This window comes from Thalassophryne amazonica, chromosome 6 (assembly GCF_902500255.1).
Source record: "Thalassophryne amazonica chromosome 6, fThaAma1.1, whole genome shotgun sequence".
Lineage (NCBI taxonomy): Eukaryota > Metazoa > Chordata > Actinopteri > Batrachoidiformes > Batrachoididae > Thalassophryne > Thalassophryne amazonica.
In genome coordinates, this window is record NC_047108.1 from 79,844,130 (window position 1) to 80,079,515 (window position 235,386).

Genomic DNA, 235,386 nt, shown 5'->3' on the forward strand with positions numbered 1-235,386 from the left:
TGAGAGAAAAGGAAGGTTGGAGATTGGTCTATAATTAGCTAAGATAGCTGGGTCAAGTGATGGCTTTTAAGTAATGGTTTAATTACTGCCACCTTAAAAGCCTGTGGTACATAGCCAACTAATAAAGATAGATTGATCATATTTAAGATTGAAGCATTAAATAATGGTAGGGCTTCCTTGAGCAGCCTGGTAGGAATGGGGTCTAATAGACATGTTGATGGTTTGGATGAAGTAACTAATGGAAATAACTCAGACAGAACAATCTGAGAGAAAGGGTCTAACCAAATACTGGCATCAATGAAAGCAGCCAAAGAGAACGATATGTCTTTGGGATGGTTATGAGTAATTTTTTCTCTAATAGTTAAAATTTTATTAGCAAAGAAAGTCATGAAGTCATTGCTAGTTAAAGTTAAAGGAATACTCGGCTCAATAGAGCTCTGACTCTTTGTCAGCCTGGCTACAGTGCTGAAAAGAAACCTGTGGTTGTTCTTATTTTCTTCAATTAGTGATGAGTAGTAAGATGTCCTAGCTTTACGGAGGGCTTTTTTATAGAGCAACAGACTCTTTTTCCAGGCTAAGTGAAGATCTTCTAAATTAGTGAGACGCCATTTCCTCTCCAACTTACGGGTTATCTGCTTTAAGCTGCCAGTTTGTGAGTTATACCACAGAGTAAGGCACTTCTGATTTAAGGCTCTCTTTTTCAGAGGAGCTACAGCATCCAAAGTTGTCCTCAATGAGGATATAAAACTATTGACGAGATAATCTATCTCACTCACAGAGTTTAGGTGGCTACTCTGCCCTGTGTTGGTATATGGCATTGGAGAACATAAAGAAGGAATCATATCCTTAAACCTAGTTACAGCGCTTTCTGAAAGACTTCTACTGTAATGAAACTTATTCCCCACTGCTGGGTAGTCCATCAGAGTAAACGTAAATGTTATTAAGAAATGATCAGACAGATGGGGGTTTTCAGGGAATACTGTTAAGTCTTCAATTTCCATACCATAAGTCAGAACAAGATCTAAGGTATGATTAAAGCGGTGGGTGGACTCATTTACATTTTGAGCAAAGCCAATCGAGTCTAACAATAGATTAAATGCAGTGTTGAGGCTGTCATTCTCAGCATCTGTGTGGATGTTAAAATCGCCCACTATAATTATCTTATCTGAGCTAAGCACTAAGTCAGACAAAAGGTCCGAAAATTCACAGAGAAACTCACAGTAACGACCAGGTGGACGTTAGATAACAACAAATAAAACTGGTTTTTGGGACTTCCAATTTGGATGGACAAGACTAAGAGTCAAGCTTTCAAATGAATTAAAGCTCTGTCTGGGTTTTTGATTAATTAATAAGCTGGAGTGGAAGACTGCTGCTAATCCTCCGCCTCGGCCCGTGCTACGAGCGTTCTGGCAGTTAGTGTGACTCAGGGGTGTTGACTCATTTAAACTAACATATTCATCCTGCTGTAACCAGGTTTCTGTAAGGCAGAATAAATCAATATGTTGATCAATTATTATGTCATTTACTAACAGGGACTTAGAAGAGAGAGATCTAATGTTTAATAGACCACATTTAACTGTTTTAGTCTGTGGTGCAGTTGAAGGTGCTATATTATTTTTTCTTTTTGAATTTTTATGCTTAAATAGATTTTTGCTGGTTATTGGTGGTCTGGGAGCAGGCACCGTCTCTACGGGGATGGGGTAATGAGGGGATGGCAGGGGGAGAAAAGCTGCAGAGAGGTGTGTAAGACTACAACTCTGCTTCCTGGTCCCAACCCTGGATAGTCACGGTTTGGAGGATTTAAGAAAATTGGCCAGATTTCTAGAAATGAGAGCTGCTCCATCCAAAGTGGGATGGATGCCGTCTCTCCTAACAAGACCAGGTTTTCCCCAGAAGCTTTGCCAATTATCTATGAAGCCCACCTCATTTTTTGGACACCACTCAGACAGCCAGCAATTCAAGGAGAACATGCGGCTAAACATGTCACTCCCGGTCCGATTGGGGAGGGGCCCATAGAAAACTACAGAGTCCGACATTGTTTTTGCAAAGTTACACAGCGATTCAATATTAATTTTAGTGACCTCCAATTGGCGTAAGGCTGTGAGGTGGGACAAAGTCACCATCAAGTCACTATAAAAGTCAAGTCAAGTCAAGTCATGAATCAACAAGTCCCAAGTCAAGTCTCAAGTCATAATGACCACCAACTGTTTGCAAGCTGACTTGAGACTTGACTTGGGACTTGCAGATTGATGACTTTAGAATGACTTGACAGTGACTTACTCCCACCTCTGCATAGTAACATACTATGCAGGTATGCTAGTCATACGAAAGGGAAAATATGTGCGTCTGAAGTCTGGACTTGAAAGCCTTTACAGAATCTGACTGTTTTACTGATGCAGGGAGATCATTTCACAGAACAGAATATCAGAAGCCAGGAAGGGTTCAATTGAAAAAATTACACAGGGGTCAAAATTGAAAAATTCTCTAAACATATTGAAAACTCACTCACTCATCTTCAGCTTGCATTAAGGGTTACAGGGGGCTGGAGCCTATCTGTGTAGTCAGACGTGAGAAGTGGGGTACACCCTGGACCAGCCCAGTCTCATGTTATTTTGTTGTTGTTGTTGTTGTTGGGGTTTTTTTTTGTTGTTGTTTTTTTTGCCATCCTCCCATCATGAAATGATTTCAATTTTCGTGACGGTTTTTTTTTTAACTCACCATTATTAAACCTACTCCTACCCCCAACCCTAACCTTAACCATAACCTAACCCTACTAATTGGAGAGCTGTCAATATTTACAGTAAACTCCCTGCTTCCTTCAACACGCCTTATTTGTCAGGCTTTGGATCGGCACTCAGAATGTACTGGCTGCACCGCCTATGTGGCTGAGTTGTCTTGAAGGCAGCATATGCTGCTTTAAAATCACAGTGTACTTTTCTACATTAATGCTGCCATTACAGAGGTGTAAATTACATTTGCCAGTGGCACTGACACAGCCCCACACATGACAGGCCATGGACTTTGGACTTGTTGCTCATACCAGTCTGGATGGTCCTTTTCATAAGATCTTGAATACTGATTCAGCTGATGACAATACAATACATGACTGAGCTCAGAGACGTTGATGCTGCTTCTGGACAAGGAAAACACAAGGTTTATTTTTGCACAGAATGATTTTAATTGGCATTTGTGAATGTAACTGTATTATAGTGCTTGACAAAGGTTAGATCAGCTATTGATGAATGACAGTTCTTGATCTAGCGCTGTCTGAGGGATTGAAGATCACAGATGTTCATTTTAGGCTTATGCCCTTGCTCTTTATACACTGAAATTTCTCCATATTCCTTCAATTGTTTAATTGCATTATGTGCTGTAGAGGGAGGAACATGCAAATCCATTCTCATCTTTCTTTGAGGAACATTGTTTTTAAATATTTCAGTAACTTTTTGCACACATTTGGAACATGTTGCAGGTCTGAAATGCAGGAATTAATGTGTATTAAAAGAAATTAAATTGAAATATCTGCAATGAAAACAGAAGGCCAAGTAAATGTAAGAATCACTTGGGGGGTGGGGGTGGGGGTGGGGGGGGGGTATATCCTTTTTCCATACCATCTCAACTTTTTCTGATTTGGTTTTGGAAAACTAATCCTGTCCATGTAGGGCTTAGGTCTTGTCTGTTTTATGTGCATCTGTGATGATTTTTATTCATTGTAAACTCTGCAAAATGTAATCAGATTCTATTACACTGTCACATAGATCACATTTTTGAACAAATACTCAACTCGACTTCAGAGGAGCTGGCTGAGGCAAGGCAGATTCTATCCAACATCATCCATCGACGCATCCTCATGTGTCTGGGTGAAACCCATCCAGTGGAAAGCAATCCTGTGGCACAGGTGTGTTACTATGTCTTTGCAGGATGTGCACATGGTTCCTCTCTATTTTGGTGGGCAAATCTGAGTTTGCGCTACAAATAATGTCTGTTTTCACAGTTTTTCAATTGGTTTAGGTGCTTGTTTGTCTTTTCTATTTAATATGCTTTTGGTCCTATCTTACCGCCACTGCAAAGCTCAGCACAAGTGCCATTACTATTTTCCACCCAATACTTTGTCATTTTTACTCCCACTGACCAAAACTTCCAAATAATATTAGCATCAATGCTTCCTGTACACATGTTGCTCTAAATATAAGGTTTGGTCAGCTATGGAGATGATGACAAAGCATTTGCATTTCAGACCACCAAATATCTGGTGTCCAGTCAAGCACTGTACTAAGACCACAACAGTTGCATGTTCCTTTCATAAGTGGCTTCACAATGCACGGACACTCTGCTTGCACATTGACATTCAGCTGCAGTAATCTAATCTTAATATGATGAATATTATCAACACTATAGAGAGAGAAAAACCAGTGAGAGAGGAAAAAACCTCATATCAGTGGTCTCTCTCTCTCTCTCTCTCTCTCTCCTGCTACGTCTGGTCCTACATTTACAAAGTAGTGATTCAAACTACTAGCCACCGTGTCCATGTTGTATTCTTCTTTTTCACCATCAAGAAAGTACCTACGATAATTTATTTGTTATTTACTCAAAATAACCTACTAATTTAGCTATGTATTGTAATTGGGGAGATTTTCTATACTTCATTAATTCAGTTGAATAAATTTACTCAACTATATACAGTAGTGTTCATAATAATAGTAGTGCTATGTGACTAAAAAGATTAATCCGGGTTTTGAGTATATTTCTTATTGTTACATGGGAAACAAGGTACCAGTAGGTTCAGTAGATTCTCACAAATCCAACAAGACCAAGCATTCATGATATGCACACTCTTAAGGCTATTAGTAAAAAAAAAAAAAAAAAAGTAGAAAAGGGGGTGTTCACAATAATAGTAGTGTGGCATTCAGTCAGTGAGTTTGTCAATTCTGTGGAAAAAACAGGTGTGAATCAGGTGTCCCCTATTTAAGGATGAAGCCAGCACCTGTTGAACATGCTTTTCTCTTTGAAAGCCTGAGGAAAATGGGACGTTCAAGACATTGTTCAGAAGAACAGCGTAGTTTGATTAAAAAGTTGATTGGAGAGGGGAAAACTTATACGCAGGTGCAAAAAATTATAGGCTGTTCATCTACAATGATCTCCAATGCTTTAAAATGGACAAAAAACCAGAGACGTGTGGAAGAAAATGGAAAACAACCATCAAAATGGATAGAAGAATAACCAGAATGGTAAAGGCTCACCCATTTGTGAGCTCCAGGATGATCAAAGACAGTCTGGAGTTACCTGTAAGTGCTGTGACAGAAGACGCCTGTGTGAAGCTAATTTATTTGCAAGAATTCCCCGCAAAGTCCGTCTATTAAATAAAAGACATGTGCAGAAGAGGTTACATTTTGCCAAAGAACACATCAATTGGCCTAAAGAGAAATGGAGGAATATTTTATGGACTGATGAGAGTAAAATTGTTATTTTGGGGTCCAAGGGCCACAGACAGTTTGTGAGACGACCCCCAAACTCTGAATTCAAGCCACAGTTCACAGTGAAGACAGTGAATCATGGTGGTGCAAGCATCATGATATGGGCATGTTTCTCCTACTATGGTGTTGGGCCTATATATCGCATACCAGGTATCATGGATCAGTTTGGATATGTCAAAATACTTGAAGAGGTCATGTTTTTAGTGATTCACAGGATTGCTGAAAAAGCACTTTAAACATAATAGTTTTGAGTTTGTAGAGTCAACAGCAGATGCTACTATTATTGTGAACACCCCCTTTTCTACTTTTTTTTACTAATAGCCCAATTTCATAGTCTTAAGAGTGTGCATATCATGAATGCTTGGTCTTGTTGGATTTGTGAGAATCTACTGAATCTACTGGTACCTTGTTCCCATGTAACAATAAGAAATACTGTATACTCAAAACCTGGATTAATATTTTTAGTCACATAGCACTACTATTATTCTGAACACTACTGTATTTTAAGTATTGTTATTCTGGGGAATTTCCAATAGTTTAGAGTGAATTCATTGCTACAAATTTTAATTAGGGAACTGGTGACAGACAAAAAGCTGTATGTAAATTTTCTGACAATCTCGCACAAGATGTGACTGTGCTGTGCAAAGAACCATTTCTGAGCAGAGAAGCACAGCTTCTTCCTGCAGGACATTCTGCTGTTCACAGTGGCCCGACACATATCCACATTACTTTAGAGATGAGAGCGCATGCTTATATCTCAGATTGTTTTTTATGGTACACTCTAATAAAACTGCTCGCCTTGTTGTGCGACCTCCTGGCCACCAGCAGTGCACAGTGGAGTGCGCTCATCGATCTGTCCACCTCAATTCAGGCATGAAGTGTCTTAGCTGCACATGCAAATAAAGACTCATCATCATCTTTAATTTGTTCACTCGCTGACCTCTTGAAGTACATGTTCATCAGTGCCCAAGTTGATATCCATAGAACAGAAAGTATATATTTACATTGTAGCAGGGGTAATGTAATTAACGTGTGTGTGACAGGCTGGGGACTCCAGCACAGAGGACACCACAGAGGATCCGACACGCAAATGGGAAGAAGAGTTGGCTGATTTATGTCGTCAAAATGACAACAAGGATGTCACTCTGGAAGCAAATGACTTTGAAGTTTGTGTGAGTGCATCCTATCAGAACTGTCATGTCCGATTGTGAGGAAATTCATTTTCATTCATTATTTTTAGGTCATTCATCTGGACTATGGGAAGAAGGAAAAGAACCCTATTGACTCCATGCATTTCTATTCAAAAAGCAACCCTAACAAAGCCATTCCGATACACAAGGACCAGGTCAGAATACGCTCTTTGCCAAATTATTGCATTCCTCATCTTTATTGCCATCTTTATTCTGTTGTATTTTATTTGTTACGTATCGACATTTTCAAAGTTTATCTTAATTTATGTATTCAAATACTTGTCCTGTTTGTCAGGTGTCCAGATTTTCTTCCAAAATACTTTATGAGAAGCTGATCAGAGTCTGCTGTAAGAAAAGAGACAGCAAGAGTCTGGAGGTGGCCAGGAAGTCCTTTAATCAGTGGTGCAAGGACAAAAACTTCTCAGAGCCTCAGGTAATTTTCATGTAGGAATCCATGTTAACAGATAAACCTTGCAAACAGACAGCATGAGGGACGTGTCCCAAATATGTGCATTTGGAGACATGGAGAGAATGTGGAATAAAATGCATTTTTAAAAGACAGATGTTTTGAGCCCAACCAAGAAGAAACCACAAATTAATTAATGTAATGCCTTATTTTTCACCATAATCTCCATGTAAGTCCAAATGCTTTTTCCAGCGTCGCTGCAGTGCTTTAATACCGTTATCTATAGAAGGTCTTTTCCTGGAGCTCAAGGAAGTCATCCACTGCAGATATGACATCATTATCAGTCTTATAATGAGCTTCAGCAAGATGCCTTTTCATGTTTGGAAACTGATGGAAGTCAGAAGGAGCCAAATCAGGGGAATAAGGTGGGTGTGGAACAAGTTCAAGGCCACATTCATGAATGGCAGACACTGCAATGACTGACGTGTTGACCGGAGCATTGTCCCTGTGAAACAGAACAACTTGTTGGAGCATTCCACACCACTTCTTCTTTAGTTTCTCCCACAGCTGTCACGAAAGGGAAACATAATAGGCCCCACTGATGCTCTGTCCCATCTGGAGACAGTCCACCATTATGATGCCCTCAGCATCCCAGAAGACAGACGCCATGATCTTTCCAGCAGATGAGACATCTTTGGCTTTCTTTGGTGGGGGAGAACCCACATTTCCATTCTTTTGACTGTTGTTTGGACTCCAGCTCTCATCCATACTCATGAACCGTCGTATGACGTTATCTTTATATCTGCCTCAAAAAGCCAATGGTTCTCCCTAGAGATCTGGAACTTTGTGCATTTCTAATAGGCCATGAGAAGCCTTGGGACCCCTCGTGCTGAAAGTTTTGTCATTCCTCGTTCTTCCATCAGAACCAAATGAACTCTCTCCTGGTACATTCCTATACTGGCCATGTGGTGCTCACTTATTCTTCTGTCAGTGAGGACCATATCATGGATTTTCTAGATCATATCCGTTGAGATGGCAGTTCTGAGTCTTCCTGATCTTGGTCCATCTTTGATGCTTGTTCTGCTCCTCTTGAATTCAACTGACCAGCATTTAACTGTAGTGTAGAACAGGGCATCCTCCCCTAATGTCATTATCATGTTTTTATGGACCTCCTTCGAGATACTGAATCACAGCACACCCACCAGTTTTGTCCATTTTACCAATCTGCCACACCACGACTCGCTTCACTGAAATATTGTGCCTGTAACATTGCACCCAGTGAGTCTAAATTTCAGACATTCTCAAGAGACATGTTGGTTTCTCTAATGCAAAAGCTGGAGAACCACACCCTACTTTTTTGGGTCAGGCTCAGAACTTTTCAATCACCCCTCGTATATGTATAGCAGGGGTGCCCAACCTTTTTTGCACTGAGATCTACTTTTAAAGTTGACAGTGTATCGAGATCTACCAAGCCATATGGAACGCCACAGAGTAGCTGCAATATATTGTGCACCAATGTAATAACACAATTTTCTGGCAGGTTTTAACAATAATAATGCATCATTGAAGTAAATGTGCATGGTGGAAAAGAATAAACACAAGTAGGCCTAGGACTGGCCTCAAGTTGGAAAAGTTGGTCCCTACCTTAGTGGGACTTCTGGCCCTGAGAGGAGGAAGCTCATCTCTCATAGTCCGGACAGTAGGAGCTGAGTGCAGCCGTAAGCAGGCACTCAGACACTCTCTGTCCAGATTTGGACTTTCATGTCAGATGTTGCTCTGGATTTGAGCTCAATGTCATTTTCAGTGTGAGGATCCAGGTTGAAGAGTGATGCCACTTTGGACAATATACAGTCCACATCTATATTTTCCCCAAATGGAAAACAGAGAAAACTGACAACAGGCTCTTTGGATGCAAAGTCAGTAAAGCGCCTGTCAAATTCCGACAAGATGCCCTGCACGTGATCATCATAACGTGGACTCTTAGGCTCCATGGTCTTTGTCCTGGTGCTTAAGTACTGTGCCTATGTGTGGAAAGTTCCGCACGTCACACTGTTACAACCTGCTTGATAGCACATGTAATATGCTTTTAAACTTGCTTTCAAATCCAAAAGCTATGCATATTCAGCATGGTTTGAACATTTCAGAAATTCTTTAATTTCAGGCAGAAGACCATTCCAGAATTACAGCAGGTGGCATCAATGCAGGACTTTTTTGTTGTTTCAAACTCAGCTGTTGCTTGTGGCAGGAGTGTGGTTTTTGTTTTATTTTTGGTATAAAAAAATTAATTGTATCCACACAAGAGATTAATTCTGGCCTATATACGGTGCCTGAGCCCAGTGATGCAGACCCTCCACCCACATAAAAAATCCAAGCAAACAGGCTATAATTTCCGACGGTACATGAACGCAGCAGCAGCTCTGATGATATATTCAATCATCTTTACACTTATATTTATTACCCCTTTTGACAGTTTTGTGTTCTAAATCAATACAGTGATACAGCAGCCACCGTGGAACACCAGCTGGTTTTGTTTTTTTCAGGCCTCCTGCAAACTCCTGCGATATTTTCAGCTCCTGCGTGTCCTGCGCCTTTCAGTCCAGCCGTCCAAAAATTTACCTGTGCTGAGCCATCTAACGTCTGTGTGCAGCAGATGTGTGTCTCCTCCAGCTGTGAACAGAATAAATGCGTTCTCAGACTCCTGTCCCGACCAGAACACTGCAGTCTCGTTTGCCACATTCATCACTCTTCATATTTATGGACCATGAATCATTGTGCTGCTCGCGACTTTTCAATTCCTGAACTTTTGAGTGAGCAGAGAGGATTTAGCCAGGTTAGCATTGGACGTTAGCATCGTATTTCTTGTGAATCATCTGAAATGCCGCTCCAAAGTCCCTTTCTTCAGTAAAGCCACATTTACTTTGCAGCTAAGACAGATGAATTTGCCTTTCGAATAAATGAAAAAAATAATACAGGATGAAAATTAGAATTTTTCGTATCCACCATAGAAGAAGAGCTCTTCTTTACTCTGGCATTTAACGGCAGCCGGCATCCTTGTTGGTGCATTGCTTGCCACCTGCTGCATCAGTCTGTTATAGCAGCATTAAATCCGCTCAAATCCAGTGACATTTTTTTTCATGCGATCGACTATAATGGCCTTTCACACTGAATACATCAGACGCGTCAAATGTGTCAAAAATCGGTCTAAAAAGCATTATTTTCAATGAGACGCGTTGCTTTTTAGATGCGTCAGATGCGTCGCGTCAAAAAGCCGAGCTAAACCGACGCTTCTGACGGGAGCGCGCATTGCCGCTTGTCGGCAGGCTGATGCAGTCAAAGTTCAATCCAGTCCAACTTTCGACGCTCTGAGCTATGACGTACCTTGCGTTGTCCAATAGGAATGACGCGTCGGGCCAAAACATAGAAGACTAGTGGCAGAAACCACTGATCTGTACAAAACAAACATGTCTGAGGACTGCTCATTTATAGAGCAGTTTCTGAAGAAAAAATCCTTGGAAATGTTTTTTGTTGTTGTTTGTTACCTCAGAATTTCTGATTACTGTTAAAAAAAAAGTTTAGAACACTTGTAATTAAAATAGCTAAATAAATCAATAAATGGTTCTTTAGAAACCTTTCATCTGTAAATTAAAAACCACCTGTTATTTCAGGTTAGATAATTCTTGTTTAACGTAAGGAACCTCGGACATTTATTTTTAGACAAAATGACATAACATAACAGTGTTTCTTTCTCTTTTTGCTCTGTATGTACCACTCTGCATTTAATCATTATTGATTGATCTCTGCTGTCTTCCACAGCATGTCTTTTTCCTGGTTCTCTCCCTCAGCCCCAACCAGTCCCAGCAGAAGACTGCCCTCCCTGAGCCTGGTTCTGCTGGAGGTTTCTTCCTGTTAAAAAGGGAGTTTTTCCTTCCCACTGTCGCCAAGTGCTTGCTCATAGGGGGTCGTTTTGACCGTTGGGGTTTTTCTGTAATTATTGTATGGCTTTGCCTTACAATATAAAGCGCCTTGGGGCAACTGTTGTTGTGATTTGGCGCTATATAAATAAAACTGATTTGATTTGATAAATGCAACAGGAAATAATTTAACAAGGACTGCAGTGTGGTTGTAAAGTAGGATTTCTGTGACATAAACCTCATGATGTTTTTTATAGTCATTTCAACTTGTAATTTTGCCAAAATAGTAATTGCCTTTAATGTATCAGGACAGAGTAATTTCTAAAATATGAATTTGAGCGCAGTAAGTGGAGAGCTTCTACTTTTGCAAATGTCTTTGAGTTTGATTCATTGACATTTTTAATGATCCATTCATTATTGTTAAAATATTAAATGAAACAGCTTTTTAAAAATAATAAAATAGTTGCTGTTGAAAGAGCCTTTTTATTTAGAAGCAGGTGATGTTATGCTGGATTCTTGGGACCAGATGAAGGTCTCTTCTGCAGCTTTGAACTCTGGTGGTGTTGCTGAAGACTCTTTTGTCCTATTTGAAGAGCAGAGATGTTTTCTTTCGACTGGACTTCGTGGTGTTCAGCTCATCAATGGATGTTTGGTTGTCTGCAACAGCAAATGTTCCTGATTGGGACAAATAAAAATATTTATTTAAATATAAAGAAACACTAAACAGTTTATATATAAAAAAAGAAAAAAAAAAACAGAAAAAAAAAAAACGATGGAAAAAAAAATTGCCAGAAAAAAAAAAGTTATTTAAAGTTTAAATTTGTGGTCTCTGAAAAAGCTGTAGTTTTATTTGGTAAAAATAAGAAAGACTGAACCATCTACAAATTAAAGCGTTCACTCAAATCAACTGTACTAAAAACCTTAGCTAATGTTAGCCAATCATTAAACCTTCACAGAAGTGCAAAAACATCACGTTTTACTTTTATTTTATTCTCACATCGATAAAGCTGCAGAACTAAACTCCATTGGGCAAACTGGGACTTCGCATATATCCAAAAAGTGGGAGATTTCGTACTGAGTGGGTTTGCTCCATACCCCCAGCTGCCTTCCTCGGTCTGGCCCAGGGATGATGCCTGAAGGCTGGCTTTCTCCATGTGGGTTGGCCTGCTGTCACGGTTCGATCGATATCCCACCAAGTCGTCAGTCCTCCCCTCGGTCGGCGTCACTCCGAAAGGTAGCTGAAAAAAGCTTCTCCAGCAGGGTGATGGGAGAATCGTTCTACTCGCTGTTTTTTTAAAGCTTTTTTGTGGTTCATGGCGATGCAAATTCAAGATGGCGATCACTGAACTTTTTTTCAGGTTGTGGAAACAGCCAGAGTGTGACATAGCAATCTCCGCCCCCTTGCCGCTTCCGAAGCGGTGCGTGACATCAAGCGTCGGACGCATTGGAAACACATCCAGCAGATTGGGAAGCGTTGACGGATTGACCTGAAGTATTCAATGTGAAAGGCCCATAACTCAGCCCGCGATGAGCGGTCTGGTTGGGCACACCAGATGTATAGGCACTTGCACATGCTGAACAAACCATACTTATTTTTAGTTGGCAATTATGTTGTAATATATTTTCTTTAGTCAATATTTTGTGGGGGCGGCGCCCTAGATCAGATTAGATTGGATATAACTTTATTCATCCCTTGGGAAGACTACCTCAGGGAAATTGAGGTTCCAACAGCATTATATAGAAGCACACAGGGTAAAGCACACAGAGCATCAAAAGTGAAAGTAAAAAACAATTTTTTGATATAAATATAAGTACACAAATATAAATACCAGAAATTCTGCTCACTACTGGTTTACTGGCTACTACTGTTCCTCTCATTCCTGTCCTCTGTCTTCCTGTTACTCCTCCTCCCCCTGGGTAAAAAGTTGTACAGTCTGATGCCCTGTGGGACAAAGGAGTTTTTCAGTCTGTTGGTCCTGTACTTGGGAAGGAGCAGTCTGTGGCTGAAGAGGCTCCTCTGGTTGCTGATGACGGTGTGCAGAGGGTGACTGGCACCCTCTAGTGACCAGCTCCATCCTTTCATGCTTGTGAATAGTGTACTTTGGGTTAGCTGGGGAACCTTTGGCTATATTTAAAGGCTTGGCTGCAGAACCAGTTCCTTGTTAGTGAAGAGCTGGTGTGTGTGGATGTGCAATTTTGGTGACTCACTTCACATTATAGAAACATCTCACACCTTGTCGGCGCTTGAGGACTCCAATGCATCTCTGTTTTCTTCCGATACATATATATTGTTTGTTTGTCACTGTGTACAAATTACATATATTGTCACTTTTTTATTCATTTGCAGAATGAAACGATAAATTGTGACTATGCAAGTCTCTGGTGAAAGACAGCTGGACGAACAACAGATAGAGTGAGGATGATGTCTCCAGAGCTATTAACCAAAGCACACGTGAACAAAAGCAAGCCAAAACACAAGACAAGTGCATTAAATCTCCACTCACTCATTAATTGATGAGACGGTGTTGGGTGAATTTTTTTCTTGTTTTATTTTGTTTTTGTTTTTTGTTTTTTTCTGTGGGTGTTGAGTGTGTTAATAAACAAAAAAAACTTGAAATCATGAAATATATAAATTGTATGTTTTTGCTGTTCAGTCCCTGGCACTGAATACAGAATATTTCTGGGCTAATAGTTTTTTGGTGAATATTTTATTCAAGCTGTATTTACACTTATATTTTCTTGGTTTGCATAACTTTGAACTTTTAAAAATATATATTTCACCAAATTAGGACCCATTTATTTTATTGTGTGTGCACGCATTCGCATTTTACTAGAACATATAAGTTGTGGGTTTTGATGTTCAATCATCTTGCAATTCTTGATGTTTATTTTATTTTATTTTATTTAAATCTTATGTATTGATCCATATAAACTCTGGAGTGAGATTTCATGAGTATTTGTAATATAAATGTTGTTGGGGAAATGACTCAAACAGCTGAAAACAGGTTAGAAAATGATTTATTTTTGTGTCTATCTGTATTCTGTAAAATAGTGACTTCCGTTTTACTGCTTGTTGTGATAAATATCTCACCATTTGTTTAGTGATTCAATTAGAAGTCTCACTTTCATAAATATCAATTAATCCCTTGTTAATTAGCTTCTGTTTTTTTTTCTTTTTTTTCTTCACATCAGGTTTTCCATCCTGAGATATTCTGTAAGAGCAAATTCATAGAATGGAAATGCTTTTTTTTTTGGTGGGTTAAGAGCAGTCTTTAATATTAATATGATGCGAGCGTGCGCAGCTCTTCCCTGATTTCCCATCTTTAACTTAACTTCATAATTAAAATAATTAAGGATCAGACTAGTATCTGGTGTCGTGGCAGACATAGTGTGTTTGACAAACTGATGGTATTATTTTCTATCTGGACTGGGAGACGAACAGTCCCAGTCCCAGTCCTATTATATAAATGTCTCGCAGTATCTTCATTTGCCACCAGGGGGCTGCAGCCAACAGTTTGGGAATCGGTTGGAATGTGCAGACACACATCAAACTGTTGATTTAGTGCAGCAGCTAAGATCATATTTAGAGCAAATCCTGCAAATGTTATACAAGCATCAAATCACACAAATACTCCTTAGACATTACACTTGAAAAAACTGACTAGCCACATGAATTTTCAATAGGGTGGCCAGGTTAGGGTCATTGAAGAATTACACAGGGGTCAAACATTAAAAATGCTCCACTCAAATTGAAAACTACTACTACATTATTTGCCTGATCATAAATATTCCAAAAGGTATAGTTTGGACTATCTGTGAGTGAATGGTCAGGAGTTAGGAGTCTCTTTATAGTGGAGTTAACAGGGTTTTAAAAAGGAATAGTTTGGACCATGTATCATGCTTAGTTATCATGTTACGGGGTAACATATGTCACATGTCATTGACCTTGTTTGACCTTTACTTTGGAGACCAAGCATTCACAGGTCAAACTATTCCATTTATTAATCCTATCAGCTCAACCAATAATTTGCATCAATTTTTACCAGTATTGAAGCAACTTTAACTTTTGACCCCTGTATAAAGTGAAACTGACCTGTAACCATTTTTGATGTTTTTACCCCATAACTCCTGAACATTCCGTCATAGATAGTCCAAACTATACCTTTTTGGAATTGTTATGATCAGTCAAATAATATAGTGTATTTTCAATTTGATTGGAGCATTCTTAATTTTGACCCCTGTGTAATTCTTCAGTTGACCCCTACCTGCCATCTATTGAAAATTCAAGTGGCTTGTCATTTTTTTCAAAAGAGTAATGTCTAAGGAGTATTTGTGCCAACTTTTGTGCTTGTATCATCATTTGCAAGATTGTTTCAGTTATCCACTGCACTGGATGCCACCCGGAGTGGCAGCAAGAATTACTGCCACAAATTTCGAGCAGTCCACACACATATTATGCAAGAGTCACTGACATGGAGTGAAGCACACACACGAAAGTCAAGCAGCACTGGTGCATCCTTTGCAGGTGCAAGAATTTGTGCGTATATGCTGCACAGCATTCTCACGGAGGTGTTACACGTCGATATTATTGTCCCAGGTGACTGTCCTCTACTCCTGTAAATGACCACACAGTCCTTCACTGGTCGAGCACCGTGATCTGATCCATGCACGCACAGGCTCTGTGATCCTCTGGAAGCACTCCAATAAATAAAATTTTAAAAAGTCCTCATTCAACACACAGGTGATGTCCAGCACGCTGTCCACGCATGCACTGTGGGTGTGCTCCGACTAGAAGCATTAAAATTAAATCCACTTCTCACAAAAAGCCTGGACAGAATCCACAGGCATTGTGATCTTTTTGAAGTGCTCCGATAAAAATGACATAAAATGAAGCCAGAGTGCTGACATCGTCCATCCAGCACGGAGTGCATGTGGGGTGTGCTCACTGCTAAACTCAACAATTTCATCGATAAACCCAATTTGTTACAAATAGTCAATATGAATTCACAACCAACAGCTCAACTTCACTGACTAAGCTCATCGAAGAAATCACAAACAGCATAGAAAAGAAAATATACTCAGTGGGAATATTCATAGATTAAAAAGGGGGGGGGGCATTTGACACTATTACCACAATATATTAATTGAAAAAAACAAAGGTATGGCATCAGGGGAACTGTACTCCACTGGAAGCCAAATCACGGACAGTGGAAGAAGACCAGAGGTGATGAAGATGCACAACTTAATGCAACAGAGCTGTGGACAGCAATGCAAGACAGAACCCTTTGGAGAACCATGATAGTTCACGGACACTACCCAAAAAAAGAAGAAAAGAGGTAAGTAGCTAGAAAGCTGGTACAGCTGGTTTTGTTTTTACCTCCACCAATGAAGTTGGTGGAGGTTACGTCTTCGCCCGTTTGTTTGTTTGTTTGTCTGTTTGTGAACAGCCTGGAGTCCACAATTTTTCATATATCATTGTGACATTTTTATTGAAGATTCATATCATGATAGGCAAGAACTGATTCAATTTTCAAGGTCATAGGTCAATGTCAAGAAAATCTTGGAAAAATCCATCTCTATAACACTGAATGAATTTTCAAACATTTAGAACTCATATAATTGAGAATATCAAATTTCTTTCATATTTGACAGCATTATGTAGGATGCTATCCTTTATCAACTAGCAAAATTTAATCTGGATCTGATCCAGAGTACAGATTTCTCAGCCATTTAAATTTAACATTGAAAACCCCATTGAATGTATATTTTACATTATATCTTAATCAAACTTGCCCCAATCACGCTCATATTTGAAAGTGAGGTGCAGACTGGCACTCACTATCCCCTAACAAAAACTTGATCTGGATCTGTGTATTTTGTGGACATTTAAATTTAACCTGTTTATGCCCAGATTTTTTTTTTATAAGTGGAAAATGTTGCATTAGTACCTTTGTGAGTAGAAAATGACAGTGATACACTTCAGCAACAATTGTTGCCAGTGAGGCAAAATGGGTAATATTGAAAAGCCAGTTTGGTGTACATTTTGCATTATATCTCAGTCAGAAGTGCCTCAATCCCTCTCATTTTTCAGTTATGGATTTATCTACACCAACAAAATTGGATGGAGGTCTCAATGACAAATTGTGCATAGCAGAGATAACCAGTGTTCTGTGAAAATTTACTGAAAAATAATTCAGAAAGTTGGGGAAAAAACCCCTGACAACACCACAAAAAACTTTGATTCAAGTGCATGAGCTAAATACATACTCCTGACATTTGATCTCATCTAATTTAGTTTATGAAAAGCCACTTCTAACAGGACTTTGACCTTGAAATTTTTTTCTAAGATAAAATTTTTGTGGAATTGGAAACTCGTGTTGGAGGTTTGCACGGTACGAGCGCAATAGTTCTTGTTTTGTTTTTTCTTTTTGGACACATCACGGGGTGGATACATGAACATTTCCAAGTCCCTTGGACTTCAAACTCCACCCCTGCTACATTTGTCCATGTAATGTGGGGTTGCATCAGGAAGGGCATCCGACTTAAAATTTGTGCCAAATCCACATGCAGACTCACCCACCTTAGATCTGCTGTGTCAACCCCAAGTGAAAACAAAGGGAGCAGCCGAAGGTACTTACTTTTAGGGAGTGGATACATGAACATTTCCAAGTCCCTTGAACCTCATTTAATACATTTCAGTTCTGGCTATATCGTGGTGTCACTGAATCTCAAATCTCACTCATTTGAATTAACAAACAGGTCAACCTCTGTACAGAAGAACCAAAGAGGTCTGTCCATAATGTACCTGATGAACATGATGCACTGAAAAAAATTCCAGTTGTCTCCCTTTGAAGACAGGAGACTGGAATTTTTTTCCCCATTAATTTTTTATTTCTGACACACTTTTTGGACACCAGATGGCACCCTACACTTGTTTCTTCAGTCAAGTCTTCATGCTGCAATACTTCATCTCTTACCAGAATCAACCAGAGTTATTTAGGATTACTTTGAAATGAGTCAGTTACTGAATACAAAATACAATACAAATGGAATAATTTTGGATTACTTATGATGTAATCTGAATATCTTTGAATAACTTCAAAATCTGTCATTGAAAATGATGCACTTCACATTAAAAATGGACACAAAAGCAAATATTTGAGGGTTTTTTTTTTTTCTAATTTAATATAGTTATCAGATAAAAATTAATGTTTGTGGTTGTGTCCAGATTAATGTGGTTGTGTGCAGAGGTGGGACAAAGTCACTGTCAAGTCATTCTCAAGTCATCAATCTGCAAGTCCCCAGTCAAGTCTCAAGTCAGCTTGAAAATAATTTGGTGGTCATTATGACTTCAGACTTGACTTGGGACTTGCTGATTCATGACTTGAGAGTGACTTGATGGTGACTTCGTCCCACCTGTGGTTGTGTGTTGATTAAGAACTGCATCATTTTGAAGTCACTGAAAGCTATTTGTAAGTAAACCAAACATATTCGGATTGTATTGTATTTTGTACTCAGGAACTGATTACATTTTAAAGTAATTCTCCCCAACTGTGCCTATAATTATAATTAGAGAGGTGTGTTAATTGCTGAAATGTGTCACTTGAGTGAAAAACTGGTTGACAAAGCCATTTTTAAATCAGCTGGATGGTTAAAATGAGTGAAATTAGTGTATTCTCTTAGAGAAGCAGGTTAAAAAGTTTTCTAGTTGTGCATGTGCTGCCATTGCCAAGGCATCTGCAAGGCATGCAGATGTACAGTACCTTTCAGTACTTTGTACTTTGTGGGAGTGGGGGGAGACAGGGTAAATGGGTCTCTGGCATTAGTTATTAGTCTAGCTGTGGATGGAAAGAAGCTGTTTTTGAGTTTTGAGGTTTTAGTCCTGATGGACCTCAGCCGTCTGCCAGAGGGAGGGTGACAAAACATTTGTGTCCTGGGTGAGAGGGGCCACTATCTTCCTTGCTCACCTCAGGGCCCTGGAGGTGTACAGGTCCTGTAGGGATGGCAGATTGCAGTCGATCACCTTCTCTGCTGCGTGGATGATACGCTGCAGTCTGCTCCTGTCCTTATTGGTGGCAGCAGCATACCAGATGGTGATGAAGGAGGACATGATGGACTCAATAATTACAGTGTTAGAAGTTCACCATATGTCCAGATAAATCATTCTGAGGAATCTGTCATAATGTGCAATAATTTGCATGAGAATAAATAACCGACTGCATAATCTAATGACCGAATAACGAAACCCATTGAAATAATGTACAGTATTCACAACAATTTTATTTTTTAAAGTGTTTTCTTAATATTGCTTCCTTGCTAAAAGTTTTCTTTTTCATTTATTTATGTTTGTGGTGAGTCTACAGCCTGGAGACATTTTCAGGACAATCTATTTTCTGCACAACAACAGTCACCTCTCCACAAAGGAGACATGGGATGAGCCTTTGTCATTCATCCAGAAAGGTTATCTCACAGGATGTATGCAGAAAGGCACCACCTCTGATGCACTGAGGGCACACACACAGACACCCCACATCCTGTGGTACCGAGTCAAGGCGCGTGTACGCATACAATGTGCATCTGCAAGACCAAGGCCAACTGCCTGCCAGTATTTTTATAATCTTCATCCTCCTGACCTGTTGCTCTCTTTCTGGCGCCAGTGGTCTCAGCCCTACCCCTGTCATGCCTCACCCATACGTACACACTAGCTTGCACACATGCTCGCCAGCCCCTTCATGGGTAATTGAAACCAGCTGTTGCAAGGTGCCTTTTCCCCCCGACCCCACACCCCCTCCTTCACCCTGCTGCTGCACTTGCCTTTCTGGCAAAATGCTGCTCCAAAGTCCCCCTCCTTCCCTTCCTTTCCTTGTCTGCACTGAGGCCCCCCCCCCACACACACACACACACACACACACACACACACACACACACACATGCCTGAAGAGGTTTGGCCATTTCCCATCACTTCTGCTGATTGACAGATAGTTGTGTTTTTGTTTTTGCTCTCCTTTGCCACTCCAGTGATCCAGAGTCTCACATTCTGGAATTGCAAAGGCGTTGGTGGAATTTCAACAACTTTGGAGCAGCATCCTGCTAGTATTCATAACCACTAGGTCTGGATAAAAATGTATCATGTGACATCCAACTCTGATGACTGGCAGGAGTAAAAATACAGTCAATTTTCAAAACCAACACACATTTGATGAAAACACATTTAAAATGTTTTGTAGACTGTATAGATTAGATGATGATAATACCTAAACATGTGAAATTTGAAGTTATGAATGCTTCATGCTCACCACTGGCTTGTTTTGTCACTTTGGAGAAAAAAAAAGTATATTAGCACTACGAGTTTGAAGCGGCTTTAAATTTGCTGACCGGTCAGGGCCTAGGGGCCATAGGGTCACAGTCACTTTGGCCTTCAAACTCAGTGTTCTACAACTCCACACACTTCATGTTACCAAACAATATGTGTATTAAATCAGTTAGGTCTCCCCCATTTTCATATAGTTATTCAAAAATAATAGTTGCAAGATAGATTTATTTCAGTTTTGTTCACTATGTCACAATTTCAGAGGCCCAAAGGGTTACATCTACCCGGCTGACTGCCTCTAAACCATGTGGAAGATTCCAGAAATTGAAATAAGGACTTTTAAAAAGTTATGAATGACTGGTACAGGCTGGTTACGTTGGATACTTCAGATGTGTTTAAGGGTCTACCTGTAGTACTATTGCCTACTTGTGTTTATTAGCAGGTGAAAAAGAAACTCAATTTTTACACTAAAGCATCTGGAGTTAAATTGTGGATCTTTACAAGTTGAGGTCCTCCGTAGGAACCATCTCAAATAGTTTCAACATATCATGACGTCACTCACCCACTCATCTTCAACCGCTTACTCCAATTAAGAGTCACGGGGGGCTGGAGCCTATCCCAGCAGTCATGGGGCATGAAGCGGGGTACACCGTGGACAGGATGCCAGTCTATCGCAGGACTACATATAGACAGACAAACACATTCTCACCCGCATGCACACAAGAGACAATTTAAAGTTTCCAGTCCACCAAATCTACACGTCTTTGGATGTGAGAGGAAGCCAGAAGACCTGGAAGGAACCCCCGCAGACACGGGGAGAACATGCAAACTACACACAGAAAGGCCACAGGTGGGAATTGAACCCATGACTTTCTTGCTGCAAGGCAACAGTGTTAACCTCTAAGTACCTGTTGTACCAAAATATGTTAGTCTCTGGAACACATAAACTTTAAATTGAAGAGGCTGGAGGCCACAATTAATACTTAGGGATGAATTAAATTTTGTCCAAAAAGTTCAACAGAACCCCACGATCACAATTAATGAAGTGTTGAAGGAGATGCAGGAGCCAGGTACAAAAGCAACCCGGTCTCACGGCAAGTCGTGATTCAGCAGCACAAAATATACATTAATCTATTGGTTTGTGATATTGTGGCAAAAAGCGCTTCATTTTCGTCACGGCAGCACAAATTCATGATGGCTGCATTAAATAAAAAGTGAAGGGGGAGTCGGGATGGTTATGGTTAGGGTTGGGGGTAGGAGTAGGGTTAGTAATAGTGAGCTAAAAAAAAAAAAACATCACAAAAACTGGACTCATTTTGTGACGGCCACACACACAAAAAAATGTGAGACTGGGCTGTACAAAAGTGGTATCATCCACCTTTAAGAGAGCACTCCATCACCACTTCCTAAAAGGCTATCAACAGCAGAGAAAGCCATTAATCCAAAATTTGCTTCAAAAAAAGGAGGCTGTCTTCCATCAGGAACAATGTAGCACAGCAGAACTCATTTGTAGGTTCCATTCAAAACATTTGTGGATTTTTGAACATTCAGTGCCCATGTCCTTTCAATTGCAAGCAGAATTGTGTACTCATTTAGTCAAAAATATAGTTGTGGTCAGGCACAGTGCAGAAAGCAATTGTGCCACAGACAACCAAAATCCTGGTTGAAATTCAATTGCAGTGTGCCTGACATAAGTGGTTTCACAACACATGTACACTATGCTTGTACACAAAGTGAAACTGATCTGGAAACAACTATTTAGCAATATCAAATCAATCAATCAATCAAACAAACAACATTTATTTACATAGCCCTTTAAATTAGAGGATAAATCCAACTCCTTTTTGCCTTGTACCATAATTTGCACTCAGATTACTCACTCTCTAAATAGCTCAACAGAGTTGACATGTCAAAAATGCACTTGTACCATTTTACAGTTGATCACCAGGCTAAGAACCCGAGGCCTTCGTCCTGGTGATGAATTGTTAGCTGTTTATGAGCCTTTTCCTTTTTGGGGGTCAATTATTGACTAATGGATTTCATTGTAGGCAGCACGGTGGCTTAGTGGTTAGCACTGTTGCCTCACAGCGAGAAGGTCATGGGTTCAGTTCCCATGGCCTTTCTGTGTGGAGTTTGCATGTTCTCCCCGTGTGTGCATGGGTTTCCTCCGGGTGCTGCGGTTTCCTCCCACATCCAAAGACATGCGGGTTAGGTGGATTGGAATCTTTAAATTGTCTGTAGATGTGCGAGTGGGTGTGTCTGTGTTTGTTTGTCTGTTTGTGGCCCTGCGACAGACTTGTGTCCTGTCCTGGGTGTACCCCGCCTCGCGCTCTATGACTGCTGGGGTAGGCTCCAGCCCCCCGCGACCCTTAATTGGACTAAGCTGTAGAAGATGGATGGATGGATTTCATTGTAAATACTCCCTACAGAAATGTAATAATATTACTGTTGTAAATAATTGTAAAATAAAAGAAGATGTTAATAATGGGTATGTCATTTTAAATTTCTGAAAATGCAATAAAGAAAAGAAAAATTCTCTCATTTCTTCTCTGTCTCTCTTAAGATAAGATAAGAGATATTTTATTGATTCCACAGTGGAAATAAACTGCACAGTTGTGCATGTAATAAAACACAAAAGGTGACGGTAGACATAATTCATCAGCAGGTGATTATGGCGCTAGAAACATTTTGAGGTATTAAACAATCTGATTGTGGTTGGAATAAATGACCTGTGAAGGCGTTCTGTTTTGGCACCTTCCATCTTTTCTGTATTCAGGTATTTGGTAGGTTGACACTTCGAGCCCTGACATAACTGAAAACCTTCGCTACACTGCGGGTGGAATGTGTAACGTTTTGGGAGAGGAATGAAGGGGGGAAGGTGGGGAGCTGGGACAGGCATGTAATGACTCTCTTTTCCAGCTGGTCCTGAGGGTCAAACTGTGTGTGGATGTGTGCATGTCACGGCCTCTCATTAGGGGGTGAGACACTGCGGCTCCAGACCCCCATGGTAGGATTGCTGGGTGAGTCTGCAGTGATCCTGCCACTTTGATGGCTCTGACTCCCACTCTCCCCCAGTGGGAAGTTAATGAGTCTGCTTGAGCTGAGGAGGCGTGTGTGTGCTTAGATTGGGGGGGGGGGGGGGGGGGGTATTAAGAAGGGATACAATGAGAAAGACTGTGGGCACATGTTTGGGTGTGGACAATGCAACTTCTTCCAACTTCTCCCTTTATGACTCAGGACTGCCACAGCACATCTGATATGGATCTTTACATTTACGTATATGGCACAAATTTTACGCCAGATACCCTTCTGGATGCAACTACACATTACATGGAGAATAGGCAACAAAAAAGAGGAAACTGGTAGGGGAAGTAATTTCATCAAGATGTATGCAAACTAAACAATTTCATGGCTGCACAATAACAACAGTCATTTCAAACTCACTGTATCCTGGACGCTGTAACCATTATTTTAACGTTGACTGAACATGTGAACATGAACACTTGACAGATACACCTGCAGTTTATAGACATGAATGATTTGGCCCGTTCAGAGCCGTCTTTGTTTTGTGCTCCTTTGAAATGTGAAGGTGCCGATTAACAAACCTTTACAGTGCTGCCAAATGCTGTTAACCAGCTTTCAAATGACACACCTTTCTGTGTGGTTATCTTACTTTACACACATCTCTGCTCCTGTCAACTCAGCTGAAAAGTTCTGTGGGGTAAGGTTTGAATTTCAATTTTTTTTTCAAAAAGTCATACGTAGTGACCACAGTCGTCGGTTCGAGCTGTAGTTTTCCTCCGATTTCTGCTGATGTCAAACCCCTGAAAAATGACTCGAGTTCATATAGCTGAGCAAGACGTGAAACATGATTGTGTTGTTTGGGGTGGGGCGGTTGCACGTCTGAGCCTGCAAAAGGAAGGCACAAGAGTCCAAAAACAGGTGCTCCAGCTCTTTATTTCCACCCTTTCTTTTCATCATTTTCCCCCTTTCCCTCTTTCTTCTGCACACACCTGTTCAAGTGGGAGGACTCGCGCTGCGGGAGGTTCAGCCAAGGATGAGAAGGTGGAGAAATTACTTCATGGTTTCACTGTATTCTTTATGTGCTTTCCCCCCTCGTGTTGGCTGTTAAAAAGTTATAGCTTTCCCTTGAAGAGGTCATATTACACACCTTTGCCAAAATAATGTAAGTCATCAGGGCCCAGTTTCATAAAGGGGTCTAATCTTGTTTCGTGGACTAAACTCACTTAGTTGACTAATTTTTTGATGTTAGTCGTTGCACAAAGCACTTAGTCGGCTAAAGTTTTGCTTTGTTCTGCTGGAGGTTTCTTCCTGTTAAAAGGGAGTTTTTCCTTCCCACTGTCGCCAAGTGCTTGCTCACAGGGGGTCGTTTTGACCGTTGGGGTTTTTCCGTAATTATTGTATGGTTTTGCCTTACAATATAAAGCGCCTTGGGGCAACTGTTTGTTGTGATTTGGCGCTATATAAATAAAATTGATTTGATTTGATTTGATTTATCCAACCAAAGTTTTTAGCCTAGTACAAAGGAGGCTAATCTTATTTTAGTCGACAAAACTTCAGTGTCTGTGGCAGCCAAAGGAGTTACAGTCTTACCATTGTGGGATGTTACAGAGGTTTAACATTAAACCCCAATCATTTTTAACTTTAACATCAGAATTTTAACAAATGCTTTTGCAGATAGCCCCCCTTACAGTAGCCTAATAACTTATACTAGCGATTTTCAAAGTGTGGGAGAGTGAGCCCCCCTCAGAGAACAAATGAATGAATGAATGAATAAGCGAAGTGCACATCTCGGGCCGCACGGTGCATTATGGGTACGCTAAATTTTTCGGCTACCAATCCACATTCAAAGAAAGCGGAAAGCAGCGAGGAGTGCTATGATTTGGACCATTTCAATTGCTGGAAAGTTGACAATTTAAAGCATTTTTGTAATTGCCGCGGACTGCCTGTTACAACCAGGACTGCATACGGCAGTAGACAGAAATGGAAAGAAGAGCTGGCTGCCCTTGCGTATGCTGCATCGGTACAGAAACTACCTTTGGTGCCAACAATGGAGGAGGAGAGAGCTGCTGTCAAAAATGACCAGTCCTTGTTGATAGTTGGAGACAAACACATTTCTGACCCCTTGAAGGCAACTGACGGATGGTTAGATGAAGTCCAGGGTCTGAAACTGTGGATATTGCAGAATATTTGCTAAGCAGGGATGAGAAATTGCTACTCCGCCGGCTTCGTAATGACTACAAGGAAGGTGGGTCTCACATATAACCTCTTTGGTGTCACGTTTGTTTTGATAAGTTGACAGACATACAGTGATTTGTGCATACATGCAGTTTGTTTATAGAACATGTCAATATTACAGGTTTTCTATGTCAATAATATTTTATTGAGTCTTAAAGCAAATAAATATGAAATTGGTCACTGGATCCTTGATCGCTGGTCGGCGCACTGCTTTGTTGCTTCAAGCTTCAACAACAGTCACTGCAGAAGCCGTTGATTGCAGACCCACTGCAGGGTCTGCAATCAACATAAAGAAATGATAATTTTCCCAATAAAACACCCTCAAAAACAACGGCCGCTCTGAAGGACAGATAAGGTACTCCTTAAGCAAAAAGGCTACTGATGTCAGTGGACTGAATCATTTCTTAACGATTCTCGAAAAGTACCGGCTCTCGATACCCATCCCTTGCACCCCCACCCCCCAAACAACTCTGGGGTGGCACAAGGGGGGCATGCCTCACAGTTTGAAAACCACAGACTTATATAATCTGATATGGCTTATTTAGCGTTGCAGTTTCAGCCAAAAATAGGAGAGGAAGTCAGGTGGGGGAGTACAAAATGACTAAGAATAAATGGGAAAGTCATGAAATACAGTGAAATTATTTTTTTAAAATGCAGAGTTTATCATGATAGGAACTAAAGCAGCAGCAGTGTTTGGATTCTGGTCTGACTGATGGCTCCAGGGGTGACAGGTGGTCAGTGTCTCTGGCCCTGGACAAGGCATCTTCCTACAACCCTCAGCTCCCATTTGTCATCATGACATGAATCATGATTAACCCAGCTGTGTGTGAGCTGCGTGCACACTCACGTGAGTGGCAGGTGAAAGTTATTTTTGATTGTTTTTGCTCAAGAAGTAATAATCTAATTGGACAAAAATACAAAGGGGTGGATGGGGACAAAATTTCTTCATCTCTGAACAATTTCTTACACATCTGTCAGCAAATATCTCCTTGAGCGTTCACAGTTGCCATTTAGACCACATTATTTTGCTGAGACTGCAAACACTAAAATAGAGAACAATCTGTTGTTCGCTATGGATGCAGATTCCATGTCAGTGTTGCTGTTTGCTTGATCTGACTGCAGCTTTTCATAGACTTGATTTTGTTGAAGACAAGAGAAAATTATTTTTGGCATGTCTGGTGCAGTATTTTCATTGTTGAGATCTTACCGGCCAAGTTCATTTGAGCGTGTTCAGTTTGAAGTACCTCAGAGTTTTGTTCCAGGCCCATTATTATTCTCACTTTATGTACAGTAGCACTTCTTGCTCAGGTCATACATAGGTATAATATTGCTGTGCTGATGATCCGCAGATATGCATACCTATTTACTAGGTTTTGTCTCTCAATATCCAAAACTGGAGTGAAAAGCTGGATTTCATTCAACTCTATTTTTGAACCAAGAGGACACTGAGATGATTGATATTGGCTCTGCTAGACAGAGACAGCTATTTAATCGGGTGACTGTGTGTTTCATCATTGTGAAAGGGTTAGAAAGCTTGGTGTGATTGTTGATCCAGCATTGTCTTTGGACCAGTATACTGGAGAGGTGGCAAAGACTGCGCATTTTCACCAACACAACATTGCAATGATTAGAGCTATCCTGTCTATGGTCGTTCGTTCGTCGTTAATCCTCTGGGTTTCAACTGGAATGAAGGGCATCCAACTGCAGATTTCCAGCATGTTCGGTCTTGGGCTGCCCGCTTTGCCTCTCCCCAGGACAAGTTTGATGGTCTTCAGTTCGTTGTCCGGGGTCCTGTGCCAAGTTGTCACCGGCCGTCCTCTTTTCCTTTTCCCCTATCCTGTCTATGGAGGATGCCAAAATACTGATTCATGCCTTTGTGTTGTCCAGAATTGACTACTGGTATTACTTTTGGTTTACCATAATGTATGTGATACTTTCAGATGATTACAAATAAGGCTGCTAGAGTTTTAACAAGAACTATATTTGACCATCACACACCTGTATTGGCCTCCCTTCATTGGCTTCCTATGGCCAGAATCCCCTTGCAAAAGAGATTCTGAATCTCAATGGGATTATTCCTGGTTAAATAACGGTTAAATAAAATTAAAAAATAAAATAAAATAAAATGAATGTGAGAGCAAGTTTTAGGGTTGTGTTGGCTTGCAAAATTGTGAATGGATGTGTGCCTTATCTTACAGAACTTATCGAGCCTTATGTACCATCTCGTGCAGTATAGTCTCAGGATGCAGGTTTTGTCTGTGTTCCTGAAGTTAAGAGGAAGTCAACAGGATGTAGAATGTTTGCTTATCATGCTCTGACTTTGTGGAATGGACTGGCAGCAAAGGTCAGAAACTCAAATTCTGCTTAATCTTTTAAATACAATCTTAAAGCATACCCTTTTTTCTGTTACAATGGGACATGCATTTTTAATAACAAAAAATGTTATATATATATATATATATATATATTTGAAGTACAGGAATATGGATAAATTTGGTTAAAAAGCCTCATACCTTTGTGAAAGTCCTATTTTTTTTCTTTACTTTTTTAACATCAACTTAATAATTTCACCAGTTTTTGTGTTTTTGTTTATCGATAGTGGAACCCAAATGAATTGTGGTTGCTAATAAGATGGTGAGCATGTTGGGTTTTTTTTTCTTTCTTGTTTCATTCGATTTTTAATAGCAGACCTCTGTAAGAAAAATCCAATAATTTACTGTATATGAAAGTTTGGCTAAGGCAGGACAAACGTAGCACAAAAAAGGCAACTACTCGTGGTGAAAGTAGAAAACTTTCTCCGGATGACTGCATTTCCCATCATCACATGATATTCACTTTGTAATTCTACTGCGTATTCAATATTCATCATTTTTTCAATTTGTCTTATGACATGGTGTGTACTTCCTAGCACTGTGTATCATTGCAGTAGTTTACTAGCATTTGCTCTAATTTAGTTACCTATTATTCGACTGAAACAGGAAATGTTTTCCAATATTGGCGACATTCCATGTGTGTCCCATCAATGCACAGAAGAAGCAATGTTTGGTGGACTTTGATGGCAGTGGCGACCTGCCGACCCTATAGGAAGGTTGAAGTTATCATTAAACTGTTAGACACTTTGTAACAACTCACAGCTGGTAGCTGAAACACAAAGTTCGACAAAATCAAGAAAAAAAACAAATGGAATTTGACTGATATTATAATACTCAAAATAATGCAACTGAATGGATATTTGTATGCAGGAATAAAGCTTTTTCACATAGTCATTTGGGGTGTTCTGAGTAAAATTTGGAGGGGAAAAAAATTAATTTCATCCATTCCAGAATAAAGGTGTTACATAAAATAATGTGGAAGAAGTGCAGCACTGTGAATACTTTCTGGATGCACTGCAAGCTGCCTCTGTTCACAGAAGAAGGTGTTTTGTCTCTGAGGACACCCCAGATTGCATGGTGGGGACTAGTACTACACAGCTTGGTGGTAATTCCAAGCTGTATCAAGACTTGGGAAAGCAGGCTGTGTGGATAGACAAGGAGACATTTGTTTGCGGAATCTGTGAGCAGGTGACACACCATCTGTGGTCCAGTGGCGTTTGGCCTGCTTACAAAGGAATTGCAGCACTACATTCCTCCAAACATACACCTCTACCCATCACACTGATGGCAAATGATTCTACAGTGTTGATGATACATGACTCTGCTGTTGTGTGTCTTGGGCTGGCTACTTTGAGCAGTTGTTGGACATCCTTGGTGCCGGGATTCTGGGGACTGGTCTGTGGTTAGCCACTGAATGTTCATGAGATTGCAAAGGTGGTGAAACTGCAGAGGGTCAGTAAAGAGGTAGAGATCTGCAGTACTGGTTCTGAACACCATCAGCCAGGTGGACATGTTGTTCCCCTGCTATTGCAAGCATTCTTTGTTTCCAAAGACAGGTGTCATCCCAACAGACTGGAGGAAATGTCTGATTGTCCCTCTCTAGAACGAAAAGTCTGATTGCCTGATTGCTGGTCAACATATTTACAAGGGTGATTCTTCACAGCATTCAGTCCTAGTTACTTGTCACACATTGACCACAGCAGTCTGGCTTGAGCTCCAAGAGGGCAGTCATTGACAGTACAATAGTATGGACTCTTTGAACACATCTATGAATATCAGCAGTTCAGCTTGCAAGTGCTGTGTGGAGTGGAGGCAGAAGGCACCTTGACACTTGCATGCATTTAACCCCCCACTGCCGTGCAATTCTTTGCGCTAATGCGACCCTCTTTGTCACGCTAGAGGCTGCAATTTGTGCCACTGGATGCTGCGTTATACAAAATAATTATTTTGTCATGGATTAATCATTTGCTCTCAGAGTTTGGCTGATGAAACTACCTCTAATCTCTCCCAGAATCAAAGAGGAATGTTCTACAGCTGCAGCTTTTTTCGTGTGCTTCATGAGGTGTAGAACGCATTTGGAATCATCTCAAAGGTAATTATTTGTAATATTTCTACTGTAATGGCTTGGTAAAACCATTGCATTTTCATTCCTTCTCATGAGTATCTGTGAAATTATGCATATTATAGATTTAACATCTAGTCATAATCATTCAGATGAGCTGCGCTGTGATGTGCTGCACTGACGCAATGACTCAAACACACAGTGTTTTTGAATTGGTGCAATGTTCACGTGTAGTTCACAAAATTAATGTGTGCCAGAGATTTTGAACATTTTAAAATTTACTTTGCACACTTGCATGCAGCCGTGCACGGTATACAACAGTTTTTGTATAAAGGCTGAGTAGATCCTTGTCATTTGATTGGTGCTTTGTATGTCACATGACATGGATTACTCGTCCTATTTGTGTTGTGTCGCATTTACTGTGCAAATTTGGTTCCATACATTTTGTACCATTGCACGCTGCGTCAGCCATGTGTGCGCACACACTAGTGGGGGTAACGTTTAGCTAAACATGGCGGAGTTTGTTTTGCTGCCGGATGATGATTTGAAGGAGTTAATTGATGGTGCTAATTCTTCTAACACAAATAAACAAATCCAGTACGCCAAGCTGTATGGAGGCATGAAGAGCTGTTAGGATGAAAAGCTGGACAAATTTCTGAGGCGATTTTTTGCTAGACTGAGAAAAGTGCACACAGCAGTCTGTACACGAGTTCAGTGCACGGCATCATGGGCTACATCGTCAGAATTGTTTTTTGCAAGTAGACTGAGAACAATTTTGGACTCCTGTTTAAAGTTAGTGTTGGACTGTTGACGTCAAAGCACCAGTGACACACACCAAAATGTAATTAAGTCACTTTTCTGTTGTTTATAAATTAATAAAATATCAAATGATAAGGATCTATTTTAGCCGTTATTTAAAACAAATAGTGAATGTTTTTTTTCATTCTTTCAATGGAACAAATATTTCATGAACGTCATGAATGGAACATTCCATCATTCACAACAAGTTGAGACCGTGGCCTGCTCCCGTGTCCATAAAAATCATAGAGGGATATGCTTTGCAAACTTAATACCCATTACTATATTGGATCATGTTGAAATTGAGGATGGCCCAATGGTTGTTTCAGCAATATCAAAGGTTTCATGTCTGCTACCTACAATGCGTGTGGAATGTCTCAAACCTAAACCTACTTCTAGGCATTATATATGCCACTCTGGAACCACCCCTAAACCCAAACAGCTCAACTGTCAACCCCACTGAGGTCCTTAGACTGGGTCTCATTAACATAAGATCACTGTCCTCAGAATCATTGTTGATTAATGATTTAATTATTGATCATCACTTAGATATGATTGGGTTATGTGAAACCTGGCTTAAACCTACAGCTGTCCTCCCCTTAAATGAGGCCTGCCCACCAGCATATACATTTAGTCACGTCCCTCATGATGCGAAGCAAGGCGGGGGTGTAGCTCTTATTTATAAATCTAGGTTTAGCTTATTAGCGGTTGGGGGTCACAAATATGGCTTAGGTCTTGTCTGTTTTATGTGCATCTGTGATGATTTTTATTCATTGTAAACTCTGCAAAATGTAATCAGATTCTATTACACTGTCACATAGATCACATTTTTGAACAAATACTCAACTCGACTTCAGAGGAGCTGGCTGAGGCAAGGCAGATTCTATCCAACATCATCCATCGACGCATCCTCATGTGTCTGGGTGAAACCCATCCAGTGGAAAGCAATCCTGTGGCACAGGTGTGTTACTATGTCTTTGCAGGATGTGCACATGGTTCCTCTCTATTTTGGTGGGCAAATCTGAGTTTGCGCTACAAATAATGTCTGTTTTCACAGTTTTTCAATTGGTTTAGGTGCTTGTTTGTCTTTTCTATTTAATATGCTTTTGGTCCTATCTTACCGCCACTGCAAAGCTCAGCACAAGTGCCATTACTATTTTCCACCCAATACTTTGTCATTTTTACTCCCACTGACCAAAACTTCCAAATAATATTAGCATCAATGCTTCCTGTACACATGTTGCTCTAAATATAAGGTTTGGTCAGCTATGGAGATGATGACAAAGCATTTGCATTTCAGACCACCAAATATCTGGTGTCCAGTCAAGCACTGTACTAAGACCACAACAGTTGCATGTTCCTTTCATAAGTGGCTTCACAATGCACGGACACTCTGCTTGCACATTGACATTCAGCTGCAGTAATCTAATCTTAATATGATGAATATTATCAACACTATAGAGAGAGAAAAACCAGTGAGAGAGGAAAAAACCTCATATCAGTGGTCTCTCTCCTCTCTCTCTCTCTCTCTCTCTGCTACGTCTGGTCCTACATTTACAAAGTAGTGATTCAAACTACTAGCCACCGTGTCCATGTTGTATTCTTCTTTTTCACCATCAAGAAAGTACCTACGATAATTTATTTGTTATTTACTCAAAATAACCTACTAATTTAGCTATGTATTGTAATTGGGGAGATTTTCTACTTCATTAATTCAGTTGAATAATTTACTCAACTATATACAGTAGTGTTCATAATAATAGTAGTGCTATGTGACTAAAAAGATTAATCCGGGTTTTGAGTATATTTCTTATTGTTACATGGGAAACAAGGTACCAGTAGGTTCAGTAGATTCTCACAAATCCAACAAGACCAAGCATTCATGATATGCACACTCTTAAGGCTATTAGTAAAAAAAAAAAAAAAAGTAGAAAAGGGGGTGTTCACAATAATAGTAGTGTGGCATTCAGTCAGTGAGTTTGTCAATTCTGTGGAAAAAACAGGTGTGAATCAGGTGTCCCCTATTTAAGGATGAAGCCAGCACCTGTTGAACATGCTTTTCTCTTTGAAAGCCTGAGGAAAATGGGACGTTCAAGACATTGTTCAGAAGAACAGCGTAGTTTGATTAAAAAGTTGATTGGAGAGGGGAAAACTTATACGCAGGTGCAAAAAATTATAGGCTGTTCATCTACAATGATCTCCAATGCTTTAAAATGGACAAAAAACCAGAGACGTGTGGAAGAAAATGGAAAACAACCATCAAAATGGATAGAAGAATAACCAGAATGGTAAAGGCTCACCCATTTGTGAGCTCCAGGATGATCAAAGACAGTCTGGAGTTACCTGTAAGTGCTGTGACAGTTAGAAGACGCCTGTGTGAAGCTAATTTATTTGCAAGAATTCCCCGCAAAGTCCGTCTATTAAATAAAAGACATGTGCAGAAGAGGTTACATTTGCCAAAGAACACATCAATGGCCTAAAGAGAAATGGAGGAATATTTTATGGACTGATGAGAGTAAAATTGTTATTTTGGGTCCAAGGGCCACAGACAGTTTGTGAGACGACCCCCAAACTCTGAATTCAAGCCACAGTTCACAGTGAAGACAGTGAATCATGGTGGTGCAAGCATCATGATATGGGCATGTTTCTCCTACTATGGTGTTGGGCCTATATATCGCATACCAGGTATCATGGATCAGTTTGGATATGTCAAAATACTTGAAGAGGTCATGTTTTTAGTGATTCACAGGATTGCTGAAAAAGCACTTTAAACATAATAGTTTTGAGTTTGTAGAGTCAACAGCAGATGCTACTATTATTGTGAACACCCCCTTTTCTACTTTTTTTTACTAATAGCCCAATTTCATAGTCTTAAGAGTGTGCATATCATGAATGCTTGGTCTTGTTGGATTTGTGAGAATCTACTGAATCTACTGGTACCTTGTTTCCCATGTAACAATAAGAAATACTGTATACTCAAAACCTGGATTAATATTTTTAGTCACATAGCACTACTATTATTCTGAACACTACTGTATTTTAAGTATTGTTATTCTGGGGAATTTCCAATAGTTTAGAGTGAATTCATTGCTACAAATTTTAATTAGGGAACTGGTGACAGACAAAAAGCTGTATGTAAATTTCTGACAATCTCGCACAAGATGTGACTGTGCTGTGCAAAGAACCATTTCTGAGCAGAGAAGCACAGCTTCTTCCTGCAGGACATTCTGCTGTTCACAGTGGCCCGACACATATCCACATTACTTTAGAGATGAGAGCGCATGCTTATATCTCAGATTGTTTTTTATGGTACACTCTAATAAAACTGCTCGCCTTGTTGTGCGACCTCCTGGCCACCAGCAGTGCACAGTGGAGTGCGCTCATCGATCTGTCCACCTCAATTCAGGCATGAAGTGTCTTAGCTGCACATGCAAATAAAGACTCATCATCATCTTTAATTTGTTCACTCGCTGACCTCTTGAAGTACATGTTCATCAGTGCCCAAGTTGATATCCATAGAACAGAAAGTATATTTACATTGTAGCAGGGGTAATGTAATTAACGTGTGTGTGACAGGCTGGGGACTCCAGCACAGAGGACACCACAGAGGATCCGACACGCAAATGGGAAGAAGAGTTGGCTGATTTATGTCGTCAAAATGACAACAAGGATGTCACTCTGGAAGCAAATGACTTTGAAGTTTGTGTGAGTGCATCCTATCAGAACTGTCATGTCCGATTGTGAGGAAATTCATTTTCATTCATTATTTTTAGGTCATTCATCTGGACTATGGGAAGAAGGAAAAGAACCCTATTGACTCCATGCATTTCTATTCAAAAAGCAACCCTAACAAAGCCATTCCGATACACAAGGACCAGGTCAGAATACGCTCTTTGCCAAATTATTGCATTCCTCATCTTTATTGCCATCTTTATTCTGTTGTATTTTATTTGTTACGTATCGACATTTTCAAAGTTTATCTTAATTTATGTATTCAAATACTTGTCCTGTTTGTCAGGTGTCCAGATTTCTTCCAAAATACTTTTATGAGAAGCTGATCAGAGTCTGCTGTAAGAAAAGAGACAGCAAGAGTCTGGAGGTGGCCAGGAAGTCCTTTAATCAGTGGTGCAAGGACAAAAACTTCTCAGAGCCTCAGGTAATTTTCATGTAGGAATCCATGTTAACAGATAAAACCTTGCAAACAGACAGCATGAGGGACGTGTCCCAAATATGTGCATTTGGAGACATGGAGAGAATGTGGAATAAAATGCATTTTTAAAAGACAGATGTTTTGAGCCCAACCAAGAAGAAACCACAAATTAATTAATGTAATGCCTTATTTTTCACCATAATCTCCATGTAAGTCCAAATGCTTTTCCAGCGTCGCTGCAGTGCTTTAATACCGTTATCTATAGAAGGTCTTTTCCTGGAGCTCAAGGAAGTCATCCACTGCAGATATGACATCATTATCAGTCTTATAATGAGCTTCAGCAAGATGCCTTTTCATGTTTGGAAACTGATGGAAGTCAGAAGGAGCCAAATCAGGGGAATAAGGTGGGTGTGGAACAAGTTCAAGGCCACATTCATGAATGGCAGACACTGCAATGACTGACGTGTTGACCGGAGCATTGTCCCTGTGAAACAGAACAACTTGTTGGAGCATTCCACACCACTTCTTCTTTAGTTTCTCCCACAGCTGTCACGAAAGGGAAACATAATAGGCCCCACTGATGCTCTGTCCCATCTGGAGACAGTCCACCATTATGATGCCCTCAGCATCCCAGAAGACAGACGCCATGATCTTTCCAGCAGATGAGACATCTTTGGCTTTCTTTGGTGGGGGAGAACCCACATTTCCATTCTTTTGACTGTTGTTTGGACTCCAGCTCTCATCCATACTCATGAACCGTCGTATGACGTTATCTTTATATCTGCCTCAAAAAGCCAATGGTTCTCCCTAGAGATCTGGAACTTTGTGCATTTCTAATAGGCCATGAGAAGCCTTGGGACCCCTCGTGCTGAAAGTTTTGTCATTCCTCGTTCTTCCATCAGAACCAAATGAACTCTCTCCTGGTACATTCCTATACTGGCCATGTGGTGCTCACTTATTCTTCTGTCAGTGAGGACCATATCATGGATTTTCTAGATCATATCCGTTGAGATGGCAGTTCTGAGTCTTCCTGATCTTGGTCCATCTTTGATGCTTGTTCTGCTCCTCTTGAATTCAACTGACCAGCATTTAACTGTAGTGTAGAACAGGGCATCCTCCCCTAATGTCATTATCGTTTTTATGGACCTCCTTCGAGATACTGAATCACAGCACACCCACCAGTTTTGTCCATTTTACCAATCTGCCACACCACGACTCGCTTCACTGAAATATTGTGCCTGTAACATTGCACCCAGTGAGTCTAAATTTCAGACATTCTCAAGAGACATGTTGGTTTCTCTAATGCAAAAGCTGGAGAACCACACCCTACTTTTTTGGGTCAGGCTCAGAACTTTTCAATCACCCCTCGTATATGTATAGCAGGGGTGCCCAAACTTTTTGCACTGAGATCTACTTTTAAAGTTGACAGTGTATCGAGATCTACCAAGCCATATGGAACGCCACAGAGTAGCTGCAATATATTGTGCACCAATGTAATAACACAATTTTCTGGCAGGTTTTAACAATAATAATGCATCATTGAAGTAAATGTGCATGGTGGAAAAGAATAAACACAAGTAGGCCTAGGACTGGCCTCAAGTTGGAAAAGTTGGTCCCTACCTTAGTGGGACTTCTGGCCCTGAGAGGAGGAAGCTCATCTCTCATAGTCCGGACAGTAGGAGCTGAGTGCAGCCGTAAGCAGGCACTCAGACACTCTCTGTCCAGATTTGGACTTTCATGTCAGATGTTGCTCTGGATTTGAGCTCAATGTCATTTTCAGTGTGAGGATCCAGGTTGAAGAGTGATGCCACTTTGGACAATATACAGTCCACATCTATATTTTCCCCAAATGGAAAACAGAGAAAACTGACAACAGGCTCTTTGGATGCAAAGTCAGTAAAGCGCCTGTCAAATTCCGACAAGATGCTCTGCACATGATCATCATAACGTGGACTCTTAGGCTCCATGGTCTTTGTCCTGGTGCTTAAGTACTGTGCCTATGTGTGGAAAGTTCTGCAGGTCACACTGTTGCAACCTGCTTGATAGCACATGTAATATGCTTTTAAACTTGCTTTCAAATCAAAATGCTGTGCATGTTCAGCATGATTTGAATGTTTAAGTTTCAGAAATTCTTTAATATCAGGCAGAAGACCGTTCCAGAATTACAGCAGGTGGCAGCAATATAGGACTTTTTTGTTGTCTCAAACTCAGCAGTTGTTTGTGGCAGGAATGTGGTTTTGTTTTATTTTTGGTATAAAAAATTAATTGTATCCACACAAGAGATTAATTCTGGCCTATATACGGTGCCTGAGCCCAGTGATGCAGACCCTCCACCCACATAAAAAATCCAAGCAAACAGGCTAATTTCCGACGGTACATGAACGCAGCAGCAGCTCTGATGATATATCAATCTTTACACTTATATTTATTACCCCTTTTGACAGTTTTGTGTTCTAAATCAATACAGTGATACAGCAGCCACCGTGGAACACCAGCTGGTTTTGTTTTTTCAGGCCTCCTGCAAACTCCTGCGATATTTTCAGCTCCTGCGTGTCCTGCGCCTTTCAGTCCAGCCGTCCAAAAATTTACCTGTGCTGAGCCATCTAACGTCTGTGTGCAGCAGATGTGTCTCCTCCAGCTGTGAACAGAATAAATGCGTTCTCAGACTCCTGTCCCGACCAGAACACTGCAGTCTCGTTTGCCACATTCATCACTCTTCATATTTATGGACCATGAATCATTGTGCTGCTCGCGACTTTTCAATTCCTGAACTTTTGAGTGAGCAGAGAGGATTTAGCCAGGTTAGCATTGGACGTTAGCATCGTATTTCTTGTGAATCATCTGAAATGCCGCTCCAAAGTCCCTTTCTTCAGTAAAGCCACATTTACTTTGCAGCTAAGACAGATGAATTTGCCTTTCGAATAAATGAAAAAATAATACAGGATGAAAATTAGAATTTTTCGTATCCACCATAGAAGAAGAGCTCTTCTTCTACTCTGGCATTTAACGGCAGCCGGCATCCTTGTTGGTGCATTGCTGCCACCTGCTGCATCAGTCTGTTATAGCAGCATTAAATCCGCTCAAATCCAGTGACATTTTTTTTCATGCGATCGACTATAATGGGCCTTTCACACTGAATACATCAGACGCGTCAAATGTGTCAAAAATCGGTCTAAAAAGCATTATTTTCAATGAGACGCGTTGCTTTTTAGATGCGTCAGATGCGTCGCGTCAAAAGCCGAGCTAAACCGACGCTTCTGACGGGAGCGCGCATTGCCGCTTGTCGGCAGGCTGATGCAGTCAAAGTTCAATCCAGTCCAACTTTCGACGCTCTGAGCTATGACGTACCTTTGCGTTGTCCAATAGGAATGACGCGTCGGGCCAAAACATAGAAGACTAGTGGCAGAAACCACTGATCTGTACAAAACAAACATGTCTGAGGACTGCTCATTTATAGAGCAGTTTTCTGAAGAAAAATCCTTGGAAATGTTTTTTGTTGTTGTTTGTTACCTCAGAATTTCTGATTACTGTTAAAAAAAAAGTTTAGAACACTTGTAATTAAAATAGCTAAATAAATCAATAAATGGTTCTTTAGAAACCTTTCATCTGTAAATTAAAACCACCTGTTATTTCAGGTTAGATAATTTCTTGTTTAACGTAAGGAACCTCGGACATTTATTTTTAGACAAAATGACATAACATAACAGTGTTTCTTTCTCTTTTTGCTCTGTATGTACCACTCTGCATTTAATCATTATTGATTGATCTCTGCTGTCTTCCACAGCATGTCTTTTTCCTGGTTCTCTCCCTCAGCCCCAACCAGTCCCAGCAGAAGACTGCCCCTCCCTGAGCCTGGTTCTGCTGGAGGTTTCTTCCTGTTAAAAGGGAGTTTTTCCTTCCCACTGTCGCCAAGTGCTTGCTCATAGGGGGTCGTTTTGACCGTTGGGGTTTTTCTGTAATTATTGTATGGCTTTGCCTTACAATATAAAGCGCCTTGGGGCAACTGTTGTTGTGATTTGGCGCTATATAAATAAAACTGATTTGATTTGATAAATGCAACAGGAAATAATTTAACAAGGACTGCAGTGTGGTTGTAAAGTAGGATTTCTGTGACATAAACCTCATGATGTTTTTTATAGTCATTTCAACTTGTAATTTTGCCAAAATATGTAATTGCCTTTAATGTTATCAGGACAGAGTAATTTCTAAAATATGAATTTGAGCGCAGTAAGTGGAGAGCTTCTACTTTTGCAAATGTCTTTTGAGTTTGATTCATTGACATTTTTAATGATCCATTCATTTATTGTTAAAATATTAAATGAAACAGCTTTTTAAAAAATAATAAAATAGTTGCTGTTGAAAGAGCCTTTTATTTAGAAGCAGGTGATGTTATGCTGGATTCTTGGGACCAGATGAAGGTCTCTTCTGCAGCTTTGAACTCTGGTGGTGTTGCTGAAGACTCTTTTGTCCTATTTTGAAGAGCAGAGATGTTTTCTTTCGACTGGACTTCGTGGTGTTCAGCTCATCAATGGATGTTTGGTTGTCTGCACAGCAAATGTTCCTGATTGGGACAAATAAAAATATTTATTTAAATATAAAGAAACACTAAACAGTTTATATATAAAAAAAAAAAAAAAAACAGAAAAAAAAAAACGATGGAAAAAAAAATGCCAGAAAAAAAAAGTTATTTAAAGTTTAAATTTGTGGTCTCTGAAAAAGCTGTAGTTTTATTTGGTAAAAATAAGAAAGACTGAACCATCTACAAATTAAAGCGTTCACTCAAATCAACTGTACTAAAAACCTTAGCTAATGTTAGCCAATCATTAAACATTCACAGAAGTGCAAAAACATCACGTTTTACTTTATTTTATTCTCACATCGATAAAGCTGCAGAACTAAACTCCATTGGGCAAACTGGGACTTCGCATATATCCAAAAAGTGGGAGATTTCGTACTGAGTGGGTTTGCTCCATACCCCCAGCTGCCTGCCTCGGTCTGCCCAGGGATGATGCCTGAAGGCTGGCTTCTCCATGTGGGTTGGCCTGCTGTCACGGTTCGATCGATATCCCACCAAGTCGTCAGTCCTCCCTCGGTCGGCGTCACTCCGAAAGGTAGCTGAAAAAAGCTTCTCCCAGCAGGGTGATGGGAGAATCGTTCTACTGCTGTTTTTTAAAGCTTTTTTGTGGTTCAGGCGATGCAAATTCAAGATGGCGATCACTGAACTTTTTTCAGGTTGTGGAAACAGCCAGAGTGTGACATAGCAATCTCCGCCCCCTTGCCGCTTCCGAAGCGGTGCGTGACATCAAGCGTCGGACGCATTGGAAACACATCCAGCAGATTGGGAAGCGTTGACGGATTGACCTGAAGTATTCAATGTGAAAGGCCCATAACTCAGCCCGCGATGAGCGGTCTGGTTGGGCACACCAGATGTATAGGCACTTGCACATGCTGAACAAACCATACTTATTTTTAGTTGGCAATTATGTTGTAATATATTTTCTTTAGTCAATATTTTGTGGGGGGCGGCGCCCTAGATCAGATTAGATTGGATATAACTTTATTCATCCCTTGGGAAGACTACCTCAGGGAAATTGAGGTTCCAACAGCATTATATAGAAGCACACAGGGTAAAGCACACAGAGCATCAAAAGTGAAAGTAAAAAACAATTTTTGATATAAATATAAGTACACAAATATAAATACCAGAAATTCTGCTCACTACTGGTTTACTGGCTACTACTGTTCCTCTCATTCCTGTCCTCTGTCTTCCTGTTACTCCTCCTCCCCCTGGGTAAAAAGTTGTACAGTCTGATGCCTGTGGGACAAAGGAGTTTTTTCAGTCTGTTGGTCCTGTACTTGGGAAGGAGCAGTCTGTGTGCTGAAGAGGCTCCTCTGGTTGCTGATGACGGTGTGCAGAGGGTGACTGGCACCCTCTAGTGACCAGCTCCATCCTTTCATGCTTGTGAATAGTGTACTTTGGGTTAGCTGGGAACCTTTGGCTATATTTAAAGGCTTGGCTGCAGAACCAGTTCCTTGTTAGTGAAGAGCTGGTGTGTGTGGATGTGCAATTTTGGTGACTCACTTCACATTATAGAAACATCTCACACCTTGGCGGCGCTTGAGGACTCCAATGCATCTCTGTTTTCTTCCGATACATATATATTGTTGTTTGTCACTGTGTACAAATTACATATATTGTCACTTTTTTATTCATTTGCAGAATGAAACGATAAATTGTGACTATGCAAGTCTCTGGTGAAAGACAGCTGGACGAACAACAGATAGAGTGAGGATGATGTCTCCAGAGCTATTAACCAAAAGCACACGTGAACAAAAGCAAGCCAAAACACAAGACAAGTGCATTAAATCTCCACTCACTCATTAATTGATGAGACGGTGTTGGGTGAATTTTTTTCTTGTTTTATTTTGTTTTTGTTTTTGTTTTTTTCTGTGGGTGTTGAGTGTGTTAATAAACAAAAAAAACTTGAAATCATGAAATATATAAAATTGTATGTTTTGCTGTTCAGTCCTGGCACTGAATACAGAATATTTCTGGGCTAATAGTTTTTTGGTGAATATTTTATTCAAGCTGTATTTACACTTATATTTTCTTGGTTTGCATAACTTTGAACTTTTAAAAATATATATTTCACCAAATTAGGACCCATTTATTTTATTGTGTGTGCACGCATTCGCATTTTACTAGAACATATAAGTTGTGGGTTTTGATGTTCAATCATCTTGCAATTCTTGATGTTTATTTTATTTTATTTTATTTAAATCTTATGTATTGATCCATATAAACTCTGGAGTGAGATTTCATGAGTATTTGTAATATAAATGTTGTTGGGGAAATGACTCAAACAGCTGAAAACAGGTTAGAAATGATTTATTTTTGTGTCTATCTGTATTCTGTAAAATAGTGACTTCCGTTTTACTGCTTGTTTGTGATAAATATCTCACCATTTGTTTAGTGATTCAATTAGAAGTCTCACTTTCATAAATATCAATTAATCCCTTGTTAATTAGCTTCTGTTTTTTTTTCTTTTTTTTCTTCACATCAGGTTTTCCATCCTGAGATATTCTGTAAGAGCAAATTCATAGAATGGAAATGCTTTTTTTTTGGTGGGTTAAGAGCAGTCTTTAATATTAATATGATGCGAGCGTGCGCAGCTCTTCCCTGATTTCCCATCTTTAACTTAACTTCATAATTAAAATAATTAAGGATCAGACTAGTATCTGGTGTCGTGGCAGACATAGTGTGTTTGACAAACTGATGGTATTATTTTCTATCTGGACTGGGAGACGAACAGTCCCAGTCCCAGTCCTATTATATAAATGTCTCGCAGTATCTTCATTTGCCACCAGGGGGCTGCAGCCAACAGTTTGGGAATCGGTTGGAATGTGCAGACACACATCAAACTGTTGATTTAGTGCAGCAGCTAAGATCATATTTAGAGCAAAATCCTGCAAATGGTGATACAAGCATCAAATTCCACACAAATACTCCTTAGACATTACACTTGAAAAAACTGACTAGCCACATGAATTTTCAATAGGTGGCCAGGTTAGGGTCAATTGAAGAATTACACAGGGGTCAAAATTAAAAATGCTCCAATCAAATTGAAAACTACACTACATTATTTGCCTGATCATAAATATTCCAAAAAGGTATAGTTTGGACTATCTGTGAGTGAATGGTCATGAGTTAGGAGTCTCTTTATTAGTGGAGTTAACAGGGTTTTAAAAAGGAATAGTTTGGACCATGTATCATGCTTAGTTATCATGTTACGGGGTAACATATGTCACATGTCATTGACCTTGTTTGACCTTTACTTTGGAGACCAAGCATTCACAGTCAAAACTATTCCATTTATTAATCCTATCAGCTCAACCAATAATTTGCATCAATTTTTACCAGTATTGAAGCAACTTTAACTTTTGACCCCTGTATAAAGTGAAACTGACCTGTAACCATTTTTGATGTTTTTACCCCATAACTCCTGAACATTCCGTCATAGATAGTCCAAACTATACCTTTTTGGAATTGTTATGATCAGTCAAATAATATAGTGTATTTTCAATTTGATTGGAGCATTCTTAATTTTGACCCCTGTGTAATTCTTCAGTTGACCCCTACCTGCCATCTATTGAAAATTCAAGTGGCTTGTCATTTTTTTCAAAAGAGTAATGTCTAAGGAGTATTTGTGCCAGCTTTTGTGCTTGTATCATCATTTGCAAGATTGTTTCAGTTATCCACTGCACTGGATGCCACCCGGAGTGGCAGCAAGAATTACTGCCACAAATTTCGAGCAGTCCACACACATATTATGCAAGAGTCACTGACATGGAGTGAAGCACACACACGAAAGTCAAGCAGCACTGGTGCATCCTTTGCAGGCGCAAGAATTTGTGCGTATATGCTGCACAGCATTCTCACGGAGGTGTTACACGTCGATATTATTGTCCCAGGTGACTGTCCTCTACTCCTGTAAATGACCACACAGTCCTTCACTGGTCGAGCACCGTGATCTGATCCATGCACGCACAGGCTCTGTGATCCTCTGGAAGCACTCCAATAAATAAAATTTTAAAAAGTCCTCATTCAACACACAGGTGATGTCCAGCACGCTGTCACGCATGCACTGTGGGTGTGCTCCGACTAGAAGCATTAAAATTAAATCCACTTCTCACAAAAAGCCTGGACAGAATCCACAGGCATTGTGATCTTTTTGAAGTGCTCCGATAAAAATGACATAAAATGAAGCCAGAGTGCTGACATCGTCCATCCAGCACGGAGTGCATGTGGGGTGTGCTCACTGCTAAACTCAACAATTTCATCGATAAACCCAATTTGTTAACAAATAGTCAATATGAATTCACAACCAACAGCTCAACTTCACTGACTAAGCTCATCGAAGAAATCACAAACAGCATAGAAAAGAAAATATACTCAGTGGGAATATTCATAGATTAAAAGGGGGGGGGGGCATTTGACACCATTACCCACAATATATTAATTGAAAAAAACAAAGGTATGGCATCAGGGGAACTGTACTCCACTGGAAGCCAAATCACGGACAGTGGAAGAAGACCAGAGGTGATGAAGATGCACAACTTAATGCAACAGAGCTGTGGACAGCAATGCAAGACAGAACCCTTTGGAGAACCATGATAGTTCACGGACACTACCCAAAATAAAGAAGAAAAGAGGTAAGTAGCTAGAAAGCTGGTACAGCTGGTTTTGTTTTTACCTCCACCAATGAAGTTGGTGGAGGTTACGTCTTCGCCCGTTTGTTTGTTTGTTTGTCTGTTTGTGAACAGCCTGGAGTCCACAATTTTTCATATATCATTGTGACATTTTTATTGAAGATTCATATCATGATAGGCAAGAACTGATTCAATTTTCAAGGTCATAGGTCAATGTCAAGAAATCTTGGAAAATCCATCTCTATAACACTGAATGAATTTTCAAACATTTAGAACTCATATAATTGAGAATATCAAATTTCTTTCATATTTGACAGCATTATGTAGGATGCTATCCTTTATCAACTAGCAAAATTTAATCTGGATCTGATCCAGAGTACAGATTTCTCAGCCATTTAAATTTAACATTGAAAACCCCATTGAATGTATATTTTACATTATATCTTAATCAAACTTGCCCCAATCACGCTCATATTTGAAAGTGAGGTGCAGACTGGCACTCACTATCCCCTAACAAAAACTTGATCTGGATCTGTGTATTTTGTGGACATTTAAATTTAACCTGTTTATGCCCAGATTTTTTTTTATAAGTGGAAAATGTTGCATTAGTACCTTTGTGAGTAGAAAATGACAGTGATACACTTCAGCAACAATTGTTGCTGAGGCAAAATGGGTAATATTGAAAAGCCAGTTTGGTGTACATTTTGCATTATATCTCAGTCAGAAGTGCCTCAATCCCTCTCATTTTTCAGTTATGGATTTATCTACACCAACAAATTGGATGGAGGTCTCAATGACAAATTGTGCATAGCAGAGATAACCAGTGTCTGTGAAAATTTACTGAAAAATAATTCAGAAAGTTGGGGAAAAAACCCCTGACAACACCACAAAAACTTTGATTCAAGTGCATGAGCTAAATACATACTCCTGACATTTGATCTCATCTAATTTAGTTTATGAAAAGCCACTTCTAACAGGACTTTGACCTTGAAATTTTTTCTAAGATAAAATTTTTGTGGAATTGGAAACTCGTGTTGGAGGTTTGCACGGTACGAGCGCAATAGTTCTTGTTTGTTTTTTCTTTTTGGACACATCACGGGGTGGATACATGAACATTTCCAAGTCCCTTGGACTTCAAACTCCACCCCTGCTACATTTGTCCATGTAATGTGGGGTTGCATCAGGAAGGGCATCCGACTTAAAATTTGTGCCAAATCCACATGCAGACTCACCCACCTTAGATCTGCTGTGTCAACCCCAAGTGAAAACAAAGGGAGCAGCCGAAGGTACTTACTTTTAGGGAGTGGATACATGAACATTTCCAAGTCCCTTGAACCTCATTTAATACATTTCAGTTCTGGCTATATCGTGGTGTCACTGAATCTCCAAATCTCACTCATTTGAATTAACAAACAGGTCAACCTCTGTACAGAAGAACCAAAGAGGTCTGTCCATAATGTACCTGATGAACATGATGCACTGAAAAAAATTCCAGTTGTCTCCCTTTGAAGACAGGAGACTGGAATTTTTTTCCCCATTAATTTTTTATTTCTGACACACTTTTTGGACACCAGATGGCACCCTACACTTGTTTCTTCAGTCAAGTCTTCATGCTGCAATACTTCATCTCTTACCAGAATCAACCAGAGTTATTTAGGATTACTTTGAAATGAGTCAGTTACTGAATACAAATACAATACAAATGGAATAATTTTGGATTACTTATGATGTAATCTGAATATCTTTGAATAACTTCAAAATCTGTCATTGAAAATGATGCACTTCACATTAAAAATGGACACAAAAGCAAATATTTGAGGGTTTTTTTTTTTTCTAATTTAATATAGTTATCAGATAAATAAATTAATGTTTGTGGTTGTGTCCAGATTAATGTGGTTGTGTGCAGAGGTGGGACAAAGTCACTGTCAAGTCATTCTCAAGTCATCAATCTGCAAGTCCCCAGTCAAGTCTCAAGTCAGCTTGAAAATAATTTGGTGGTCATTATGACTTCAGACTTGACTTGGGACTTGCTGATTCATGACTTGAGAGTGACTTGATGGTGACTTCGTCCCACCTGTGGTTGTGTGTTGATTAAGAACTGCATCATTTTGAAGTCACTGAAAGCTATTTGTAAGTAAACCAAACATATTCGGATTGTATTGTATTTTGTACTCAGGAACTGATTACATTTTAAAGTAATTCTCCCAACTGTGCCTATAATTATAATTAGAGAGGTGTGTTAATTGCTGAAATGTGTCACTTGAGTGAAAAACTGGTTGACAAAGCCATTTTTAAATCAGCTGGATGGTTAAAATGAGTGAAATTAGTGTATTCTCTTAGAGAAGCAGGTTAAAAAAGTTTTCTAGTTGTGCATGTGCTGCCATTGCCAAGGCATCTGCAAGGCATGCAGATGTACAGTACCTTTCAGTACTTTGTACTTTGTGGGAGTGGGGGGAGACAGGGTAAATTGGGTCTCTGGCATTAGTTATTAGTCTAGCTGTGGATGGAAAGAAGCTGTTTTTGAGTTTTGAGGTTTTAGTCCTGATGGACCTCAGCCGTCTGCCAGAGGGAGGGTGACAAAACGTTTGTGTCCTGGGTGAGAGGGGCCACTATCTTCCTTGCTCACCTCAGGGCCCTGGAGGTGTACAGGTCCTGTAGGGATGGCAGATTGCAGTCGATCACCTTCTCTGCTGCGTGGATGATACGCTGCAGTCTGCTCCTGTCCTTATTGGTGGCAGCAGCATACCAGATGGTGATGAAGGAGGACATGATGGACTCAATAATTACAGTGTTAGAAGTTCACCATATGTCCAGATAAATCATTCTGAGGAATCTGTCATAATGTGCAATAATTTGCATGAGAATAAATAACCGACTGCATAATCTAATGACCGAATAACGAAACCCATTGAAATAATGTACAGTATTCACAACAATTTTATTTTTTAAAGTGTTTTCTTAATATTGCTTCCTTGCTAAAAGTTTTCTTTTTCATTTATTTATGTTTGTGGTGAGTCTACAGCCTGGAGACATTTTCAGGACAATCTATTTTCTGCACAACAGTCACCTCTCCACAAAGGAGACATGGGATGAGCCTTTGTCATTCATCCAGAAAGGTTATCTCACAGGATGTATGCAGAAAGGCACCACCTCTGATGCACTGAGGGCACACACACAGACACCCCACATCCTGTGGTACCGAGTCAAGGCGCGTGTACGCATACAATGTGCATCTGCAAGACCAAGGCCAACTGCCTGCCAGTATTTTTATAATCTTCATCCTCCCTGACCTGTTGCTCTCTTTCTGGCGCCAGTGGTCTCAGCCCTACCCCCTGTCATGCCTCACCCATACGTACACACTAGCTTGCACACATGCTCGCCAGCCCCTTCATGGGTAATTGAAACCAGCTGTTGCAAGGTGCCTTTTCCCCCCGACCCCACACCCCCTCCTTCACCCTGCTGCTGCTGCACTTGCCTTTCTGGCAAAATGCTGCTCCAAAGTCCCCCTCCTTCCCTTCCTTTCCTTGTCTGCACTGAGGGCCCCCCCCCACACACACACACACACATGCCTGAAGAGGTTTGGCCATTTCCCATCACTTCTGCTGATTGACAGATAGTTGTGTTTTTGTTTTTGCTCTCCTTTGCCACTCCAGTGATCCAGAGTCTCACATTCTGGAATTGCAAAGGCGTTGGTGGAATTTCAACAACTTTGGAGCAGCATCCTGCTAGTATTCATAACCACTAGGTCTGGATAAAAATGTATCATGTGACATCCAACTCTGATGACTGGCAGGAGTAAAAATACAGTCAATTTTCAAAACCAACACACATTTGATGAAAACACATTTAAAATGTTTTGTAGACTGTATAGATTAGATGATGATAATACCTAAACATGTGAAATTTGAAGTTATGAATGCTTCATGCTCACCACTGGCTTGTTTTGTCACTTTGGAGAAAAAAAAAGTATATTAGCACTACGAGTTTGAAGCGGCTTTAAATTTGCTGACCGGTCAGGGCCTAGGGGCCATAGGGTCACAGTCACTTTGGCCTTCAAACTCAGTGTTCTACAACTCCACACACTTCATGTTACCAACAATATGTGTATTAAATCAGTTAGGTCTCCCCATTTTCATATAGTTATTCAAAAATAATAGTTGCAAGATAGATTTATTTCAGTTTTGTTCACTATGTCACAATTTCAGAGGCCCAAAGGGTTACATCTACCCGGCTGACTGCCTCTAACCATGTGGAAGATTCCAGAAATTGAAATAAGGACTTTTAAAAGTTATGAATGACTGGTACAGGCTGGTTACGTTGGATACTTCAGATGTGTTTAAGGGTCTACCTGTAGTACTATTGCCTACTTGTGTTTATTAGCAGGTGAAAAAGAAACTCAATTTTTACACTAAAGCATCTGGAGTTAAATTGTGGATCTTTACAAGTTGAGGTCCCTCCGTAGGAAACCATCTCAAATAGTTTCAACATATCATGACGTCACTCACCCACTCATCTTCAACCGCTTACTCCAATTAAGAGTCACGGGGGGCTGGAGCCTATCCCAGCAGTCATGGGGCATGAAGCGGGGTACACCGTGGACAGGATGCCAGTCTATCGCAGGACTACATATAGACAGACAAACACATTCTCACCCGCATGCACACAAGAGACAATTTAAAGTTTCCAGTCCACCAAATCTACACGTCTTTGGATGTGAGAGGAAGCCAGAAGACCTGGAAGGAACCCCCGCAGACACGGGGAGAACATGCAAACTACACACAGAAAGGCCACAGGTGGGAATTGAACCCATGACTTTCTTGCTGCAAGGCAACAGTGTTAACCTCTAAGTACCTGTTGTACCAAAATATGTTAGTCTCTGGAACACATAAACTTTAAATTGAAGAGGCTGGAGGCCACAATTAATACTTAGGGATGAATTAAATTTTGTCCAAAAAGTTCAACAGAACCCCACGATCACAATTAATGAAGTGTTGAAGGAGATGCAGGAGCCAGGTACAAAAGCAACCCGGTCTCACGGCAAGTCGTGATTCAGCAGCACAAAATATACATTAATCTATTGGTTTGTGATATTGTGGCAAAAAGCGCTTCATTTTCGTCACGGCAGCACAAATTCATGATGGCTGCATTAAATAAAAAGTGAAGGGGGAGTCGGGATGGTTATGGTTAGGGTTGGGGGTAGGAGTAGGGTTAGTAATAGTGAGCTAAAAAAAAAAAACATCACAAAAACTGGACTCATTTTGTGACGGCCACACACACAAAAAAATGTGAGACTGGGCTGTACAAAAGTGGTATCATCCACCTTTAAGAGAGCACTCCATCACCACTTCCTAAAAGGCTATCAACAGCAGAGAAAGCCATTAATCCAAAATTTGCTTCAAAAAAAGGAGGCTGTCTTCCATCAGGAAACAATGTAGCACAGCAGAACTCATTTGTAGGTTCCATTCAAAACATTTGTGGATTTTTGAACATTCAGTGCCCATGTCCTTTCAATTGCAAGCAGAATTGTGTACTCATTTAGTCAAAAATATAGTTTGTGGTCAGGCACAGTGCAGAAAGCATTGTGCCACAGACAACCAAAATCCTGGTTGAAATTCAATTGCAGTGTGCCTGACATAAGTGGTTTCACAACACATGTACACTATGCTTGTACACAAAGTGAAACTGATCTGGAAACAACTATTTAGCAATATCAAATCAATCAATCAATCAAACAAACAACATTTATTTACATAGCCCTTTAAATTAGAGGATAAATCCAACTCCTTTTTGCCTTGTACCATAATTTGCACTCAGATTACTCACTCTCTAAATAGCTCAACAGAGTTGACATGTCAAAAATGCACTTGTTACCATTTTACAGTTGATCACCAGGCTAAGAACCCGAGGCCTTCGTCCTGGTGATGAATTGTTAGCTGTTTATGCGCCTTTTCCTTTTTGGGGGTCAATTATTGACTAATGGATTTCATTGTAGGCAGCACGGTGGCTTAGTGGTTAGCACTGTTGCCTCACAGCGAGAAGGTCATGGGTTCAGTTCCCATGGCCTTTCTGTGTGGAGTTTGCATGTTCTCCCCGTGTGTGCATGGTTTCCCTCCGGGTGCTGCGGTTTCCTCCCACATCCAAAGACATGCGGGTTAGGTGGATTGGAATCTTTAAATTGTCTGTAGATGTGCGAGTGGGTGTGTCTGTGTTTGTTTGTCTGTTTTGTGGCCCTGCGACAGACTTGTGTCCTGTCCTGGGTGTACCCCGCCTCGCGCTCTATGACTGCTGGGGTAGGCTCCAGCCCCCCGCGACCCTTAATTGGACTAAGCTGTAGAAGATGGATGGATGGATTTCATTGTAAATACTCCCTACAGAAATGTAATAATATTACTGTTGTAATAATTGTAAAATAAAGAAGATGTTAATAATGGGTATGTCATTTTAAATTTCTGAAAATGCAATAAAGAAAAGAAAAATTCTCTCATTTCTTCTCTGTCTCTCTTAAGATAAGATAAGAGATATTTTATTGATTCCACAGTGGAAATAAACTGCACAGTTGTGCATGTAATAAAACACAAAAGGTGACGGTAGACGTAGTTCATCAGCAGGTGATTATGGCGCTAGAAACATTTTGAGGTATTAAACAATCTGATTGTGGTTGGAATAAATGACCTGTGAAGGCGTTCTGTTTTGGCACCTTCCATCTTTTCTGTATTCAGGTATATTTGGTAGGTTGACACTTCGAGCCCTGACATAACCGAAAACCTTCGCTACACTGCGGGTGGAATGTGTAACGTTTTGGGAGAGGAATGAAGGGGGGAAGGTGGGGAGCTGGGACAGGCATGTAATGACTCTCTTTTCCAGCTGGTCCTGAGGGTCAAACTGTGTGTGGATGTGTGCATGTCACGGCCTCTCATTAGGGGGTGAGACACTGCGGCTCCAGACCCCCATGGTAGGATTGCTGGGTGAGTCTGCAGTGATCCTGCCACTTTGATGGCTCTGACTCCCACTCTCCCCCAGTGGGAAGTTAATGAGTCTGCTTGAGCTGAGGAGGCGTGTGTGTGCTTAGATTGGGGGGGGGGGGGGGGGTATTAAGAAGGGATACAATGAGAAGACTGTGGGCACATGTTTGGGTGTGGACAATGCAACTTCTTCCAACTTCTCCCTTTATGACTCAGGACTGCCACAGCACATCTGATATGGATCTTACATTTACGTATATGGCACAAATTTTACGCCAGATACCCTTCTGGATGCAACTACACATTACATGGAGAATAGGCAACAAAAAGAGGAAACTGGTAGGGGAAGTAATTTCATCAAGATGTATGCAAACTAAACAATTTCATGGCTGCACAATAACAACAGTCATTTCAAACTCACTGTATCCTGGACGCTGTAACCATTATTTTAACGTTGACTGAACATGTGAACATGAACACTTGACAGATACACCTGCAGTTTATAGACATGAATGATTTGGCCCGTTCAGAGCCGTCTTTGTTTTGTGCTCCTTTGAAATGTGAAGGTGCCGATTAACAAACCTTTACAGTGCTGCCAAATGCTGTTAACCAGCTTTCAAATGACACACCTTTCTGTGTGGTTATCTTACTTTACACACATCTCTGCTCCTGTCAACTCAGCTGAAAAGTTCTGTGGGGTAAGGTTTGAATTTCAATTTTTTTTTCAAAAAGTCATACGTAGTGACCACAGTCGTCGGTTCGAGCTGTAGTTTTCCTCCGATTTCTGCTGATGTCAAACCCCTGAAAAATGACTCGAGTTCATATAGCTGAGCAAGACGTGAAACATGATTGTGTTGTTTGGGGTGGGGCGGTGTTGCACGTCTGAGCCTGCAAAAGGAAGGCACAAGAGTCCAAAAACAGGTGCTCCAGCTCTTTATTTCCACCCTTTCTTTTCATCATTTTTCCCCCTTTCCCCTCTTTCTTCTGCACACACCTGTTCAAGTGGGAGGACTCGCGCTGCGGGAGGTTCAGCCAAGGATGAGAAGGTGGAGAAATTACTTCATGGTTTCACTGTATTCTTTATGTGCTTTCCCCCCTCGTGTTGGCTGTTAAAAAGTTATAGCTTTCCCTTGAAGAGGTCATATTACACACCTTTGCCAAAATAATGTAAGTCATCAGGGCCCAGTTTCATAAAGGGGTCTAATCTTGTTTCGTGGACTAAACTCACTTAGTGACTAATTTTTTGATGTTAGTCGTTGCACAAAGCACTTAGTCGGCTAAGTTTTGCTTTGTTCTGCTGGAGGTTTCTTCCTGTTAAAAGGGAGTTTTTCCTTCCCACTGTCGCCAAGTGCTTGCTCACAGGGGTCGTTTTGACCGTTGGGGTTTTTCCGTAATTATTGTATGGTTTTGCCTTACAATATAAAGCGCCTTGGGGCAACTGTTTGTTGTGATTTGGCGCTATATAAATAAAATTGATTTGATTTGATTTGATTTATCCAACCAAAGTTTTTAGCCTAGTACAAAGGAGGCTAATCTTATTTTAGTCGACAAAACTTCAGTGTCTGTGGCAGCCAAAGGAGTTACAGTCTTACCATTGTGGGATGTTACAGAGGTTTAACATTAAACCCCAATCATTTTTAACTTTAACATCAGAATTTTAACAAATGCTTTTGCAGATAGCCCCCCTTACAGTAGCCTAATAACTTATACTAGCGATTTTCAAAGTGTGGGAGAGTGAGCCCCCCTCAGAGAACAAATGAATGAATGAATGAATAAGCGAAGTGCACATCTCGGGCCGCACGGTGCATTATGGGTACGCTAAATTTTTCGGCTACCAATCCACATTCAAAGAAGCGGAAAGCAGCGAGGAGTGCTATGATTTGGACCATTTCAATTGCTGGAAAGTTGACAATTTAAAGCATTTTTGTAATTGCCGCGGACTGCCTGTTACAACCAGGACTGCATACGGCAGTAGACAGAAATGGAAAGAAGAGCTGGCTGCCCTTGCGTATGCTGCATCGGTACAGAAACTACCTTTGGTGCCAACAATGGAGGAGGAGAGAGCTGCTGTCAAAAATGACCAGTCCTTGTTGATAGTTGGAGACAAACACAATTCTGACCCCTTGAAGGCAACTGACGGATGGTTAGATGAAGTCCAGGGTCTGAAACTGTGGATATTGCAGAATATTTGCTAAGCAGGGATGAGAAATTGCTACTCCGCCGGCTTCGTAATGACTACAAGGAAGGTGGGTCTCACATATAACCTCTTGGTGTCACGTTTGTTTTGATAAGTTGACAGACATACAGTGATTTGTGCATACATGCAGTTTGTTTATAGACATGTCAATATTACAGGTTTTCTATGTCAATAATATTTTATTGAGTCTTAAAGCAAATAAATATGAAATTGGTCACTGGATCCTTGATCGCTGGTCGGCGCACTGCTTTGTTGCTTCAAGCTTCAACAACAGTCACTGCAGAAGCCGTTGATTGCAGACCCACTGCAGGGTCTGCAATCAACATAAAGAAATGATAATTTTCCCAATAAAACACCCTCAAAAACAACGGCCGCTCTGAAGGACAGATAAGGTACTCCTTAAGCAAAAAGGCTACTGATGTCAGTGGACTGAATCATTTCTTAACGATTCTCGAAAAGTACCGGCTCTCGATACCCATCCCTTGCACCCCCACCCCCCAAACAACTCTGGGGTGGCACAAGGGGGGCATGCCTCACAGTTTGAAAACCACAGACTTATATAATCTGATATGGCTTATTTAGCTTTGCAGTTTCAGCCAAAAATAGGAGAGGAAGTCAGGTGGGGGAGTACAAAATGACTAAGAATAAATGGGAAAGTCATGAAATACAGTGAAATTATTTTTTTAAAATGCAGAGTTTATCATGATAGGAACTAAAGCAGCAGCAGTGTTTGGATTCTGGTCTGACTGATGGCTCCAGGGGTGACAGGTGGTCAGTGTCTCTGGCCCTGGACAAGGCATCTTCCTACAACCCTCAGCTCCCATTTGTCATCATGACATGAATCATGATTAACCCAGCTGTGTGTGAGCTGCGTGCACACTCACGTGAGTGGCAGGTGAAAGTTATTTTTGATTGTTTTTGCTCAAGAAGTAATAAACTAATTGGACAAAAATACAAAGGGGTGGATGGGGACAAAATTTCTCTGAACAGTCTCTGAACAATTTCTTACACATCTGTCAGCAAATATCTCCTTGAGCGTTCACAGTTGCCATTTAGACCACATTATTTTGCTGAGACTGCAAACACTAAAATAGAGAACAATCTGTTGTTCGCTATGGATGCAGATTCCATGTCAGTGTTGCTGTTTGCTTGATCTGACTGCAGCTTTTCATAGACTTGATTTTGTTGAAGACAAGAGAAAATTATTTTTGGCATGTCTGGTGCAGTATTTTCATTGTTGAGATCTTACCGGCCAAGTTCATTTGAGCGTGTTCAGTTTGAAGTACCTCAGAGTTTGTTCCAGGCCCATTATTATTCTCACTTTATGTACAGTAGCACTTCTTGCTCAGGTCATACATAGGTATAATATTGCTGTGCTGATGATCCGCAGATATGCATACCTATTTACTAGGTTTTGTCTCTCAATATCCAAAACTGGAGTGAAAAGCTGGATTTCATTCAACTCTATTTTTGAACCAAGAGGGACACTGAGATGATTGATATTGGCTCTGCTAGACAGAGACAGCTATTTAATCGGGTGACTGTGTGTTTCATCATTGTGAAAGGGTTAGAAAGCTTGGTGTGATTGTTGATCCAGCATTGTCTTTGGACCAGTATACTGGAGAGGTGGCAAAGACTGCGCATTTTCACCAACACAACATTGCAATGATTAGAGCTATCCTGTCTATGGTCGTTCGTTCGTCGTTAATCCTCTGGGTTTCAACTGGAATGAAGGGCATCCAACTGCAGATTTCCAGCATGTTCGGTCTTGGGCTGCCCGCTTTGCCTCTCCCCAGGACAAGTTTGATGGTCTTCAGTTCGTTGTCCGGGGTCCTGTGCCAAGTTGTCACCGGCCGTCCTCTTTCCTTTTCCCCTATCCTGTCTATGGAGGATGCCAAAATACTGATTCATGCCTTTGTGTTGTCCAGAATTGACTACTGGTATTACTTTTGGTTTACCATAATGTATGTGATACTTTCAGATGATTACAAATAAGGCTGCTAGAGTTTTAACAAGAACTATATTTGACCACATCACACACCTGTATTGGCCTCCCTTCATTGGCTTCCTATGGCCAGAATCCCCTTGCAAAAGAGATTCTGAATCTCAATGGGATTATTCCTGGTTAAATAACGGTTAAATAAAATTAAAAAATAAAATAAAATAAAATGAATGTGAGAGCAAGTTTTAGGGTTGTGTTGGCTTGCAAAATTATGAATGGATGTGTGCCTTCTTATCTTACAGAACTTATCGAGCCTTATGTACCATCTCGTGCAGTATAGTCTCAGGATGCAGGTTTTGTCTGTGTTCCTGAAGTTAAGAGGAAGTCAACAGGATGTAGAATGTTTGCTTATCATGCTCTGACTTTGTGGAATGGACTGGCAGCAAAGGTCAGAAACTCAATTCTGCTTAATCTTTTAAATACAATCTTAAGCATACCCGTTTTTCTGTTACAATGGGACATGCATTTTTAATAACAAAAATGTTATATATATATATATATATATATATTTGAAGTACAGGAATATGGATAAATTTGGTTAAAAAGCCTCATACCTTTGTGAAAGTCCTATTTTTTTTCTTTACTTTTTTAACATCAACTTAATAATTTCACCAGTTTTTGTGTTTTTGTTTATCGATAGTGGAACCCAAATGATTGTGGTTGCTAATAAGATGGTGAGCATGTTGGGTTTTTTTTTTCTTTCTTGTTTCATTCGATTTTTAATAGCAGACCTCTGTAAGAAAAATCCAATAATTTACTGTATATGAAAGTTTGGCTAAGGCAGGACAAACGTAGCACAAAAAAGGCAACTACTCGTGGTGAAAGTAGAAAACTTTCTCCGGATGACTGCATTTCCCATCATCACATGATATTCACTTTGTAATTCTACTGCGTATTCAATATTCATCATTTTTTCAATTTGTCTTATGACATGGTGTGTACTTCCTAGCACTGTGTATCATTGCAGTAGTTTACTAGCATTTGCTCTAATTTAGTTACCTATTATTCGACTGAAACAGGAAATGTTTTCCAAATATTGGCGACATTCCATGTGTGTCCCATCAATGCACAGAAGAAGCAATGTTTGGTGGACTTTGATGGCAGTGGCGACCTGCCGACCCTATAGGAAGGTTGAAGTTATCATTAAACTGTTAGACACTTTGTAACAACTCACAGCTGGTAGCTGAAACACAAAGTTCGACAAAATCAAGAAAAAAAACAAATGGAATTTGACTGATATTATAATACTCAAAATAATGCAACTGAATGGATATTTGTATGCAGGAATAAAGCTTTTTCACATAGTCATTTGGGTGTTCTGAGTAAAATTTGGAGGGGAAAAAAATTAATTTCATCCATTCCAGAATAAAGGTGTTACATAAAATAATGTGGAAGAAGTGCAGCACTGTGAATACTTTCTGGATGCACTGCAAGCTGCCTCTGTTCACAGAAGAAGGTGTTTGTCTCTGAGGACACCCCAGATTGCATGGTGGGGACTAGTACTACACAGCTTGGTGGTAATTCCAAGCTGTATCAAGACTTGGGAAAGCAGGCTGTGTGGATAGACAAGGAGACATTTGTTTGCGGAATCTGTGAGCAGGTGACACACCATCTGTGGTCCAAGTGGCGTTTGGCCTGCTTACAAAGGAATTGCAGCACTACATTCCTCCAAACATACACCTCTACCCATCACAGTGATGGCAAATGATTCTACAGTGTTGATGATACATGACTCTGCTGTTGGTGTCTTGGGCTGGCTACTTTGAGCAGTTGTTGGACATCCTTGGTGCCGGGATTCTGGGGACTGGTCTGTGGTTAGCCACTGAATGTTCATGAGATTGCAAAGGTGGTGAAACTGCAGAGGGTCAGTAAAGAGGTAGAGATCTGCAGTACTGGTTCTGAACACCATCAGCCAGGTGGACATGTTGTTCCCCTGCTATTGCAAGCATTCTTTGTTTCCAAAGACAGGTGTCATCCCAACAGACTGGAGGAAATGTCTGATTGTCCCTCTCTAGAACGAAAAGTCTGATTGCCTGATTGCTGGTCAACATATTTACAAGGGTGATTCTTCACAGCATTCAGTCCTAGTTACTTGTCACACATTGACCACAGCAGTCTGGCTTGAGCTCCAAGAGGGCAGTCATTGACAGTACAATAGTATGGACTCTTTGAACACATCTATGAATATCAGCAGTTCAGCTTGCAAGTGCTGTGTGGAGTGGAGGCAGAAGGCACCTTGACACTTGCATGCATTTAACCCCCCACTGCCGTGCAATTCTTTGCGCTAATGCGACCCTCTTTGTCACGCTAGAGGCTGCAATTTGTGCCACTGGATGCTGCGTTATACAAAATAATTATTTTGTCATGGATTAATCATTTGCTCTCAGAGTTTGGCTGATGAAACTACCTCTAATCTCTCCCAGAATCAAAGAGGAATGTTCTACAGCTGCAGCTTTTTTCGTGTGCTTCATGAGGTGTAGAACGCATTTGGAATCATCTCAAAGGTAATTATTTGTAATATTTCTACTGTAATGGCTTGGTAAAACCATTGCATTTTCATTCCTTCTCATGAGTATCTGTGAAATTATGCATATTATAGATTTAACATCTAGTCATAATCATTCAGATGAGCTGCGCTGTGATGTGCTGCACTGACGCAATGACTCAAACACACAGTGTTTTTGAATTGGTGCAATGTTCACGTGTAGTTCACAAAATTAATGTGTGCCAGAGATTTTGAACATTTTAAAAATTTACTTTGCACACTGCATGCAGCCGTGCACGTATACAACAGTTTTTGTATAAAGGCTGAGTAGATCCTTGTCATTTGATTGGTGCTTGTATGTCACATGACAATGGATTACTCGTCCTATTTGTGTTGTGTCGCATTACTGTGCAAATTTGGTTCCATACATTTTGTACCATTGCACGCTGCGTCAGCCATGTGTGCGCACACACTAGTGGGGGTACGTTTAGCTAAACATGGCGGAGTTTGTTTTGCTGCCGGATGATGATTTGAAGGAGTTAATTGATGGTGCTAATTCTTCTAACACAAATAAACAATCCAGTACGCCAAGCTGTATGGAGGCATGAAGAGCTGTTAGGATGAAAAGCTGGACAAATTTCTGAGGCCGATTTTTTGCTAGACTGAGAAAAGTGCACACAGCAGTCTGTACACGAGTTCAGTGCACGGCATCATGGGCTACATCGTCAGAATTGTTTTTTGCAAGTAGACTGAGAACAATTTTGGACTCCTGTTTAAAGTTAGTGTTGGACTGTTGACGTCAAAGCACCAGTGACACACACCAAAATGTAATTAAGTCACTTTTCTGTTGTTTATAAATTAATAAAATATCAAATGATAAGGATCTATTTTAGCCGTTATTTAAAACAAATAGTGAATGTTTTTTTTCATTCTTTCAATGGAACAAATATTTCATGAACGTCATGAATGGAACATTCCATCATTCACAACAAGTTGAGACCGTGGCCTGCTCCCGTGTCCATAAAAATCATAGAGGGATATGCTTTGCAAACTTAATACCCATTACTATATTGGATCATGTTGAAATTGAGGATGGCCCAATGGTTGTTTCAGCAATATCAAAGGTTTCATGTCTGCTACCTACAATGCGTGTGGAATGTCTCAAACCTAAACCTACTTCTAGGCATCTTATATATGCCACTCTGGAACCACCCCTAAACCCAAACAGCTCAACTGTCAACCCCACTGAGGTCCTTAGACTGGGTCTCATTAACATAAGATCACTGTCCTCAGAATCATTGTTGATTAATGATTTAATTATTGATCATCACTTAGATATGATTGGGTTATGTGAAACCTGGCTTAAACCTACAGCTGTCCTCCCCTTAAATGAGGCCTGCCCACCAGCATATACATTTAGTCACGTCCCTCATGATGCGAAGCAAGGCGGGGGTGTAGCTCTTATTTATAAATCTAGGTTTAGCTTATTAGCGGTTGGGGGTCACAAATATAACTCGTTTGAGCATCTGATTCTCCGCTCCGCTCAGGATATTACGCATTGCCGAGGTCAGAAGAATAAAAATCAGCCGTATTACTTTGCCACTGTATATAGGCCTCCTGGCCCATATTCTGAATTCTTAGATGAATTTGGTGCGTTCATTTCTAACTTGTCAACGAGAGCAGATAACATTCTGATCACTGGTGACTTTAACGTTCATATAAATAAGCCTTCTGATCCCCTCTGCAAAATCATTTATGGAAATTGTGGATGCATTAGGATTTTGGCAATGCATTCGGGATTCGACACACATTAGTGGAAATACCCTGGATCTGGTTCTCACACGTGGTATTGCTGTCTCGAATATTGACATCATGCCTCTTACATCAGTGGTCTCTGATCACTCACTTATTAAGTTTACAGTTTCACTGCCGTGTTTAGTGGAACAACAACCTTATTTATCATTACGGCGATGCATCAACTCCTCAACTAAGACTGAACTAGAAGCTAGATTTCCTGATGTCTTAGCCTCACTTTTGACAAATACCCAGTCAGTAGACAGACTTGTGGATAGTTTAAACTCAGTGCTCAAAATGACACTCGACATGATTACACCACCTGTGTTGAAACCGCGCTCACCCCAAATTGCCCCCACTCCCCCTCACCTTGGTTCAATGATTACCTGCGTGACCTCAGCATAAAGCAAGAGGTCTAGAATGGACAATGGTGTTGTTCAAAATTAGAAGTATCCACCTTGCATGGCGTGATGCTATCTTAGACTATAAGCATGCACTATTGGCTACAAAGTGGACCTATTACTCTGATATCATCAACAAAAACAGCATAACTCAAAGTTCTTGTTCAACACGGTGGCAACACTTATTCATGGACAACCACCTGTAGTTCGCATCTCCTTTAAACAGCACAAGATTTCCTGGATTACTTTGAGAAGAAATAGATAACATAGGTTGAACATATCCCAGCATGCCTTAACCCAGTCACTACACCCTGCTATTGAGGTGGGCGCCACTACTGAGGTATTATCTAGATTTACAGAATTTGATGGTATCTCTCTAGACATGCTGACGAAACTCGTAACGTCAACAGAAAGCACAACCTGTTTATTTGATCCTATACCAACAAAACTGTTTAAGGACCTGTGTCCCACTCTTGGGCCGATAGTGCTGGAAATTATTAATCTTTCTTTAACTTCTGGATCTGTTCTTAAATGTTTCAAATATGCAGTGATTAAACCATTACTTAAGAAACCTAATCTTGACCCTAGTGTATTGAAAACTATCGGCCGATATCAAATCTATCATTTTGCTCTAAAATTCTGGAAAAAGTGGTGTCACGGCAGCTTGTAGACTATTTTACTGAGAATAATCTCTTTGAGCCGCTGCAGTCTGCTTTTAGAAAATATCATTCCACAGAAACGGCTCTCACTAAAGTGGTGAATGATCTTCTGCTTACAATGGATTCGGACACCACTACGGTTCTGTTGCTGTTAGATCTCAGTGCTGCATTTGATACAGTGGATCATCATATTCTATTTGATAGGCTGGAAAATCATTTTGGGATTACTGTGAGTGTCCTTGCATGGCTGACGTCATACTTGACCAGTCATTCTCACTGTTTTGTACAGTAACACTACCTCTATCCTTAGTGACATGAAATTTGGGGTTCCTCAGGGGTCTGTTTTGGCCCCCTGCTTTTCTCCCTTTATATACCACCCCTTGGGCACATATTGCAGCATTTTGGGATTACCTTTCACTGCTATGCAGATGATACTCAGTTATATATGCCGATAACTGTTGGTAATCTCGTTCACATAAAATCCTTAGACGATTGCCTTGCATCAGTGAGAAGTTGGATGTCTAGAAACGTCCTACTTTTAAACTCTGAAAAGACTGAAATGATGGTTCTTGGTCCAGAGAGACATCGGCATCAATTTCACCAGTTAACACTCAGCCTCGGCTCGTGTGTCATACATCACACTGACAAAGTGAGGAACCTTGGGGTAATTTTTGATCCTTCGTTGTCCTTTGGTCTCCATATTAGAAATATTACTAGTACTGCTTTCTTCCACCTGCGAAATATAGCGAAGATTTGTCCCATCCTGTCTATGGCTGATGCTGAGACCTTGATCCATGTGTTCATCTCTTCTAGACTGGACAACTGCAATGTTCTATTTTCTGGTTTACCGCAGTCTAGCATTAGGGGTCTCCAATTGGTTCAGAATGCTGCAGCCAGACTTTTGACACGAAGCAGAAAGTTTGACCACATTACAACCATTTTGGTGTCTCTTCACTGGCTTCCTGTCCTAGTGAGATCAGATTTTAAGGTTCTGCTACTAACCTATAAAATTATTCATGGACTGGCACCTCCCTACCTTACGTACCGGCCCAGGCTTTACGTTCTCAGGGTGCAGGACTACTTTGTGTCCCTAAGGTGAATAAGAGGTCTGCGGGTCACAGAGCTTTCTCTTATCGTGCCCCTGTTCTGTGGAATGATCTCCCTGCGTCAATAAAACAATCAGATTCTTGTGGAGGACTTCAAGTCCAGACTTAAGACGCATTTATTTTCCCTTTCATATGGCTAGCATACTGGTGCAGTTTTGTTTTACGCTTTTTACTCTTTTAATTCATGTTAGAAGTAGGCCGCGGCCTCAACGTCACCTAAATTCTGGGTCTTTTAGAGAAGCTTAGGGCTAGCGGCCGGTGATCACCTTAGTATTTCTTCTGTTTTTCTTGTTGATTAATGCTGCCAAATTATACAGTATTTTTTGTCTTTCTGATGCCTGATTCTGTTTTTTCTCTGTTTAAGGTGCAGCTCCATCCAGAGATGGGAGTTGTGTTTGTGTTGGCGATCCTCCTGTCCTGTGCACCAACAGCAATTCTTGTATATTCGTCCGTGAATTGTTCTGTGAATTATTTCTGTAATTTATGTCTGTAGCATGGCCCAAGCAGAGGGTCACCCCTTTGAGTCTGGTCTGCTTGAGGTTTCTTCCTCAGAGGGAGTTTTTCCTTACCACTGTTGCTCTGGGGGTTGGTAAGGTTAGACCTTACCTGTGTGAAGTGCCTTGAGGCAACTCTGTTGTGATTTGGCGCTATATAAAGGAAATAAATTGAAATTGAAATAAATAAATTGAACTGAATTCACCTTATGAAATATTCGTACCATTGGACTCATAAACATTTATTATTTGTATAACAATGAGTTTACTCTCTGGCACGCTAGATTGCATGCCAGTGCGGGGATTGAATTTGTGCATATGTCAAGGTACCATCTCTTCTTTGGGGAGGTGATGGTCTAGTGGTTAAGCATTGGGCTTGAGACCAGAGCATCCTCGGTTCAAACCCCAGCCTGACTGGAAAATCACTAAGGGCCCTTGGGCAAGGTCCTTAATCCCCAGGTTTCTCCAGGTGTGTAGTGAGCGCGTTGCCTGGCAGCACCCTGACATCGGTTTTGTGAGGCATAATATTAAAGCGCTTTGAGCATCTGATGCAGATGAAAAAGCGCTATATAAATGTAATCCATTTTTTCCAGTGAAATCAAGCGGTGGTCAGCAGTGTGTTCAGTGCCTGCACTTGAGATTTTGTCAGCTTGCTCACAGATCTGTAATTTATTTGCCAAGACAAATAAAGCTTCCCATACACTCATGAGGACATTCTGGGTTTTATTTCACAACCAATTTCTAACTTGAAAATATTTAGGTCTGAAATTGAATGTCTGTTTAGATCTACATGTTTACCTTTTCTAACAATGCCAAATGTTTGTTGTTTGTTTGTTTTTGTTTTTTGGGGGGGCCATATGGGAAAGGTAAACAGCTCCAGGTAATTTTTCTTTAATTTGGACTATAATCAACTCAGGTTGAACAGCCACAATTCAGATGGCAATATTATAGACATACTGTCATCAACACATCTGGAAAGGCTTTGTGCTTTTAAATAGTATGTGTTGTTGATTGTGGGTGGGGGGGGTATGTTGGTGGCATTGGGGGCAGTCAACCATGTGGAAGACCTCTCAACATTCTCCATAGGAGGCTGTTTTCTTTGAATTCCAAAAACAAACTCTCAGGTAATGATGTTAAATGTGTTTTCGTTTCATTCACAGGACATCAAATGCATCATTAACACAGCACCACTCTGTGAGAATGAGCACCACGTTTGGCTTTTTACACTGGCTGATGCTTGTCTGTAAATGTCATATGTGTTTGTGAGTGGGCACGTGTGCGTGCACGCATGCCACCCTGGTCTCCTCTCATCTGGTCGGACCCTCTAGCTGGTAATCTGAGCATAGAGATTAGAAAGAAAAACAGGAGAGAAGAATGTCTTTGGTTGAGCAAGTGAGGAATTTACAATGGCCTTCAGGCTGCTTTGACCTCTCTTTTTCTCTTGCTATCTCGCTCATGCACACACACATGCGCACACACAAATACTTAAAAGGTGATTCACTTTTAATATTGTGTTATTTATACTGTTCCTGTCAATTAATTACAACAACACTGGATTCAGTGATGACATTGTTATGTCCACTTACTGGAAAGTCAAGCCAAACATAAGCACAAACCAAATGGACGTTATCTTTCTCCTGTCAATACGGTGCAGCAGTGCAAATTCTCAGTTCTCCTTGTCCTGCATGTTTTTCACCCCTCTGTGCTGTTTGTATTTGATTTGCTAAATCACGTTTCCAGGTAAAATGTTGATGTCTCCTGCTTTCTGAATGACTGAACACTTGTCAAATCAGCAATATTTGCAATTTTACAACTTGACTATACTGTTATCCCCTTCTACATAATGATTTATAGGTTATAGCATCAGGTGACTGGGGTGTTAGTATAGCTGCACTCTGACTTATTGATCATCAGTGAAACGTGCTTAATCTCTTAAAGCTGATCAGAATGATAGCTGCAGAACAGTACCTGTGTCTCAGGTGATGCGATATACAATGATCTGGTCTTCCAAGACCAGAGGCAGAACCAACTGTGTGAAATGAGACGGTCTAGCCCACAAAGCATTTTGCAATTGCGTCATTAGCTTACCCCGTCACCTAGCAATCTTAACGCCTGCTGCAACAAGTTAGCGTAGTGGGCGTAACTCATAGTTTCATAATAATTTTAATACTTATTGAGACTATTATATTTATTATTATTATTTACACTTTAATTAGTATAGACATTACTTATTTATAATTGTCCCTCCTTTTTTTTTAACAAATCATTTTGTCTTAGGCAAGGGTGCAATTTAGAGCTAGAAATTGGGGGGGGACCAAGTGCGAGGCCCGCAGGGCCGAAGCCAACGGTCTCGAGATAAGCTCAGATGCATTCTGAGCATCCAGAACAGTAATTTTAATGTTTTGAGAAGACCATAAAGTGGACACCATTTGACTTATGCAATTTGAAACTGAGGATATAAGTACTTTATTCTGAGAATAGCCAGCATTGATTTTATTAACATCCTGGTGTAAATAAGGTATCACCACATGTGTAGAACTCAAAAAGAATGATAACTTGAGTTTTCATTAAAAAAAACAACTGCAATGTGGTAAAATGTATTCATAAATATGAAAGAACACGCTCTTAATAATTATTAACTATCGCATACTGTATTTTTTTTCCCTCAAGATTTGTTTTTGTATAAGTTTGAAAAACAACAGACCATAAGTTTAGGATAAATTACTTATCATGAATTTAATGTCCGAAGTGGCACTAATGACAACGCTCATACTGAACATAATTTCGCTTGCATAGACTGATTTTGGAGATCAAGCAATAATTGCAGATGGGCTTTCTGAGGTCCCACATACACTCAACAAAAATATAAACGCAACACTTTTGGTTTTGCTCCCATTTTGTATGAGATGAACTCAAAGATCTAAAACTTTTTCCACATACACAATATCACCATTTCCCTCAAATATTGTTCACAAACCAGTCTAAATCTGTGATAGTGAGCACTTCTCCTTTGCTGATATAATCCATCCCACCTCACAGGTGTGCCATATCAAGATGCTGATTAGACACCATGATTATTGCACAGGTGTGCCTTAGACTGCCCACAATAAAAGGCCACTCTGAAAGGTGCAGTTTTGTTTCATGGGGGGGATACCAGTCAGTATCTGGTGTGACCACCATTTGCCTCATACAGTGCAACACATCTCCTTTGCATCATCCGTGAAGAGAACACCTCTCCAACATGCCAAACACCAGTGAATGTGAGCATTTTCCCACTCAAGTCGGTTACGATGATGAACTGGAGTCAGGTCGAGACCCCGATGAGGACGACGAGCATGCAGATGAGCTTCCCTGAGACGGTTTCTGACAGTTTGTGCAGAAATTCTTTGGTTATGCAAACCGATTGTTTCAGCAGCTGTCCGAGTGGCTGGTCTCAGACGATCTTGGAGGTGTACATGCTGGATGTGGAGGTCCTGGGCTGGTGTGGTTACACGTGGTCTGCAGTTGTGAGGCTGGTTGGATGTACTGCCAAATTCTCTGAAACGCCTTTGGAGACGGCTTATGGTAGAGAAATGAACATTCAATACACGAGCAACAGCTCTGGTTGACATTCCTGCTGTCAGCATGCCAATTGCACGCTCCCTCAAATCTTGCGACATCTGTGGCATTGTGCTGTGTGATAAAACTGCACCTTTCAGAGTGGCCTTTTATTGTGGGCAGTCTAAGGCACACCTGTGCACTAATCATGGTGTCTAATCAGCATCTTGATATAGCACACCTGTGAGATGGGATGGATTATGTCAGCAAAGGAGACGTGCTCACTAACACAGATTTAGACAGATTTGTGAATAATATTTGAGAGAAACGGGTATTTTGTTTTTTTAGAAAATCTTTGAGGGAAATGGTGATATTGTGTATGTGGAAAAAGTTTTAGATCTTTGAGTTCATCTCATACAAAATGGGAGCAAAACCAAAAGTGTTGCATTTATATTTTTGTTGAGTATAGCTTTTCTGATTTTCTTTTCTAACTTTCAGAATTTAATAAATTAGCATATGGTCCATTGATACTTATGTGTAGACATTAGTCCCTAGAGGCAACTATCTTTGGTTTCAAATCTGGGCAAATGCAGTCCCAGAAAATTCCGAATGTGACAAACAAGAAACAGGTGTTGTAAACACGTCAATGCTGCTAAAAATACAAACTTGCAGAAACAAAAATACTATTCTGACATGGTTTTGCACATAAGACTGGCATAGCATGTTTCAAGTACACACATATGTATATGTCAGAAGGTGGGGGGGACATACTATATTCTGTCCCCCCTGGTTGAAAAGGTGGGGGGGACATGTCCCCCCTATCTCCCACCAAATTGCGGCCATGGTCTTAGGAAAGAAAAATCCTGCAATGACTCATGGAATTGTTTGGGCCATGAATGATACACCTGCTGTCCCACCCGGAAACCAAACGTTCTTTGAATGTTCATTGAATGTTTGCATGAGAATGTTTGCAAATGTGGCATCAACACTGCATGAACATCATATGAACAATGAACATTATACAAACGTTCACAAGTGTTCACAAACATCATATGAACAGTTGCAGCAGAACATTAAATGAACATTTGTAGAATGTTCGAATGTGAACATTACCTGTCCTCATTCTTTGTTCATATGATGTTCGTACAGTGTTCTTGCTCAATTATCTACAATTTTTGTGATTGAGAACTAAAAAAATAAGTAAAACAAACTTTATAAATGTTTTAAAATTCAATAGGTTTTATTCCAATAGTGACTTGCAATGTGGAATTCACATATAAAATCAATAATGGAGAAACTTTTGAAATCACTTAATAACTTGATATCACTTGATAACAGAGGAATTCATCTTTACAGAATTAAACATCATTGCTCAAAAAGCACATAAAATGAAAAAATTTAAACGTTACAAAACATTTCTTAAGCGGTAAACCACAGACGCTACTCCAAAAAAATGTTCAGACATAATAAGAATAAATCTTCTAGAATTAATAATGAAACCTAAAAAAAAAAATAATCTATTGATCTACATACAACTGATAATACACATTTTAGGAGCAAAAATAAATTCAACTTAAACATAAATCACCGCTTGAAACAAAAACTACAACAATCTTTTAGACATCTACATACAATTAATAAAACATCATATTTAAGAGCAAAACTGTGGACAGTTTTAACACAAACATTACTATCAATAAATTCCCTGAGAAAATTCCTATGGAAGTTTTTAATCACATAGATTTGAAGACTCAGTATGACATTAGTCAGATACGACAATGCAACTGAACACACATCATTTTAAGAGCGAAACTGAACAGTTTAACACAAACATATTACAATCAATAAATTTCCTGAGGAAATTCACATGATAAAAAATATACAAAAATAATACAAAATTATTAATTTAAATTAATGTTTGATCCCCAGATAAAAAGTTTCTCTCAAAGTAAAATTAAATTTTATCAAAAATATTCCATGTACAATGCAAATTAAATGATGCTACTAATCTGCCCATAAGCTTTGATATTATAGAATATAAACATCCTCATATCATATAAAATACCCTCAGCCGTATGTGCAGTCTTCTTAATAATTACTTAATTGGTATCCCAGTGCTAAGTGTAATATATATATATACAGGTGGGGCCAAACGTTTACATACCCTGGCAGAAGTTTAGTTTTTTTGGCAATTTTTTAGAGAATATGAACGATAACACAAAAACTTTTTTTTTCCCTCATGGTTCATGGTTGGGTGAAGCCATTTACTGGCAAACAACAGTGTTTACTCTTTTCAAATCAGAATGACAACACAAACTACCCAAATGAACCTGATCAAAAGTTTACATACCCCTCTTCTTAATACCATGTACTGCCTGTCTTTTTGTGGTAGTTGTGGTAGTTCTGAGGGTAAAGCTGCCACTTCAGTGTTTTGGACTGTATTTACATCAATTATGAAGAAATGCAAACAATATGGTACTCTATGGTAAATCTGCATGGACAGTTCTGAAAAACTGAGTGACTGTGCAAGAAGAAGAAGAGTGAGGAAAGCCACCAAGATACCCAGAAGAAGTTATAGGCTTACGTGGCTGTGACTGGAGAAATTCTGCACAGTGCAAGCTTTGCATTTTGTATCACCAGTTATCCATCTTCATGATGAAGTGTATAGAGGAGGATTTTCTTTAAAAAAAAAGTTTAGCTACAAATTGCCAGAAGATACATCTGAGATGCAAGCCTGGATTTGATCTGTTTTGGTGAAAGAAAATCCTTCTGTGCTCTACTATCCCAATCTGAATTCATAAGCCGCATTCCTTGAAATGAGACGGCCTAGTCGCACCACTATGATGCATGCGGTCGACAAATGCAGCCTGAGCAGGCCACTGTTTTGCAAGTTACTTATACGAGTACATTCAAACAACAGTGACCGCTAGGACTCACCAATTAGCAACAAGGCTTCACAAGTAACTTGATAGACCTGTCTCTCTATATTCTATAATTATGAGCACTGCACATGTTAGAACACGCCTCTCCATGTAACGTGGAGTTGCATCAGGAAGGGCGTCCAGCATAAAACCTGTGCCAATTCAATATATAAATCCACCTCAGGTCTGCTGTGGCAACCCTGAGTGAAAAATAAAGGAGTAGGTGAAGGGACTCACTTTACATCTTAGTAGAAGATGCCAACATGGGTCAAAATAGGATGTTCTTTGGTCCTCATATGTATCTATCGTAACTGAAAACTTCAGAGCTGAATATGCAGTAATTTTTATGAAGTTACTTATGGAAACCTTTACAAATAATGTGAAGGAGGAGGCACATGCACAAGGTTTGAATTTTATACTGCTGCAGTCGATGGAACCTGAGATCCCAGAATTTCCAGATTACATCTTGGAAAAAATGCTTTTAATTAAATTATGAGGTGATGGTCAAATTATTGGACTTGTGACCAGAAGATCTTCAGAAAAGAAAATCACTCAGGGCACTTGGGCGAGGTCCTTAATCTGTTTTTGCTCCCATTTTGTAGTGAGTTCCTTGCATGTCAACTCTGACATTGTTGTGTGTTTGAATGGATGAATGTGATGCATCACTGTAAAGCACATTGACCATGAAAGCACTATATAAATGCAGTCTATTTACCATATGAAAATAAAAAGAAAACATTTGTCTCCCCTCTAATTCATTATGACAATTCAAGTTCAAATTAACTGTCCGTCACTGTCTCCCTGTTTCCATTTTATGTAATTTTTGGCACTTTCAGTCTCAGTTGAAAGTCTCCCACATTTCTTTGAATCTATAAATCTAAGTATATTTAGTGCAACACAGTGACCTTTGACTCTTGAACAGCATGCAGTTTTTGCCCATGTGGTTCAACATTCAAAAATTTTCCAAAAAGAATCATTTGTTGAATAACAAAATTACAGTGGTGACAAAAACAAAAAAAAAAGACTTAGATCATAAAATTTTGAATGGGTTACTAACAATGAAGGAGAAAAACAAATCATCAAATTTACTTATCAAAATTGTAGGATGTCGAAAGCCTTTCTGCACTAAAGCACTACAGCATATCCACAACAGCTTGCAAGTGATGTCACGCTCAGTCAGCAATGACCACTTCATCAGCCAGGAAGATAAGCTTGATGTGAGCACTGTGAGTGAGGTTTCACAGCTGTAAGGAAAGTCAAGTCGGAGCGTCCGGCAGATCACCTGACCTGCTTCGATCCATCACAGCCAGTCTGTTGAAGAGGGCAGAGAGGCAGGAAGAGCGTTACGGGTCCTTGCACACATGCAGGGGACAGGTGTTAGGGACAGGAGGTGCCGTGTGGCCTGGAGGTGTGGTCAGATGGCAACACACCTGTCCCTACTTGCATAGGCGCGTCTGGTTACACACACATAGGCATGCACACGTAAGCCTACTCAGTCTGTCCTGACATGCAACTTTAGACCAGCTAGGCTGCAGTGTGCTTCTGTCCACCGTGAAAAGCAAAACCAAATCCTGCTACGCCAAGAAAAATATGGCAAGATTAACTCTAAAGTAATCTGATCCTGATGGGTGAGGCAAGGGGACATGTGCAATGAACAAGGGGGTGCAATACGGGGACATGAATCAGTGTGAAGGTTTGGTTACAAGTAGAACGGTGACCACGAATGTGATTTATTACTGTTTTGACATGCACTGTGTCTCCGAGCTCTTAGTGTGTGATGTTCATGTGTAGAAATGGAACGCAAGAATTTAACTGCAATCACTTTTGCTTATAAGCAACCTGCTGCTCAAATGGTGCAAAATGCAGCTGATCAAATTCTAAACAAGATTAAGAGATTTGAACATAATCAAAAGCAATCAAAGCAAAACAAGATAACATAAACTAAAAATAAACTCCAATAATGAATGCAAATTCTAATAATACACCATAACAATGCACAAAATTACCAAATTCAAGCGCTGATAATACAGAACAAATGTGCAACTCATAGGCCCCTTCACATGTATTGCAAAGTTTGGACGAAGTGCGCACTTAGTGCGCATGACGCAGGAATCGTGTGCAAACAGTGTGAAATCATCCCTGCCTCTAACGCCTCATACACCTGTTGCTAAAACTATTTGCGCACGCAAGCAGCTGAAACACAAAGTGTGTGCGCTGTGTGAACCCATCACACCCTCTCGTGGCAGGTGTCGGCCAAATTCCAGCTGACACACGTGAACACCTAACACTGCTCAGATGGCACTTAGAAAATATGTGGCCAGTCGCACTAAGAACACGACAACAGACTGCAGACGATCACTGTCGTACTGGCAGAGAAATGTGTCTAAGTTCCACACAACTGTGGCTTTGGAGTGTGCGCTGAGAACTGACAGGAGGTGTGGCTATGACAGAAGCAGCTGTGGTGATCTGTCATTCTGGACATTCCAGCTACACAACACCTACTGTGTTTGAACAGACATGGACTAACAACTGTCCACTGTGAGGCATGTGTGTCTGATTGCTGTATTTATGTAGACATATATAAAAACATATATTGCAGTGGTGACAAGCTGCAGCCAGCAAGCACGCACACGGAGCAGACACTGACAGCCCCCCAGGTTGAAACGGCCCGTCAGATCAGAACACGCAGTGACAGATCTGACCATCACGGCACCCATGTGAGCTCTGTTCCACATGATGTGGTGTCTGTGCTGCGGCGCGCCGTCCACAAGACACGCGTATCGGGCAGGAAACGCGTAGCAGACTGGACGCACCTGACCAGTAGATGTGGACATGATCAGAGCATACTGCTTCTCATTCATGTCATTTCATGACTGTATGTCAGTGACCATGGGTCATCACCAGAGGAACAGACGGATCATATTTGTATAGCCCGCTTGATAAATGCGGTGTTTTTATATGGTGTGAGATTTAAATTTTTTTTTTTTTTTTTGTAATACTGCCATGTCCTTCCGGATATGAGGCAGCTTCCCGCAGCTTTCAAAGATTAGCTCTGTAGCTCAGTGGTAAAGTTGCTGACTAGCAACCAGAGCTTTTGAAAGGCATGAGTTTGCGTCCCGGGTGGTTTTGTTTTTTTCGTCTTTTTTTAAAATTATTCCACATAAGCAGCACGATGTGGTCCCACTGGTACCGGCTGGTTTTTATTTTTTATTTATTCCACATGAGCAGCGCCATGTGCTGCACCTGGCACTGTTCCTGCTCAAAAGCCACCAGCGCATGCATGGACTCTCGCATCTGGTTCATGCACGCCTGCCCGTCTGTGCGATGTTTCATGGTGCGCTAATTTCGAATTGTTTTGTGCTGTTTCGCCATAATCAACCAGACGTCGACCAAACTTCGCACTATGTCTGAAGGGGCCCATACTCCAGTGCGACTTAAATATGTTTTTTTTTTTTTACGCTTCAGGGGGCATTTTTTTTGACAGTTGCACCTTGGATTCTGGAAAATATGGCACAGCAGATCATAATTATGGAACAGAAAACTAATCCATAATAAAGCTGTGCAGCAGTTAAAATCTCACAAAACTGACAATGTTTAGGTCCTACCTAAATCCTAACGTTATAATGTAGGCTTATTTTTGTAACATGTTGCAAAATTACAGCTCATTTTAATGAAGAGAATATATTTATCTGGGGGGGATTCCATGGTTAATATCGTCTCTTCCTTCGTGCAGATGACCTGCAGAAGGAATCTCATGGACGCATGCATGAGGTTTGGAGATTTTGCCAGCAAAGATCAGCTAATCAATACAACTCTGGATTTTCCAACGAAAGCCTCTGTACAACATTAGGGGTCTCCAACTAGTTCAAAATGCTGCTCCCAGTGAGATCAGATTTTAAGGTTCTGCTACTAGCCTATAAAACTGTTCACAGACTGGCACATCCCTACTTAGCTCACCTAATTAAACCCTACGTACTTGCCCCTGTTCTGTGGAATGATCTCCCTGCATCAATAAAACTGTACAGACTTTCAAGTCCAGACTTAAGATGCACTTATTTTCCCTTTGTTATGACTAGCATACTGGCATAGTATGTTACTATGCTTTTTACTCTTTTAAATTCATTTTATTAGGAAATGGAGCGGGCCGCGGCCACAACTTTATCAAAAGTCTGGGTCTTTTAGTGAAGCTTAGGGCTAGTGGCCGACCTCCTCCGATCACCTTAATATTATTTCCTTTGTTTTTCTTGTTACTTAATGCTGACAAGTTATACTGTACTTGTTGTCTTTCTGATGCCTGATTCTGTTTTTTTCTCTCTGTTTGAGGTGCAGCTCCATCCAGAGATGGGTGTGGTGTCTGTTTCTGAAACCCTCACGTCCTGTGCACCGGTAACATTTCTTGTATATTTGTTTTGTGAATTGATTTGTAATTTATGTCTGTAGCATGGCCCAAGCAGAGGGTCACCCCTTTGAGTCTGGTCTGCTTGAGGTTTCTTCCTCAGAGGGAGTTTTTCCTTAACGTCACCTGTGTGCTTGCTCTAGGGGTTGATAAGGTTAGACTTATTTGTATGAAGCACCTTGAGGCAACTTTGTTGTGATTTGGCGCTATATAAAACAAAATAAATTGAAATGAATTGAACGTTACCCTAGTCGACCGCACATAAGAGCTGCATTCCTCACAGCCATCCTCTCCCAAGCCTTTGACCAGTGTCCTCTGACTGCTTGTTTATCAGCTGCCTCTTTTGCTTTCTCTCGTCATCAACTTTGCATCTTTTTATTGCACTTTCAGTCACTTTAGCAGGTCTTCCACCTTTAGGTGGCCTCTTGTCCATATCCATGTCAGTCTAAAGTTCCTTCCAAGAATTCTAGTAGAGCTCAGGGGAAGCCCCCAAGTGATCTATGACTTCACTATACCAAATGTACGTCATGGCGTCTGATCACTTGAATTTTGATCAAAATTCTAAATTGTTTCCAGACAGTATATATATATATATATATATATATATATATATATATATATATATATATATATATATATATATATATATATATATATATATATATAAAATTTAACAAGTAATTTAAATCTGCATGAAAAACTGTTGAATGTCTCATCAACATGAATAAGTTGATAGTGAAAGAAAAAAATAACCTGTTTACAAATTTAACTTGAAATATCGTTCTGGCTATAGAAAGAGTACAACACTATCACAAGTTGCGTAAGTAAGTAAACAGACTGACTGCTCCCTTTTTTTTTTCACTCAGTCACCACAGCAGATCCGAGGTGGATCTCCATGTAGATTTGGCACAGGTTTGTATACCTGATGCCCTTCCTGACACAACTCCACATTACATGGAGAAACGGGCAGGGGTGGGATTTGAATCAAGAACCTTCTGCACTGAAGCCAAGTGTACTAACCACGTGGCCACCACCCCTGCCACGCTAGCACAAATTGTACTTAGTCATAATAATAATAGTTTCCATAAGACAAAAACCACTTTGTGATACAGGATATAATCAATTCTTTTAAGAATTTAAATATAACACGAACAATGTCCTTTGAATAAAATGACTATGAACACAAAAACAAAAACACTGCTGCAAGCATGGTACTATAAAAACTGAAAATAAATGTGGCTTGCTCACTAGTTTTTCTCAAAGGTAGCACCTGTACAATAAATGGGTCAAAACTTGGGATAACATTTTGGGAATACAAATGGCCAAAAATAATTGCTATATGAAATAAAAACAGCATCTCTACATGCATCCCCACAGCCTTTGCCATGAAGCTTAAAATTGAGCTCAGGTGCATCCTGTTTCCACTGATCATCTTTGTGATGTTTCTGCAGCTTAATTGGAGTCCACCTGGGGTAAATTCATTTGATTTGACATGATTTGGAAAGACACACACCTGTCTACAGATAAGGTCCCACAGTTGACAGTGCATGTCAGAGCACAAACCAAGCATGAAGTCAAAGGAATTGTCTGCAGACCTCTGAGACACGACTGTGTCGAGGTACAAATCTGGGAAAGGGAACTGGAAGAAGTTGGGATCCACCAGGACTCTTCCTAGAGCTGGCTACCCATCTAAACTGAGTGATCAGGGGAGAAGGGCCTTATTCATTGAGGTGACCAAGAACCCGATGGTCACTCTGTCAGAGCTCCAGCATTCCTCTGCAGCAATCCACGAATCAAGCGTGTAAAAGGCACATGGCAGCCCACCTGGAGTTTGCCAAAAGGTATCTGAAGGACTCTCAGACCATGAGAAACAAAATTCTTTTGACTGATGAGACAAAGATTGAACTCTTTGACGTCAATGCCAGGTGTCATGTTTGGAGAAAACCAGGCACCATCCCTACAGTGAAGCATGGTGGTGACATCATCATGCTGTGGGGATGTTTTTGAATTTGAATTTTGAATTAACTGAAAAGCCTTCAGTTAATTCAAAATGCTGCAGCTAGAGTACTGACAGGGACTAGAAGGAGAGAGCATATTTCACCCATATTGACCTCTCTTCATTGGCTTCCTGTTAATTCTAGAATAGAATTTAAAATTATTCTTCTTACTTATAAGGCTTTGAATAATCAGGTCCCATCTTATCTTAGGGACCTCATAGTACCATATCACCCCAATGGAGCGCTTCGCTCTCAGACTGCAGGCTTACTTGTAGTTCCTAGGGTTTGTAAGAGTAGAATGGGAGGCAGAGCCTTCAGCCTTCAGGCTCCTCTCCTGTGGAACCAGCTCCCAGTTCAGCTCAGGGAGACAGACACCCTCTCTACTTTTAAGATTAGGCTTAAAACTTTCCTTTTTGCTAAAGCTTATAGTTAGGGCTGGATCAGGTGACCCTGAACCATCCCTTAGTTATGCTGCTATAGACTTAGACTTCCGGGGGGGTTCCCATGATGCACTGTTTCTTTCTCTTTTTGCTCTGTATGCACCACTCTGCATTTAATCATTAGTGATCGATCTCTGCTCCCCTCCACAGCATGTCTTTTTCCTGGTTCTCTCCCTCAGCCCCAACCAGTCCCAGCAGAAGACTGCCCCTCCCTGAGACTGGTTCTGCTGGAGGTTTCTTCCTGTTAAAAGGGAGTTTTTCCTTCCCACTGTCACCAAGTGCTTGCTCACAGGGGGTCGTTTTGACCGTTGGGGTTTTTTCTGTAATTATTGTATGGCTTTGCCTTACAATATAAAGCGCCTTGGGGCAACTGTTTGTTGTGATTTGGCGCTATATAAATAAAATTGATTTGATTTGATTTGATGTTTTTCAGCGACAGGAAATGGGAGACTAGTCAGGATTGAAGCAAAGATGAATGCAGCAATGTACAGAGACATCCTGGATGAAAACCTGCTCCAGAGCGCTCTTGACCTCAGACTGGGGTGACAGGTCATCTTTCAGCAGGACAATGACCCAAAGCACACAACCAAGATATCAAAGGAGTGGCTTCAGTACAACTCTGTGAATGTCCTTGAGTGGCCCAGCCAGAGCCCAGACCTGAATCTGATTGAACATCTCTGGAGAGATCTGAAAATGGCTGTGCACCAACATTCCCCATCCAACCTGATGGAGCTTGAGAGGTGCTGCAGAGAGGAATGGACAAAACTGCTCAAAGATATGTGCACCAAGCTTGTGGCATCATATTCAAGAAACCTTGAGGCTGTAATTGCTGCCAAAGTATTGAACAAAGGGTGTGAATATTTACATACATGTCATTTCTTAGTTTTTTTGTGTTTTATTTTGTTTTTATTAATTTGCAAAAAAGAAAAAAAAACATTTTTCATGTTGTGAGTAGAATTTTGAGGGGGAAAAAAAATGAGTTTCATCTATTTTGGAATCAGGCTCTTACATAACAAAATGTGGATACTTTCCTGATGCACTGTATGTTTGTATTTCTACATGTCTTCCACTATAGTCAAAATAAAGAACACCATTTCCAAATATAATTGAATCATATGTTATGGAACATTGTGCTGAATTTGCCTCAGTAATCATCATCTTCACTAACAAATCACAACTGCAGATGTTTGTAAATATAAAATAATTTTAAAAAAATTTAAACATGGGACATGATACTACACTTCTGCACATGCAGCAGACAAATCACAAAGTCCAAAAGCTATTGTTTACTTGGTGTGGTGGAGACAAACACAACTGGACATGTTGATTGTGTTTTTACCTTGCATAGATAAGAGTCCTGTGACCAGTCTCGCAAAAGTGTCACACTGACGTTGAGTGTTTACGATAGTTTGAAGATGTGGAAGGAGCAACGAAACAACCTTAACTCACCAATTTCTAACATTAAAACTAGAGCACCACGCTCGTAGAGCACAAACCTCCACCAACACTAGTTTCCAATTCCACAAATTGTTACCTTGGAAAAATTTTCAAGGTCAAAGTCCTGTTAGAAGTCACTTTTCATAAGCTAAAATATAATACAAAATATAGATCAAAAGGGTTTTTCAATGTTAAAATCAAATATCCGCTAAATCTGCAATACGGATCAGATGCTGATCAAACTTAATCTATTCACTGAGAGTGACAGTTTGCACGTCATTGTCAGAAATGAAAGTGATTGAGGCACTTTTGATTGAGATATAATGCAAAATGTACGCCAACTGTGTTTTTCAATTAAATTCAAATGTCCACAAAATCCACAATCTAGATCAGATCCGGATCAAACTTTGTCAGGTGATAGTGAGTGACAGTCTGCACCTCACATGCAAATATGACAGTGATTGGGGCATGTTTGATGAAGCTATAATGTAAAATATACATTAAATGGGGTTTTCAATGGTAAATTTAAATGGCCACAAAATCTATAATCTGTATCAGATCCAGATCAAACTTTGTCATTTGATAAAGGATATCATCCTACATAATGCTCTGAAATATGAAAGAAATTCAATCTTTTTTTGACAGAGTTATACATTTTTGAAAATGTGTTCAATGTTGAAGGATAGGGATTCCAGTCTTCCAACATTTTTCCTGACTTTACCTTGAACCTGTGACCTTGAAAACTCAATCAGTTCTTGCCTATCAGGATATGAATCCTCTAAAAAAAAAAAAAAAAATTCATAACAATATATGAAAAATTGTGGGTTGCAAACTGTTCACAAACAAACAGGGGCAAAAACATCACCTCTTCCAACTTTGTTTGTGGACGTAATTAAACTATTGACCGGTTCATAATACATTTAGATTGATTCACGTGTCTGTATATATTGATGTAGCCATATCTATGACTTGAAAATCGATTTTTATTCTTGCACCCCTAAAAATGAATTATTATAAAACTGTTTCTGGTGATTTGAAATTCAACATAGCTGCATGGCCCACTTTGCTCCCCCTTTTTGAAGAGTGTAAGGGGACACCAATGCGTAGCACACAATGTTTCTGTAAAACCTTAGAGATGGGGAGATAGGCGTCTGGCCCAAGGGTGTGGATTTCAAGCAGGTGCTTTTTCTTGCTCTCCATCTCCTCTGGGGGACCAGACCGGATGGAGCAAGGCGGGAGGGTTAGAGGGGAGGCAATCTGTGCTTTCTAACTACGGTCACACCACACACACACACATACACACACACTAAACCTCTGTCCGGACGCTCAACTGCCCCTCCCTCGCTTCTTGCCATATCCCTCAATGAGTGGAATGCGTTCGAACAATAGGACTGTCCCAGTCCTTTGCTGGTGGCACACCCGCCTGCTGGCCCCAAGCAGGTCCTGACAAGAGAACAAAAGTGCACCTTGCACCTCTCAGCACAACTAGAACCAACTTGGAGGCAAATTCCTGAATACCTGACAAAACAACACAATGTGAAGTCAGAGAAAATGCAGACCACTGTAACATACATTCAGTTTTTAACAACACAATCCAATCCACCCTTTCTGAGACCCAGTCCCTCTTACTATGATTATAAATCAGCTTTATTTCACATCTAATTTTAAACTGCTCTCTTAGCAACATTGCCAGAGGGTTTGCTCAGTACATACCCTACTCTCTGTGAACACGCTTACTTTGGTTAGTATCTCACTGATGTGTGACTGGTGGAGCAGAGGTGGAGACACAAAATCATGTGAAAACAGGCGAAAAGGTGGTAACTTTCTCATGTGGAATGTCACTGAATTGGTCCTACCAATACGTGCATGTATGACAGCAGAATGGCCATAGAATGCCATCCAGAGTGGCGGCGAAAATTACGGCTACAAATCTTGAGCAGTCCAGACACATACCGCGCGGTGCACACACGAAAGTCGAGCGGCACTGGAGCGGTCTGTGCAAGTGTAAGGATTTGCGCATGAGTACTGAGCAGCACTCTCACGGATGCTGACAACCACTGGCGTGGCTGAAATGACCACACGTTTGTGCACACAGTGCTTAGAATGGCTATGGACTATTACATAGTTATTATGTGAAAGAGGCTGTGAAAACTCCACCGATTTCAGCCAGAAAAAGTACTGAAAATCATAAATAAATAAAAGCATGAACAACCACTCCAGACTTACAGAATGATGTTCACTGAGCAGCATCTCTCAAGTTCCACTGATGTTCTCACAGACAATAAAAATAAAAAAAACAATAAATGCGGATCACTTCGTTCACATTCTCCACACAGGTGAAGTCTGAGGTCCCTGCAGCAGCAGATTGCAGTCCTCAGAAAAATAAAATTAAAAAAGAAAATCTGGTTTGTGTGCTCCTCTGTGGCCGAGCACGACTCGCCAACCTTGCATGCATATCCAAACTGTGCATTCACAGCTCGGTCACACACAAAACTGAGGTCCATTAGATTTCACGTGTGCATGTCGGGTGTGTGCCGACCAAGGCCCGTTTCATAAAGCAGTCTAATCTTGTTTAGTCGACCTAACTCACTTAGTCGACTCGTCCTTTGACGTTAGTCGTTACAAAAGCGCTTAGTCGGGTAAAGTTTCATGTTACCACACTAAGGTTGTTAGCCTGCTCCAGAGGAGGCTAATCTTATTTTAGTCAACAAAACTTTAGTGTCTTACCTCAAAAATGCCGGCTATCATGTACCACAACTTGATGTAGGAGGAAGGAAGGAGAGACTTGCAATGGGAGAGAGTGGTCTAGGACCAGAATAATTCAAAGGAGATATTCACGAACGACGAGACCTGGAGCTCTTCTCCTCTGCTGCGGCAGAGTCGGCCATGTTTGTAGCAGACGTACCAACCCAGAAGTAAACAAAACTGTTGCACATTGGAGGTGTTTCTTGGCAATGGCACTCACTAAGCCGCTATGACCATGAAAATTGTGGGCAACATGGTGAATTAGTGGTTAGCACTGGTGCCTCACAGCAAGAAGGTCATGGGATCAATTCCCCAGCCTTTCTGTGTAGTGTTTGCGTGTTCTCCCTGTGTCTGTGTGGGTTTCCTCTGGGCACTCCGGTTTCCTCCCACAATCAAACCATGCTTATTTAGGGTCTGCTCCTGTCTCTACCCCTGACCAAGGCAGTGTCTCTACATCTGGAATTGATCCCTGAGCTGATCCTAGTGGTTGGATTGTGTCTAACTGTAATTAGGATGGGTTAAATGCAGAGGACAGATTTTGTTGTTTGTATCTATGTATGTGCAATGACAATAAAGGCTCTATTCTGTTCTATTCTATTCTAAGATCATTGACTAGCGTAAGACATCTACAAGTTTAGCCGTCAATGTGAAATGGAGAGTAGATGGATAATGTTGGGCGACTAATGTTAGTCCTTAATAAACTAAAAGATTAGACTGCTTTATGAAAGCTTTATGAAAGCTGGGAGCATTAAACTTAATTTCCACTTCTTTCCTCAGAAAAATAAACAAATGAATATATCAATAAACACAATGAATCCGATTTGTGCAACTCATGTGTCCAGCCCGCTTGTGCGCATGCATGTTGGGTGGGTGCCAGCTGGCTGCAGAGCAGGGTGGCTGGAGACTATTGGAGTGTTCAGTCACTTCCAGAAGCGCTGTTCCTCTCTAGTCATATAAAAGGGAAAGTGTGTGTCAACTCCTCACATGTTGTCTCACATGCTGCGCACATTCTGAGTCGCTGAGACGACGTGTTGAGGGGTACGAGGTGCCCACCTGGCGATTTGCCGAGCGAGTTCATCATGGAGAATTTGTTTGTTTGCTCAAATGTCAGTCAATGCGTGGGCACCACCCCGCAACTGAGACGATGGGGACGGTGAACGGGTGTGAACCTCACACCAAACTGTGCAAATTTCCTCGCGGATGCCGTTCACAGGCTGTCGCGGCCCAGTGAGATATGATCCTAACTCCTTCATGTCAAGACTTGATGCATGTCTCACTTGGCGTGTGGGTTCGTGCACACTCTGCCCCATGCACTCCTTCATTTGCTCCGCACTGGGAGCCCTGTTTGTCTTACAGCTGCAGTGCAGCATGATAGATGGTATTTCTGCTCAACAAATGACGGTGCAAGAAATCACGAGCACAGCCAACAGCTCTCAGCTCATCTTATGACAGGTTGTGCAGGGGGTTTTGCAGGCAAAACCATTTCTCTTCTCATTTCTTGGTTCTGTCTGAAGGTGCACTAATTAGCGAAATTAGCTACATTAAGTCGCAATCATTATCACTGATGCAGCCACAATCACTTCATTATGTGTTTTAAATGTGGATCTGGAAAGCAGAACTGCCCAGATAGAAATTCAAAATTAGGTCATCAGCATGTGATATCAGAAGGAAAATGCAATTAAGCAATGAAAGAATATAATTCAGGAATGCACTTATCACTTCCACCATCCAACAGAGGGTAGACATCTTATGATCGCCGCTGTTTCTCAGTTAGCATACACGATATGTCAAAGAAAAAAAACAAGGACATAAAATGTAGCAAAATGTTGAGGAGCAGGGTTCAGCCAGGGAAAGCTACTGTAATTACATTTTGAGAAAAATGATCATTTCCGCCACTTATACAGGTGGGTCACTGTAGCAGCAAAACAAGCAGCTTTTCCCACACTTCCCTATCCTGCGACAAGTTCTCTAAACCTTCTTAGGGATTCCTGAAGCACTTCCAAGTCAGCTGGGAAAATCAGCAAATAACAGAAAAAGCATCCTCAACTTTTTTTTTCTGTTAATGACTTTCTTACCATTAATATTCAGTCATCCATTCATTTTCTATACCTGCTTACACCAACTGAGGGTCACAGGGGGCTGGAGCCTATCCCAGCAGTCATGGGGCGTGGGGTGTGGTACACCCTGAACCAACTATCTATCACAGGGCCACATATGGACAGACAAACACATTCATGCCTTCACACACACCTACGGACAATTTTTAAAGTTTCCAATCCCCCTAACCTGCATGTTTTTGCATGTGGGATGAAGCCGGGGGACCCGGAGGGAACCCATGCAAACACGGGAAGAACACGCAAACTCCACACAAAAGGCCACAGGTGGGAATCAATCCCATGACCTTCTTGCTGTGAGGCAACAGTACTAACCACCATTACAATTATGGGATAGCATTTAGAATTCCAAAATTATGGAGTTTGTCTGACTCTAGAATCTTGTTTTGGCTACATTGTCAGTGATATGCCACGTTCAAGACGTCGTAATGATGACATGAGGGGGGTAAAATACAATTTGGCCATGTGGTGTGTTGCTCTGTGCATGATCCAGCATGCAGATGCCTCAGTGTTGAGGACTCCAGTGCCTGGAGAAGGCCAAGGAGATACACACGCTTCACCTGGCTGCTGCAGAAAGATACTTTCAAGAGGTGGATATGAATTGGTTATCTGTCTGCGTGGTTACCTTCCAAGACCCAAGGCAGTTCAGTTGTGTGATGGATGCAGTGACACATGGCACCGGTGCCTGGCAGTGAAATATATATTTAGACAAGAACAATGTTCATAGACATGCTGTATAGCATAAAATCACAGTAAAACAAACTTATATTAATCTCAGTTGAATATTGGGGGATTGCTCAGCCTTGGTGGAGGCTGTTCAAAGACAAGGTCATAAGCCAAGGTCTAAATATGGGCCGAATGCTAATATATCAAGGATATCTGGAATGATTAATCCAAGGAAATGGTTAAAGATACACCTATAGTTCCAACTGTACACTAATATGAAGTCAGATTTCACCTTTCTATTGGCTACATGATCTTTGACCTTGGGTGACCTTGAAAAGTCAATATAAAGGTCATAACTCCAGCCAACACATTCTCACTTCCAAGTAGTCACATTTTGATGCAAAACCTTTTTTAGCCCTAACCCTAAACTCGAGCACCCAAACGTAGATGAACTTTCCCTGATGACACGTAAGTCAAGCAGATAATTCTGTGTTATCAAATAAATGCAAAGGAGCTGCCTACCTCCTCAGATAGTGACGCAAAGAGGCACTAACCAAGTGTAAATATGTGACGAGTTGGGAGTGAGATTATGTTGCTAAAAAAGTTTGAAGCCAATGTGGATTAAACATAAAGGCAAGGTTATGTGTTCCTCAAGGATAAAGTTACTGAAATTTGGAAAGAACTACCCAAATGTCAATGGCACACAGAAACATATACGAGGTCTGTCCATAAAGTATAGGTCCTTTTTATTTTTTTCAAAAACTATATGGATTTCATTCATATGTTTTTACGTCAGACATGCTTGAACCCTCGTGCGCATGCGTGAGTTTTTCCACGCCTGTCGGTGACGTCATTCGCCTGTGAGCACTCCTTGTGGGAGGAGTCGTCCAGCCCCTCGTCGGAATTCCTTTGTCTGAGAAGTTGCTGAGAGACTGGCGCTTTGTTTGATCAAAATTTTTTCTAAACCTGTGAGACACATCGAAGTGGACACGGTTCGAAAAATTAAGCTGGTTTTCAGTGAAAATTTTAACGGCTGATGAGAGATTTTGAGGTGATACTGTCACTTTAAGGACTTCCCACAGTGCGAGACGTCGCGCAGCACTCTCAGGCGGCGTCATCAGCCTGTTTCAAGCTTAAAACCTCCACATTTCAGGCTCTATTGATCCAGGACGTCGTGAGAGAACAGAGAAGTTTCAGAAGAAGTAGGTTTCAGCATTTTATCCGGATATTCCACTGTTAAAGGAGATTTTTTTAATGAAAGACGTGCGGACGCAGCTCGCAGCTCGCTTCTTCTGAAACTTCTCTGTTCTCTCACGACGTCCTGGATCAATAGAGCCTGAAATGTGGAGGTTTTAAGCTTGAAACAGGCTGATGACGCCGCCTGAGAGCGCTGCGTGACGTCTCGCACTGTGGGAAGTCCTTAAAGCGACAGTATCACCTCAAAATCTCTCATCAGCTGTTAAAATTTTCACTGAAAACCAGCTTAATTTTTCGAACCGTGTCCACTTCGATGTGTCTCACAGGTTTAGAAAAAATTTTGATCAAACAAAGCGCCAGTCTCTCAGCAACTTCTCAGACAAAGGAATTCCGACGAGGGGCTGGACGACTCCTCCCACAAGGAGTGCTCACAGGCGAATGACGTCACCGACAGGCCTGGAAAAACTCACGCATGCGCACGAGGGTTCAAGCATGTCTGACGTAAAAACATATGAATGAAATCCATATAGTTTTTGAAAAAAATTTAAAGGACCTATACTTTATGGACAGCCCTCGTACAAGTATTACTGTGCCACAAAATCACAAAGAATTCATTTTAATGTGTCAAACATATACAGTGCATCCAGAAAGTATTCACAGCGCTTCACTGTTTCCACATCTGATGCTCGTTTTGAACTTCAGCAAGTCAACTTCACCACATCTAGATGCCTAAATGCAGTGAATAGCCACCACATGTTTGGCAGGTGTACCTAATAAAGTGTGTGTGTGTGTAGTCCATCCATTTTCTTTGGCCGCTTACTCCAATTAAGAGTCAGGGGAGCAGGAGCCTGCCTGTAGGCCTGCTATAGGCCTCCTATAGGCCTGCCCCCATGGCATATCATAGATCTATCTATCTATCTATCTATCTATCTATCTATCTATCTATCTATCTATCTATCTATCTATCTATCTATCTATCTATCTATCTATCTATCTATCTATCTATCTATCTATCTATCTATCTATCTATCTATCTATCTATCTATACCTAACAAAAATATAAACACATCACTTTTGTTCCTATTTTTCATGAACTCAAAGGTCTAAAACATTTTTATATACACAAAAGATCTGTTTCTCTCAAATATTGTTCACATATCTGTCTAAATCTTTGTTAGTGAGCACTTCTCCTTTGCCGAGATAATCCATCCCACCTCACAGGTGTGGCACATCAAGATGCTGATTAGACAGCATGATTACTGAACAGGTGTGCCTTAGGCTGGCCACAATAAAAGGCCATTCTGAAATATGCAGTTTTGCTTTATTGTGGGGAGGGGGGGGGGGGTGCAGAAAACCAGTCAGGATCTGGTGTGACCACCATTTGCCTCGTGCAGTGTAACACATCTCCTTCGAATAGAGTTGATCAGGTTGTTGATTCTGTCCTGTGGAATGTTGGTCCACCCCTCTTCAATGGCTGTGTGAAGTTGCTGGATATTGGCAGGAACTAGAATACGCTGTCATATATGCTGATCCAGAGCATCCCAAACATGCTCAATGGGTGACATGTCCGGTGAGTATGCTGGCTGTGCAAGAACTGGGATGTTTTCAGCTTCCAGGAATTGTGTACATATCCTTGCAACATGGGGGCATGCATTATCATGCTGCAACACGAGGTGATGGTCGTGGATGAATGGCACAACAATAGGCCTCAGAATCTCATCACAGTATCTCTGTGCATTCAAAATGTTATCAATAAAATGCACCTGTGTTTGTTGTCCATAACATACACCTGCCCATACCATAACCCCACCTCCACCATGGGCCACTCGATCCACAACGTTTACCTCAGCAAACCACTCACCTACATGACGGTACACATGCTGTCTGCCATCTGCCCTAACCATTGAAAACCAGGATTCATCTGTGATGAGAACACCTCTCCAATGTGCCAGATGCCATCAAGTGTGAGCATTGTGGAGAACCAATGAGAACGATGACCATGCAGATGAGCTTCCCTGAGACGGTTGCTGACAGTTTGTGCAGACTTTGATTCTGCAAACGGATTGTTGCAGCAGCTGTCCAAGTGGCTGGTCTCAGGTGATCTTGGAGGTGAACATGCTGGATCTAGAGGTCCTGGGCTGGTGTGGTTGCACGTGGTCTGCTGTTGTGAGGCCAGTTGGATATACTGCCAAATTCTCTGAAACGCCAGGTTGATATCTTGGCTGTGTGCTTAGGGTCATTGTCCTGCTGAAAGATGAGCCATCACCCCAGTCTGAGATCAAGAGCTCTCTGGAGCAGGTTTCATGCAGGATGTCTCTGTACATTGCCACATTCATCATTCTCTCAATCCTGACTAGTCTCCAAGTTCCCATATATATATATATATATATATATATATATATATATATATACACACACACACACACACACACACACACACAGTAGGGTGTGCATGACTGCTTTTTCTTTCTTTTCTTTTTTTCAGACAAAAGTCGTTGTTAGACTTGATTTTCGGTTTCTGGGTCACTCTGACACTGAGCACATTTGGCTCAGTCTGGCATATGTGAATTGTGAATATGTGAATTGTTAGATGTGTTTTATTCACACAGTAGAATTCACAGCACTTCCCCAGACACTGGAACATACAGAAACTTTCACTCAACACAACATCCCAAACCCCTTCATATAAACATTGTATCTCATCTGTTTACCCCTCTGTGCCTTTATGGCTCATCCCCTCTGACCTCGTGGGACTCAGAGGGTCAGTGTTTAGGAGGAAACACACACAGCAGTGCAGGGGACAGCAGGAGTGCAGAGGTGGGCAGGAAATGGTATGTACCCCCTCCTGCAGCCCATATCCTGGCCTTGGGTAAAACTGATTCATTTCTCAGCAGATTTGAGCTCTTTGTGTGTGCATCACATGCAGTGTCTGTGTTTGTTCAGACTTAACAGTCTGAGAATATGTCAAATATTCAAACATGTATTGCAGAAAGCATCTGCTGGGAGTGTACATCTCTGCCCTCTTTGCACATGTCATTGATCAAGAGTGCATTACAACACATGACATTCCTCACTGAATTTTACTCCCAAGAACAGAACCGCTCATTCTTCCACAGACGCCCCCGTCTCCACTGTCCGCTTGCTTCCCCTCTAGCCCTCATTGCTTAATTCTTTCATAACTTCATCGTGTTCTTCAAACCTTGTGACATTTGTTTCTCCATGCTACACTCCTCAATTGCACTGCCTCATTGGTGTCACACTCTTCTAATGTTCAAGATGGAGAAATGTAATCTTTAAAGAAACGTTGTGCAGAGCACTTGATATCCTATCCCACTGGGCAACGACTGTCAGAGAGTAGTTAGAGATGTGAACTTGCTACCAAAAAATGTGAATGAGTGACAAATCGCAGTTGGTGTCATGCTGAAATGGTACTAACAACAAGTTAGCACATCGCCTGAATGTTGGCAGAATGTCAGTCAAGTGTCGTACTTGCGGCAAAAATGTCCATATGCATATCGCTTTGAGTGCCCCTCGGATGCCGTGTGTCGTTCTTGTGGATGTCAAGCGCAGCCTTCGCAGATACAAGAATCTGTCGATTGGAGCACAAATGCGAATGCACTCTCACAGATGCCGAATGCACCTGAAATTATGACACATTTGTGCACAGTATTCAGCTGGGTTACCACAGTAATTTTGAAAAGTTCCTTTATTAATTACTTTATACAGTTACATCATTAGCTGGAGACTACTTTTCAGCAGTTGCTGAATGTAAGTAAGTAATGTAAGTAAGTAAGTAAAATAAGGTAACTATTAATCTAATTTGGTTACTCTTAAGACTGAGTAATCAGAAAAGCAACTGTTAGTTACTTTGCTAATTAGTTACTTTGCTGATTGATCAATCTTAAAAGTAACCAAGTTAGACTACTAGTTACCTTATTAGTTACATTATTTATTAGTTACAAGTTGTCAGCAGCTGCCAATAAAGTAACTGTAATAAGCTGCTGATGAAATAAGTGTATAAAGTACCTGAAAAAGTAACTAATAAAGTAACTTTTCAAAGTAACTGTGGCAATACTGGTGTTCAGCTGGTGTTATCCTGATATTATCCTGCTATTGTGTGAAAAGAGACCTAATATTTATATGTGCCACTGAGATTTTTGCCACTGAATTTTTTTTTTATAAGAAAAGCTTGTACTGTCATGAAATTGTCAGTCTACTTCTACTACAGGTGTTTTTGTTTGTTTCTTTGTTTGTTTGTTTGTGAAACAGGAATTGTCCCATTGGTGTGACAAGGATATTAGAAAGTTTATGTGGGGTCATTTATGACCCCGGAAAAATATTCTGTATATATTTTTTAACCTTAAAAGATCTGATTTATTGTATAAAATCAATCATGAAACATATTATTACATTTTAGAATATCTGTCCACCGGTGGCCTTTCTGTGTGGAGTTTACATGTTCTCCCCATGTTTGCGTGGGTTCCCTCTGGGTGCTCCGGCTTCCTCCCATATCCAAAGACATGCAGATTAGATGGATTGGAAACTTGAAATTGTCCGTAGGTGTGTGTGTGGGGGTGTGAATGTGTCTGTGTGTCTATATGTGGCCCTGTGACAGACTGGCGTTCCGTCCAGTCCTATCACTGCTAGGACAGCCTCCAGCCCCCCGTGACCCTTAATTGGAGTAAGCGGTTGAAGATGAGTGAGAGTAAGCAAGAATATCTGTCACAGATAAAGGAGGCAGTAGAGCTGTGATGAGCACAAATAGAAAAATTAAAAAGTCTAAAATATAATGGTACAAAAATGATCCCACTCAGGCATTTTAATTGCTAAACTTGCTTGGTTGCTTGACAGTTACTTATTGAATTCACACTTGACTCATCTGTTTATCCACTGGGAAATAACAATTAATGATATTTTATTTGTATGACCATAGCAGATGGTCTCCCCACTGGGTTTGGTCTGCTTGAGGTTTCTTCCTCCTGCTTTCCCCCCCTGCTGTCATCAATTGTGCTTGCTCATGAGGTGTGTAAGGTTTACACACCCCACGCACATCTTGGATGTGTGTGTCTTTTTCGATTTACTCGTGTAAGGTTTAGACCTTGCTTGTGTGTAGTAGCACGTTGAGGTGACTCCTGATATGATTTGGTGCTGTAAATGATTTGAATTAAACCGAAGTGGTGAAACCTTGTGAACGCTAATTCCAAAGTGACATTCTTCTTCAAAATATACTGCAATAATAGTGAGGGCAGCAAGGTGTCAGAAACCAACCCAGTCTCACAGATTGTCGTGATTCAGAAGCACAAAATATCCATTAATCTATTGGTTCATCATATTGTCACGAAAAGAGCAAAATTTTCATCATGGCAGCACAAATTCATTCTAATTCATTCCGTGATGGCTGCAAGTAATTAAAGGTGCAGCGGTGGGGTCGGGGGGGTTATGGTTATAGTTAGGGGTAGGAGTAGGGTTAGTAATAGTGAGTTTAAAAAAATTTGGTGACGGGAGGACGAAAAAAAAACGTGAGACTGGGGTGTGGAAGCAGTTTGTGTGCCTGCTTTCAAAACACAAGGTTCCCAGTTCAAAGCCACCTGTACACCATTATACACGTACACCTGGAGTTGCATCAGAAGGGCATCCTGTGTTTTTTTTTTTTTTTTTTTTTTTTTAAGTGCCAAATCAACTTGAGGAGTCATATCAGATCCACTGTGGTGGCCGTGATCAAAACAGTAGAGACAAAAAAGCAGTGACTTACTTTTCTGCAGTAGTGGACAGATTGGCTAATACCCCTTTGGACCTATTTGAGGCATGTATCCATGGCGACTGTGGTTCAGTCAGAGAAGGTTGGCACTGAATCTTTGGGCAGCAGTATTGTGTAATAGCTTTGCAGCCTGCAAGATAGTTTGAAACTCGACCCCGGTGACTTAACCATTGAATCTCTTCCAGTGAATTGACTCGCTGAGCCTTGATTCCAGTAACACTCTCTCGCTTCTCTCTCTTTTTCACTATCTGCTCACAGTGACGCCCACGTGCACCCAACTGAAGCTGCACGCAGATGCTTTATATCAGCACTTATTTGGACCGGCCGTGTTGATACAAGACTGACAGTCCACTTCCTGTGTCCAAAACATTACCACAAACACTCACAGAAGGAAAGTGCAAATTTCAACTCTTAGAATTGTTAGTCCTACTATTCAGGAAGGGTTCGCTTCCTTGTTGACACGCTTTTGTTAGCTTTGCGCTGAAGAAAGCAGATTTTTATTTTCTTCTGCGCCACACATGTGCCTCTCACACGATGACTGTTTAGAGACTGTGCATATATTTTGTGTTTCTGGGATGAGCGAACGCTATAACAAAGTCAATCTCATCCAGCTGCATACTGTCAAACACCAGCTTTTATGGAGACAAAAGAAATCGAGCATTCGTTCAGTGAATATGTCAAAAAAAAGAGAGACTTCTGCAGAGTAAAGCTTTTAATTTTTATTTTGTTTATGGTAATGATATTATTATGTAAAATCATTCTTTCCATGAAAATAACAAACTTGCAAATTCAAAATTGTCATCCCCCTTTTCTTTATAATTGACCAACAAAAGCTGGAGTTCACTCCGGTGAACGAGAGGGTCGGGTCCCTACGCCTTCGGGTCGGGGACATGTCTCTCACCGTTGTCTCGGCCTACAGGCCGAGCGGCAGTGTAGAGTACCCGACCTTCCTGGAGTCCCTGGGAGGGGTACTAGATAGCGCTCCGACTGGGGACTCCATTGTTCTCCTGGGGGATTTCAACGCCCACGTGGACAGCGACAGTGAGACCTGGAGGGGGGTGATCGGGAAGCACGACCTCCCCGATCTGAACCCAAGTGGTGTTCAGTTGTTGGACTTCTGTGCTAGTCACAGTTTGTCCATCACGAACACCATGTTCGAGCACAAGGGTGTCCATAAGTGCACGTGGCACCAGGACACCCTGAGCCGGAGGTCGATGATCGACTTTGTAGTCGTATCATCTGACCTTCAGCCACGTGTCTCGGACACTCGAGTAAAGAGAGGGGCAGAGCTGTCAACCGATCACCACCTGGTGGTGAGTTGGATCCGCTGGGAGGGGAGGAAGCTGGTCAGACCTGGCAGGCCCAAACGTATCGTGAGGGTCTGCTGGGAATGACTGGTGGAACCCTCTGTCAGGGAGGTCTTCAACTCCCACCTCCGGGAGAGCTTCTCCTAGATCCAGGGGGAGGTTGGAGACATGGAGTCCGAGTGGACCATGTTCTCCACCTCCATTGTTGATGCAGCCGCTCGTAGCTGTGGTTGCAAGGTCTCTGGTGCCTGTCGCGGCAGCAATCCCCGAACTCAGTGGTGGACACCGGAAGTAAGGGATGCCGTCAAGCTGAAGAAGGAGTTCTACTTATCTTTGTTGGTAGGTGGGACCCCAGAGGCAGCTGACAGGTACCGGCAGGCCAAGCGTGCCGCAGCCCATGCAGTCGCAGAGGCAAAAACCCGGGTCTGGGCGGAGTTCGGGGAGGCTATGGAGGAGGGCTATCGGTCGGCCTCGAAGAGATTCTGGCAAACCGTCTGACGCCTCAGGAGGCGGAAGCAGCTTTCCACCGGCACTGTTTACGGTGCGGGTGGGGAGCTGTTGACCCTGACTGGGGATGTTGTTGGGCGGTGGAAGGAGTACTTCGAGGATCTCCTCAATCCCATCGTCACATCTTCCGAAGAGGAAGCAGAGACTGGGGACCCAGAGGCGGACTCATCCATTACCCAGGCAGAAGTCACCGAGGTGGTTAGAAAGCTCCTCGGTGGCAAGGCTCCTGGGGTGGATGAAGTCCGTCCTGAGTACCTTAAGTCTCTGGATGTTGTGGGACTGTCTTGGCTGACATGCCTCTGCAACATCTGGATTGACAGACCAGGGTGGTGGTCCCTCTGTTTAAGAAGGGGGACCGGAGGGTGTGTTCCAACTATAAGGGGATCACAGTCCTCAGCCTCCCCGGTAAGGTCTATTCCAGAGTACTGGAGAGGAGAATTCGACCGATGGTCGAACCTCGGATTCAGGAGGAGCAGTGTGGTTTTCGTCCTGGTCGCAGCACACTGGACCAGCTCTACACACTCCATCAGGTGCTCGAGGGTTCATGGGAGTTCGCCCAACCAGTCCACATCTGTTTTGTGGATCTGGAGAAGGCGTTCGACCGTGTCCCTCGGGGCGCCCTGTGGGGAGTGCTCCGGGAGTACAGGGTCCAGGGTCCTTTGCTAAGGGCTATCCGGTCCCTGTATGACCACAGCAGGAGCTTGGTTCGCATTGCCGGTAGTAAGTCAAACCTGTTTCCAGTACACATTGGCCTCTGCCAGGGCTGTCCTTTGTCACCGGTTCTGTTCATTATTTTTATGGACAGAATTTCTAGGTGCAGCCAGGGTGTAGAGGGGGTCTGGTTTTGGAACCACAGAATCTCGTCTCTGCTGTTTGCGGATGATGTGGTTCTGTTGGCTTCATCAAATCAGGACCTTCAGTGTGCACTGGGGCGGTTTGCAGCCGAGTGTGAGGTGTCCGGGATGAAGATCAGCACCTCCAAATCCAAGGCCATGGTTCTCGACCGGAAAAAGGTGCTTTGCCCTCTTCAGGTCGGTGGAGTGTCCTTGCCTCAAGTGGAGGAGTTTAAGTATCTCGGGGTCTTGTTCACGAGTGAGGGACGGATGGAGCGTGAGATCGATAGACGGATCGGTGCAGCGTCTGCAGTGATGCGGTCGCTGAATCGGACCGTCGTGGTGAAGAGAGAGCTGAGTAGGGGGGCAAAGCTCTCGATTTACCGATCGATCTACGTTCCAATCCTCACCTATGGTCATGAGATTTGGCTCATGACTGAAAGAACGAGATCGCGGGTACAAGCGGCCGAGATGAGTTTCCTCCGCAGGGTGGCTGGGTGCTCCCTTAGAGATAGGGTGAGGAGCTCGGCCACTCGGGAGGAGCTCGGAGTCGAGCCGCTGCTCCTCCATGTCGAAAGGAGTCAGTTGAGGTGGCTCGGGCATCTTTTCCGGATGCCCCCTGGACGCCTCGCTGGAGAGGTGTTCCGGGCACGTCCCATTGGGAGGATGCCCTGGGGAAGACCCAGGACACGCTGGAAGGATTACATCTCTCGGCTTGCTTGGGAACGCCTTGGGGTTCCCCCGGAGGCGCTGGGGGAGGTGTGTGTGGATCCGGAGGTCTGGGCGGCTTTGCTTGAGCTGCTGCCCCCGTGACCCGTCTCCGGATAAAGCGGAAGAAAATGGATGGATAGATGGATGGGATCAAACAAGTGCACCACACCAGATTCAGCAAATGCTAGTAAATCCAGATAATTATGTAACTTATATGTGGAAACGGCAGTTATGGCATTATGAAAGTCAATCTATGGGTTCATGATATTGCCTTGCATATTTCCCCATTGTGAAGCTAATAAAGGAATAGCTTATCTTATCATAAATTTACGATACCTAGTATAGAAGTACCTGTAGGCACTAAGACTGTATGGGCTTTTACCTTCATCCAAATGACTGATCTCTGGATGACCTTACCAAGGCACTTCTGGAATTCACCGAAGTGTGTGCCACATTTGGTTCAAATCAGATTGAATATCAAATTCCTTAACCATGACATTTGCAAAAATTAATTATTTAAGAGCATTTCAGGGTAAGCCTTCACTATCATACTAATTTTGGTAGAACTCAGCAAAGGGATAAGGGAGGAACAGGTCAACAAACAAACAGAAGGCAGACAGACCTTGAACATATAAATTAACTTCTGACAAGTTTGAACTTGCTGGGCAATTCCAGAACCCGCCACCATATGTGTGTGTGTGTGTGTGTGTGTGTGTGTGTGTGTGTGTGTGTGTGTGTGTGTGTGTGTGTGTGTGTGTGTGTGTGTGTGTGTGTGTGTGTGTGTGTGTGTGTGTGTGTGTGTGTGTGTGCCATATTTGGTACAAATCAGAGTTTAAAAAAAAAAACTTTGATCTTTGACTCCACTGCCCTTAACCACAATGATAAACCTGTGGTAAATTTGATATCTCCAGAGCAGTTCCAGAACCCACCTCTAAATGGGTGCCAGGTTTGGTGCACATTCATTCATTTGAATCATATTTGTCTAATAGATTACAATTTGTTCATGTAAATGGGGAATCTTCTTCACAGACTAAAGTTAATTATGGAGTTCCACAAGGTTCTGTGCTAGGACCAATTTTATTCACTTTATACATGCTTCCCTTAGGCAGTATTATTAGACGGTATTGCTTAAATTTTCATTGTTACGCAGATGATACCCAGCTTTATCTATCCGTGAAGCCAGAGGACACACACCAATTAGCTAAACTGCAGGATTGTCTTACAGACATAAAGACATGGATGACCTCTAATTTCCTGCTTTTAAACTCAGATAAAACTGAAGTTATTGTACTTGGCCCCACAAATCTTAGAAACATGGTGTCTAACCAGATCCTTACTCTGGATGGCATTACCCTGACCTCTAGTAATACTGTGAGAAATCTTGGAGTCATTTTTGATCAGGATATGTCATTCAAAGCGCATATTAAACAAATATGTAGGACTGCTTTTTTGCATTTACGCAATATCTCTAAAATTAGAAAGGTCTTGTCTCAGAGTGATGCTGAAAAACTAATTCATGCATTTATTTCCTCTAGGCTGGACTATTGTAATTCATTATTATCAGGTTGCCCTAAAAGTTCCCTAAAAAGCCTTCAGTTAATTCAAAATGCTGCAGCTAGAGTACTGATGGGGACTAGAAGGAGAGAGCATATCTCACCCATATTGGCCTCTCTTCATTGGCTTCCTGTTAATTCTAGAATAGAATTTAAAATTCTTCTTCTTACTTATAAGGTTTTGAATAATCAGGTCTCATCTTATCTTAGGGACCTCGTAGTACCATATCACCCCAATAGAGCGCTTCGCTCTCAGACTGCAGGCTTACTTGTAGTTCCTAGGGTTTGTAAGAGTAGAATGGGAGGCAGAGCCTTCAGCTTTCAGGCTCCTCTCCTGTGGAACCAGCTCCCAATTCAGATCAGGGAGACAGACACCCTCTCTACTTTTAAGATTAGGCTTAAAACTTTCCTTTTTGCTAAAGCTTATAGTTAGGGCTGAATCAGGTGACCCTGAACCATCCCTTAGTTATGCTGCTATAGACTTAGACTGCTGGGGGGTTCCCATGATGCACTGTTTCTTTCTCTTTTTGCTCTGTATGCACCACTCTGCATTTAATCATTAGTGATCGATCTCTGCTCCCCTCCACAGCATGTCTTTTTCCTGGTTCTCTCCCTCAGCCCCAACCAGTCCCAGCAGAAGACTGCCCCTCCCTGAGCCTGGTTCTGCTGGAGGTTTCTTCCTGTTAAAAGGGAGTTTTTCCTTCCCACTGTAGCCAAGTGCTTGCTCACAGGGGGTCGTTTTGACCGTTGGGGTTTTACATAATTATTGTATGGCCTTGCCTTACAATATAAAGCGCCTTGGGGCAACTGTTTGTTGTGATTTGGCGCTATATAAAAAAAATTGATTGATTGATTGATTTGTTTATTCATTCAGTGTAAAAATCATTTCTGTACTCCATTATTTCAATTAAGGGTCACGGGAAAATGGAGCAGGAGCAGGTTACTTCCTGGACAGGCCATCAGTCCATCGCAGGGCCTTTGGTGGATATTAGAGTGAAAATTAGAAATATCAACCTTTGGCCCCCAATATCCTTGACCTTTGTCAAAACAACCTTTTAAAGGGTAATTCCAAGCTTGACCTTCATCTACATAGCAAGAATGGTGGAAACTGGACCAAGAACCTGGAATGTGAAGGGAAACAAACAGATTTTCTTGAATTATAGTATGATGTTAGGCTCAGATTTTCAAACTAAAACAGCTTCAGAGTTATTAAATATTCAGTTAATGAAAATATGGGTTTGGATAACAGCAGACTAGCTGCACATGACTTCTACTTAAGCTCTGGAACAGTCATAAACTTTGTTCATACCTATGAAAAAACTAAGGCAGCTGCTCAGTGCATAAGGAGCTATCCTGCCAGTATGTAGACCAGCGTTTGAATCCTGCTCAATTCATTTACATTATCATAGTACTCCCAGTTGTAAATGAGTAATGGCCTTGACTGGGAGGACTGGCGTTGTGTTCACAGGGAGCTGTAGAATCTCATCCGCTTCATGTTACGGAATCCGTAGATACGCTTCAACGGGCCTCAGACCCTATACGAGGTCTGTCCATAAAGTATAGGTCCTTTTTATTTTTTTCAAAAACTATATGGATTTCATTCATATGTTTTTACGTCAGACATGCTTGAACCCTCGTGCGCATGCGTGAGTTTTTCCACGCCTGTCGGTGACGTCATTCGCCTGTGAGCACTCCTTGTGGGAGGAGTCGTCCAGCCCCTCGTCGGAATTCCTTTGTCTGAGAAGTTGCTGAGAGTGTTGTGTGGGCCGCCAGAAGAGGAGGTACTGCTGGCCCACCACCAGAGGGCGCCCTGCCTGAAGTGCGGGCTTCAGGCACGAGAGGGCACTGCCGCCATGGACACAGCCGGGGGTGACAGCTGTCGCTCATTACCTCTTGACAGCTGTCACCCATCTACTCAACATCATCTCACTCCATAAAGACCAGACGTCATCTCCACCTCGTTGCCGAGATATCATACTTCATAGGAGGTAATACTCTCAGCCTTTTTGTGAGATTTGTAACTCTGTTATTGTGAGAATTTGCAGGAGAACCGGTCGTTTGTGAGGAGGCTGTGCAAGACGGCGCTCCTTTTCAGCTGAGACCGCTGCAACATATTGAATGAGAGGTGGAGGTGGCATTCTCACCGTTGTTGTTACTGGGTGTACACACACCCACACTTGACTGTCTTTGTTCTTCGCCAGCAGTACCAGATCCGACAGTCGGGGACAGTGATCACCTGGGAATTCGGGACTTGGCGGCTCCAGTATTCACCAGGTTCTGGGGCGGCGGAAATCGTGTGGTTCCGGCTCTTCTCAGGACAGACGTCTTCTATCCTCGAGCCTGCCCACACGTCACCTCTGTGTATTGACTGTTATGATATTCTGTGATTGTCTGTATGTTCGTTGTGCACATTCACAACATTAAATTGTTACTTTTTGGCTCATCTATTGACCGTTCATTTGCGCCCCCTGTTGTGGGTCCGTGTCACTACACTTTCCCAACAGGATATCTCGGCCAATCGTCATGGACTCCGAGGGGCATCACCCGGCTGTTGAACGACCAATGGGAGAGCAGGGAGCGCAGGCGTCTGCAGGAGACGTGATTGGTGAGCTGCAGCACATTCTCACCGCCTTTACGGCTCGGTTGGATCAAATGACTGAGCAAAACATCCTCCTGAACCGCAGGGTGGAGGCTCTCTCCGCACAGATGGCGGCGAGCGCTCAGGGCGCTGCTGCGGCTCGTCCTCCTGCCGACCCTGTGCAGGATATAAATGTTCCAGTGGTGGTTCAACAACCCCTCCCACCATCCCCTGAAGCATACATAAGCCCTCCTGAGCCGTACGGAGGTTGTGTGGAGACGTGCGCGGACTTTCTTATGCAGTGTTCGCTCGTCTTCGCACAACGTCCCGTCATGTACGCGTCAGATGCTAGTAAAATAGCTTATGTGATTGCTCTGCTTCGGGGTAAAGCACGCGCCTGGGCTACGGCGCTCTGGGAACAGAACTCACGGTTGTTATCAGCATACACTGGGTTTGTGGGGGAGTTCAGAACAGTGTGTGAACACCCAGTAACAATGGACCCGAAGAACGCTCCTGGGTGAAGAGGAGCTTCATCCTGGATCCGGCCCTCCTGGCCGACTTCTACCGCCGACACCCCGACAAACCTGGTCGGGCGCCAGGAGGCGCCCGTTGAGGGGGGGGGTCCTGTTGTGTGGGCCGCCAGAAGAGGAGGTACTGCTGGCCCACCACCAGAGGGTGCCCTGCCTGAAGTGCGGGCTTCAGGCACGAGAGGGCGCTGCCGCCATGGACACAGCCGGGGGTGACAGCTGTCGCTCATTACCTCTTGACAGCTGTCACCCATCTACTCAACATCATCTCACTCCATAAAGACCAGACGTCATCTCCACCTCGTTGCCGAGATATCATACTTCATAGGAGGTAATACTCTCAGCCTTTTTGTGAGATTTGTAACTCTGTTATTGTGAGAATTTGCAGGAGAACTGGTCGTTTGTGAGGAGGCTGTGCAAGACGGCGCTCCTTTTCAGCTGAGACCGCTGCAACATATTGAATGAGAGGTGGAGGTGGCATTCCCACCGTTGTTGTTACTGGGTGTACACACACCCACACTTGACAGTCTTTGTTCTTCACCAGCAGTACCAGATCCGACAGTCGGAGACGGTGATCACCTGGGAATTCGGGACTTGGCGGCTCCAGTATTCACCAGGTTCTGGGGCGGCGGAAATCGTGTGGTTCCGGCTCTTCTCAGGACAGACGTCTTCTATCCTCGAGCCTGCCCACACGTCACCTCTGTATATTGACTGTTATGATATTCTGTGATTGTCTGTATGTTCGTTGTGCACATTCACAACATTAAATTGTTACTTTTTGGCTCATCTATTGACCGTTCATTTGCGCCCCCTGTTGTGGGTCCGTGTCACTACACTTTCCCAACAGAGAGACTGGTGCTTTGTTTGATCAAACTTTTTTCTAAACCTGTGAGACACATCGAAGTGGACATGGTTCGAAAAATTAAGCTGGTTTTCAGTGAAAATTTTAACGGCTGATGAGAGATTTTGAGGTGATACTGTCGCTTTAAGGACTTCCAACACAGTGGGACGTCGCGCAGCGCTCCCAGGCGCCGTCATCAGCCTGTTTCAAGCTGAAAACCTCCACATTTCAGGCTCTATTGATCCAGGACGTCGTAAGAGAACAGAGAAGTTTCAGAAGAAGTCGGTTTCAGCATTTTATCCGGATATTCCACTGTTAAAGGAGATTTTTTTAATGAAAGACGTGCACACGGGTCCGCGCGTCGGCTCGCAGCCGCCGCGACGCTCCGCCACAGGAAAAACACCTCTGTTGGAAGCCTTAAGGACAAGTTGGAACATGTCCAGCTGTTAAACAATTTCTCATATACTCACTCCACTGAAAGCCATCAAAAGCCGCCTGGATTTTACAAATGGTTATCAACATGGAGGTGTTTTTCCTGTGCCGCCGCACCGCGCCGGCTGCGTCCCGACGCGCGGACCCGTCCGCACGTCTTTCATTAAAAAAAATCTCCTTTAACAGTGGAATATCCGGATAAAATGCTGAAACCGACTTCTTCTGAAACTTCTCTGTTCTCTCACGACGTCCTGGATCAATAGAGCCTGAAATGTGGAGGTTTTCAGCTTGAAACAGGCTGACGACGGCGGCTGAGAGCGCTGAGCGACGTCTCGCACCGTGGGAAGTCCTTAAAGCGACAGTATCACCTCAAAATCTCTCATCAGCTGTTAAAATTTTCACTGAAAACCATCTTAATTTTTCGAACCGTGTCCACTTCGATGTGTCTCACAGGTTTAGAAAAAATTTTGATCAAACAAAGCGCCAGTCTCTCAGCAACTTCTCAGACAAAGGAATTCCGACGAGGGGCTGGACGACTCCTCCCACAAGGAGTGCTCACAGGCGAATGATGTCACCGACAGGCCTGGAAAAACTCACGCATGCGCATGAGGGTTCAAGCATGTCTGACGTAAAAACATATGAATGAAATCCATATAGTTTTTGAAAAAAATAAAAAGGACCTATACTTTATGGACAGCCCTCGTATGTAGGAATTCTTTTTTTTTTTTTTTCTTTTTTTTACTGAAAATATAACAAAATTTTCTAATGCAGGAAGTTGACTTCAGCCAGTCAGTTGAGTCATATATGAATTAAATTAACCTGTAGCTCATACTTGAGGCCTATTATTTTATTTAACAGAAAAAGCTGATTATTCCTTTAAGAATGACCTATAAGACAGAAGACACAACGCTCCCCCATCACACACATGCAATCCTTCGCAGTCTTTCTTCTTCTCTGTTAGATTGCGGTATTGTATGTCTGTCAGTAATGGCCCAGGAATGTCACATTAGTCAGGGGCCACATGTGTGACACTGTGAACATTAAAGCACTTTGAGGGAACCAATATGATATTACATGCGCACACACGCATCCAAACAAGCCGAAAAAGAAAAGCGTCAGGCCCGATGATCTCATCGCCTCAAAGCTACGGTATGATCGACTGCCTCCTACACATTGCAAACCCCAAATATGTCCCCCCAGCTAGATGTCAGAGTTAAGTTTCAAACAACACATTGAACTGACAGTCTTCTTGCATCATGTTTTTATAACAAAAACTGACTGTCAGCTCCATCCATGGACATATCTGAAGTGATATGTCTTTTCCATCATCCACCTTCTTCTGTTTGGCCACAAAATGTGAGATGTGGGCAGTTCAACCAGAGTTCAGGACCCTGTGGACCGTGTTTGTGGCTCACACCCTGTGAAGGTGTAGAGCGGCTAAATTAGTCTCACTTCTCAGCTGCCCACAGTCCAATGCAAACAAACAAACAAATAAAATTTTCCTGTAATGCTTTCTGTTCAACAGGTGCACATTTGCACGCGTTTGCACGGCTGTGACTGTGCGCGTGGGCAGTGTTTACAGTGGACAAGTGTGCAACCTGATCCCCAGAACCCCGTTTTCATACACCCACTCACACATGCAGCTTCCTGGCAGTACTCCTGCAGAAAGGAGAAACTGGACCGCTGCTACACTGTGGGTCAGCAGGACACAGGGACATGTTGCCGCCATGTGTAAAAACTGGATGCTCGCACACAGATGGGCTCACGTCCTGTAAAGTTCCAACAAGGCAATAACAGGACTTTCAACTTTACTGAGCCGATGGGTCAGAATGTCAGGGTCTGTGTTGGTACATCTTTGACAAAGTGCTCACAAAATGTTACTAACAATGCTGACAAGAGGAAGAATCCATTAAAAATTGGATCTAGTTGAGATGCAGACTGTGAATTCTTTCTCTTTTTTCAACAAAACAACTTCTTTTTATATTGTGAGTTTGAAAATTATGATTTTAATTTTTTTAATCAAAATTTAAATAAATAAATAAGTAAAAAGCCACTAACTTTAATTAAGCCAGTCATTCATACATATCTTTTGACAGACAATTAATCCATTAATTCCATATGAGGTTGCTCCTCGTGCGGCATCAGTACATCAACAATATTCCTGCATTATTTATTTACATTTATCTTTTCCTGCTCTTAAATGCAAAAAGGATTTAGATCTACTAACAGGCTATTAAATACGACGACAGGGCTCCCAATTAATCCTTAATTATGCCAGTCGATCGCACACCAACTGACATAATTAAGATTCCACACTTGTGGAATCTTTCATTGTGTTAAAAGAGGCTTTCATTTTGGTGTATGTGAACCTTTGTCCTGCTGGAAATGTTTGACAGAGTGAAAAAAAATACATCTATGTTGTAATTATTATTTTTAAATGATCTGATGTAGAAATTTAATTAACACACACATATTGCGTGAGAAAACAGAATAATTGCAGTCGGACAAACTTTAGTTGGAAATTAGGTGTATGTAAACTTATGACCACATGTGTGTGTAAAAATCAAGCGTTTAATCACATTCTGCGATAAAGTTCTTCAAACACAACGGCCCCCTAGTTATTACCGAACCAAGCCTAGTATATCAATTGAACAATTGTAAAGCCTTTAATTTGACTTGAGGTTCTGTTCTATTCATGTGAAAATGGAACAAATCTGACATCTAGACTCAAAATATTTGATGGATCCAGTTATTTTTAATCAAACACCTTATGCCAGGCTATTATTTACTGGTAATTTCTTACAATACACTGCTTTTTAAGAGCTTTAGTGTTTCTACAAGCGATTAACGTACATATTTAGTATAACAAAGAAATAATTCATTAAATGTTTGTGGTATATAATTAGCAAATATTCTATTTGACATTATGTATATTTGCAATATGTACTCTGGAAGCAATATAAGTGTGTGTGGGGGGGGGGGGGGGGGGGCAGCGGGGTAAGATTGTCTGCACTGATCATTATATGGCCCTGTGATAGACTGTCATCCTGTGCAGGGTGTGTGACTATGGTGTATGATCTGTGACTGCTGGGATAGACTCCAGTCACCACCCCCACACACTTAACCCTTGATAGGAGTAAGCGGGTGCGAAAAATGAATGTTGATCTTTATGAGTAGCAGATACACTATGGCCACACACATGAATTATACAAAGCTTTTGTTTTCAGACAATTTAATAGTAAGTCCCTTCAGCTGCTCCCTTGTTTGCACTCAGGGTCGCCACAGCAAATCCGAGGTGGATCTGCACGTTGAGTTGGCACAAGCTTTTTTTTATTAGATGCCCTTAATGAAACAACTCCACATTACATGGAGAAATGTTGCAGAGGTGGGGTTTGAACCAGGAATTTTCTGCACTGAAACCAAGTGCACTAACCACTTGGCCACCCCCACTTTGTTTTCAGTTTATGCATATTTGTCTAAAAATACAATCCTTTTACACTAACTCTAACCCTCTTTGACACAGAACACATTATTTGTATTATTCCATTAGTGAATGTGGCACATTGTAAAAGAGTAATTTAGTTTAGTTAATAAATGTGCTCTTTCCATTTATAAAATTTCTATATAAAAGTTCCAGGTGTATTATTTACTCGTATTCCTGAAGTCTTTCACCAAAAATATCAAATAGACAATTCACTCTTATATAGCATATAGTTATTTACCATTAACATCAGTTTGAAAAAAGAAGATATTTGTTAAAATAAATCATAAAAATATTAGGCATAAAAAGTGAACATTGCATGAACGTATTGTTGATGTATTTGTTATACATTTTGACAGTTTAAAATAATAAAGAGCAATCTCAGTATTTTGGGACATTTTTGTGTGTGTGTGGGGGGGGGGGTGCTCATTATTCTATTCACTTCTTGCTGGTTTTAGATTTCCTCACTGCTGCTGCTGCACAAAGTCAGTGATTAAACAAATATATGGTCCATAATCTGTGTGGCCTATTTGTTTTATCGGCCACCTGCAGCCCCTCCCTCCGACTTCTTTAACACGTGTTCTCCATGTGTGCTGCTGTGTATCCTCGGCCCGGCAGGTGGCTGCAGGTGTTCCACTCATCACTCAACGTGGAACAAACGTGTCCCCTAACACACACAACCAACAGCTCCGTCTTCCCATTCAAAAACTGTCACATCTGTCCTGACGAACTCATTTCGAGGTGTACATCAGCACAACAGCTGCTGAAATATCAAGTATGCAACAGTAGTGGGTGGAAATACGACTATGTACATAGTAGCACTTATTTTAAACAAAAGTTTTTATTGACATGAGGCAGAGAGGGGGAAATGTACAACTTTAATAAGGCACCTAAATCTCAGCATATTTAACAAAAATTTGCATTAAAATGGTCCTTTAAAAAAATCTTAATATCAAATATTCCACTAATGGCTAAAGCAGGTTAGTTTCTTTGGTCTTTTTCTGCCTGACTGCAAGTGCACTTTGATGAGAGGAGGGGCACCTGTCGTCGAGGTCATAGCCGGCGCGTCTCTCATCGCTCTGCCTCCACAGTGTGTCATGCACAGACAGCTGCCTCAACACACACACACACATGTATGTAAACGGTGGTGAAGAATGACACACGTGCGCGCGCGCACACACACACACACACACACACACACACACACACACACACACATACACGCAGCTGCAACATGGCCAGAGTCCCGGACCGGCCGGCACCAATGGAGTTTCCTGGGAATTAACTGTATGTCCAGCTGCCCATAAATCACCCCTATGTATAACAGAACACAGCAAAATGTGCTGTGGCGAGAAAAATAAAAATACAATCCTGAAAACTTAAGTCACTTAAGTCTTTTCATAAAACAAAGAGAACTTGTCTCTCTGCCCCGCTGTTTGCTGGCAGTGTTCAGCCCAAATGTCCTCTAGGGCGGTGTGAGGAAAGCGAGCCTACAAAGTCGGGCAGCATCCAGAGGCGTTGTGTTTGTGCAGCAGGGACATGCGGCTGAAGGTGCGGGAGCAGGAGCCGCACTGGTACTTCTTCACATCCGAGTGCGTCTGCAGGTGGGCGCGTAGGTTGGATCGATCTGCAAACGCCCGGTTACAGTTTGGACAAGCAAAGGGACGCTCACCTAAGTGTAAAACAGAACAGTTAGCCATCCAGTCATCAGATAAGATGAGCTAAAACAAAACAGCACTTGAGAGGCGTTCCATTTGTGACTTACCTGTGTGAGTGCGGATGTGTCCCCGCAGCAGCCACGGTCTGGAGAAAGCTTTGCCACAGGTGGGGCACACGCAGGGTAGTGTGTGCGAACGAATGTGCATCTTCAGGGCCCCCAGACTGTTGTACTCTTTGCTGCAGTGTTTGCAGTGGAAGGCCGGGCGTGGCGAGGCCTCCCTGGGTAGGGAAGGGGTCTGTTCCACACAGTGGGACAACTGGTGGTGGGACAGGGCTGACAGACTGGTGTAGCTCTTGGTGCAGTGCAGACAATGATAGATGTTCTGGATGACATCAGGACTTGGGGGATCTGAGGTTCGTCCACCGTCGTCCTCCTCATCGCCGCTGCTGCTGCTGCTGAACAGGGTGGCACTCAAATCCAAAGGTTCCCGTGGCGAGGGGGGCAGAGCAGGAGACACAGGGGTGATCGGGGAGACAGGTCTAGACAGGTGGCCCGCCGGAAAGACCGTGCTGCTTGGACAGCAGGTCAGGGCAGAGCTGTTGTTAGTTGGAAGTTCAGCCAGCGGGAAGCACTCTGGGACAACTGCTGGAAACCCAAGGAGAGAAGAGGTCACTTAAGCGGATGGAGAGTTTAAAAAACATTACTGTTGGACTGTAAACTTTTTGTGTCCCTTCTCATGAGCAACTGACAACACAAGAGCCCGAGTGCACAAACAGATCCACGCGCATTCCTGAACATGCCACACAAACAGATGCATGAGGAGAAAAAAAACCTCACCTTCCTGACTCTCCAGCTGGCTCTGTCTGTGAAACGGTTTCTTGCTGGAAAAGTACTTCTTCACAAGAAACGAGCGAGGCATGCTGATGCTTGCAGTTCCACTTTAAATAAGTTTTGTTTGTTTGTTTGTTTGTTTGTTTGTTTAATTCCGCGCTTGGAAAGAGCCACAAGACAGCCGCACGAGTAGAAACAGATCGCAAAGTCCACTCATATAGTCCCACAGCTGTGGGGGAGCCGTCGGTGCGGGTGGGTGGGGGCGCAGATCTCCGCCCACTCAGACACACCCCGTGCGTCAAGGCGCCGCCATTCGCCGCAGGTGCCAAATGTGCCAAAACCTTCGGCTAAGTGCGCTTTTCACCTCTCCGATGGCGCACTCTGCACCTGAAGGCAGATCGTTAAATATGAAAAGAGGATGAAGCGATTCAAAGTCAGAATCAGCGTCTGGTGCAAATCTGCTTTCTGGCGCGCGAAAAGAATTCAAACAATTAGCAGCTGTGAAGTCTTTTGGTGTTGCTGCGCCAAAATGTGGCGTCGAACTAAAACAGATCAAATGAAAGCACTTCGATTAATTTTGTTTCAGAAGTTTGCTCCGGGTAAAGGCTTGACAAAGTTAAGTGAGATTGGAGCGCCCTCTGTTGGACCTCAGTGATTAATAGTCACAATTTTGACATTAATACTGCTTTAAAATGGCGAGATAGACATATATATGGAACAAGTGGCTGGTTTCCTCACTAATGGGAATTTAATTTCTGCCGCTTTGCGAGAGGAGGGACATTAAAGTCTGAACCGTGTGCGTATTTTACGCACAGTGTTGAAGAGGAGACGTCTTCCTCTGCGGGGAATAAATGTTTTTGGATAAATGTAGTCCCAGCATATTCATCGTACTGACTTGATGTGAAATTAACAGAGTTGATGGAAACCCTAAATATGCCACGAGTCCGTTTACATTTGTTATTTGTTCAGTAAATCGTTTTAAATTACACTATGCGCTCTTAGAAAAGACTGGCGCATTGAACATATTTGTTCGTGCAATTGCATTGTCTAGGTTTAGGAGCTCTAAAATATGTAATAATAGAAATGATAGTCATAAAATAATGCCTTAATTGTGTTGCATATTATCTGTGACTTCATATTTTGAAGCACACAAAATAGTTGTAGTTTTGAGATCAGATTTTCTTCTTTGTTTCCTTGTTTTGTCATTAGATCGGAATGTTCCAGTCTTCATTGCTCGTGTTTAGCATTGCAAAAATGACCGAGGTGCCTGCAACTGTCTGAAGGTGCTATTGTCACGAAGTGCGCAAACGTTCACACCTCTTGATTGCGCTTGTTGACTCCGACGCCACATACTGGAGGTCAACACGAGCAGGAGCAAATGTGAAAGTCATCTTTCCACTGCTGGACATCAGAAAAGATTCTAAAGGTCACAAAGAAAATTGTCCCTTTAAAATAAACTTTTTTCCTCTTCACAAAAAAGTAAGGAAAAGTTTATTAGTTAACAAAGGCTCATTTAAAAAAATCTGAATTACAGATGTGCCTTGTTTTTCACATTGATTGCATTTTAGATTATTGTTGGTGATTTGTTTTTTCTCTGATCTGACAAATCCAACTGTGTATAACAAAATAAAGATTGAAAAGTTTTTATTAAAGGTGTAGTCCCTTTTGATTTTTTTTTTTTTTTTTTTTTTTTTTTTACCATTTAAGTGGTAAAACGTTTCTTTCAGCGCTGCTATAATTTTGTTCCATAGTATTGAAATAAAGGATTCGAAATGTTATCTTGCCAATATTATTAAATTATGGCTTGTCTGGAAACAATTTAGAATTTTCAACCGTATGCCTTAATATAATATGTGTCATTTTCCCCTTGGGTTCAAATGTTAGACCCTCAAGTCAGACCTGAACTTGGCAAAAAAAAAAAACAAAAAGAAGAAAAAAAAAAGCTTCCCACTCCCTTCTCCTGGAGTAAAAAACAGAAGGAAAGAAAACTGACAGATTTGATGACAATGGGGGAATTTCAACTGATTTTAGTGGATAGAGAAAATCACACTCTTGGCCAGTGTAAAGACTTTTAGAATTTTCTTTCTAATTATTCTTAAGATTGTGGCGGTTCTTTCTAGGTTTGCTGATTCATTGTATACTGAATGCATATTCCGACGGGTGTTTTTTTTTTTTCTTTTGCAGTGTATGATAGTTATGTTTTGTTTGTATCATGATTGTTGTAATATTACATGCTGCCTTCCTTGCCAGGTCTCTTGTAAAATAAATTTGTCCATATATATATATATATATATATATATATATATATATATATATATATATATATATATATATATATATATATATACACACACACACACACACACACACACCGGCCACTTTATTAGGTACACCTGTTCAATTGCTTGTTAACACAAATACCTAATCAGCCAATCACATGACAGCTGCTCAATACATTTAGACCTCTAGACGTGGTGAAACTGTCTTGCTAAAGTTCAAACCGAGCATCAGAATGGAGAAGAAAGAGGATTTAAGTGATTTTGACAGTAGCATGGTTGTTGGTGCCAGACGAGCTCGTCTGAGTATTTCAGAAACTACCGATGTACTGAGATTTTCATGCACAACCATCTCTAGGATCCACAGAGAATGGTCCAAAAAGAGAAGATATCCAATGAGCAGTACTTTTGTGGACAAAAATGTCTTGTTGATGTCAAAGGTCAGAGGAGAATGGGCAGACTGGTTGAATGGGTAAATGTTAATATGGACCAGAATCTCTTAGGAATGTTTGCAACACCTTGTTGAATCTATGCCATGAAGAATTAAGACAGTTCTGAAGGCAAAAGGGAGTCCAACCCAGTACTAGCAAGGTGTACCTAATAAAGTGGCCAGTGAGTGTGTATGTATATATGTATACGTGTGTGTGTGTGTGTGCATGCGTGTGTGTAAATGTCAAGGAAAAAAAAGCAGTAGCAATGAAAATCTGTCTGACAATTGGAAAGGTATTACCACAGTTTAGTAAAATCAGCATTGTCTGATGGGGAAATGTGGGTGTATTTTACCAGAGATTTAAAATGGTCATATTAGGGTCACATCAAACAGGCATAAATGTGTACTTTCATCAAACTCAAATGAGTGACACTCCAGAGAGCATCATGCTCATGAGTTACGTTCACCACAAGAAGCATGATTGCCTGGAAAGATGTCACGTTTTAAGAGATGCATAAACATATATGGGGATACATATTCCTGCAACTACACACACTCTGACTAACTCGTGAAATTATCAGACAGTGTGGAAATGTTGGCATTGTTGAACGTGCATCATACAGACGCCAAGATTATCTTACAAATACGATAATTACAGTTCATCTTGTGAGGACCAGCTTTGGGATGTGTGTCTCTACAGCAGGACTTGGTAAACAGATTTTTTTTTCTCTCCACGATGTCAGAATGGCCCTGTAGCAGGGTTACAGTGACCTCACAGTGATGCACCAAACTGTTCTCCTCACAGTCTGACAAATCCTCATCTTAAAACTAAACACACAAGAAAAAAAATTGTTCTCCTTTGTTATCGTGACGGGAGATGGTTAACCTCCTGTGTTGAAATCAAATGAAGGAAGTTCTTGGCCAAATAATAATAATAAATTAAGGAAAACTGTATGTTACTGTTGCAATATGCTGGAACAAAATATAAAATGCACTAAAAAAATAACTCACTGGATGAACTCAGTTCAATTTTGCATATGATTTCCATCCAATAAACTCAAACAATGTACAGGGTCTCTTCTGAAAACCACATTCAAAATTTTGATTAAATTAAAGTGACATAAAAATCTAAATCTTTCATAGGGGAGTGGAAGTTTGAGTCCACTGGGTTGCACTTTCCATTCATCTTCTAAATCAAGCATGTAGATGTGTTTGGACACAAAAGGCTTCAAGCCACCGCCTTTTTTTTTCTTTTTCTTTTTCTTTTTTTGTTCAACCTGACATATCAAAGCTGACGTATAAACAGGTGCAACTGTGACCATTCTTTGCATTCACACAGCAGGTAATGGCCACTCTGCCACATTTACATTGGATGGTTATGCATGCTGTCCTGCAGCACAGATCAATGCCATGCACACATTTTCTTTATGCACAAGCCGGCTGATGAACAATACAGTTGTCTTCTAAATGAATGTGACAGAAAGCAATTGTGATAAGCAATTCTGTCCACCTCAAGGATTTGCACTGGTTAAAAATTAGATTAGAGACTTTATTTACCATCTGTCCTCACACTCAAGCTTTTGAATTCATATTCACATAGGAATTCTTGTACAGAGCTCTCGAGTAAATAAATATATATTTTTAAAAAAAACATAAAGGTATAAAAGTATAAAGAGGATCATTTCTTACCTGGTGCTCCTAATAAATATATATTACAAAGTATACAGCACATGCGGTGATGATTGGCCACACCCACAGGCTGCACTGATTAATTTATTGGATGTTTTGTCTGTTTTCTTTAAAATTTATCTTTGTAAATTTGCATTTGCTGTCACTTGGACGTCGTTTGTTACTGAAGTGTTAGGGCCTGTTGGTACCTCTGCAATGCATGTTTGTTTGTTTATGCCTGTGGTTTGGAGGGTGTCTGTTTTGGCCTGCAGTTCAGGGGTCCATAAGACCAGCAGGAGGGAGATAAGATTAACCCAGAGGAATGTCGAACTGGTCATATACACTCCCACATGTGCACTTACAGACTCTCTCTGCCAACATCCATCTTGCTCAAAGACTAAAAGTGTTGCTCCAACATGTGCTGACACTAAAACTTACTAGTCTCCCTGTTTGTACATCTTCTGCCAGGCTGATACAGGGGACTCCTGCTAAATATTCATTCAGAAAAATTATTTTATATACGCAGTGTCCAGCGCACAACACGTGGCATCCAGTGGAACAAAGCACGGCATCCAGCTGGCGGAGTGGAGATCATCACGACGATGTGCGGTTAAAGTACGCAGATCAAAATCATGCAAGTGTCAGGGCACCTGAAGACGGGTGGGCAGTGAGTGCCAAGACAGTTCAGGTTTTCGTTGCAACCAATCACCTCAGTAGGTGGATTTGCTGATGAGCAACATAGGCCATAACATAGGCCCAGACAGGGGTAGACCATGACAATCAAACAACTTGATCAGCACAACATATGGACAATATTCTGAGTGTACCAAAGTACGTAAATACAGATGACATGTAAATATTCCAATGAAGAATGAAACACCTGGGCCCGTATCCTCGATGCATCTCAAAGCCCACTCAAAGAGCTCCTAACTTAGCCTAAAATATCCTGGCAAGGACTCTCAGCCTCAGAGAGCCCAAAGAGATGTCTGAGAACAACTCTGGGCAAGGAGTTGACAGAAACTCCTATCTTAGTGAGGAGGCGGGGTTGACCCCATTGCTAGGTATGACGTAGCCTGACAACCACCCTGAATTAGGCCGGATACTGGCCTCTCTCTCCTAGCCTGTGATTGGCTGGCGGCCGAGACGCTCACGTCAGCTTTACTTTGGTGTGGCGCGAGTGCTGCTCTCCTATTGGTCGTTTAGGAGTGGGAATTCCCACTCCTAAATGGCAGCCGGTATCCAGCCTAATTGAGGCCGGTTGTCTTGCTACGTATGACGTGGTCTTGTAAGAGCTTTGATTGGTTGTCACAGAAACGGAAGGGGAAATTTTAAAAAAATGCGCTCTGCGCTCCTACATATGAATAAACAGTAGAATCAATGATCATATAACCTGAACTGCATTAAGAAATGCGTAATCGTGAAAATAATTTAATGTCATGATGATGATACTCGGAAAAATTAAACTGGAGCGATCGCTGGGCAGGTCACTAAACCTGTAAGTTGTGTGGTGCAATGCATTATGGGAGTTCTGGGTTTTGGGGTTTTAAATGTTGCTATTGTGGTTCATGTTAGTTTAACAGTGTTGTTAATTTATTGTATTCTGTAGTTGATTTATTATATTTCGTAGTTCAGTTGGTTTAGTGAGTTAAGTGTCATCATGTTGTCACCATAAGTGTTAAGTGTATCGCGATTGATGCCATCCCCGTGTTGTTTTATCTGAAAAATAAGAGCGCCTCCTAGTGGCAGAGTGCCAAAAAGATGAAAGCTCTCGCTTGTCTTTCATTATTCCATGCAGTTCACCACAAAAGAATTATTAAACAGCTTTAAGATTCACATCCCAATAATGTACATATTAAAAGTGTGTGTGGGTGTGTGAGTTTATTAATAAGTTCACTCAAAAATATAAACGCAACACTTTTGGTTTTGCTCCCATTTTGTATGAGATGAACTCAAAGATCTAAAACTTTTTCCACATACACAATATCACCATTTCCCTCAAATATTGTTCACAAACCAGTCGAAATCTGTGATAGTGAGCACTTCTCCTTTGCTGAGATAATCCATCCCACCTCACAGGTGTGCCATATCAAGATGCTGATTAGACACCATGATTAGTGCACAGGTGTGCCTTAGACTGTCCACAATAAAAGGCCACTCTGAAAGGTGCAGTTTTATCACAGCACAATGCCACAGATGTCGCAAGATTTGAGGGATCGTGCAATTGGCATGCTGACAGCAGGAATATCAACCAGAGCTGTTGTTCGTGTATTGAATGTTCATTTCTCTACCATAAGCCGTCTCCAAAGGCGTTTCAGAGAATTTGACAGTACAACCAACCAGCCTCACAACCGCAGACCACGTCTAACCACACCAGCCCAGGACCTCCACATCCAGCATGTTCACCTCCAAGATCGTCTGAGACCAGCCACTCGGACAGCTGCTGAAACAATCGGTTTGCATAACCAAAGAATTTCTGCACAAACGGTCAGAAACCGTCTCAGGGAAGCTCATCTGCATGCTCGTCGTCCTCATCGGGGTCTCGACCTGACTCCAGTTCGTCGTCGTAACCGACTTGAGTGGGCAAATGCTCACATTCGCTGGCTTGAAAAGGAGTGGACCAACATTCCACAGGCAACAATTGACAACCTGATCAACTCTATGCAAAGGAGATGTGTTGCACTGCATGAGGCAAATGGTGGTCACACCAGATACTGACTGGTATCCCCCCCCAATAAAACAAAACTGCACCTTTCAGAGTGGCCTTTTATTGTGGGCAGTCTAAGGCACACCTGTGCACTAATCATGGTGTCTAATCAGCATCTTGATATGGCACACCTGTGAGGTGGGATGGATTATCTCAGCAAAGGAGAAGTGCTCACTATCACAGATTTAGACTGGTTTGTGAACAACATTTGAGGGAAATGGTGATATTGTGTATGTGGAAAAAGTTTTAGATCTTTGAGTTCATCTCATACAAAATGGGAGCAAAACCAAAAGTGTTGCGTTTATATTTTTGTTGAGTGTAAATACATAATTATTCTTCTTTGTCTTTCGGCTGTTCCCGTTAGGGGTCGCCACAGCAGATCAATCGTTTCCATCTCACCCTGTCCTCTGTATCTTCCTCTGTCACACCAACCACCTGCATGTCCTCTCTCAGTACATCCATGAACCTCCTCTTTGGTCTCCCTCTTCTCCTCCTGCCTGGTGGCTCCATCCTCAGCATCCTTCTCCCTATATACCCTGGGTCCCTCCTCTGCACATGTCCAAACCATCTCAATCTCGCCTCTCTGACTTTGTCTCCAAACCGTCCCACCTGAGCTGTCCCTCTGATATGTTCATTCCTAATCTTGTCCATTCTTGTCACTTCCAAAGAGAATCTCAACATCTTCAGCTCTGCCACCTCCAGCTCTGCCTCCTGTCTTTTTGTTAGTGCCACTGTCTCTAAACCATACAACATAGCTGGTCTCACTACTGTTTTGTAAACTTTCCCCTTCACCCTTGCTAATATTCTTCAGTCACAAATCACTCCTGCCACCTTTCTCCACCCACTCCACCCTGCCTGCACTCTCTTCTTCACCTCTCTACCACACTCTCCATTACTTTGAACAGTTGACCCCAAATATTTAAACTCATCTACTTTCACCACTTCTACTCCTTGTAACTGCACTATTCCACTGGGCTCCCTCTCATTCACACACATGTACTCAGTCTTGCTTCTACTGACTTTCATTCCCCTTCTCTCCAAAGCATATCTCCACTTCTCCAGACTAGACTCAACTTGCTCTCTACTCTCACTACAGATCACAATGTCATCTGCAAACATCATAGTCCATGGGGACGCCTGTCTGATCTCATCCGTCAACCTGTCCATCACCACTGCAAACAAGAAAGGACTCAGAGCTGATCCTTGGTGTAATCCCACCTCCACCTTGAATGAGTCTGTCATTCTGACTGCGCATCTCACCGCTGTCACACTATTCTTGTACATGTCCTGCACTACCCTAACATACTTCTCTGCCACTCCAGACTTCCTCATACAATACCACAACTCTTCTCTTGGCACCCTATCATAAGTTTTTTCTAAGTCCACAAACACACAATGTAACTCTTTCTGTCCTTCTCTGTACTTTTCCAACAGTATTCTCAGAGCAAACATTGCATCTGTAGTGCTCTTTCTTGGCATGAAACCATATTGCTGCTCACAGATCTTCACCTGTTTTCTAAGCCTAGCTTCTACTACTCTTTCCCATAACTTCATGCTGTGGCTGATCAGCTTTATGCCTCTGTAGTTACTGCAGCTCTGCACATCACCCTTGTTCTTGAAAATAGGAACCAGCACACTTCGTCTCCACTCCTCAGGCATGCTCTCACTTTCCAAGATTTTATTAAACAATCTGGTTAGAAACTCTACTGCCATCTCTCCTAGACATTTCCATGCCTCCACTGGAATGTCATCTGGACCGACTGCCTTTCCACTCTTCATCCTCTTCATAGCAGCCCTCACTTCTTCCTTGCTAATCTCTTGTACTTCGTGATTTACTCTCACCACATCATCCAGCCTTTTCTCTCACTCATTTTCTTTATTCATCAACTCTTCAAAATATTCCCTCCACCTTCTCAGCACACACTCCTCACTTGTCAGCACATTACCATGTGCATCTTTTACCACCCTAACCTGCTGCACATCCTTTCCAGCTCTGTCCCTTTGTCTGGACAATCAGTACAAGTCCTTTTCTCCTTCCTTGCTATTCAACTTCTTGTACAGCTCGCAATATGCCTTTTCCTTTGCTTTTGCCACTTCTCTTTTCGCCTTACGCCGCATCTCCTTGTACTCCTGTCTACTTTCTTCATCTCTCCGACTATCCCAAAACTTTTTCGCCAACCTCTTTCTCCTTATGCTTTCCTGGACCTCTTCATTCCACCACCAAGTCTCCTTGTCTTCCTTCCACTGTCCAGATGTCATACCCAGTACTGCCCTAGCTGTCTCCCTCACCACATATGCAGTACTTTTACAGTTGTCCAAAATGGCTTCCCCTCCAACCAGTGCTTCTCTCACCTGCTCGCTAAATTTCACACAACAGTCTTCCTCCTTCAGCTTCCACCATCTGATCCTTTGTTGAGCTCTCACTCTTCTTCTTCTTTACCTCTAAAGTCATCCTACAAACAACCATCCTGTGCTGTCTAGTGACACTCTCTCCTGCTACCACCTTACAGTCTGTGATTTCTTTTAGCTTGCATCTCCTATAAAGAATGTAGTCCACCTGTGTGCACCTTCCTCCACTCTTATATGTTTACCCTGTGCTCCTCCCTTTTCTTAAAGTAGGTATTCCCCACAGCCATTTCCATCCTTTTTGCAAAATCAACTACCATCTGTCCTTCCCCATTCCTATCCTTGATACCATATCTACCCATTACTTCCTCATCACCTCTGTTCCCTTCACCAACATGCCCATTGAAGTCTGCTCCTATCACTACTCTTTCATGCTTGGGCACACTCTCCACCACCTCATCTAACACACTCCAGAAATCTTCTTTCTCCTTCATCTCACAACCAACCTGTGGGGCATATGCACTGATGATATTCATCATCACCCCTTCAATTTCCAACTTCACACTCATCACCCTGTCAGACACTCGCTTAACCTCCAACACACTTTTAACATACTCTTCCTTTAAAATGACCCCAACACCATTTCTCTTCCTGTCCTCACCATGGTACAACAACTTGTACCCACCGCCGATGCTCCTGCTCTTACTTCCCTTCCACTTGGTCTCTTGCACACACAATATGTCTACCTTTCTCCTCTCAATCATATCAGCCAGCTCTCTCCCTTTACCAGTCATACTACCAACATTCAAAGTCCCCACTCTCATTTCCACCCTTCTAGTTTTCTTCTTCTCCCGCTGTTCGTGGCAACGTTTTCCTCCTCTTCTTCATCGTCTTCGCCCAGCAGTAGCCCAATTTCCACCGGCACCCTGTTGGGCAATAGCACCGGTGGCGGATGTTGTTAACCCGGGTCGCGACCGATCCGGTATGGGAATTCGATTCTGATTCTGCATAGTTCGGTTGGCTTGTTTTACGCCGGATGCCCTTCCTGATGCAACCCTCCTCATTTATCCGGGCTTGGGACCGGCACTCAGAATGTTCTGGCTGCACATCCCATGTGGCTGAGTTAATGTAAATACATAATATAATTGTAAATATGTTAAAATTACATGACACAAGAAAGTGAAAACATTTATTTCCATTGAGGTCCATTTAAAAATCAAATGACAAAATAGAAGTAATAATAAAATAAAATAATATCAATAATACTGATAATAATAAAAATAATGATAATATTAATGTGTGAATATGATAGCAACAACCTAAACAATGTATAAATACATTAAGACAGTAAATTAACATAAAATAATTACACAGATCAAGCCGGTAGCGTGTTACTGACTCACTGTCATCCTACATACAGAGAATATCTCTCCTTCCTCTGTGTCTTTTCCACCATCTCCTTTGCTTGAGACACTCTTTAGGCTTCTTAAAAGTCCCCCTCAAAGGCCTAAGGTGCTTTGTGGACAACTTTCATCTTACCAAGAAAAAATTCTAAGACATGTCTAAGAATTTGAGAAATTCTAAGATTTTTCTTAAAATAAGGTCACTAGGAGATATTTTTTTAGCCTTAGGTTGCTTTGTGGATACAGGCCCTGATCATCAATGAAATCACCTGCTGAGGTGACTGGTAAAAAGAGAAACCTGCAATGTCTTGGACCTTCATGGCAAATGATTACTCAACCCAGGCTAAGATCATCTTAACATCAAATGTGTAATAACTGATTTTTCTTCCACTAGATGTCACACTAGCTTCAGTTTTTCAGGACCAAAACAAAGCTGCTCTCTTCACCAATTTCTCCCCCAAATTTCCTTCCACCGCCCTCCCTCCACCACACTGGCCAGAAGGAATGCCAGTTGGAGCCTTTTAACAGGTGTAATGGCTCTCAGTGTGAGAAAAGCTAGACATATGTGGCACCCAAAAGTGTGTGAATACTTTTGTATTCACACACTAATTCATACAGCATTAATTTCTCTTTACTTTAAGGTATGGTGTCAGCCTAGGAAATTTAGGAATTTTTCCAATGGTTAATTTTGCAATGTGAAATGTGCATAGGGACATTAAGTTCAGGAACACACCATGTGTACCTTTTGGCACATTAGCAATTGTCCCTGTACTGCTTAAAGGGGAAACGTCTGGCCACACCCATATGTGATCTGGAAGACTAAGGGCCAGCCCCACTTCCTCTCAGCAAGCACACAGGCAACAGTGGTAAGGAAAACTCCTGGTGATAATGCGGAAGAAACCTCAAGCAGACCAAACTCAGAGGGGTGACCCACTGCTTAGGCCATTCTAGGGGCGGATGGCTAAAGGCCCCCTGACACTTGCACGGCTTTGATCCTCGCACTTGCATGCAGTCTGCTGTGCACGAGAGTAAACTCCTCTCAAACTCATTGTAAACTGGTGTAAACTGTGCGCAGCTTCGTGCACGTGTGCAAAGAAAATTTTGAAATGTTCAAAATCTGCATCATGCATTAATTACGTGAATTGCACGTGAACATTACGCAAACAATTCAAAAACACCTTGTGTGAGTGCGAGTGGTTGCATCAGCACACCACAGCGCAGCTCATCTGAATGGTTATAACGAGATGTTAAATCTATCATAAACATACTTTTACAGCTGCAAAAAAGAAGGGATGAACATGCAACTGTTTTACCAAGCTATTACAATATAAACATGACAAATAATTACCTTTTTAGATGGCTCCAAATACGTTCTCCACCTCACTAAGCACTGTTGCGCATGCGCGCACGAGAGAAGCAGCAGCTGGAGCGCTCCTCTGTGATTCTGGAAGTGATTAGAGCTGTTTTCAACAGCCAGCTTGGACAGAAAATGATTAATCTGCTACAAAATAATTATTTTATATTTGCAGTGTCCAGCGCACAATGGAGCAACTTTAATATCTGACCCCTGTACAAACTGAAATTGACCTTTGTCACCATTTTTGCTGTTTTGACCCCATAACCCTTACCAAAAAATAGTACTGATAAGTATATAAAAAGTAAACTGGAACTATACTTGAAACATACTTGTATGTACTATTTTTTGGTAAGGGAACTCCAGAACATTCCGTCATAGATAGTCCAAATATATCTTTTTGGAATCATTATGCTCAGACAAGTAATGTGATATAGTTTTCAACATGATTAGAGCATTTTTATAGTTTGACCTCTGTGCAATTTTTCATTGACCCCTAACTGGCTACAGCTACCACCCTGGGATGGCTATCATACATTTTTGTGTAGGCCATGATACACTGAGGCTGAATTCTAAGTGTCGTTTTTTTTTTCCCCTTAAGTGGTACCAAAAACCTGCTTGGCCAATGCACTAAGTAACCACAAGGAGAAATATCATGTCCTTCATCCAGCTAATAAATAAACATAGAGAAAAACATGATGCACTCCACCCAGCTAACAAGTTAGCAAACAAAGGGAGAAATATGATGCGCTCCACTCAGCTAACAAACTAGCAACAACAGGGAGAATGATATCACTAGCATTTGTGGAGACAAGGATGATTCACTATGCCTAAGCAACAAGCTAGTAATCGCAGGGAGAATCATGATGTCCAATATCTGAGCAAATGTGGGATGAAACAGAATTGGAAAGTAAAACTGAAATTAAAGAATGGATAAAATGTGCAGCTGAGGATTGTGCTAAACCTTTTGTTTGTTTCGAAAACCTTTCCAACACCCGTTTAGAAACATGGATTCAGAGTCCAAACCAAAGGACTGTCACAAGCTGAATGCTCCACTTGATTTGCATCCTCTCGTGTTGAAAAATAGCTGAATGAACTGGAATGTTACTGTTTTAATGTTTAATGTTATATTTAAAGACTACAAAATTCATGTGTGTGTGTGTGTGTGTGTGTGTGTGTGTGTGTGTGTGTGTGTGTGTGTGTGTGTGTGTGTGTGTTTGTGTGTGTGTGTGTTTGTGTGTGTGTGTGTGTGTGTGTGTGTGTGTGTGTGTGTGTGTGTGTGTGTGTGTGTCTGAGTATTGGAAACTGAGCATAGGTTTGAATGTGTTTGTCTAAATGTGGCCCTGCAATGGACTGGCACCTAGTTCAGGGTGTACCCTGCCTCTCACCCAGTGACTGCTGGGATAGTCTCTAAGCAGGTATAGAAAATGAATGAATAAATCAGATTAGCAGTACATGACAGGATTCATGTGTGCTACAAACTGCATGTAAAAATATTGTATTTTGGGATTTTAATTCACAGTTTTTTTGTTAGTTTGGGAGCCCTGCGATTTCAACTCGGGTGCAACATATATCACACATTTACCATAAATCAAAAAGTACATGTTAACAATTCACAAAAAAGCCAAATTAAAAAGCTGGTAATACAGATAAAGGTGTCATTTATACTCCAATGAGACTAACGCTATGGCCACTTTTGCTAAAATGATGTCAGCACATGAGTGTCAACATGTTGAGTGTCAGCTACATCTCCATAAGATGTGTTGTAAATCACTTCAGAGGTGTTGTCTTCTTATAAAATCAGCATTTTTGGTTTTAGAAGTGTTTATTTCTTCCTAACCTTTACAAAACCTATAAGAAACAGATTTATACAGAAACACAGCTGTTTTGGAGCTTTTTCAGCCATCTTGGATCATTGATGTTACGGTGCCTATTCACTCTGATTGGCAGTTGCTGTGTCATGTCGCTCAGTATTTGCATCAAATACACTTTAGGTCTGTTTTTGCTTTACCTACCTGACAGCAGAGCAACTTTTGTCTCCTGCCACTGTAAAACGCCCACTCTGATTAAAAATGAACAGCAAGTCATTGCTTGATGTTGCTTGTAGCTAATGTGACCACGGCTTTATACTCTGGTACAATTTTACATATTGGTTTTTCCTCTTCAAGAGGCATTTTATAACAGATGCGACTTATAGCCTTGTGTGAGTTATACTTCAGAAAATAGCGTCATTTTAATTAATTTATTTTAACCACAGTGATTCAGATATACTTCACAGATTTTGTTGGCAGCCACAGTGGGTTTGCAGTAATTTGTATAGACAATTTTCATGAATTCATGAAATACTAAATAATTAAACACAACATGGTTACTTATTCTTTATGTCGGGATGTACAGTATGCATTTTCTGTACATCCCGACATTTATTTCTTTGTGTCAGCTTGAAACGAGACCCCAAGGAAATATGCAATGACATATGTTCTTAATTTTCATGCATCACCGATTGTTTTAGTCCAGTAGAAAACTGAATTGTGTTGATGCTGCACAAATCTATAATCTGCTGAAATGTAAAGTGGTGTAAACTGCACCTGCTTTTCGAATGCATCCGTCACCGCAAAATCATAAGTAATATAACATAATGCCTTGTTTTGTGTAGTGTAGGATGAAACATTAAACAAATATTTGAGAGCATGACTGACAGCTTTATGTATAAGCAAATACCCAATGAAACAACAGATTCCTACTTTAATGGAAGTGGTGAAAGCTGACATTGACACACTGCGGAAATATTTTGAATTTTGTGTTGTAAAAAACTCAATCTGGGTCTCCTTGCTGACAAACACACATCAAGTCTCTTGTGTCGGTCTTAAGAGAAATGGAATTTTGTCAAGTGTGTGTGTTTCTGCTTTAATCTTATCTGGACAGTAGGCACACCTTTCCTTTTAAGTAGAGTAAAACTGAAGGAAGTGTATTTCCTAAATTCAGTGATTTTCCATGTCATCTGAAACATACAAAATTTCATTCGCCAACTGCTTCATTAAAAAAAAAGAGAGATAATACCAGATAAATAAATAATATTTTGTACCTTTGCACCATGATTGATTTATTTTATTTTATTGTTCTTTTCTCTTTTTAAAATGAGTTTGGTCCAAGAAAACACTGGGCCGCAGTGCCCCTCGTGGTTCACACAAGGAACTACAAGACGATTTTGACACATACCACAAGAGGGGAGACAAAGACCAATAATCACCAGACTTATTACAGCTCAGATCCTGTTACATCTTCTTTCCACTGATAACATAACTTGCAAGTCTGTAACACTAACATACAAATCACCCAGTGTGTATTTAAGTCTGCTTTTTTAATAGCAATCTCCACATGCATGCATATAACAATTAAAGTAAATAATTCTGTTACACCTTGTCAAAAGAGACCGCCAGATCAAAAACACCCACCAGGGTGTCGGTTCGACTCTGTCAATAATCAAGAGACATTATCTGAGTACAGATACATGAACATCAAACATACAAGAACTATAGTTGATTTAACATATATATATATATATATGAGGTCTATTAGAAAAGTATCCGACCTTATTATTTTTTTCAAAAACCATATGGATTTGAATCACGTGTGATTGCGTCAGACAAGCTTGAACCCTCGTGCGCATGCGTGAGTTTTTTCAAGCCTGTCGGTTGCGTCATTCACCTGTGAGCAGGCTTTGAGTGAGGAGTGGTCCAGCCCCCTCGTCGGATTTTCATTGCCAGGAAATGGCGGAATGATTTGGGCTTTTTTCCATCAGAATTTTTTCAGAAACTGTTAGAGACTGGCAGCGGGAAACCATTAGAAAAATTTATCTGGCTTTCGGTGAAAATGTTACGGCCTTGATAGAGAATAAGGAGTGTTACTGTCGCTTTAAGGACGGCCCCCAGCGGCTGTGGGGTGCGCTGCGTTCCGAAGCCGCCATCGACAGGCTGAACGACCATTTCATTTCTAAACGGATGGCTGTCTGGATCCGTGACCATCATGTTCCATTTCTCTGGTTATCACAACAGCTGGACATCAACCATTTTCTGGCAGATTTCACTTTTAACAAGAGATTTTGTCATGGAAAGCCGAGCGGAGGCTTCGCGATGGATTCGCTACTGGAACGAGACAAAACCACCTCCGTTTTGGTCTCACAGGACGGCTTTGAGATGGTGTTCAGACAGCTGTCGGTGGTTTTTCCATCGAGTGATTATCCGAGAAATTGTGGATGTGCCTGGACATGCCAGAACATGTCCCGTGAGGCTTCATCACGGCGTTGCTTTGCGCCATGCAGCACCGCCACGACGCACGAAGCCTCCGCTCCTCTTTCCATGACAAAAACTCCTGTAACAGTGGAATGTGCCGCTCCTTTCCAAACTGGACGCTGTGTTTTATCCGGACATCGTCTGACTAGCACAGGAATTGTGAAAAGACGTGGACATCAGCACTTTTTCGGCACATTGAGACAGACGTGCGGAGGAATTCCACAAAAAAAAAAAAAGAGCCTCCGTGTTGAAGTCTCACAGGACGTGCTGTGACATGCCCACCTCTTTCACAATTTCTCGGATAGTCACATGACTGAAAAGCCACCGAAAGTTGTCTGAATCTTCCAAATGGTGGAAGAGGTGGACATCATTTTTCGGAATCCAGCATGTCCTGTGAGACTTCGACACGGAGGCGCTTTTGTTCCGCCATTAGTGGCTTCACGCCGACGCCCGAATTTGTCCGCACCTCTTTTCATGGCCAAATCTTCTGTCATAGTGGAATGTGCTGAAAAAGTGCTGATGTCCACCTCTTCCGCAGTTTCTCAGATAGTCACACGACGGTCTCACATCACCATAGCGTTCACTTTGGAAATGATCTGGTCATTTCAGTGTGTTGATGCTGATCGGAGCGCGGCTCGCTCTCCACCGTTGTGCGGCCGTCTTTAAACCGGTTGTATCGCTCCTTAATCTGTGATGCCCAGAGGATCGTCACCGAAGGCCGTCTGAATAATCCGAATGGTTTCCACCTGGCTGTCGCCCAGTTTCTGGCAAAATTTGATTCAGTAGCGCTGCTCCAGTCGTTCCACCATTTCCTTGCAAAGAAAAAACGATGAGAGACTCCACCCACCCTCACACAAAGGCTGCTTACAAGCAAATGATGCAACCGAAAGGTTGGATACTTTTCTAACAGACCTCGTATGTCTTATTCAACTTTTTTAGTTAAAACCCAAATGTGTTCAGCAAGAGACAGAAGTTATGCTGGTGTAAATTGGCAGCCTAAATATCTTTGTCAGTCACATAGTTTTGCTCACTTGAAAAATGGATTTGCACAAATTTCCTAAATCGTTCAACTTGTCTAGATGTTAAATGTGTTCAGTGTAAAATCCTGTTTACACTATTTGTGCAGTTTTAAATGGGCATTCCAAAGTGTGTGTGTGTGTGTGTGTGTGTGTGTGTGTGTGTGTGTGTGTGTGTGTGTGTGTGTGTGTGTGTGTGTGTGTGTGTGTGTGTGTGTGTGTGTGTGTGTGTGTGTGTGAGAGAGAGAGAGAGAGAGAGAGACAGAGAGAGAGAGAGTTTTATACTGCCTGTTAGATTTTTGAGTCACGATAAATTAATTCAAAATACATGTTTTTGTATACATGTACAATAAATGCTTTTATGAAAACTTTGAAACTGTTCATTTTAATAAGTTTAATTTTTAGGGTTTACTGTTCCTGAATATGTACAAAAACACATTTTTAAAAAATGCTTTTTCACCAACTTACAGTACATTTACTTCCTTAATAAGATACAGTAATACAAAGTCAAAGTTAAATACTGTAATCCATAATTACAGTAACACTTTGTATACAGTAAGCTTCTGTAATCCATATTTACAGTAACTTCAGAGATACAGTAAGGTACAGTACTATGTTCCTACAGTAACCTGCAATTACAGTAAACTGCCATATATGGGATTACAGCACTGTGCTGTACATAACAATACAGTAAAGTTCTGGCAACCGAGCTGCCTGTAATTTACTGTAGTTTTTACAGGACATTTCTTAGAGTATATATATATATATATATATATATATATATATATACTCTAGGAAGTGTGTATATATATATATATATATATATATATATATATATATATATATATATATATATATATATATATATATATATATATATATATATACACACACACACACACACACACTTGTCTCTCTCTTTCACACACACAGGAATTTAAACAGACATGGAGAGCTAAATTAAGAGAGCAGACACCGGAGAATGTGAGTGTTGTGCCAAATTCTGATGCTGAAAAAGGTTAACAGTGTCAGCTGTTGAAATTGGTGAAAGAAAAATCCACAGTGCGCAGACATGGTTTTGTCTGACCTGCTGACCTGCTGTGTCTACACTGGACCTGTACTGTATCTGGTTTCACTGTAAACTCATGCATAGTGTATTTTGCATGAAGTTTGCATGTGACCTGCAGTAATAGAATACGAGTAAAACAGCAAACAGGGCTGATCATGTTGGACACCTGGTGAGAAGGACCCTGTGCCTGTTACTCTGAGATTGTTCTTTTTCAGGCTTTTTGGGGAACATAATGTTCTGACAGAGTATAAGTGGCAGTTGAATGGAACATGACATGACATGTCATTATTTATGGTCTTGTTTCACAGTTTGTGTCCTGGTGCCCGCCGCAAGGGTTACAAAAAAAAAAAAAAAAAAAAAGCTGGCGGCAGTATTCTTTGCCACTTTTATCTCTTGCTGAGCTGGACATATGAGAACATTGCTGACGTTAATATTCGCTCGTTCGCTGCAGTCCGACACAAAGCGGCCGTTCGGTCGAGCGACGTTACGTAAACTATGTTACACGTTTTTGCAAAATTGTTGTTTTAATCTCAAATACAATGTCGGGTTACAGTATAGCGTAAAAGTAGAAGGTTCGTTTAGTTTAAAATAAGTGGAGCGGCAAAAAAAAAAAAAAATTCTACTGGAGATGCCGGGGATTGAACCCGGGGCCTCATACATGCAAAGCATGCGCTCTACCACTGAGCTACATCCCCATCCGGCAACGAATAGTCATATAAGTCATTAAAAGATAAAACATATTGTAGGAACTGTTTTATTTCCTATTTAAGTTCTATAAACTTAAATTCAAAAACTATTTAATTTTTTTTATTTATTTATATTTAAATAGTTATTTGCCACTCAACAGCCTCACAGGTTATCATGATTAACATTTGCTGCAGTGACGTTACACACATTATTCAGCAGATATACAGGATTTTTGGAGTAATACAAAATATTTTAAAGAAATAAATATTTTCACGAAAAATCAAAAGACAAAAATAAATAAATTCACAAATAAAATAATGACAAAATCATTGGCGGCACTAGGATGGGACTTGAGGGGGGCTGTACACACCAAGAACAAGAGCAATCAGAAATTTCTCACGTCTAACAATCTGGATCTGGATCAGTCTTCCATGCCCTAATATCTATCTGTGGTGACAATTTGGTGAGAATCTGTGAAGTAGTTTTGATGTAATCCTACTAACAGACAGGCAAATAAATAAAGGCCAATGATTTTATTATGTCCTTGGCAAAGTAATTACAAAAGCCCCATGTGAAAATTAATTAGCCTTAAAATATATAAATGTCACCGTTGTATAAACAATGTTTTGTTTTGTTTGTTTTGTTTAACTGATAGAGATATGTTTCAATTGCCATCGCTAATTCAAAAATAATTTGAAAAAATGGAAAAATACGTATTGTCACTGAACAGACTGGATAACATGCTGATTTACTGCATTATAATTACACGTGATTTGGCAAAAACAGGGTTTGGGAGTATTATACTTGAAAGAAATACTTAATTACAAAAAAGACAAAAATAAAAGAAATAAATACACAAATAAAATAATAGCCAAAACATTGGTGGCACTAGGATGGGACTTGAGGGGGCTGTACCCACCAAGAATTACAATAACCCCAAATGAAAATTAATATTTTTTATTGTGAAAATCTTTTTCTTCTTTCTGTGCTGAGATTGTGTGTTGGTCACTGCAACTGAGACACAAACTTAATATTTCTGAATAAATGTTTGTAACTCAGTATGATAAAATATCTGAAATCTCATCATGAGCAATCTTTTTTGTTGTTGTTGCATAAAATACACTTCAGTAACAAATGTTGTTGTCCATTCAGCTGCTCCCTTTTTTTTTTTTTTTTTCCTCTCTTTTTTTTTTTTTTGTTCAGGGACACCACAGCAGATAGAGCCAGATCCGCACTGGTATTTGGCACAAGTTTTACACCGGATGCCCTTCCTGATGGGACTCCAGTTTTACCTGGAGAAACACACAGCCGCTGGTGTTCCAAAGAGGTCTCCCCTCCAAGTACTAACCAGATGCCGCACTGCTTAGCTTCTGAGATCTGACGGGATCAGGCTTAGACAGAGCAGACCGGCTGCACACTTCAGTAACAAATAACTATATGAAATATTTTAATTATAGACTACACTTGTCAATACAAAAGAAAAGTTGGAAATATAAGAGAGTAACATTTGCAAATTCAGTATGAGGACCTGGGCACGACATTTCCAGCACAGCTACGGTCCCTATACATGACTGCTGCATGCTCAGATTGTGTTACAATCTCAATACTGTGGCTTTCTCAGTCCATACACTGGTCCTGTAGCTTCCCCAGCTTTCATAGCACCCACACAATATTGTTTGAGCTGAACTAGAATCCTGTTAGGAGAGCAATTGCTATCATAGCATCTTAAAAAATAATGATATTCTGATGGAATGGCCCTGATTCCACTGAACTGGTAACTATGAATGATTATATAACGGCTGAGTGGATCCTTTCATTTGATTGGTGCTTTGTATGTCACGTGACATGGATTAGTCATCCCATTTGTGTTGCATTCAGCGTGCAAATATGGTTCTATTTACCGTGTAAATTCGGTTCCATAGGTTTTGTACCATTGCATGCTGCAAACCCCGACCACACACACTAGTGGGGGCAGCGTTTGGCTAAATATGGTGGAGTCTGTTTTGCTGACGGACGACAATTTGAAGGAGCTAATTGCTAATTCGTCTAACACACACACAAAAAAAACATCCACTACGCCATAAGCCGTCTGGAGGCATGAAGAGCTGTTAGGATGAAAACTGGGACAAATTTCTGACGTGATTGTTCGCTGGACTGAGGAAGTACACAAAGTCTTATTTTTTTCTTTCTTTTTTTTTTGGGAAGTATCACAGACTACATCTGTTTTCCAAGTTGACTGGGAACAATTTTGAACTCCTATTTAAAGTTTGTGTTGGACTGTAGATGTCAAAGCACCACAACCAAAATGTAAGTCCCTTTTCTGTTGTTTATAAATGAATATAATATCAAATGACAAGGATCTGTTTTATCCATTATATAAAACAAATAATGAATGCGTTTACATTCTTTCAATGGAACGATTATTTAATTCGGTGAAAGCTGGAACATACCATTCAATCAGCTGAAAACCACAACTTCAGTGAGATACCACAGGTGGTCAAGCAGGTGATGGAGAAAATTGCAGATATGTGTGATAGAGGTGGGCGATACCAGGAATTTTGGTACTGATCCAATACCAAGTAAATACAGGCCCAGTATCGCCGATATCAATACCGAAACCGATACTTTTTCATATTTAAGCTTCATAGATCCAAAAGCTCCAAAAGACCTAGGATAGATTTTTGCCAAACATTGTACGTGACAACAAAAATACTTTATTATTACAATCAACATTTTTGTTTAAAAAAAATATCACTCAACAGAACTTAATCAATCAATCAATCAATCAACATTTATTTATAAAGCGCTTTACAGCACCGACTGGTGTCCAAAGTGCTTAACATTAAAAACACAAATTTACAAAATAAAACACATATAAAATAAAATTTTAAAACAACACATAAAAAAAGAACATAAAAATAACAGAACATGTCACCTCCCCACTAAGTGTTAAAAGCCAGTTTAAATAAATAAGTCTTTAACTTAGATTTAAAAAGTGCTAGGTCAGGAATAGTACGTAACTCAAGAGGTAGCTCATTCCACAGTCTGGGGCCAGCTACCGCGAAAGCATGATCACCCCAGCGTTTATATCTTGACCTTGGAACATCTAAGTAAAGCTGGCCAGACGCCCTTAACGTCCTACTGTAGGTGCGCAAAGTTAAAATTTCAGACAAGTAGGGAGGTGTAAGGCCATAAATAGCTTTAAAAACAAACATTAAAATTTTAAAATCAATTCTAAAACGAACTGGAAGCCAGTGGAGTGAGTACAGGATGGGCGCAATACGCTCACGTCTAGAAGTGTTTGTCAAAAGACGAGCAGGAGCATTCTGCACCAACTGGAGACGCGCAAGAGACGACTGATTAATGCCCGCATAAAGTGCATTACAATAATCAAGTCTGGAGCTGATGAAAGCATGAATGGCCGTCTCAAGATCACGTCTACTGAGAAAGTGCTTTATTTTAGCCAAGAGGCGAAGTTGGAAAAAACTAGCTTTGACAACAGAATTTATCTGTTGATCGAACCTCAAACAGCTGTCAAATATCACTCCCAAATTCTTGACAGCTGGTTTTACATAGTTAGCCAAAGCACCAAAATTTGGTGTTACCACATTTGGTATGCCAGTGCGCTCAAACACCATGATCTCAGTTTTACCATCATTCAGGTAAAGGAAGTTTCGGGACAGCCACTGCTTTACATCACGAATACAATTAAATAATGATGACAAAGCATCACTCCCATTAGTCCTCACAGGCAGATAGATTTGCAGATCATCTGCATAACAATGAAAGGACAAATTGTGCTGGGTTATAATTGACCCCAATGGCAGAATGTACAAAGAAAATAGAATCGGCCCAAGGACAGATCCCTGCGGCACTCCACAGCACAGAGGAGCAGTTGATGAGGAAAGGTCCCCAATCATGACAGAAAAGCTCCTTTCAGCCAAATATGATCTAAACCACTCAAGTGCAATACCATGAATGCCAATAAAATGTTCCAACCGGGAAACAAGTACTGTGTGATCCACAGTATCAAAGGCTGCTGTGAGGTCCAACAGAACCAGCACAGCAGGATTCCCTGCATCCACCGACAGAGTAATATCATTATGAACTTTTAAAAGTGCTGACTCAGTGCTGTGTCGCGATCTAAACCCAGACTGGAATTTTTCAAGGATGAGATTGTCTTCTAAAAATGATTGTAACTGTAAAAAGACAACCTTTTCTAAAACCTTAGATAGAAATGGCAGATGAGAGACAGGTCTAAAATTGGATAAAACTGATGAGTCCAGGTGAGGTTTTTTAAGAAGAGGTCGAACCACAGCATGTTTAAAAGCAGCTGGAACAGACCCTGATCTAAGGCAATCATTGATAAAAGTTAGGAGACCCGCCCCAACAGTATTAAAAGCCTCCTTCAGCACCTTAGCTGGAACAACATCAAAAGGACAACTTGTAGATTTTATGTTTTACAACATCAGCGAGAGATGCAAAAGAAATGGGCTCAAACTGTTCGAGCACAGCAGAATGTGCACGAGGAGCAGACAACTCAACATTACCGCTCTGATCAGCGTTCTGTCTGACTGATGAAACCTTATCAATAAAAAACTGAAGAAACTCCTCACAGGTTGTGGTTGTAGCGTCCATCAAAACAGAGGTGTGTGGATTTACAACTGAGTTTATAGTCTGAAATAACACACTGGGACGATGACAACTGCTCGAAATAATATGAGACAGATATTGTGCTTTTGCCTCCTTCACAGCCTTCTGATAGTCAGTTAGACTGTCCCTCAGAAAACCCAGAGACACCTGTAGTTTGTCCTTTTTCCATTTTCTCTCCGCCCGTCTGCAGCGTTGCCTGAGGGCACGGGTCGTGGCATTTAACCAGGGGTCGGATTTTGATTTCCTGGATTTGCAGCGCATCGGTGCAACAGAGTCCAAAATGGCTGTGCATGTAGAGTGGAAAGAAGAGAGGATGTTATCTGGGAGTAATGGAGAAACCAGTCCATTCATGGCATAAAACTGAGAGTCCATGAAGGCAGCAGCAAAGTCCCCCGCTGTCGAGGAGGTGACCAAACGGCGGCGAGAGACAGGAACAAGTGGCTTACTAGCAGATGAAGGAGCAATAAATTCAAAAATAACAGGAAAGTGATCTGAAATAGCAATGTCTGATATGTCCTTAAGTGAAACTGAGAGCCCAAAAGAAATAACCAGGTCCAAGGTGTGTCCAAGATTATGTGTTGGTCCATCCACAACTTGTGTTAGACCGAAAGAGGTCAGGAGGCTTTTAAAATCATCAGCCAGCTGATTAGAAGGACAACAGATATGAATATTAAAATCACCACAGACCAAAAATTTGTCATATTTTGGGATAAAATCTGCCAGAAACTCAGAAAACTCCTGAATAAAATCCTTATTAAACAAAATCTCCTGAGGTAGAGGGCTGACAAACTACAATGCAAGGGTGCGCTGCTCCGTGTTGTGTGACACAGCGCAGCGCTGCTCTTACAGAGAGTAGACTTTGATGAATCTGCGTGTGCAGTAGTCTGTGCGTGCAGAGAGAAAAAAAGCTTGAGTATCGATCTTTTTACACGTGGATCGTTCAATATCAATACCAGTGTTGGTATCGATATTATCAATATTAGGATCTATCTGCCCACTTCTAATGTGTAATATTAATGCTAACCACTTTTTCATTGCCAGGTAAGCCATCTTTATTATATTTGGGAGGCATCACTAAAAGCAACAAGTGGGTGCACATCTAGGCAAATACATTTGATTTTGATTTAACTGGATTTATTTGGAAATCAAATATGTGTACATAAATACAACACATTATATAAAATGACAGAGGACAGCACAAAAAACATCAAACTTATTGCCAAACCACACAGTGATGCACCCTGTTAGGATGTGATTATAACATTCTGAATACAGCTGTGAGTGTTCCTATGAGGAAGCAGGGAACTGTGCAGGAGGGGTCAAGGTCATGTTTGATTGCTCTTGATGCAGAGCTGCATTGTTTTTTTTTAAATGGGTTCCAGCTCGACCCCAGCTGTTTTAGTCTGTAAAAACAACTGCATTGACGTCACTTATAATGAATGGAAAAAAAAAAGTTGTGGTAGTTATAGTATTTCTGTGACTGAATCTGTGGTGCTGTTTTTAGCCTGCAGATCATGTTATGGTTCAAAGTGAGGGGGACATGGGGGGGTGGGGGTCCTCTTCTCACACCAGTTATCAGCAAGAGCAAAGAGAGATTCAATAAAGACACAGGAACAGTAGCAGAAAACAGAAATACTTGACAGTGACTGAAATTCAGCATTCTGTTGTTATCTATTGGTATCTACGTTGTCCAAATCCTGAAGGGAAATCGAGCACTTGTTCAGTGAACGAGGAGCTGCCATTCCCCTCTGGAGAGCACAGGCTGTCCTCGCTGTGTTTATCAGCACACACTCCCAAAGGACGCTTCCAGGCCCTGCTTGTTTTCGCCTTCTAGGGTCAGACTACACACAGGAGGACTTCACACAAAGGGTCGAAGAAGTAGGAAAGGAAAGGATGAAGGGCTCAGTCCTCAGCAATATAATTCTCTATCATAAATGGTTTTGGGTATTTTTTGGTTTAAGGTGAGTGTGTCATATTTAGGTTTGAAATGCACCCGTGTCCCCGTCTTCAGACTCCAGAGAGGAGGGCTGCTGTCTGTGAGTGTGTGAAATGTGACAGAAAAACTAACAGTAAGTCTGTGCTGACACCACAGTACACAAATGTTTCCACACTCTTGCAGCCAACATGTACAGTAAACAGGCTGCTTGTGATGAAACAGCTATTTTACAATTACAATTTGCAATCTTTGATGCTGGCATGAAATAAATGACCGATTTTGGGCCATCTGTATCTTTGCACACAGGACTGCCTACAGAGTCATGTGACAGATGTTTGCAGTCGAGTACTTTCGTCTGGGAACATGCGCCAATGCTGCACGTCACTGCATCTACCACACTATACAACCGTGGTGGGTCCTGGACAGCAACCATCCAGGTAGACAGCCAGTCCATCCAACCTCTTGAAAGTAACTATGAGCCACAGCCAGGTGAAACGTGGGCATCCCCTTGGCCTTCTACAGCAGCTGGGGTCTTCAACACGACGGCACCTCTGTGCAGGATTACATCCAAAGAAATATGCAATATGGCCAAAATTTCATAGCTGATTTTTCCTCACAATGCAAGTGATACTTCTCCTCTGAGTCTCCTTAAGTAACCATTTGATTGATGCAAAGTAATTCCCAGCGTTGTATAAAGTACTGGAAAATCACATTTAAGTAAAAGTACAGATACCCATTATACACAAAACAAATCAACACAAACGTGCTGATGCGAACAGCTTAATGCTAACTTTAACATTGAAAACGCCATAGATATGCTAACGCATTAGCATCGGTCCCATTTTTAAGTTATAAAATACATCTATCAACTGTTTCAGAAGACCATAACAGGTCGGTTTAACATAAAAATATTAAATATTACTCACAGACATATGCTCTTCAGGGTTTTAGCGGGAAAAATTAGGATAAAGCGAAATAAAATCCACGAATCGTAGATCGAAGCACTGCTTCGACCTGCGAATCACTGCTTCGATTGGTTCAAGGTTCAAAGCAAAGCCACTGCAGAAAAGTTGATTACAGTCACTGCAGGTCTGTAATCAATGTAGAGAAATGATCATTTTCCTGACAAACACCCCCCAAGGGTACAACTGCAAAAAAGCCTACTGGACATGCCTCATGACAAATCGGCCTGACTTCATTGCAGTCACTAGTAACCAGTGGTGTCTCTGGGTGAAAACACGACTTTTGTTGTGTGTGTGTGTGTGTGTGTGTGTGTGTGTGTGTGTGTGTGTGTGTGTGTGTGTGTGTGTGTGTGTGTGTGTGTGTGTGTGTGTGTGTGTGTGTGTGTGTGTGTGTGTGTGTGTGTGTTTTTGTAACGAGTAACGGCATGGTGCATAGAAAATGTATCGGAGTAGAAGTATGCAATTAAGGTCGGAAATGTAGTGAAGTAAAAGTGAAAGTTAGCTGAATTTACAAAACTCAAGTGAAGTACAAAGTCTCCCAAAACATACTTAAGTACAGTAGTGAAGTATTTTTACTTCATTTTTACAAACAGACTGACACTGACAGGGAATGAATTAGGCCAACTGAAACAGAAAAACTTTATTTTGACTGTGTTTCTTGTTGTTAGCTGTTAAGTATTTGTGCTATTATGGCTGATATTACAGAAATAAAATGATGACAAATATACAAACACTGTTAATCACACAACCCCCTCAAACAGCCATTCTCAATATTTATGCACCCCACAGCTCACTTTGAAATCTGAAAATCTTGTTCATCCCAACCATTAATCTCAATTTTGACTGAGACTCAGACAAATAAATTGCATACACACACACACACACACACACACACACACACACACACACACACACACACACACACACACACACACACACACACACACACACACACACACATATATATATAGTGCATGTGTAAAGTAAAGTATTCACAGCACTTCACTTTTTCCACAGTTTATTTTAAAGCCTTATTCCAAAATGGACGGAATTTTTTTCCCCCTCAACATTCAACACACAATGCCCCTTAATGACAATGTAAAAAAAGGTTAGGGTTTTTTTTTTGTAATTTGTTAAAAAACAACAACAACAACAAAAACAAAGAAATCACATGTACATACGTATTCACAGCCTTTGCCACAAAACTCAAAATTGAGTTCACTTACATCCTGTTTCTATCCTTGAGATGTTCTACAGCTTAATTGGAGTCCACCTGGGATAAATTCAGTTGACTGGACATGATTTTGAAAGACACACACACCTGTCTACATATAAGATCCCACAGTTGACAGCGAATGTCAGAGTACGAACCAAGCATGAAGTCAAAGGAATTGTCTGTAGACCTCTGAGATAGGATTGCCTCGAGGCACAAATCTGGGGAAGGGTACAGAAATATTTCTGCTGCTTTGAAGGTCCCTATGAGCACAGTGGTCTCCACCATCCATAAATGGAAGAAGTTTGGATCCACCAGGACTCTTCCTAGAACTGGTTGCTTGTCTAAACTGAGCAGTCAGGGGAGAAGAGCCTTAGTCAGGGAGGTGACAAAGAACCCGATGGTCACTCTGTCAGAGCTCCAGCATTCCTCTGTGGAGAGAGGACAACCTTCCACAAGGACAACCATCTCTGCAGCAATCCACCAATCGGGCATGTATGGTAGAGTGGCCAGATGGAAGCCACTCCTTAGTAAAAGGCACATGGCAGCCCACCTGGAGTTTTCCAAAAGGCAACTGAAGGACTCTCATACCATGAGAAACAAAATTCTCTGGTCTGTTGAGACAAAGATTGAACTCTTTGGCATGAATGCCAGGTGTCATATTTGGAGGAAACTAGGCCCATCCCTACAGTGAAGCATGGTGGTGGCAGCATCATGCTGTGGGGATGTTTCTCAGCAGCAGTAACTGGGAGACTAGTCAGAATTGAGGGAAAGATGAATGCAGCAATGTACAGAGACATCCTAGATGAAAACCTGCTACAGAATGCTCTTGACAATGACCCTAAACACACAGCCAAGATATCAAAGAAGTGGCTTCAGGACAACTCTGTGAATGTCCTTGAGTGGCCCAGACCTGAATCCAACTGAACATCTCTGGAGAGACCTGAAAATGGCTGTGCACCGACACTCCCCATCCAACCTGATAGCGCTTGAGAGGTGCTGCAAAGAGGAATGGGCAAAACTGCCCAAAAATAGGCACAGCAAACTTATGGCATCATATTCAAGAAAACTTGAGACTGTAATTGCTGCTAAATCTGCATCAACAAAGTATTTGGCAAAGGGTGTGGATACTTATGTACTTTCAGGATGCACTGTATACAATATATATATATATATATATATATATATATATATATATATATATATATATATATATATATATATATATATATATATATATGTGTGTGTGTGTGTGTGTGTGTGTGTGTGTGTGTGTGTGTGTGTGTGTGTGTGTGTGTGTGTGTGTGTGTGTAAATGAAGGTATATGAAGTTGTGGGCCACTGTGGTGTCTGTTTCTGAAACCCTCCTGTTCTGTGCACCGGCAACATTTCCTGTATATTCGTTTTGTGAATTGTTTTGTAATTTGTGTCGGTAGCATGGCCCAAGCAGAGGGTCACCCCTTTTGAGTCTGGTCTGCTTGAGGTTTCTTCCTCAGAGGTAGTTTTTCCGTACCACTGTCGCCTGTGTGCTTGCTCTGGGGGTTGGTAAGGTTAGACCTTACTTGTGTGAACCGCCTTGAGGCAACTTTGTTGGGATTTGGTGCTATATAAATGAAAATAAATTGAAACTGAAATTGAAAACTGCAAGTACCTTCATGACCCACACAACATATTAATAATTTAGCTTCAGTAGTTGCCTTGTGTAACTTCATTAAAGTTATGTAAAGGTTCTTCAGTTTCAAAGAGGTTCCAAACCACTGTTTTGTGCTTAAGTTAGCATGCGTTTATATCAGTTTCAAATATAAGTGGCCTATATTTTTTAAGGGGTTGATTTTTTTCTTTGTTTTAATGTGACACATATGGTCGGAGTTTCCTGTTAAATAGCATAAACGTTCCCCAATTCAACAGTTGTGTGTGTTAAAATATTCCTGTTAAAAGTAAAGCAAGCCTAAAGCATGTTATGTGAGAATTCTGTGACTTGCTGTGAAGCTAACATTGCTAATAGCAATATGTTAACCAGCAACACTGTAAGCTAACAGTAAAAGGAGGCCGCTGTCTGACGCTGTGGCCTTATCATCTGCCAGCAGCAAGAAACAGAGAGGCACTAAAAATATAATCTACAGAGGTGGGACCCACCAGCACACGTGAAGGAGGTCAGTCAGGACAGACAGGAAGTCAACAGTTCATGTTTGTATAGTCTGACAGTCAGAATACGAACACAAAAGCCATCAGATTTTCAACATGGCTGCTCGTAGTGTCGACAGTAATAAAGTTGCACGTGAAAAGGAATGAGGGACACTGTTTCAAGCATCAACACCCAACAGGCCAGATGTCAGCCTGTCTTCCACCACACCTCAGTGCTGTCGCCACATAGCGCAAATAGAATACCAGTGTTTACAATGCAACGTTTGGCAGGGTGGGTATTTATTCATGTGCATGCCTTAATGTGCTCGGAAAGGCAGGCATGTGTAACGTTCAGGTGCACTGCTTGCATGGAGCAAAGATTGCTGTGACCTCTCACCTATTTCTTCAAACAAGCCTGTGAGGCCGAGTGGGAATCCCGTCAAAGAAAGGAAAAAGGAAAGAAGCAGCCAGTAGAAAACTAACAGGAGAGGAAAAAAAAATCTGTTTATCTCACTGTGAGCAGCCCCTTCAAGACTGTACTTGTCTTGTTCCAACATGATGATCATGATATTCTGACTTGTACTTATTATACATGAAAAACACTGACGTGGCAGAACATGTCACAAGGACATTGCTCGACAGACTCCATCTTTGGATTGGTATAAGAACACAAACACAAATGTGTCAACTGTTCTTGCTAAATGTTTGTGTTCAATGTGTTACCAGTGGAGATCATCATCAACAGACTAGTGCAGCCGTGCACGCTTGTGTCTGCAGGAGTTGCCTAGCACCTGGTAACACTATAGGTCGAAACCTTATCATCCTGCCTTGAGAAAGCTCATACTGTCCTGGCCTCTTACTGCCATGTCTCACCAAATTCTAGCAGAAAAAGTCACATACATACATAAAGTTTTTTTTTTCCTCAAAATTCTGCATATTATTCCCCATCATGACAATGTGAAAAAAGGTTGTGTTTGTTTGTTTGTTTGGTTACATTTTTGGAATTTTATTAAAAATAGAAAAAAAAAACTAAGAACTCACATGTACATAAATATTCACAGCCTTTGTCATGAAGCTCAAAATTGAGCTCAGGTGGATCCTGTTTCCACTGATCATCCTTCAGATGTTTCTACAGCTTAATTGGAGTCCACCTGAGGTGAATTCAGTTGATTGGACATGATATGGAAAGCTACACACCTGTCTACATACACTGAACTAAAATATAAATGCAACACTTTTGTTTTTGCTTCCATTTTTCATGAGCTGAACTCAAAAATCTAAAACATTTTCTATAGAAATAAAAGACCTATTTCTCACAAATATTGTTCACATCTCTCTGCAATATTGCAATATTGTTCTCATCTGCCTAAAGACCCTTAAGCACACAGCCAAGACATCAACCTGTGCTGCAGGAATGGGCAAAACTGCCCAAACATAGGTGTGCCAAGCTTGTGACATCATATTCAAGAAGACTTGAGGCTGTAATTGCTGTCAAATGTGCATTAACAAAGTATTGAGCAAAGGGTGTGAATACTTATGTACACATGCTTTCTTAGTTTTTTGTTTTTAATAAATTTTCAAAAATTATAAAAAATCTTTTCATGATGTCATTATGGGGTGTTGTGAGTAGAATTTTGAGGGGAAAATGAATTTATTCAATTTTGGAATAAGGCTGAAACAACAAAATTTGGAAAAAGTGAAGCACTGTGAATACTTTCTGGATGCACTTTAGGAGTCTGTATGAGACACAGACTTCTGCAAACACAGCCCTGTTAGCCGTGGTTCATTTGTTTTCAGTTTGCTTTAAGATGTGCCGTGACACTGCCAGGTCTGGGAACTCTGTTTCATGTGCATGTATGCTCAAACACTCAAATAAAATTCTGTAGTTCTGTTACATGCAAATATTTATTGTGCACACCTTGTTCTTGTAAAACTACAACCCCTGGCAAAAATTATGGAATCACCGGCCTCGGAGGATGTTCATTCAGTTGTTTAATTTTGTAAAAAAAAAAAGCAGATCACAGACATGGCACAAAACTAAAGTCATTTCAAATGGCAACTTTCTGGCTTTAAGAAACACTATAAGAAATCAGGAAAACAAATTGTGGCAGTCAGTAACGGTTACTTTTTTAGACCAAGCAGAGGGAAAAAAATATGGAATCACTCAATTCTGAGGAAAAAATTATGGAATCATGAAAAACAAAAGAACGCTCCAACACATCGCTAGTATTTTGTTGCACCACCTCTGGCTTTTATAACAGCTTGCAGTCTCTGAGGCATGGACTTAATGAGTGACAAACAGTACTCTTCATCAATCTGGCTCCAACTTTCTCTGATTGCTGTTGCCAGATCAGCTTTGCAGGTTGAAGCCTTGTCATGGACCATTTTCTTCAACTTCCACCAAAGATTTTCAATTGGATTAAGATCCAGACTATTTGCAGGCCATGACATTGACCCTATGTGTCTTTTTGCAAGGAATGTTTTCACAGTTTTTGCTCTATTGTTGTGAAAGTGTAGGAACACGGACCCACAACAGGGGGCGCAATGAACGGACAATGGAGAAGGTAAATAACAAGATTTACTTCTGTGAAACAAGCACAATTAATATAACAAACACAATTTGGGGTCGAATCCGCTGGTGTCGTGTGGGCAGGCTCGAAGGTAGGAGACGTCCGTCTCAGTCGAACCGGAACCACCCAGATCTCCTCTGCCACCGAACCCTGGAAATACTGGAACCGCCAAGTCCCGAATTCCCAGGTGGCCACTGCCTCCGCTCGTCGGATCCGGTACTGCTGGCAGGAGAGAGCAACAACACACAGGCGTGGATGACCGCACCCAGTAACGGAGAGGGGAGAAGCCGCCTCCACCTCTTGTCAAAGAACAGCAGGAAGGTGAGTACTTATCCAAACAATGAAGCTATCTGTAGTCACCAGTCCTGAAAAGGTTTAACAGGTTTAGCTGGTTATGCGATATATAAATGCAGAGAATACTACCTTAGTCTTAGGCGATATCTCGGCACTGAGGTGGAGACGCCGTCCTCCTGATATACCTCTGTGCTGAGTGGAACAGCTGTGTCTGGTGATGGGTGACAGCTGTCACCCAGGCTACTCCCATGATGCGGCAGCGCCCTCTGGTGCCTGGAGCCCGCACTCCAGGCAGGGCGCCCTCTGGTGGTGGTGGGCCAGCAGTACCTCCTCTTCAGCGGCCCACACAACATCTATGGCAAGATGCATTATCATCTTGAAAAATGATTTCATCATCCCCAAACATCCTTTCAACTGATGGGATAAGAAAAGTGTCCAAAATATCAACGTAAACTTGTGCATTTATTGATGATGTAATGACAGCCATCTCCCCAGTGCCTTTACCTGACATGCAGCCCCATATCATCAATGACTGTGGAAATTTGCATGTTCTCTTCAGGCAGTCATCTTTATAAATCTCATTGGAACGGCACCAAACAAAAGTTCCAGCATCATCACCTTGCCCAATGCAGATTCGAGATTCATCACTGAATATGACTTTCATCCAGTCATCCACAGTCCACGATTGCTTTTCCTTAGCCCACTGTAACCTTGTTTTTTTCTGTTTAGGTGTTAATGATGGCTTTCGTTTAGCTTTTCTGTATGTAAATCCCATTTCCTTTAGGCGGTTTCTTACAGTTCGGTCACAGACATTGACTCCAGTTTCCTCCCATTCGTTCCTCATTTGTTTTGTTGTGCATTTTCGATTTTTGAGACATATTGCTTTAAGTTTTCTGTCTTGATGCTTTGATGTCTTCCTTGGTCTACCAGTATGTTTGCCTTTAACAACCTTCCCATGTTGTTTGTATTTTGTCCAGAGTTTAGACACAGCTGACTGTGAACAACCAACATCTTTTGCAACATTGCGTGATGATTTACCCTCTTTTAAGAGTTTGATAATCCTCTCCTTTGTTTCAATTGACATCTCTCGTGTTGGAGCCATGATTCATGTCAGTCCACTTGGTGCAACAGCTCTCCAAGGTGTGATCACTCCTTTTTAGATGCAGACTAACGAGCAGATCTGATTTGATGCAGGTGTTAGTTTTAGGGATGAAAACTTACAGGGTGATTCCATAATTTATTCCTCAGAATTGAGTGAGTCCATATTTTTTTCCCTCTGCTTGGTCTAAAAAAGTAGACCAGGTTGTTTACCTGGTGTTACCACCAGTAGACCTGGTGTTGTTTAGCGTCTACTAAAAAAGTAACCATTACTGACTGCCACAATTTTTTTCTTGATTTGTTATAGTGTTTCTTAAAGCCAGAAAGTTGCCATTGAAATGACTTTAGTTTTGTGTCATGGCTGTGATCTGCTTTTTTTCCTACAAAATTAAACAACTGAATGAATATCCTCCGAGGCCGGTGATTCCATAATTTTTGCCAGGGGTTGTAGTAAGTCATAATTTCATGAAGGTTCCAGGTACTGTACAGTAGACCCAAAGCTTTGCTGTACATTTTATTGTACTGTATACAGTAAATTTTTTGAGGGTTTTATATATATATATATATATATATATATATATATATATATATATATATATATATATATATATATATATATATATAATGCAAAAAAAATACTTCACAACAACCCACATTCCAAGCTGATCAACTTTCAGACCCAACTCAGATCATGTTTGGGATCACACCTTCATGATCTATTCTGTTGGTCCATGTGGGTTTGTTTCCCGCAGAGCTCATTTTCAAGGTTTCCGCTGTTTTATGGCATGTACTGTTCAATCCAGGAAGGCCACCATATTGTCACTGGTGTCTTCTCCGGTGAACGTGATGTTTGGGTCCACTGCACTAATATGGTCAGTGAAAGCTTGCACCTGTTGTATCTCCCCAGTGTCATTCACATGTCGGAACCAATGGGTGGGTGTTGTCCCCTGGGAAAAAAAATCTACCCCATATGGTTATAATACACAAATATGTAGTCATATATCACCTTTCTGATCATCTCATGATCTTTGACTTTGGGTGAGAACAAAACTTCAAACTCAGTGACATACCTGTTTAATAGCAACAGCCAATGTGGATTGAAAATGGTGGAAGAGTGTTAGTTAGTGGTTCAATTTTGCATGAAATTGATTAAATATCAAGGCCACTCAAAGCCACCCCGCGACCCGACTCCGGATAAAGCGGAAGAAAATGGATGGATGGATGGATGATTCACAGCAGTGTATGTGTGTGCATATGTGTATGTGTATATATATATATATATATATATATATATATATATATATATATATATATATATATATATATATATATATATATATATTCTATTTCTACCTCATTTTCTTATTTTATTGTACTGTTACAAGTATTATTATTGATTATTCTTGCACACGCTGTTTGATGAACATTTTCCTCTACTTGCAGCTCTTTTTTTAAGAGCTGACGTAAGATGTGAATTTCTCCTCTGTGAGATCAATAAAGTTTTATCGTATCATATCTTATCCCGTATGAATCATATTACACTTTCTCACTGTCCCTACCTCTGGTTTTTTTTTTCAAATTTATCTTTCTTTTGTTGAATTTGTCTTTAAATTATAGTTTTGACTGAGCACCTTGTGCAACAAATGACTACAAAATCACAAATGCAATGTTTGCGCTCATCTTTAAATGCTTTCCGAAGGCCTGCAGTTGGATTTCATGTGAACAGACTCCAGATCAGTTTACCATCCCCCACCATTAACTGCAAACAGCGAGAAGGTGAATTTTCCTGCCGATCTGGGATCAGTGTCTTTGGAGAGTCCTGCACCCTTCCTCTTACCGATGGTCACTGGTGTAATATTCTGATTGGCTGGTTTGTCGGGTGTGGGCGGGGAGAAAGGGGTGGTGCCAGAGCGTATTGTGATCTCACAATCAGCTGTTTTGTACGTTCTACATTCTGATCCGAGGATCAGCTGGAGGCAGCAATAAACAAGCGGAATCTGCAGCGCAAAAAAACAAAATAATAACTAGATCAAGAAGATAAGCTGCAGATGTTATCATCGGAAACACCAGTGTTTGACACGAAGCCCTTCTTCTGAGAAGAAAGCCTTATTATTTTATTATCATGCTGTTTTAACTACCTCACGAAAAAAGGCTATCTAAAGCTATGCTTTAATAATCGTTTCTACTGTGTGTGATCTCGTTTACAACTTGAATAATATTGCAAAGGCAGGTAAGCTGTTTTTGACTTTGATTTTTTTAATTTAAATTTTTTTTTAATGTGTGTCAAACAGCAAATATTGTGCTTCCGTTCATCTGTTTGACATCAACTAATGAGATCACAGATGTTGTGAATTACGTGGCTTCTGTTTTATTACTAGGTCATGAATAGATGTGCCAGCAGCCATTCGACGTCCTGTATATTAAAAACAATGACAGCCAGTCTGCATCCTGCAGCCGTTGTTTTGCACCAGAACAGCTCGATGGCGGATGTATATTTTTTTCCTTCCCCCTTGGAAGCGGACATTATAAGGTCAAATTTTCCACCGATGTGATCGGTTATGTTGTTGAACTAAATTAAGAATAATTTTGGCTGTTTCGTCGACGACTTCAGCGTCGCTGTCGTTGCTTTAACCCTGCAGTTTAAACGGATTATTCTGAGCTACATAACCCATCGGCTTCTGTCTGCTATCTGTCATATAAAGTCAAGGTCGATTTTTTTTGTTGTTGTTGTTTCTTATTCCCCCCCAAATCCAGTTTGTTATGGGCAGCAAATTTTTCCACAACATCATCGGTTTTCCAGAGGAATAAACTGATTCATATACTGGTATTTTTCGACGTAATGCTATATAAGAAATAACACATGTTCCTTAAGGTTAAGGCGACCCTTTGTATTTAGATATATTTGCTAATTTTCCCCCCCTCCGGTCAAACCGTCCTGTCAGTGTCGGCGACGCATGACGTCACATGCGTCTTGTTGTGTTCTTGACGTCTCCTCCTCCCATGCCGCTTAGCCCCGCCTCCTTTAATTTTTTTTAAACCCCAATGTCAAAGGAAATGCGTTTAATTTGATGTTCGTTGCGCTTTTAGTACATTAGCGTCTACATTTGAGGCTTTAAAATCAGAGAATCAGAATTGCCTTTATTGTCATTGTAATTTGCATTGCAACGAGATTTGAGCGCAACTCCAAAAAGGTGCTTTCCGTGGTGCGAGTAATTTTTAGCCAAATAAAAGATAATAAAATTTAACAATAAATTATTCAGAATATATGTACAACTAAATAAACATAAGATAAAATAAAATAAAATCTGGACCAAGTACACGGGTGCTCTCCAATTTGGTGCTTGTTTTTCTTACTTTTTGCATGTATATTCTTTGAGTTTTTTTTTTTTTGTAAAATAATAAAGTGTGACATTTAAGTAAAGCATTTTCAAAATGTGGCATGTCAAAAGTTTTAATTACCCATGAAAATACTTTTTTCTTTTTTCATAGCACATGCTACTTCTTATTGTAATTGATATTTGCTCTTGTAAATATGTTCTTGGTTGCTATATTTGTTTCTTTATCTCAAATGCACATTTTTATTATCAAGCCAATCCATAAACTGCACCCTAAGGTCAGTAGTATTTGGACATTAGCACAATTTTTTTTTAAATTTTTTTATGTTGTCTCAATACACGCCAGCTTGATTTGCACAGCATCACAAAGGTGACATAGGACCTCCCGATAATACTCTGTTAATATTTTGGCCTTCTGTTGCGTACTCATGATGTTCCACCCTACCAGAGTCAAAGAAAACGGTACTTTGGCTTTGCTGCTCACCAGCCATGCTTTCTTTGGCCTCTGTGATGTTAGCTGTTTCCATTGCGATGACTGAGATTTGGTTTCTGGGTCGCACCCATAAACCCATGTCTCATCACCAGTGATGATGGTGTTCAGGAAGTCAGGGTCCCTGTTTCTGCATTCCAGCTTGTCCTGCAGGACTTCCAGATGCAGTTGCTTTTGCTCTGCCATCAGCAGCTTTGCCACAAACTTCGCTGACACTTTCTGCCTGCCCAACTCCTCAGTCAAAATGGAATGTACCAAACCTGTGCTTATCCACAGCTCGTCCGCAAGTTCTTGGATGGTGACATGACAGTCATCCATGACCAAAGTCCAAAATCTGTCAATCACTAGGTCATTTTGGCTTGTGGATGGCCTACCAGAGTGTGCATCTCTCTCCATTGATGTGCATCAACCTTTGAAGCAGTTATACCACTCTTTAATTTGCATTACACCTATAGCACCTACTGAATCTTGCCCAAGGTTTCCGCTTGTGTATTACCAAGCTTTTGGCAAAATTTGACGCAGTGCCTTTGCTGAATTCGTTCCATGATGTTATAGCAAATGAAAATCTGACGGTTGCTCAGTACATGTGTTCACTCTAAGGCTGACTGCTCACGATTGATTTGCCCTGCAGACAACAAAAAAATTCACGCATGTGCAAGAAGGTTCCGCACACCTCCCTACTAAATGACAACTCGCATTGTATACTTTTTGAAGGCACTTCATATATGACAGCTTCCCCTTGACATTCAGCAACACACTATTCGCAAAACCTGGATTAACAAATTATCCATTCACAAGCCATCATGAGTAGACTGTGGCAGAATTTGGAACATCTGCATGAGATAAGAGGCTGTTTCTCACGTTGGTCATTTCTACACCCAAAAACATTAAGTAGGATCTTAAACCTTCCCAAACCCCTTGTCCTACCATGAATACACATAACACAATGATGTTTCAGACTGTAGTAGAATTCACATTGTAGTAATATGTTTTTGTTCTTAAGAAGTAACTATTTGCCCAAAAAGAGGCACGTTATCTAGCTGTCAGCTAATCTTGTTTCACAAATATGTCTTCCACAAGCAAGACTTGCATAATAATTCATTAGCAGCTGTGAAATGAGAAAGGATAGTACATATGCATTCTAACATAGCTGCTAGCTGGCATGTAGCCTCAGCAAGCTAGCTTGCTGAGTGATTGTCAAGGCTCTAACTCAGATTGTGCAACCTGAATACAATAAAAGTGGTGTGACCTGCTTTAAAAAGCCAGGGTCACTGTTTTAATCATGAAAGTACTGCATTATTACACTATGCAACTTTAATAAAACCTAAAAAACAATTTGGTGAGTTAGCGTGTAACAATGGCCTAGCTGCTAGCTGGCGTGTAGCCTCAGCTAGCTAGCTTGCTGAGTGATTGTTAAGGCTCTAACACAAATTGTGCAATCTGAATGCAATAAATATGCAAACATATGTGTTAATCCCACTAACTGAGTTTTCAAATAAGTACTCCACACCTATTCAGTGTACCTCTCCATACATGTATCAGTGAGCAATTTGTAGATGTTAAGTATTCTTGCACGTTAGCCATACAATATTGTTAAAAGCTGTCTTATAGCAACCGTATCAGTGTCTGTTATCTGAACCACAGATTGGCATAGTCACTATCTTTACATCAGAGTGATATCCCTGAATTGGTTTGTACAGTCAACTGACAAAACAGTTGAAACAGGAATGCACTCCATGTGTTCTTCCTGATACTGTTTCATTGATTTCTGCTCCAAAAACAAAGCAACACCCATCAAAATGTGTTTATCATCAAATGGCGTGAGACTGGGTTGTGCACAGTCTTATGACTTGTGTTTTTCTGATTCCAGAAATTCATTCAGTCTATCTCAATTGAATGCCCATCCTTCTTTTTCTGGATGTTGTACAACCAGAGGCAGTGTCATGTATCTTTTTTAAACACACGTTGTGAACATTTCAGAAAAAATGAATTAATAAAACCATAAAAATATGGATGACAGTTGGCTCCGTCATGACGCATATGTTGTGTAGTGACATGGACCCACAACAGGGGGCGCAAATGAACGGTCAATAGATGAGCCAAAAAGTAACAATTTAATGTTGTGAAGGTGCACAACGAATACACAGACAATCTCAGAATATGATTACAGTCAATCCACAAAGGTGACGTGTGGGCAGGCTCGAGGATAGAAGACGTCTGTCCTGAGAAGAGCCGGAACCACACGATTTCCGCCGCCACCGAACCTGGTGAATACTGGAGCCGCCAAGTCCCGAATTCCCAGGTGATCACCGTCCCCGACTGTCGGATCTGGTACTGCCGGCAAAGAACAAAGACAGTCAAGTGTGGGTGTGTGTACACCCAGTAACAACAACGGTGGGAATGCCACCTCCACCTCTCACTCAATATGCTGATGAGTTTGCAGTGATCCCTCAGAGGAAAAGTGTGCCGTCCTGCACTCACTCAGCCTCCACAAAACAAGGGACCGGTACGCCTGCAAACACTCACAATGTACAGATTATAAGTAAACACAAATGGCTGAGGATATTACCTCCATTGAAGTACGATATCTCGGCGATGAGGTGGAGATGACATCTGGGTTTTATGGAGTGAGATGATGAAGAATGAGTGACAGCTGTCAGGAAATAATGAGTTACAGCTGTCACTCCCGGCTGTGTCCGTGGCGGCAGCGCCCTCTCGTGCCTGAAGCCCGCACTTCAGGCAGGGTGGTGGGCCAGCAGTACCTCCTCTTCTGGCGGCCCACACAACAGGACCCCCCCCCCCTCAACGGGCGCCTCCTGGTGCCCGACCAGGTTTATCGGGGTGTCGGCGGTAGAAATCGGCCAGGAGGGCCGAATCCAGGATGAAGCTCCTCTTCACCCAGGAGCGTTCCTCAGGTCCATACCCCTCCCAGTCCACCAGATATTGGAACCCCCGGCCCATTCGACGGACGTCCAGGAGCCGGCGCACTGTCCAAGCCGGCTCCCCGTCAATGATCCGGGCAGGAGGCGGCACCGGACCGGGAGCACAGAGGGGTGAGGTGTGGTACGGTTTGAGTTTGGAGACGTGGAACACCGGGTGGATCCGCAGTGAAGCTGGGAGCTGGAGCTTCACTGCGGCAGGGCTGAGGACCTTGAGGATGCGAAATGGGCCGATGAACCTGTCCATCAGTTTTGGTGACTGTACTTGTAGTGGGATGTCCTTCGTCGACAACCACACCTCCTGCCCGGGCTGGTATGGAGGGGCCGGGGACCGCCGGCGGTCTGCATGGGTCTTGGCCCTCGTCCGGGCCTTCAACAGGCAGAACGGGCGGTGCGCCACACCCGACGGCACCTCCGAAGGTGGGCCCGGACCGAGGGCACACCGACCTCTCCCTCCACCACGGGAAATAATGGGGGCTGGTACCCCAAACACACCTCAAATGGGGAGAGGCCGGTGGCAGAAGACACCTGGCTGTTATGCGCATACTCGATCCAGGCCAGATGGTTACTCCAGGCCGTCGGGTGCGCAGATGTTACACAGTGGAGGGTCTGTTCCAGCTCCTGGTTGGCCCGCTCTGCCTGTCCGTTCATCTGTGGATGGTACCCGGACGAGAGGCTCACGGTGGCCCCCAGTTCCCTGCAGAAACTCCTCCAGACGTGAGAGGAAAACTGGGGACCACGATCCGAGACTACGTCAGTGGGAATCCCATGCAGACGGACGACGTGGTGGACCAGGAGGTCCGCTGTCTCCTGGGCTGTAGTGAGCTTCGGGAGGGCCACGAAGTGGGCCGCCTTGGAGAATCGGTCCACTATCGTGAGGATGGTGGTGTTGCCCTGGGACGGTGGGAGACCCGTGACAAAATCCAGGCCGATGTGGGACCAGGGGCGATGAGGCACAGGAAGCAGTTGGAGCTGACCTTGGGACTTCCTATGGTCAGCCTTGCCCCTGGCACAGGTGGTACAGGCCTGGATGTACTCCCGGACGTCGGCCTCCATAGACGCCCACCAGAAGCGCTGCCGGACAACTGCCACGGTCCTTCGCACCCCTGGATGACAGGAGAGCTTGGAACCGTGACAGAAGTCAAGGACCGCAGCCCTGGCCTCTGGTGGGATGTATAGTTTGTCTTTTGGTCCAGTTCCCGGGTCCGGGCTTCGTGCCAGGGCCTCCCGGATGGTCTTCTCCACGTCCCAGGTGAGGGTGGCCACGATAGTGGACTCAGGCAGGATGGGCTCCGGTGGATCCGACAGTGCAGTTTTGACCTCCTCTTCGTGTACCCGGGACAAGGCATCCGACCTCTGGTTCTTGGTCCCGGGGCGATAGGTGATCCGGAAGTCAAAACGCCCGAAGAACAGTGACCAGCGGGCTTGCCTGGGGTTCAGCCGCTTGGCGGTCCTGATATACTCCAGGTTCCGATGGTCAGTGAAAACCGTGAACGGCACAGACGCTCCCTCCAACAGGTGTCTCCACTCCTCAAGAGCCTCTTTCACCGCAAGGAGTTCTCGATTGCCGACGTCATAGTTCCGTTCAGCCGGGGTCATCCTGCGTGAAAAGTAGGCACACGGGTGAAGAACCTTATCAGTCTCTCCGCTCTGGGATAGCACGGCTCCTATCCCTGAGTCAGAGGCGTCCACTTCAACCACGAACTGGCGGCTAGGGTCGGGCTGCACCAAAACTGGCGCAGTAGAGAACCGTCGTTTCAACTCCTTGAACGCGGCTTCGCACCGATCCGACCAGGTGAAGGGGACTTTTGGAGAGGTCAGGGCTGTCAGGGGGCTAACTACCTGACTGTAGCCCTTAATGAACCTCCTATAGAAATTAGCGAAGCCGAGGAACTGTTGCAGCTTCCTATGGCTTGTTGGTTGGGGCCAATCTCTCACCGCCGCAACCTTGGCCGGATCAGGGGCGATGGAGTTAGAGGAGATGATAAACCCCAGGAAGGACAAAGACGTGCGGTGAAACTCGCACTTCTCGCCCTTCACAAACAGTCGGTTCTCTAACAACCGCTGCAGGACCTGACGTACATGCTGGACATGGGTCTCAGGATCCGGACAAAAATGAGAATATCGTCCAGATATACGAAGACGAATCGGTGCAGGAAGTCCCGCAAGACGTCGTTAACCAAGGCTTGGAACGTCGCGGGGGCGTTGGTGAGGCCGAACGGCATGACCAGGTACTCAAAGTGACCTAACGGGGTGTTAAATGCCGTCTTCCATTAGTCTCCCTTCCGGATCCGAACCAGGTGATACGCATTTCTACAATCCAGCTTAGTAAAGATTTTGGCTCCATGCAGGGGGGTGAACACGGAATCCGGCAACGGGTATTGGTTGCGAACCGTAATCTCATTCAGCCCCCTGTAATCAATGCATGGACGGAGTCCGCCATCTTTCTTGCCCACAAAAAAGAAACCTCCACCCATCGGGGAGGTGGAGTTCCGGATCAGCCCGGCAGCTAATGAGTCCCGGATGTAGGTCTCCATTGATTCGCGCCCAGGTCGTGAGAGGTTGTACAGCCTGCTGGACGGGAACTCAGCGCCTGGAACCAAATCAATGGCACAATCGTACGGACGGTGCGGGGGAAGGGTGAGTGCCAGATCCTTGCTGAAGACATCAGCAAGATCGTGGTACTCAACCGGCACTGCCGTCAGATTGGGAGGGACTTTGACCTCCTCCTTAGCCTGTAAACCGGGAGGAACCGAGGATCCTAAACACACCCGATGGCAGGTTTCGCTCCACTGAACCACCACCCCAGACGGCCAATCAATCCGGGGATTGTGCTTCAACATCCATGGGAAGCCCAAAATCACGCGGGAGGTAGAAGGAGTTACAAAAAACTCAATCTCCTCCCGATGGTTTCCAGACACCACCAGAGTTACTGGTTGTGTCTTGTGTGTGATTAAAGGGAGGAGGGTGCCATCTAGTGCCCGCACCTGCAATGGCGAAGGAAGCGCCACCAGAGGGAGCCCTACCTCCCTTGCCCATCTGCTGTCTAGCAGATTCCCTTCTGACCCCGTGTCCACCAGTGCTGGGGCTTGAAGGGTTAAATCCCCGCTCAGGATTGTAACTGGGAGTCGTGTGGCAATCTGTGTGTGTCCCACATGAATGTTTTGACCCCCCCTTAGCCCAGTCTCTGAGGGCGGTTGTTGTTGTGGCCGTTTGGGGCAGTTTTTCTGTATGTGCTCCTTCGAGCTGCAGAGAAAACACTCCCCGCGGACCAGCCTCCTCATTTTGGCCCTGTGCGTTTCCCTAACAACGTCAACAGGGGGAGCTGTTGCCCCACGGAGCGCTGCGGCTGTGGAGCGTGGGGAGGGCAGCCCCTTTTCGAACCCGGAAGGGAGAGGGACGGCGCGTATCCGGCCACGTCCTTCGCCTCGCTCCCGACGGCGTTCCTCCAACCGATTGTCTAACCGTATAACGAGATCGATAAGCCCATCTAAATCCCGCGGTTCCTCCTTAGCTACCAGATGCTCCTTCAGGACCGATGACAGTCCGTTTATGAAGGCGGCGCGGAGCGCAACGCTATTCCAGCCGGACCTCGCAGCCGCGATGCGGAAGTCGACTGCATATTCGGCTGCGCACCGGCGCCCCTGTCGCATTGACAGCAGCATTGTTGAAGCAGTCTCTCCTCTGTTAGGGTGATCAAACACTGTTCTGAACTCCCCCACAAACCCAGTGTATGCTGATAACAACCGTGAGTTCTGTTCCCAGAGCACCGTAGCCCAGGTGCGTGCCTTACCCCGAAGCAAAGCAATAACATAAGCCACCTTGCTGGCGTCAGACGCGTACATCACGGGTCGTTGTGCAAAGACGAGCGAACACTGCATCAGAAAGTCCGCGCACGTCTCCACACAACCCCCATACGGCTCAGGGGGACTTATGTATGCTTCAGGGGATGGTGGGGGGGTTTGTTGAACGACCAGTGGAATGTTAATACCCGGCACCGGGTCGGCAGGAGGAGGAGCCGCAGCAGCGCTCTGATCGCGCGCTTCCACCTGTGCGGTGAGAGCCTCCATCCTGCGATTAAGGATGATGTTTTGCTCGGACATCAAATCCAGCCTAGCGGTAAAGGAGGTGAGGATTTGCTGCAACTCACCGAGCACGCCTCCTGCAGACGCCTGTGCACCCTGCTCTTCCATTGGCTGTCCAACAGATGGATGACGCCCCTCGGGATCCATGACGCTGGCCGAGATATCCTCTTGTAAAAGTGTAGTGACACGGACCCACAACAGGGGGCGCAAATGAACGGTCAGTAGATGAGCCAAAAAGTAACAATTTAATGTTGTGAAGGTGCACAACGAATACACAGACAATCTCAGAATATGATTACAGTCAATCCACAAAGGTGACGTGTGGGCAGGCTCGAGGATAGAAGACGTCTGTCCTGAGAAGAGCCGGAACCACACGATTTCCGCCGCCACCGAACCTGGTGAATACTGGAGCCGCCAAGTCCCGAATTCCCAGGTGATCACCGTCCCCGACTGTCGGATCTGGTACTGCCAGCAAAGAACAAAGACAGTCAACTGTGGGTGTGTGTACACCCAGTAACAACAACGGTGGGAATGCCACCTCCACCTCTCACTCAATATGCTGATGAGTTTGCAGTGATCCCTCAGAGGAAAAGAGTGCCGTCCTGCACTCACTCAGCCTCCACAAAACAAGGGACCGGTACGCCTGCAAACACTCACAATGTACAGATTATAGGTAAACACAAATGGCTGAGGATATTACCTCCATTGAAGTACGATATCTCGGCGATGAGGTGGAGATGACGTCTGGGTTTTATGGAGTGAGATGATGAAGAATGAGTGACAGCTGTCAGGAAATAATGAGTTACAGCTGTCACTCCCGGCTGTGTCCGTGGCGGCAGCGCCCTCTCGTGCCTAAAGCCCGCACTTCAGGCAGGGCGCCCTCTGGTGGTGGGCCAGCAGTACCTCCTCTTCTGGCGGCCCACACAACAGCATAATGATTTATTTATGAAAATTTGTCATGTCTTTTACTGCCAACTTTTTTCTGTTTTCTGTCATGATCTGTTATTCTTCCTCCAGCATACACTAAAGCAAACAGACTCTGTGACAACAATATTTGTCAAAATTTGAAAAGTAAAGCATAATTCATTTATGCACAGGGTTGGGGCGGCAGCAGAAAGAGCCTCTTGTTTGCTCTGGTATAAAAGGGAGGAGGAGGCCTGGAGCTGATAGGCAGTGATTTGGCCATGACCAGCGACCCCCTAAATGGAGGGAGTCACGATGCGGTTAAAGCCCTGGTCCCACCAAATAATGAAGGATGAATAATGAGCCACATAGCATGTTTTTTTTTTTGGTACGAGTCCAGTTATTCAACAATCGTGAGAGAATAGTGGCTCTTAGAGGCAGAATATTCAGCTAACGAGGCTCATCTCTGAGCGTGGCACTAATTTTAAGAAGTTCAAAATTTAGCAACAACAGCGTGGGGCAGTTTGTGTACGAGTTACTAGGAGGACAAATGAGAATTTTAGAGGCATGTTTGTAGTGAGGATGAGGCTGTTAAAAGCCTATTATCCGAGCACCTGGCGGCTACAAGGACAGGACAGATTATTGTGGACAGCTATTTTGGCTCAGCCCTCATGCACACTACAATCCCACGTGCTTTGTGCACCATACGCTGTATATAAAATAATTATTTTATAGTGGATTAATCATTTTCTGTCAGTTTGGATGTTGAAAACACCTTTAATCGCTTCTGGAATCACAGAGGACATTTGGAGCTTTTTCCTCTCTCTGTCTCATGTGCTGAGGTGGAGAACATATTTGGAACAGTGGCTTGGTAAAACAGTTGCATGTTCATTCCTCATTTATAAGCAGCTGTAAAAGTATGTTTATGATAGATTTAACATCTTGTTATAATGGATGAGATGAGGCGCGCTCTGTGCGTGCTGACGCAATGACTGGCACTCAAGACGAGCATTTATGCAGAACGTGAGCATGCAAAAGAGCGATTTTGCATACAATAACGGACGAACACAAAGTTAAAAATTGTATCACGCTGTCAAAATGACTGTAAATCCACAGAAGAAATAAAGCCAGTGAGAAGCGCAGAGGTGACTGTCCAGGAACCCATGGTTCGGTTCTAGCTGGTCTATGAATGTGTTTCGTGTTGTGTTTTTTTTGGGGGGGGGGGGGGGGGTGATCCACACAGCTGCATGTATATATAATTAAAGTGGCCACCTCATTGTGGTGTCTTTTTTTTGGGGGGGGGGGGGGGCACAGAGAGCTGGGTGAGCACACAGAACTGCTGCATTTAATGACTCTGGAATACAGGTGAACTACAGCCTGGCTCGACGCACGCCGGCCGAACTGTGCAGGAGAGTCTTTTTTTGGATCGCGTTTAAAAAATGTGAAAACATCTTGAATGGATCCTGTGAATTGAAAACCCACACTTTAAAGTGACCAAATGTGGGAGGGCTGGAGGTTTGGACCAAACCCATACCTAAACGTGCACCAAAGTCATGTTACATGGTGCTACATGGATCATATGTGGTTTGAAGTGGCTCATATGCGGTGAGCCATTCGAGGCTGGATGGGGCTCAAATAACTGGTCAGTCGTGGCTCATTAGAGGCTGATACCTGGCACATGTGAGGTACAGAGAGGCATATAGAGACTTCATCATAGCAGATACATGATAAATTTTTACGTGGATCATTATTTAAATAATCACTGACAAATCCATATGTGGCTCATTATTCATGGCTTTATTATTTGTTGGGACCAAGGCTTAAGGGTCAAAACACCTAGTGATGGTTGAGTACCGTCGTGATGATATCAGCTCTAGGACAAAGGCCACAGTCATTTTATGGAGTGACTGCATTTGTTCTATCCTTGGATGTACTAATCATTCAAGTAGCATAAGAAATCTCAGAATCATGAGCTCTGCTCGTGTTGTCAGTATGATGATATTATAAATAAGAAGTGAATCTTCTTCCATCTATCAGTTTCTGAGTTTATGTCCAGTCTGTTTTATAGTTGGTATGGGCCTCAAACATACACACGTGTGTGTGTGTATATATATATATATATATATATATATATACACACAGGGTCTGTTAGAAAAGTATCCAACCTTTTTATTTTTTTTCAAAAACCTGATGGATTTGAATCACGTGTGCTTGCATAAGCCAACCTTGAACCTTCGTGTGCATGCGTGAATTTTGTCATGCCTGTCGGTTGCGTCATTTGCTTGTAAGCAGCCTTTATGTGAGGATGGGTGGAGTCTCTTGTCGTTTTTTTCTTTGCAAGGAAATGGTGGAACGACTGGAGCAGCGCGACTGCATCAAATTTTGCCACAAACTGGGCAATAGCCAGGTGGAAACCATTCGGATTATTCAGACGGCTTTCGGTGACGATCCTCTGGGCATCACGCAGATTAAGGAGCGGTACAACCGGTTTAAAGACGTCCGCACAACGGTGGAGAGCGCGCCGCGCTCCGGGTGGCCATCAACATGCTGAAATGACCAGATCATTTCCAAAGTGAACTCTGTGGTGATGTGGGACCGTCGTGTGACTATCCGAGAAATTGCAGAAGAGGTGGACATCAGCACTTTTTCAGCACATTCCACTGTGAAAGAAGATTTTGCCATGAAAAGAGTTGCAGCGAAATTCATGGGCACGAAGCTAATGGTGCAGCAAAAGCGCCACCGCGTTGAAGTCTCACAGGACATGTTGTGACATGCCCACCTCGTCCACAATTTCTCGGATAGTCACACGACTGAAAAGCCACCGAAAGCGTCTGAATCTTCCAAATGGTGGAAGAGGTGGGCATGTCACAACATCACAGAAGGCCGTCTGAATAATCCGAATGGTTTCCACCTGGCTGTCGCCCAGTTTGTGGCAAAATTTGATGCAGTCGCGCTGCTCCAGTCGTTCCACCATTTCCTTGCAAAGAAAAAACGATGAGAGACTCCACCCACCCTCACACAAAGGCTGCTTACAAGCAAATGATGCAACCGACAGGCGTGAAAAAAAATCACGTATGCGCACGAAGGTTCAAGGTTGGCTCATGCAAGCACACGTGATTCAAATCCATCAGGTTTTTGAAAAAAAAAAAAAAAAGGTCGGATACTTTTCTAACAGACCTCGTGTATATATATATATATATATACATATATATATATCTATACCACCTCTGACTGGGGGATCCTGAGGCGTTCTCAGGCCAGTGTGGAGATATAATCTCTCCACCTAGTCCTGGGACTTCCCTGGGGTCTCTGCCCAGATGGACGTGCCTGGAACACCTCCCTAGGGAGACACCCAGGAGGCATCCTTACCAGATGCCTGAACCACCTCAGCTGGCTAATTTCAACGCAAAGGAGCAGCGACTCTACTCCGAGCTCCCCACGGATGACCGAACTTCTCACCCTATCTCTGTTACGTTACATCATTGTATTTCAGTGACCGACATCCCTTAATCAGAACCTTCTACCCTAAAGTGTATCTCTTTTGTTTAACATTTGCAATTTTTTTTCTCAGCTTTGTTTGAACTGATTTCTTTGTATCGTGTTCTGCTTTTTTTTTTTTCCCTCTCTCTCTTTCTGTCTGTCCATCTGTCCAGAAAAGTGTCCTGATTGACTGTGTTGTGTTTTTGGGGGCAGAGCATGCCGACATTTTTCCGCAAGCTTGCTGAAACTTTTAGTCTTCATAATCTCATTTATTAGCACACGCTTTATCCAAACAGTCTCCAAACATTGAATTTTGCTATTTAGGTCAAGTTATACAAGTTATGTTGTACTATACTTCAGGATATTGAAGCCCTGTGACTGCTGGTTTTAATTTTGAAATTCTTTCTGTTCATTTGAAGATTTGCACTGGGACACAATAATCTCTCAGCTGCACATCTTTGGAGACCCCTTCAAGCCCACACAGTAAACTCAGTGATCATTAAGTTTCTGCAAAGTGCCGTCTTTTGCAAAGACGGCACTTTGCAGAAACGTGTTCAAACCAACAGTGGAAATACACTGCGTAGATTGTATACTTGAAAAAATATGATACAATGCACATAGAATTATCACAGTTAAATGTCACTGGGAGGATAAATGTATTGTTTCAGACACACTGAACATATAGTACTTGTTAATACAGTACAGGGATGTTTTTTGTTGTGTGTGATGAAATAGTTTCTGTCATTTCAACATGACAGCACAAGTGACAATATGATGTTTGAAATTCCATCCAGTCAGTGTTTCCTTACCAGTTTTAATGTTTCTTAAAATAACTATGAAGAAGCTTTTGACGCGCACACACTCACACTTCATTTGTCTAACTGTGCCCCCTGACTTCAGCAAAACTAACCTCCTGCTTATGTCATTAAGTGGTGCCTTTTCTCTTTTTTTTTTCTCAAATAAACAATCATTTTTAAATTTAAATTGTTATTCTAACGAACACACCTTTGCTGTCTCTTTCCATGCAGGCCTTTGCTGCAAACCAAGTGAAACCTTACATTTGCACTACAGAAGTCTGTCTACTTATTTTTGTCAAAACTGAGACCCATAAGAGGGCTTCAAGTAAAAACAAAAAGAGAGACAAGGAGGTACATTAAACAGCAACAAGTAATACCTGCATATAATAAAAAAAAAATCACAGGCAGCTACAGCTTTTTCTTTGTGGACAACAAATCCGTAAAACGCTCAAGTCATTAACACCCAACAACAACACAAGGAGCGATGTTTCAGCGTCTCAGCAACCTGCTGTTTGGTGAGGTGGAAGAGGTGGCGGCTGAGCTGAAGGGCCCAAAGCCCTGTGTGACCGAGGCCGATGAGGACGGATGGATGCTTGTCAACCTCCCGGGTGAGTCCTGCCTGATGCGCGCACAATTTCTGTGGCATCTTTAAATATGGAAAGAGTCAAAATGTTATTTTTGTGTTCCAAAATCAAAGCAGCTCCTTTGTTGTACTGTATGTTATTGACACTGTGATGACTCTTGATTTCGAGGACAACTTGCAGTTTTCATGACTTTATTAAAATATTGTTGGTAATCAATCCCCTGAGAGCACCACTCATTTTTTGCATTATGTGAGAGAAATCCTATAGTCAAAAAACTCAAATAAAAAGAAATACAGCACATGGGTATCAAGACGGAACCAGTAGTAGCGTGAAGGGGTTTTCCGTGTTTAACACAACACACATCGAACTGTAGGCCGATCTAAGGGTTTTTTCACATATAGGCTGCATCTCTCCATACTTGTCGTTGATTGACTTGTAGACATGCGTGCACCTGATTTTGTCACCACAGCAGGTCTGATGTGGGTCTGCTTGTTGATCTGGCACAAGTTTCATGCCAGATACCCTTCTGGACACGACTCCACACTACATGGAAAAATGCCATGGGTAGTCTTGGAACCGGGAACCTTCTGTCTTGAAAGCATGTGCACTAACTACCTGGCCACTATTTCTGTGGGCAGTACAGTGGCTAAGTGGTTAGCACTGGTGCCTCGCAGCAAGAAGGTCGTGGGATCAATTCCCGGCCTTTCTGTGTGGAGTTTGCATGTTCTCATCGCGTCTGCGTGGGTTTCCTCCGGGCACTCTGGTTTCCTCCCACAATCAAAAACATGCTTGCCCCTGACCAAGGCAGCGTGTACATCTAGAGTTGGTCCCCGGGCGCTGGACTGTGGCTGCCCACTGCTCCTAGTCGTTAGATTGTGTCTAACTGTAATTAGGATGGGTTAAATGCAGAGGACATGTTTCGTTGTATGTATATATGTGCAATGACAATAAAGGCTCTATTCTATTCTATATACAGGAACTGTGGCTGTGTCATAGGAGCGGCAGTAACTCAGTTGGTAGAGTGGGTCGGAGGTTTGAATCCAGGCTCCCAACCAGCCAAAAATCTGCATATTGCTGTTGTGTCCTTGGCCAAAACACTTAACCCACCTTGCCTGTGTATGAATGAGATGGTGGTTGGAGGGGCCGTAGGCGCAGAATTTGCAGCCACGCTTCCGTCAGTTTGTCCCAGGGCAGCTGTGGCTACACCAGTAGCTTACCACCACCAATGTGAATGTGTGGATGAATAAGTCAACTTGTGAAGCGCTTTGGGTATCTTGAAATGCGATCTGTAAATCCAAGTCATTATTATTATTATTATTATTATTATTATTAATATAGAGATGTATTGTTAATGTATTTACATACAGTTCAGACATACATAATACGTTCATGTCATCTTGCGCTGACATCGTAACAACTCATGGTGATCCTTTTTGACGTTTTGACAGGTCTAGATAAGGTTGTAGCGGTGTCTTTCAACGCTGCAGTGATGTATTAAAGTGTTGCAGCAGTGTCATCATTACATGGTGAGCGGGGCACTGTTGGAAGCACATAGCCAAACTCTGCCACAAACTATGGCTTGTAGCTTGTAGAGCTTGACAATTTGTGAAAGTGGAAACCCCCTTAAATTAAAACTCTTTCTGAACATTAAAGCTACACAGGATATAGTTATTAATGTGTTTGTTTTTATTACTTCCAACATATTATTTATGGTTATATCATTAACTTAGTACAGGGACTGTTTAATGGGTGCTACATTCATAAAGATGAAAAAATTGGTAATATATAGTTCTTCATATATTTTATACCAGTAATGTGTTGATGATGTAAAAGCAGCTTATTAGCATTATGCTGTTGCTATTTTGAGCATACTGTGGATTTTTAACACCCAATATGGCTGCCATGGTGATGTTCATGGATAAACATCCATATTCATTTTTTTTTAAATGGATTTCTCCCAGTCAAAGCTACTGTCAGAGGTGAGAACATCAATCAGATACTTGATTACTAACAATGTTTTAACACAAATAAGGTGGTTAAAAAGGGGGGACCTCATCCTTTAAGTGTATACGTGCAGGATGATGGGGCTGGTTGAAGAATCTAGTTGGAAATGGGGGCGTGGTACAAAAATATGGTTGTTTTTCGGTTGCCATGATAAAGGCATTGACTTTCAGATGGAAACACAAAAATCTCTACATCTTTCAACTTTGTCTATGATCTCAGTCATGACAAAGGCTAATAGCAACAGCCAACAAAATGGTACCTCAGCAGAAACAAGTCAAGTTGACTTATATCACACATTTGATATTTTTATGTGCTTAAATTTAAATAAATGAAGTCCCAAGATGCAGGTACAGGGCAAGATTAAAGTGTATTACTGTCACACCAAAACACATCAGTAAACCACTCAAGTTCCAAATAAACCACTAAGACACCTCATAAGACTAAAGATAAACATTATGTCACTAGCACAATTACAACCAGAGGGTCAACACAACTAATGATGTGACTCTTTTATGTTTTGTGTTTCCTTACCTCCCCTGTTTTACCCCTTCTTCAATTTTTTTAAACACCCTTTACAATTCCCACACTGGTATGTGTGCGCGTGCGGATGTGAACCCTCAACCTGCATGTTTTTTGTTGTTGTTGGTGTTGGTTTTTTTTTCAATCTCTCACATCATTTTTGAAACTTCCCTGATCTCATCTCTGCTGTGTGCTCAGCAGAAGCTGAGTGCGTGATGCAGGTTGGGGATGAGAAGGGAGCCCCACAGATTGCACAAACATTCCAGGATAGATACCAATTAAGTCATCAGGACACACATACAAGGACAGATTTCCCTGCAGTTGCGAGTCTCCACTCGCCTCACAAGTGCCGTAGGACACGTATAGTTCGGGAACAAGGTGCCGTAGCATTATCTGACCCCCTTTCTTGCCCCGGTATTAGACCTTCAGATATGGGTGCTACCACCCCTGTGAGCCTGCCGAGACGGTCCAGGCTGTCCACGCCTTCCTCCACCCCATCAGTCTCCCCTGGTTCTGGCAGTGAGTGTGGGGGCAGTGGGGGTAGCAGTAGGTCGGACTCAGAGAGAGGCTGCATGGATGAGAGCTGGTTTGTCACCCCTCCCCCCTGTTTCACTGCAGAGGGAGCCCCCGCAGAGGCCAGTCCGATGGAGGACCTGCTCATCGAGCACCCCAGCATGTCTGTCTACGTGTCTCCGAACAACATGTCCTTGGTTTCCAACAGCAACCTGTCTGTGGTGGTAGAGGAGAGCATGGTCAGCCTGTCGAGCAGCGTGAGGTGAGAAACCATGCTCTTTATTCCAGCTTTCGCCGTCTTTTCTAGCACCTGCAGCACTACCCCAACAACAACACATTGTGTTTTTTTTTGTCTCTTACGTCCTGCAGCCGAGTGTCCGAGCCAACTGTGGTTCCCGTGACACGCGGCTCTCTGCCCAGCAGGGTGAGCCGTGGTGCAGCTGCACAGGCTGGAGCTCTGGCCAAAGTCACCCAAGTAGCTCGAGTCCAGCGTAGCAAAGCCCGCATTGAGAGGTGCCATCTGGGCCGCAATCGCATCCAACGCCAAAACCGCACAAGGGAGCAAGTTCCTCGCCATGCAGCTCATGCCAGAAACACCTTCCTTCACCAGCCCAGCAAGCGTAACTTCTGCCACTAAACTCCATAGTAACAAAGCGATATTGTTTACTCTGAGGGCATTAATAGCACACAGGCAACTCCAAAATACCTGTAACTTAAATGCCGTATTGGCCCAAATATGTAAACGTTGGGGGGATTTTTTTTTTTTCCTTAAAAAAACAGTAAAATATAGAGTTGTCTTATAATTGGGACTGTCTTATATTCAGGCCAATACAATATATTCACCAACACAAAGCTTTTCATTTAATATTCTCATAATACACTCCAATACCAATGATTTTTAATTGACTCCACACAGACCCTGTTATGCTTTTATGGCAAAGCCCTCTGAATAGAGCCAACTATAATGTTATTCTCTTTAGTCTTTATTGTAGGATTAAAATGGCAAAAGCAACAACAAAAAAATATAAAATACTGAAAGAATAGTGGGGTGAAAAAGCAACAAAAAAGTTCATCTGTTTTGATTTTTCTCCATTCTTAGTATTCAGCATTTTATTGAATTGTTTTATTAAGCATGATCTTCAAATTAAACCAACAGAGCTATTTAGTCCCTGAAATATTGTTTGTTTGTTTCTTTGACCTTAAAATAACTTTCTGTACTTCACTTTGTCTCTGGGAACGGACGTCTTTGGTGGAAATAATGCAAGAGAAAGATAAGCGAGACCTTTACGCTGCTACAGAATCATCATATATTGAAGATTTACATTAACAGTTTTCTGTTTGTTGATAAAAGGTGAAAGGATGATGAGTGTGAGAGGAAAATCACTACAACATTAAAAAAGTGGAATTTTGTAGCGTGCAAAAGAGTGATGTTGCAAAAAACATGGACGACCTCATTTCAAATCAATAATTTTAAAATTCCTCTCTGCTCATTTTGAAGGAAAAAGCAAGTAGAAGAAGGAGAGAGAAGATAAGCAAACCAGACTAAAGAGTAACAGAGTGATAATTTAGACTGAATATGAAAGGGAATTTGTAAGAAAATGTAATGTAATCCTGAGACCAGCCTATGAACATGTTTTATTTCAACTTTAAACAATAGCATTAACATTAGCCTGTAGCTAGCTTCTTTTTCTAACAGTGATGCCCAATAATTATGAAATACAGTTTAAAGTGGCCATATTGGTCAAAATCTGTTTCTATCAACATTTATCAGTTTGCTATTATGGAATTTTTAAGTTTGAGATCCACAGAGTTCCACAGTTCTGTGTATGTGTTAGCAGAAATTACCTTGCTATAAGCAAACTATAGGCCTGAAACATCTTGTTTTAGGTTTTGGTGACATATGTCACTGAAGTCTACATCTAAACTCCAGTTGTCTGCACTCCAATATACTGAGTGAGAGACAGAAGAGACACTGATAAGAGAGAGCGAGCAGCAGCTCCTGTCCATTTAAAGTGACAGTCACAGACAAGAAAACGTTAGTTTATTTGAGGATACTACACCACGGAACCTCCTCGCATCCCCACCTCTTGAAAGTACCTATCTACCTGCCACAGCCAGGTGAAATGTGGGCATCCCCTTCCTCACCATATAAGTGATACTCCTCATCTCTGTAGGCTTGGTGTATAATATTTTGTTTAACCAACTTTTATGTGTTTGTGGCTTCTGCTGGGATTCGATCACCAGACTTCTCACTCATGAGATCAATGCTGTACAAGGTCGGCCAAAGGGTAATCCCCACTAGCCAAGATAGTAGGAAAATTTTTCAATCTGGATTTCATCTTGATCCAGGTGATAAAATCATTAGTAAATCATATATAGTCCCTGCAGCCCATTGTGTTGGTGTGTAACCCCGGATACACTAGTGTGGAGTGTGTAAGAGTCTACAAATCCCCATGGATTGGAAGCTAGAGCATTGTAGGTCACTTCCCAACTCATGGCCGGTGCCCTTTTACAGTTGAGTGGACTGGAACGACAACACCATTCACCTGGATTCAAATCCTGGTCTGTCGGTTGTTGGTCCAACTCCTACAGCACAAAGCCACTTACTCTGTTCTCTGTATTATATGAAAAATATATAAATGTTTCATGGTTGGCCTTTGGGTTACAGGATGTGGCAAGTTATAGTAAGTGCGAAGCAGTATTGATGGGAACTCTTTTTAATTTGCTGTTTTCTCATTATTTGTCTTTAAAATCGTGGCACATTTTATTTTATCTCTTTTTGGCAGATGTTCCCACCAAAAAGACAGTTCCTGGTGGACCAGAGGAAAGTACAGAAGGTTTTTTTTAAAAAAAGAAAGAAAGAAAGAAAAAAGGCTCCTTGTGAAACATACACCACTGATCATTAAGTGTGTGCAGTCTGAAAATCAAAGTAATGTGCCCAGCACACATTCACCACTGTCATCCACAGTGTGTGTTGCGACCTCACATTTTTCTTGGAGAACATCCACCTTTTTCACAGAAGAAAGATTACTGACTGATAGCAAGACTGGGAAGAAACAATCCCGCCGAGCTGCAGCAGCACAAGCAGACACCTGGTCATGGACGTGCACCCCACCTCATTACTCATTAGCGCATCCATCTATTAGTGTCCACAGATCTGATATGTATTCAACAACAATAGTCAATAATGGTGCTGAAGTGTATATTAATGTTTGTAAATTATTGGAGATATGGATGTGAGTTTGCACTGTCATACGTTTTTGTGAGTCAAAGTTTGAGCTGCGTGCTGTGTGCTTGTTTTTTCTTTTCTGTTTTTGTGATCACTTTTTCATTTTATTTTCACTCAGACTGTGTGTGTGAGAAGGTGTACTGACATGTTAAATATTACAAACACTTATATAAAAAAAAATAATTACACATTTCTTTCTCTTGTAAATACTGCAAAATAATTTCTCACGTTCCATTAGGTGTCAGAGCCTCTCAGGACTCGAGTCCACAAAGCGGTGTTTAGCGGGACGTGTAGGAGACTTTCCTCTCTCTCTCTTTCTCTCTCTCTCTCTCTGCTTTTTATCAAAATCAACAGGGCGTTTCACAAGTGGTGCCACCAACACAATATAAGTCTCATTTTGCTGAGATGTACCATAAAAACAGCACTAGACTAAAGGTTTATGTGCCATAGGAAAACACTGCCCTCTAGAGGGTCCATGTAACACTGCATTTTGCTGTGTGGATGCTGGTAATGACATGATGTTAACATTAATAGGGGAGCTAAGACCACCCTCACCCTTTTTTAAAATTTTATTTATTATTATTGTTGTTGTTATTATTATTACAACACATCCAATGACATAAAGGACTTTATTTCCTGAAATATGTCTCAACAAGAAATGTTTAGGTCACAATAAATACATTTCTGCCCAGATAATTTCATTCTGGAGTTCTAAATTCAAAATGATGTTCAAAATAAGGACTAAATGATGTTTTTTTTTTTAAAAAACACCCCTAAAATACATCATAGTGTCAAACAATAGATCTAATTTAAAAAAAAAAAAAAAAAAAAACTGTGTTGGCCATTTTGAATATCTGGCTTGAAGCCTGTTTTCATTTTTGAGAATATCCTGATTGTTTGGGGTCATCCAAGGAAACCCAAAAAAAAAAAAAAAAAAAAGTGGTTTTGGTTTATTTTGGGTGGGAGTGGGAGGGGAGCTCCCCTACACTGTAAAACCTGACAAGTTCACTTTATTAAAAAAAAAAAAACTAAATGTGGAATCCAATTGCCTGGAAAAAGACAAGCAAAGGACAAGTACTCTTTTCATGTAAAATAACCGTGCTAGTTTATTTTACATGAAAAAAGTACTTGTCCTTTACTTATATTTTTCCAGGCAATCATTTTCCATATGTTTCCAAGTCAACTTGTCACATTTTACAGTGTACTGTGTCTGTGCCGGTGTGTTTGAACGACAGATAGTTTCTGAATTTTTATTTGGTTTGCTTTGGAAATGCCCTGTCTCAGAATGCAAATTTAAATTCTTCCATCCTCTAAATGGCTATGTTTTTTTTTTTTTTTTTAATCCATTAATTTATAATATAGTAATTAATGTTACTGCTTTTTCTTGCTTTTTTTTTTGTGTGTGTTTTTTTTGTAAATGAGGATTTTAATGTATATTGTCAAGTCTAATGCAGGAGATGGACCTGAGGTGACAAGTCTATAACAAGTCTATAGCATCCACACAAGTACACCAGCACGTAGAGTGATCTCTGTTCACGCTCACTCACTTCAAGGAGACTTATTGAAGCTGAGTCAGCAACAGTAATCAGACAAGAAAATATGACTATGTTATGAATAAAGAATGAAATATAATAATGAGAGACCACAGGTGCATAAGGACTTGTCACCACAGGCAGGTCTGCTGCTGCAAATGTCCTGTTTTTTTTTTTTGTTGTTGTTTTTTTAACACATTTCTTCTCTTTTGCTTGTAAATGTTTTAAAAAAGGATGTTGTCGGGATGTAATGCACGATTGCTGAAAGGTGGTTTCAGGGTGAAATCATTAAAAATGGGGGAGAGGGTGTGGTCGAAAGTAGTGTTGAGCTAATTTGATATAGATATGTGGAGAAGTTGAGCAACAGATAGTTTATATTCAAAAAAAAGAAATGTATCATAGAAAATATAATGTGATAGAGTATGCTTGTATTTTCCCATATAGATATTAGAACAGTTATTCAGCAGTATGACTAAAATGGAAAGGTGTGGAATGTTTTGGCAGTTTTCATTTTTATGTTGAAATGATGGCAGCTTAAAAACACTTCATTTGTCTCAATTAGTATACCCCTCCCCCCAAGAAAAATTTTATATATAGACATATAAAATTAGGTGTATCTGATATTTATGGTGATTGTGCCTTTCACTATTTCTGCATGGTTTTTGTGATGTACAGACTTTTCCACCTCCAACATGGACAGTCGTCCACTGACAGGCAAGACCTATGCAAAAAAACAATGGATGGGTTTTTCCCAGCATCTATTCAGAAAAAAACAACACAGGTACCCACCAAAACAACAGCAACAACAACAATAAATACTCAGGTGAACACCTGAATCTTGTGTCGTTATTTTCATATGGGAGAGTGTAGTAGTACAAGGAAGAGGGTATTAGAGATGTGGTACTCAAAGTTTTTCTGGAGGCCTCCCCTTTAGCATAGAATATGTTCAAAGCCCCCCCCCCGATTGGAATTTTAAACAATGTAATATATGCAAAAGTACAACTTCTTAGTGGACAAAACAAAATAATTGTTAACAAACTTGCATGCATTATGCATCTTATTAATTTATTGAAATTTATTTCTCATACACTTGTCCATGTTCTGCAACAGCAGCAGTGCTGAATCATGATCATCTGTGTTCCCACATACAGGTGATGGTTTACAGCCAAAAAGCTGTTCAAACCCGCCAAAAACACACACACACAAAACTATTAAAAAATATCAGTTATTTAACATATGAATATTTAATATTTGAAAAAAAAAAAAAAATATATATATATATATTTTTTTTTTTGTTGTTGTTTTTTTGTTTTTTTTTACTGTTCCAGTTGTTCAATGTATCATAAAAACTAAAGCAGACATAAAAAGAAATCCAACAGCAGCAAACAAAAAACAAATTTATCTACCTTGTGACATCCCCCCCCCCGCCCCCACCCCTTTTAGGAAGTGTGCCCTCCACTTTGGGAACCACTAGATTAGAGGGTACTTAGCATTAGGCCTGCAGGATGACCTGTTTGCTGTAGGACAAAGTGAGATTTGAAGTCAAGAGCAGTTTTTTTTTTTTTATTGCAGAAAAGAAAATGACAGAAAATAGGCATGCTGATGAAATGCAATGTTGACTCAGCCTGGGTGGAATGCTATAGTGAGACTGGGTTTTGGATATAACAAGGGAACAGTTATAGCTCTGCATTAGAAAAGGTTGGGGCGAAATGGAAAATGCTAAATAAATGAATGAATGAACGAATTAATTAATTAATTAAAAAACTGATTCTGACATTTATTTTGTCTTCTATTTCATTAGACAGTATAAGCCTTCTTTCTTTCATTTTTTTTCTTTTTTGTGTGTGTTTTATTTTTAGTCCTGGATTTCAAGCCTGCAACACAATTCAAAAATAATTTGCACGGGCCCAATTTAGGGTTTCTATTGATGCAGTAAAATTATAATAAGAAAATGTATAATGATGTAATTTCAAACCGGTGTTGCAGACCAAATGATCTGCCCCTAAAAATCGCTCCGCATTTTGCATCTGCGCATGCTGTTATGTGTTGGGGGGTTTGGCTGGATGTTTTTGTGTTGTTTTCTTTTCTTTGCTCTCCAGGTGGTATGCAAACTGGTTTTTGTCTGTGGAGAAGGTGCTGGCAGAAGAGTCCTTCACCCTCATCAGCATTATTAGCTGCACCTGTGGAGGATGTTTACGTGCAGGCCTACTGACTCGCAGCACCTGTGGATGATGCTCACGTGCAAACTTAAAGACTTTCAGCTGAAGCAGATAATGAGATGGCGTTCTGCATTTAAGCCATGAGTGGTTCAAGCAGAATTGCCGGGAACTCGACCTTGTGATGTTCGTTTGTGAGACGCTGAGGACCGCGCCAGGGTTTGACACATCGTGCCTGTGAAGGAGGACGGGTGAGGGACACATGCTGTCAGCACACATCTGAGGTGATTATTGTCTGAATGATCGTTAATAGTAATTTGGTATTTTGTTACGCAGTGTATTTGAACATTGATGAGAATTGTGCAGTTTGCTTCTCACTGCTGTGGCGTACGGACTGATGATCCTCCACCTGTTGTGAGAAGCTGCTCATTTACATAAAGCTTAAATTCAGACCTGAATGTGTTGCTGATAGTGTGTGCCTCTGAGGGATATTTGCTGTAGCTCTGTTGACTTACCTCACCTTTTCCATCCTTCACAGAGTCAGTTTGTCGTGTCCACCTGGGGGGTGTTTGGCGGTGAATCTGAGTCCAGAAGCGCCGAGGCTTCGATCCTTTTGGGCGCTGGAGAGCGCGCCATCCTTCACTCTGCCAGACAAACCAACACTAATTATTGCACTGGAGGGAAATAAAATCGTTTTGTTTGTGGAACCACTTTCTGGTTATTTAGCGCTGGGTTCGGTCAGACGTTGGTCCGCTCCTCAACCTGCGTCTGCACATAACACATGCTTCACTTCGGACCACAGCAGCACACCTGAGGCGGAGTCATTTAGCCCAAAGCAACCAAATGGATTAATGGGATTATTAACCATCAGATGATAAAGGTAAAACCTCTTAAATCATTCTAAAATCAGTTTTAAGCAGAAACGAGGCGAAATTCTGATCACTTCATGTGTCTTTTATGACACATGACACAAAATAATGCTGAATTTATGTGGAAATGATTGTTGTACAAAAGCTTTAGTTATCAGTCACTGAGACTGATGATGACTGGAGTGTAGTTTTAAGCAGAAACAAGGTTTTAATCCGTGAATCGCGGCTTATGACGCAAGTGCAGATTCAAAAGGCAGACCGATTTTTAGAGGGGACCGTTTGGTCGGCAACACTGGTACTGTCAACAGGTGATTGTAATTATGATTTAGTACAAACGCAGTATCCATGAAAGTGCGATGCTTTGAGGAGCACAGATGGGCAGAGGATCTCCAGTTTATCAACAAATGTATGAGAACACGATTGAAATGTTTGAAAACAATGTTTTTCCAAAGGAAGATTGGGATTTGCGTGTTTCTCCTTCTACAGAGCATAATATCATTAAACGATTGAAGTCAATTTAAAGTTTCCAATTTCCCAAACCTGTGTGTCTCCAGAAGAAGGTTGAACGAAGCACATTTGGGCGTAACCCCACAAACACATGAAGAACGTGTGAAGAACTCCACACAGAAAGAACTACGTGGGAAATCAATCCAGGGGCTTCTCACTGTGAGGTAACAATGCTAACCACTGAGCCATGGACTGTACATGAACAAATTAAATGAAATTAACCACGCAAAACATTAAATAGCTTGGGTTCATACTTTCTAATTTGTGGTTGTAAATTTGGAAAATTGTATTTATGTAGATTTATGTTATCTACCTTTTCAATTTAATATGGTTGGGGATCTTGGACATCCCATCTCAAATATATATCTCAAAATTTTAGCCTGAATTTCCTTATTTACACTTTAGTGACATATGTCTTAATCTGATCTGTTGCTTCCTCTATGAAATACGCTGTACTTGTCTGCAGTCTGTGCAAAAAGCCTATAAGATACGGAGGAGGTGGACCTTTCAGGCAATGCATTTGTCCTGATCTGTCTCCTTTCATTATGGTGGACATGGCATGAAAAAGGTTATCTCACAGACTTGAAATTTTTCTTTCTGTCTTTCTTTGTTTTTATAACAAGGACATACCACCTCAGTGTCTCAAGTTCAATTAAATTTCTTTACACAGCGCCAAATTATGGTGTAAGTCGCTCCTAAATGCTATACATGGTTTAACCCTTACAGGCCTAGAAGCATAACGGATTACTGATGTGGACTCACCGATGAGTCCATAGTCCTCTTTACATCTCACCTACCCCCTGAACAAACACACTAAACGTCCCTCAGATGTTTTTGGATTATAGTAAGAAACTCCAGGTAGACCGGGCTCAGTGGGGTGACTATCTTCTTTGAGCATGCGAATAAAACAAAGAAATTAAATGAAATGTAATTGAGTGACATATCTTGTGGCTTTGATGGGATACAAACACCAAACTGTTTTCAAGACCAGTGCACTACTATGTCAAATAAATGGGAATTTCCCTCTAACCAAACTAGTTGGAACATATTTCAACCTGGATTTCACCTTGACACAATAATCAACAAGGAAGTGTCACACATACAGAGACAGAATGTTGGAGAGAAGCAACAAACATTTTTTTTTTTTTTTTTTAACAATTGTCCATTAACCCATGGGCACACTTCAGATCTAAAACAACTGCCACATAGACTCTACACATCCTGGTCATGGGTGGATGGATCTCTCAGATGTGCCGCCAACCAGATCCGATTTATTGACAGGCACCTGTGCTCCCTGCTGCTCTTCTGCTCTTACCTGGAGTGCAGCAGAGGGACTTCCTCATCCTGGTAGGGCCTTGTCACCTTCACTGACATCCACTTAGTGTAGCCAGTACAGCTGCTGCTCTACTAGGCAGGATTTCAGATGGAGAACAAAGCAGAAATCAATCAACCAGCATAACCAGTTCACTGTAAAACTATCTAAAACAGCAAACTAATAGATAAAACACTAACATACCCCCAATAGAATCCTGTATTTTAGTAACATTTCCATGGAATTTGGAAATGATGAAAGTGAGTCTTTCTCTACCGGTAGTGGAACCAGTTCAAGTGAGAGAGAAAGGCTGTGATACTGTACAACTAAGTATGAATTAATTATAACATCGTGAGAACAGGTGATTCTTTAATCTGGATATGAATTAATCCACAGAACCAGACTGTTTTATCTCAGACTATTCCACAGAAAAGGGTCATAAAAACCCCTAAAACTGACCTCTTCTTTATATTTGGAAAAACAGTAAAGACCTGGTCTGCCACAGTCTAGCATTATGCAATTTATCATTTTCTGTATGAACACTGTCATCAGGAGTGATCGCCATGCGTCTTTGCACTGGGTAAATAGTTAAAAACTGATTCTTTATTGCAGTTATGTTTGTGTTTGACCTTGTGTATTTGTATTGCCTGTATTCACTTTTCTTCTTTTGCACCAGATTTACTTTGCACCTTCACCTTGTGTACTTAGCACATAAAGAAGCAGTTTGGGTGTTTATTAACCATTCTATTTACATAACCAAAAGTTAGCTTTTGAAGTCCATTATCACATCAGCATATCAGGTAAGATTATCAGGTTGTTATCAGGTCACCTTGGGTCATGTGCCACGCGACACTGTCATTCCTCCAAGGTACCGCTCCCTCTGGCATGAGAAAGAATTACATCAAGTCATTTCTCACATCCATAACAGCCCTGATGGAATGGCTCCTGGACATCTGTGATGGATCTACAGGTTCCAGATTCGAGCCGCCAGCCACCACTCTGTGCCACTCACCTGGCTGTACCGATCCAGCTGAGTCTATGCCAGAATAGCTGGGTGCTATGTAGCAGCTCTCAGGTGTGTTCGCCTCATTAGTGTAGGCCAGGTACTGAGTTTTTTACAACAGTTTTGTGACATATGTACACCCAAGCTGAAGGGACAGCTCTGTAGAGAAGAATGCTTTATCTTGTCAACATTACCTAAAGTCTGGGTCTGTTAGTAAAGCTTAGGGCTAGTGGCCGGCGATCACCTTAGTATTTCTTCTGCTTTCCTGTTGCTCAATGCTGACGAATTATACCTTAAGTGTAGTTTTTCTGGCGGACTGATTGTCTTTTCTTTTTCTCTCTGTCTAAGATGCGGCTGGATCCATGTGCTGGATTGGGTTGTTTCTGTGGCACATGCAGGATGGATGGTTTTCTGTAGGAACAGAGTAGCTCGATGACCCCCCCCCCCAACTGTGGACTGCAGCTTGTAGCCGAGTTTGTGGAAGTTGGAGGAGTTGGGTCTCCACTCCTCACTTCTGACTTACTGAGTATAACCTTTGACACTGCACGTCCTCCAGTTTTTCCTCTGCACTCTGGGAGTATCTGGATTTATTCCTCCAAGAGGATAACTGTGAGTTGCTGACTGTTTGCTGGGTGAACACTCACCCACACTAACCTGTTTTTGCTCCTGCCAGCAGTACCGGTCCAGCAGCCTCGGACAGTGGCCACCTGGGTAGGTCGGGTCTTGGCAGCTCTGGTGTATTGCAGGCCTCCGGTTGGCGGTGGGGCTTCGTGGGTTCCGGCTCTTCTCTGGATAGGCGTCTCCTACCCTCGGGCCTGCCCACGTGTCACCTTTTTGTTGTGAATTGGACTAAGCATATTTGACCTGTGTTTGCACATTGCATAATAAATTGTTATTTATTCGTATTCCTATTGACCGTTCATTTACGCCCCTTAACGTGGGTCTGTGCATTCACTTTCCTTACAGGATAACTCGGCCACGTCATGGACTCCGAGGGGCGTTTACCACCAACTCACCGATCAATGGAAGTGCAAGGTGCGCAGGATCCACCAGGAGGATCGCTGGGTGAGCTGCAGCACATTCTGTCTAACCTCACTGCTCGGTTGGATTTATTAACTGAGCAGGATGCTCATCTCAGCCGTTGGATGGAGGCTCTCACCACGCAGGTAGACGCACCTGCCAGGCGCGGCTGCAGCCGCTCCCCCTCCAGTGGATCAGCCGCCAAACAGGGTTAATCCAGTGGTCGTTCAGGGGTCCCCCCCCTCGTTGCCCGAAGCTTACTTAAGTCCCCCGGAACCGTTGTGTTGAAACGTGCGCGGACTTCCTCATGCAGTGCACACTTGTTTTTTCACAGCGGCCCGTTATGTACGCGTCTGAGCACAGCCGGGTGGCTTACGTAATTAATTTACTTCGGGGCAGAGCACGCGCCTGGGCTATGGTGCTCTGGGAATGAGATTCACGGGTCCTCTCTACTTATACTGAGTTTATAAGGGAGTTTCGACTGGTGTTCAATCATCCCAACAGAGGCGAGGCCGCTTCAAATATGCTGCTGTCAATGAGACAGGGACAGCGGAGTGCTGCTGATTATGCAATCAACTTCCGCATCGCGGCAGCGAGGTCCGGTTGGAATGCAGTCTCACTCCGCGCCGCCTTTGTAAACGGGCTGTCTCCGGCCCTAAAGGAGCATCTGGTGGCTAAGGATCAGCCGCGGGATTTAGATGGGCTTATTGATCTGGTTATACGCTTAGACAATCAGCTTGAGGAATTCAAGCGGGAGCGAGACGAAGGGCGTGGCCGGGTGTGCGCTGTCCCTCTCCCCTCCAGATCTGAGCTAGTGCCGTCCTTTCCCCGCTCCAAAGCCAGGGCTCTCCACGTTACACCAGCTCCCCCTGCTGACGTTGCTATGGAAACGAGTAGGGTGAAAGTGACAGTAAAGGGAAAACAAAGGAGACTGGCACGTGGAGAGTGTGTTTACTGCGGCTTGAATGAGCATGCGCAGAATAAGGGGCCCCAGGCGGTTAAACAACAAAGCTCAACCTTAGAGACTGGGCTAAGAGTGAGCCATACAAACCACACGGGTGTCCCATGCAAATGCGCACACTCCCAGTCACAATCCTCTGTGGGGATTTAACCCTTACCACTCCAGCACTGATCGACACAGGATCGGAAGGGAACCTACTGGATAGTAGGTGGGCTAAGGCTGTGGGGCTCCCTCTGGTGGCCGTTCCTTCACCATTGAAGGTGCGGGCACTAGATGGCACCCTACTACCAGAAATAACACACCAGACACAGCCTTTAACCTTGGTTGTCTCTGGTAATCACAGGGAGGAGATTGTGTTTTATGTAACACCTTCTACCTCCAGAGTTATTTTGGGTTATCCATGGATGATAAAACACAATCCCCGGATTGATTGGCCGTCTGGGGTTGTGGCTCAATGGAGCGAAACCTGCCACCGGGAGTGTTTGAGATCCTCTGTGCCACCTGGCGATGAAGTTAAAGAGGAGGTCAGAGTTCCCCCCAATCTCACGGAGGTGCTGGCTGAGTATCATGACCTTGCTGATGTCTTCAGCAAGGATCTGGCACTCACTCTGCCCCCTCACCGACCGTATGATTGTGCCATTGATTTGGTTCCAGGCGCTGAGTATCCGTCCAGCAGGCTGTACAACCTCTCACGTCCTGAACGCGAATCAATGGAGACCTACATCCGGGACTCATTAGCTGCCGGGATAATCCAAAATTCTTCATCCCCGTTAGGTGCAGGTTTCTTTTTTGTGGGCAAGAAGGATGGCGGTCTCCGTCCATGCATTGATTATAGAGGGCTGAACGAGATCACGGTTCGCAACCGATACCCGTTACCTCTATTGGATTCAGTGTTCACGCCCCTGCATGGAGCCAAAATATTCACAAAACTGGATCTTAGGAATGCTTACCATCTGGTTTGGATACGGAAGGGAGATGAATGGAAGACGGCATTTAACACCCCCTTAGGTCACTTTGAGTACTTGGTCATGCCGTACGGCCTCACCAGCACCCCCGCGATGTTTCAAGCTTTGGTTAACGACATTCTGCAGGATTTCCTGCACCGATTCGTTTTCGTATATCTAGACGATATCCTCATCTTCTCCCAGGATCCTGAGACTCATGTTAAGCATGTCCGTCAGGTCCTTCAGCGGTTATTGGAGAACCGGCTGTTCGTGAAGGCCGAGAAGTGCGAGTTCCACAGCACCTCTCTGTCCTTCTTGGGGTTCATTATCTCCTCCAACTCTGTCGCACCCGATCTGGCTAAGGTAGCTGCGGTGAGAGATTGGCCCCAACCGGTAAATCATAGGAAGCTGCAACAGTTCCGAGGGTTCGCCAATTTCTACAGGAGGTTTATTAAGGGCTATAGTCACGTAGTCGGCCCCCTTATAGCCCTGACCTCCACAAAAGTCCCCTTCACCTGGTCGGATCGATGCGAAGCCGCATTTAAGGAGTTGAAACACCGGTTTTCGACTGCACCCATTCTGGTGCAGCCCGATCCTAACCACCAGTTTATTGTTGAAATGGATGCCTCTGACTCAGGGATAGGAGCCATGCTGTCCCAGAGCAGGGAGTCCGATGTGTTCTCCACCCCTGTGCTTACTACTCCCGCAGGTTAACCCCCGCAGAACGGAACTATGACGTTGGCAATCGGGAACTCCTGGCGGTGAAAGAGGCCCTTCAGGAGTGGAGACATCTGTTGGAGGGAGCTGTGGTCCCATTTGTAGTTCTCACTGACCATCGGAACCTGGAATACATCCAGACCGCTAAGCGTCTGAACCCCAGGCAAGCCCGATGGTCACTGTTTTTCGGACGCTTCAACGTCAAGATCACCTACCGCCCCGGGACCAAGAACATCCCGTCTGACGCACTGTCCCGGGTGCACGAAGAAAAAGTTGGAGCAAGGCTGTTGGACCCACCGGACACCATCTTACCGGAATCCACTATCGTCGCAGCCCTCACATGGGATGTGGAGGGTGTGGTCAGGGAGGCCCTGACGCGTCATCCGGATCCCGGAGGTGGTCCTACCAGCAGGCTGTATGTGCCAACAGATGCTCGGACTGCCGTCTTGGACTTCTGTCACGGTTCCAAGCTCTCCTGCCATCCGGGGGTGCGAAGAACCGTGGCAGTGGTCCGGCAGCGGTTCTGGTGGCCGTCAGTCGAAGCCGACACCAGGGACTACATCCAGGCCTGTACCACCTGCACCAGGAGCAAGGCTTCACACCAGCTGGAGGCAGGACTCCTCCAGCCATTGCCTGTGCCTCGTCACCCCTGGTCACACATCGGAGTGGATTTCGTCATGGGTCTCCCTGTGTCTCAGGGAAAGATGGTCATCATGACGATAGTGGACCGGTTCTCCAAGGCGGCCCACTTCGTGGCCCTCCCGAAGCTCCCGACAGCCCAGGAGACTGCAGACTTCCTGGTCTACCACGTCGTGCATCTGCATGTTATCCCCACTGACAGAGTATCTGACCGTGGTCCCCAGTTCTCCTCGCAGGTCTGGAGGAGCTTCTGTAGGGAGCTGGGGGCCACGGTGAGCCTGTTGTCCGGGTACCACCCTCAGACTAACGGTCAAGCAGAGCGGGCCAACTAGGACCTGGAGCAAGCACTAAGATGTGTCACCTCAGCGCACCCGACGGCCTGGAGTCAACATCTGGCCTGGATCGAGTATGCACACAATAGCCAAATCTCATCATCTACCGGCCTCTCCCTGGTTGAGGTCTGTTTGGGGTACCAGCCCCCATTGTTTCTGGCTGTTGAGGGAGAGGTCGAGGTGCCCTCGGTCCAGGCAAACCTCAGGAGATGCCGTCGGGTGTGGAAGAAAGCCCACTCTGCTCTCCTGAAGGCCCGGATGCGGGCTAAGGACCATGCAGACCGCCGACGAGCCCCGGCCCCAGCTTATCAGCCCGGGCAGGAGGTTTGGCTATCAACAAAAAACATCCCTCTGCAAACGGACTCCCCGAAGTTGACTGACCATTTCATTGGACCCTTTAAGATCCTTAAGGTGATCAGCCCGGCCGCGGTGAAGCTCCAGCTCCCAGCTTCACTGCGGATACACCCGGTATTTCATGTTTCCAGGATCAAGCCTTACCATACTTCTGACCTCTACACCCCCGGACCGGCGCCGCCTCCTGCCCGCATCATTGACGGAGAACCTGCTTGGACGGTCAAGAAACTCCTTGATGTACGTAGGAGGGGTCGGGGGTACCAATACCTGGTAGACTGGGAGGGTTATGGTCCAGAAGAACGCTCCTGGGTGAAGAGGAGCTTCATTTTGGATTCCACCCTCCTGGCGGATTTCTACAGGGAACACCCCGACAAGCCGGGTCGGGCGCCAGGAGGCGCCCGTTGAGGGGGGGCTCCTGTTGTGTGGGCTGGCCCACCACCAGATTGCGCCCTGCCATGCTGGCACCTTTATGCCCTGCAGAGGGCGCACGGACCTGTTGGCACTACCAGGTGCGCCCCGTTAGGCTGTCTTCAGCTGTCACTCATCATCATCATCATCTACACCATAAAAGCCTGGGAAGGACACCATAACTCTGCCGAGTTATCAGCTTACCTTACAGGTAAAACTACTCAGCCGTTTTGTGCCGTATGCACATTCATTGTAACTGAAGTCTTTGCAGTTGTGACTTATACTTGTAGCCGAGTTTGTGGAAGTTGGAGGAGTTGGCGTCTCCACTCCTCACTTCTGACTTACTGAGTATAACCTTTGACACTGCATGTCCTCCAGTTTTTCCTCTGCACTCTGGGAGTATCTGGATTTATTCCTCCAAGAGGATAACTGTGAGTTGCTGACTGTTTGCTGGGTGAACACTCACCCACCCTAACCTGTTTTTGCTCCTGCCAGCAGTACCGGTCCAGCAGCCTCGGACGGTGGCCACCTGGGGAGGTCGGGTCTTGGCGGCTCTGGTGTATTGCAGGCCTCCGGTTGGCAGTGGGGCTTCGTGGGTTCCGGCTCTTCTTTGGATAGGCGTCTCCTACCCTCGGGCCTGCCCACGTGTCACCTTTTTGTTGTGAATTGGACTAAGCATATTTGACCTGTGTTTGCACATTGCATAATAAATTGTTATTTATTCGTATTCCTATTGACCGTTCATTTATGCTCCCTAATGTGGGTCCGTGCATTCACTTTCCTTACAGCTTGCAAAATATTACACGACTTCACCCATGTGGATTTTTTTTTTTTTTTTTTGAGTTTGAGTGGCTCCCTTCAGGACGCAGACTTCGTTGTCCAGGCTGTTGGACCCAGAGGAGGAAGACAACCTTCATCCCCAGGGCTGTCAAGCTCCAAAACGTTGATCTTTAACCCCCTCATGGCTTGAAACTGATGTTTGAAGCACAATTTAATAGCACTTTATTTAAAAGCACTTTATAATCCAGCACTTATAACCTTTTTAGCTGTTGAATGTGGTTCCATGGCCTGTGTATTGTTGATGGTTGTGTACTTGTGCATGTTATTTGTTTATTTTGAAGTCTTCCAAGTTACAGTCATGCCTTTTTAAAATTGCCCCTTGGGGATAAATAAACTGATTTAAATTGAATTGAGGTTTCTTCCTCAGTATGATCAGAGGGAGTTTTTCCTTGCTGCTGTTGCCTGTGTGCTTGCTCTAGGGGTTGGTAAGATTAGACCTTACTTGTGTGAAGCGCCTTGGGGCAACTTTGTTGTGATTTGGGGCTATATAAACTAAATAAGTTGAATTGAATGAGACAAAATTAAACAGATGAAACAGCAAAAAACATACAGATTATTGTGAATACAACTAATCACTTTCACAGCCAGTAGACTTTAGACACGTCGGGGCATGGCATGCATAAACAATTCCAAGTTTTCAATTTGATACAGGAAAACAAACAAAATCTCTGTTTGATTCAGCAGTGTGCCTTCTGGCAAACTGTAGTGGAAATGTCATTTTAAAAGAGAATTAGATACTCTGGTCATTGTGTTTGTCTACACGGGGGAACAAGGGCAATTTTGTAGTAATTAAGTTAATAACTAGTTTGTAATAATTCAGCCCTTACTTGTTTGTCTACTTCACCTGTACTTTACCTTGTTACCAAATTAAAACAACAAAGTGTAAAGTTACAGGAAGGGACATTCTCTCTGAATCATCTCTAGATGTGTGATTTAATTGATTTTATTGTATTTTATTTATTGAGGCCAATACAGCTGAGTGTAAGCTATTTATATATAGACTCTCATTAGTGCCTGCTGTGGATGCTTCTTTATTAATTACAATACACCTTTTCGTTGTCTTCCAGTTCTTGTATATTCCAGAGGTGAGTAAATTAGAGGCGGGTGATACCGAGAATTTTGGTATTGATCCGATACCAAGTAAATACAGGCCCAGTATTGCCGATATCAATACTGATACTTTTTCATATTTAAGCTTCATAGATCCAAAGGATCCAAAAGACCTAGGATAGAATTTCGCCGAACATTGTATGTGACAACAAAAATACTTTATTATCACAATCATAATAATTTAAGGGGTACATTTTATTTTAAAATTGCGGGCACTAGGACGACTAGGAGGTGCTTTTGTGTTTCCATTTGTGGCCCAAAAAAATGGAATAATTTACCAGGGAAACTTAAGCAATGTCCAGATATTAACCGGTTCAAACATTTATACAAACAAATGGTATTTTCTAGATATGTATTAGATTAATAGGGTTGAGTTGTGTGTAGAGGCTGTTGTACTGGAGCCTTCATTTTTTTTTTTTTTTTTTTTTGTGAGTTGTATGGAGAAATATTTGAGTTCTTTTATCTGTAACTATGTGCTGCTGTGTTCAGATTGTGTTGGATATAAATGTCTATGAACAGGCATATATGCCTGATTGATTTTATACAGGAGGGTAGGTGTGGATAAGCGTTGCTTCTGCCTACACCTTTAGGCACTATGAATTTGGTTTGTTTTCTTATATTTCTTTCCGTCTTTGACTTTTCTGTTATGAGTTTGGTCATATGAGTGAATTTCTGTTATGCATGGGTGTCTAATAAATAATAAATAATCAACATTTTTGTTTAAAAAAAATCACTCAACACAACTTAAAACAAAATCTCCTGAGGTAGAAGGCTGACAAACCACAATACAAGGGTGCGCTGCTCTGTGTTGTGTGACAGAGAGTAGACTTTGATGAAAATCCGTGTGCAGCAGTCAGTGCGTGTGGGAGAGAAAAAAAGCTTGAGTATCGATCTTTTTACACGAGGATCGTTCAATATCAATACCAGCGTTGGTATCGATATGAGAATCGATCCGCCCACCTCTAGGGTAAATGGACTTCCGTGAGTAAAAGTCTGACCATTTATTGCTTCTATCTGGGCACCTAAAACAACTAAATTCACTGATTAGCGCATCGATCTGCCTGAAGAGGTGAACTAATTAGAATCTACTGGTATTGTGGGTGGATTAAACAAATATCTGGTCGGAATTTTACTTATTAAAGGTGGGGTTGCCCGTAACACAAACACGTAGAATTCACACCTATAATCCCAACGTCACACCGGTTATCCTGCACTGCAAAACGAAACCAACTTCCCTTCACACTTTGTTTGTCGTGACTCTTGAGAACGAGGAGACCGTAAACGCACCACGGCACCTGCTCCTTTTTAATATCAAATAAACGCTGCCAACAGTAATGATTTCTACCTGACGACAGGCAATTTTAGGCAACGGCGTTGTCGGTAAGTCAGGTCCACTAACAAAAAGGCTTTAAGGGTTTTCTGTTTGCATATACAATGGACGCGCTAGTGTCGATGCTACCAACGCCGAATGTCTGAATATATCGAATATCAAACTAACTTAACCTCGGTGCCAACAAATAGGACGGACGAAAAAGCTTCCCGGGTTAAAAAACAACAACAACAACAACAAACAGTTAATGCTAATTTCGAAGTATTCTTGTAATATTGCGTATATTTGAAATGTATATGTGGCGACACGGCGTCATGTTGTCGCACAACCTCGATAACAAAGGCTGTTAAAGCCAAACCTAATCTGAGTGCGTTGCTGTTTTTTTGTAGGAAATGGTGAAGAAATGCAGCATCACTGCTCCTGTCCTGGTCCTACACATTAGTATCATGACCCAACTGGGTTTTTAATAACAAACAGCAAGGACAAATTTATTATTTTCTTTTTTTTTTGGTTAATTTGATATTTGGTTAATTTTTCCAAACCCTCAGTAATTTGGCCATTAGATTTCCAGAACTGCACCTGTTGAAAACCATGCACAGCCCTGGTCCGGAAATTGTTGCAGGTTGTGGACCCAATCAGTGCACGATGGAGAAAGATGCCAACCCTGAAACAATGTTGGGTAGCGCTTACTCTCCAGTGGACTACATGAGCATCACCAGCTTCCCCAGGCTGCCCGAAGACGACGGACTCTCCGGAGAGAACGCCGTGAAATCTCGAAAAGATGATGACAACGTGCTAAATGAGCAAGATACAGGTCAGTCACCAAGTCATACCACATATGATTCAAGTGACGTTTCACGTTAAGTGTTGCTGAGCTTTATGAACTCTTGTGGACTGTTACTGCCCCAGCATTATCCGGAATTAAACCGAAATCCCATATTTCAAGCAGCATGAACTTTGCAAAACTGAAAAAAGGGAAACATGACTGAAATTTGTGCATTGATCGCACAGGATCAGATTATGTGTCCAACTGACAGCTAAAAGCCAAAAGACTGTTTTGTTTTGTCTTCAGTGCACTGTGCTGTCAGGCTGCTGCCCAAAAGCTGTTTGTAATCCATTCTTATCAAACTGTTTGTATTAACACTAGTGTCCCATCCACATTTTACCAGTGAGTCCCTTAGGAAGCTCCCTTGTTTGCACTTGGGGTTGACAGAGCAAATCCGAGGTGGATCTGCATGTTAAGAGAAATGTGGCGAGGGTGGAGTTTGAACTTGGAACCTTCTGTACTAAAAACCACAACCCAGTCTCACGGTGGTTCATGGCAGCATTACAAGAATTACATTAATCTATGCGTTCGTAACAGAGCACTTTTTGTGATGGGGCACAAAATGTGCGGTGACGGGGGTGTGGTTAGGTTTAGGGGAGGGGACACACTTACACTATGGACATTATTAGAGTTAAGAGAAGGGGGAGGATTATAAACAGCAAAATAACAAAACCGTGTCACGAAAATGGGGTGCCTTTTGTGACGGGGACACAAAAAAAAAAAATAAAAAATTGGGAGTGGGCTGGAAACCAAGTGCACTAACCACTTGGCCAGCTGCCCATATTTCACTAAAGTGCCAAAATTTAGATTCTTCTGAAATCCCAGCATTATACAAGGTCTGTCAATAAAGTATAGGTCTTTTTTATTTTTTTCAAAAACTATATGGATTTCATTCATATGTTTTTACGTCAGACATGCTTGAACCCTCGTACGCATGCGTGAGTTTTTCCACGCCTGTCGGTGACGTCATTCGCCTGTGAGCACTCCTTGTGGGAGGAGTCGTCCAGCCCCTCGTCGGAATTCCTTTGTCTGAGAAGTTGCTGAGAGACTGGCGCTTTGTTTGATCAAAATTTTTTCTAAACCTGTGAGGCACATCGAAGTGGACACGGTTCGAAAAATTAAGCTGGGTTTCGGTGAAAATTTTAACAGCTGATGAGAGATTTTGAGGTGATATTGTCGCTTTAAGGACTTCCCACGGTGCGAGACGTCGCGCAGCGCTCTCAGGCGCCGTCGTCAGCCTGTTTCAAGCTGAAAACCTCCACATTTCAGGCTCGATTGATCCAGGACGTCGTGAGAGAACAGAGAAGTTTCAGAAGAAGTCGGTTTCAGCATTTTATCCGGATATTCCACTGTTAAAGGAGATTTTTTTAATGAAAGACATGCGGGCGGATTGCAGTGTCGGCTCGCAGCCGCCGCGACGCTCCGCCACAGGAAAAACACCTCTGTTGGAAGCCTTAAGGACAAGTTGGAACATGTCCAGCTGTTAAACAATTTCTCATATACTCACTCCACTGAAAGCCATCAAAAGCCGCCTGGATTTTACAAATGGTTATCAACACGGAGGTGTTTTTCCTGTGCCGCCGCACTGCGCCGGCTGCGTCCAGATGCGCGGACCCGTCTGCACTCCGTTTAGCTGCCACTGTGGTGTTCCCATAATGCTTTGCACAAATCTGGGAAAGTCCCCACATGATTTATGGCATCACTGTCGCTCTCAGCCATGGTATCAACCATCTTGCCATCAGCAGTTCAAGGTTGTCTGTTCTTTTGAAAATTTATGCTACGGTTAGCGGTCCAGACGGGACCGGACCATTACAGGTGATGGACTTAAAAGCTGGGAGCAAGGAACAGAATTGGTTGTGAATGAAAAGAGATTTACAATAAACAAGTGAATAATTCTGCGCTGGTTAGACGGCCTGCTGAGCCAAGACGGGCCCGCTTGTAGTGGTGGAACATCTGGGAGCTGCAGTGCACACACAGACAGACTTGAGGGTCTGAGAACAAGCAGGAATCCTGGAGTGTAAGGTTCTGGAGGCAGGGCCAGGTGGGACACACAGAGCCGAGAACAGGAACTAGGAGAATGGAGGAGAGGAGAGGTGAGTGACTGCACTTGTAACACTGAAGCCTTTAACAGCAGACAGTTCACAAAAGCCTCAAAAAAGGAATGTTCACAGCTCTGGAAACAATGTATACAGTCTAAGAAATAAGGTTTTCTGTTCAGGAATCATTCACAGTTCATGAGCCATCTTCAAAGGTCAGGTGTGTCTTGTGACGTAGTTCCAATTAAGCAGGACTTGACTTTAGAAATGACTTGGAAAGTTCTCAGTGGTTCACTATCAGAGTTTATACAGTTCTTGGTAATAGCACTTGGAGACAGTTCTTGGAAACAGTTCTTAGTCATGCACAGTTACAGACAGGAGCTGCGTGAGAGCGGAATCTTGCTGAACATGAAGGAACTTAACTGAACTCTTAACTCTGCAGCTGAGAACCATGGTGCAGATAATCGTGGAGCCAGGAGCATTTACGACATGGAAGCTGCGCAGGAGAGTGTCTGGAAACACCAGAGGAAACAGTGAGCTCTAATACAGGAATTAGAGTTGGCCAGGTTACCTTGAAGCGAGTTGCGGAAAGCTCTGACATCAGAGTGCATGGAAGTGGTAGAAAAGATGAGGTCAATGTCATGGAATCTCAGTGACGCTCTGGGAAACTCCTGGAAGAATCTGGCCTCAGGGAAAATGAAGAATCCCTTAAAGACTGAGCTTAAACCTGGGGTTTAAGTAGCCCGCTCCTGATGAGCTGTTCATAAGCTTCAGGTGCAAGGAGATGATGAATTACAGGTGTTCCTCGGCTCTGCAGTGCGCCACCTGGGGGCAAAAACAGACAAACTACACACAAGGTTAAATAAAGGGCAAAGGACCAGGGCAGACCATGACAGTTTACTCTTCAGGGGAACTTCTGATTAATTTTTTCTGGACAATGCAAATTTTGATCGTATTGGTAATGTCATATTATGAATCTCCTGCTTAAAAGCTAATAAATAAAATTATAGTGGTGCTAGTGAAAATTTTTTTCATGCCTTGAATCTTAAAAAGGTCAGTGGCCCTATACCTTAGTAGTCATTAAACAGTACAGTACACGCTCTATGATGGATGGAGCACTTGGAGGGAACCCATGCAACATGCAAACTCCAGCCACTGTTTAATGTTATTCCATACTCATCCATTCAACAAACCAATGATCTTCTCACTGGATGCAGAGAAGGTATTTGACAAAGCCAAATGGAAATTTCTATGTGACAGACCACATCTGCCAACTCTTGGAGATCTGTCTTAACACCACGTATTTCCTGTTTAGGGGGAATTACTACAGGCAGATCCATGGTTGTGCGATGGGGTCTCCGGTATCCCCCATTGTGGCCAATCTGTACATGGAGCGAGTGGAGAAGACAGCCTTGACATCGTTCACGGGCATCTCTCCCAGTCACTGGTTCAGATATGTCGATGACACATGGGTTAAAATCAAGCAACAGGAGGTCGAGGACTTTACAGAACACATCAATTCGGTGGATTCCAATATCAAGTTCACACGAGGATGCCAGAAACAACCATTTAGCCTTCTTGGACTGTGATGTTACGATTGGAGAGAACAGGCAGCTCCAGACAGAGGTTTACAGAAAACCCACTCACACTGACCAATATCTGCTCTTTGGCTCAAAGCACCCCCTTGAACACAAGGTCGGGGTGATCAGGACTCTTCAACACAGAGCCCTACAGGTGCCCACAACTGCAGAGGGAAGGGCTAAAGAACAACAACTTGTAAGGAAAGCCCTCACAGTATGTGGGTACCCACGATGGTCCCTGGACAAAGTGCAGAAGTCCCAGAAAACAAAGAGACCAGATAGACAGGAGACGGAGACAAGAAGAAGAGTGTCTCTCCCTTATTTAGCAGGAGTAGGGGAAAAACTACAGAGGATCTTCAGACAGCACAAAATCCCAGTTTACTTTAAACCGGTTAACACCTTGAGACAGAAATTAGTTCACCCTAAGGACAGGATCCCTAGTTACAAACAGAGCAATGTAGTGTATTATATCAGATGTCAGGAAAACTGTAATGAACACTACATAGGTGAGACTAAGCAACCTTTAAACAAGAGGCTATACCAGCACCGCAGAGAGGTCGCCAGTGGACCTCAGTCTGCAGTTCATCTCCACCTGAAAGATACTAACCACACGTTTGAGGACAAGGAAGTTCAAATCTTAGCCAGAGAGAAGAAATGGTTTGAGAGAGGTGTCAAGGAAGCATTTTTTGTAAAACAGCTGAAACCCAGCCTTAACCGGGGGGGCGGGTCTCAGACACGCTTTGTCCCCTGTTTACAATGGGGTACTCAGGTCAAAGCAGTTTCAGTCTTTTGTTCATGGTAATGAGACATTCACGTCATCAGGAGAGTCCTCAAGGGAGCCATCAGGGGAGGCTTCCATCCCATCATTAGGAGAGTGCTAACTAGAGCAAAATAGGTGCTAATTAGAGCTATTGTTTAGTCACTAGCCTATAGCAGTCGGCCTCTTGGTAGGAGGGGTCTGGTTAGGTTAAAAACTCCAGATTTTGTTGGCTTCTGGTTTATTCTTCTCTACAAGAGTCAAGACAGATGTCAGACTACCAGAGCAAGAATTTTAGCTGAGGAAGCTTCTGTGATTTGAAGCGAAACGTCCTCACGTCAAGCAACCCAGTCCAGTCGAAGATTCAAGCTTCTCTACTATCAAGACTGGGGCTTTTAATGGGCTTTGTGGACTCAGCTATCAGAAATGTATCTGTATGTGGTGAAATTGTTGAACATGTAATCACTTAATCTTTGCAGTGACATTCATGTAAAAAAGTCTCAACTTTAAATAACTTGGATTTTTTTAGTTAGTTCAGTTTTTTTTCTTTTTACTATCGAGTAATCTGACATTAAAGTAAATAAGCCATCTCACGGTTACACGTGCACAGGTCTGGGCAAGCCTACAGTACTTCCGGGTCAATGGTCACGGGTACCAAACAACATGGTTTGTTGCAAGCTCAAGCAACAGAGCTGGAGTTTGTACGTCTGCTTTCTTCTCCTCTACTGTCACAATTGCAGATATTATTGCTCAGTCTCATGTGGCTGAACACCACTTGTCCCTCTAAGAAGTTGACGCAGACCATACAGGGTCACGTAGCTAGTTGGCATGTCGGAGTCTCATTCGTTATCAGGAATAACCAGACAAATCGCTCCACCAACTAAGAACGGCCATGCACCACCACCCACAGAATCGAGAAAGAGCTATCAATCTGTCAATCCTTCCGTGTCCACGCCGGGTGAGGTTTCCTGTGCTGAGTCAAATTAAGCTGCAGGTTGTGTCATTCCGTCTCCCTCCCTGACCCAAAGACTTTGGTTTCCCGGACACTGCCCGACAGATCATGGGAGTAATGCCGCCGGACCACTAGTTTGCATCGTTTATGGTCAGAACTATGTCAGTGTCTGATCATCTTCAAACCTCCGACTTTCATTCTTGATTACTGAAAACATTCAATTTCAGTTTAATTTATTTTGTTTTTATAGCACAAAATCACAACAAATCTGCCTCAAGGCACTTCACACAAGTAAGTTCTAACCTTACTAATCTTCCAAGCATTTGTCAACATTCTTGGCAAATGCTTTCCCTTTCATCCATCTTGCGGTGTTCCAAGAATTTCACCTCTAGCGGCACAATACAAGTGTTTAAGCTTTGGGTCATAAACAAACTGCAACACATGTCTACTTTCTGCCACATCTTCACTTTTTTTCTTTGCATTTTCACTTTCTTTGCAGTGTAATTTGCCCAAAATCTCAGAGAAAGTGCCATGTTTCTGATGGGGACAGACAAGGGCTGTCCCCGGATGTAGGATTATTGCATCATATGCGTCATATTTTAACCCTTTAGAACCCACACTCAAACCAGACTACGGTGCCCAATTAACTGACACCCTGCAGTAATTGTTAGATCATCTTGTGATGTGTTTAGAATAAATATTTATATTTATTTACGGTGTCTTTTTTTCCTGGTTGAAATGGAGATATTAATGAATGAATGAATCTACCAGACTTAAAATGTGCACATTACATTTCATGCTATTTTATTTGTCTAAAAATAAATGTCCAAGGTTCATTATCATGGTAATCAAGAAATAATGTCATCTGAAACAACAACAGATAAGTTATGGTTTTAATTTACAGATGAACAAAGATTTCTAAAGTTTTTTTTTTTTTTTACTTAAAACTATTTTAATTACAAGGTTTCTAATGTAAGAAATGTTTGTTTTTTACTTAAATATACAGTAATCAGGAATTAATCTTGAGGTAAAAAAAGCATTTGTAAGGATTTCTTCAGAAAACTGCTGTGTATAAATTAGCAGCTCTGATGTTACTCTTCTGTGTTTTGTCCTGATGCCTTGTTTCTATTGGACACGTGAAGCTACGTAACAAATAGTAAAGCGCTGTGAATACGTTCCAGATGCACTGTATTAGTGTACTGCCTTTACAGTAGGGTTACTGTTTGAACTTGTGGGAGTTTTTTTTTTTATACTCAACAAAAATATAAACGCAACACTTTTGGTTTTGCTCCCATTTTGTATGAGATGAACTCAAAGATCTAGAACTTTTTCCACATACACAATATACCATTTCCCTCAAATATTGTTCACAAACCAGTCTAAATCTGTGATAGTGAGCACTTCTCTATTGCTGAGATAATCCATCCCACCTCACAGGTGTGCCATATCAAGATGCTAATTACACACCATGATTAGTGCACAGGTGTGCCTTAGACTGTCCACAATAAAAGGCCACTCTGAAAGGTGCAGTTTTATCACACAGCACAATGCCACAGATGTCACAAGATTTGAGGGAGCGTGCAATTGGCATACTGACAGCAGGAATGTCAACCAGAGCTGTTGCTCGTGTATTGAATGTTCATTTCTCTACCACAAGCCGTCTCCAAAGGCGTTTCAGAGAATTTGGCAGTACATCCAACCAGCCTCACAACCGCAGACCACGTGTAACCACACCAGCCCAGGACCTCCACATCCAGCATGTTCACCTCCAAGATCGTCTGAGACCAGCCACTCGGACAGCTGCTGAAACAATCGGTTTGCATAACCAAAGAATTTCTGCACAAACTGTCAGAAACTGTCTCAGGGAAGCTCATCTGCATGCTCGTCGTCCTCATCGGGGTCTCGACCTCACTCCAGTTCGTCGTCGTAACCGACTTGAGTGGGAAAATACTCACATTCGCTGGCGTTTGGCACGTTGGAGAGGTGTTCTCTTCACGGATGAATCCCGGTTCACACTGTCCAGGGCAGATGGCAGACAGCGTGTGTGGTGTCGTGTGGGTGAGCGGTTTTCTGATGTCAATGTTGTGGATCGAGTGGCCCGTGGTGGTGGGGTTATGGTATGGGCAGGCGTCTGTTATGGATGAAGAACACAGGTGCATTTTATTGATGGCATTTTGAATGCACAGAGATACCGTGACGAGATCCTGAGGCCCATTGTTGTGCCATACATCCAAGAACATCACCTCATGTTGCGGCAGGATAATGCACGGCCCCATGTTGCAAGGATCTGTACACAATTCTTGGAAGCTGAAAATGTCCCAGTTCTTGCATGGCCGGCATACTCACCGGACATGTCACCCATTGAGCATGTTTGGGATGCTCTGGACCGGCGTATACGACAGCGTGTACCAGTTCCTGCCAATATCCAGCAACTTCGCACAGCCATTGAAGAGGAGTGGACCAACATTCCACAGGCCACAATTGACAACCTGATCAACTCTATGCGAAGGAGATGTGTTGCACTGCATGAGGTATCTGGTGGTCACACCAGATACTGACTGGTATCCCCCCCCCCCCCCCCCAATAAAACAAAACTGCACCTTTCAGAGTGGCCTTTTATTGTGGGCAGTCTTAAGGCACACCTGTGCACTAATCATGGTGTCTAATCAGCATCTTGATATGGCACACCTGTGAGGTGGGGTGGATTATCTCAGCAAAGGAGAAGTGCTCACTATCACAGATTTAGACTGGTTTGTGAACAATATTTGAGGGAAATGGTGATATTGTGTATGTGGAAAAAGTTTTAGATCTTTGAGTTCATCTCATACAAAATGGGAGCAAAACCAAAAGTGTTGCGTTTATATTTTTGTTGAGTAGATCAGTGTTTAACATCACTCCAAACTTTTTTTAAATTTACAAGTCGTAAAAATAATTTTCTTTGGCACCACTATAACTTTATTCCTTAGCATTTAAATCAGGGATTCATAATATGATCAAAATTGGCCTCCCCGATGGAGAGTAATTCAAGCGATCGCATGCCATGACGTCCATTTGGTAGTGACATAATCATGTGGGCTTCCTCCAATCTGCGAGAGAGATGCTGGGAAGGACTGCCAGTTAAGTTAAAGAAAGGCAGCGTGACATCAGCAGACTTTTTACTCAGACAAATTAAAACAAGATGGTGGAAAATAACTCGGAAATATCTTATTTCTGCTTAAATCTGGTTCTTAGAGATTTTGTTGAAGTTATTGAGAAATAAACACTACTAAATTTAAAAACACTGCTTTTGAAACCAGGCAAGTCCTCTGAATTAACTTCAAAGACATCTTATGGATGTTAGCATGCACACCCCAGGAATGCACATCAAGCAAGTGGGTCAGGTCTGAAGTATTCTCAAATATTCGCTATGGTATGTCCCCCAGGTAGATATGTTCTCTTCATTAAAATGAGATGTAGTTTTGCAACACGTTACAAAAATAAACCTACATTATAATGCTTGGATTTTTTTTTTTTTTTTTTTTTTTGTACAAACTAAATTTTGTCAGTTTTGTGAATATTGAAAGGCCGTACAGCTTTAAATGTTATTTATATTTTTCTGGTTTACTAAGCAGAATTAGAGGATATACTATAACCTTCAATTAAACAACAAAAAGAAAATAGAAAAAGCAAGTGTCCCATATCAGGTGGCAACTGTGGGTCAGATGACACAGAATGCTGATAAAATAAGAAGTTAGTGGGTCAAATATTGAGTACTGCTGTGTGTCATAGTATCCCTGAACAAGAACATAAACCCCAAACTGCTCCCATTGGCAGTCAGCCATAAGGCCATTTTCCCTTCTGTTTTTCAGTTTTATGGCCACCCTCTGGGGAAGAGGAAAATACGTTTAGAATTGGAGCCTTATAGTCCCAAGAACAACATACTTCTTTTCACAACATAAACGTTGCACACAAGTAAGAACGACTGGCCAAAATTATCATCATGCATCAAGTGTACTTTAGATTTTTAAAGCTCCTTGAGAGACAGTTAGTTAGTTAGTTAGTTAGTTAATTAATTAATTTTATTTGTATAGTTCCATATCACAAGGTGCTTTACACAAGTAAGGTCTAACTTGTCACCCATGTGCGTGGTAAAGAAAAACTCCCTCTGACTATAATGAGAAAGAAACCTCAAGCAGACCAGACTCAGAGGGGTGACCCACTAAGGCCATTCTAACAGTTACAAAGTTTTTACAAATTTTAAAACAGTTTCTTCACAAACAAAAGAAACAGAAACAAACAGGAGACCAACAAAAACATCCTTAATTGAAATCTTGGATCTTTAGTCTCTGTGCTACCAGGTCTTGCATAGGTAGGGCTTCCTGACATCAATCCAATGCCCTGGGGTGCAGGGCCAACATCCATTAAAGATCTCATCAGTGTCTTGGACAGAGAGGAAAAAGAGCAGAATCATTAACTGCACCTAAGGCATTAATTCACCAGAAGTAAAACAGCTGAGAAGCAGAGAGATTACTGAGCTGGTCTTAGATAGTTATCTCTGTGCTACACTGATAGATCCAGAATTTAGATGTATTGAGGCTGAGTCCTGTTCTGCTGCTAATAATATGAATAAAAAGGAGAGGAAACATAATTCCATGCTACACTGGTATGCTAACCAAACTAGAGGGTGATCTAATAATATCTGTGGTGAGATCATTTCACAAGACAGGTGCACGATAAAAGAAGGCACTGTGACCTGCCGACTTTTTTTTTAACCTTAGGGACACAAAGTAGTTCTGCATCATGAGAACACGGAGCCTGGGCCGGTATGTAGGTTGTAATTAAGTCAGCTAAGTAGGGAGGTGCAAGTCCATGAATAATTTTCTAATTTAGTAACAGAGCCTAAAAATCAGACATCACAGAGACAGGAAGCCAATGAAGGGAGGCCAGAATTGGTGTAATGTGGTCAAACTTTCTGTTTCTTGTAATAATTGTGGTAGCAGCATTTTGAACCATTTGGAGACCCCTAATGCTGGACTGCGGTAAGCCAGAGAATAGGACATTGCAGTAATCCAGTCTAGAGAAGACTGATGCATGGATCAGAGTTTCTGCATTAGCCATAGACAGGATGGGATGAATCCTTGCTATGGTGCGAAGGTGGAAGAAAGCAGCCCTAGTGAATTCTCTGTGTATGTCAAAGGACAACGCGGGATCAAAAGTCACTTCAATTTCAATTTTTTTTCATTTATATAGCGCCAAATCACAACAGAGTTGCCTCAAGGCGCTTCACACAAGTAAGGTCTAATCTTACTAACCCCCAGAGCAACAGTGGTAAGGAAAAACTCTCTCTGAGGAAGAAACCTCAAGCAGACCAGACTCAAAAGGGGTGACCCTCTGCTTGGGCCATGCTGCTAACATAAATGACAGAACAATTCACAAAACGAATATACAGGAAATGCTGTTGGTGCACAGGACAGGAGGGTCGCCAGGAGAAATACAACTTCCATCTCTGGATGGAGCTGCACCTTAAACAGAGAGAAAAAAACAGAATCAGGCTTCATAAAGACACGAAATACTGTATAATTTGCCAGCATAAATCAACAAGAAAAACAGAAGAAATACTAAGGTGATCGCCGGCCACTAGCCCTAAGCTTCATTAAAAGACCCAGAATTTAGGTAAAGTTGAGGCCGTGGCACATTCCGTTTCCTAATAAAATGAATTAAAAGAGTAAATAAAATGAATTAAAACAGTAAGTCACCCCAATGTTCCTCACTTTGTCAGTGTGATGTATGACACACGAGTCTAGGTTAAGCGTTAGCTGGTCAAACTGATGCCGGTGTCTCGCTGGACCAAGACCATTTCTGTCTTCTCTGAATTTAAAAGTAAGAAATTGCACGATATCCAGCTTTTCACTGAAGCAAGGCAATCCTCTAAAGTCTTAATACAACCCCTGGCAAAAATTATGGAATCACCGGCCTCGGAGGATGTTCATTCAGTTGTTTAATTTTGTAGAAAGAAAGCAGATCAGACATGACACAAAACTAAAGTCATTTCAAATGGCAACTTTCTGACTTTAAGAAACACTATAAGAAATCAGAAAAAAAAATTGTGGCAGTAACGATTACTTTTTTAGACCAAGCAGAGGGAAAAAAAATAGGGACTCTCAAGTCTGAGGAAAAAATTATGGAATCATGAAAAACAAAAGAACGCTCCAACACATCACTAGTATTTTGTTGCACCACCTCTGGCTTTTATAACAGCTTGCAGTCTCTGAGGCATGGACTTAATGAGTGACAAACAGTACTCTTCATCAATCTGGCTCCAACTTTCTCTGATTGCTGTTGCCAGATCAGCTTTGCAGGTTGGAGTCTTGTCATGGACCATTTTCTTCAACTTCACCAAAGATTTTCAATTTGATTAAGATCCAGACTATTTGCAGGCCATGACATTGACCCTATGTGTCTTTTTGCAAGGAATGTTTTCACAGTTTTTGCTCTATGGCAAGATGCGTTATCATCTTGAAAAATGATTTCATCATCCCCAAACATCCTTTCAATTGATGGGATAAGAAAAGTGTCCAAAACATCAACGTAAACTTGTGCATTTATTGATGATGTAATGACAGCCATCTCCCCCAGTGCCTTTACCTGACATGCAGCCCCATATCATCAATGACTGTGGAAATTTACATGTTCTCTTCAGGCAGTCATCTTTATAAATCTCATTGGAACGGCACCAAACAAAAGTTCCAGCATCATCACCTTGCCCAATGCAGATTCGAGATTCATCACTGAATATGACTTTCATCCAGTCATCCACAGTCCACGATTGCTTTTCCTTAGCTCATTGTAACCTTGTTTTTTTCTGTTTAGGTGTTAATGATGGCTTTCATTTAGTTTTTCTGTATGTAAATCCCATTTCCTTTAGGCGGTTTCTTACAGTTCGGTCACAGACGTTGACTCCAGTTTCCTCCCATTCGTTTCTCATTTGTTTTGTTGTGTATTTTCGATTTTTGAGACATATTGCTTTAAGTTTTCTGTCTTGACGCTTTAATGTCTTCCTTGGTCTACCAGTATGTTTGCCTTTAACAACCTTCCCATGTTGTTTGTATTTGGTCCAGAGTTTAGACACAGCTGACTGTGAACAACCAACATCTTTTGCAACATTGCGTGATGATTTACCCTCTTTTAAGAGTTTGATAATCCTTTCTTTTGTTTCAGTTGACATCTCTCCTGTTGGAGCCATGATTCATGTCAGTCCACTTGGTGCAACAGCTCTCCAAGGTGTGATCACTCCTTGTTAGATGCAGACTAACGAGCAGATCTGATTTGATGCAGGTGTTAGTTTTGGAGATGAAAATTTACAGGGTGATTCCATAATTTATTCCTCAGAATTGAGTGAGTCCATATTTTTTTCCCTCTGCTTGGTCTAAAAAAGTAACTGTTACTGACTGCCACAATTTTTTTTCCTGATTTCTTATAGTGTTTCTTAAGGCCAGAAAGTTGCCATTTGAAATGACTTTAGTTTTGTGTCATGTCTGTGATCTGCTTTTTTTTCTACAAAATTAAACAACTGAATGAACATCGTCCAAGGCCGGTGATTCCATAATTATTGCCAGGGGTTAGCAGCAGTTATCAGCTTGTACAACTTGGTATCATCAGTGTAGGAGTGAAAAGTAATCTCATTGCATTACAGTATGTGCTCAAGGGGTGCTATATAAATGGAAAAAAGCAGAGGGCCTAAGACGGACCCCTGTGGAACCTTGTATTTAATGGGAATAAGGTTTGAGGTGACGTTATTTTACAGGACACAGTGAGAGTGACTGGTTCAGTAGGATGTCAGTCATGCAAGGACATTCCCCGCAATCCCAAACTAATTCTCTAGCCTATATATGATGATCTACCACAGTGGTCTCCAAACTATTCCAGAAAGGGCCGAGAGGGTGCAGGTTTTCTTTGCAGCCACTGAGTCTAGCAGGTGATTTCACTGATGAACTCATCCCACCTGCTCCAAGTGATGTTAATCAGTGAAATCACCTGCTGAAGTCAGTGGCTGCAATGAAAACCTGCACGCTCTCGGCCCTTTCTGGAATAGTTTGGAGACCACTGATCTACCATATCAAAGGCACGGCTAAAATCTAACACTAACAGAACCATAGTGGTGTCTGAGTCCATTGCAAGCAGAAGATTGTTTACCACCGTTTCTGTGCAATGGTGTGTTTTAAATGCAGACTGCAGTGGCTCACGGAGGTTATTGTCAGTAAGGTAGTTCACCAGCTGCTGTGAAACCACTTTTTCAAGAATTTGTGAAAAAAATGATAGGTTTGATGTTGGCTTATGGCTTTTCAGTAGATATCTTAAGTATTGGTTTAGCTGGAGAGATAATATTTCCCAGATGTCTTAGAAACGCTTTGCGATGATTCGGAAACAGGTACATGACTTGGCTGAGAATACGGAGGTGCAGGTTGAGCTGCTTGCTCTTCTGCCACTACAACCCGGACTTGAATAAGCAGTTTAAAATTAATGAATGAAGCATTGGTTTAATCACTGCGGATTTAAAACATTTAGGAACAGATCCTGAGGTTAGTGACAGGTTAATCAATTCCAGTACAATAGTCCCAAGAGTGGGCCACAGGTCCTTAAACACTTTTGTTGTATGGAGTCAAAAAGACACCTGCATTTAGCAGAAGTTACAAGTTTCGTCAGCACACCCAGTGAAATAATATCAAATTCAGTAAATCTAGGTGACATATCAGTGATGGCACCCACATCAGTAACAGGATGCAGGGGTGGGACTAAGGCATGCTGGGATTTTTTTTTTTTTTTTTTTTTTTTTTAGGCCTAATGTCATCCATTTTCTTTTTGAAATAATCTAAGAAATCTTGGGCTGTAAATGGAGAGTGACTTACAGGTGGTTGTCCTTGAATAAGTGTTGCCACCGTGTTGAACAGGAACTTTTAATTATGCTTGTTTTTGTCAATCAAATCAGAGTAATAGGCTCGGTTTGGAGCCAATAGTGCATGCTTCAATTCAATTTTCAATTTATTTTAATTTATATAGCACCAAATTACAACAAAGGTGCCTCAAGGTGCTTCACACAAATAAGGTCTAACCTTACCAACCCCAAGAGCAAGCACACAGACGACAGTGGTAAGGAAAAACTCCCTGTGATGATTTGGCGAAGAAACCGCAAGCAGACCAGACTTAAGCTCAAAGTCAACTTTATTGTCCAATTAGGGAAATTTGTCTTAGGCATTACACTACATTATCGCTTCACAGGGCAGAGAACAATTTACAAAAGGACATCACATAAAACACAAGAATTAAAATCTAGACTAAAATCAGGAAATACATTACAATGACAACACAGAGACATTCAGCTATTTCAAGTGCTAAGAAGGCTGCCAGGTGCTAAAGTGCTAATGTTTATTGCACGTTGTTCTATTGCACTAGTTGCTTGCATTGTTTCGCAGTTTGAAAGAAACTGGAACAAATGATAATTTGAGACGATTTGTTTTACACTTTGGTATACAAAATCTTCTTCCTGAAGGGAGAAGTTCATACTCTGAGGACAGTGGGTGAGTGGAGTCTGAGCAGATTTTTGTTGCCTGTGTCATAACTGACTGGTTATACAGCTTCTCAATGGACTCGTATTTTTTCATACCAATTATTTTCATTGCTGTTTTGTGCATGTTAGACAACCTATTTTTAAGTTGAACTGTAAGGTTACCAAACCAGGCAGTGATTCCATATCTAATTAGGCTCTCTAAGATGGCTTTGTAAAAAATTTGCATGATCTGATTACTAACACTATAAAGCCTCAGTCATCTCAAAAAATACATTCTTTGTAGCAGTTTGTTGCACAAATTATCAATGTGTGGTTTCCAGTTTAGCAAATTATCGATATGGACCCCTAGATATTTATATGTTGCCACCTGATTTATAGTTTGGTCTGAAATGACTACTGGCTTGTATGTTGTCACTTGTCTTGGGTCAAAAACCATCTCTTGTGTTTTTGACACATTTAAAATCTGATGGTTTTTGTCACACCACTTAATATAGGTGTCAATCTCATTGTAGTAGACAAAAGGGTCCATGTCCTTATGCAAGAGGCTCACGATTGCTGTGTTATCTGCAAATTTAAAAATAAAATTATTGGGGTGTACTTTCCTGCAGTCATTAGTATAAATTGTAAAAAGTATTGGTGAAAGCACACAGCCTTGTGGAACTCCTGTATTACATTGTTTAATATCTGATAATGTCTGATTAAGTTTCACTTGCTGTGTGCAGTTAGTTAAAAAAGAATGAAACCATTTTATAAGAATTACATTAACATTCATGTCCTTCAATTTCCTAAAAAGTAGGTGGAGTTGCACAGTATTAAAAGCTGAGCTAAAATCAATAAATAAAGTGCGAACATACGTTTTTGTGCCTTCCAGATGCTTAGAAACAAGGTGCAACATGCATAGAATGGCATCCTCAGTGCTATGCTTATGCTTATAGGCAAACTGACATGCATTTAACATGGACTGTACTTCTGTTTTAAGCAGTGACAAAACAAATCTTTCAAAACATTTTGCAATAATTGGGGTCAAGGCTACAGGGCGAAAGTCATTGTTTTCTGTAGCACAAGGCTTTTTGGGCACTGGTATTATAATAGACCTCAAAGGGGCGACCCTCTGCCTGGGCCATGCTAGCAACACAGTTGACAAAACAATCTACAATTTATGCTCCAGAATAGCATCATGCCACACAAGGTGGAATATTTCTAGTTTTGAACTACACCATTTTCGCTCTAGACCTCCAGACTTATGCTTGAGGCCACGTAATGATCATTGCACCATGGCAAGTCTGTTTTTTGAGGGGACGGGGTGGTTTTAGTGTAGCTGGGGCGATCATCTCCATTGTGCTCGTGAGTGCTGAATTTAAGCTGTCCACATGCCTACGTATCTACTGAATGATCATGTCCCGAAAGTGATGCTAACAAATCAGGCAGTCTGGCTCCAAGTTCATTAATTACACAAAAATTATGTGTTTCATATGTCCAGTGATATTGAAAACAATATTTACAGCCTCAAATCAGAAAAATTTGGGATGATGTGGAAAATAAAAAAAGGTGATCCTTACATTTATTTGACCTCTGTTTCATTGTGTGGCCCCAAGATATTTCATGTTTTGTGTGGTCAACTTCAATTCATTTGTTGCGGTACATCCGTTCCTGCATTTAAGGCACATTTCAAAACAAGTTGGGAGGGGGAAATTTATTCTCAATATAAGGATTAAATCATCACTTTTGCAGCCAGTTTTCTTTAGACCCCACAGGGGATGGGCACATGAACATTTGCATGTCAATGAATATGTGTTGTTGGACTTCATTTACATCAATCATTAAATACCAACATATGGTAAATCTGATGCAGTAGGCAGTTCTCAAAAATTGAGTGATGATGCTAGAAGGAGACTAGTGAGGGAAGCCACTTATCCAGACCCTTAACTTTCAGGGAGCTATGACGCTGTCTGTGATGAGTGAAAAGCTGCTAGATTTGGTCAAAGTTGTTTTTGAGCCAACAGGATGAACAACAGTGTTATTATCACGGCTAGACATTGACCACTTTTTGCCACTGGCCCACAAGGTCAGTAGCTTTTTGAAGTTACTGGCCCAACCAAAATTCTATTGGCTCAGGCGTGTGTGCACAACGTGAACTACAGCCCCCAAATTTTTTAATTTTGATGCAGTTTCATGCATTCTGGTGGATTCTCAAGCTGAAATGACTCAACACTAAGACTGTACAAAATTGCCATTAGTTTACAACTTTTTTTTGCATTTAAGTTTTTGCGCATTTTTACAGCTGGGTGGACTGAGACAATGTAGGTTAAGGCCCGAGTTATTAAGATCCCAAATAACAAGTACTAAATTGTGTAGGCAATCCAAACTTTTGTGCAATGGGAAGGATAACATTTTGCAGGTTATTTACAAAGAATAAAAGTGTAATTGATGTAGACGACAGTTTTCAGATGAGGATTTTGTGTGTGTTTATGGCTCTAATTGCAAAATCAAATTAAATCAGTGACTTTTAGCTTTGCGCCTTCATTGTGAATAAACTCTCTGACATAACTGAGCGTTTTCATGCACTGTTTAAAAAAAAGAAAAAGAAAAGAAATGCACACAGACAGCATTGCATGCAGCATAATTATACCCCAGTTTGCTAAAATACCATGGATGAAACATTAATGAAATGTATAAAGTAGGAGAGCTGTTGCTTGTTTTGTTGTTAAACCCAGTGCATGAGCATGTTTATGTGCTGTGTCCGTTGCACACACAGTCGTGATGTCAAGATGAAACTAATTGTACAATGTTTCCGATCAGCTTATTAGTGTGTTCAAGGCCCAGCAGTTATTTTCATAAATTTATTGCTTGATTTCTAAATTGAATTGCTAATTAAGGAACACCAAAAGCCTTGTGAAAACAAGCAACTCTCCTCAGTAATATTCTATACATTATCGTGCTTATTTGGGTCCCTCCACTTTCAAGGGTTAGAACAATAAACACTAACAGATGTCTGTCTAATGATGAGGTAAAGGAGAGTAAATGAATATGGGACACGTCGTTGTCATAGTGGACAGGTTTGGTCCAAGCATGCAGTGCTGAATGAAGATAATGTTTTATGTATGTAGTCGAAAGAGCACTCTGGTCCAGATTGGTACTGCATGGTATGGTACAGCCGGTTCAGAACAGTTAAGTCTGGCTTGGTTTGCTTTCCCACCGCCGGCAGAACCCTTTTGTTTGGCAGGCGGTGTATAAATATTGGCGAGCATGTCATCGAGCACGCGTACGCTGTCGCGTGGCCACTTCCCTCCACATGGAGGCCAAACAATAGAGTAATTTATCTTTTTTAAATGTTATTTTTGTCTTGGTGGTGATTCCTTCTTTATGTTCTCCAATGCCATATACCAACACAGTGCATAGTAGCTACCTAAACTCTGTGAGTGAGATAGATTATCTCGTCAATAGTTTTACATCCTCATTGAGCACAACTTTGGATGCTGCAGCTCCTCTGAAAAAGAGAGCCTTAAATCAGAAGTGCCTGACTCCGTGGTATAACTCACAAACTCGCAGCTTAAAGCAGATAACCTGTAAGTTGGAGAGGAAATGGCGTCTCACTAATTTAGAAGATCTTCACTTAGCCCGGGAAAAAAGTCTGTTGCTCTATAAAAAAGTCCTCCGTAAAGATAGGACATCTTTCTACTCATCACTAATTGAAGAAAATAAGAACAACCCCAGGTTTCTTTTCAGCACTGTAGCCAGGCTGACAGAGTCAGAGCTCTATTGAGCCGAGTATTCCTTTAACTTTAACTAGTAATGACTTCATGACTTTCTTTGCTAATAAAATTTTAACTATTAGAGAAAAAATTACTCATAACCATCCCAAAGACATATCATTATCTTTGGCTGCTTTCAGTAATGCTGGTATTTGGTTAGACTCTTTCTCTCCGATTGTTCTGTCTGTTATTTTCATTAGTTACTTCCTCCAAACCATCAACATGTCTATTAAACCCCATTCCTACCAGGCTGCTCAAGGAAGCCCTACCATTAATTAATGCTTCAATCTTAAATATGATCAATCTATCTTTATTAGTTGGCTATGTACCACAGGCTTTTAAGGTGGCAGTAATTAAACCATTACTTAAAAAGCCATCACTTGACCCAGCTATCTTAGCTAATTATAGGCCAATCTCCAACCTTCCTTTTCTCTCAAAAATTCTTGAAAAGGTAGTTGTAAAACAGCTAACTGATCATCTGCAGAGGAATGGACTATTTGAAGAGTTTGTCAGGTTTTAGAATTCATCATAGTACAGAAACAGCATTAGTGAAGGTTACAAATGATCTTCTTATGGCCTCAGACAGTGGACTCATCTCTGTGCTTGTCCTGTTAGACCTCAGTGCTGCTTTTGATACTGTTGACCATAAAATTTTATTACAAAGATTAGAGCATGCCATAGGTATTAAAAGCACTGTGCTGCGGTGGTTTGAATCATATTTATCTAATAGATTACAATTTGTTCATGTAAATGGGGAGTCTTCTTCACAGACTAAGGTTAATTATGCAGTTCCACAAGGTTCTGTGCTAGGACCGATTTTATTCACTTTATACATGCTTCCTAAGGCAGTATTATTAGAAAGCATTGCTTAAATTTTCATTGTTACGCAGATGATACCCAGCTTTATCTATCCATGAAGCCAGAGGACACACACCAATTAGTTAAACCGCAGGAATGTCTTACAGACATAACGACATGGATGACCTCTAATTTCCTGCTTTTAAATTCAGATAAAACTGAAGTTATTGTACTTGGCCCCACAAATCTTAGAAACATGGTGTCTAACCAGATCCTTACTCTGGATGGCATTACCGTGACCTCTAGTAATACTGTGAGAAATCTTGGAGTCATTTTTGATCAGGATATGTCCTTCAGTTCGCATATTAAGCAAATATGTAGGACTGCTTTTTTGCATTTGCGCAATATCTCTAAAATTAGAAAGGTCTTGTCTCAGAGTGATGCTGAAAAACTAATTCATGCATTTATTTCCTCTAGGCTGGACTATTGTAATTCATTATTATGAGGTTGTCCTAAAAGTTCACTGAAAAGCCTTCAGTTAATTCAAAATGCTGCAGCTAGAGTACTGACGGGGACTAGAAGGAGAGAGCATATTTCACCCATATTGGCCTCTCTTCATTGGCTTCCTGTTAATTCTAGAATAGAATTTAAAATTATTCTTCTTACTTATAAGGTTTTGAATAATCAGGTCCCATCTTATCTTAGGGACCTCATAGTACCATATCACCCCAATAGAGCGCTTCGCTCTCAGACTGAAGGTTTACTTGTAGTTCCTAGGGTTTTTAAGAGTAGAATGGGAGGCAGAGCCTTCAGCTTTCAGGCTCCTCTCCTGTGGAACCAGCTCCCAATTCGGATCAGGGAGACAGACACCCTCTCTACTTTTAAGATTAGGCTTAAAACTTTCCTTTTTGCTAAAGCTTACAGTTAGGGCTGGATCAGGTGACCCTGAACCATCCCTTAGTTATGCTGCTATAGACTTAAACTGCTGGGGGGTTTCCATGTGGCACTGAATGTTTCTTTCTCTTTGCTCTGTATGCACCACTCTGCATTTAATCATTAGTGATTGATCTCTGCTCTCTTCCACAGCATGTCTTTTTCCTGATTCTCTCCCCCTCAGCCCTAACCAGTCCCAGCAGAAGACTGCCCCTCCCTGAGCCTGGTTCTGCTGGAGGTTTCTTCCTGTTAAAAGGGAGTTTTTCCTTCCCACTGTCGCCAAGTGCTTGCTCACAGGGGGTCGTTTTGACCATTGGGGTTTTTCTGTAATTATTGTATGGCTTTTGCCTTACAATATAAAGCGCCTAGGGGCAAATGTTTGTTGTGATTTGGTGCTACATAAATAAAATTGATTTGATTTTGATTTGTGGATCATGGGATTTATTTTCATGTGCAGAATGAACGTTGATCTACGTTTGGTGTTTAGATTTGTCGTTTTCACTAATGTGCAGCGTTTAGGATTGTGAAAAATATTTTTTACAAGCATAACAGAGAAGTTAATATTTCTTACTACATTTGGACTGTGTGTCCCAGACCCAGATATGTTTCTGAGGTCTGCGCGGCTACAACGTCTCCCCTCTTCAGCCTCTGATTTGGCCAGTCACGACCACACGTCCTTGCGTGAAACCAACAAAGACCCGTTTAAAGAAGACTGCGCCTGCCAGGGAGATGGACTTACCGTCATTATCACCGCCTGCCTAACCTTCGCCACAGGAGTTACTGTCGCTCTCATCATGCAGATCTACTTCGGAGACCCACAGGTAGGTGTGTTCTGTTTCACTTGTGGAATAGTGTTGTGATTTTTTTTTGTTTTGTTTTGTTTTTTTTGTCTTGCTTCCCTTCAACACAACAACCACATCAGCTCGGACATTTTGCAGTTAACTTTCATCTCGTCAGGTCTTTAACCAGGGAGCTGTAGTGACTGATGTGGCCAAGTGTACATCTGTTGGATTTGAGATTCTGGAAAAACAGGGTTCGAGTGTTGATGCAGCCATCACTGCTGCCCTATGCCTGGGAATTATCAACCCTCACACTTCCGGCATTGGAGGGTGAGTAGGAAACATACTTACCTTCCCTAACCTCAGGTTATTGGACCAAATGAAGGATAAGTAAAAAAATGATTTGTGTGGGCATTTCCGACAGTGGTGGGGTTATGTTGGTGCACGATATCCGTAAGAATGAGACAAGAGTAATCGACTTCAGAGAGACAGCACCGTCTGCCATTACTGAGGAGATGCTCCAGTCAAAGCTTGAGCTCAAGGTATAACTCTTAGATGAGTAAAACAACAGGATGAAGCTACATTTATAGTTTATTGCAGGGGTGGCCAAGTTCGGTCCTCGAGAGCCACCTCCCTGACACTCTTAGTTGTCTCCCTGCTCCAACACACCTGAATCCAATGAAAGGCTCATTAAAAGTCTGCTAACGAGTCTTTCATTTGATTCAGGTGTGTTGGAGCAGGGAGACAACTAAGAGTGTCAGGAAGTTGGCTCTCGAGGACCGAACTTGGCCACCCCTGGTTTATTGTATTATCTCATGTGCACTCCCTCTTCCTTTGTGGTGCTTCAGCCTGGCCTGCTGGTGGGAGTACCAGGCATGCTCAGTGGAATGCACCAGGCACATCAGCTCTACGGCAGGTACTGCCTGTAATCATGTCATTTTTTTCAAGTCTTTACCAACATTGATAGTCATCTTCCTGTAAAAGGATGTTCAGCATTACTTCCTTATTCCTTTAAATTTAACTCAGTGGGAAGCTTTGGTTTCAATGCTCTTTAAAAATGAAATTAAGAGCAGGTGGCTCTGTGGGATCAGATTTGGTCTACAAAACACGGGAACTTTCATGTTAAAGGATACTCAAAATGTGTCACGGGAGGTCAATAAAATATGTCCTGTTTGTCATAGATACTTTATCCTGATACCTATCACGGAAACAACTCCCTAAGAAAAGAAAAAATGCATATGCCATTGGACTCTGATGCATTTATCTCTCCAAAAATCCTGTCTGAATTTGGCCCCGGACTTTGCTGTCTTGGAGGGGACAAAAGTCACATTTTGCAACATGCACAACGCTGTTGCAGCACTGCATCTAACCCTTTTAAATATACTTCAGGCATAAACTTGGTGTTTTTTTGGGTTTTTTTTTATGTTTTTTGCAGCCTTCTATTGGAGGGGACATTTTTAATTTAAATTTCCAAGTTTCCAAGGGTGAATAAAAGGTACAATAGTGGAAAAAATATCTCCACCAGCATTAAGTATATGGACCAGATAGTATTGGTACAGTAGATGTGTGTTCCTCAAGCTCAGGTCTACTACCAGAGGCCTGGGAGTTTGAGGCCTGCTCCAGTTGTTCCTTCAGTCCTTGGTAGTTCTCTGTTTTCTCATGCTCCTTCTATCTGATGTTGCTGTCAGATGGGATCGCCACATCAATCACAACTGCGGCCTTCTTTGCCTTGTCAACCACCACTATGTCTGGTTGATTGTTCAATCAGAACTATAACAATGTGAACTATATATTTATAGTCATGCCTTTTATCATTTAATAACAATGCAAGTTGAAATATATAATTTTTTGACACACAAATTTACCCATAAAACAGGCACATTTTCAACTATAACCTTTTAACACCTCATGGAAGAGATTAGATAATTGACATGATTATTCACCATGTGGGCCTGATGTACAAGAAATTAATATTACTGAAATAAACCAACGAATATAGCCAATTGTTCTTCATACACTTTGTTCTTCGTACACTTTAATGTGAAAGTTCCCATATAGACTGGGTCCATCCAACTGGAAATGGGTACCATCCTTGGCTGGGGAAGTAACCTGGCATCCCGACCAGGAGGAGTCGGAGACCCTTATCTGGTTTACCTTACAGTTTCCAGGAATATGCACAACACCAATTATATCAGGGCTTATTCCTTCAGTAAAAATGAAAGGTGTTATGTTTTTAACTTATAATGGTTACAGAGGTGGGCATGTGAACAAAGGATTCTAGGTTTGATTCTCGTTAGACTGGAAAATCATTAAGGTCACGTGGGTCCCAGTATGTGGTTGAGCACTCTGGGGTGGGTGTGTGTGTGTGTGTGGGTGTGTGTGTATTTATATATTAAATTAATAATACATTTATACTTATTTAATCTCCAACACAGTGAAATGACTTACTCAAACAACCATTCAGTTCAAAATAGTTTCTTAAAGCAATAATTAAACACATCATAAAATTTCAAGTGAGTCTTTAGAATTAGAAAATGTCCTCAAGAATAACTGACAAGAGGTCAGATCAAAATGGAATATCAACATTTTATATCAATTTTAAATATAAATTACTATACATTTGCCAACAACCTCCATATTTTAATGTTTTCATTTTTTCTCCATTAATATGTTGGTGATAAAACACCAAATTTGACATTTTCATATGCTCATGTTTAAAATAAATACATTCATTAAATATTTATAATAAATACTAATTCATAAATTAATTAATAATTAACCAATATATGCATTTATTTATAAGAAAATAAAAAATCTAATTTTACAGAGAATTTGAGTTGAGTATTTTATTCAATAAAGTAGCTTATTCCACAAGGTAACATAGATGAAGTGGTAGAGAACGTGAAACTGGTGATTAGAACAGATGGCAATGTCAGTGTCAAATTTATTTATATAGCACATTTAATACAGAAATACTGTCCAAAGTGCTGCACACACCCAAAAGATAATAATAGTAATAATAAAAAAACACAACATGAACTGAATGACTAAGATGATGATCACAACCAAATCAGAAATCAACTAGCTTGAGTCGAAGGCCAGAGCAAACAAATTAGTTTTTTATCAAAGACTTGAAGATGTTTAAAAATGGGGCCATACGAACATCCAAAGGAAGCCCGTTCCAGAGTCTCGGAGCCGCCACTGAAAATGCACAGTCTCCCCTGGTTTTCAGCTGGGATCTCAGCACTTCCAGAGTCAGTTGATTGGCCGATCTCATAGTTCAATCTGGAGCATAAACTGACAGAAGCTCGGAGAGGTAGGAGGGAGCCAATCCATTTAAACATTTAAAAACCAACAACTTAAAATAAACCCTGTAACTGACTGGAAGCCAGTGCAGAGAGGCCAGTACAGGAGTTATGTGGTCCCGTTTTCTGGTGCCTGTAAGCAACCGCGCTGCAGCGTTTTGGACCAATTGCAGACGATGAATGGATGTTTGATCTTGCCCACAGTACAGGGAGTTACAATAGTTCAAACGACAGGTGATAAAAGCATGAATCACTCTCTCCAAGTCAGCCTTGATGCCTTGAAGGTGCTGGCTGTGACATGTGGACAGCAGGGCTGTGAAAACTTCGTGGATCCACGAAATTCTGGGGATTTTATCATGGGGGGGGTGGGTAGGTGTTATTGTTTAACTCTGCCTGTCTTTATCAGACCGCAGCAGTCCGCGGACACTGATCTGTGTGTTATAGATACAAATCAGTGTCCTCAGATCTGCGGAGTTTCGAGGAGAAAAAAGCCTGGCTGTTGCGACAGTTGTAAAGTGAGACTGGTTGGTTGCTGCGGCAACGCTGTGTGTCTCCTGCGAGAAGCTAAAGCTGAACGTAGCATGTGGACATCGCAAACCTTTAGAGCTCTAAAGTTTTTAAAAGAAGACTTGTGCAGCCCGTCTGTGTCACGGACCGACTTCGGACAGAGAGAAGATGGTGAGAGACAGTTTGACAAAGTCTGATAAGGACAAGAATCCGTGGAATTGTCAATGGCTTCATCAACACATCTGAAAGATAAAAGAAATGGGAAAAGTGAACTGTGCTCTCAGGAAACATGGTAAGAATTTTTCTCTCTAGAAAATAAACATTGTGCTGTTCAAACAGGATTTTAGACAAGATTATGTGACTTTATTCATTAAGCTAGACTTTCTTTCACTGGGAAAAAAAGACTGGCTTTGAATGGGTTTACGTGAATTTACACAAGAATGTAAATAAGTTTTTATTAATGTAGACTTTTTTCATGGGAAAAAGACACTGTGGCTTTGAGTGGATTTACAGGAATTTACACAATAATATGTGGCTTTTTACTATAATGTATTTTATTGATATTTTACCATGATTTTCAAAATATTCTCCAAGCTTTAGCTGTGGTTTTTGAAATGCTGTAACAGTCTTTTCAGTCTTCATGAATTTCATGTAGTTTAATTGGTCTGAGTTAATGCATAATTTGGTTTACAGTTAAAAGGAAAATCATTCCAGGTCCAACTTCCATGTCATATTCTGTTATTTCAACATGATCACCTGCTGGTTCAAATGAAAGGTTGAATACAGGGTCATTTAAATATGCACTAATTTTGAGACTTTTTGTTCCAAGAGATGCTGAAAATATATCATTAGATTAAAAAATTAATTTGGTTTCTGGGATCCCACGGGGCCCGAGACCCTGGCTGCTGGGGGCCTGTGCCCCCCCCCAGATCCCCTGCAAATTTTCCTCAGATTTCACAATTTTCATTTCATAGCCCTGGGACAGAAAAAGGAAGATAAGGAGATGTGGTTGTTGAATGAAGATGTTCAGCAAAGTATACTAAGAAAGAGGTTGGTGAAGAGGAATTGACATAGTCCGAGAGATGATGAAACTAGTCAGGAGTACAAGGTGATGTGGTCTAAGGTGAAAAGAGAAGTGGCAAAGGCTAAGGAAAGGGCATCTAGTGAGCTGTACATGAAGGTGAACAATAAGGAAGGCGATAAGGACATGTACTAACTGGCCAGACAAAGGGACCAACCTGGAAAGGATGTGCAGCAGGTTAAGGTGATAAAGTATATACAACCCCTGGCAAAAATTATGGAATCACCGGCCTCGGAGGATGTTCATTCAGTTGTTTAATTTTGTAGAAAAAAAGCAGATCACAGACATGACACAAAACTAAAGTCATTTCAAATGGCAGCTTTCTGGCTTTAAGAAACACTATAAGAAATCAGGAAAAAAAAAATGTGGCAGTCAGTAACGGTTACTTTTTTAGACCAAGCAGAGGGGAAAAAATATGGAATCACTCAATTCTGAGGAAAAAATTATGGAATCATGAAAAACAAAAGAACGCTCCAACACATCACTAGTATTTTGTTGCACCACCTCTGGCTTTTATAACAGCTTGCAGTCTCTGAGGCATGGACTTAATGAGTGACAAACAGTACTCTTCATCAATCTGGCTCCAACTTTCTCTGATTGCTGTTGCCAGATCAGCTTTGCAGGTTGGAGCCTTGTCATGGACCATTTTCTTCAACTTCCACCAAAGATTTTCAATTGGATTAAGATCCGGACTATTTGCAGTCCATGACATTGACCCTGTGTGTCTTTTTGCAAGGAATGTTTTCACAGTTTTTGCTCTATGGCAAGATGCATTATCATCTTGAAAAATGATTTCATCATCCCCAAACATCCTTTCAATTGATGGGATAAGAAAAGTGTCCAAAATATCAACGTAAACTTGTGCATTTATTGATGTAATGACAGCCATCTCCCCAGTGCCTTTACCTGACATGCAGCCCCATATCATCAATGACTGTGTTTTTTTTATTTTTGAGACATATTGCTTTAAGTTTTCTGTCTTGACGCTTTGATGTCTTCCTTGGTCTACCAGTATGTTTGCCTTTACCAACCTTCCCATGTTGTTTGTTTTTGGTCCAGAGTTTAGACACAGCTGACTGTGAACAACCAACATCTTTTGCAACATTGCGTGATGATTTACCCTCTTTTAAGAGTTTGATAATCCTCTCCTTTGTTTCAATTGACATCTCTCGTGTTGGAGCCATGATTCATGTCAGTCCACTTGGTGCAACAGCTCTCCAAGGTGTGATCACTCCTTTTTAGATGCAGACTAATGAGCAGATCTGATTTGATGCAGGTGTTAGTTTTGGGGATGAAAATTTACAGGGTGATTCCATAATTTATTCCTCAGAATTGAGTGAGTCCATAGATGAAGATGCTGTGATTTTATTTGGGATAGACAGGATGAGGAATGAAAATATTCAAGAGAGAACACAGGTAAGACAGTTTGGAAACAGAGAGGCTGGGTTGAGATGGTTTGGACATGTGCAGAGGACGGACCCAGGGTATACAGGGAGAAGAATGCTGAGGATGGAGCCACCAGGCAGAAGGAGAAGAGGGAGACTAAAGAGGAATTTTATAACTGATGAGGAGGGTGGACATGCAGGTTTTTGGTATGAAGAAGATGCAGATAGGTGATCTGCTGTGGCGACCATGAATGAATGAATGAATGAAAACTGTTTATTTTGAACATTTGATACAACAACAATTACAAGATAGATCAGTAAAGACAACAACAAAAAAGTTCCTACTGTGTACCCAACATGTCCGAAAAGGGGTAGGGTGAAGCATCAGCTTATTTATCCCTACCCCTTCTTCCCCACAACCAGTAATACCCTTTGCCACATATACACATAGATTCCTACACACCTAAACCGATATCAATATATATATATATACATACATATATACATACACATATCAACATATATACACATATATATACACAAACATAAATATACACCTACACATACCTACTTACATACAAAATACTATATATTTACAAGCCGAAGCAAAAAACAAAAACACCCTAACCCTCATTACCCTTCCTCCTCCCTATACCCAGAAAAAAACATATTTTTGTACCGCTGTTTGAACTGGTTCATTAACAAGAGCAGCTGAAAGAACAAGATTACAGAAATTAACAGACCTTTTTCCATTAAAAAATACTTTGTAGGTTTGCAGTCCTTCACAAAAGTAAAAAAAATAGAGGTACACTTGTACGTTGGTGTTTTGAGTACTTCACCATGGGACAGACTTTGTTACTATAATAACTAATGAATGGTTGCAGATGACGCAGGATGTGAGCGCTGCACTGCAATTACTTTGATGCTATGTAATTAATGTGATTCTTCTGCGTCATCTCTTAATCGGATGGTCTTAAAATATTGCCATTATCTGTGACATGAGAGTAATTTGAAAAAAGTATTTTATTTGCAAGAGGCGAGTTCAGAGCTTATGTCTGAGATTTAACTATTTGTAAGATAAGTCATACCTTTGAATTTCACAGAATCCCATGGAAGGATGTTGTTACCATGGCAGCAGATGTAGCCAGAAATGGGTTTAATGTTACCCACGACCTCGGTAAATATAGTGTTGTGTTGCAAAAATAGAAGGATGAAGTGACTGAGTCATTATGCAACTGTTCAGAAATATCTTGTGATGATCAAATGTGATTTCTTCATTTTTTTTTTTTCTCCAGCTGCAGCTCTGGCTAAGATTAAGAATGAAAACATGTCGGATGAATTTAAGGATCTCTTCTTCCCCAGTGGCCAGCTTCCACTTCCTGGGCTGTTAAGCAGACGTCTTGATTTGGCAGCCATCTTGGATGCCGTGGCAGTTAATGGAATTTCGGTGTTCTATAGTGGAAACCTGACGCAGGAAATGGCAGCTGCAGTAATTACATTGTTTTTATTCTTTCACATAATATTTGAATATCTGAACAGGCATTGTCAGAGCAGTATCAGATAACTTCCAATGTTTATGAAATAGATGTTAGAATAAGCCTAAGGACCTGTGCAATAATCATGCTGTAATATTTGAGAGAAATGGGTATTTTGTGTATGGAGAAAATGCTTTAAAGCTTTGAGTTCAGGTCATGAAAATGGGAGCAAAAAGCATAAGTGTTGCTTTTATATTTTTGTTCAGTGTATAATGTGATATTAAAATATATAGTTAAGAAAGACATTAGCAAGAAAAACTGAAACATACAAAAACAGCAAACTTTACAAACACAAACACAGCTTGGGTGACAATTCTAATATTGAGGCCACACACAGCCATGCCTGTATTGTATGGCAACAAGCAGCTAAACCAGTTAAGCCAGGTTTGACCTAGTTTAAGTTTAACCTCTGTTGTTTTTTTTGTTTTTTGTTTTTTTTAATCCCTTGCTGGCCCTCGAGGCCAGACATGAGGTATAACATTGTACTCAGTGTGTACATCATTCACACTTGCTTGTGACATGATCCTTTTCAGATTTTTTTCCAAAATTTGAACTGGACATCTTGGCGTAGTTTGAATTTGAGGATGATCAGGTTTCATGAAGGCACTCTAAGGAACACTCACTACACTGAATATAGTATTGATTATTCAAATTTATTGTCCTTGCAGCATTGAGGGGTTTTTTTTGGGTTTTTTTTGGTGGTGGTGGTGTTTCTGTTGGTGGAAGGGGGTCAGTAACTGCTATGTTTTGTTTTTTCATATCCCTACTCTAACCAGTCACAAAACAAGCCTGTGTACATCAGTTGTATATCTTCCATTGTAGTCCATGGGCCAAACAGGTTTTCCGTACCACTTAAGGGGACTAAATGACACTTACAGTCCAGCCTCAGTATACTATGGCCTATGGTTGTCAAAATCTAACACCTTGTCTGCATTGTGACACCTGGTTAACGGAAGTAGGGGATTGCCTGTTGGGGTAAAATATGGTGGGGATCTTGTGTGCCACAAGGTTGCTACGGTAACCATGAAGCCCCAACAGGAACCATGAACATGAGACGGCTGATGGGCTCTAGTGAAAAAAGAAGTCCTCAACGGTGACTCAGTCTTCAGAGGTGATGGCTTGTTACCCAGTGGCTGTCAACGCGAATGAAGGATGCAGCATGGCCTCAGACCCTGTTTGTGTGGGATTTCCCAGCTATCACACCAGGCTAAGGATCTGTCAAGGACCATGTGTTTGTCGGTGTGCAACAATATTCCCACATTAAACAAACCGACCAGCACTGTTTACAGTGTGGGTGGGGAGCTGTTGACCCTGACTGGGGATGTTGTCGGGCGGTGGAAGGAATACTTTGAGGATCTCCTCAATCCCATCATCACGTCTTCCGAAGAGGAAGCAGAGACTGGGGACTCAGAGGCGGACTCATCCATTACCCAGGCCGAAGTCACCGAGGTGGTTAGAAGGCTCCTGGGGTGGATGAAATCTGTCCTGAGTACCTTAAGTCTCTGGATGTTGTGGGACTGTCTTGGCTGACATGCCTCTGCAACATCGCGTGGCGATCGGGGACAGTGCCTCTGGATTGGCAGACCGGGGTGGTGGTCCCTCTGTTTAAGAAGGGGGACCGGAGGGTGTGTTCCAACTATAGGGGGCTCACACTCCTCAGCCTTCCCGGTAAGGTCTATTCCAGAGTATTGGAGAGGAGAATTCGACCAATGGTCGAACCTCAGATTCAGGAGGAGCAGTGTGGTTTTCGTCCTGGTCGCGGCACACTGGACCAGCTCTACACACTCCATCGGGTGCTCGAGGGTTCATGGGAGTTCGCCCAACCACTCCACATGTGTTTTGTGGATGTGGAGAAGGTGTTCGACCGTGTCCCTTGGGGCACCCTGTGGGGGGTGCTCTGGGAGTATGGGGTCCGGGGTCCTTTGCTAAGGGCTATCCGGTCCCTGTACGACCGCAGCAGGAGCTTGGTTTGCATTGCCGGTAGTAAGTTAAACCTGTTTCCAGTGCACATTGGCCTCCGCCAGGGCTGCCCTTTGTCACCGGTTCTGTTCATTATTTTTATGGACAGAATTTCTAGGTGCAGCCAGGGTGTAGAGAGGGTCTGGTTTGGGAACCACAGAGTCTCGTCTCTGCTGTTTGCGGACGATGTGGTTCTGTTGGCTTCGTCAAATCAGGACCTTCAGCGTGCACTGGGGCGGTTTGCTGCTGAGTGTGAAGCGTCCGGGATGAAGATCAGCACCTCCAAATCCAAGGCCATGGTTCTCGACCGGAAAAAGGTGCTTTGCCCTCCTCAGGTCGGTGGAGTGTCCTTGCCTCAAGTGGAGGAGTTTAAGTATCTCGGGGTCTTGTTCACGAGTGAGGGACGGATGGAGCATGAGATCGATAGACGGATTGGTGCAGCATCTGCAGTGATGCGGTCGCTGTATCGGACCGTCGTGGTGAAGAGAGAGCTGAGTAGGGGGGCAAAGCTCTCGATTTACCGATCGATCTACATTCTGATCCTCACTTATGGTCATGAGATGTGGCTCATGACCGAAAGAACGAGATCGCGAGTACAAGCGGCCGAGATGAGTTTCCTCCGCAGGGTGGCTGGGCGCTCCCTTAGAGGTAGGGTGAGGAGCTCGGTCACTCGGGAGGAGCTCGGAGTCGAGCCGCTGCTCCTCCACATCGAAAGGAGTCAGTTGAGGTGGCTCGGGCATCTTTTCCAGATGCCCCCTGGACACTTCGCTGGGGAGGTGTTCCGGGCACATCCCATTGGGAGGAGGCCCCGGGGAAGACACCAGGACACGCTGAAGGGACTACATCTCTCAGCTGGCTTGGGAACGCCTTGGGGTTCCCCCGGAGGAGCTGGGGGAGGTGTGTGTGGATCGGGAGGTCTGGGCGGCTTTGCTTGAGCTGCTACCCCCGCGACCCGACTCCGGATAAAGCGGAAGAAAATGGATGGATGGATGGATAAACAAACCGACGCACAGGTGTCTCTTTATTGCCCCTGGGTGTAGATTTACTACACTGTGCTGCACACCCACAAGTCTTTTGGTATTTGGCGAAGACTGACAGGAGCAGGATTGTGAATCTGGAAGCCCTTACCTCAGACCTGGCACGAAAGTGATACATGTGTAATCAGACCCTTGGAAGAAGCAGGAGGGCTGTCATTAGCTGCATCTGTGACTGAGGAGCCCTCTAAAGGTGCCCTAATCATAGTCTAATTCACCTTATCCTGTTTGGATTACCGCATCCAGAGGGTCACCAGCTCTGCGGTAGAAAAACAAACACACAAGTGATGAAATTTGGGATGTGGACTATACAGATGCTGGGCCGACCAGAAAAGCGAACATCTCTCATGTCTTGTGAACTCCAGAAATTTAACTTCAACATTGTCGCCGTGAGTAAAACGAGAAGAGCAGGTGAAGGCCAGCTACGGGATTCACACGGGAGCTACACTTCTTTCTAGAAAGGGCTTCTTGAGAAGTAACTAATCCACAGCGTCTTTTTTGCCATCAAGAACTTTCATCTTCCAAAACTGAACTCCCAATGGGTATCAATGAACAACTAATGACACTCCCTTTCCAAATTTGGAGTGAATGCCGTGCCACCATGCCACCATCATCCATGCTTATGCACCAACACTTAACGTCGACCATGAAGAGAAGGAAAGCTTGTACACCAAGCTGGACACCATTCTATCTCTGATCCCAGCATCTGACAAGCCCATCCTCTTCGGTGACTTCAATGCTCTGGTCGGAAAGGACCACCAGCTCTGGAAGAGAACCACTGGGAGAAACGTAGAATGCAAGTGCAATGTCAACAGCACCTTGCTTCTCATGAAGTGCACCAAACACGAGCTCATCACCACCAACCCTATCTTCAGGCAAAAGGAAAAGTTCAAAGTCTCCTGGCAACACACTCGCTTGAAGCATTGGCAACTACTCAATTACATCATCGTATGAAAGCACTACCAGAAAGATTTCCTATCCACAAAGACAAAGATTGGTGCAAGTGACTGTGTGTATGAACTGCTTTCAGTCATCATCTGATCTGCTCTGGGATTCAGCTAAACAGCTGCCCCATGAGGGTGCCTGGAAACTGTAAAACTGTCAAAAGGTGCAACAGTGCCTGATCAAAGAACTCCTCACAAAGTATTCCATTCCTGGCTCCTAAACATTGGGAGGTGCTCAAGACGGCCATAACAGCAGCCTGTTAAGAAACATTTGGACATGAGTTCTAGGTTCCACTAGAGAGATTCCACTAGAGAGGTTCCAATGAGACCACTAGGAGAAGACATCCTTCCTGAAACCCAGAGTGGCTTCTGACCATCAAGAGAGACAACAGACATGAGCTTCATTGCCTGCCCATTACAAGAAAGTGTAGACAGCAATACCAACCATTGTACTTCTCCATCAGTGTCCAGAGAAATTCATCAAGATTCTGAGGCTTCTCCAAGATGACATGTCCACCACAGTTCTGGTTAATGGCACAAAATTTGAAGCCTTCATTGTTCAATCAGGAGTGAAGCAGGACTCTGTCATCGCCCTCTTCATCATCTTCATGGAAACAATTCTCCACCTGATCAAGGACAAGGTGCTATCATTAATTGACATCATGTACAGAAAGAATGGAAATCTCTTCAGCCTGATCCAACTGAGAGCCAAGAATAAAATCAACACCACTTTGCTCCAGGACTTCCAGCATGCTGATGACTCGTGTGTGTCATCCTTTACAGAAGAAGGTCCTCAGAAAATCCTTGAAAGTTTCAAAGAAGCCTACACCAAGCTTGGTCTTTACATCATTTTTTTTTTTTTTTTTTTTTTTTTTTTTTTGCCTCCTGATGGGGAGGCAACATCAGCATACTGGCTGAAGCTAATCTCCAGTGCCCAGAATGTGTCATCATCAAGAACCAGCTTCAGTGGATGGGTCACATTGTTCGGATGGATGACGGCCAACTTCCCAAGCAGATCTTCTACTTCCAGCTGAGTGAAGGAAACCGGTCCACAGGAGAGCAGCAGAAGTACTACAAGAACCTCCTGAAGCACAACCTCAAGAACTGCTCCATCGACTGGAAGACCTGGGAAGAAGACACAAGGAAACAAACCAACTGGTGAGCAATGATCCACACTGGAGTGGAAACCTTCGACAGAATGTCAACAGACAACACAGAGGACAAGAGGAGAAAGTGGAAGTAGAGATCAAGATCCTGACTGGCAGAAGCTTCCTGCGCAACCGCATGTAGCATCTGTAAGAAACATTTTTGCCGTCTTAACTCCATAACTCCATAGCATTCAGTCATAAATAGTACAAATGATACACTGTGAAAAAGGAACTGCTGTCTCAACAAGAAAAATTTATGTAACAATTTGCATAAATTTGTAAAAATTATTTAAGCTTAGATATTTCAACTTTCAACTGAGTTAATCCAACACGACTTCTCAAGTTAAGTTGAAATAACTTTGGTTTATTTGAAATGATTAAAAAAAAATCTATGCAAATTGTTCTATCATTTTTTTTTTTTTTTTTTTTTTTTTTTTTTTTTATCGTTGAGACAGTGATTCATTTTTTAGAGTGTACTTTTTTGGAATCTGTGTGATTAGATAAATGATGTGGTATAAATTTCAATATTATTGACGCCTTTTTAAATCCTGGCCCTAATTCTTCATTTACCCCCTACCTGGCTATATCTACCACCCTGGGATGGCCATCATACAATTTTGTGTAGGCTATAGTTTAATGAGACTGGGTTGTTAGTGTCATTTAGTCCCCTTAAGTGATACTGATTAGGTCAGAATTGTCTACTGGCTCATAGACTAATGTTCTATTCACCACAAAGGGTGTTGGGTAAATAGAACATTAGTCCATGAAGCAGTAGACAACAAGGACTATTCATGGTCTTCAAATTCCATCCCACTCACTGTATGTTTTACAGGTGCAAGCAAGAGGTGGGGTGCTGACAGAGGATGACTTTGGAAATTACAGCACAGTGCTACAACAACCAGCAGAAATCAGCTATCAGGGTAAACACCATTCACATCAGCAGTGTAACAGGTTGTTTACTGTTGAGTCCAAATACATTAAGTGAAATATTTTATTTTACTCTTAAACATGTCTATAAAAAGGATAGCTACAACACGCACCTTTGCTCAGGGAGACAGTTGTTAGACTATCCACCCATACAGCTCAAACTTTGTTTGCACTAGCATCATCTGTTGTTGACACAGGCATTGTGTGTGTTTTTTTTCCACCTGTTGTTCCAAATGTTTAATTTGTTATTTTCAGACAAATATCTCGATATTGCATTTAGTGTAAGAGGATAGGCATTGTGGAATTTTTGACAAAAACGTCATGTTTAATGTTTTTTATCCTGTCGTTAGTTCATTTATCACACCATAGAACTGATCTAGATCCTAGTCAGAGGATACAAGGGCATACCTGACTAAACATCATAGCCACTGATCCTGAGGGGCATTGGCCCGACCTTTCTGTAGAACTTGGCACCTGTTTGGGGTTAGGGCTGGAGGTCTGTGCCCTTTGTTGTGTTTGCAAACCTGGTCTGCCTCTGCATATGGGGTAGGTTGTTGCATCTGTGCCTGCCCTAGCTAATCTAGGTTCCTTGAGGCTTCTTGGCAGGGCAGGGTGCTGACCCTTGGGCCAGCTGTCCTCTCATTGTGCATGTCCTCTCTCTGGCTGCGTTATTCAGCCTGGCGTGCCTGAGGACTCCCTATGGGGCCAACGAGACCCACTTGCAATATGGGAGCAATATAGCACTGATGCAGTTTCTCAAATTCACTCCTTTTTTGACTTATTTTATTTTTCCACACTCTGCATATAAATGTATACTGTAGCTCTCTCACACACAGGAATGCACATGTACCATCAAGCAAGTCACATTTACTCAGTGTTTTATAATTCGTGGCAAATCCTGGTGCTATCACAACCCACTTTTTCAGCTTCTTATACATATAGCACTCCATCTCCACTGCATGATATTCAGAGTGCCCTTTCAGATGAAACACCTCTTGCCGTGAATACTGATGACTTGAGCACAGTTCTTGGCACAGTGGTGGCTGGCACAGTGGTGGCTGGCCCATAGGGGGCGCTTGGGCGCTGCCCTCCTAGATGTGGAGGGGAAAAGTCATAATATATATATATTTAAAAAGTATTATCAATGTCAGTTTTACTTAATAGTATGTGCCTACATGTAATATGAATGATTAAAACAACACTTCCTCCAACTGACTCTCATTCAACAGTGCATTTCCACCGACAGAAGCAGAGAACAGAAGCCCTCGTCTTGGGCGGTCATTCAAAGCACCCTTGAAGTGCAGCGAAATAACCAATTGTATGTAGTTGCTAGGGAAAATTAATACATATTTGGCAAATCAACATTGCCAAAATTAATGGCTTTGGGGCGCCGGAATTTTAGCCCTTACTACAAAAATGCGGGAACGTTAGATTGCTACAGTCAGTGATATACGTGATGCTGCAGCTGCTGCTGTCAGTCAGTCAGTCAGGCAGGAAGAGATGATGGTGACGACGACATTTGGGTTATATTTATTTATTTTTATTTTGTCTGTGTTTTGCTGGAGTAAGTTGAAGAACTCTTCGGAGGTTTAAAACGGGACAAAACTAATGAAATCAATGACACCAAAGTTTCGCGGGGATCCTTTTGGAGGCACATGGAGGTGCGCACATCAGATCTTTCTCGTGGTTTAATGACAACTGCACATCCCGGTTGGAGAAGAGACGTTTGTCTGACTCGTTATAAACCGTGTCAGGCTTCATTCACATTGTCAGCGCGCACACGTCACGGAGGCTGCTGATCTGCGCTTTTTACTGCGGGGGAAAGGAGCACATCCACCTCTGCCAGCTGCGGACTGACTCCTCTGGATCCACTTCAGCTCAGGTGAGCTGACGAGCTGCTCAGATTTATTCCCGAATGTTGCTCCTGGTGTGGAAACGAGGATGAAAATTTAAGATAAAACGAATGAGTGATGTTTTTTGTTTGTTTTCGGGGGTCAAAGCTGTGATCTTTATTGGGACAGCAGACCAGTTATAATGGTAATAGGGGAGGCCGGGGCTGTTTGTAACAGTGTTCAAAGCTGCAGCCATGCTGGTATTTTGATTTCACTTTACACGTCATGAGGATCAGTTCACAGAAGTGAAATATTCTTTGGAGTATTCCACACTCTAAAACAAATTATTTGCTCAGTTTAAAAACAAAACAAACAAAACCCTAAAATATCAATTTGCATGTTTTTTAAAGAAATTCTAACTCAGCCACTGAGTACACACAAGACACTTATAGTAAGACAAACCCAAGTTTAGCAACGCATTTAATGAAGTGGTTTTGTAAACTTAATTTGCTTTGTCCTCTACACTGTTAATTAATTTTAACCAATTTAATCTAAAGGTTTTGGTGTTATTAGTCAAGTTATTTAAGTTTTTCAAGCTTCTTTAGTTTGCCTCCATTCCACTCAGTAATGTTCATGCAAAATATTACCTTAATTTTCTCTCGCTCTCTCTCTCTCACACACACACACACACACACACACACACACACACACACTCTCTCACCCTCACACGCTCTCTCACTCTCACACACTCTCTCACACTCTCTCTCACACACACTCTCACTCTCACACACACTCTCTCACTCACACTCTCTCACTCTCTCTCTGAAACACGTTCTCTCTCTCTCTCTCACACACACTCTCTCATTCTCTCTCTCTCTGTCACACACGTTCTCTCTCTCTCTCTCTCTCTCTCTCTCTCTCTCTCTCTCTCTCTCTCTCTCTCTCACACTCTCACACACACACACACACACACACACTCTCTCACACACACACACGTTCTCTCTCTCTCTCTGTCTCTCTCACTCTCTCACACACACACACTCTCTCTCTCTCTCTCGGAAGGTGGTGTGAACATTGTAGTATGTACATAATGTTCTTTTGTCAATTGAGGAATTTTTCCATATTTTGAAAGAGTGTAAATTTGGTGATATTTTCTATTTTGTTAAGGGGGTGTCATTGTGAACCCCAGGATCTGTTTGTCTGAAGATAATGGCAGTGCAGTACAGTTTGGTGTACTATGTGTGTAATTGGTGTCAAATGGTGAAATGTTCTTTGCTCAAGAACTTGAGTGTTGTATTTGATACTGTTCCTTTCCAAAGTAGAAATGGGGACTAATATAGCTGTAAATGGTTAACTTTATCTGTAAAACTGCTGATTTTGAGAAGGACATGAAATGATTATTGTGGAATTGTACTAATTTTCCGACTGTTCACTTGAATGCCTGTACTGGACAAGGCAAGGGAATCTATTGGCACAGCAGCCCCACCAAGACTGTTTTTCACCAGCCGCCACTGCCTTGGCAACTTTCAGGGTCTTGATGGGAAAGAACTTCAACATTTCATTTGAGTCATTTGTTGTGAAGATCTTCACTTAGCCTGGAAAAAGTCTGTTGCTCTATAAAAAAGCCCTCCGTAAAGCTAGGACATCTTACTACTCATCACTAATTGAAGAAAATAAGAACAACCCCAGGTTTCTTTTCAGCACTGTAGCCAGGCTGACAAAGAGTCAGAGCTCTATTGAGCTGAGTATTCCTTTGACTTTAACTAGTAATGACTTCATGACTTGCTTTGCTAATAAAATAACTATTAGAGAAAAAATTACTCATAACCATCCCAAAGACATATCGTTCTCTTTGGCTGCTTTCAGTGATGCCGGTATTTGGTTAGACTCTTTCTCTCTGATTGTTCTGAGTTATTTTCATTAGTTACTTCCTCCAAACCATCAACATGTCTATTAGACCCCATTCCTACCAGGCTGCTCAAGGAAGCCCTACCATTAATTAATGCTTCTATCTTAATTATGATCAATCTGTCTTTATTAGTTGGCTATGTACCACAGGCTTTTAAGGTGGCAGTAATTAAACCATTACTTAAAAAGCCATCACTTGACCCAGCTATCTTAGCTAATGATAGGCCAATCTCCAACCTTCCTTTTCATTCAAAAATTCTTGAAAGGGTAGTTGTAAAACAGCTAACTGATCATCTGCAGAGGAATGGTCTATTTGAAGAGTTTCAGTCAGGGTTTAGAATTCATCATAGTACAGAAACAGTGTTAGTGAAGGTTACAAATGATCTTCTTATGGCCTCAGACAGTGGACTCATCTCTGTGCGTGTTCTGTTAGACCTCAGTGCTGCTTTTGATACTGTTGACCATAAAATTTTATTACAGAGATTAGAGCATGCCATAGGTATTAAAGGCACTGCGCTGCGGTGGTTTGAATCATATTTATCTAATAGATTACAATTTGTTCATGTAAATGGGGAATCTTCTTCACAGAATAAGATTAATTATGGAGTTCCACAAGGTTCTGTGCTAGGACCAATTTTATTCACTTTATACATGCTTCCCTTAGGCAGTATTATTAGACAGCATTGCTTAAATTTTCATTGTTATGCAGATGATACTCAGCTTTATCTATCCATGAAGCCAGAGGACACACACCAATTAGCTAAACTGCAGGATTGTCTTACAGACATAAAGACATGGATGACCTCTAATTTCCTGCTTTTAAACTCAGATAAAACTGAAGTTAGTGTACTTGGCTCCACAAATCTTAGAAACATGGTGTCTAACCAGATCCTTACTCTGGATGGCATTACCCTGACCTCTAGTAATACTGAGAAATCTTGGAGTCATTTTTGATCAGTGTATGTCATTCAATGCGCATATTAAACAAATATGTAGGACTGCTTTTTTGCATTTGCGCAGTATCTCTAAAATTAGAAAGGTCTTGTCTCAGAGTGATGCTGAAAAACTAATTCATGCATTTATTTCCTCTAGGCTGGACTATTGTAATTCATTATTATCAGGTTGTCCTAAAAGTTCCCTGAAAAGCCTTCAGTTAATTCAAAATGCTGCAGCTAGAGTACTGACGGGGACTAGAAGGAGAGAGCATATTTCACCCATATTGGCCTCTCTTCATTGGCTTCCTGTTAATTCTAGAATTCTTCTTTGTCTTTCGGCTGTTCCCGTGAGGGGTCGCCAGAGCAGATCAATCGTTTCCATCTCACCCTGTCCTCTGTATCTTCCTCTGTCACACCAACCACCTGCATGTCCTCTCTCAGCACATCCATGAACCTCCTCTTTGGTCTCCCTCTTCTCCTCCTGCCTGGTGGCTCCATCCTCAGCATCCTTCTCCCTATATACCCTGGGTCCCTCCTCTGCACATGTCCAAACCATCTCAATCTCGCTTCTCTGACTTTGTCTCCAAACCGTCCCACCTGAGCTGTCCCTCTGATATGTTCATTCCTAATCTTGTCCATTCTTGTCACTCCCAAAGAGAATCTCAACATCTTCAGCTGTGCCACCTCCAGCTCTGCCTCCTGTCTTTTTGTTAGTGCCACTGTCTCTAAACCATACAACATAGCTGGTCTCACTACTGTTTTGTAAACTTTCCCCTTCACCCTTGCTGATATTCTTCGGTCACAAATCACTCCTGCCACCTTTCTGCACCCACTCCACCCTGCCTGCACTCTCTTCTTCACCTCTCTACCACACTCTCCATTACTTTGAACAGTTGACCCCAAATATTTAAACTCATCTACTTTCACCACTTCTACTCCTTGTAACTGCACTATTCCACTGGGCTCCCTCTCATTCACACACATGTACTCAGTCTTGCTTCTACTGACTTTCATTCCCCTTCTCTCCAAAGCATATCTCCACTTCTCCAGACTAGACTCAACTTACTCTCTACTCTCACTACAGATCACAATGTCATCTGCAAACATCATAGTCCATGGGGACTCCTGTCTGATCTCATCCGTCAACCTGTCCATCACCACTGCAAACAAGAAAGGACTCAGAGCTGATCCTTGGTGTAATCCCACCTCCACCTTGAATGAGTCTGTCATTCCGACTGCGCATCTCACCGCTGTCACACTATTCTTGTACATGTCCTGCACTACCCTAACATACTTCTCTGCCACTCCAGACTTCCTCATACAATGCCACAACTCTTCTCTTGGCACCCTATCATAAGCTTTTTCTAAGTCCACAAACACACAATGTAACCCTTTCTGTCCTTCTCTGTACTTTTCCAACAGTATTCTCAGAGCAAACATTGCATCTGTAGTGCTCTTTCTCGGCATGAAACCATATTGCTGCTCACAGATCTTCACCTGTTTTCTAAGCCTAGCTTCTACTACTCTTTCCCATAACTTCATGCTGTGGCTGATCAGCTTTATGCCTCTGTAGTTACTGCAGCTCTGCACATCACCCTTGTTCTTGAAAATAGGAACCAGCACAATTCGTCTCCACTCCTCAGGCATGCTCTCACTTTCCAAGATTTTAACAATCTGGTTAGAAACTCTACTGCCATCTCTCCTAGACATTTCCATGCCTCCACTGGAATGTCATCTGGACCGACTGCCTTTCCACTCTTCATCCTCTTCATAGCAGCCCTCACTTCTTCCTTGCTAATCTCTTGTACTTCCTGATTTACTCTCACCACATCATCCAGCATTTTCTCTCGCTCATTTTCTTTATTCATCAACTCTTCAAAATATTCCCTCCACCTTCTCAGCACACACTCCTCACTTGTCAGCACATCACCATGTGCATCTTTTACCACCCTAACCTGCTGCACATCCTTTCCAGCTCTGTCCCTTTGTCTGGCCAATCGGTACAAGTCCTTTTCTCCTTCCTTACTATTCAACTTCTTGTACAGCTCGTAATATGCCTTTTCCTTTGCTTTTGCCACTTCTCTTTTCGCCTTACGCCGCATCTCCTTGTACTCCTGTCTTTCTTCATCTCTCCGACTATCCCAAAACTTTTTCGCCAACCTCTTTCTCCTTATGCTTTCCTGGACCTCTTCATTACACCACCAAGTCTCCTTGTCTTCCTTCCACTGTCCAGATGTCATACCCAGTACTGTCTTAGCTGTCTCCCTCACCACATCTGCAGTACTTTTCCAGTTGTCCAAAATTGCTTCCCCTCCAACCAGTGCTTCTCTCACCTGCTCGCTAAAGTTCACACAACAGTCTTCCTCCTTCAGCTTCCACCATCTGATCCTTTGTTGAGCTCTCACTCTCTTCTTCTTCTTTACCTCTAAAGTCATCCTACAAACAACCATCCTGTGCTGTCTAGTGACACTCTCTCCTGCTACCACCTTACAGTCTGTGATTTCTTTTAGCTTGCATCTCCTATAAAGAATGTAGTCCACCTGTGTGCACCTTCCTCCACTCTTATATGTTACCCTGTGCTCCTCCCTTTTTTTAAAGTAGGTATTCACCACAGCCATTTCCATCCTTTTTGCAAAATCACCATCCATCTGTCCTTCCCCATTCCTATCTTTGATACCATATCTACCCATTACTTCCTCATCACCTCTGTTCCCTTCACCAACATGCACATTAAAGTCTGCTCCTATCACCACTCTTTCATGCTTGGGCACACTCTCCACCACCTCATCTAACACACTCCAGAAATCTTCTTTCTCCTTCATCTCACAACCAACCTGTGGGGCATATGCACTGATGATATTCATCATCACCCCTTCAATTTCCAACTTCACACTCATCACCCTGTCAGACACTCGCTTAACCTCCAACACACTTTTAACATACGCTTCCTTTAAAATGACCCCAACACCATTTCTCTTCCTGTCCTCACCATGGTACAACAACTTGTACCCACCGCCGATGCTCCTGCTCTTACTTCCCTTCCACTCGGTCTCTTGCACACACAATATGTCTACCTTTCTCCTCTCCATCATATCAGCCAGCTCTCTCCCTTTACCAGTCATACTACCAACATTCAAAGTCCCCACTCTCATTTCCACCCTTCTAGTTTTCTTCTTCTCCCGCTGTTCGTGGCAGCGTTTTCCTCTTCTTCGTTGTCTTCACCCAGCAGTAGCCCAATTTCCACCGGCACCCTGTTGGGCAATAGCACCAGTGGTGGACGTTGTTAACCCGGGCCGCGACCGATCCGGTATGGGAATTCGATTCTGAGTCTGCATAGTTCGGTTGGCTTGTTTTATGCCGGATGCCCTTCCTGACGCAACCCTCCTCATTTATCCGGGCTTGGGACCGGCACTCAGAATGTACTGGCTGCACACCGCATGTGGCTGAGTTCCTGTTAATTCTAGAATAGAATTTAAAATTCTTCTTCTTACTTCTAAGGTTTTGAATAATCAGGTCCCATCTTATCTTAGGGACCTCATAGTACCATATCACCCCAATAGAGCGCTTTGCTCTCAGACTGCAGGCTTACTTGTAGTTCCTAGGGTTTGTAAGAGTAGAATGGGAGGCAGAGCCTTCAGCTTTCAGGCTCCTCTCCTCTGGAACCAGCTCCCAATTCGGATCAGGGAGACAGACACTCTCTCTACTTTTAAGATTAGGCTTAAAACTTTCCTTTTTGCTAAAGCTTATAGTTAGGGCTGGATCAGGTGACCCTGAACCATCCCTTAGTTATGCTGCTATAGACTTAGACTGTTGGGGGGTTCCCATGATGCACTGAGTGTTTCTTTCTCTTTTTGCTCTGTATGCACCACTCTGCGTTTAATCATTAGTGATTGATCTCTGCTCCCCTCCACAGCATGTCTTTTTCCTGGTTCTCTCCCTCAGCCCCAACCAGTCCCAGCAGAAGACTGCCCCTCCCTGAGCCTGGTTCTGCTGGAGGTTACTTCCTGTTAAAAGGGAGTTTTTCCTTCCCACTGTCACCAAGTGCTTGCTCGCAGGGGGTCATTTTGACAGTTGGGGTTTTTCCGTAATTATTGTCTGGCTTTGCCTTACAATATGAAGCGCCTTGGGGCAACTGTTTGTTGTGATTTGGCGCTATATAAATGAAATTGATTTGATTTATGTCCACGTCTGGAAGTCCTCTGTCCAGATTTAGTACAAACTATTAAATCTGAGTGTAGCCAGATTCATCAATTATCATATTACACACCTCGTTTGCAATATGCGTAGACAGTGCAGAGTCCACACCACTGTGATTATATTTCACCTGATACTGCAGTTATTCCACCACACTGTGGAAACCATTAAATTTCTATTTGAAATTTTGTTGCCTTTGGGAAGGCCACTATGTGATGACGGCTCCAACACCACATGCCGGTGTTGCCTTGATTACGGCTCTCAACATCCTGGAAGGGTACAACATTACCAGCCAAATCCCCAGGAATAGCACCTACCACTGGATTGCTGAGGTATGGCACCAAGTACTTTACTGCCATTATAATTGTCTGTTAACACTCTGTCTACAGCAGAATTAATCTCAAATGTCTTTCATTTAAAGCTCCAGGTTTTCATTGCATAACAGACTCCACTATCTGATTTCAGACAGCACTAAGGATGAAATAACCTGCTGATGTGATTTATAGGAATGGAAATCTGCTTTCTCTTGGCTCTCTTATGTAACTGGTTTAGTGTGTTCTGAATATTTCTGTACTTATCTGTTCATTTCACTTACTCATTTCAGTCTATGAAGATTGCACTTGGCCTAGCTAGTGGGTTGGGAGACCCTATGTATGAATCTTCAGTATCAGAGATAGTTGCGAAGATGCTGAGGTAAGTATTGTCAACACTGTATAATGTATAAATCCATCTTCATGCACTGAGACCTTTCCAGGTAACCCCGTCCTTGTTGTTTTTCCAATGTCCAAGCAAACCGCAAGCTTCCCTGTTTCGTCAGATGATAAGTGACTCTCAGGCCTTCCCTGTGGAACATTACACTCCATCATTTAAGTTGGAGGAGGGTACATCAGCTGCCCAGGTCATGGTTATGGGACCAGACGATCACATCGTGTCAGTCGTGAGGTACACTGTTATTGCTGTCAAACCTGTAAGTGGACTTGCCTCACTGGAACTCTGACAGTCAGGGTACTGTAATTGTGTGTTTCTTTGTTTTTCAGCTCTCTGAACAAACCTTTTGGCAGCAGGATTGTGAGTCCATCAGGGATCCTTTTCAACAGCCAGATCTTGGACTTCTCTTGGCCAAACAAAACAAACACGTCATTTCCACTAAACCCAGTAATTGTCTCATTTCTTCATTTTAGTATTAAGAGTTTTACTAGCTACTTGGTCCTGAGGTTTGTTTGTTTTTTCTTTTAGCGTAACAGTGTTCACCCTGGGAAGAGGCCGATGTCCTTCCTGATACCCACAGCAGTGAGGCCTGCCGTGGGTTTGTGTGGCACGTATGTAGCCCTTGGATCTTCCAATGGAGAAAGAGCTCTCAGTGGCATCACACAGGTTGGTTACTTGCTCGAACAATAAATTAAAATCATGATTTATTGTTTTATCAGTATGGGAATGTACCTGTCTACAAGTGTTTGTATTATCCAATGTCCTGATCTTTCACAGGTGCTGATAAATGTTCTGTCTTCTCGTAAAAACATGAGTGACAGTTTAGCGTGTGGTCGGCTCCACCCACAGTTGCACTCCAACACCCTCCTGGTGGACTGTAAGTTTTTTTTTTTTTTCCTACAGATCTACTGTGTAATTTCATAATAGTAACATTAAAATACAATTTCTTAAATAATGAAGGACCTCTTCATTGTACACCTGCTAAAATCCTTTGACCGTAGTGCTGGGGGGAAACTAGCTGCCTTTCAAGGGTAGAGAAATCCAATAATTTTTGACCTATGTCTAATAGATATTTCCACCTGCTAGACCGATGTCTTGTGATTAAAAGCGTCTGACAAGTCTGAAGATTTTTTTTTTCCCCAAACTTGCGCCTTAAATAGAGTTTTGGACAGCGAGCCATTCAGCCTTCATTTGGACGGTCAAGTTTTGAAAAAGGCGGCCGAAAAGCAGCGGACGCCTTGCTCAGAGCCATCTAAAATGCAAAGTTTTTCGAATGAGCTGTCTGTGTGTGTGTGCAGAGCTGCACATGTACACAGACACGTGTGTGTTGGGGAGGGGATGAAAGGAGCAGTGTCTCAATGTGCAGTGATGATCAGAAGCATGAATCACATTAAGCGGGTGAGAGCTCTGAACTTTAATAAGCTTTTATTTTTTAAAAGTATTTATTTTAGATAGTGAGTTAATGTAGTTGTTTTATGTTCAAGCACAAAACATGACTGAGAATTTCTGAATGATTGATGTAAATGAAGTCTAAAAAATATTCAGTGACTTTGAAATATTAATGTATTCATCGCCTGACATTTCTCAAGAATATTATTGATTAATACTTACATTTGGAATAAACTGCTCTGTCCCAGTCTCTCTTTTCTTGGAAAATGCTGCAGGCCTTAAATGTAGAAATGGATATATATCAACAAATAAAATAACACAAAACATGAAATATGTTGGTTTCATACAGTCTGCAGTAAATAGAAGTCAAAATGAATGTCAGGATCATTACGGATCCACCACCATATATTTCATATCATCCAAACCATTTTTGTTGTTTTTACCCCATAACTTCATAACCTTGAGTCACATATGGACCAGACTATACATTTTTGGATTCTATATTACCAGACAAATAATACAATAACATGCTTTTGGAGGGCATTATGCGTTTTCTGAGGCCCGACGTCCATGCCCAGTCGCCCAAAATGACAGATATTTGCCTGAGTTGGAGGCTGAATATCTGTCATTGTGGGCGACGGCATGGACGTCGGGCCTCAGAAAATGCATACCGCATGACAACAGCATGTTATTTGCATTATTATCACTTAGTAAAGATACACGTGTATCTCAACACTATTTAATGTCATGTCAAAACGCACGACACCCAGCAAACGCGTACATAAAAAGTTGGCTCATTTTAATTTTTGTCGTGTCGGCTGGCGCGCGCTGCTCTCAAAAGTCGCCAGTGCACCCTTTATCAAGCTGGCTGCTTTGGCTGCTGTTCATTGTCGTACTATCCATGATAAAATCATCCGGAATATTCATATTGGGACCAACACACACTTCTCGCCTTTTCATCTTTTCCTCTGCGGACAGTTCTTGGGCTGTGCGCGCTATGTCGTCATTTGTTTACACACAGCGGGCGAGTATGCCGATACTCGTTCGCTGCTGTGGGCGGGTTTAGCCAGGTAGCGTCGACATAAATCTACGCTACCGGCCTAGCAACGCCTCGGTAAAGTGATAATAATGTGGTATATTTTTCAATATAACTGGCACATTTTTTTTTTATTTTTACCCCTGTGTAATTCTTTATTGACCCCTAACTGGCCACCATATTGGATTTTCAAGTGCCTAGCACTTTTTTTTTCCAAACACTGATTTATGACAAACATTCATGTCAAATCTGATGCTTGCACCAAGTGAACGATTCTGGACAAAAATCATACTTATCTGCTCCACTAATGCTGTCTGGGAACCATTAATTCCAGTAAATCACCTTAAACACATACCAGATAAAACTGTAGAGTGACACGATCACATACAGCGGGGTAGCTCAACCTTTTTCCCAGAATGCATTACTGTGACATTCAAAATATTGCCCACTAGACGGCAGCAGATGTCACTCAGTCAGGCTGAATTGCCACTATGAGCCCAACTTTATTTGAACTCAGTTTAGAGGTTTTTATGGATAGCAGTAATTATGATTATTACAGACTGACACTTTCTGCACGTGGACCTGAGGTTCCTTTGGGATTTGATACTTTTAAGCAGCTATTTCTTTCTTCTGGTGTAGTTTTAGCACACAGGTGGTGCTCCTTTGCACAGCATACTTGAATTTTGAAACGGAACAATTTTCCAGCAGTACTGTAGCAAAGCTGCTCTGAGCACACCTGATCCTGACAGATCCCTGAAGATAAGCTGAGTAATTCCTGATGAGTTATTGGCTGAGAGGCCTCTTCAGAGGAGTGTCCCTCTTGGTAAAGCTGGCAAGAAGGTTATCTACATAAAACGTGCAAATCTGACAACAGATCTGTACCACATCTACTGTAGTGACCAGGGGTAGCCAAAAAGAAAAAAAGGGGGTAGGGCCCTGTTTTATAGTGTTGCTTCTGTTACTTTGTAATAAAGTCAATTGTAAATTGGTCGTGTTGTTCTTTGAGCTACAATTTTACATGTTAGTAACCCTAACTGCAAATATTAAGTTAATAACCCAACCTTAGTTTTGAGTTCACTCAGCAGTTTTGGAAATGTAGAATTCTTAGTATAAGTCAGAACTGTCAAATTTGTCTCAAGAAAAAAGTTATCTGAACAAATTATAATCATGGATAAAACTGCTCCAAAACTTAAGAATTAGAATTGGACTCACAACTTAAAAAAATCTATTGCAATACGTTGGCTTGAAATATTGAGTTTTGGCAACTTCTTCACTTTAACATTGGTCCATCAACTGAATATCCAACTTGAAATGTCCAAAGATAAATATTCCAAACCATCAGATGTGAATTTTGTTTGTATTGGAGAAACTGTGTGCTGCCTGATACCTGATAACAGGAAAAACATCAAGTTTGGGAGCATGCCCTGGTGCCATGGAATTAATGGGTATTCATTGATTCCACAATGTCCACATTGTCTGTGAAGTCAAGGTCAGTAAACCTGTCCTTTCCAACACAAGTACCTGTGTCACTGGTTTCCACAACCCTCCCCAACACAAAGTATGGACTTTGTGTAGGAGCCAGAACATATCCCTGATGATTGCCAATCATTATTTCATTTTCTATAGCCACTTAATCAAATCAAGGGTCACGGGGTGCTCAAGCCTACCCCAGCAGCCATAGGGCGATAGGCAGGGTACACCTTGGGGAGGACACCAGTCTGTTGCAAGGCCACATTTCCAATTCAACTAACTGGCATCTCTTTTAGAAGTGGGAGGAAGCCAGAGCACCAAGAGGGAACCCAGACGAACATAAGGAGAAGATGCAAACTCCACACAGAAAGGACCAAGGATCTTCTTGCTGTGAGGCAACAATGGTAACCACTAAGACACCGTGCTGCCTGAACGCCTGTCCTCTGGGAAAAACTCAGTCTGCCCCAACTCCATACAGTACTGGCTGTCTATGATAACCAGCACATTTTTTAGATCTCATAAATTCTCAGGTTGCCCCAGAGAGCAGACCGATCAACTGAATCAAACACTTTGTGAAAGTCAACAAAGGCTGTAAAGAAACACAGCTGATGCTCATGCTATGAGTGCTCGCGGAGCTAGAATGTGGTTGATGGTTGACTTTTGGCTGTGAAGCAAAACTTTCTGTAATTGAGCAGGAAATACAGTAGCTGGAACTCAGTCCTATTAAGAATAATCCTTGCAAGCCCCTTCTCCAGCACACAGCAGTAGAGTACCACTATAGTTATTACAGTCCATACGATCAGTCTTTCCATCCTAGATCAGGACAAGTTCTTTCTTCCAATCCATCTCGCAGATTGAAACAAAGATTGTTTGCAATGCTGGGAAAACAGCATCTCTACCTGCGTGGAGGAGTTACGCTCCAATGCTGCACTTCCCTGGAGCTTTTCCTAGCCTCAGCTGTTTCACTGCCTTTGAGATTTCACCAGCACTTGGGGGTTAAAGTTGTTTGAAGAATCAGCCTCAAGAGCTCTGGCACTGGAGATGTATAATATCCCAACTTGAGGATCAGCCTTATACAACTGCTCAAAGTAATAAATAGATGGTTAAAACCTAGTTTATATATATATATATATATATATATAGCAAGAGATCACAAAAAATGTAGGGTTGCCACTTAAAACAAATTGTGTATTATTAAAGGTTAAATAAATTTTAAAAAATAAATAAATAAAAGTGGCTACGGATTTTACTTATATTTATGTGTAAAGAATAATTATATTGTAGCTTTTTCTTATTTTTGAAAGTGGTAACCATGATAAATATGCCTAAATCTTTACACAGCACTGTATATTTTACATTTCCTTGCTTCACCATTCATTATAAATTGTGTTATTTCTATTTCCAGGTCAGGCTTATCAAAAATGTGTGTTATCAAAAATCTATGGAGTAAAAGTTAACAAATCAACAAACAAGACACAGGCGAAACCATAGATGGCCACTCCTGTATTCTGTGTGAACTCACTCAATTAAGTTATTTTACCATAGTGCATTCGACTTCCAGTAAAAAAAATGAAGATTTAGCCATCTTCACATCTTATTTTTCAGTGTCCATCCTCTCATTTAACTTCTGGCAATTGTTCTTTCTACCACGATCTTTTCCTGTTCTGCAGCCGAGTTTCTGTCAGAAGATGTGGAGGTGCTGCAAGGCAAAGGTCACAAGGTTGAGAAGGTAGACGTTCTTTCATTAGTGGAAGGAACCCGGAGAACCAATGACCTCATCATCGGAAGGAATGATCCCCGTAGTGCTGACGCCTCAGCACTCAGTATGTCCAGTGTACCTTAGCACATACTTTTCTGAAACACTTGTGAAGAAGGGATAAGAGAAAGATGCTTGCAGAAGTTGTGGGTGACTGAGTTCCTAAGTTTTCAGAATTTAAGATCTAAGCATAACGTGAAGGAGGAAAAGGCCAAGGCTAACTCATGTAGGAAACTGATGGAGATCTTTTGAGTCCCTGTGCACATAGTGTTGAAAACATACACCTGTCGTCTTGGTGAGATACCGCACAGATAAAGGCACAGAAATCCCAGAATTGAGTGGCAGGTAGGATTTGACATGTGAGTCTTGTATTTCCCAACATCCAAGACCATTGCACTCTAAAAATTTTATTGGGAATCATGATAGTGTTCCAAATTAGAGATTTCCACATTCCCTTTTTGATTTGTTTTGCACAAATGGGTTTAAATGAAGTGATGATGCCATACTAGGAAAGCCCTGTTCCAACACGTGGTTGGACCTCTGTGCATTTATTCTACATTTCTGCTTACCACTGCATTGTACCACTAATCAAAACATTTGTGACCACACATGGGTTATTTGTGTCACAATCAAAGTTAACTGCTTGCACATAGAGAATCAAGCTTTTCCTCTCACTCATTATCTGATGATTACCTGTACAATTTTGCTCATCCGGTGGAGTTTTAACCTGTTGTGAACAACCAGTGGCTCAATGGCACCGTGCTGAAATGAACACAAAGCAAACTGTTGTAGGACCAGCATGTCTCAGTTCTACCACAGAGACTCCGGAGGCAAGAAAAAATTAAAGATTTTAATCTCTTATAATAACCTACAGAATGTTAGAACTACGAGGTCTGTTAGAAAAGTATCTGACCTTTTTATTTTTTGCAAAAACCTGATGGATTTGAGTCACGTGTGCTTGCATGAGCAAACCTTGAACCTTCGTGTGCATGCGTGAACTTTTTCACGCCTGTCGATTGCATCATTTCCTGGTAAGCAGCCTTTGTGTGGGACGTGTGCTGTGCGCTCTGCGGATTTTCATTTCAAGGAAAAAGACGGAATGACTGGAGCAGCACCGCTTCAAATTTTGCCAGAAACTGGGCGACAGCCAGGTGGAAACCATTCGGATGATTCAGACGGCTTTTGGTGACGATCCTATGGGCATCACACAGATTAAGGAGCGGTACAACCAGTTTAAAGACGTCCGCGCAACGGTGGAGAGCGAGCCACGCTCCGGTCGGCCATCAACATGCTGAAACGACCAGATCATTTCCAAAGTGAACGCTGTGGTGATGCGGGACCGTCGTGTGACTGTCCGAGAAGTTGTGGAAGAGGTGGACATCAGCACTTTTTCGGTACATTCCACTGTGACAGAAGATTTGGCCATGAAAAGAGTGGCTGTGAAATTCATGCTGCTGCTGATGGTGGCGCAAAAGCGCCTTCGTGTTGAAGTCTCACAGGACATGCTGTGGCATGCCCACCTCTTCCACCATTTCTCGGATAGTCACACGACTGACAAGTCACCGAAAGTTGTCTGAATCATCCGAATGGTTTCCACCTGGCTGTCGCCCAGTTTCTGGCAAAATTTGATGCGGCGTTGCTCCAGTCGTTTCAACTTTTTCCTTGAAATGAAAATCCGCCGAGCGCACAGCACACATCCCACACAAAGGCTGCTTACCAGAAAATGATGCAATCGACAGTCGTGAAAAAGTTCACGCATGCGCACGAAGGTTTAAGGTTGGCTCATGCAAGCACACGTGATTCAAATCCATCAGGTTTTTGCAAAAAATAAAAAGGTCCGATACTTTTCTAACAGACCTCGTATACTGTCGTGACGGGGAAGTACACAAAAGAGTGAGGTATGTACATCATGGATCCTGCCATCAGAAGATCGGGGCAGCACCTCCCTGTCAGACAGGGACTGACTAGTGGTGTTGGGGTGGAGGAGGTAACGCCTGAGTCTGGGAACTGCAAGCAGCAGAGAGGTGAGTTAGGAATGACATTGGGCACTTTTGATGACAGATTTGGCAACATGGACTTCTCCTATTGGTCAAAATTTAATGTCTTAAATGGGCCAGCCACTTTCTGTTTGGGACTGTGGCTGTTATTGATTAGCTGATTCAAAGAGAATACTTTGATATTTGAGTCTTTCTGGCAGAATATTTCTGCTACTTCTTCTTTTGACTTCACCAAGCAGGGGTCGCCACAACCAACGTTTGTTCCCAGTCAGCACAGTGACGTATACATATTGTTTTTTTTTTTGGTTGTATTAAATTGCGACATCAGTCAATATTGACATTACTCAAACGACAAACTCCCTATGTTGTTACATTAACAGCTTATGATATTGATACAGTGTGTGGTTAGATTCCTGAATTTCTGTCAGAAACCATGAGAAGTATATTCATTTCCCCAAAGCAGCAGATGTTAGGGTTAACCCTAACCCTAACCCTTGCTGATTTGAACATTTCTTATAATAAGATGAATATCTACATTGATCCAATACTGGAATTTCTAGTCGATCCAGTTTTTAGTTTTATAATATATTCTACATTTTCAGCATCAGCTTTCAACATTGTATCAATGTCATTTGCTTGCTTTGTTATTTTACTTAAATAAAATATGGTTTTGTGTAAGTGTCATCTATTAGCAATGGTGGTGTATTTAAATACATATAATTAAAAAAAAAACTTTTGTTGTATTAACCTTTATTTGTTTAAAGAATAAGGATACTTTTGACATGGGTACAATGCAGTTATATTCAACGAAAAAATAAATGCACCATTTTTGTTTTCGTTCAACATTTTTAATGTACACAAAAGGTTTGTTTTCCTCAATTTTTCACAAATTTGTTAAAATCTGTTTTACTGACCACATCATTATTGCCAAGAAAATCCACCCATCATGGGTGGATTGTGTGTAGAATTTTGAGGAAAAAAATGAATTTCATCCATTCTGGAATAAGGCTGTAACATAAAAAAAATGTGGAAAAAGTGAATCGTTGTGAATACTTGCTGTAGGTGAAGGAGCTGGATATGGTAGTCCTGGGTTGGCCTGTGTTCTGCAGTTGTGAGGTCAACTGATATATTGCCAAATTTTCAAGAATTATGTTGAAAAAATGTTTAGTTCATGGGTAACAAGTCTGCTGGAAAAAAATGTGTGACTGTGTTGTGTGATAAAACTCCACATTTTAGAGTGGCCTTTTATTGTGACCAGTCCATGGCACATCTGTGCAATAATCATGCTGTGTAATCAGCATGTCAATATGCCACACCATCCAGGAGAATCGATAATCATTAGGTACTATCTCACTGGGTGCGACTGTTGGAGAGCAGTTAGAGACGTGAATTAGTGACCAAACACGCAAACAAACGGCAGTGTTGCAGTTATCTCACTGAAATGGCTAATCGCAGCTGAAATAACACGTTTGCGCACAGTGTTCAGCTCTTATTATCCATGAGAATGGACTGTGGAAATTCCCCCAACTGTACCCAGTAAGGACAAGAAAAAGTAATATAAGAAAGCCTACACCATACTGGATATATAATCCACCGCTTTTTCTTTGTCTCCAAGATTCGCGCCCAACGCTCATCCAGGCGCTGGACCAGTCTCTACTCTGTGAAGCAGTGATGTCCAGCAGTGCTTCAGCAGCACTTTAGGGGTGTGCATCATTTGATTTTATTTATTCTACAATAGCATTGTAAGTCCCTTTCGCTGTTCCCTTGTTTGTTTGGTTTTTTTTTTTTACTTGGGATGTCCACAGCAGATCCGAGGTGGTCCTGCATATTGATATGGCACAGATGTATCCTCCTCTGTCCTGCATTTTGGCTCTGATGGACAAATGTCATCGCATTTCCACGGCACGGCATTTAGCAGAAACATTTTACCGGTTTAAAAACGCATATGAATGCTGTTGGGGCTGGATTTAAAAGGAGTATACCATTTAATGAAAGCATGATGTCATATTTACTCACAACGAGCACATCAAAGAACTCCCACAGCACGTCCTCAGAGGGGGTGGGGGTAGACAGAGAGAGCGAGTGCTCCAGATGAAAAAAAAAAAGATCATAAATGACACAATGCTGTGGGCTCTGCTCTTGCAAACGTGCGCTATGCAATTAAAAAAAAAGACGACAAAAAAACATTAAATGCATAAATCCAGAATGGTCAAACAGGAGTCCTGGTGTCTGCTGCAGCTGTGACCAAACTGGCAGCAGCAGCTCGGCCACCTACAGAAGTGGCTGTTCCGCTCCGATCATCTCCGCTATTTTGACGTGCTCCCATGGCAGTTTGTGCATGTGGCCCAGTCCCCTCACTGCTTCCACAGTTCTTTCATGAGTCTCTCACATTAAGAGTCACAGTGAGTACATCAGAGGGTTGCATGACAGCAGCAATGGCTCTCTGAGCAATCTGGGAGGAGTCTTGTCAACTCGCTAACTTTGAACAGTTAAAAATCCAGGCACAATGCTGGCAATGCCCTGTGAGTGAATCGAGGGAAGAGCGCCACCCAGCGAAAGTCCTGTGAAATCAAGCCATTTCCATTGCAGTTACCATTCACAAGCTGTCACAGCCCAGTAAGGTAGGACACTTTGCAATGGTAAAGTTTTGAGTCACATGGATTTTAACAAATTTGTGAACAAAATGTGAGAGAAATAAGTATTTTGTGTGCATAGGTCTTCAATCTTATAATTAAGGAAATTGGTAATGAAAACAAAACTTTTGCATTTAATATATTTGATTATACCTTTATCAGTTGAATGCTTGCTATTTTTGTAGGATTAAGTGATATTCTGTATTTTGCTGTAACATAATGTAATGGGGTATTATAGAAAAGGATGTCTGTTTATTTTTGTGTGCTAATTATTTTAGATGGTATAATGAAAAGAATAGATCCATTTTTTTTTTTATTTTGTACAGAATCCCCATCTGAGAAGTACACCCACAATACTGAAGGACTGATAAACGGGTCTTGAGTCATCTATTTATTGCTTTTGTAATATGACTTGCTGGTTTCCTGCCTTGAGACACCATTTGCACATGATGTTTGATTGTATTCGCATTTGCATCTGGTTTTAATCTCAACCAATACTGTTCAAATCCAAGGAATAAACTATTTGCCCGTCTAAAGTTTGAAAAGTGTTGCTGTATTTTGAAGTTATCTCGGATGCAGCAAATCAACATGACTGACACAGGAATGCACCACATATTAAAATTTAGTAAATGTGTAATTGATTAGATAGAACTTTATAGATCCCTTGGGAAGACTTCTTCAGGGAAATTAAGGTTCCAACAGCATTGTATAGCAGCACACAGAGAATCAAAAGTGAAATAAAAACAGTTATTTGAAAAATTGATCTGTCTGCTGCCAGCATGACCCAGATAAGAGACAGAAAACATTTCAGGTTTTTGTGCACATTGCTGTTATGCTGTAAAACAACAAAAGTGACCATTTCTAATTGAGAGTAAACCTTACTTACCTCTTATTTAACAACTAGGTATCAATACATTTCTTTTGTCAGAACTAAATTTTTTAATGGTTTTTCATTTCACCCACATGTAGCAGATTATCATTTCAGGGCTGTGAGTCTGTTGATCAACATGTAAACAAAATACATCAGCATTTTGATTGGATTTGGACCAAACTCAGTGGAAGATTGATGATCAGTCAAGGAAAAAGCGATTTAATTTTGTGAAAAATCAGTTAAAAGTCAAGATCACAGACCAGGATCAAAATTAGAGCTCAGTACTTATATACAAACAAAATACATGTGTTCTGGTGTACGTATATATCTTGCACACACTGTCGCCTTTTAAATATTCACTCATTCATCTGAGGAAAATGGGACGTTCAAGACATTGTTCAGAAGAACAGCGTAAGTTGATTGGAGAGGGGAAAACTTATACGCAGGTGCAAAAAAATTATAGACTGTTCATCTGCAATGATCTCCAATGCTTTAAATGGACAAAAAAAAAAAAAACAGACACGTGGAAGAAAACGGAAAACAACCATCAAAATGGATAGAAGAATAACCAGAATGGCAAAGGCTCACCTATTGATCAGCTCCAGGATGATCAAAGACAGTCTGGAGTTACCTGTAAGTGCTGTGACAGAAGACGCCTGTGTGAAGCTAATTTATTTGCAAGAATCCCCTGCAACGTCCCCCCTTAAATAAAAGACGTGCAGAAGAGGTTACAATTTGCCAAAGAACACATCAACTGGCCTAAAGAGAAATGGAGGAATATTTTGTGGACTGATGAGAGTAAAATTGTTCTTTTTGGGTCCAAGGGCCGCAGACAGTTTGTGAGACGACCCCCAAACTCTGAATTCAAGCCACAGTTCACAGTGAAGACAGTGAAGCATGGTGGTGCAAGCATCATGATATGGGCATGTTTCTCCTACTATGGTGGTGTTGGGCCTATACGAGTATATCGCATACCAGGTATCATGGATCAGTTTGGATATGTCAAAATACTTGAAGAGGTCATGTTGCCTTATGTTGAAGAGGACATGCCCTTGAAATGGGTGTTTCAACAAGACAATGACCCCAAGCACACTCGTAAATGAGCAAAATCTTGGTTCCAAACCAACAAAATTAATGCCTCGCAGATGTGAAGAAATC

General features: G+C 41.9%; 3 protein-coding genes, 2 long non-coding RNA genes and 1 other non-coding gene across 13 annotated transcripts; 2 read left to right on the forward strand and 4 right to left on the reverse strand.

Annotated features, from left to right (window-relative positions):
• Positions 1 to 53,054: 53,054 nt before the first annotated feature.
• On the reverse strand, positions 53,055 to 71,613 carry LOC117511667. Its single transcript, XR_004561029.1, has 4 exons — positions 71,602 to 71,613; positions 63,145 to 63,153; positions 61,054 to 61,059; positions 53,055 to 53,138 (listed from the first exon to the last, which is right to left on the reverse strand). It is a non-coding gene; the product is annotated as an uncharacterized LOC117511667 (long non-coding RNA).
• A 31,474-nt stretch (positions 71,614 to 103,087) lies between these two features.
• Positions 103,088 to 104,922, reverse strand: snai1b (snail family zinc finger 1b). Of its 2 annotated transcripts, none has more exons than XM_034172580.1 (3): positions 104,718 to 104,922; positions 103,986 to 104,522; positions 103,088 to 103,892 (listed from the first exon to the last, which is right to left on the reverse strand). In XM_034172580.1, the coding sequence occupies exons 1-3, from the start codon at positions 104,797 to 104,799 to the stop codon at positions 103,711 to 103,713; spliced, it is 801 nt and encodes a 266-aa protein (XP_034028471.1). In that variant the 5' UTR covers positions 104,800 to 104,922; the 3' UTR covers positions 103,088 to 103,710. The 2 variants fall into 2 exon arrangements, with proteins under 2 accessions (XP_034028471.1, XP_034028469.1); XM_034172578.1 differs by having other exon boundaries at positions 103,986 to 104,525.
• An 18,970-nt stretch (positions 104,923 to 123,892) lies between these two features.
• trnaa-ugc lies at positions 123,893 to 123,964 on the reverse strand. The gene has a single exon. It is a non-coding gene; the product is annotated as a tRNA-Ala (tRNA).
• Positions 123,965 to 140,745: 16,781 nt separating this feature from the next.
• On the forward strand, positions 140,746 to 159,208 carry LOC117512492 (tumor protein p53-inducible nuclear protein 2). 3 transcript variants are annotated; one of them, XM_034172582.1, is made up of 5 exons: positions 140,746 to 141,035; positions 155,066 to 155,442; positions 158,143 to 158,460; positions 158,560 to 158,716; positions 158,824 to 159,208. In XM_034172582.1, exons 2-5 carry the CDS (start codon positions 155,319 to 155,321, stop codon positions 159,089 to 159,091), a joined length of 867 nt encoding a protein of 288 aa, XP_034028473.1. In that variant the 5' UTR covers positions 140,746 to 141,035; positions 155,066 to 155,318; the 3' UTR covers positions 159,092 to 159,208. The 3 variants fall into 3 exon arrangements, with proteins under 3 accessions (XP_034028473.1, XP_034028472.1, XP_034028474.1); XM_034172581.1 differs by having other exon boundaries at positions 158,143 to 158,716; XM_034172583.1 differs by lacking the exon at positions 158,143 to 158,460 and having other exon boundaries at positions 140,747 to 141,035.
• A 728-nt stretch (positions 159,209 to 159,936) lies between these two features.
• Positions 159,937 to 174,184, reverse strand: LOC117512493. Its single transcript, XR_004561306.1, has 3 exons — positions 174,174 to 174,184; positions 171,324 to 171,327; positions 159,937 to 160,403 (listed from the first exon to the last, which is right to left on the reverse strand). It is a non-coding gene; the product is annotated as an uncharacterized LOC117512493 (long non-coding RNA).
• A 3,411-nt stretch (positions 174,185 to 177,595) lies between these two features.
• LOC117512494 (glutathione hydrolase 7) lies at positions 177,596 to 228,852 on the forward strand. Of its 5 annotated transcripts, none has more exons than XM_034172586.1 (16): positions 177,596 to 177,767; positions 178,107 to 178,531; positions 199,541 to 199,716; positions 199,853 to 200,004; positions 200,099 to 200,216; positions 200,523 to 200,590; positions 207,056 to 207,129; positions 207,248 to 207,441; positions 213,405 to 213,492; positions 222,573 to 222,700; positions 222,973 to 223,061; positions 223,158 to 223,310; positions 223,406 to 223,523; positions 223,605 to 223,742; positions 223,854 to 223,953; positions 228,642 to 228,852. In XM_034172586.1, exons 2-16 carry the CDS (start codon positions 178,309 to 178,311, stop codon positions 228,812 to 228,814), a joined length of 1,992 nt encoding a protein of 663 aa, XP_034028477.1. In that variant the 5' UTR covers positions 177,596 to 177,767; positions 178,107 to 178,308; the 3' UTR covers positions 228,815 to 228,852. The 5 variants fall into 5 exon arrangements, with proteins under 5 accessions (XP_034028477.1, XP_034028475.1, XP_034028476.1 ...); XM_034172584.1 differs by having other exon boundaries at positions 177,597 to 177,767; positions 199,490 to 199,716; XM_034172585.1 differs by having other exon boundaries at positions 177,597 to 177,767; positions 199,496 to 199,716.
• The last annotated feature ends 6,534 nt before the right edge of the window (positions 228,853 to 235,386 follow it).

Coding starts and splice junctions, on each gene's coding strand:
- snai1b (XM_034172578.1), bottom strand. CDS start 104,799: ATGCCTCGCTCGTTTCTTGTGAAGAAGTACTTTTCCAGCAAGAAACCG. Junction 104,526..104,717: donor CCAGCTGGAGAGTCAGGAAG/GTGAGGTTTTTT, acceptor TTGGGTTTCCAG/CAGTTGTCCCAGAGTGCTTC. Junction 103,893..103,985: donor ACACATCCGCACTCACACAG/GTAAGTCACAAA, acceptor TTTTACACTTAG/GTGAGCGTCCCTTTGCTTGT.
- LOC117512492 (XM_034172581.1), top strand. CDS start 155,319: ATGTTTCAGCGTCTCAGCAACCTGCTGTTTGGTGAGGTGGAAGAGGTG. Junction 155,443..158,142: donor GATGCTTGTCAACCTCCCGG/GTGAGTCCTGCC, acceptor TGTGCTCAGCAG/AAGCTGAGTGCGTGATGCAG. Junction 158,717..158,823: donor AGCCTGTCGAGCAGCGTGAG/GTGAGAAACCAT, acceptor TACGTCCTGCAG/CCGAGTGTCCGAGCCAACTG.
- LOC117512494 (XM_034172584.1), top strand. CDS start 178,309: ATGCACAGCCCTGGTCCGGAAATTGTTGCAGGTTGTGGACCCAATCAG. Junction 199,717..199,852: donor TCTACTTCGGAGACCCACAG/GTAGGTGTGTTC, acceptor TCATCTCGTCAG/GTCTTTAACCAGGGAGCTGT. Junction 223,311..223,405: donor CACATCGTGTCAGTCGTGAG/GTACACTGTTAT, acceptor TTTGTTTTTCAG/CTCTCTGAACAAACCTTTTG.